The sequence below is a fragment of the Balaenoptera ricei genome, chromosome 5 (genome assembly GCF_028023285.1).
Source record: "Balaenoptera ricei isolate mBalRic1 chromosome 5, mBalRic1.hap2, whole genome shotgun sequence".
In the NCBI taxonomy this organism is placed as follows: domain Eukaryota; kingdom Metazoa; phylum Chordata; class Mammalia; order Artiodactyla; family Balaenopteridae; genus Balaenoptera; species Balaenoptera ricei.
Window position 1 is genome coordinate 138227922 of NC_082643.1, and position 243793 is coordinate 138471714.

General features: G+C 41.1%; 2 protein-coding genes, 1 long non-coding RNA gene and 1 pseudogene across 29 annotated transcripts; 2 read left to right on the forward strand and 2 right to left on the reverse strand.

The window, feature by feature from the left end:
• The first annotated feature begins 96500 nt into the window (after window positions 1-96500).
• Window positions 96501-121804, forward strand: NOCT (nocturnin). Of its 7 annotated transcripts, none has more exons than XM_059924281.1 (5): window positions 96609-96690; window positions 115050-115087; window positions 115956-116176; window positions 118493-118765; window positions 119854-121804. In XM_059924281.1, the coding sequence occupies exons 4-5, from the start codon at window positions 118501-118503 to the stop codon at window positions 120675-120677; spliced, it is 1089 nt and encodes a 362-aa protein (XP_059780264.1). In that variant the 5' UTR covers window positions 96609-96690; window positions 115050-115087; window positions 115956-116176; window positions 118493-118500; the 3' UTR covers window positions 120678-121804. The 7 variants fall into 7 exon arrangements, with proteins under 7 accessions (XP_059780259.1, XP_059780264.1, XP_059780262.1 ...); XM_059924278.1 differs by lacking the exon at window positions 96609-96690 and adding an exon at window positions 106564-106756; XM_059924279.1 differs by lacking the exon at window positions 115956-116176 and having other exon boundaries at window positions 96615-96690.
• Window positions 121805-130622: 8818 nt separating this feature from the next.
• On the reverse strand, window positions 130623-224446 carry ELF2 (E74 like ETS transcription factor 2). Of its 19 annotated transcripts, XR_009503372.1 has the most exons (12): window positions 223096-223325; window positions 198528-198616; window positions 196845-197083; window positions 182706-182871; window positions 142894-143007; window positions 141007-141180; window positions 138792-138830; window positions 138345-138431; window positions 135200-135392; window positions 133675-134025; window positions 132292-133231; window positions 130623-130693 (listed from the first exon to the last, which is right to left on the reverse strand). XR_009503372.1 is itself a non-coding variant. In XM_059923612.1 (11 exons), the coding sequence occupies exons 3-11, from the start codon at window positions 196914-196916 to the stop codon at window positions 132604-132606; spliced, it is 1824 nt and encodes a 607-aa protein (XP_059779595.1). In that variant the 5' UTR covers window positions 196917-197083; window positions 198528-198616; window positions 224415-224446; the 3' UTR covers window positions 131004-132603. The 19 variants fall into 19 exon arrangements, 18 of the variants coding, with proteins under 18 accessions (XP_059779595.1, XP_059779594.1, XP_059779596.1 ...); XM_059923612.1 differs by lacking the exons at window positions 130623-130693; window positions 223096-223325 and adding an exon at window positions 224415-224446 and having other exon boundaries at window positions 131004-133231; XM_059923611.1 differs by lacking the exons at window positions 130623-130693; window positions 223096-223325 and adding an exon at window positions 223818-223929 and having other exon boundaries at window positions 131004-133231.
• LOC132366675 (large ribosomal subunit protein uL4-like) lies at window positions 190247-191444 on the reverse strand (annotated as a pseudogene).
• On the forward strand, window positions 222291-236729 carry LOC132366140 (uncharacterized). 3 transcript variants are annotated; one of them, XR_009503373.1, is made up of 3 exons: window positions 222291-222489; window positions 236061-236189; window positions 236274-236729. It is a non-coding gene; the product is annotated as an uncharacterized LOC132366140 (long non-coding RNA). The 3 variants fall into 3 exon arrangements; XR_009503375.1 differs by lacking the exon at window positions 222291-222489 and adding an exon at window positions 223579-223688; XR_009503374.1 differs by lacking the exon at window positions 222291-222489 and adding an exon at window positions 232192-232272.
• The last annotated feature ends 7064 nt before the right edge of the window (window positions 236730-243793 follow it).

Sequence of the window (243793 nt, forward strand, 5' to 3'; positions counted from 1 at the left end):
ACTTCATGTTTATTCCTGCACCATCTTCATAAAGCACTTGTTTAATTCCTTCAGTTTTGAGTGTGCCCTTGCTGTACTCACAATTCTAAGATACAGACTTTAGATGGAAAATGCCTAAGAGATCTCCCTCCTACCCCTCCTTGTTACTCAAATGTGACCACAATAGTTTTCCAATCTGTGTACTTTCCCTCCGACATGAGTCACAACACCCAGAAAAAGTCCTTCTGGCATCGAAGGACGAAAGGCCACCAAATGCTTGTTTTAAAAAAAAATCAAAAAAACAAAAATAAAACAAAATTTGACTCTTGATCAGCAATGCTTTTTGAGAAAGATCTTGATCTAAAGGGGGGAAGTGTGAAAATTAATAAAGGGAAACCTCACTGAAATGGAGTCAGGAGTCCAGAAAGGGGAGCTCTCACAGATACACCACTCACACATGTACAGATCCCAACAGAAGGAAACATACTTTGTATCTCTGGCAGAAAGTGATGCTACTTTCCTACTGCCAGCAGGAGAAAGAAAAATTTTCTCCTTTCCTGGCAATAGCTCAGCCAATGAGAGACTGTCACAACTCAGCCAATTAAAAAAATCACTATACTTTGAACTCCCAGTTTCCTCCAATGGACTTTTTGTTTATAACATGCCCTCCCAACTTCCCCTTCTCCTCTATAAAAGAGTTTCCTCTCCTTTGCTTTACTAGACTGGCATGTGGTTCACCATAGTTGCATGTCCCAAATCGCAATTCTTTGCTGTTCTCAAATAAATGTATTCTGCTGGTAAAATAACTTACCGTTTTATTGTTTTAGGTTAACAGTTTGCAAGGCTGACTCTCTCACAGTGCAGTTAATATCCTATGTAATTATGAAGACCAATATCTTTCCTTCATCACCAATCCTCCCCCATGCACAAATTCAAATCAAATTGTACCTCAGTGGTCAGCTGGAAAAAAGAATCCAACCCATTGATAAGTCATACATATATGTATATGTCAGTCAAGATAGGTATGTATATTGACTGCAGCTTCCTTACATACACCAAGGCCTGCCTCAACCTTTAAAATTACTAAAATTACTATATGCAAAGACTCCATTAAATTCTTAGCCAGGGACTGCCCTTGCTCTATCCTCTCTGGAGAAAGAGGGAAGAGGGCCATTAGTGATTATAGCTTCACAATGAGCCACCTCTCTCATCCAAATATTCCTGTGAGCAACAGCCTACAAATGTGAAATAACATCAGGAATTAGAACTATTTTCTGTGTGCGCCTGTACTACAATTTTTCTGCTAGAACAAGGCTAGCTAGCTTTGAGAAGGATCAAATAGAATTCGAAAATCACCCTACTTCATGTGGCAAGAGCTTTAAGAATAGCAAATATTTCTTACCAAAGAAAAGCATTTGCAAGCAAATGGGTCAGAAGATTTTTCAAGATTATCTCCTCCAGAATAGAGCAGTTTGAAACCAGAGAAAATGGGTGTTGCCAAGGGGGGGAAAAAAATACCGTTTTAAGAATACAAGAAAGCCAGTCCCTGAGAATCACAGAAATAGAGATGGAATAATTTCTGCTACCACACATGTGAGCTCCAAGCACAAGAGAGGCTGCATTTCAAGCAGAAAACTCTTTTCAAAGCACAAATATTGGAAAAATAGACATCAGCACGTTCTAAACACAGCTGTGTTTGTCCACACCTACTCCCTGCCAGGCTGTGTTTGATTTAACCTGGCTACCCACGGGTGAAAGGCTCCCACATCCCATTGTTCGGTCTCCGGGACTCCTTTTCTCCCAGCATTATAACAATGTCAGATACAGTGAACGGACCTCTTATGAAATGTTGCAGCCAACAGAGAACTTTTAATAATCTTTGGAGTTTCATATTAAATGTGTGTTTAGAGGGCTGGGCTTTGTATTTATTCTGGGAAGAAGAATGTCCAGTCACCTGTTTTGAGTGTCATGACCTGTTCCTGCTGGGATGACACAATGCATCTGAGTCACAGCCATCTCCAGGAGAATGTATTTATTAGTACTGGGGAAAAAAAAAGAAAGAAAGAAAACTGGGATGGAAGCTTTGCCAGTTGGTTGGGCTGGGCAAGTTACAGAGTTTGGCAGACTATTTTGAGAGTTCTGGGTCACCTGAGAAGGGGGAGACCACACAAGTTGTGAAGCATAAAGCCCCCGGTTGTCCTCAGGATAACGGCTGTACTGGTTATCGCAGGCCTGCATCGCTGCATCACGAGGCGGGGGAAGTTTACAAGAGAGCCTGATGGCGCAGTGTCAGCGTGTCCCTAGTTAGGGCCTGAGGGTACAACTGACTGATAATCATCGGTCAGCATCCAATAGATAAGAACAAAAGCCATTATCTCTGGCTGGGCTGCCAAGTGCAGGGGCCAGGATTGCCTGGTGTTTGCAGTTTCCATAGCAGCGCTGTTTCGTTCTAGCTGGCAAAGTACACAGAAAGGACCGGATGAACATTGCAGGAAATGACACGAACAACCCAGGTACTGAGCCTGGGATCTCAACGGCAGGCTTCTTGCCCTTTGTGAGTCAGCGGTGGAGGTGAAGAAGGATGCTTTTCAAGAGGTGCCTGGAAACCAACAGCTCCTTCCAGCACAGTGCCCGGCTGAGCGTGGCCATTCCTCCGAGGCTAGAGCTCTGGGCCTCCCTACTCCGTTTCCCAGAGCGTTGGAAGAGTGTGCGGTACACTCAAGGTGCTGTTAAAAGGTTTGAGAGAGCCCCCGTGCCGGCAGAGTGAGGGATGGGGGCAAGGCGCTGCTATTCTCTGATGCTCCAAATTCTTTTTCCTAATTTTTTGTTTTGTTTTTGGCCATGCCATGGGGCATGTGGGATCTTAGTTCCCCCACCAGGGATGGAACCCGCGCCCCCCCTGTATTGGAAGTGTGGAGTCCTAACCACTGGACCACCAGGGAAGTCCCAGCCCCTAATTGTTTAAAGCCTTCTCTCCTCTCCCACCTGAGTGCCACTCGGCCACCCACACGGCCACAGAGGGAGGGTTGGGGACGGGTCTCTGAAGTCCCAGTCACGGATTCGGAGCACCATCCCCCATGTCCCTATGCTAGCGGCTGCCAGGGGAGCTAACATCTCCGCCCCTGGCCATGGAGAGCGCTGCGGAGGGGAGGGGGGCAGGGCGGGGGTGTGGTTAATACAGGATCGGGATCCATTATAATAATATAATGGATTATTGATACAATAGTATAATATATTAGCAGCATTATAATAATATAATAGTAGCTACTATTTACTACTAAGCGAGGAAGGAAGGAGGAAAGAAGAGCTGGTCCCAGCCTGATGTATGAGCCAGGAAGTATGTAATAGGTCTAAGTCGGTTTCATTTGTCTTCATCTACTGGATAGACGCGAACGAGCTGTCTCAGAAAAGGAAGCAGGGTTATTTCCTGCGCTAAGGAAGTTCAGCAATTTCTTGATATTACACCATCAACGTACCTCAGCAGTATTCTTGTAAAGCGTTAAATCAAGTCCTCTGATTTAAAGATCCTTAATTGTTTGTATGCCATCCCCTCGCCGTCATCAGCATCTCAACCTGACAAGTGGTAAAAATCACAGGTCCCGTTAAGTTTGATGTTTGCAAACGTCGTACATGTCAGATGAAGGGTAAAGAGGTCACGAGCTCTGGCTCCTAGTCACAAAGTCATCTTGCCAGTCTTGTGACACCCCCGTTCCCTGCCCTGCGTGCACACGGCGGGGAGGATGCAAATAGATCACCCACCTCCATCCTCCCCGTTCGAGGATGTAGCTGCTGTAACGCTACTTCTCTCCTGTACAGAGCCGGGTACCTGCATCCTTATGTGACCTAGAGTCCTTCCCTGTCCGCATGCCTGTGCGCTTCGACCTTCAGGTTAAATGTCTTAAATGTCTTTCATTTAGGTGAGCCAGAAAGAGTACAGCCTCGGGTAAATCTAAAACGTCAAAGTTAAAAGGGATGGGAGGATAGACCCAAGATGGAAGGTGCTGGGGGAAATCCACATATTTAAACCTGCACAGGAAACAAAGGCCAACTGCCCTGAGAACTGGTTTTAGCAAGGACCAAAAATCAGATCTCATTTCTCCTTGTTTCTCCAGATTCATAACCAGTTGTCAGACACATGATAGGTGCTCATAACTATTTGTTGAACTAGTGATATTCCCCAGGCGCCGGCATCAACGTGAAAAGAAGTGTCTGTAGAATCCTTAAACACACCTGAGGCTCACCTGCTCACCGCTGACCCACTCCACCTGAGCCCGTGGAGAGCCCAGCCCACGGAGAGGAGCCCCAGGGTTTTCAGGTCACTGTCCTCTTGTCCCAACAGACACAGGTCATGCCTTGAGGGGGAAAAGGAGCAGCAATTTCTGCCCTTGTGTTCCAGCCCCTTTTAATTATGAGTTAAGGGTTTCCCTGGTGGCTCTGTGGCTAAGAATCCACCTGCCAATGCAGGGGACACGGGTTTGAGCCCTGGTCCGGGAAGACCCCACATGCCGCAGAGCAACTCAGCCCGTGCGCCACAACTACTGAGCCTGCGCTCTAGAGCCCGTGAGCCACAACTACTGAGCCCACGTGCCACGACTACTGAAGCCCATACGCCTAGAGCTCGTGCTCCGCAACAAGAGAAACCACTGCAGTGAGAAGCCCACGCACCACAACGAAGAGTAGCCCCCGCTCGCCACAACTAGAGAAAGCCCGCGTGCAGCTACGAAAACTCAATGCAGCCAAAAATAAATAAATAAATAAATTTATTAAAATAAATAAATAAATAATTATGAGTTAAGAACAAGAATACCTGTCTCCCTGCCATCCCTCAGGAGCCAAGAGTGTCACCATCCACATCATGTCATGTTCATAAACAGCCCTCTGTGTGAGTCTGCACAAAGCACTCTCAAGACTGATTTGGTGGGAGAAAATAACAAACAAAACACAAAACAACAACCCCTGACATCTAGGAGCTTAGAGCCTAATGCTAGCCATCAGTTAAGGAGTACTTAGCCACAACCGCCATGCACGGTGCCAAGCACGTTCCTAACATCTGATTTATTCTTCACACTTGTAAAATGAGATGCCTCCTCATTTTCCAAGTGAAAGAACAGAGCTCAGAGAGGTGACGTAGCTTGCCCTGGACCACACAGCCAGTAAGCAACGGAGCCCAAACTGGAATCCAGGTTCAGCTCACCCCAAATTCCAAGCGTGCTCTTTACCAGTTACATTAAGCTGTCCTCTCCAGACTGAGGCAAGAGGCAGTAGGCATGCTATGTAAATGATAAATAAGGCTAGAGAGTGTTCCAACCACCGCTCCCCAGATAGGCAAAAGGGAAAAACATCAGAAATGCTTGGACGTTTTTCCAATTTTTCTGAACAGCTAAAAGATTTACAGGTTTCAGAAATCAATCTTCAGAGGTCCAGAGTGATTATTCCCCACCCCCCAACCCCCCACCAGCCCTGATCGGCTCTCTAAAAAGATAAACACTTCATAGGATTTTTAGGAAATCCTTCAGAGTTCCTTTATGCAAATACTAGCACAAACCAATAGACGTTTTTTCCTTTTTGTTTTTCACAAAAAGTAACGCATTCTACATCCTGTTCTGCACCTAGTTTTTTTTTTCCATTTGGCCATAGATTTGTCAGTATCTCCATACCAATATGTAGAGACTTTTTTTCTTCTTTTCTTCTTTTTTTTTTTTTACTGCAGTATAGAATTGCCTAACAGTCTGTTGTATTAACGCGTCATAACTGATTTAACCAGTTCCACATTGATGGACAATTGCATTGTTTTCCAATCTTTTGCCATTAAGAAAAATGCTACAATGAATAAGTTTGAACATACACCATTTCATAAGTGTGCCAGGATATCTGTATGACAAATACCCAAAAGTGGATGGCTGGATCCAAGGACGCACACATTTGCAATTTAGACAGGTATTGTCAACTTGCCCTTCATAGGGCCTCCAACAATGAGTTCTAGCAATATATGAGGGGATCTATTTCCCCGTCAGGCTTGACAAGAGAAGGATTGTCAAAGCTTGAGTCCATCCAATCTGATAGGTGAAAAATATGCTATCTCCATGTAGCTTTAATTTTCTCCTATTATGAGTAAGGCCCAAATCCTTTCTTATACTTAATGGACTTTTATATCTCCTTTTGGGGAACTCTCCCTTCATGTGCTTTGTCCATTCTTTCCTATTGCTGTTATCTCCCCATTTTACAAATGAGAGCCCTGAGGCACAGAGGACATGAAAGCCTGTTGCAGGAAACAAAGTCATGAAGCGGTGAGGCCAAAATTTGAACCCAGGTCTGTCCAGAACCTGAGAGTTTAACCACCAACCCAGACTGTCTCTTATTATTTTAAAAGGAACTATTAATGGAGTTGTTTGTTCAGAGAGGGTGCAAAAATGAGATCTCAGTTGTCTCTTAACATGGTTTAATGAGTTCAACATAAAAGATCAAAGACGATTTTGAGTTCCATCAGATTCGTTTTCATAATACAAATGTTAAAGCAATGGTAGGACTCACCGACGGAAATTTGTGAGGCTAGTCTGCAAGGCCTCAGTTCAATTAACCTGCCCTGTACCCATCAGCTATGGTGCTTTAGGGCCAATATCCCAAGAGTTCTGTGTAGCTCTTGCTTTCAATAAGCATATACTCTAATCGGGAAGGGCCTGCAATCCACACATGAAACGTGAAAGGATCAAAATTGGAAACAAACATCCTAACTTTACTAAGGAATTGGCTGAAAATAGGGACGATACTAACTTCCCAAACCTCGCACCCATTGATGCAAAACTCTTAGTAAATGTTTATTTCAGAAGTAGATAAACAAGGGTGGGCTAGAGTTTAAAAAGGTTGGGTGAACACTGGTTTCTGTTGAGGAATTCACGTGGTTCCAGGGGAGCTGATTCTACCCCAGGGACAGAGCCTCAGGCACAGCCCACACCAATCAGCGCCCTCCATCCCCCTGGTCAGAATGACAGACTGGAGGCAAGGCACGTCCACCGGAGTGACTCTCAGGGCTCTGCTTGGATGTCTAGGAGAAATTCCTTTTCTCTTCCTCTGAAAAGTGTGGACTTAAGTCATTTTTGTTATCATGAGGAAAGCCAGAGGGAAACAGAACTTGCAAATTTTTTTAAAAACAAAACGAAAAACATAGCTAGTGTCCCGTTGATTACGTGATGACGATGACATTTTTGGGGCAACCTCACGCAAAGCCCAGTTTACCCATAGACTAGTCAGTGGCATGGGCCAATAACATTTCTTTATCATTTAAAAGAATTTGAGGAAATTTCTTTGGCCTGAAATCAAGACCTTCTCCGGAAATTTCATGAGAGTGTTAGTACTTGATTGGACCTGAAGGGCAAATGGGAGTTTGATGATCTGTTGGGGATGAGAACACTCCAGAAAAGAAGAGTGATCTGAGCAAAGGCAGGAATGCCCCTGCAGTCCTTACCTCCTGGTCACCTAGTTGCCAATTAGTCATCTTTTTTTTTTTTTTTTTCCTGGCCACGCTGCTCGGCTTGCAGGATCTTAGTTCCCCAACCAGGGATCGAACCAGAGGCCCCGGCAGTGAAAGTGCCAAGTCCTAACCACTGGACCGCCAGGGAATTCCCTAGTCATCTCTTTTTCACATTGTCTCAAGTGATCGGAATCACCTAACATTTCTCTCTTTGCTCTCCTCCATTTTTGTGGATTCTCTTCATTGCTATTCTCTCTCCAACAAATAATGGCCTCCTGCATTTCCCTCAGGCATGAATCCAGACTCTCAGCTTCAAAATATGTCAATCACTTAACATGTAAACTCTCCAAAAGGGGCCAAGTGCACCCCGCTTGCATATTCCCCACCTTTGCCTGCTCTATGGGAACCTCTTCCTTTATGTAACCAAACAATCGTAATCTAATTTATAACTAGACCGAGTCTTTTTTTTTTTTTTTTTTTTTTTTGGCTGCTTTTGGGTCTTCGTTGCTGCACGAGGGCTTTCTCTAGTTGCGGTGAGGAGGGGCTACTCTTTGTTGCAGTGCACGGGCTTCTCATTGTGGTGACTTCTCTTGTTGTGGAGCACAGGCTCTAGGCATGTGGGCTTCAGTAGTTGTGGCACATGGGCTCAGTAGTTGTGGCTTGCGGGCTTAGTTGCTCCACGGCAGGTGGGATCCTCCAGGACCAGGGATCAAACCCGTGTCCCCTGCACTGACAGGCGGATTCTTAACCACTGAGCCACCAGGGAAGTCCTAGACCCAGTCTTAAAACTGGTTACAATTAACTACATAAGTTCAATTTCATTGCAGTTTATTTTCACTGTGTACCTAACTTTCAGATTTATTCTAAATAGAAAGCAAGTCCTGGGACTTCCCTGATGGCACAGTGGTTAAGAATCTGCCTGCCAATTCAGGGGACAGGGGTTCGATCCCTGGTCTGGGAATATCCCCACATGCTGCGGAGCAACTAAGCCCATGCACCACAACTACTGAGCCTGCGCTCTAGAGCTTGAGAGCCACAACTACTGAAGTCCACACGCCTAGAGCCTGTGCTCCGCAACAAGAGAAGCCATGACAATGAGAAGCCCGCACACCACAACAAAGAGTAGCCCCCGCTCACCGCAACTAGAGAAAGCCCGCACGCAGCAACAAAGACCCAAAGCAGCCAAAAGTAAAGAAAGAAAGAAAGAATGAAAGAAAGAAAGTCCTATTCCAGACAGTCTGGCAAATTTGCCTTTAAGACCTTTAAGCTGGTACTGATTAAGCAGGAAATTCATTCAGCTCACTAAAGAAGAAGTTCAGTTTTTGAGAGGTTGATGGGACAGAGAAGGAAGAAAAGGGGGATATAGTTTTGAGTGTTATCTATTACTGTGTAACAAAACTACCACAAACTTAGTAGCTTAAAAAAAGAAAACATACATTTGTTATCTCACATTTTCTGTGGCTCAGGAGTATGAGAACGGCTGAGCTGGGTCTTCTGCTTAGGGTCTCAGAAGGTTACAATCATGGTGTTGACTGGGGCTACAGTCTCATCTGAGACTCAGCTGGGAAAGGATCTGCTTTCAATCTCACTTACGTTATTGGCAAAATGCAACTCCTTGTGGTTGTAGGACTGTGGACTTCTGCTTTTTGCTGGATGTCGGTTGAAGGTAGCCCTCAGATTCTACACGCTTTCTGCATCTCCTTACCACATGGGGTTTCCCTACATGGCTTCTTGCTTTTTCAAAGACAGCAAAGGAAAAAGGGAGACTCCAGCAAGATGGGAGTTACAATCCTAGGTAACACAATCATGTAATCACATATACGTAATATCATACATCCTGTCACCTCTGCCATATTGTATTGGTTAGAAAAAAGTCACAGGTCCTGCCCACACTCAAGAGAAGAGAGTCATAGGGTCTGAACACTAGGAGGTGGAGGTTATGGAGTGACCACCTTGAGAGTCTGTCAGCCACAAGGTGAGACAAGACTTCACCTAAAATTAAAACCAAAAATAAGTCTCCTTCTGGAGGGAAACCTGCAGTGACGGAGGTGGGGCAGAGCAAAGGAGAGGGGTAACTTGGCGGGTCACGCCCTTTGCCCTGAATTTTCTACGTCTGTGAAGTGTGAGCTCCAGGAGTGTGGGTATCCCCAGGACCTAGAGCAGGGCTGGTGTTCGATAAATGTTGAGGGACTGAATGAAAAATAAATGTCTCCTTCTAAATATTCTAGCTTACTTAGTCTTGTGGATTGAGACATCTACTTTCCCATCAAGCTCCTATCTGAAATCAAATAATACCAGTATCAGTTCAATAACCCACCTTCACCAGATGCATCAATGTTTAACTCACCACAATCACCACTTTCAACATCTCAGCACTCTTTGCAGTGGTAAGAAATGGGATTTGGGGCTTCCCTGGTGGCGCAGTGGTTGGGAGTCTGCCTGCCGGTGCAGGGGACACGGGTTCGAGCCCTGGTCCGGGAGGATCCCACATGCCGCGGAGCAACTGGGCTCGTGCGCCACGGCTGCTGAGCCTGCGCTCTGGAGTCCGTGAGCCACGACTGCTGAGCCCAAGTGCCACAACTACTGAAGCCCATGCGCCTGGAGCCCGTGCTCCGCAACAAGGGAGGCCACCACAGTGGGAGGCCTGCGCGCCGCGATGAGGGGTGGCCCCCGCTCGCCGCAACTGGAGAGGGCCCGCACACAGCGGCGAAGACCCAACACAGCCAAAAATAAATAAATAAAATAAATAAATTTATTAAAAAAAAAAAGAAATGGGATTTGTTTGCAGGCATAGGGGAGAGAGTGGCTTTTTCTCCTGAGCACACTCACAGGGGATGCATTTGTGTGTGTCCCTGTGTGGTACACACTCCAAGGCCTGGTAGTAGAGATGATGGATCCCCACTGAAGAAAAATGACAGTCAGAATAAGCAGACGGGGCTTCCCTGGTGGCACAGTGGTTAAGAATCCGCCTGCCAACGCAGGGGACACGGGTTCAGGCCCTGGTCAGGGAAGATCCCACATGCCGCGGAGCAACTAAGCCCGTGAGCCACAACTACTGAGCCCACGTGCCACAACTACTGAAGCCCGCGAGCCTAGAGCCCGTGCTCCGCAACAAGAGAAGCCATGACAATGAGAAGCCCGCGCACCGCAGTGAAGAGTAGCCCCCGCTCACTGCAACTAGAGAAAGCCCGCGCGCAGCAACGAAGACCCAACACAGCCAAAAATAAATAATACATAAAATAGATAAATTTTTTTTTTAAACACCAAAAAAAAGAATAAGAAGACGAAGCCAATTTGTCACTTCATACAAAGTCTGTGCTGCAACAACAGTCTGGCAGGGGGATTGATTACAAACAAGGTGACACTTCCCTGTGGGCTGCCTCACGCGTTATTGTAAATAAATACCATGCGTTTTAGCATCTGCAAATAAATACCATGCGTTTTAGCATCTGCATGACTGCGGAGGACAGATTAAAGCCCCGCGCCTCAGGTAGACAGTAAATATCCCGGGGAGTACAACGGCCCTTCTCGCCCTGCGACAGGCGTTCTGCCTCCTGTGACACCGTTTCATAAATAAAATAGGGCTATAGCAGAGCGCCGTGAGAACAGAGAAGGAGCGCAGAGCTTGGCTGATATTCGCCATTAAAGTATGCCCTGCATGGAAACGACCTAGGGCCGCTCAGCAGCTGGGCGGCGTTTTTGATTGTTTTGCTGGTGGCGAGGCCCCAGAGAAGCACTTGATTCCCGGGAGCGTTTCCTGCAAATCAGAGCTGGGTTTTCAAGATGGAAATAGATTTGTTGGATTTTTCAAATCTCTCCTGACCCCTTACCCTGTCGGTTCCAAATCTGCCGTCCTAGGGTTTTCAAATAAAGAAGTGACTTTAACCAAGGAATATAGAACAACTGTTTTCTCTTTATTTCCTTAGGTCTAGCTTCATACAGGGTTGAATTTGATCTCCCTGTGAAAAATTCTTTTTTTTTCATTTCCATGCCTCTCCTCTCGTTTTCTACCTTCCTCTGCGCCTCTTCTTAACATTTTCCTATCTCTTGCATCTTTCTCGCCTTCGTAAACACAAGACAGGCACCGGGAGGAGGGGGCGGGGGCGGGGGTGGGGGAGGGGTGGTACCGCCTCCCTTTTTGATGTAACACGAGCGCCCTCTGCTGTCCAGAGTGTGAACAACTCAGCATCCGGACAGGTTCAGACCTGACGAGCAGTTGGGAAGAAAATATACAGACGTTCTCCCTTCTCTGGGCAAACACTGGAAGTATTGTTGAAATGAATAATTTAGTAAACCACAATTGTTTACTGACTGCCCTTTCATTATTTGCTTTTCAGTTATTAAACACACTCGGCGGAATGCCTGGTGTCAGCCCTTAGCCGACTGGCGACTTCCTTCTGAGCCAGCCCCCTCGCTTCTCTCCACACGAGACATTTTCGATCTCTTTTGTCAGGTCAGGGTCAAACTACAGTTGTTCTGTGATGACTTTATCAATTCTCGGTTGACGGACTCTAAATGGAAAAATGCCCACTGCTGCCTCGTCGCTGCTTAAGAAGGAGAGTTATTTGTGTAACGTCCTGTCAGTCCATCAGGGTCTGTGACAGACGCAGGGAGTCGAGTGAAATAAGGAAAAAGATGTATTTAGTGCCTTTTATTAGTCTCCCTTCCTTCTATCAGGGAGCAGATGACATCCATCCTAGGCTGTCCTTCTAAACCCAAACAGGCAAGGGAGCAAACGTCCCCCATCCCATTCTGAATTGAGATAATAAGCCAGACCTGCTTTAAGAAGGCATGCTAATTACTGCCCCTCACCTTGAGGCGATTCAAAGTCCAAAGCACCGGCTGCAGGTGGGAGGGTACCCTCTCCCCAAGAAGAAAATTCTCTGACTCTATTTGAAGGGAAGCCTCAGTGTGTATGTACCTAGAGGAGCCCCTGCTTTGGAAGGGCAAACAGTTCCACCATCCAGAATTTCAGGAATATATGCTGTAACCCCTAAATAAATGAATCACTAAATAAGGCCCAAGGCAAAGAAGGAAGCAGAAACTCCCAAAAATGAATGGGAGATTTTATTCTAAAACACAAATTTTTAAAATTTGATTGATATTTCTCCTGCATACAGCACAAGAAACCCTCATACCTCTTCCCCACCTCACCTCCTTCTCTATCCTCCTGAAATAAAGCAATAGTTTCCTTTCCAAATAACTCTGTGGAGATGTATGTTTGAATGCAGAGAGGCCTATTACCAGATGTTGGGGGGGGGGGAACCCTAACTGTAAATAATTAGAAATTTCATCAAATTATTCCTTTCCTCCAACTAAATATGACTTGCAAGGAAGACTCACATCTTGACACTTTGCCTCCCAACACTAGTATTTGCAGGCTAAGCATCCTGAAGGTTGTGGGGGGCGCCCAGCAGTAGAGTGGGAGGGGTTCAGGGAGGGACCCTACCAGCAGGTTTGCATAAACCAAAGCGCTGGGACAGTTAGTCTGTAAGGCACAGTACATTTAATAGTTAGGAGCATGAAATGTGAAGCGGCTCTGCCCTTCTGACCTGGGTCCGGGTGGCGGCTCTGCCAGCTAACCAGCTGTGTGACATGAACATGTCTCATAAGCTGCCTCAGCTTCAGTTTCCCTGTTTGTAAAATAAAGTGATGCTTCTTCCTTCATGAAATTAAATATGAGCAGTCATATGTGCCATGTACATAAGTACTTAGCCCAATTAGGGTGCAAGGAACATGCGATGTGTATAGGGGACCCTTAGCTTCCTATTTGCATTCCCTTATTTCCATTCCAAACACCAGTCAGGAGAAGGGTTGTCCCATTTTTAAGCTTCCTAAATCCTGCCTGCCTTCATTTATCCAGCAAACATTTATTGAGCCCTTACTGTGTTCCAAGTACTATGCTAGGCTCAAGCTACTCAAATGTGAAAAGCAGAGTCTTTACCCTCTAGGAAGAGAACACATAAGTTAATTACCTATATAATAAAATTTGGTGTCTATTTGTAATGTCGAATAATCATCAGTATCAAGACTGCAAAGAACAAAGAGCTTTATGTGCGGTCTTAAGAATTGCAATTTGGCAAACACAGATTTGGGTAAAACCGTAGAGGGTCCAGGGAAGAGAAAGAGTCAGGAGCTTACAAAGGCAAAAGTCGTGAGGTTGTACGCTGACACAAGAAAGGAAATATTTGTCCTTAAGGGGTGGTTGTCATGAGTTATTTTAGCGGAAGGGGCGGATAAGTATCTTGAGTTTCTGGCATTAAAAGGTCAGATTCCATCCAGGCTGAGACGTGCATAAGTCACGCATTCTCAGTGGCCTCTCGGCTTCATTTTCAAGAGCTCTCTTAGCAACACCAACTCCATTTTCATTTTCCTTTCACAGTTACTGGTACCAAGATAGTTGGTGTCGTATATGGCGATGTGACATAGATAAAATCCACTTTGGGGGATTTAGGAGTAGGAAGGAACAACATTTTTTTTTAATATATGCAAAGTAATATATCACATCATTCATTCAGAGTAACACAGAATGCTAAAAGTTTAAATTTATAAATCTATGTATTTTGAACGTTGCCACAATTTTACAAATGGTATAGAAGCCCCAAAATGTTCATACATTTTTTTGCAATCGCCCATTTTAATTTTCGTGTTTTCCCCCCCTGTGCATTCACGTAAGAAATCATGCTAGGGAGAAAACAAAAAAATGTCATCTTGAATATAAATAAACTTAGACCCTCACCAGCAAGAGCTTTTATGAAAATTTGAGAACTTTGAGAGTCCAAAAGTCCGAGTCTATCTTTTTCTCTGTTGTGTCCCCAGTTCCTAGTTCAAAATCTGGCATAGAGTAGGTGCTCAATAGATCTTTTCTGACAGAAAGAGGTAACAACATGAGGACTGATCAAGGCTCTTTTGGGAAGTATCCACAAGGATGCGCGTTTAGCCGAGGCAAGAGAACCAGGGGCTCTTCTGAGCACCCAAAGATGGGCAGCACCCCCGCCCAGTAGCTGAAACCCAGTGCAAGGAAACACCCAGGGGGGAACCCAAGGGATATACCTGGAGGTACCTGAAGAGACATGCCATGCATGCCACAGGGAGAAAACACAAATAGAATTTCAAATGAGCCCCAAATTGATTATTGTAAATTTAAGATTTGTCCAAGATCTGAAATTCATCTCAATGGTCAAGCCCTAAAATACAAAGGATAGGGTGTTCCAGTGATAAAGTCAGAACCAATTCTGACCTTATTGTCCAGAACCCAGACATTTAAAAAAATAGCAACAGAGCCTAACAGTACATTTTTAAAAAGTGCGGACAAGAGAAAGCAGTAATTAGCCCTGGAACCCAGAGAGTCCCTCAAATTACCTCCATTTGCTTCCAAATGTCTGCAACGACCAAGTGTATTCTCTCTATACCAGCAAAGCAGGAACTCAGATTTGCACTCACTGATTTTTTGATCAAATCGCTTCCTACAGGGGTCTCCCCTTCCAATACAGATTTCTATGTGTTCCAGCTAACTGAATGAAAAATGTAGCATGCAAGGAAGCTTTATTACTAAGTTGGAAATTATTATAGCTCTGAAATAATTACTATAATTTTAGAAAATTACTGCAACTGAAATATTTATTTCTAATCATTCCATTAAACTTTAACAAAGATTAATAATTGCACTGGTAATGCCAGGTAATACAGTTAGCTACAAAAAAAAAATGACAAATGCAGTGGTTGAGCTACATAAAGGTTATTATGGAAGAAGCAGAGAATCCCTAGGGCAGTTTGAGGGGTGGAGTGGGGAGAAGGAAGAGGCAGATTTCTCAGAAGACTTAGCTGAGCCCCTAAAGTTTTCCTTCCCCCCACTCCAGCTCCACCCTCCTTTCCATTTGTATCTGGATACACACATATATGACCATTTTGAAAGGAATGAATAAATCTGGACCCTGAGTATGTCCAAAGCCAAGGAAAGGACTTGGTAATTGAGACCTTCCAAACACTTCAAAGACTGCTCTGTTGTCACATGGAAGCAAACTGAATGATCAAATAATCAATTTTCAAAAGATTTTTCTATTGTGAAATATTTCAAAATATTTTCAAAGCAAAACAAGAAAAAAGGTACTCAGTCATAAAAAAAGAATGAAATAATGCCACTTGCCGCAATATGGATGGACCTAGAGATTGTCATACTGAGTAAAGTTAAGCCAGACAGAGAAAGACAAATATCATATGATATCACTTATATGTGGAATCTAAAAAAAATGGTACAAATTAACTTATTTACAAAACAGAAATACGGTCACAGATGTAGAAAACAAATTTGTGGTTACCAGGGGGCAAAGTTGGGGGCAGGGGAAGGGATAAATTGGAAGACTGGGATTGACACAGACACACTACTATATATAAAACAGATAACTAATGAGGACCTACTGTATAGCACAGGGAACTCTTCTCAATACTCTGAAATGACCTGTATAGGAAAAGAATCTTAAAAAGAGTGGATAGGGGACTTCCCTGGTGGCGCAGTGGTTAAGAATCCGCCTGCCAATGCAGGGGACACGGGTTCGAGCCCTGGTCCGGGAAGATCCCACATGCCGCACAGCAACTAAGCCCGTGTGCCACAACTACTGAGCCTGCGCTCTAGAGCCCACGGGCCACAACTACTGAGCCCACGCACCACAACTACTGAAGCTCGCGCACCCAGAGCCCGTACTCTGCAACAAGAGAAGCCACCGCAATGAGAAGCCCGTGCACTGCAACAAAGAGTAGCCCCTGCTCACCGCAACCAGAGAAAGCCCGCGCGCAGCAAAGAAGACCAAAAGCAGCCCAAAATTAATTAATTAATTAATTTTTTTTAAAAAGAGTGGATATATGTATATATATAACTGATTCAACTTGCTGTACAGCAGAAACTAACACAACATTGTAAATCAACTATACTTCAATTTAAAAAAATTTTTTAAAGCATAGGAACAGAAGAAAAAAAAAGAAAAAAGGGAGAAGAGAGGGAGAGGGGGAAGAAGGAGACAATTAAGCCCCGCAGCAGAAAGGAGCTGGAAATATTTCTTTATATTGATACAAAGAAACTTTCTTCCCATAAATGTATCTGTCCACCCTGATCAGAATTTACAGAGAGCCTATCATCTTAAACCCAAGCACTTTTCATTATTTTTATCCGAGACATGGAAGAATGTTTACACTGGCAAGTGCTTCAAAATTTCCTGAGCAGTGAAGCTAAGTGCAAGAAGCTGTTATTACGTCTCCGGCCTCCCTGCCTGATCCAAAAGGACTCTCAGGAGAATCGTGCACGTTGAGAATGGATTAGAATGATGTGAGGTCAAGGAAAACGATGGCTGCATGTTGGTACGATATCTACAGACGAGACCCATGTCACACTTTCAAAAATACGGTTCACTCTAGCAAGCAGCAGCAAAAGAATGTTTGATGAGCTGGGAGAGAGTGAAGGAAAACGACTGTCTGACAATAGGCTGAGCTTCCTTCTGCACCTTCTATAGGGATCTATTAAAGAAACGGGAAATGGAATGAGAAGCTCGATGTGCGATGAATGCCAGTTACTATTACTTTTTGTGAAGTCCTGACGAAAGGCCTTGGGTATAGACTGGTATGTAACAAGGTAAATCCATAAATAAACAATCACCTGCATTCCGGGGTTATTTGCTTCAGCTCTTGTTGTGAACCTGAGACTTGGTGAGGTTACAAGAGAGGTTCTCGACAGACGGTAATATCACCTCGTCGCTGTGCCAATATGCTGAACAAAACAAAAAAGGTTTGTGGTTTCTGCCTGGGAGATCTGATGGATTAGGGTATTAGAGTCTTGACTTGATGGTAGGGGAAAAAAAGAATACTCAAATCCCCCTTGCCTCAGTGTTTGCTTCTCAACACTTTTATGGATGGTTTCGTTCTGATGTGGAAAGTCAGTGAGACCAGGAGCTTCTGTAGGCAAGTGATGGGCTATGAGAGGCCACACATGGCCTTGCTTATAATAAGCCACGCGGATCTGTATGTCACCAGGGGAGAATGTTTGCTAACAAACACAGACTTTGAAACAAGTGATAATAGTACCTTATGCTTGCATGGTGTCTCTTTTTTCTGGACGCTTCTTCAAGCATTTTACAAACTTGTATAAAGGGTCCCTCACCAGTCACTGGAATGCAGTTGTATCTAGGGTAGAATAAAGACAGCCTCTCTGCCAGAAAGTGAATATGTTTTCAGGAAGAAAGTTTATTTTGTCGGTGTGCTGATGAAATTCTCTACTTTGTCTTTTTTTTCAGGGCATTTCTGTGGGCTTGTGGGTATGGGACTCAGCCCTATTCCTGTGGGAACAAGTCTGGGCACGTGACCTGCTGTCCACACCCTTCACCGCCCCCTACAGACACTGCGCAAATGAGTGACAATTCATTAAGTTAAATATCCTAGCCAGTTGGAAATGTGTGTGCATGTCGCGGGGGGGAGGAGCTGGGTTGCAGAGGGGGCTAGGTTCTTTGGAGATATGAGATCATGTCATGGGTTAATTAGAAGGGTCTCGGGTCTTTCTTACCAGCAGCTGGTAGAGTCAGAGTTCCTTTCTTCTCCCCAGCAGGCTTGACCCCTAAACCATGGCCCAGGCCCAGCCTCCAGCAGGAATTAGTATGGGGTCCCCAAAGTCACACAGAACCCCCCAACTCAAAAGTGCCTCACACTTGATTTTATGCCGCATCGTTGCCGTCTTAAAATCCCTAACAATTTTGTCTTTGAACTTGTGTTTTGTAGGCGAAATACAGTGGACCATGGAGCCTGAGGAGAGGAGAGATGTGTGCATGTGGGTTTACACCACTCCTTACCGCCCACTGGCATATATTGTTGGCAACACTCCCTGCATAGAGTTCCTGTGTTCAACAGGACTCAGTGTTACATCACAACTGAGTTAGTGGTACCTCGACGGCACCCCTCACCCCACAAAAAGGAGGCCACGTTTTCCATTCAAACCAGCTTGGCCTGAAAGAAGTCAATAGTGTCGTAAGCAACAAGAACACTCAAGAAATCCTATCCTTTCCTACTTGTGTTACATCCGTGTATTAGTCAACCACACTGAAAATGATGACAGAGAGAAAGGACGGTCCTTCTTCCCTTCCCTTCCTCACTAAGCAGAAGGAAGAAAGTGTCAGTAGAACGTGTCACATCAAGTCAGACTTTTCTATGGACTGGAAAAAGCTGATCTGAGTTCCTAATTGTGTCATACTTTTAGAACTTCTGCATGGTTTTTTCAAAGCACCCAACATGTAAACACAGTTGACAAACTGATTGAAAAATATTTACGGCACTTATGACAGAAAAATAACAATTTCCTTGACATTTTAAAAGCTCTTATGAAACAATAAGAGAAAGATAAACGACCCAATAAAACATGAGATTAGGATACAAATAAGCACATCATGAAAGAACTTCACATGACCCACAATAAGCATTGTAAAATGTTTTAAAACTCATTAATAAAAGAAATGCAAATAAAAATAACAATGATATGGAAGTTTCCACACAGAAGTTTGGAAAAGATAAAAATGAAAATATCAGCAGCTAGTACAGGCTTGAAGTGGAACATAACTGGAGGACAGTTAACTACACAAATCAATATTAAATAAGAATGGGGACTTCCCTGGTGGCACAGTGGTTAAGAATCCGCCTGCCAATGCAGGGGACACGGGTTCGAGCCCTGGTCCGGGAAGACCCCACATGCCGCAGAGCAACTAAGCCCGTGCGCCACAACTACTGAGACCGCGCTCTAGAGCCTGCGAGCCACAACTACTGAAGCCTGCACGCCTAGAGCCTGTGCTCTGCAACAAGAGAAGCCACCGCAACGAGAAGCCCACGCACGGAAACGAAGAGTAGCCCCTGCTCACCACAACTAGAGAAAGCCCACACGCAGCAATGAAGACCCAACACAGACACAAATTAATTAATTAATTAATTAATTTTTTTAAAAAACAATGCCTTTGATTCAGCAATAGCATTGTTAGGAATCTACAAAAGAGATAATAGGACATTTATAAATATGAATATGTAAGATTGTTCACTACAATATTGTTTAGACTACCTAAAAATTAAAATAATCTAAATATCCATCTACAGGGTATAAGTTTAATCAATTATGGTAGATCCATACTGCATATACAGATGTTAAAAAAGAGTTAGATAACTTTATCTGTATAGATGTAACATATATATATATGGAAAATGTACACAGTGTATTGTGAAATTTTTTAAAAAGCAAATTATAGAACATAAAATGATCCCATTTGGGGGGAAAATGTGTGTATTAAAGTTATATATATTCTTATAAATATGTCTGGAGGAGATCATATTTTAGGATCACCCTTGGGAGGTGGAATTAATTGGAGAAGAGAGAAAATAAATGAGACTTTTACTTTATGCACTTCTGCAATTTCAGGAAAAAAACATTTCAGAAGCATATATCTTTCTTGTAATTTTTAAAAATTCAAATGTTAAGATAATAAACTAAAATCATTTCCTGCACATCTCTACAACAGAATATTAAGTAGTCATTAAAAATGATGCGGTGGGGCTTCCCTGGTGGTGCAGTGGTTGAGAGTCTGCCTGCCGATGCAGGGGACACGGGTTCGAGCCCTGGTCTGGGAAGATCCCACATGCCGTGGAGCAGCTGGGCCCGTGAGCCACAATTACTGAGCCTGCGCGTCTGGAGCCTGTGCTCCGCAACAAGAGAGGCCGCGACAGTGAGAGGCCCGCGCACCGTGATGAAGAGTGACCCCCGCTTGCTGCAACTGGAGAAAGCCCTCGCACAGAAGCGAAGACCCAACACAGCCAAAAATAAATAAATAAATAATTTTTTTAAAAATAAAAAATAAAATTAAAAGATTTAAAAATGATGCTGTGGATCTATACATAGTGACCTCAAAATATGGTCACGACGTATATTTCTATAAAAAGAAAAGAAGGTTACTGAACACTGTGTGTAGCACAATCACATTTGTATAAAATTTTGTGTCTTTAGAGAGAAGAGAGTCAGCCGTCTGGAAAGATGGTCACCAAATATTAGCAGCAGTTATCTTTGGGTAGTGGTACTTTTAATGATTTTTTTCCTTTCTTCTTTATGCTTTTCTGTGTTGTATAATTATCTTCACAATGAGTGTGTATTCTTTTTGTAAATCGGGGCGGGGGGAGGGAAGCTATTTCCATTTTGATTTCTTTTCATATGAGCTAGGAAAAAGAGAAGAATAGGGCTTCCCTGGCGGCGCAGTGGTTGAGAATCTGCCTGCCAATGCAGGGGACACGGGTTCGAGCCCTGGTCTGGGAGGATCCCACATGCCGCGGAGCAACTGGGCCCGTGAGCCACAACTACTGAGCCTGCGCGTCTGGAGCCTGTGCTCCGCAAGAAGAGAGGCCGCGATAGTGAGAGGCCCGCGCACCGCGATGAGGAGTGGCCCCCTCTTGCCGCAACTAGAGAAAGCCCTCGCACAGAAACGAAGACCCAACACAGCCAAAAATAAATAAATAAATAAATAAATATTTTAAAAAAAGAAAAGATGAATACTATCTTAAAAAAAAATTAAAAAAAGAACTAATCATGAGTATACATGATGTGATAGCTCTAAGACTGTCCAACCATTGAGAACTGGGTTTTAAAACTGTCCAAATAACAAAACACTTTCAGGCCATTAAAAATCATGTTGTAGAACAACAGCCAAGACATGGAAGCAACCTAAATGTCCATCGACAGATGAATGGATAAGGAAAATGTGGTACATGTATACAATGGAATACTATTCAGTCATAAAAAAGAATAGAATAATGCCATTTGCAGCAACATGGATGGACCTAGAGATTATCACACTAAGTGAAGTAAGTCAGAAGGAGAAAGACAAATATTATGTGATATCGCTTATATGTGGAATCTAAATAAACAGTACAAATGAACTTATTTACAAAAGAGAAACAGACTCACGGACATAGAAATCAAACTTGCGGTTACCAAAGGGGAGGGGGTGGAGGTAGGGATAAACTGGGAGTATAGGATTAACAGATACACAGTACCATATATAAAATAGATAAACAACAAGGATTTACTCTATAGCAAGGGAACAACATTCAATATCTTACAGTAACCTATAATGGGAAAGAATCGAAAAAAAGCATATATATATAACCAAACTAGTAGGCTGTACACCTGAAACTAACACAGTATTGTAAATCAACTATACTTCAATAAAAAAAATTGTTGTAGAAGAATATTTAATTACAAGGAAAATGAGAAAGAAGTAGTTTACAAAATGGTATGCACGACATGATCACAGTTTAGATAGATACACAGATAGATAGCTAGATGATAGATAGATGACAAAACTAGAAATATATCAACCAAATATCAATAAATCACCAAAATATGAACGTTGAAATCTCTGGATGGTAGAACTATGGGTAGGGTGTATATACTTCTGTGTGCCTATCTCTACTTTCCAAATTCCCACAGTGTATATGTACTACTTTTATAATGAGAAAAAGCTCTTTATTAAGAGATAGCAATCAGTTTCTAAATTCTTATGGAATGAATGAATCCAATTTATTTTTGTATATATTTCTCCCACTTTGAGGAATCTCCAAATATGGAAAGTTGGAATTTGGGAAGAAAAAGTTACAGGTATAATTCAAACCCAGTCTCACCGAGACCCGAACAAGAACACCAAGGGTTGCCTCAAAATGTCATCACACACAGACACATACACGTGAAAATTAAGCATGTCACATTCTAACATATCAGCTAAACAAGGTCAAATTATGGTTTAGGAATAATGGCTTGGGGACAGACACAAGTTGCCCAGTAACACCCAAGACTGAGACCTATTTGAGTATTCTATTGAATTCAAAGCACACAAACATAAAAATTTTTGGTAAAACCTCACAATTTTTTTTGTTTGTGTATGCAAATCACACCTCAAGGTTCTGTCAAAATGATGGCACATCACTCAAACATGCCACAAATCTTCTCTGGATGCGTTCTAGTTTCAAGCATATTTGACCCACAGATTTCTGGGAAGTAGAGAGCAAGTCAGTTCACAATTGAAATTTCAGGCCTATACTTTAAACTGTCACCTTTATTTTTGTCATTTGGGGAATATTGTTGTTTCGGGAATGCCGGGGATGTGAGCTACTTTACGTTAATATCTAAAACGTGTAAATTTCTTAAAATGAAAATCAGTTCTGGAATCCCTGGCCAGTTCATATGCCCAGGGTTTACCAAAGCCAATATCACCAGCAAACCACCAAGATGCTTCCTATTTCCCTTGGCAGTTTTGAAATTGTAAAGAAGTTTTGTAATTTATGGACATCTGTGGTGTAAAAATCATGAGAGAATTTAAACAAAGCAATACCACACTAACGTGCCTTGTTCAAGTTCGAGAGAATTCCTCTTCAGTCAACCTTCTGGAATAAAACCCATGAAGCACTGCCTACTGTTTCCGCCTAAACAACCTGAAAGTAAAGAACTTCCTATCGTAAGTCAATTATATTTCTTCTTTTTTTTTTTTTTCCCCCTGCACTACACTGGCTTGTGGGATCTTAGCTCCCGGACCAGGGATTGAACCCGGGCCCAGGGCAGTGAAAGTGTGAAGTCCTAACCCCTGGACCACCAGGGAATTCCCTCACTTTTTTTTTTAAATAGGAAGGGGAAAAAAAGGAGAACTTCCTTTATGCATTGTTAATTCTTTAGGTTTCCTTCACCTCGGCCATCCAGTTAAAAGGTCCACACATGCATTTCATGATTGAAAATGCCAGTTAAATCCAGAAAATGAAATTAAGTCAATCATGCTTCCTTCTTTCTGAGGGGATGTGGAGAGGGCTGGGTGCGGGAATTCCCTGCATCTCTAGGAACAGATTCAAATGCCAACACCCGTCTATAGCGCTGTCCTTTTCTGGGGAAATCATTTCAGAGGCAAGTCCCATTTCAACCCAGCTATGGTTGGAAAAAGAAAAGACTCCCACAGATTTCACTCTTTCCTCCAATGAGTTTTGAAGGGTTTCTTTTTACCAAAGAAATAATGAACGCCTCTTGCAGACAGTGGGGGGGAAATGTCCTATTTGAAAGTAATTGAAAATATGTTTTGCAGCCACTTACAAAGTCTACCAAAGAGCTTTCTTTTCTAATTAACTCACCACGAGGCTTAGCTCTGAAATTCACCAGGTAGAGAGTGACATCTAGTGGGTAATAAAAGAATTTGAAATACATACGTTGCCTAAGACCTAGGTTTGTAACCATAACTTTTTTTTTTTTTGGCCTCACCCTGCAGCATGTGGGATCTTAGTTCCCCCACCAGGGATGGAACCCGTGCCCCCTGCAGTGGAAGCATAGAGTCCTAACCACTGGACCACCAGGGAAGTCCCAGACCATAACTTTTAAACGCTTCCATTCTAATACAATAATAACTGCAAGAGGGAAATAAAAGGCTGGTATCATGGAAGTTTCAAGAAGATTTGAAATTAAGAGAGAGATTCTTTTCTCTTCGGATATTTAGAAAAGCTGGGATGTTTTAAGGCACATTTTGTCTGAAGAAACATGCTGGTCCTAAAAACAATTTGTATGGGACAAGGTAGGGTCATAACACCTTAGAGATGAAATATGGCTTTTCCCTGAGGTCAGAAAAGTAATTTTCACTTTAAAGTTAAAGCGAAAGAGATCGGTGATAATCAGCTGCCCCTGAGTACTAGTAGCGTGTCATCATGGGAATTTTTCCAGGCTGGGCATGTAGACAGTTCAAACCTAATGCAGGAGGAAGCAGTCACTGCCAATGTCACTGACATATGCAGGTGCCTCACGTGGGCCATGTCTGTGTTGCAGTGACACGGGTGGACCAGGCAAGGCCTTACTTGAAATGTAATCAGGTGCTAATGTAGCGACTCAACAAAGCAGGTGATCCTATAGAAGGAACAGAAACGATTTGGCTGAGATGATCAAGTTATGAATAAAATGTTTGACACATGCAAACGGGAAGAAAGGGCATGCCAGGCCAAGGTAATTCCATGAACAAAATCACAGATCATGAGCCGTCCTGAGCACAGCTGTTTTTGGTTTTGCTTTTTAATATTTATTATTTATTTATTTATTTGGCCATGCCGGGTCTTAGTTGTTGCATGCAGGATCTTCATTGCGGCATGTGGGATCTTTCAGTTGCGGCATGCAGGATCTAGTTCCCTGACCAGGGATCGAATACGGGCCTCTTGCATTGGGAGCACGGAGTCTCAGCCACTGGACCACCAGGGAAGTCCCGCACACCTCTGCTTGTACTGAACAGCAAGTAGTACATTCTGACCCCAATGCAAGGTAAATACAGAGGAGAAACAGAAGATGATGTTAATTGGTGTCATCTTGGACAGACCCTCGCGTGCCAACGGACGGATTTCTACAGTACCCCTGGTGTTCTGTATCACTGCTATTTACCAGGGATGCATGCCTGTATTCTCTGATCCACAAAGCCCACAGAGGGAGCGTGAAGCAAAGCAGAAAAGCGGATAGCCAGTCACCTGTGACAATTAAAAGAGGTAAGGCCATTACTGCATTACTGTCAAGGTCATCGCAGAGCCCAGGCATCCCCTATTAATATCCATCTGAGAGTCAGCAATATGCTGGGAAGTTTCTCCCCATGCCCACTCCCCATCTCTAGATTTAAAGAAAAAGATATTCGTTTCGATATTCCACAGCAGGAACTTGAATATTTCGTCACAGAGGAGATTATCATCTTTGACCTTATCTGTTCCACCAATGAGGCAAAAATCTTTCTAAATAGATACACATCAATAGCCAGACCATAGCTGCTTGCTCAAGTGGGGATTACACCATTAAAAATAGTTCCCTGTTCACAGATGTAGAGAACAAACGTATGGATACCAAGGGGGGAAAGTGGCGGGGCGTGGTGGTGGTGGTGGGATGAATTGGGAAATTGGGATTGACGTGTATACACTAATATGTATAAAATAGATAACTAATAAGAACCTGCTGTATAAAAAATAAATAAAATGAAATTCAAAAAGAAAAAAATAGTTCCCTGTTCTCAATAAGTTATCTCTGGATACAGTAAGGGAGCTGAGAATGCTTGACCAACTGAAAAAGAGCTGGACCCTGTCACATCTATTTGACATGTATTTTCCAGTTTCAAAGGATGAAAGGCCCTTCCTTCTTTGAGGCACTGGAATAGGACATTTGAAAGCTGGCATCCAAATCACGAAATGAGGGTCCTTGGGAGATCCCGAAGACCAGGTAACTCTCCCCAAGGGCAAAGCCTTTCTGCTAAGTTCTTGTAATTTGCTAATTCAACATTTGAGGTACCAGTTACACTCAAGCAGCTCCAAAGATTCATGATATGTAATAATTTGTCAGTTTACTGAGATGCAAACTTGAACTAAGCCCGCCATGAGGTTATCTTGTGGCTCTGTGCATGATATCTTACTCTCTGAAACCCTGGAAATCTAACCTCTAGTTCTTGGAGGGAAAAAGACAAAAGATAAGAGAAGAAGAATTCTTGAAAGTTAACTTTCAAAGATAACTAAAGATAACTAAAGAAGATACCCCTCATGTAGATCCAAATCAAATCTATAACTTCTCAAAAGTATTAAAATGTTGCAAAATCTTTTTCCAAATTCACGACTTCCAATAGCTTGCTCTTACAAACTTTATGAAAAACAGGTGCCCACGTGAACACGTGGATATGGCTAGGGATCTCCCAGAGCCTGGAAGGGTCCATACAAGAGAGTGGCCCTGAAGCTTTAAGCCTCATTTGCCTCATAGTTAAATACATTTCTCTTGAAATGACAGTTAGTCTGGGGTTTTGAAGATGATGCAAAAGAACCCTCTAATTCTTGTAGAATATGTGATCCAGGAGAAAACTTGGAGTGTGTTCAAATGTGATTATATTAAAAACTTCAGGAAACCTGAAAAGTCCCTAAATGTATCCTGGAGGAGGTCAAGAGTAGACTTAGAACTGAAGAAACAACAAGGTTATTAATACCTTATAAACCAGCCTACGTCATTAAGTGCAACAAACTGTATCAGCCAGGGTTCTACAAGAGAAAGACAGACGGAGATTCATTGCGAAGATTTGGCTGACGAAATTATGGGGACTGGCTAGGTAAGTCAGAAATCCATAGAGCAGGCCAGCAGGCTGGAAAGTCACTACAGCCCTCATGGAAACATCAGTTTTGCTATTAAAGTCTTTCATCTTATTGAATTAGGCCCATCCAGATATCAAGGACAATATCCTTAAAGTCTACTGATTGTGAACGTGAAAAGATGCTCAACATCACTAATCATCAGGGAAATGCAAATTATATCCACAATGAAATATCACCTCACACCTGTCAGAATGGTTATTATCAAAAAGACAACAAATAACAAGTGTTGGCCAGGATTTGGAGAAAAGGGAACCCTTGTGCACTGTTGGTGGGAATGTAAATTGGTGCAGCCACTATGGAGAACAGTATGGAGGTTCCTCAAAAAGTTAAAAATAGCCATATGATCTAGTAATTCCTCTCCTGGGTATTTATCCAAAGAAAACAGAGATACTAATTAGAAAAGATAGCTGCATTCCTACGTTCAGAGCAGCATTATTTACAATCTATAGCCAAAATATGGAAGCAACCCAAGTGTCCCATCAGTAGATGAATGGGTAAAGAAGATGTGGTATATACACACAATGGAATATTACTCAGCCATAAAAAAAGAATGAAATCTTGCCATTTGCAGCAACACGTATGGATCTAGAGGGTATTATGCTAAGTGGAATAAGTCAGACAGAGAAAGACAAATACTGTATGATTTCACTTATATGTGGAATCTAAAAAACAAAACAAATGAACTAACATAATAAAATAGAAACAGAGTTATAGATACAGAGAACTAACAGGTGGTTACCGAGGAGAGGAAGTTAGGGGGAAGAAAGAAATAGGAAAGGGAAATTAAAAGTACAAACTGCCAGTTGCAAAATAAATGAGTCACGGGTGTGAAATGTACAGTTTGGGGAATATAATCCGAAACTAAGTGATATCTTTGTATGGTGATATATTGTAACTAGACTTATCTTGGTGACCATTTTGAAATGTATAGAAAAAAATTACTATGCCATGTAACAGAAACTAACATAGTATTGCCGGTCAATTATACTTCAAAAACAAACAGACTCATAGAAAAAGAGATCAGACTTGTGGTTACCAGAGAACTGGAGGGGGGAATTGGATGAAGGCAATCAAAAGGTACAAACTGCCAGTTATAAAATAAATATTAATAAATTTTGTATTTATATGAGATGATCGATGTTGACTAAACTTATTGTGATAATCATTCCACGATGTATATAAATCAAATCATTATCCTGTACATCTTAAACTTTTTTCCCCTTCTTCCAGTTTTATTGAGATATAATTGACATACAGCATTGTATAAGTTTAAGGTGTACAGCATAGTGATTTGATTTACATACATCATGAAGTGATTATCACAAGTTTAGTGACCATCTGTCATCTCATATAGATGTAAAATTAAAGAGATAGAAAAAATGTTTTTCTCATGATGCAAATTCTTAGGATTTACTCTCTTAAAAACTTTCGGATGTAACATACAGCAGTGTTAATTATATTTATCATGCTGTACACACCTTAAACTTATGCAGTGTGTTACGTCAATTATATCTCAATAAGACTGGAAGAAAAATAAATAAAGTCAACAGACTGTACACGTTAATTATATCTACAAAACGCCTTCATGGCAACACCTAGATTAGTGTTTGATTGAATAACTGGTACTATAGCCTAGCCAAGTTAACACCTAAAACTCACCATCACACATTTGTTGACTTCTACTAAATGTTAGAGAGTATACCAACAAGCAGACTGGAAAAATAGAAAACAACTATCTTTAACCCAGTTTGGGTTCATGGAAGCACAGAAAAGGTTAATTGGGGTGGGCTCAGGGGTGGGGAAACTTCATGCAACATATTGGTCAAGAGCTCAACTCTGGCGTTAACCTCCTGGGTTCAAATTCTGGCTGTGAAACTCACTTCCTAAGTGACTTCCTTTTTTCCCCTGGCTTGGGGAATCTTAGTTCCCCAACCAGGGACTGAACCCAAGCCACGGCAGTGAAAGTGCTGAGTCCTAACCACTGGACCGCAAGGGAAGTCCCCTAAGTGATTTCCTTATGCCCTTGTTTCTTCAATGGTAAAATGAGTATAATAAGAGTAACTATCTCATATCTGTTGTGAAAATTTGAAGAGATAAACCTTGTAAAGTTCTTAGAACAGTGCCAGGCATACTACAAGTGCTTAGTTATTAGCTGTCATCATTATTATTAGTTTCTATGAGACTTGAAGGATGAGTAAGATTAGTCCAGGACAGGAAGGGCATTCCACGCATCTGAAACAATAAGAGCAAAGGCACAGAGGCATGAAAACACCTGTCACACCTGGAGGAGAGTAATTAATACAATGCAGCCAGGGCATGGAGGGTGGTGAGCAAAGATTAGATGTGAAGGGTTGGTTACAGTCAGCCTTGAGAAGGTGAGAAGCCTTGAATATTATGTTAAAGAGTTTGCACTTTATCCTGGTGGCAAGAGGAGACAGAAAGGTTTTTCTTATGCAAAATAACAATAATAACATAAGTCTGCAAATGGAATGCCCAGGCTTCATTTGCCTAAGAGTATACATGAGGCCATATTTGAATAATTATCCCAGGTCTTAATACTCTTGAGTATTCACTGCTTGAGTAACAGGAAGTCCAGTCTTTTCCTAGGGTTCCTCTTCCTGTATATTTCCAAAAACCCTCCAGGGTTGCTTACATGAGTTTTTCAATCAATCCTGGAGGCAACTTAATACCACCATGACTGGTGGTGAAGGAGCCCACACATATCCTTCAAGGGAGGACTCCATGACCACTGAAGCTACCACCACCTCAGTCCTGGATGCTAGAACTAGGAAGTCCCCTTGGAAGAGAGAGAGAGAGAGCAAAATGCAAGGTTGTCCAATGGCAAAATCATCCAGATCCCAAGTCATTATAACTCTACATGTTCACGTATACTCAGTATATCAGAGTTGTCTCCCAAAGTCCATTCTCTCCATCTGCCATAATTATGGAGTTATAGCTGGGCGTGTAGCCACCTAGCTAGGGATTACATTTCCCAGCCTCCCTTGTAGGTAGATGAGGCCGTATGACTTCTCACCAATGGAACACGGGCATAAATGATACATGCCACTTCCAGGTCCAGGCCTTAGAATATTATACATGTGCTCCCTCCACTCAAACTAGAATATTGACTAATGGTGACTCAGTTCCAACCATGTAATCGGAACCCAGGATTTAGGAGATAGAAGAGAAAACTGGGTACCTGAGTCCCTGAATGAGTTCATGGAGCAGAGCTCACCTTGGGCTGTGGCTAACAAAGAAAGAAACTTCTGTCTTCTTTAAGCTGTGTGATTATTGTGAGTCTCTTTATTACAATGGTCTAGTTTTACCCTAAATAATACACTAGGGTCTTTCTCCCAGGACTCATACATGTAGTCAGGTAAAGCTTGCAGGTGGAACCAATATCCCCAACAAATGCTTAGTCCTTGATCTCAGGTTGGCTCACTGTACCAGATTTCCTATCATGAATTCCAAATCAGTGTGTGTGTGTGTGCGTGTGTGTGCGTGTGTGTTCACATGCACTAGTACATTTCCTACAATCTGGTTTATGTCAGAACCTCCTGACAAGGATGGACAAGGTTCAGTTTTTTGTTTGGGGGTTTCTTTTTTCTTGTGAGAATTTTTCCAGCCCTTGAGCAAAAAAATGAATATAAATGAATGCCTGGTTAGGGAAAACGTCTAATACGCACCTCTTCCCAGAAGCACCTCAGTCCTGCTCTGCTCAGCCGCAACTCCCAAGACCCAAGGCTCCTAAGATGCCTGAGAAACCGGCCAATCACTGTAAGGAGAACAGGCTGGGATGACCAGGACAAGGCTAGATGCAGGGAGAATGCTGCAATTATCCAGACGAGAGACTGCGAGACCCCAGCCAGGAGAGCGCCAGTGTGGATGGAAAGGATCCAATTCAAGAGACATGGCAGAAAAAAGAACAGTAGGACTTGATGACACCCCAGTAACCACATGCACACTTATGTACTTCTGGTGATAATGTTGATGATGATAATGGTGGTGATGATAGTGATACTGCAGAATGACTGGATTGACATACATCTGCTTGGTCCTGGACCATGTTGTGGGAAAACAATTTTTTTTTAAAAAACCCACAATACGGGACTTCCCTGGTGGCGCAGTGGTTAAGAATCCTCCTGCAAGTGCAGGGGACTTGGGTTTGATCCCTGGTGCAGGAAGATCCTACATGCCGCAGACAAATTAAGCCCGTGTGCCACAACTATTGAAGCCCGTGCACCTAAAGCCCGTGCTCTGCAACAAGAGAAGCCACCTCAATGAGCAGCCCACGCACCACAACGAAGAGTAGCCCCCGCTCGCCGCAACTAGAGAAAGCCCGTGCGCAGCAACAAAGACCCAACGCAGCCAAAAATTAATTAATTAATTTTTTTTTTTTTTTTTTAAACCCACAGTGCTACATAACAATTAGGTCTTGTAAGAGTTTCTTTTATGATTTAAAAAGGAAGGAGTGGTGAGAAATTCAAATGTAATAAAGTGATAGAAGGTAAGTGACAGAGAAAAGCTTAGGGCATTCCAGAAGGAGATAAGAAATACAGGTTTTTAAGAAACTGTCAGGGGACTTCCCAGGTGGTCCAGTGGTTAAGACTCCACCCTTCCACTGCAGGGGGCAAGGGTTCCATCTCTTGTCAGGGAACTAAGATCCCACTTGCCACCCCCCGGCCAAAAAAAAGAAAAAAAGAAACTGTCAGGCATTGCAAAATACCCCTTATTCTCTGCTAGAAAGCCCTGATCCACACAACTTTTTTTTTTTTTTTAAGAAAACCAGGTAGAATTTTAAAAAGGAAAAAAGTGACCTAGGACTCAATTACATTAATTCCAGCTCTCTTATCTTAGGTTCCTTTTTTGTTTGCATTCTATATGGTTCAGGGTGCTTGGTTACAAACAACATAATCTACTTTACCTGATTTAAGCAGTGTTATGGACTGAATGTTTGTGTCCCCTCAAAATTCATATGTTGAAGCCCTAACCCACCAGCATGGCTGTATTAGGAGAAGGGGCTTCTAAGGAAGTAATTAAGGGTAAATGAGGTCCTAAGGGTGGGGTCCTGATCCCATAGGATTAGTGTCCTTTGTAAAAAGAGACTGGATTTCCAGACCCCAGCACTGTGAGAAATAAACTACTGTTATTTAGGCCACCCAGCCTATGGTATCTCGTTATGGCAGCCCAAGCAGACCAAAACCCATGATATGGTGTTTGTTTTCATTAAAGCTACGATGCCACCATTTGTAAGGCACACTATTATTATATAAACCACTAAGAAAGGTATAACACTAGGAATTAAACTATAATATGTCATTGATTGTAAGAAGCATCCCAATTTCGAAGACAAAAAAAGTGGGAATATGTGCATCGTGGAGTTGATGAAATAGATAAAATATAGTAGGAACCTGACCAACTTCCCAGAAAGACCAGGGAAATGGGTTTAGATGCTACGCAAGCAGAAACAAAGCATCCTGGGAAAACGTCCAACCACTCAATAGGGCTGACACAGCAGAAATAGCACTGCCACCACTTCCTGTCACTCAACACCTATAACACATCAGAAACTGCCACAGCTGCCCTGGAAAATTAATGCTTCTGCCCAGGGACTTGCCAAAACAGCCAATCAAAGCCACCCACCTCAAGCCAATCAGAGCCACCCACCTCAAGTCCTCAAGTCCCAGTGAGGACCATGAGAGTGAAGGGGGCACTCTATTTATTTATTTTTAATTTTTTGGTCTTGCTGCGTGGCATGTGGGATCTTAGTTCCCTGACTAGAGATTGAACCTGCGCCCCTTGCAGTGGAAGCACAGAGTCTTAACCACTGGACCACCAGGGAAGTCCCAGGGGGCACTTTTAATAATTATGCCATGACAAGAGACATAACCCAGCTGCCCCAGGAAAACCAGCCATGTGGTTGTGCTTGGTGGAACCTAAAACCCCAGTTACAAGCGAGTCTGGGAAATATTTTTAGCTTTCCTGCCTCTGTAGTAAAGGAAGACAGGATAGAAGGGGGTTGCAGCAGGTGTTGAGTAAATATTAGAGAGTTCATGGATAAATATGTTCCAAAAAGATTATCAAGTAAGTATTGTAATAATTATGTTACAAGCCAAAAAGAGCCTCTGTGTAAACTGGAAATTGTTCTGAGCCGGCTTTGTTGCCGAGGCTCTTCTGTTTCTATACTACAGAGCGCACCCCCAGCAGGGAAAAATAAAAGCCTCAGGAAGACAGCATTCCATCAGGGGTGATTCTCATCCATTTTTGCCACTCTGAGCCCAAGAATCCTTTTTAAAATTATTTTAAATTATTTTTTTTAATTGAGGTACAGCTGATGTACAATATCATGTAAGTTTCAGGTGTACAATATAGTGATTCACAATTTTTAAAGTTTATACTCCATATACAGTTATTATAAAATATCAGCTATATTCCCTGTGCTGTACCATATAGCCTTGTAGCTTATTTATTTTATACGTAATACTCTGTACTCTTAATCCCCTGCCCCTATCTTGCCCCTCCCCTCTTCCCTCTCCCCACTGGTAACCTTCAAAATCTTGACGCTAACTTGTCCTGTCCAAGACGCTTTATGTTACAAATACCTGAATGTTTTCTTTAAGTTGGAATTTTATGAGGATGACAAATGGATTTGCACTATAATGAAAACTGGGTACATAGTTACACAACGATCTGTAAGGGTTACAGGGAAGTTTCTAGACTCAATCTCTAGTCCCTCCTCATGGAGGAGTTGGTTATGACCCTTGACCTCACTGGCTGAGAGAGAGATTCATTCTGCTTCATCTTATATTTTACTTTTTAGTATTTTCCATTGTTCCTGCCCCATACTTGTATCTTATGGGAGATATCTTGTTCATGCTCCAGAGCCACTAATCACGGAGACTTTGAGTCCTTTGTTTTGTAAGGAGGTAATATTTTGCAAATAGTATACCTCTACATGTAATTTCCTTCTTTAAATTATATGCTCTAGAAGCTTCCCAACCCCAGGAAACTTCACTGAGACTTAAGGCCCCAGAGAAAAGAGGGATTTGGCCTCTTCAGCAAGACTCTGAGCTTGAAAAACAAGTCTAGGCAATCCTGCTCCAGCTATCAATGGGTCACCACTTGCATTTTAAGTGGGACAATGATTCGTCATCGTGGGGACTGTCACAGGCATTTCCCCACCTCGCTAAATGCCAATGGCACGCTGCAGGTAAGGTTGCAATTTAAAAATGCTCCTGGGACTTCCCTGGTGGCGCAGTGGTTAAGAATCTGCCTGCCAATGCAGGGGACACGGATTTGAGCCCTGGTCCAGGAAGATCCCACATGCTACAGAGCAACTAAGCCCGTGTGCCACAAATACTGAGCCCACATGCCACAACTACTGAAGCCCGTGCGCCTAGAGCCCGTGCTCCACAACAAGAGAAGCCACCGCAATGAGAAGCCCGTGCACTAAAACGAAGAGTAGCCCTGGCTCGCCGCAACCAGGGAAAGCCCACACGCAGCAACGAAGACCCAACGCAGCCATAAATAAATAAATAAATAAATAAAATGCTCCCAATCTTTTCCAAATGCCCCTTAGGGAGATGGGAATTCCCCTCCCTGAGACCTACCAAGCCAAAGAGATTTCTTCAATGTCTTTAGAAAACACAAACCCAAGTTCAATACAACACATCACAGGGTTCCTCTCAATGTGTGTGGAATGAAAGCCCGGGGGCTTGAGAGAGCTAAGGCTAGGCTGACCACCTCATCCCAGTTTGCCCAGGACTGTTAAGGTTTTAGCAGCGAACCCCTGAATCCCAGGCAAGGGAGGAGTGTTCATCACCCTGATTCAGCCCTGGGGCCCACTGTCTTTCTGGAAAGGATGAGACATAAGAGAAATGTTTGCTTCTTCCACTCTGAAGGAATTGTGGGGGGAGAGGGGATGGAGAGAAAAAAGTACATCCAGGATTCTTGCTCCGCTCCTACCCCAGACACACTCCAAACCCCTCCTTGGGGCCCTGAAGGACTTAGAAACATCCAGATTGATGTGAGGCACTCCAGAACAGGGCTTCTATTCTGCTTCCTCATTAGGATGCAATGCTCTGGTCAGTTACCCCAGCCCAGCCCGGGGCGCATCCACATCTGGTACCATTACCTCATCTGTAAAATAAGGGAGGTGGAGAGTTCCTCTTAGGGCCTTATTTACTCTCACATAAAATAACTCCTTTAAGTTCTGTGCATTTAACTTTTCAGAACTTTTTTCAAACTCTGGGGAACTGACAACTTAAATTTTTCAAACCAGGAGTCACAGCCATCAAGATGGACCAAGTAAAGGAGCCATCGACAGTGGACAGAGCTTCTGTGACGAGCAGACCTGCTTCATTCCTCTTCTCTGCAGCCCTCTGCAGGGTGTTAGAAAAACCCACTGAACTGGTTTGCTAGGGCTGCCATAAAAGTACCACAGACGGGAGGCCAGAAGTCCAAGATCAAGGTGTCAGCAGGGATGGTTTCTTCTCAGGGCCTCTCTCCTTGGCTTGTCAATGGCCACCTTCTTCCTGTGTCTGCACATTGGCTTTCCTCCATACATGTCTGGGTCTAAATGTCTTCTTTTTACAAGGACAGCAGTCACATTGGGTTCGGGCCCACTCTAATGACCTCCTCTTAATCATCTCTGTCATCTCCTAAGTCACCTATTTCCCAGGTGAGTGACATGGGTGAAGGGGGTCAAAAGGTACAAAACATATACCTTCCAGTTAGAAAATGTCATGGGGGTGTCAGATACAGCATGGTGACTACAGTTAACAGTACCTACTGAAACGTGCTAAGAGAGTCAATCTTAAGAGTTCTGATCACAACAACCTAAATGGGAAAAGATTTTGAAAAAGAATAAATACATGTGTATGTATAATGGGATCACTCTGCTGTACACGTGAAACTAACACAACATTGTTAATCAACTCTACTCCAATATAAAATAAAAATGTTTTTAAAAAAGAGTTCTGAGGGACTTCCCTGGTGGCACAGTGGTTAAGACTCCACGCTCCCAATGCAGGGGGCCCAGGCTCGATCCCTGGTCAGGAAACTAGATCCCACATGCATGCCGCAACTAAGAGTTCGCATGCCACAACTAAGACCCAGCACAACCAAATAAATAAATAAAATAATTTTTTTTCAAAAAAGAGTTCTGATTACAAGAAAAAAAATTTTTCTAACTATGTGTGGTGACATGTTATTAGACTTACTGTGGTGATCACATCACAATACATACAAATATCAAATCATTAGGTTGTATACCTGAAACTAATATAATGTTATATGTCAATTATACCTCAATGTATTAAAAAAATATATTGCCAAACCAAAACCTAAACAATTTCACTGATCTCCCAAAGGTCACACTTTGAGGTACTGAGGGTCAGAACACAACATATGAAGTTGGCAGGGACATAACCCTCCTCTCTGGACTTGACATCCTTTCCTGTGCCCTCAGGTCCTTGGGTCCATCTTCCCTGAAGACTACAGAGCCCAGAAGAGTCTTTAGGTAGCACCATCATAACTCATTGATTCAGTGACTATCTCCAGGGGCTACACTGAGGTGCTGATGGGAGGTCAAGACAAGCTCTCTTCAAGGGAAATCTAGAACAGCAGTTCTCAAAGTTTTTAGAAAAGGTATGAACATATTAGTAGTATTGTGAAAATAATTTTGCCCTCATGACTCCCTGAAAGGGTCTGGGGGAATCCTGGGTGTCCCTGGACATTCTTAAACAACAATTGCCTGAAACCCCCTCTGTGGAGGATGGCTTCACCTTCTGGTTGTTCTTACCTGCTACTCCTCCCTGGCCAGTCCTGGCCTTCCCCATGAGGCCAGAGGGACTCCTTAGCCCACCCCAACCCCAACCCAGCACAGAAACATAGAGCAAGGCCCACTTTTTATGAGCTCTGCTCACAGGCCCTGGGTCTCAGGAGACAGTACAAGGCAGGAATAGACATGAATAGACATTAAACCAAGACCAGAATGCCTCCCGGCTCCATCCTCCACAGTGAGATCACTTCATCCTAGTATTTCCACAGGTGAGTCAACAACTCTGCACATTAGGTAAATGATAGTATACAAGCCTGTATCCATTAGGATTAAGCTTAGCTGAATACAAAACAAAAAAAAACTTTTTTTTACATTGGCTTAAGACAGAAACGTATTGCTCTTTCATAGAAAAGAAATTTGGGGGTAGGCAGCCCAAGACCAGTATGGTGGCTCCACAAAATTGGCAGGGACCAGCATACTTTCTAGCTCACAGTCAGCTTTCTCTAAATTGAGGTGCTCGTCCTCGAGGTACAAGGTGGCTGCTGAGTGCCAGCCCTAGCAATCATATTCCACCCAGGAGAAATGGAAAAGCAGTGCTTCTCAGGAGTTGTGTATACTTCTGTTTACATCTCACTGGCCAAAACTGAGCCACATATTTACATGGGAAATTAGGACTGTCTTCTTTTAGTTGGATGGCAATACATCTAACCGATGAAGAAGGGGAGAATGTGTATTGGGAGGCACTAAGCAGTGTTGACCACAAATCAACAGGCAGACAGTTGCTCTTCTTCAAGAGAGCCAAATTGAGATGCAGTCACCCAATAGCCACTATGTGACTCACAAGCCAGTTGACTCATTCCTACCCACCAACCTGTCAGCAAAATTGTGTTTCTACATGTCATGGATTGCTAAAATATTCACAACTCTGAATGTTAAATTCTAAAATGCAGAGTCGACTATTTGGCATATTCTCTAGATCTCCAAATTGCACATTTTTAGATACAAATTATTTTCTATATTAAACACTGAAGGAAAATATACTTAAACATTAACCTAAAAGTCTATAGAGATTATTTCTGAGAAATAGAATTACAGGACATTTTTCTTTGGATTTTTTTTCCATTCTTTTCTGTAGATAAAAATGTTCTTCTAATGTATATACATTGCTTCTATAATTAGATAAAACAGTAATTTCTTTTCAAGAGCCCAGACTTCTAGCCCTGTCATCCGTTAGTTGAGGGATTTACTCATCTACAACCCAGAGAGAGTAGCTGAGACCAAGGATAATTTAGGAAATCGATTTTTGAGGTAGTGCTTTACCCCTGATGACTTAATAATCATTGGCTGGATATTTTCGGCCAAGATCAGAACCTCGATATTCCACATTCCAGGGTCTACTAAGTCTTCTATTTTAGCTTCATTTCTTGCCATGTTCCTTGAGTTAAATATAAAAATTACATCATGACCTTTCTTATTATTTCAAACTAATTATTTCTCATTACTTATGTCTTGTGGTTTAAATAGAACCTAAAAATAAGTGTAACCCACGAACAACTTTTTTTTTTTTTTTTAATTTATTTATTTTTGGCTGTGTTGGATCTTCGTTGCTGCGCGCGGGCTTTTCTCTAGTTGCGGTGAGCAGGGGCTACTCTTCATTGCGGTGCGCTGGCTTCTCGTTGCGGTGGCTTCTCCCGTTGTGGAGCACGGGCTCTAGGCTTGCGGGCTTCAGCAGTTGTGGCTCGCGGGCTCTAGAGCGCAGGCTGAGTAGTTGTGGCGCACAGGCCCAGTTGCTCCGCAGCATGTGAGATCCTCCCGGGCCAGGGCTCGAACCCGTGTTCCCTGCATTGGAAGGCGGACGCCCAACCACTGAGCCACCAGGGAAGCCCCCAACATTTTTGAAGAACAGCCATTGAGTTCTGCTCTGCTATTACAATTAAACATGAGTCAGACGATGGGGAGGGTTCCACAGTTCAGACTTTGTAAGGAAAAAGGGATGCGTTTTCTTCCCCAGAAACTCCCCCGGAGGAATTCCCCTTCTGCATTTTTGACTTTGTCATTTTCCAGGGAACTCTTTGCAACTGAAAGTGAATCCGGCAGATTTGGAAGCAGCTGACTCCCAGGTTGCTGATCTCTGCTGACCGTCACCGGGCCCCCCCCCCGACCCCGCCACCGGGGGAATCCGGAGAGGAGGGTGGGCAGCGCTGGGCGGGGTAGCTGCCGCCCCCAAAGATGCGCAGGACAAGTCCCCGGCTTCCAGATGGAGCCTGTTAATTACTGCACACCCACCCGGCACTGCTTTTTCTCCAAAAAAGGCATTAACTGAAAAACTAAAAGACCAAAGTAAAATTCTCGGTTTTTACATCTGTGTTTACTGTCCCTACCCTAGAGCCAAAAGGATGACAATGAACCAATTTAAACACACCAACCATGGGAATTCCCTGGTGGTCCAGTGGACTCAGCGCTTTCACTGCCAGGGCCCCGGTTCAATCCCTGGTTGGGGAACTAAGATCCCCACAAGCTGCGTGGCAAGGCCACAGACAAACAAACAAAAAAAACACCAACCTTGCTAGGAAAAAAAAACACCCAAAGGCACATGTATAAAAGCATTAACTTTACACACTCAGAGTAGCCCAGCTATATTTACTAAAGTCTTAGGCAGTGCATTGGGATACAGAGATAAAATGGGTCTACACTGGACAGAAAGCTCAATGTCTGTTTTCACAGCATTATACTTTTATTTGTCAGAGACACTAATCCTGTTGTATACTATTAGAATTAAAATTAATAAACCTATATTGTAGACAAGATAAAAAAAAAAGAGGAAGCTGATTATTATATTGACTTGAATCTAATCCATATCTAGCCATTAATAAGCACAGGAAAGATGGTGGATCCTACAATCCACATTGTACTACGACATACAGTAAAACCTTCCCCAGAACAGCCCCAGCTGTCATTATGTGCAAAGCTCACAGGAACTTCAGAAAAAATATAGAATAAGCAGAAGCAGATTCTCATAGAAGCTAAGGAAGTTTAAGCTTCAGGAACCCTCACTTTCACAATCCCTTCCCGTTCTCATTCTAAATAAATAGTTGCTTTTCCACCTTATTTTCTATTTGTAATTTTTTTTCTATAAAAGGGGTCCCTAAATTCTGTCAGTTTCAGGCTCCACAAAATCTAGATTCTCCCCTATAGCAGATAAAACAATGGATCATATGCTCTTACATTTTTTAATCTTTTTTTGTTTTGTTTTGTTAGTGCCACACGGCTTGCGGGATCTCAGTTCTCTGACCAGGGATTGAACCCAGGCCCCAGCAGTAAAAGCGCCAACTCCTAACCACTGGACTGCCAGGGAATTCCCTTTTTAATCTTTTGAAATTTTTAATTATGGTAAAAAATACATAACATAAAATTTACCATTTAAACCAATTTTTAGTGTACAGTTCAGGGGTATTAAGTACATTCACACTGTTATGCAACCATCTCCAACATCCATCTCCAGAACTTTTTCACCTTGCAAAGCTGAAACTCTGTAAACTGTTAAACGAAGGTTCCCATTTTCCTCTGCCCCGCCTCCGGCCCCTGGCAACCACCATTCTGCTTTCTGTCTCTATGAGTTTGACTTCTCTAGGTAACTCATCTAAGTGGAATCATACAGTGTTTGCCTTTTTTGTGAAAGCCTCGTTTCACTTAGCACAGTGTCCTCAAGGTTCATCCATATTGTAGCACGTGACAGCAATTTCCGAATTAAGGCTGAGTAATATTTCACTGAATGTATATACCACGTTCTGTTTATTCATCTGTCAATGGACACTGGTAAATTTTTTATTTTTAGATAGATGCATGTAACCATTTGGAATGCCATGCTCTCTGGCTTTAGAATTAGTTCGTTCTCTAGAGTGTGCAGTAGTGGTCCCTTGTCAAGATTTGGTGACTTTCGCTGTCCGAGATCAATGAGAAATCTTAAAAGGACAGTTATCTTTTCATTGCCAGCTTGTGAATAACCCCCTAACAAGCAACATAGCCTGCATTTCTGCCCCGGCATCCCATACTATTTCCTGTATCTCTTACCTATTCTGATACTCTTTAATCAACTAATAAAAATGTATTGAGAGATATTATTTCATTTTATTTTCAAATATTATTTAGCACCTTCGATGTTCTGGGGTAACACTCCACTTTGGAAGGCAAAAAGAAAAAAAAAAATGAATAAAAGTAAGACTGACGGGGCTTCCCTAGTGGCGCAGTGTTTAAGAATCCACCTGCCAATGCAGGGGACACGGGTTCGATCCCTGGCCCGGGAAGATCGCACACGCCGCAAAGCAACGAAGCCCCTGCGCCACAACTACTGAACCTGTGCGCTACAGCCTGTGAGCCACAACTACTGAAGCCCGCACGCCTAGAGCCCGTGCTCCGCAACAAGAGAAGCCACCACAATGAGAAGCGCGCGCACCGCAACAAAGAGTAGCCCCCGCTCGCCGCAACTAGAGAAAGCCCACACTCAGCAACGAAGACACGAGGCAGCCAAAAATAAAATAAATAAAATAAAAATAAATAAATTTATTTTTTAAAAAAAAGTAAGACTGAAGAAGTTCCCATTCCAGAGGAGGGAACAGACTGACAAATTCTGATACAGTGTAACAAATGCAGTAATGGAGGTATATGTACAAGGTGCCAAGAGAGTACATTAAGGGAGGATTAGTTCAGCATGAATGAGTCAAGCAAAATTAAGCAGAGAAGGCAACATTTAAACTGGTTATTGCAAAGGATATTTGCTTGGTGATGAAAGTTGCAAAGGGTGCTCCAGAGGAAGCAGACTGAACCAAAGGCTTGAAAGCATTCGTTATACTCAGGAAAAAGTAAATACTCTGGTGTCTAGAGGGCAGAATGCATTGGTAAAAGCAGTATAAGAGGTGAGATTCAAGGGAGATCGGGACTAGACTATGAAGGTCTTAAGGGGATTGCTAAGGAATTTAGGACTTTGTCTGGTGGGCAATGGGAGCCACTGAAGGTCTTAAACTGAGAGAGGTGGGGAGGGAGCATTGTGATAGAGTCTGTGTTTTTGTTTTGTTTGGCTGTTTAGCATGCATGCGGGATCTTAGTTCACCAACCAGGGATCAACCCCCGACCCCTGCGCTGGAAGCACAGAGTCAACCACCGGGAAGTCCCTGGAGTCTGTGTTTTGTAGAGACCATCCTTTCACCAATCCAGCCATGGGCAGAATCTGGAAGGATGGGCCAAGGGCAGGAGAAAAGGACGAGGAGATCCCTAAATTTGAGTGAATGTTTAACCAAAAGACAATATTTTTCCTCCATCAGCAGAAGTGAGAGCTGACGGAGCAGGTCGGATTCAATCATTAAAAAATTACATTTCCACTCGCCTGAGTTTTAAAATTGCTACACCTGTGTATGTATGTGTATACAATGTTATACAAGAAAATGCTAATTTTCCTGCTAACTTTGGACAGGCGAATTAAGGGCAATTTTTATTTTCTTTATTTTCAAATGCTCTATTCTTAAATGTATTTCTTTTAACAATAGGAAAACAATATTTTTTTAAATTGAAGTATAGTTAATTTACCATGTTGTGTTAGTTTCAAGTGAACAGCAAAGTGATAGGAAAACGATATTTTTTAAAGGCTGTTTCATTTCTTGTCATCCCTATTGGAAGTTATCGTTTGATTGTGTGGGGAGTTGGGAAGGGGATCAGGGATCCTTCAAAACCCAGTTCCATTCATCCCTCACCCCCAAAATAAATGCACGTGAGTAGCAGGAAAGGGGAGAGGAATATACATACAAGAAAATGTGACACTTTCATCTTTGCGCGTGCACTGTATATTCTGTGAAAAGTAAGTGAGGCAGACAATGAAGAGATGGGAGTCAAAGAAAGGAATCTTGAGGTGATTTGGGTGCTCAGTGAAGACGGTGGGATTTGTACTAGTTTATCTTCGAAGGAGAGAAAACGTGAAGGCTAGGAAAATCATACTCCAAGCTGGCAGAATGATGTGAGCAAACAGCAACGCAGGGGAGGGTTTGGCAGAAGATGAGGAGACCTGGCAACTGGGAACAAAGGATTCATGCAGGACTCGAGGTTGGAAAGGTGGGTTTGAGACCGAGAATCCTTCTGGCAGTGGGGAATCACTGAGAGTTCTGAGTAATTGTTCTGACGCAGGAAACACAGGACTAGAGTAAGATCAGCTTGGGGGCGGTAGGCAGGAGACACTGCCAGGAAGGAAATGCGGTTCACATGTGGCTTCCCGATTGCCACGCAGATCTAAATGCCAATGCTGTCTTTCACTGATTCCTTCCAAACAGGCTGTTTCTTCCTTCAAAACAGAAAACAACTTTGTTGACATACAATTCACAGACCATACAATGTACCCATTTGAAGCATGGAACTAAGTGTTTTTGAGTATAGTCACATGGTTGTAGAAACATCACCATGATTTGAGAACATTTTTGTAAAAGAAACCTCAAACCCATGAGCAGTCATTCCCCATTCGCCCCTAACCCTCTGGCCCTAAGCAATCACTGGTCTGCTTTTTCTCTCTATGGATTTGCCTGTTCTGGACATTTCATATAAATGGAATCAGACAATAGTGACATTTTGTCTGGCTTCTTCCACTTAACATAACGTGTACAAGGTTCATCCACACTGTAGCCTGCATCAGTACTTCACTCCTTTTTACTGCTGAATAATATTCATTGCGTGGATGACCACATTTTGCTTATCCAGTCCTCAGTTGACAAATATCTGGGTCATTTCCACTTTGGGGCTATTATCAATAACGCTGCTACGAACATCTACGTACAAGTTTTGGTGTGGTTATAGGTTTTCACCTCTCATGGATATCTTCCTAGGAGTGGAATTGCTGGATTGTACAGTAACTAGACTCTCTGTTTCTGACCTATGTGTGCTCTCTGATGAATCTTACTGTTTATTTGTTTGTTTTTGAAGCTGGCTTCTGTCTCACCCAGTATAACTGAATTCTGACCAAGTAGAGTCGTTCTAACTTAACTCAGCCCTACTTGTGATTTTTCGAAGCCAAGAAGGAAGTAGGTGATGTGTCAGAGGTTTCTGCTCTGATCAAGAAAGCAGATCTGATCAGAGCAAGTCACAGCAGCCCACATTCGGGCAGCCCTTGTGCCTCTTATACTTTCATGGGAAAGGAAACCAAATGTCAATCTCTCTCTCTCTCTCTCTCTCTCTCTCTCTCTAAAGTTTGGGTACATCAGAAGCATCTTCTATGGAAACAGGATATTTCAGCCCAATCAAGGCTCATATTCTAGAACTCTCTTCCTTGTTTACTGAGACAAGGATTCCTTAAGGAGGAATCTCAGGATCTCAAAACTGATAACAGTTGGAGCAAATGTGGGAGCCCAATGCTTTAGAAATGTGTGTACAATTAGAAATACCAAGAGGGGACTTTCCTTGTGGCACAGTGGTTAAGAATCCACCTGCCGGGTTTCCCTGGTGGCGCAGTGGTTGAGAGTCTGCCTGCTAATGCAGGGGACACGGGTTCGGGCCCTGGTCTGGGAAGATCCCACATGCCGCGGAGCAACTAGGCCCGTGAGCCACAGCTACTGAGCCTGCGCGTCTGGAGCCTGTGCCCCGCAACAGGAGGGGCCGCGATAGTGAAAGGCCCGCGCACCGCGATGAAGAGTGGTCCCCGCACCGCGATGAGGAGTGGCCCCCGCTTGCCACAACTAGAGAAAGCCCTCGCACGAACCGAGGACCCAACACAGTCCAAAAAATAAAATAAATATTAAATAAAGTAGCTATAAAAAAAAAAAAAATTGGAGTCATCAAAATATTAAAAAAAAAAAAAAAAAAGAATCCACCTGCCAATGCAGGGTACATGGGTTCGAGCTCTGGTCTGGGGAGATCCCACATGCCGCAGAGCAACTAAGGCCGTGCACCACAACTACTGAGCCTGTGCTCTAGAGCCCGCGAGCCACAACTACTGAGCCCGCATGCCACAACTACTGAAGCCTGCGTGCCTAGAGCCCGTGCTCCGCAACAAGAGAAGCCACCACAATGAGAAGCCCGCGCACCGCAACGAAGAGTAGCCCCCGCTCGCTGCAACTAGAGAAAGCCCACGCGCAGCAACGAAGACCCAACACAGCCAAAAATTAATTAATTAATTAATTAATTAATTTTTTAAAAAGAAATATCAGAAGGTTTGGGGGTTTCTTAGTTTAAACAAGAACACCTGAGAAATAAATGGCAGTCAAAAATGAAAGAAAAAAGAAACACGTTGGACCCCTAGGTCACAGTGACATCATTTGAAATAAAACAAACAATTTTTTTTTTTTATGCAGTCACAGGTGAGATAAGAGGGAGTTTTGAAACACCTTGTAGGAGCTGATGTAACAGTAACCAACATCACGTACAGTACTAAAAATGCTGGGGTGGCCAAAACCAGCTAATTGACCTACGATCGATACCAAAGGCCATCAATGTGCAGTTGAGCAGTAGCAAATGATTGACCTGTACTGAAGACTTGACAATGGAGGGAGGAAGATTTATACCTCAATAATGTTCTAACAATATTTCAACATCTCTGCCAGCTCTGTGGGATTATAAATAGATTCTGCTAAGAATAATAAACTGACTTCTGGAATCCTATATGGATGGGAAATAGGGTGCGTGCCCGGGGAGCAGACACACTGAGACAGCAGTGTTATAAAGCTTGAGTTAGGAAAGAGATTAATGTTCTAGTGCTATAGAACAAAACTGTCCAAGGAACACAAGATGATGGCCTGTCTCCCTGTTATTGGGAGCTTGTAACCTACAAAGAAACATAAAGAACAAGAAACTCGACATTGGAAACTGTGAACCACCCGCCTTAAGAAAGTAAGGATTTCACTCTTGTACAAAAGTATGGTATAAACTGGCTTGCTAATAATCAGGAAAGTGTTCTGTCCTTTGGGAAGAAACAGATGTCCTCCTTTCGTGTTTCAGAACTCTCTAATTCTGACGAGCCAAAAGGCCTTCTGGAGAAATAATTCAAAATGTCTCTTTTGAAATATTCTCAGGAAAGAATCTTTCTGGGGAATCTGTAAGCATGGGGTTTCTGCAGCTCCCCTGATTCGGGGTGTCATTTTGAACAGTCTCCTGTTGCCATATGCCAGCTCCACTTCACACCCCACTCTCTGAAGCTTAGCCTTTGATCATCTGGACACCCCCAGTGGGCTCTTCCTTAGCCAGGTGCTTTCTCTGTGACCTAGTCCCAGATTCTTCTGTTTACCTCCTGGCTGGCTGACTTGAGATTGACTGAGGTGGGTACAGTGCGCCTAAGGGTACTTAGAAATTCAAGGATAGGCAGTACATTGTGAGACCAGCCTCTGACGGGTCCATGTCCATGTCATTGCATTACTTCAGTCTCCCTGCCCTTCTTTCCTGGCCTGCCCAAGGCCAGAAATATTGAAAAGAGGAAGAAAGGGAGGGAGGCAGGGAGGGAGGGAGGGAGGAGAAAAGACAGAAGGCAGGAGAGATTCAACCTCCGGTGCTGGAAATTTCACAATAGCCCATCATACTCAACAACAGACTTCAACCAACTAGCAAGGCCTTAAAAAGTTTTATTTTTAATACTTACTTTCCAATAAGAAAAACGTTGCATTTAATTGAGTTCTGCTTATACTCAAATTTCCTTTTCAGCAGCCAGGGTTGAAGGCAGCTTTTTCAAGTAAGTAGCAAATTTTGTTAATTGACATTTAAGGAAAATAAATATGTTATCAGTGAGAAAACAACTCCCCTGCCTATGACGGAAACAATATTTTTTTCAGCCTGAGGGATTAAGAAGTCCTAAATAATTTCAGGTACCTTGGTTGCATCCTAATGTCTGCTTAAGAAAAACAGCAGCAACAATCTCTACACTATAGAAACAACATTTCCCTCTTCTAGCAACTAATTTTTTACACTACAAATATGCATTTGCTGTTAAAAAAAATTCTGACATTACAAAGGTATAGAGAGTAAAAAGTCAAAATCTCTATTCATCTCTCCTTAAACCCCACAGGGGTGGGACTCACTACATCATACTTCCTCAGGTAGGGACGGGAAACTGTTGGCAGTATGTTCTTCCAGACTTTTTTCTATGCATATGTGTCTATTTACACACATAGGTGTTGTGAGTTTTACTTGTTTACACGTATTGGATTGTAGTAAACATATTGTTCTGGAACTTGCTTAATGTTGAGTCAGAAACTTCTTCCATGTCAGAACAGCTAGAGCTACCTCACTCTCTTTCACAGATGTAGAGTTATCTGTGTACCATAAAGTATTCGACTATTTCCCAATTTGGCTGTTTAGGGTTTTCATTAATGCAAACAAGACTGCAATAAATATTTACGTGCACTGTGCATATATTGCTGAATCACAGTGTATGAGCATTACTGTTTTTTTTTTTAATTTTTTAAAATATTTATTTATTTAGGATGTGCCGGGTCTTAGTTGTGGCATGTGGGATCTTTAGTTGCGGCATGCGAACTCTTAGTTGCGGCATGTGGGATCTAGTTCCCTGACCAGGGATCGAACCCAGGCCCCTTGCATTGGGAGCATGGAGTCTTAACCACCAGGGAAGTCCCAGAGCATTACTGTTATTTTTTTTTAATTTTTAAAATATTTATTTATTTTGGCTATGCTGGGTCTTAGTTGCAGCACGCGGGATCTTTAGTTGAGGCATGCAAACTCTTAGTTGCCGCATGTGGGATCTAGTTCCCTGACCAGGGATCAAACCCGGGCCCCCTGTATTGGGAGGGCAGAGTGTTAACCACTGGACTGCCAGGGAAGTCCCAGAGCATTACTGTTTTGATAGATGTTGCCAAATTGCTCTCCATAGAAGGTTATAAGATGAACATTCCCACCAATTGAACGTGAGAGTATATTTTCATTTATTTGGGGGGGAAGTGGGGAAATGAAAATAACATATTATTGTTGTTTTTATTTGTATTTCCCAGACTCTTTTTTGGGAGGTTAAATAACTTTTCACATGTTTCTTGGCCATTTATATTTCTTTATCTATAAATTACCTTGCGTTTGCCCATTTTTCTTTTCATTTACTTTTTCTTGTGATTTGAAGGAGCTCTTTATATATTATGGTTCTCCTGTAGTTCTGTGAAAACATTTCCTCTCTCTCTGCTGCTTCACATTTAGCTTCATTGATGCATCATTTACTAAATAGAAGTTTAAAAAGATATTTCTGAGGACAGATCTGTCAATATTTTATTTATGTCTTTTGAGGTTTGAGACTTATTTGGAAAGCCATGTTCAGCCCCAAGATTATTAAAAATAAAACAAAGCAAAACAAAACCTCCTATACTCTGCTTGTATTTTTATGGAAATTTATTTTTTTATAGTTGGATTTTCAATTCATTTGGAATATGCTTCTGAGTGTAGTTGGAGAGCAAAATCCAAAATAATATGATGGTGGAATTCCTATCCTGTTCCTATCTTTAATAAGCATCTCCTAATATCTATTATGATATTTGCAGTGATTTCTGCCTTTATCAAAGCTTATTAATAGTTTCTTTTAAAATAAGGAATGCATATTGAATTCTATCAAGTGTCTTTTCAGCATCTAATGAGGTCATCATTTGATTATTCTCCTTCAATGGATTAATATGTGAACTGCATGACTGGATTTCCTAATGTTGAAATTTCATTATCTTCCTGGGAATTCTATTTCTCAATTTTTCAATATGTCTCAGCTTCCTGATACAAAAAGAAATGATACTTTTATCCCACAGTATTTTAAAAGATTTTCAAATGAAAATCTAATTATTCTGCTTTTTCAAAATCCAAAGCCATCTTAGTTACACGGAAGAATATGTTTTTATTTTGTTTCTTTCTAAAAAACAAATACTCAACTGGCTGTCGTAGCAGGTGGCCCCAACATTAAATTTATCCCTTTGACACTTTTGTCTCCCTGCTGCTTTCATCTGCATTTACCGGAAGGTCACCTTGTAACGCAGCATTTCTTGAGCGGCTCCCCTGGGCCAGGTTCTGGGCTTGTTCTCACAAGGGATTCAGAAGGCCTAAGAACTAGTCAGTCAGCCCTCAATCCACTGAAGTAACACAGAATCAATAGGATCTCATCTTTTATCTGTAAACTCAAAGAGCAGCCATGTTTATGCTACCTAATGCACGGAAGGCACAATGTCAAAAGTGTTACCAATAGCCACGATTTGCGTTGCTGTATATGGACTTCTCTGGGTACCAAAGGTGCATATTATCATGCATACTTAGGTGACTAATAAATTCTTTTTAAATAAAGTTGATGATGATGATAGGGTTAAAGAATAATGAGAACTGGCAGAAGGTTACACAAGAAGCATTACACAAATCAAGGTACTACCATATATGTACATAAGGTCATTTAAACCATCTTTGTACTCTTACTAGTGACGTGGGAATGGTTTCGAAATATCCTCAATGACCTCTCAACATGATCTTAGTTCCTGTTTTACTCATCGGAATAGCATCAGGTTTTCTTTTCTGTCAAGTATTCAAATAACATTAACTGATCTGTCTTGACCTGTCAGTAATTGATGATGAAACTTCCTATATTTGCGGAAAACATATCTTAATAATTCATATTAATACATATGTTATGAATCAAATATAATTTTCTCAGACCCAATCATTTGTGGAAACTTTTTTAGCCTTTCAGTAAATATAAATCAAAAAGGAATGATCTCTTGCAAAGACTTTTCCATAAGCCTATTGGAAATTAATTGAATAATAACATTGGAATGATATTGAAGAAAATGAAATAAAGAAATTACATTTTTAAAAATAATTTCATTTCCTAGCTACATCACCTAGTTTTTTAATAAGTATTTGTTAGAATGGCAAGAAAAGTGGAAGAATCCTCATCTTTTAAAACCAGGATACACTGCTTTTTCAAAAGCAAATATTCACAGTAACAAAGATGTGATGCTGAGCTATGCAATATCTGAGAAAACAGAATTTGCTGAAGAGAATTGTAGAAAAAAATAACTGAGGGATCATTACTACTATTATATCAAGGAGACTTGCAATCATTTTGAAATTTTTAACAAATATATTTCTTCCAGAACTTTTTAGATTGGGGTAATTTTGTCTAGAACAGTAAGGATATTTGCTTACAATGCAAAATCAGGTTTCAGCAGAAAAATAAAGCCTATTTTAAAGCAACATCAGCAACAACAAAAGCAAAAATTCCAAATACTTCTTCGGCAATTCTTTTTTTTTTTTTTTTTTTAATAAAATCATTTATTTTTATTTTTGGCTGCATTGGGTCTTCGTTGCTGCACGCGGGCTTTCTCTAGTTGCGGTGCGAGGGCTTCTCATTGCAGTGGCTTCTCTTGTTGTGGAGCACAGGCTCTAAGCACATGGGCTTCAGTAGTTGTGGCACGTGGGCTCAGTAGTTGTGGCTCGTGGGCTCTAGAGCGCAGGCTCAGTAGTTGTGGTACATGGGCATAGTTGCTCCATGGCATGTGGGATCTTCCCGGACCAGGGCTTAAACCCGTGTCCCCTGCGTTGGCAGGCAGGTTCTTAACCACTGCACCACCAGGGAAGCCTGGCAATTCTAATAAAAGGATGTATTTATTTCTTAAATTTTTTTCTGTTATTTTCTTTCTCTAAAAAGGAAGACAATTAAAGAGACTCAGATACCTGAAGGAACTATTAGTGGGTTACAAAGAAATTACAATTAGAAGCAACAGTAAGAAGAAGAAAAAAGATTTCTGTTTTCTATTTCTTTTCTCAAATTGTCTTTTCCAAATGATTACCTGCTTTTTTTTTTTTTTTTTTGGGCTGTGCCGCATGGCTTGTGGGATCTTATTTCCCCAACCAGGGATCAAACCCGTGCCCCCTGCAATGGAAGTGCAGAGTCCTAACCACTGGACCACCAGGGAATTCCCATTACCTGCTTTTAAGATAGGTGCTTTTGGGTTTTGAATTGGTTCTTATTCCTATTTATTTATTTATTCATTCATTCATTCATTCATTCATTTATTTGGCTGTGCCAGGTCTTAGTTGCGGCACACGAGATCTTCGTTGTGGCATGTGGGATCTTTGTTGCGACATGTGGGATCTAGTTCTCTGACCAGGGATTGGACCTGGGCCCCCTGCATTGGGAGCACGGAGTCTTAGCCACTGGACCACCAGAGAAGTCCCTGAATTTGGTTCTTTAAAAACTAGGAAAAGTACATGCTTGTTGAAAAAATAATTTTTAATACAAATGTACACGTAGTAAAATGTGAACATCTCACCCCCTCATTCATTTTCATTCCCACTTCTCAGGACTTACCCTGCTTAACGATATTTGTGTGAGTCCTTCTAGATCTTTTTCTGAGCAGGTACACAGTTTTTCATATGAGTATAAATATATGTTTATTTTACACATTGTTGTACCGCTTTTTTTTTTTTTTTAATATGCCAAGTTCAGACAGCCGGAAAGACCTAGAACTGAGACGTGACTTCCGGTCTGTCTGACTCTAGAACATACTTTGTTTCCAACACACAATCGCCAAGAACACAGCACTAATTTAGGAAGACTGGTCCGGTAGTATTGTATAGCTATACGTATAGCTAAAAGATATCAGTTGAATTCTAGATTGGGTCAAGATATTCTTGGTTAGTCTTAAAGATATCCAACAACCAGGAAATAAATGGTGGTACATCAACTAAATCAACCGTGAAAAATTACAAAAACTGTGTTGCAACATGGAAACGTGATTGTGGTGAAATCTTAAACAGAAAAAAAAAAAAAAAATGGTATCTTCTGGTGATTTTTAGCAAAACCAGAGAATTTTGCATCAAACCTAAACTGACATCTTTACTTCCTGTAACAAAACCACCACCTAGTTTTAATGGGAGTTTCTCCCTTTACAAAAAATCTTAAGGCCTATCTCCCTGGGCAGAGATAATACAAGCCTTCTAGAAACTCTAAAGTCACTAGACAACTATTGATTATTATTTTCCTACAGACAATGGGAAATCGTTATGGGTTGAATTGTGTTCTTCAAAAAGATACGGACACCTAACCTGGGAATATGACCTTATTTGGAAATAGGGCCTTTGCTGATGCTGATGTTAAATTTATATTTAACTTGCTGATGCAGTCAAGTTACAATGAGGTCATTAGGATGGGCCCTAATCCAGTATGACTGGTGTCCTCATAGAAGAGGGAAATTTGGACACAGAGAGAACATTGTGTCAAGACAGACACAGAGGGAAAACTGTGATGACATGGCATTATTCTGCCACAAGCCAAGGAACATCTGAGGTGCCCAGAAGCTACAAGAGGCAGGAAGGATTCTCCTCTAGAGGCTTCAGAGGGAGCGTGGCCTTGCCAACACCTTGATCTTAGACTTCTGCCCTCTAGAACAGTGAGGATAAATTTCTGTTGTCTACTCTATTTGTGGTTCTTTGTTACGGCAGTCCTAGGAAACTAATACAGAAATCATTAAAGATTGTTTAAAGGGGGGAGGGGAAGACTAGCATTTATTGACAACCTATGACATTGCTCCAGGTTCCGTGCTGGATGCTTTACATATTTTATTTAATTCCAACAACTGTAGGAAGAAGGCATTTGACAAATAAGTTGAGGCTCAGAAGCTAAGTCAGTCATATGCTGAAGTTCCCTCAGCTGGAAAGGGCTGAGGCTAAGTCTCTGCTTCTAAAGCCCACAATGCTTCCAATGCACCGTTGCCAAGGACACAGCATTGGCCTGAGAAGACTGATTCAGCAGAACTGCATACACGGGTGTTAAACCAGCAGTTACCATGCAACCTTTATCCAGGTGAACCAAACCTTCATGGGCTCCCTGGAAGATATGTCAACATCTCTTTTTTTTTTTTTTTTTTAATTTATTTATTTTGGTTGCGCCGGGTCTTAGTTGCAGCTCGCGGGCTCCTTAGTTGCAGCATGCATGTGGGATCTAGTCCCCTGACCCAGGGATCAAACCCCATGTCCCCTTCATTGGAAGGAGGATTCTTTTTTTTTTTAAACGTGAATTTTTTTTTTAAGATTTAATTTTATTTATTTTTGGCTGTGTTGGTTCTTCGTTGCTGCGCATGGGCTTTCTCTAGTTGTGTCAAGCGGGGTCTACTCTTTCTTCATTGCGGTGTGCGGGCTTCTCCTTGTGGTGGCTTCTCTTGTTGCGGAGCATGGGATCTAGGCGCACAGGCTTCAGTAGTTGTGGCACGCAGGCTCAGTAGTTGTGGCTCACGGGCTTAGTTGCTCCGTGGCATGTTAGATCTTCCCGGACCAGGGATCGAACCCGTGTCCCCTGCATTGGCAGGCGGATTCTTATCCACTGCACCACCAGGGAAGTCTGGAAGGTGGATTCTTAACCACTGCGCCGCCAGGGAAGTCCCCAATATCTCTTGACTGCCAAATATTGTTGCTAATTGAACTGAAGCTTCATACTTTGCCAACTAGTAGTCAAGTCCTTTTTTTAACAAAAAGTTAACTGTAATGCTGAGATTGTGAATAAACAATCCTATCCGTTTACAATTAGACCTTCATATTGAATGGGAGAAGTAAAACATGGTATGGTGTACCAGGGCAAATGACTCTTTCTCCAGCAAATACTGATCACAGACAATATCCTAGTATCAAACTTAATTTTTGGTTTGAAACGTTTTGCTTCAACCATCATATTCTCCCAGGGCTTCAATGACTGCTAGCTGCTAAACGATAAAGCTGGTTGCCAGGACATGAAAGCCCAGTACACTGTTAGTTTATAAAGTCAATATGGTGTGTGGTTAAGAATTCAGACTCTGAGGACTTCCCTGGTGGTCCATCGGTTAAGACTCCGTGCTCCCAATGCAGGGGGCCCGGGTTTGATCCCTGGTCGGGGAACTAGATCCCACATGCCACAACTAAAGATCCCACACGCCACAAGTCAGAGCCGCACAGGCAAATAAATAAATAAAATTTTTTTTTTAAAAAAAGAAGAAGAATTCAGACTCTGGAACCACTGGATTTCAGGCCCCCACTCACCCCTTCAGCTGGCATCCTCGTGCAGGGCACAACATGTACAACCGCAAACAGCAGCCCTGCAGGTAGGTTTTCACCTACCCTGACGACGGGTGGTAATGTTCTCACATCATACTAACCACCCCAGACGTACGAGTAAAAAGGAAGCAAAACAATCTGTGAGTTCCAAACCATTCCGTATATTTGATACTCATGATATTGCTAATGAAATCATGAATCTCCCCCCAAAAAGGAAAGTAGAAACTGTAAATATTGCTTCATCACCATCGCTTTCCTCAAGTGGGACCACTTTGGGAGAAAAGAAAGGACCACAGGAGGGGAATATTGGGATTTAGTCAACTTAGCCCCTCATACACTCATCAGATTACGCCCACGGAGCAGTAGTCAGAACACGACATCCTGGATGTAGTTCCTGATGTGCTTCTCCGGGAGGAATAATTAGCAGCTCAGAGAGAAGTAGGCAATCTCCGGTGCCCCATTAATTACAGAGCTCCTGGCAATGCAGGCGAATGCCTCCTGCACAGAAAGGTCACCTCCTGGTGTCACTAGTCAGATCTGTGCAAGATCCTTTTGCTGTTCATGGTTATTTCCCTGATAATCACTCCCTGGGGGTCGCTCTGGCTACAACGTAGAATATTTGAGCTCAGTCATTTGCAAGATTTATGGAAAACAATTTTTCAGAAATGAGCTCTCCATTTTCATTGGGCAAATTCCTCTTTCTCTGATAAGTACTGAAGCATATGGAGCAGGTAAATGTTTTCATGGGCAGCATAAAAGTAACATTTTTTTCTTCTGAAGTTGGTGCTTTGCAGTTAGGGCTTCCATTCCCATTTTTTTACCAGAGCAAGTGTTCAGCGCAAATTAAAGGGAGAGGGGAAAACTCTACTCTTTCAACCCTGCTCTCTCCGCAGCTTAGCAATAAGTGCACCATTTCCCAGGCTCATAACACCCGCCCTGCTCCCATCCTCGGGGAGAAAACTGTCATTGAATTTCTCTACCCCAGCTGTTAGTCTCCTACCTGTCTCTTGTGCTACATATATTGAACTCATTTTTTTCCTAAGATTTAACACAATACGATGAAAATGGCCAAAGGCGGTCTTTCTCGTCTCTGGGAAGAAAGATTAATGGTAGAAACAATCACTTAATGAAAAGTTGAGGAAAAAAATAAAGTGCAGGTAAATACCCATGTGAATGTGCAAAGCACCTGGTGGCGCTTTATAATCATAACAACCGCAACCGTTATTAAATTGTTTTTCTTTTATGACATGAAAGAGCAATAAAGGGGTCTTGGAATCAGCCATCGAACCATTTGAAGTTAGAATCACAGCAACACAATTCATTTGTTCAGCCACATCCATTTATAAGCACCCACTAAGCTGCACACACCTAGTATTGATCTCCAGGTATAACCAACTACATTACTCTTCCACGTGCATTAGGTGGCCTTCCTCTAATCTCCTTTAATACCTTCTCTGTATCTCTAGCAATGCACTTATCACTTTATGCTGCAATTACCTGATAACGTCTGTCCTCTGAGCTGACAGTGGACTGGGGTTAGCTGGTGGGGGTGATGACACATCCTATTCTTCCTTTGAAACTCAGCACCTAGACCAGGTGGTAAGTAATGAATGACAACGTGTGTTCAGTAAAATAATGAAATCTTACATGATGGCAAAATAGACTCTATTCTCCTAAGGCCTATTCTGAGAGTCAAAGGGAAAGGTTGGACATTTATGAGGAATTATGAAGTGAATGGAACAAGCCCTTTCTCTAAAAGTGCAATATCAGAGGGCTCTTGGAAAGTTACTATTAGATTTTTTTTTAAGCACCAGAAGGAATTGTAGAGATCATCAGGCAGATTCCACTCCTCTCTCTGCCCTCCTCCACATGTAGAAAAATGGAGGTTATGAAACCTGCTTAAAGTCATGCAATCTGTCGGTGACTGAGGCATAAATAGAGTCCAGGGTATTGGATGCCCCCGGTCCATATGCCCTGAAAGGCAAAGCCGACCAACTGTGCAAGACAGACCCTTCCAGCACTAACTCCTGCTTTCACAAATGCAACTCTGCATTTTAAAATGCAAATCAGAGAAGAAACGTCCTGTGAGTCTTTTCCTCCTCCCTTTCCCACAGTTTGTAATTTATCTGACTTGTTCTCAGGATCTTTGCACCTTCCCATCCCACCACCGCCAAGGCAAACATCACATCCCCAGGGAAGCCTTTCCTTATTATTCTCTCACCCCCAGACCAGATCAGATTCCCCTTTATATACCAGCGGGGTGCCCTGTATTTCTCCTTTATGGGACTCCTCACAGTCTGAAGTTACAGATCTGTGTGACTGCTTAATTAACATCTGTGAGACTAGTTCCTCCATTAAATGAAGAGGTCATAAATTACGTCTCTAGAGAGAAGAGGCATTCTAAAACGCACCCTAACCCATCTTTTCTCCATCATACCAACGCAGAAGGAGCATCAGTGTGATAGTCTCAAAACTATTTCTTTGGATCTACCTCACTTCCTGGTGTGGGTTCTTCAAACTCAATTCAAGACCACTCCCCAGTCCCTCACCCTCCGGGGTGTGACCCCCGTGTGGTCACACTTGAGACCTCTCAGCTCTCCTTGGACACCTCAGCTGTCCTTAGACTTTCAGCAATGTGCTGCCGGGGCCTCTATAGATGGGCCTCAAATTCGCCTTTGTGTTACTGTGCATGATACATGGGTCCCCATCACAGAGAGTTTAATCAAACCATTCTTTCCATTTTTCCTCCCAGCCCCTGCTCCCTACCCCAGGCCTCAAGACTGGAGTCCTTCAGGGTTGGCCAAAAAAAAAAGATAATCATCCCTCCCCTCTGAAACGGAAGAAAAAGTTCCGTGTGCCTTGACTCCTGTCTTGCAAAGCATTTGTCAGAGCCTCCTTGGTGGCTCGTATAAATAAACCCCAATATGGCCCACCACATGGGCCCTCCAGTGGCCACAGGCCTGTGTGCATTTAAGTTGAACAGAACTCAGTCGAAAGCTTGGATCCCTGCTAAATTCAGAGAAAGCAGCAGGACATCAGTGCTGTGGGCGGAGAGAAACAGCAAGAGGAGGCTTTATCCTGGCTCAGAGCCGCCGAGGAGAAGCTCCATTCAACACACATTCGCATTCGTTCAACCGCTGTCCTGAGGCGCAAGGGTTTCCGCGAATAGCACCCCGCACAGGCACCGATAATTCCAGCCAAAGACACTTCATGACTTGTGAATCCTGGAAGTCACAGAGTCACGAGGGATATGGCCACGTGACTTCGGGAGCAGACACAGGGGTGGGGGAAGCCATCAGCTGAGGACTCTGGTGGGAGTTATTTCAATCTTGGCTCTGACACATGCCAGATCTGTGATCTTGGGCAAGCTTCCGTGAACCACGGCTCCCTCATCAGACACTGGGACAATCTCTATCTCTCAGAAATGTTATGAAAATGAAACAAAACCAGGTTGGTAAATCATCCAATGCCGTGCTTGGGACATAGCAGATGCTCAATACATATTCATTCCCTTTCCTGTGCCTTTTTTTTTTTTTTTAATGTATTTATTTTTGGCCATGCCGGGTCTTAGTTGTGGCACACGGGATCTTTTAGTTGCGGCGTGTGGGATCTTTAGTTGCGGCATGCGGGATCTAGCTCCCCAACCAGGGATCGAACCCGGGCCCCCTGCATTGGGAACGTGGAGTCTTAACCACTGGACCACCAGGGAAGTCCCTCCTGTGACTTTTAATCTGTTCTGATTTTTACAATCATTCCTTCTCCGGTGGCTTTGGTTTTAAATTTTTCCATAAAAATACATATTTCATTAAGTACTAGTTAAAAAATCCAACTGTGCTCCTAGAGTTAATATTGCATCATTAAATCCAAGAAATTACACTCATTATTAATCAGTTATTTCCTGGATTTATTCCTTCTGAAGTCGGGGTGTTAGGGGAACCACTGACTGAAACCACCCGCCCTGGCCAGGTACCATAGTAACCGCTTGCATGAGTTATCGTACAACAGGAGGTCCTGGTAAGGAATGCGGAACTAACAAGCTATCACCAACCAGAAGAATTCGGGAAAGGTCAAAAGGAGAGGGGAGATGCCAGTCCATATGTCCTACCAACCTCCCAGAATCCTCCTCGCTGGAATCCATCCTGGCTGAGTGATGTGTGCACCACCAGGAAGAACCCTGAGTCAGAGCGATTGGCCAGAGACAAGCGGGGAAACTCACCCCATCACCATAAAACCCGAGACTGCGAGCCACATGACAGAGTGGTCCTCCTGGGTTCCCTCACCTTCCTGCTCTCCACCCGGGCGCCCCTTCCCAAAAATGTCTCTTGCTTTGTTCAGTATGTGTGTCTCCGTGGACAATTCATTTCCGAGTGTTAGACAAGAGCCCACTCTCAGGCCCTGGAAGGGGTCCCCCTTCCTGCAACAGCGGGACACTATTTTCCTCTACTTTTTTTTTTTCCTTTTTTGGCCACACCACATGGCACGTGGGATCTTAGTTCCCCGATCAGGGATGGAACCTGCGTCCCCTGCAGTGGAAGTGCGGAGTCTCAACCACTGGACCGCCAGGGAAGTCCTATTTTCCCCTACTTTGAAAGTGGCTTCCAATTCAACAAGCCTATCTTAGGTGAAAAGATGGGAAACTAGTATTTATTTACTGTCTATTATGTGCCAAGGTGGCAATAAAGCTTCACAGCTAATTGCCTGGGCTTCGGAACCACATGCCTAGGTTTAAATCCAGACTCCATACCACAACTAGCTGTGCAATCTTTGGGCGGGTAACATAAATTCTTGGTGCCTGAGTTTTTAATCCACAAAAGGGCGGTGACTGCACCCACCTCACAGGGTGGTTGTAACAATTAAATGAGTTACTTGCAACAATGTGTAGCACATAATAAATGCTCAATAAATATTAGTCATTATTACTTCCCCACGTCATATACAGCTTCATTCTCACAGCAGCCCTTCAAGGTCTGTGTTTGAGTAGCACACAGCACCCTAGCCCTCCTGCCTAAGGTTTTCTTAACCCGAAGCTCTGACCTTTTCTCTACAGCCTGACACTTTCCAGGAGGCTGCAACTGGTTCTCTGGAAGGCTTAAAACAATAAACAAGACATTAATTATGAGATGGACATCACCTATGTCCTAAAAGCACAGTTGACGTAAAACCTGTTCCCCTACATTTGTCTAACTCTAGGTTAAACAAGTGAGTTTCAGGGCTACTTTTGTTCCAGATTAAATTATGGCCACATTCCTGGTGACTGAACCGTACAACCACTTGGCAGCCAGAAGACAGAATTTCAGACCAAAAGCTACATAGCCATTTCAATAAACAAAAGGGGAGGGCTACCCTGATGGTGCAGTGGTTAAGAATCCGCCTGCCAATGCAGAGCACACGGGTTCGAGCCCTGGTCCGGGAAGATCCCACAGGTCGCAGAGAAACTAAGCCCGTGCGCCACAACTACTGAGCCTGCACTCTAGATCCCGCGAGCCACAACTACTGAAGCCCACGCACCACAACTGCTGAAGCCCGTGTGCCTAGAGCCTGTGCTCCACAACAAGAGAAGCCACCGCAATGAGAAGCTCACGCACCACAACGAAGAGTAGCCCCCGCTCGCCGCAACTAGAGAAAGCCCGCGCGCAACAACGAAGACTCAACACAGCCAAAAAATTAATTACTTAATTAATTAATTTTTTTAAAGGGGGGAAAAGGAACTTCTATTTATTGAGTGCCAGTACATCGTGCCAAGCATTTTACATTTGCTATTTAATTCTCTCGGCAAAGGAGGTACTATTTCCCCCATTTTCTAGATGAGGAAATTAAAGCTCGGTCAGGTTAGGTAACTTCTCCAAAGGTCAGACAGCCAGCACGTGACAGAGGCAGCATGGCACAGAGAGACACCTGGCTCCAACACCTTCGAAAGTAATCATCTCCATAAACACCTGGCATCTCTTTATGGCATCCTCTCAAACTCCTTGTTTAAATACTAGTTAAAGCTTATCAGGTGTTTACTGTGTACCAGGCTCTGTTCTAAGCACACGGGCAATAATTGCTTCTCAAAGTCCAAAGAGGTTGGTACTATTAGGGTTTTTTTTTGTTTTTTTTTTGTTTTTGTTTGTTTTTTGTTTTTTTTGTTTTTGTTTTTGTTTTTTTAGCTGCGCCACCTCGCAGCAGGTGGGATTTTAGTTCCCCAGTCAGGGATCGAACCCGTGCTCCCTGCAGTGGAAGCGTGGAGTCTTAACCACTGGACTGCCGGGGAAGTCCCGATACTATTTTTATTCCAGTTTACAGAGGAGGAAACGGGTCTTGAGGAGTTAGTAGTCTGTTTCATGTCACACATCCTGGAGGTGAAGCCAGATAATTTCAGAGGATGTGATCTTAAACACTAGGTTAGGCTTTTTCCCATTAAAAGAGGTAGGAGCATGGAAGGTAAACCCAGTATTCTTTCTATGGCAACGTGCTAACCTAGGAAGAGCACGGGACTGGAGACACTTGATCTGGGTTCTAATCCTGACTCTTTCACTGTGCAATGTTAAGCAAATTAACCACTCTAGGACTCAGTTTCCTTATCTGTGAACAAGGAAGGTTGAACTTGAGCTTATTCCAGTGCTAGAATTCTATGATTGACAGCATATCAGTATAAGTGACATAAGCAGATCAGCAGAGGACTTTCATTCGGCCGTAGATACTCTTCCTCATCAAAGAGACCACTTAAGACTTTAAGGCACTTTATTAACATTTACCTGAGCTAGAAACCTGCTTTAAGACTCATATTTTGCCACCCTAGAGAATGTAGTTAATATATCAACTTAGGATTAACATGCCATTCATGTGAAAGTGACAGTTCAGCATATATAACATGTAGATTTTTACTGTCTGGGATAGATGGATGGTTGGATGGATAGATAGATAAAGATAAGATAGATAGATATAGATTGATAGATAGATAGATACATAGGGCACTGGAACCAGGTAGACCTGTGTTGTTATGCTGCCTCTGACATTTACCGGTTGTCTGACCTTTGAAGGAGTCATGTAACCTGTCCGAGCTTTAATTTCCTCATCCAGAAAATGGGGGAAATGTAACCTACCTTGCCGAGAGAATTAGATAACAAATGTAAAATGCTTAGCACAACATATTGGCACTCAATAAATGTGAGTTCCTTTTCCCCTTTTGCTTATGAAAACTGATGAGATAATTTAAAAAAAACAAACAACCCAATCAAAAAATGGGCAGAAGACCTAAATAGACATTCCTCCAAAGAAGACATACAGATGGCCAAGAAGCACATGAAAAGCTGCTCAACATGACTAACTATTAGAGAAATGCAAATCAAAACTACGATGCGGTATCACCTCACACCAGTTAGAATGGACATCATCAGAAAATCTACAAACAACAAATGCTGGAGAGGGTGTGGAGAAAAGGCAACCCTCTTGCACTGTTGGTGGGAATGTAAATTGATACAGCCACTATGGAGAACAGTATGGAGGTTCCTTAAAAAACAGAATTACCATATGACCCAGCAATCCCACTACTGGGCATATACCCTGAGAAAACCATAATTCGAAAAGAGTCATGTACCACAGTGTTCACTGCAGCTCTATTTACAATAACCAGGACATGGAAGCAACCTAAGTGTCCATCGACAGATGAATGGATAAAGAAGATGTGGCACATATATACAATGGAATATTACTCGGCCATAAAAAGGAAGAAAATTGGGTCATTTGTAGAGACGTGGATGGATCTAGAGACTGTCATACAGAGTGAAGTAAGTCAGAAAGAGAAAAACAAATATCGTATACTAATGCATATATATGGAACCTAGAAAAATGGTACAGATGAACCGGTTTGCAGGGCAGAAATAGAGACACAGATGTAGAGAACAAACATATGGACACCAAGGGGGGACAGTGGTGGTGGGGGGGGGGTGGTGGGGGGGGTGAATTGGGAGATTGGGATTGACATGTATACACTAATATGTATAAAATGGATAACTAATAAGAAAAAAAATTATGTGTTTAATTAAACTGAAAAGAAAACCTGATGAGATAGAGATAGATATACATACACACATAATCCTTAACTTTAAAAATTCAAAGACTGATAGAAAAAGAAAAACAAAAGACAGGGTCTACAAAGAAACAATCCAAGAGCAAACTGAAAAGATGAATTTTGGGAGGCAACCATCTAAACTCAGATGCATCCTCCAGTGGGGGCAGGGAAAGGGAGAAGATGAGAAAGTCACAGCAAGGCTGTAAAATGCTATCAGTCCCCTTAGAGCTGTTTGATCAACTTCTTCCCCACTCACTTCCTCCCAAGCTTTAGGGATCACAACAGAGAGCTCCAAACACTGATATTTCTCCTCTAGGATTCTCCCAAGAGAATTCATGTTGTAATTCACCAATGTCCCTGTTGCCAATTTTAACCACTGAAAATCACAGAAATCTGCTAAGGAAATGTTTGTGCTGCTTCCCATACGGACTGACAAACAGCAGGCCCCTTTGACATATTTGGAGGTGTCATTGGGAACGCTTTCTAGTGAACTGACACAGTTCCTGGGGCACAGGAAAAGAACAAAAACAAGGCTTCCCAACAGGTCAAGGCAAAGGCCAGGAAAGGGAGGCAGAGAACTGAGCAAGCAGATTGTGTCTTTTTTTTTAATTGAACTTTTTTTGTGAGAGCATTGTAAATTTACAGAGGGACCTCCCTGGTGGTCCAGCGGTTAAGACTCTGTGCTCCCAATGCAGGGGGCCTGGGTTTGATCCCTAGTCAAGGAACTAGATCCCACAGGCCGCAACTAAGAGCCTGCATGCCACAACTAAAAGATCTCACATGCCTCAAGTAAAGATTTCACGTGTGGCAACTAAGACCTGGCACAGCCAAATAAATAAATTAATACATAAATACTAAAAAATAAAGAAGGGAGGGAGGAAGGAAGGAAGAGGGAAAGAAATAATACAGAGAGATCCTGTGTAGCCTTTACCCAGTTTCCCCCAGTGATAACAACTTGGAAAACTATACTACAGCATCACAACCAGGATATCGACAATGATACAGTCAGTCATCAATACCAGAACAGCTCCATCGCCACAAGGATCCCTCCTCGTGGCTTTTTATAGCCACATCTACTTCCCTCCCTCCTGGTAACCATTAATCTATTCTCCTTTTCTATAAGATTGTCATTACAGAATGTTATATAAATGGAATTATACAGTATGTAACTTTTTTGGATCTAATTATCTAGCGATTCATCCAGCATTTTACACTATCAATAGCTCTCTCTTTTTATTGCTAAGTAGTGCTCCATGGTATGGCTGTATCACTGTTTAATCATTTACCTGTCAGAGGACATCTGGGTTGTTTCCAGATTTTGGCTATTACTAATGCAGCTGCTATAAACATTCATGTACAGGATTTTGTACACAAGTCTTCATTTCTCTGGGATAAATGCCCAGAAGTGCAAATGCTGGGTTGTATGGTAGTTGCATGTTTAGTTTGGTAAGAAACTGCCAAGCTATTTTCCAGAGTGGCTGTAACATTTTAAATTCCCACCAACAATGTATGAGAGATCCAGTTTCTCCCCATCCTAGCCAACATTTAGTGTTGCCACTATTTTTTTTTTTTTTTTTAGCGACTCTGACAGGCATGTAATGATATCTCCTTGTGATTTTTTTTTTAAAACTACTATTTCTTTTTTTTTTTTAAGGAACATTTATTTATTTATTTATTTATTTATTTTTGGCTGCGTTGGGTCTTCGTTGCTGCACGCGAGCTTTCTCTAGTTGTGGTGAGCAGGGGCTACTCTTCATTGTGGTGCGCGGGCTTCTCATTGCGGTGGCTTCTCTTGTTTCAGAGCACGAGCTCTAGGTGCACGGGCTTCAGTAGGTGTGGCACGCAGGCTCGGTAGTTGTGGCGCACGGGCTTAGTCGCTCTGCAGCATGTGGGATCTTCCCGGACCAGGGATCGAACCTGTGTCCCTTGCGTTGACAGGTGGATTCTTAATCACTGCGCCACCAAGGAAGTCCCTCTCCTTGTGATTTTAATTTGCATTTCCCTGACAGCTAATGCTCTGGAGCATCTTTTCATGTGCTTAGTTATGTATGTCTTCTTTGGTGAAATGTCTCTTCATATTTTTGCCCATGTTCTAATTGGATTGTTTGCTTTTTTACTATTGAATTTTGAGAGTTAAGTATTCTAGATATTAGTTCTTTGTAAGATACATGATTTGCAAATATTTTCTCCCACTCTGAGCTTGCCTTTTCATCCTCTTAACAGTCTTCTGTAGAGCAAAAGTTTTAATTTTGATGGAGTCCAGTGTATCAGTTTTTCCCCTCCAGGATTGTGCTTTTAGTGTCAAGTCTAAGAACCCTTTGCCTAGCCCTTGATTCTGAAGATTTTCTCCTATTTTTTTCTAAAATATTACAATTTTAAATTTTACACTTAAGTCTGATCTATTTTGAGTTGCTTTTTATGTACGGTATAAGATTTAGGTCAAGGTTCATTCTTTTGCCTATGAATGGCTAATTTCTCCAACACCATGTGCTAAAAAGGCTACCTTTCCTCCTTTGAATTGCTTTTGCATCTTCGTCAAGAAACAGTTAGGCATATTTATGTGTGTCTTATTTCTGGGTTCTCTACTCTGTTCCATTAATCAATTGTCTATCTTTCCACCAGTACTGTACAGTCTTGATTTGTATAAGTCTTGAAACTGGGTAGACTGATTCCTCCTACTTTATTCTTTTTCAAAACTGTTTTAGCTATTCTAGCTCCTTTGCCTTTTCTCATAAATTTTGGAATAATCTTGCCTATATCTACCCAAAAAATCTCACTGATATTTTGACAGGAATTACATTAAACCTATATATGAATTTGAGGAAAATTGTCATCTTTGCTATGCTGTCTTCCAATCCATGAACAAAACATGCGTTTCCATTTATTTAGGTCTGCTCTGATTTCTTTCATCAGTTTTGTGTAGTTTTCAGCATACAAGTCCTATACATGTTTTGTTAGATATACAATTAGGTATTTCTTTTTTTTTTTTTGAGCAACTATAAAGGGTATTGTATTTTTAATTTCAGTGTCTACATGTTCCTTGCTGGTATACAGAAATACAATTGAGTTTTGTATTTTTATCTTGCATCCTGTGACCTTGCTAAACTCACTTATTAGTTCTAGGAGTTTTTTTGTAGACTTCTTGGGATTTCCTAACTAGTAAATCACATTATCTGCAAATAGGGACAATCTTATTTCTTCCTTTGAATCTGTATGCCATTTATTTCCCTTTCTTGCCCTACTGCCCTGGCTGTAACTTCTAGAATTATGATTGAATTAGAGTGATGAAAGTGGCTATCTTTGCCTTGTTCCTGATCTTAGGGGGTGTTATGGGCTGAAAATTCATATCTTGACATCCTACCCCCAATACCTCAGAATATGACTAGATAAAGTCTTTAAAGAGGTTAATAAGTTAAAGTGAGGTCATTAAGGTGGGCCCTAATCCAATATGGCTGGTGTCTTTATAAAAAGAGATTAGGACACAGATTTATAGAAAAAAGACCACGTGCAGACACCAGAACAAGACAGCCATCTGCAAGCCAAGGAGAGAGGCTCAGAAGAAATCACCCTGCTGACACCATGATCTTGCACTTCTAGCCTCCAGAATTGGAAGAAAATAAATTTCTGTTTAAGTTACCCAGTCTGTGATGCTTTATTATGGCAGTCCTAGCAAACTAAAAGCTCATAGTTTTTCACCATTAAATATAACATTGGCTATAGGTTTCTTGTAGATGCTCTTTATTAAGTTGAGAAAGTTCTCCTCTATTCCTATTTTTCTGAGAATTTTTATCATGAACAGGTGTTAAATTTTGCAATGCTCTTTTCTGCATCAATTAATATGATCATGTGATTCTTCTTCTTTCGCCTCTTAACATGGTAAATAATTTGACTGATTTTCAAATATTGAACCAGCCTTGCATCTCTGGGATAAATTCCACCTAGTCATGGTGTATAAGTCTTGGTATATATTGCTGAATTCTATTTGCCAATATTTTGTGAAGGAACTTTTCATCAATATTCATGAGGGATATAGTCTGTAGTTTTCTTTTTTGTACTGCCTTTGTCTGGTTCTGGTGTAAGGTAATACTAGCTTCCTGAAAAGAATTGTGAAATGTTTCCTTCTCTTCTATTTTGTGAAAGAAATTGCATGGAATTGGTATTAACTATTCTTCAAATGTTTGATAGAATTCACCAGTGAAACTATCTGGATGTGAGGTTTTCTTTCTTGGGAATTCTTAAATTATAAATTGAACTTCCTTAATAGTTATAGGGGCAGTCATATTATCTATTTCATATTGGGTAAGTTATGATTGTGTTTTTTGAGGAATGGTTCATTTCATCTAAGTTATCAATTTTATTTGTGTAGAACTATACCTATTTTTCTCTTTTTATCCTATTTATTTATTTATTTTTTTTTTTTTTAATTTTATTTATTTATTTATTTATTTATGGCTGTGTTGGGTCTTCGTTTCTGTGCGAGGGCTTTCTCTAGTTGCGGCAAGTGGGGGCCACTCTTCATCGCGGTGCGCGGGCCTCTCACTATTGCGGCCTCTCTTGTTGCGGAGCACAGGCTCCAGACGCGCAGGCTCAGTAGTTGTGGCTCACGGGCCTAGTTGCTCCGCGGCATGTGGGATCTTCCCAGACCAGGGCTCGAACCCGTGTCCCCTGCATTGGCAGGCAGATTCTCAACCACTGAGCCACCAGGGAAGCCCCTATTTATTTATTTTTAAAATTTATTTATTTATTTATTTTTGGCTGAGTTGGGTCTTCGTTGTTGCGCACGGGCTTTCTCTAGTTGCAGTGAGCGGGGGCTACTCTTTGTTGCGGTGCACGGGCTTCTCACTGCGGTGGCTTCTCTTGTTGCGGAGCAGGGGCTCTAGTTGCACGGGCTTCAGTAGTTATGGCATGTGGGCTTCAGTAGTTGTGGCTCACGGGCTCTAGAGCAGTCTCAGTAGTTGTGGCGCACGGACTTAGTTGCTCCGCGGCATGTGGGATCTTCCTGGACCAGGTCTTGAACCCGTGCCCACTGCATTGGCAGGTGGATTCTTAACCACTGTGGCACCAGGGAAGTCCCAATCCTATTTATTTTTAAATATGCTGATCTATTTCATTTTTGTTCTAAAGTAGAAAATACCTTTATTGTTTTTCTTAGAGTAAAAAGAAAAAAATATTCTCATAGAAAAAAAAATCACATAAGAGAGAATAGTACCCAAAGGTAATATTTACTAATCTAAGATTTACTAATCTAACCAAATACTGCTAACACTCTTCTGAAGATCCTTTCAGACATCTATCTAGCATTGTCTATCCACACGCGCACGCCCACACACACACACACACAAATATGCATTTTTATATAAATGAAATCATACTATGCATGCCATCAGTATCACCACCTCTTTCTCTTTTTTTTCTTTTTTTTAGTAACCACCTCTTTCATTCAACAATATGTGATATAAATCTTTCTGTGTCGGACTTCCCTGGTGGTCCAGTAGTTCAGACTCTGCGCTTCCACTACAGGGGGCGAGGGTTCAATCCCTGGTCAGGGAACTGAGATCCCACATGCTGGGCAATACCGCCAAAAAAAAAAAAAAATCTTTCTGTATCAGTGTAGATCTGTGCTGTCATTTATAATTGACCATATAATTGACCACAAGGCATTCCATTGTGTGAATGTATCATAATATTCTTAACCCAATCTGATATTGACAAAAGATTAGGTTGTCTCTAGTGTTTCATTCAAATAAATAATACTGTGCTGAACATAATTATGCATAATACTTAGCACATATGTGTGACTGACTCCTTAGAATTATTTCTGAAGAGAATTGCTGGTACGTTCATTTAAAATTCTGATACAGGGACTTCCCTGGTGGTCCAGTGGTTAAGACTCTGAGCTTCCACTGCAGTAAGACCCACTTTTAAGGAGACACTTTAGCTCAGTGATTGTGAGATCAAATATGGGAGGCAGGGGACTTCCCGGGTGGTCCAAAGGTTAAGACTCTGTGCTCCCAATGCAGGGGGCACGGGTTCAATCCCTGTTCAGGAAACTAAGATGCCATACCCCATGTGGCACGCAGAGCCAAAAAAAAAAAAAAAAAAAATACAGGAGCCAGACTATCTGAATTTGAATCCTAACCCTGCCATTTACCACCTAGGTATCCTGAACAAGTTAATTTACATAGCTTCTACACATGAATTTCCTTATACATGAAAAAATAAATAAAATTCTGATACATATGGTCAAACCACATTCTAAAAAAATACATTACCCCACCATCACTTTGCAAACACTGGGTATTATCTTTTTTTCCCCCTTTATCAATAAGATATGTGAGAAATAATCAGGGGTTTTTTTTGGTAGTAGTTGCTATTGTTTGCTTTTCTTTAACTACTGGTGGAGTTGATATGCTTTATTTTGTTTTGTCATTTGTATTTCTTCTTTAGGAGCTGCCCAGAAGATGTAGGTTTTAAATAAATGGTTTTATTAGACACTCTGGAGGTTTAAGTGAAGTACCTGGAAAATAAGATCCAACTTCAATGCCTGTCCCAAATGCAAAAGCAGTGGAAATAGTTTCATGTTTTCTAATTTGGGATAATGGATATAGATGTATGTATCTACATATATAGACACATACGTACAGATATAAGAATTTTTACTTCATTAGTTTATTTTTATTGATTGATTGATTGATTTGGCTGCATCGGGTCTTAGTTGCAGCCCGCGGGATCTTCATTGTGGCATGTGGTATCTTTTGTTGTGGCACACGGGCTTCTCTCTAGTTGCGGTGTGCGGGCTCAGTAGTTGCGGCACGCAGGCTTAGTTGCCCTGAGGCATGTGGGGTCTTAATTCCCCAACCAGGGATCAAACCCTCATCCCCTGCATTGGAAGGCGGATTCTTAACCACTGTGCCATCAGGGAAGTCCCCACTTCATCAGTTTATAACAAAAGGATTGACTCTCAATCTACTTTCCTTAAAAGGAAAAAAAAAGAGAGAGAATAAAGATAACATGGCTAAAAAAAAAAAAGAAAATATGGCTAACGTTCCACTTCTGTTTTCAATACTCTAAAAAACATGGGTTCCTTAAAAGATTAAATCCATCCTTGTTTATTTTGAGATTTATAAAATAGAAAGTCATGTCATGAATAAATTGGATAGAGAGTCATAGTCACATTAGAGAAACATGAATAAATCATATCCTCATCCTAAAGACTTTGCTTACACCGCTGCAAATTTACTTCAGAAAAGAAAGTTACTTTAAGTTCATTTATGTGTCAAACTATGTTTGAGAAAATAAAATAATCTATCAAGTTTTCTGGGATGACTGGGTTTTTTAATTCCCTTTATACTTTGCTAGTTCAAAAGCCTTAGAGAGCATCTTCCTGCTACTTGCTGATTTTTTTTTTTTTTCTTTTTTTGGTAATTTCATCTGGTATTTTGCTCCTATTTCATTATTCACTGTCATTTTCATTATCATGAAGTAACATTTCTTCAGTTCCTGTTGGAGACTATATGACTTGGTGACACAAGTCCTGTGGCCAGATGATTGAGTCATCACCCAAGCAGCTAGGACTTTCCTTTAGCCCAGGGAACCTCAAATTCTGGGAAAGGAGCTCAGAGAAAAATTCACCCCACCTTTGGGGACCCAAAACCTAAGTTCTCCTGGGGTGCCTCAACTCTCTTCACACATACACAGGGCTTTTCCACAGTGCTGGGACGCAGAAAGAAAAGACGCCCATGGTTATGAGGAGTGGGATTGAAAGGGCACAGTTTCCCACTCCAGCTGTTTTGATGGGACCCATCTGTCTACAGCAAGGAGGTCATGGGGAGATAGTAGAACCTTCTTCTCCACCCAGCAGCTATTTTATGTTTTATATTCTATGTTTTTAAATGTATTTTATATTTAAGAACATAAGTCAGATGTTGTTTTTGGTTGCTTACCCTCCAATAGCTTTTCATTGTTCTTAGAATAAAATTGTAAACAAAGAACACAGAGCTACAGTAGAAACACAACACTGTAAAGCAACTATACTCCAATAAAAATTAATTAAAAAAAAAAAAAAAACACAGAGCATTGCTCACCACCCAGTTCTACAAGGATTAAGTCCTAACCCACTGCAGTCACCAACCGACAGCGCACAAAGAGGAAATTCATGATAACATGATGATAACATGATAAGTTACCCTGTACTTTGGACAAGCAGGTCCTTTAGATAGTTAGAGATATACCTTAGGAACAATTTTTCTTAATTAATTAATTAATTAATTTTTTTTTTGGCTGCGGTGGGTTTTCGTTGCTGCACTCAGGCTTTCTCTACTTGGGGCAAGTGGGACTACTCTTCGTTGTGGTGTGCAGGCTTCTCACCGCGGTGGCTTCTCTGCTGCAGAGCACGGGCTCTAGGCACGCAGGCTTCAGTAGTTGTGGCACATGGGCTCAGTAGTTGTGGCACACGGGCTTAGTTGCTCCGTGGCATGTCGGATCTTCCCGGACCAGGGCTTGAACCTGTGTACCCTGCATTGGCAGGTGGATTCTTAACCTCTGCGCCACCAGGGAAGTCCCAGGAACAATTTTAATGAACCCAGACCCCTGCATCTTCTCATACACAGAAAAGTGCTAAAATCATTAACTGGAGAGAGCCGGTTTTTCTAAACAGTAATAATCTTTTACCAAGAGATATGCTTGACTGCACGTATTTCCCAGCCAAAAATCATGTATAAACTGACTCCTGCTCTACCTTTTCTGAGCAGCTTCCTCAGAGCTACTGAGTGACTGTCTCCCGGGCTATAGTCGTCAGTAAGACCTGGAATAAAACTTAAAACTCACAATTTTTTTTTTTTTTTTTAAGGATTGAATATTTTTTTGAATTTTTGAATTTTACTTTATTTATTTTTTTATACAGCAGGTTCTTATTAGTTAACTATTTTATACATATTACTGTATACATGTTAATCCCAATATCCCAATTCATCCCACCACCACCACCCCGCCACTTTCCCCCCTTGGTGTCCATACCTTTGTTCTCTACATCTGTGTCTTTATTTCTGCCCTGCAAACCAGTTCATCTGTACCATTTTTCTAGGTTCCATATATATGCATTAACATATGATATTTCTTTTTCTCTTTCTGACTTACTTCACTCTGTATGACAGTCTCTAGATCCATCCACGTCTCGACAAATGACCCAATTTTGTTCCTTTTTAAGGCTGAGTAATAGTCCATTGTATATATGTACCACATCTTCTTTATCCATTCATCTGTCGATGGACATTTAGGTTGATTCCATGACCTGGTTATTGTAAATAGTGCTGCAATGAACATTGTGGTACGTGACTCTTTTTGAATTATGGTTTTCTCTGGGTATATGCCCAGTAGTGGGATTGCTGGGTCATATGGTAGTTCTAGTTTTAGTTTTTTAAGGAACCTCCATACTGTCCTCCATAGTGGTTGTATCAATTTACATTCCCACCAACAGTGTAGGAGGGTTCCCTTTTCACCACACCCTCTCCAGCATTTGTTGTTTGTAGATTTTCTGATGAGGCCCATTCTAATTGGTGTGAGGTGATACCTAATTTTAGTTTTGATTTGCATTTCTCTAATAATTAGTGATGTTGAGCAGCTTTTCATGTGCTTCTTGGCCATCTGTATGTCTTCGTTGGAGAAATGTCTATTTAGGTCTTCTGCCCATTTTTGGATTGGGTTGTTTGTTTTTTTAATATTGAGCTGCATGAGCTGTTTATATATTTCGGAGATTAATCCTTTGTCCATTGATTCGTTTGCAAATATTTTCTCCCATTCTGAGGGTTGTCTTTTCGTCTTGACTGTAGTTTCCTCTGCTTTGAAGTTTCATTAGGTCCCATTTGTTTATTTTTGTTTTTATTTCCATTACTCTAGGAAGTGGATCAAAAAAGATCTTACTGTGATTTATGTCAAAGAGTGTTCTTCCTATGCTTTCCTCTAAGAGTTTTATAGTGTCCAGTCTTACATTTCAGCCTCTAATCCATTTTGAGTTTATTTTTGTGTATGATGTTAGGGAGTGTTCTAATTTCATTCTTTTACATGTAGCTGTCCAGTTTTCCCAGCACCACTTATTGAAGAGGCTGTCTTTTTTCCATTGTATATCCTTGCCTCCTTTGTCATAGATTAGTTGACCATAGGTGCATGGGTTTATCTCTGGGCTTTCTATCCTGTTCCACTGATCTATATTTCTGTTTTTGTGCCAGTGCCATATTGTCTTGATTACTGTAGCTTTGTAGTATAGTCTGAAGTCAGGGAGTCTGATTCCTCCAGTTCCGTTTTTTTCCCTCAAGACTGCTTTGGCTATTCGGGGTCTTTTGTGTCTCCATACAAATTTTAAGATTTTTTTGTTCTAGTTCTGTAAAAAATGCCACTGGTAATTTGATAGGGATTGCATTGAATCTGTAGATTGCTTTCGGTAGTACAGTCATTTTCACAATATTGATTCTTCCAATCCAAGAACATGGTATATCTCTCCATCTGTTTGTGTCATCTTTGATTTCTTTCATCAGTGTCTTATAGTTTTCTGAGTACAGGTCTTTTACTGCCTTAGGTAGGTTTATTCCTAGGTATTTTATTCTTTTTGTTGCAGTGGTAAATGGGACTGTTTCCTTAATTTCTCTTTCTGATCTTTTGTCATTAGTGTATAGGAATGCAAGAGATTTCTGTGCATTAATTTTGAATCCTGCAACTTTACCAAATTCATTGATTAGCTCTAATAGTTTTGGTGGCATCTTTAGGATTCTCTATGTATAGTATCGTGTCATCTGCAAACAGTGACAGTTTTACTTCTTCTTTTCCAATTTGTATTCCTTTTATTTCTTTTTCTTTTCTGATTGCCATGGCTAGGACTTCCAAAACTATGTGGAATAATAGTGGTGAGAGTGGACATCCTTGTCTTGTTCCTGATCTTAGAGGAAATGCTTTCAGTTTTTCACCATTGAGAATGATGTTTGCTATGGGTTTGTTGTATGTGGCCTTTATTATGTTGAGGTCGGTTCCCTCTATGCCCACTTTCTGGAGAGTTTTTATCATAAATGGGTGTTGAATTTTGTCAAAAGCTTTTTCTGCATCTATTGAGATGATCATATGGTTTTTATTCTTCAGTTTATTAATATGGTGTATCACATTGACTGATTTGCATATATTGAAGAATCCTTGCATCCCTGGGATAAATCTCACTTGATCGTGGTGTATGATCCTTTTAATGTGCTGTTGGATTCTGTTTGCTAGTATTTTGTTGAGGATTTTTGCATCTATATTCATCAGTGATATTGGTCTGTAATTTTCTTCTTTTGTAGTATCTTTGTCTGGTTTTGGTATCAGGGTGATGGTGGCCTCATAGAATGAGTTTGGAAGTGTTCCTTCCTCTGCAATTTTTTGTAAGAGTTTGAGGAGGATGGGTGTTAGCTCTTCTCTAAATGTTTGATGGAATTCACCCGTGAAGCCATCTGGTCCTGGACTTTTGTTTGTTGAAAGATTTTTAATCACAGTTTCAATTTCATTACTTGTGATTGGTCTGTTCATATTTTCTATTTCTTCCTGGTTCAGTCTTGGAAGGTTATACCTTTCTAAGAATTTGTCCATTTCTTCCAGGTTGTCCATTTTATTGGCACAGAGTTGCTTGTAGGAGTCTCTTAGGATGCTTTGTATTTCTGCAGTGTCCGTTGTAACTTCTCCTTTTTCATTTCTAATTTTATTGATTTGAGTCCTCTTCCTCTTTTTCTTGATGAGTCTGGCTAAAGGTTTATCAATTTTGTTTATCTTCTCAAAAAACCGGCTTTTAGTTTTATTGATCTTTGCTATTGTTTTCTTTGTTTCTATTTAATTTATTTCTGCTCTGACCTTTATGATTTCTTTCCTTCTACTAACCTTGGGTTTTGTTTGTTCTTTCTCTAGTTCCTTGAGGTGTAAGGTTAGATTGTTTATTTGAAACTCACAACTTTTTAAAATATTTTTTGGCTGTGCCACATGGTTTGTGGGGTCTCAGTTCCCCAACCAGAGAGTGGACCCGGGCCCTCAGCAGTCAAAGTGTGGAGTCCTTACCACTGGGCCACCAGGGAATTCCCAAAACTCACAACTCTTACGTTGTGCATTTTTCTTTAAGTAAAAAACAACAACGACAAAAAACAAAAAAACAAATCTCTTTATATGACAGCTGTGATCTGACTCCTGTCACATTGGCTCCTTTTGTACCTGAACATCATCAAATGATTTTCCCACCTTAAGGCAATTACCCTGGCAGTTCCCTGCCCCAGCCCTTCCCACGGTGAGGGGCTCAGCCTCATCCTTCAGTCTCAATTCAGATATGACTACTCTCTATCACATCGTTTTATTTACTTGTTCATAGCATTGATCACACTGTGCAATTATCCTATTTATTTTGCTGGCCTATTATCTGTCTTCTCTCTCAGCTAGAATGTAAGTTCCATAACGGTACCCTTGTCTGTCTCGTTCACTGTTGTATGCCTGTAAGTAGATAGGGTAGGGGGTCCTGAGAGAAAGAGCATAAGGTATGGTTTTCTTGACATAAGAGAAGCCATTTGTGGCCTAAGTCATTTTGTGATCTAAGCCTGGCCACAATGCTTGCCCTGGAACAGGTCTCAGTAATCAATGATCTTTTAATAATGATCTTAAGGGAACAAAAGAACAAACTGTTATCAGGCAAGAGAAGTAAGGATAGCAAAGATACCAAATCAGTTGTAAAGACTCCCAGTTCTGTTCCAGTTGTAAAGATTAGCCTGAAGCACTTTCTTGAGCTGTTTTGCAGAATTCAAACCCCCCTCAAGTGCTCAACCGCCAGATCAACTAGAACTTAAGGGATGGTGATGGTGACCTTTTCTGACCCTTCTGACTTCAATCAACTAAAGCTTGTACTCTGTTGACCTTTGCCCCAATTCTATGCTGAATTCTCCTCTGCTCAAGCCCCTTCATGAATATGCATGTATCCTTAGCTTAAAAATTCTCCAGTTTTGCTGTTCGGGGAAACACTGCTTTGAGAAAGATCCACGGTGTTCTCCTTATTTGCTACAAATAATAAATCCTTCCTTCTCCTCATCTTTGGCTTGGTTGTATCTTTCGGCTCAACACCCACCAAGAGGCAAACCCAGTTTTTTGGGTAACATGCCCACCACCTACATCTATGCCTGGATTATGGAGGTGCTCAATATAAACTTTCATGGAATGGACAAGATTCCTCTAAAGAGTTAGTGGCCATGAAACTGAGCTCCCCAATATACACCATCTTGTGGGAAAAACAGCATCCTGCAATCCAAGAATTTATAGTTTAATGTTCACTCCTAAAGAGAAAGGCAAATACTCAATACTCAATGTGCTAAGAATTACAGTTAAGGTATCTCTGTCCCACCCCCACAATCAAAAATAAAAAACCAGGATGAATTTACCATTTGAAAACAGAACACATAATGGCTTGTACCCACATCTTTCAGGTGCTATGGAAAAGACCAGGCATTTGCTAAATCTCCACCTGGAGTGTATCCTCAGGAATCCAGGATATAACTGTAATGCAGAGATGCTAAGAAATTTAAACTTCTTTTGAGCTGTACCCAGAGAGCTGTGGTTAAACCCAGTCTAGAAATAATGAGTATCAGGAGGAATTCACCTATGTTTCTCAAACACTGTATACTCTAGGGGAAAGAATGTTTATAAATAACAGCGATAATAAACATGACTGTCCCCCAAAAGCAGGAAAGCAATCCTTTTATAGCTAGAAGCCTAGGGCTCGTCCCCTCTCAGGCACCTCCTCTCCCTTCTGTTCGGCCAGCCCAGGCGATGCAGCTCAAGGCTCCTTCCAAGGAAACTATTAGTAAGAGTTAGCTGGAAGGAATGTTACCCGAAAACTGGTTGTGCCTCTTGGTGGCTGTCGGGCCAATATATGAAACCAAGCCACAGATCGGGAGAAGGAAGCATTTATTATTACTCACAGCAAGTAAGGAGAACACCGGGGATCTTTCCCAAAATAGCATCACCCTGAACAGCAAAACTGAGGAAGTTTTAAGCTAAGGGTACATGCATATTCATGAGCTTGAGCAGAGGAGAATTCAGCATAGAATTGGGGCAAAGGTCAACAAGAGTCCAAGCTTGAGTTGATTGAAGTCAGGAGGGTCACCCTCATCTTGCCACCCTCCACCTGGGTGGGGACCTTAGTTCCTGCTGAACTCAGAGATGTATTATTATGTATAATCCCTTGAGGAGGAACTAGGATTCTGCTTTATCACCGCACTATTGTTTGGCTGCCTTTTCTCAGTTCCTTCATTCCTTTGTTCCCTTGAGATCATTGATTACTGAGACCTGTTCAAGGGCAAGCATTGTGGCCAGGCTTAGATCACAAAATGGTTTAGGCTGAAAATGGATTCTCTTCTGTCAAGAAAGTCATGCTTGGTTCTCTTTCTCTGGGGACCCACCCCCCCAAACCTATCTGCTTACAGGAGGGGCTGAAAGTGAGGCTGGTCTTCCATTGTTTGAATGATTTAATGTCTTAAAGTGAGACTGTATTCATGTATTACTTATGATAAAAAGAGAAAACAGTATTACTTTTAAAACAACAGTTAGCTTATCTTCTGTCAGGGAGGAAGAAATTTTCCTTTTCGCTTTTAGGTTCTTCTGGCTGGTCTAAAAATTAAATTGGAATGACACACATTAACAGTAGAAAATCAGACAAAAATTTAATAACATGGGAGAGACCCAGGAAAACTGAGTCACTCGCCAAGATGGCTGAAGCCCTCACCTTAAATACCATTCTCACTAAAGACCACAGAGGATATTGACGATGGGGAGAGTCAGTTACGGGGGGGTTACAGGCAAAGGCACAGTAAACAAGGGTGAGGTTGTTATGCAGATTTAAGTCATTGCCTTCTCCATTCATGATAGTTTCTAGAGATTTGGTCAACCTCCTCTCCCAGGTATAGTGAGGGAACCGCCCTTACAATTGGAAATTTCCCTTACAAATGTAAATATTTCTTACAAAAGGGTAACTCCTACTTGATTTTCAGAGTTTTTCCCAGATCTGCTGTTTCTTAGAAATCAACCAGCTTAAAATATTCCAAAGAGACACATTTTGGGGCAGCAAATTCTGTTCCGCTACAGTCCCCCCTTTGAAACTTCCCAGGGAAGTTTCACCATCCAGAAGCTAAGTTGATACAAGACTCCATATCTTGTTTGAAGCAGTTACTCAATCCTGAGAATAGGTCAGTTCAGTGAAATGACTGTGTCTCATTTCAGGAGGTGGTGATAGGGCTGGGCTCTCAAAGATAGTACTGTACTCTACGTGAAATCAGGTATTTAATAAGAGGCATTTCTACTGCGACAGAAGAAAAACAAAGCTTAGTAGTTGGAACAAACTATAAACCCAGTGTCTGAGTCCTGAGAGCTGCCAGTTGAAGAGACATTTATTTATTTATTTATCTATTTATTTTTGGCTGCGTTGGGTCTTCGTTCCTGTGCGCGGGTGTTCTCTAGTTGCGGCGAGCGGGGGCTACTCTTCGTTGCAGTGTGCAGGCTTCTCATTGCGGTGGCTTCTCTTGTTGCGGAGCACATGGTCTAGGCGTGCAGGCTTCAGTAGTTGTGGCACATGGCCTCACTAGTTGTGGCACGTGGGCTCTAGAGTACAGGCTCAGTAGTTGTGGTGCACAGGCTTAGTTGCTCCTCGGCATGTGGGATCTTCCCGGACCAGGGCTCGAAACCCTGTCCCCTGCATTGGAAGGCAGATTCTTAACCACTGTGCCACCAGGGAAGCCCCTTGAAGGATATTTAGATGTCGCAGTCGAAGCATCTTTCTGCGGTTTGAAATGTCTCTGATGATGTAATCAGTGTGCAGGTAAACTTTCTAAGTGGCTCACACAGCAATAGGCAGGGAGATTATCTAAACATGGGCTATTGTGATGATCTCTCTTAAATGTATATCAAGTATTCAGCTTCAGTTTGCAGGGCTTCAAGAAAAGGGCAGCTTTAGTTCTCAATGATTCCAAGCCAAAAGTGGGAGAAAAATTGGAAATGTTAGTTTGCAGAGTTATAGCCAAATAGTTGAGTAGAAAAATTCAGGATCCAGTCCAGTTTATAGGTGGATAAACAAAACCTCAAAGACAATTAATTACAATCTAATATTCATAGCTGAGTGTTATACTTCCTGCTGAAACTGAAACCAAGCAGCACCCTGTGGGGCTCCTGGGCATGGAAGGCTTTCACAGAGTTGCTAATCAGGGAAGGGAGGGGGTGCAGAAACAAGGAAGGAGCAGCCCAGAAAGTGCAGCCTTGGGGCAGGGTCCTGGTTCTACTTCAAGGGATATACATTACAATATCTTTGAGCTCCTTACAGAACTAAAACCCCCAACAAGTGGAAGATGTTAGCATTCTTCATTCCAGATTAAAGGAACCAGAGAAGCTCTTCAAGAAACCACCTCAGGCCAGATTAAAGGAGTGTAGGCCCTTCACACACCCTAATCCTTATCAGCAACCCTGCCTTTGAACCATTGCTAGAAAACTGCTCAACAAATCCTCCCAGGTTGGAACAGTTATTGAGGGGCATGAGTTTCCTGTGTTCCCCCTTTGCCTGGCAAAGCAACAAAGCTATTCTTTTCTACTTCACCCCAAACTGTGTCTCTGAGATTCAATTCGGCACCTGTGCACAGAGGCCGAGCTTTCAGCACCAATTCCAAGTTGGCAAGGGCTCTGATTCACAGTCATTCAGGGATCCAGGCTAACTGAGTCTCCACCATCGTTAGTACATTGCTTTTCAAGTCACTCTGGCCATCACTGCAAAGGCCCATTCAGCTCCTGACACGAGGGAAGACGGAACATGAAGGAAAGCACATGGCATATTTTTTGGACAAGGCTTGGAAGTAGCACACATCCTTCCTGCTCATACTCCATTGGAAAACTTAGTCACTTGGCTCTATCTACCTCCTGGGGAGACTGAGAAATGCTATGAAGCTGGGAACCCAAATGGTAGTGAAACAGGAGGGAAGGGGGCAGGGCACAACCTTTAAAAGAATGACATAGCCTTAGGACACGACATAAATGGTTAGAACCAATTAGGCCCAAGATGGCAGATAAGACTTCCACTGGACCTTGAGCCTCAGTATACTCTCATGGTAGCACATCAGCATGCTAAATGACACACCCACAGGCGCCATGACAGTTCCAAGGCCAACCATAAAAGGTCAACAAGTGGGCAGTAGCCCAATTCCTGGAAATCCCCACCCCATCCCCAAAATAGCTGGAATATTCCTCCCACTCATTAGCTTATGAAATTTCCCACCCCTATAAAAACTGACAACCCCATACCCTGGTGCCTCTCTTGCCTTCTGAGATGGCCCACACTCTGTCTGTGGAGTGTGTGTTTCTCTCTAAATAAATCCACTTCTTACCTATCACTTTGTCTCTCACTGAATTCTTTCTGCGATGAGACATCAAGAAAGTGAGTTTCATTAAGTCCTGAGACCAGGTGTGTCATCTCAGTTAAAAGAACGTGGGTTCCACATCTTCTTTATTCATTCATCTGTCGATGGACATTTAGGTTGGTTCCATGTCCTGGCTATTGTAAATAGTGCTGCAATGAACACTGGGGTGCATGTGTCTTTTTGAATTATGGTTTTTCAGGGTATATGCCCAGTAGTGGGATTGCTGGGTCGTACGGTAGTTCTATTTTTAGTTTTTTAAGGAACCTCCATACTGTTCTCCATAGTGGCTGTATCAATTTACATTCCCACCAACAGTGCAGGAGGGTTCCCTTTTCACCACACCCTTTCCAGCATTTATTGTTTCTAGAGTTTTTGATAATGGCCATTCTGACTGGCTTGAGGTGACACCTCATTGTAGTTTTTACTTGCATTTCTCTAATAATTAGTGATGTTGAGCATCTTTTCATGTGCTTCTTGGCCATCTGCATGTCTTCCTTGGTGAAATGTCTATTTAAGTCTTCCACCCATTTTTTAATTGGATTGTTTGTTTCTTTGATGTAGACATAGGGAATGGACTTGAGGACATGGGGTGGGAGGGGGAAGCTGGGACGAAGTGAGAATAGCAGGGACATATATTCACTACCGAATGTAAAATAGTTAGCTAGTGGGAAGCAGCAGCATAGCACAGGGAGATCAGCTCGGTGCTTTGCGATGACCTAGAGGGGTGGGATAGGGAGGATGGGAGGAAGGCTCAAGAGGGAGGAGATATGGGGACATATGTATGCATATGGCTGATTCACTTTGGTGTACAACAGAAACTAACACAGTATTGTGAAGCAATTATACTCCAATAAAGATCTATTAAAAAAAAAAAAAAAAAGAATCTGGGTTCAAGTCCCAATGTGAGTTGCAGGGTTTCAGTGCCATGCCTTGCCAAAACTCAGGGTGCTGTTGCTTAAGAAGAAGGGGAGAATGCATAGACATTCTGAGACAGGCATTGTTAAAACCATTCTATAGTTGAGGAAACTGAAGCTCAGACTGGTTAAATAACCTGCCTGCCCAAACTCATGCAGTTTCTACATGTTAGAGCTGGAACTCCACCTCTGCTCTATCTCATTCCAAAGCCAGTGTACTTTCCAGCACCCATACTAACCTGGCTCACTCAGCACGCGAGTTTGATCCTCAGCAACGTGCCAGGAGATTCTTTGAAGCCACACAATAAATACAGCACATCTTTTATGTGTACACATTTCACTCCATGATTTAGGAATAAAACAAGTTTACTTAAGACAAACATTATGGTGTAGAGGGCCAAACTGCACTGATTTCTATGATAAAACAGGAGACTTGAAAGAAATTTTACATGTTAGTCCCTGTAGATGAAGCAAAGCTTGGGAAGCCCCTCATCACCCTGCACTATCCCCATCACACTCTCCTGCTCCTTGTTATACGGTGACTGTACTCACTGCTGTTTTCTAGTCTTATCACCAATCGCAGGGTTTAACTCTACTTGGAATCTATAGCCTTCTAGACCCCAGCAGTACTCACTTTTTTTTTTTTCCATGAATTTTTATTGGAGTATAGTTACTTTACAATGTTCTGTTAGCTTCTACTGCACAGCAAGATGAATCAGCCATACATAAGTACTCACTTCTTTAAATTTATTTGTTTATTTATTTTTGGCTGCACTGGGTCTTTGTTGTTGGGTCTTCGTTGCTGCGCGCAGGCTTTCTCTAGTTGCGGCGAGCAGGGGTTACTCTTCATTGCAGTGCGCGGGCTTCTCATTGCGGTGGCTTCTCTTCTTGTGGAGCACAGGCTCCAGATGTGCAGGGTTCAGTAGTTGTGGCACGTGGGCTCAGTAGTTGCGGCTCGCAGGCTCTAGAGCACAGGCTCAGTAGTTGTGGTGCACGGGCTTAGTTGGAATGTGGGATCTTCCCGGACCAGGGCTCAAACCCGTGTCCCCTGCATTGGCAGGCAGATTCTCAACCACTGCGCCACCAGGGAAGCCCCAGTACTCACTTCTTATAGTATAGTATCAATATCACAGGCTGCCAATTGATTTAAAAACAACAACAGCAACAAAAAAATACTTTGATTTTTAATAGAAATGTTCTGATACTTTTAAAAGTTTGAAAATGGCTGGTGATCCCATTTTGGATAGAGTCCCTATGTAATAATATTGTAGTTGCTGCTACAAAATATAATTTCCCAGTCAGTTCACACAGGTTTAAGGATATCTGCTGATTTGCAAGAAAGGGTCTCAGTTCTGATATAAATAATTCTATGTGGCCCTGAGGGCACACAGTCTTAACTCATGATGATGTTTATAGCCCAGCAGTTCCTTTGATGCTAAGCTTCCAGACAGTTTCCTGCAGATAGATGTTTCTTTTCATTGTGGAGCTTCACGTGGCTGGTAAGATCCTATTATGGTGTCTGCTGGAAGGCTGTGGTTCAATTTTAAATCAAGCTTTGGTAGAATTACCAGTTTTGGTGTGTGCCCCCTATAGTTATTATACCAGTTAATGAAAAGTTTAAGAATACAATTTGCTTATATGGACACCAAGGGGGGAAAGCAGGGGGCAGGGAGGATGAATTGGGAAATTGGGATTGACATGTATACACTAATACGTATAAAATAGATAACTAACAAGAACCTGCTGTATAAAAAATCAAATCAAATCAAATTCCAAAAAAAAAAAAAAATTAAAAAAAAAAAAAGGAATACAATTTGGAGGACTATCAAATTGGTTCCAGACATCTGAGGGGTGGGTATGCAAATGAGTAGAAGATTTAGATACACACAAAAAAGATGTTTCCTTTTTTTTAAGGTATAGATGCAGAAGGCCTTATCAAACTATACCACAGTTTGATCATGAGATAAATTGGTTATTATTTACACGGACAAGTAGCTCAGAGATTGACTCTCTAACGTGAACAAAAAATCAGGTTGTTTAGTTTGCCCAAGTGCTAACACACAGCTTTGTTAGGTGACTGGATGGGGAAAAAGGAGAGGGAGTATCTGAAATATTAGACGGGGAATTTCATTTTCTAATAGTTTGGTCTCTAATAAACAGATGATATTTAAGCCAAACAAAAAAGTAAGATTGGGGCCATCACATTTTCTACACTGAAGGACAGAATATTTAGACATTGGGGAAAAAACGTCTACGAACATCCTAAAAGTCAAAGAACTTGTATCCTTTGGGACCTGGGACTCAGATTCCATGATGACCCTATGACTAACACAGTTCAGGCTAACTCAGCCAACCAGGATTTAGCAGAGGACAGGAAAATCATGAATTGCTTAGTACAGGTGAAGAAAAGCAGATCTCAAAAAAGGGGTTAAGAAAGGATCAGTTATAATTTACACATCTGATGATTGTAAATAGTGAATTTCATTGAATTTAAGAGACCATCTCCATTTCCAAGCTGTTAACATGTTAAGGGAAAAAAAAAATCAAACTTGTATCTTGTATCTTAGAATTGATGACACAAAGCTCTGTAGGTGAGGGCTGGACTGGGGAAACACATTTCCTTAACTGGGAAAGAAGCCAGAAAGAATTGTATGCAAAAACATAATGACAATTGTTTCAGGTTGGCAAAAATGTTGCTGGGACAAGTTTCAGAATTGGGTACGTGCTCAAGCACAAACTGGAGGCCAGGTTCCTTAGGAGCTCTGAGTGGGAGAATTGCTATTAGACAAGAGTCCATTAAGAAGAGGATCTGTATCATATCTCTGTTCTAATTAAACTCCAAATTTCATTTAAAAAAAGAAAAAGAAAAAGGAGAGGAGGATCTGTATCACTACCTGGGCCCTGTGAAGTCTTTAGGTTGTACTGAAATATTCACACCTACCTCTAAGCCCAGGGCATTAGTGCTACAGAGATATCCAAGGGAAAACTTTTTAACTGGTTTCTTACTCCAAAAAAATATCTTCAGGGAAGTGTGGAATCCACGTGGTCATTAAACCAATTGGTATGTTGTAGGTTTTTTTGTTTGTTTGTTTTGTTTTGTTTTGTTTTGTTTTTGGCTGCGTTGGGTCTTCGTTGCTGCACACGGGCTTTCTCTAGTTGTGGTGAGCGGGGGCTACTTTTCTTTGCGGTGCACGGGCTTCTCATTGTTGTGGCTTCTCTTGTTGTGGAGCACGGGCTCTAGGCACATGGGCTTCAGTAGTTGTGGCTCGCAGGCTTCAGTAGTTGTGGCGCACGGGCTTAGTTGCTCCGGGCATGTGGGCATCTTCCCGGACCAGGGATTGAACCCGTGTCGCCTGCAATGGCAGGAGGATTCTTAACCACTGCACCACCAGGGAAGTCCCTGTTGTAGGTTTTTAAATTTTTATCTTATTTTATTTTTTATTGTTAAGGGTTTCACAGATGGACACTGGAGATTTAAATCAATTTTGGTTGCCATGGTAGGCTTTGGATTCTGTCAGCTGGAGACTGATAACTCTAGTCAAAAGGATTCTATTCTATCATGTTTATATTCATAATTACAGTATAATATTTTCTCTGCTTATTTATTTACATTCTGAATGACTGGCTTTGGACTATTGGTTTTTTTTTTAATTGAATGAAATATTCTTTAAATTCTATAGTGCTTTAAAATTTTCAAAAGTTTCACACACATGATTTCATATAATCCCATAATAATGGACTATTTGTTTTAACATTTTACATTTTCAATCCTGTCAGTTACCTGTATGACCAAGACAGTCTATATTTTGCTACTTCACTATCAATAAAGAGGAGCTCTGCTTAACAACAGAGCCATGCAACCTGAAGCCTGGAGGATAGAATGTTCTTGATTATACAGCTGCCTGCATTGTTGTGAGGGTAAAGGAATAGATACCTGTGATAGCAAGCCCAAGGTGGCATCCCAACTCTCTCTGCCCTGCTATACAACACAGAATCTCTGGTCCAGGGCTTCCCTGGTGGTGCAGTGGTTAAGAATTCGCCTGCCAATTCAGGGGACACGGGTTCGAGCCTTGGTCCGGGAAGATCCTACATGCCACGGAGCAACTAAGCCCGTGCGCCACAACTACTGAGCCTGCGCTCTAGAGCCCGTGACCCACAAATACTGAGCCCACATGCTGCAACTACTGAAGCCTGCGCGCCTAGCCCGAGCTTTGCAACAACAGAAGCCACCGCAGTGAGAAGCCCGCGCACCGCAATGAAGAGTAGCCCCCGCTCACCGCAGCTAGAGAAAGAAAGCCCGCGAGCAGCAACGAAGACCCAACGCAGCCAAAAATAACTAAATAAAATAAATTTATTAAAAAAAAGAAAAAGAATCTCTCGTCCAATTTCTATAGAGAGAAGACGACCCTGAAGAGAATGTTGACTGGGTAGGGTAAGACCTGGAAATTTAAGGAAGTTTGGACTCTATAGACAAAGTAACAGGGTGAAACTGCGGGTTATTCAACAGAGTATAATATAATTAAAAAATAAATAAATAAAATAAAATAAAAGGGGACCTCCCTGGTGGTCCAGTGGTTAAGACTCTGTGCTTCCACTGCAGGGGGTATGGGTTCGATCCCTGGTCGGGGAACTAAGATCCCACATGCTGCACATGGCACGGCCAAAAAAAGAAAAAGTATAATATAATTGGAAATAGGATTTCAGGAAATTGGTCTGGCTGTCATGGTATAGAAAATGGACAAGAGTAAATAGGGAGCTTACTGTTTAAAAACAGGTGCACACAAAAACAAAACAGCAACATAGATGAATCAGAAAGTATACTATGAGATGATGTAATGCTAAAAGGAATTTTCCAAAAGCAATAATATTGCCTAACACCTACCATGTGGTAGACTCTATGGCTGAGTGTATTTCCAGTATCTCCTCTAACCCTAACAATTGTCAACAATTGTAATTAGGTATGGCAGCTCCCATTATACAGATGAAAAAAGTAGTTTGGTGAAATTATGTAACTTTCCCATTGTCACTCAGTTTCTGAGTAGTAAAATTGGGATTCAAATCCAGACCTAATTCCAAGGCCATTGTTCTTTCCAAAATACCAAACTGTCATACTCTAAAAACTACAAAATATTGTTGAAAGAAATTAAAGAATACCTAAATAAATGGAAAGATATCCCATGTTCATTGATCAGAAGACTTAATATTGTTAAAAAGGCAAGCCTACCCAAACTGATCTATAGATTCAACATGTTCTTATCAAAATCCCAGCTGGCTTTTTGGCAGAAATTGATAAGTTGATCTTAAAATTCATATAGAAATTCAAGGGACCTAGAACACACTCTTTTTTTTCTTTTTTAAGCTCAACACTCACACCCCTCCCCTCCCCACTGGGGTCAAGGGAGTGACCCCCACCCACTATATAGGCACATATCCAGGTCAAGACTGGCTAACTGATTTTACAGTAATGTCCTTGGGCACAAAGAAATTTCAGATATTTGCTGGTTTGGACTGACACCTTCTCTGGTTCGATGGAGACATTCCCACCCAAACCAAGACTACCTTGGAGTTCTCTAAGGCCCTGCTCAAAGAAATAATTCCTTGGTTTGGGGTCCCTAAGTCTATCCAGAGTCACAGTGGGTCCACCTTTGTTTCCCAAATTACTAAAGGAGACTCTAGAGCCCCAGGAATTAAATGGGGTTTACACTCGGAGACCACAATCCTCAGAAAAAGTAAAACAAATCAAACTCTCAAAAGAAACTTAGCCAAACTATGTCAAGACACTCATCAACCCTGGATCACCTTTCTCCCCATAGCACTTTTGAGAATGTGAATAGTCCTTAAAGGAAAACTCAGGTTGAGTCCATATGAGCTCATGTATGGGAGGCCCATTCCTGAAGGACCCAGCTCGAAGACCAACCTTAGGAATATGGACCAACAGAAATATACCTTACAGAGAGGGGAAATAATCAAAGCTTTACACACCTACAGGGATCCGGAACTGCCTTCCCCTTCTGACATCACTTTACATCCTTTCTCCCCTGGGGATTGGGTTTATTTGAAAACCTGGAAGGCTGGAAATCCACACGTCCAGTTAGACCCCAAGTGGACAGGCCACTACCTAGTAATCTTGACCACTCATTCTGCCTGATAATTACAGGACTTAACTCCGTGGGCCACCATACCAGAGTGAAGGCGTGCCTGAGGAAGAAGTTACTGAGCCAGCCACGCCTTACACCTGTGAACCTGTCATAGACCTTAAATTACTTTTCAAAAGGACAAGCTTACCAATAGATACGTGACGTGGTGGACAGGCTTAGTAGTTGGCTTTGTCACCGCTCTTGCCTTACTTGGCTTCTGCTGTTCTGTGAAAGCCCCTCCTTCTGGCAAACATCTCTGTCCATGCTGGGTATGGGGGATATTAATACTGGAAGCAGGATGAGTGGCCATTATTGTCTATTCTTTCTTATCTTTTCTGCTGTCTTACAACCGTCCACGTGGAATGGGAATTCAATGCAATAGTAAATTTCTCAAGCATTAGAGCCCGTGGACAAAATCTATCCCGGTGCTACATCTGTCACCCCCGCTCACAAAGTGGCACCTATGGATTAAACATATTACACTTTACCCCTAAAAGTGACCACCTCACTCTCACTTTGGCTAACAGGTCTGCTAAAGCTAACCCTCTTGAAGTTCACATCCCGTCCCTAACACAGCTCCCCTGCTTGGACCTCACCCCTCACATTAACATCTCTAACGAATACAAAGCACTCACTCTGAAGTGCGCCCCTGTCAATAGTCCCTGCAAAGGGTAGGAACTTGTGATGCCGAAAGCTCAACCTCTTTGCCCTGGTGCCGAATCGAATCTCGGAGACAAAGAGTTTTGGGTGAAGTAGAAAAGGAGAGCTTTATTGCTTTGCCAGGCAAAGGGGGACACGGCAGCCTCCTGCCTTGAAAAACTATGTGCCCCTGGAATACAATATTGAAAAGGAAGGACATATTTAAAGGATTCACACTTTCCAGTATCAAAACTTACCACAAAGCTACTGCAATCAAGACAGTCTGGCACTAGCAAAATGACAGACATATAAATCAAGGGAATACAACTGAGAGTCCAGAAATAAACCTGTACATTCATGGTCAAATGATTTTCAACAAGAGTGCCAAGACAATTTAAAGTTGGACCCTTACCTAACACCATATACAAAAATTAACTCAAAATGTGTTATAGATCTAAATATAAGAGCTAAAACTACAAAGCTCTTAGAAGAAAATATGGGAGTAAATCTTTATGACCTTGAGTTTAGGCAATGGTTTCTTAGGTATGACACCAACCGCACAAGTGACAAAAAAATAAATACATTTGACTTTATGAAAATTTAAAACATTTGTGTTTTAAATAACACCATCTAGAAACTCAAAAGACAACCCACATAATAGGAGAAAACATGTGCAAATCATATATCTCAAAACCACTTTCTATTCAGAATATATGCAATACAACTCAATAATAAAAAGATAAATAATCCAATTTTTTTTTTTTTTTTTGGCTGCGCTACACACACTTGTGGGATCTCAGTTCCCAGGGATTAAACCCCGGGGCCACAGGCAGTGAAAGCCCAGAATCCTAATCAATAGGCCAGGAAACTTCCCAATCCAATCTTTTTAAATGGGCAAAAAATCTGAATAGACATTTTTCCAAACATTATTAATCATTAGGTAAATGTAAATCAAAAGCACAATGAGATACCGCTTTGCACCTACTAGCTAGGATGGTTATAAACAAATAGATACTAACAACTGCTGGTGAGTATGGGTAGAACTGGGAACACTCCTACATTGCAGGTGGGAATATAAAATAGTGCAGTTGCTTTGGAAAACAGTCGGACAGTCCCTCAAAAGGTTAAACATAAAAGTTACCGTAGGACCTAGCAATTCCAGCCTTAAGTTTATACCCAAGAGAAATGAAATCATATGTCCACACAAAAACTTATACACAAATGTTCACAGCAGCATTATTCATAATAGCCAAAATGTGAAAACAACTCAAATATACCAACCGATTAATGGATAAGTAACTTGTGGTCATCCCTAAAATAGAATATTATTTGGTCATGAAGAGGAGTGAAATACTGATTCATGCTATAACGTCAATGAATCTTGGAAACATTATACTATGCGAAAGAAAGCAGCCACAGAAGACCACATATTGGGCTTCCCTGGTGGGACAGTGGTTAAGAATCCGCCTGCCAATGCAGAGGACACAGGTTCGAACCCTGGTCTGGGAAGATCTCACATGCCACGGAGCAACTAAGCCCGTGCGCCACAACTACTAAGCCTGTGCTCTAGAGTCTGTGTGCAAACTCTTATCAACTGTGCTTTTCCTGGTAACCTCCCATAACTGACTCTCCCTACCCTTAACATCATCTTTCGTCTTTAGCTGAGGATGGTATTTAGAATAAGGTCTTTGGCCCTTTTGGCAAGTTAATGTTTTTTTCTGGGTCTCTCGCATGTATTATTAAGTTTGGTTTGATTTTCTCCTGTTAATCTGTCCCATGTCAATATAATTCTTAGACCAGCCAGAAGAACCTAAGACTACAGAGGAAATTTTCTTCCCCCCAACAACAGAAAGTAGATTCATAGTTGCCCAGGGATGGAGGATTTGCAGAGAAATGAGGAGTGACTGCTAATATCTATGGCACTTCCTCTTAGGTTTATCAAAATGTTTTAAAATTTACTGTCCTGATGGTTGCACAATTTTGCAAATGTATTCAAAACCATTGAGGGCTTCCCTGGTGGTGCAGTGGTTAAGAATCTGCCTGCCAATGCAGGGGACACAGGTTCGAGCCCTGGTCAGAGAAGATCCCACATGCCGCGGAGCAACAAAGCCCGTGCACCACAACTACTGAGCCTGCACTCTAGAGCCCGCGAGCCACAACTACTGAGCCCGCATGCCACAACTACTGAGCCCGTGTGCCACAACTACTGAGGCCCGTGCGCCTAGAGCCCGTGCTCCGCAACAAGAGAAGCCCGCGCACCACAACGAAGAGTAGCCCCCACTTGCCGCAACTAGAGAAAGCCTGTGCACAGCAACGAAGACCCAACACAGCCAAAAATAAATAAATAAATAAATATATTAAAAAAAAAATACTCACGTTAGAATCAAGTAAATCAAGTGATTGTGCTAACTTCTAATTTTTAACCAGTTTATAGATGACCAGTCAAGAAAATTAGAAAAATGTATCCAAATAGTTGGGGGGACAGTGAAGGAGCCAACCTTCAAAGATAATCACTATTTTTTTTTTTAATTAATTAATTTATTTTTGGCTGTGTTGGGTCTTCGTTTCTGTGCGAGGGTTTTCTCTAGTTGCGGTGAGCGGGGGTCACTCTTCATCGCGGTGCGCGGGCCTCTCACCGTCGCGGTCTCTCTTGTTGCGGAGCACGGGCTCCAGACGCGCAGGCTCAGTAGTTGTGGCTCACGGGCCTAGTTGCTCCGCAGCATGTGGGATCTTCCCAGACCAGGGCTCGAACCCGTGTCCCCTGCATTGGCAGGCAGATTCTCAACCACTGCACCACCAGGGAAGCCCCAAAGATAATCATTATTAATATTTTGGAGTGTTTTCTTCCAATAATCATGCATCATAGTTTTTTCTTCACATAACACTATATTATAAGCCTATCTCCACGTCATCAGGTAGTTTGTTTGTTTGTTTTTGGATGCACCACGCAGCGGGTGGGATCTTAGTTCCCCGACCAGGGATTGAACTTGGCCCTCGGCAGTGAGAGCATGGAGTCCTTACCACTGGACCGCCAGGGAGTTCCCCAGATAGTTTTTTGTAAACGTTATTTAATGCCCATGGAGGTGTCATGATGTATTTAACCATTACCCTATCACTGACTGGTTCCTGTTTTCCGCTATCTTAATGGGGGGAAAGGATTAATATCTTTATACAGAAAGCATTTTGGTATTTAGGATTATTTCCTTGGATAGATTCTGATTCCTAAGAAGTAGAGTTAATGAAACAAAGGACATGACCATTTCATAGCATTTTTCCCAAAAGTTGTACCAGTTTATTTATACTGAGAAGTGATAAAGTTAAGTTATATATTGGGACCCACAGAATGGAGGCACCCCCAGTGACCCTACACATGTCACAAATCTAGACCTAAGTCAGCCTGCACTTACCCCAAATGCCTCACTGTCAAGGGAACTGAACAAACACCAAACACTGTCCTCCAAGTCAGCTTTAGCCAGCTCACCTTACCCGAGAAAACAGGACTTGCCAGCCTTACAAGGAAATTCCCAACCTCCAGGCCAATCATGCCCTGTTTCTGCTTGCTCCTTCTAAAGCTCTGTACAAATCTTGCCCAAAATCCCTCCAGAAGAAGGCCCCACTGCTTGAGAAGCACTGTCCTCCCCCAAGCAATGGGTTATTTTCCCTTGAATAAAGGATCTCAAACGTATAAGTAAATGGTTTTAGTTTGGTCATTTGACAGTGTGCTACAAAGTGTGATTTAAGACCTGGAATTTATGTTACGTCTTCATCTCTGAAGTATTTATTTATTGCTCATTGTCTCTATACTCCTGTTAGAATATAAGCTCCACAAGGGCAGGAATCTTGGTTTACTGGTATATCTCAAGCATCTAAACAGTGCCTGGCATATAGGAGACATTCAAATATTTGTTTCAAGAACAAATGAAATAGGAAGAAGTTTGTTTTTTAATCATGATTATGTAGTCCCAATGGCAAGATTTAATCGCAGGTTACAACAGAACTGACAAGTGAATATGTCCCTATGCCCATCTCATTCTCTGGTATTATTTATCATGACACAATTTAAGCTTGAATCACTTATTGCATGTCTACTTCAGATATAAAAGTTGCATTCCTTAGTTCTTATGTGTAAGAGAAACTGCTAGTTACCAATCTGATTTCAGGTTCTCTTGCTATCTTGAAGAGCATATACTCGACTAGAAGACCACATTTCTAATCTCCCTTGCAGACAGGTTGTGGTCAGATAATTATTAAGATATATATGGAAATTGTTGGAATTCCTTCTAGAAAAGATCTTTGAAATGGGAACAAATCGCTGATGCGGTCCCTTGTTTTCCTTCTTCTGCTTCCTGCCTAGAATGCAGACATGATAGTTCCAACAGCCCTGCCGTATACAATGAGGTAAATTTAAGGATGGAATCTCTGGGCTTCCCTGGTGGCGCAGTGGTTAAGAATCCGCCTGCCAAGGCAGGGGACACAGGTTTGAGCCCTGGTCGGGGAAGATCCCACATGCCGCGGACCAACTAAGCCCGTGCGCCACAACTACTGAAGCCCGCACGCCTGGAGCCCGTGCTCCGCAACAAGAGAAGCCACTGCGATGAGAAACCCGCGCACTGCAAGGAAGAGCAGCCCCCGCCCGCCGCAACTAGAGAAAGCCCGTGTGCAACAAGGAAGACCCAACGCAGCCAAAAATAAATGATAAATAAATAAATAAGTTTATTAAAAAACAAAACAAAACACTTCCTCAGTTTTGCTGTTCAGGGTGATGCTGCTTTGGGAAAGATCCCCGGTGTTCTCCTTACTTGCTGAAAGTGATAATAAATGCTTCCTGCTCCCAATGTGCAGCTTGGTAGTGTCTACTGTCTCGACACCCACGGAGAGGAGAAACCAGTTTTGGGGTAACAGGACCATAGGTGGCAGTGTAATTATAAGAGTTTGGTAAGGCCGTGGGGAGTTCCCCAGCCAAGTTCACCCCTCACTCCCTGTCTCGCAGGAACGCACCTGCCTCACTGTTCCCCTCGTGCTCAGCCGTGGGCTGGGCCCACTTTATGAGAAGCAAGGCCCCGACTCCACAGTGGTGATGGGTGTCAGAGCAAAGCCACGCAGGGCATGGATCAATCATACCTTTGCAGTCCCAGTGAGACGTCTGAGAGCCACATTCTCCTGGTTCAGGATACCTGATGATCCTCTGAAAAGACACCTGGAACAGTGTTACCGTCTGAGGAAAAGGGATATAACAAGTGAAAAAACTCCAACAGAGTGTAACATACATTTTTGAATGAATTTCTTTAATAAATATAAAAATACGCTCAAAGCAATTGGGATTTTTCTGCATTTTTAAATATGTTAAAGATGATATCACTTCAGTTAGAAGTGAAGAATCATTTATAGTGATAGAATTAGAGACCTCATTACTTTGTTTTGTTTTGACTATTCATTGACTGATGTACTTCTGGGCTTTGACAGTGCTATGGACTGAAATGTGTCGCCCCACCCAATTCCTATTTTGAATCCTAACCCCCAATATGACTATATTTGGAGATAAGGTTTTCAAGAAGGTAACTAAGGTTAAATGAGGTCATAAGGGTAGGGCCCTAATCCAGTAGGATAGGTGGCCTTAGAAGAAGAGGAAGAGAGAGAGATTTCCCTTCCCCTCATGCTCATATATGTGTATATCTATGTATGTGTGTATACATATATGTGTACACATGTGTATATAGCTTCACTTCAGACAGCTGAAGTTAGACGTTAACAAAGGAACTAGTGAAACTGCTGGACAAACAGCAGTGCTAAGCAGAAAGTCTCAACAGGAGCAAAACTACAACCTCCATGTTTCTTAGCTCCTTCTCCTCAATTTCTATTTTGAGGTTGCTCCAATCTTCAGGGAAAAAAGACTCACCTGGTTCTTTATGCCATTGTTCTTTCATCGGTCTCCTGCCTTCCAGCCTCGCTGACCACTGCCACTTGCTTTCCACCACCACGGCCGACCTACAACTGTTCACGTAGAGTGGCCTTCCCGTTGTCAAATCCAAAGGATCCACTCGCTGCCTTGACCTCTTGGGAGCATTCGCCACTGTTCTACCCTTGTAGAGACTTTTGGTTCCCTTACTTCGAAGATACCAGTCTCCCCCTGTTCTCCTTCTTTGATTAGGTTTCAAGTCTCTTCCCCTTCCAGCCATCCTTAAAGCTATGTGTTTCACAGGAATTTCATCCTTTAACACTTTTCTTCTCTCACTCAGAGACTTTTTGTGAGTGAGCTCATTATCCATGGCTTCAACTACTGGACCCTCAAATATGTCTGGCGCTGACTCTGCTATGAGCTCCCAGTCCTTAGTTTTATTTATCTACAAAGTGACTCCACCTGGGTGTTCCACGGGCGCATCTCAACGATATGCTCCCATCTTAACTCTCAGGGAGTGTCCTCCCTGAGAGGCATCTCCACCTGTTTTCCTTATTTGGTACCATCATCTACCAGTCACCCAGGTCATCTCTAGACTCTGTCCTCTCCTCCCTCACCCCCTGGATTTAATTTGTCACTCAACCCTGTAGTTTCTTTCTCCTTCATAGTTCTTAAACCCATCTCTTTTCCATCACTGCCCCCAATTTACTTGTTTGGGAGGTAGTATTGAGGGAGCCACAGGAATGTGCATCAGAATCACCTGTGTGGTTTTCTTTTTAAAGAAGTGTGCCTGTCCTGCCCCTCCTCCAGAGGTCCTGAACCGGCACATCCTCTTCCTCACCACGCTATTCTCATTCTCCCCTGGTCTCCCATCCATCCTCCACACCGCTGACAGATTCTCTCTCCAAAAGGCAACCGTCAAAGTGCAACCTATCTGTCTTTTCAGAGGTTCCGCAGAACCTTCAGGATAAAGTCCAAACTCCTCGGAAAACCCTTGACACTTTGGTTCTTGCCCACAGCTTCCACCTCACCTCCTGCCACTCCCTTACAGGCACCCTGCACTCAAGCCTTATCGAAGTGCGCTACTTGCTGTTCCTGGAACATTCCTCCTTTCCTTCCCTTGCTGTTCTCAGTGGATCTCCTCCGTCAGCCCTTTCCGCCTAGAAGTCATCTTGTTCAAAAAGTCTCTCCTGACTTCTCCAGGCAGTTAGGTACTTCCTCTTCTGTGTTTCCACAGGACCTTGTTCATATCATGATTCTATATTTATTATTGGATGATTATAAGTATTTGTGTTTATACAGTGTCTCACCCACTAAGCTATGAGCACACTTTGTTCAGTTCTTTATCGTATGCCCTCATGTAGACACCCACACATAATGTGTACTCAACGAATGCTTACTGAATGAATTTTTGAAGTGAATAAAGTTTTAATTTACACTTTTCTGATTGATTAAAGTATACAGTATTTTTTTTCTTTTTCTTCTTTTTCTTTTTTTTTGGCCTCGCCGAGCGGCATGCTGGATCTTAGTTCCCTGACCAGGGATTGAACCCATGCCCCCTGCAATGGAAGCACGGAGTCTTAACCACTGGACCGCCAGGGAATTCCCATACAGTATTTAACATATAACAAAAATGAAACTACTGACCCACTTTCAGGACAGCATGCTCTTTGAATCCCTTTAACATTTATTTATTTGCCGCACCGTACTGTATGTGGGATCTTAGTTCCCCCGCAAGGGGTCGAACCTGTGCCCCTTGCAATGGAAGCACAAAGTCTTAACCACTGGACTGCCAGGGAAGTCCCTGAGTCCCTTTTAATAATGACAGTTTATATTCGAACAGTACTTCTGATTTTTCAAAGCACTTTTTTTTTTAATAAATAATCTCACCACACTTTTTTTTTTTTTTTTTTTTGGCTGAGTTGGGTCTTTGTTCTGGTGCGCGGGCTTCTCACTGCGGTGGCTTCTCTTGTTGCCGAGCACGGGCTCTAGGCGTGTGGGCTTCAGTAGTTGTGGCACGTGGGCTCAGTAGTTGCGGCACGCAGACTCTAGAGCGCAGGCTCACTAGTTGTGGCACACGGGCTTAGTTGCTCTGTGGCATGTGGGATCTTCCCCGACCAGGGATCGAACCTGTGATCCCTTACATTGGCAGGCCGATTCTTAACCACTGCGCCACCAGGCAAGTCCCTCAAAGCACTTTTCTTCCAACACTTTATTATGAATATTTCCAAACACATGGGAAAGAAAAAGAATTGTAAGTGAACTCCCATAGACCCTAGATTCTAATTCAACATTTTGCTGTATTTGCAAAACACTTTTTATAGGCTAGTTTTATCAGCACTTTTTATTTCACCTAGTGACTAAGGTATGATTCTGTCTGTTTTTATAGACTAAGACTAAGAGACTAAGAGATTTAATGATTTGCCAAGAAGCATATCTCCCAGGAGTTATGATCAACCTGTGCCAGCTGATGGCAACCACACCTTCCGGGCGTCAGATATATAGCCCAGGCCTGAACATACATTGAATATCCTCGGTAATGAAAAGCTTCCAATACCTCAAGACAGGAGAATCACCAGAACCATGGGAAATCCGGCAAGAAAACATTTCTAGGTCATAGATCATTCAGAGAGGAATCCAGTCTTGGGCCTCCCTCCCCCTCACCCCACTTCCCTTCCTGGTTAGTCATCGTTTCCTGCCCAAATCTAGCTGAGATATTTCTTCCATTCATTCTTTTCCAGTACTAGATGCAAGTCTAGAATAACTTTTTTATCAACTGACCTACTTCTCCCTCTTGCCTTTTCACATGCCCGAGATACATGACCTCAAGGAAACCACGGCCCTAAATCATATCCTTGCGCAGCTCACAAAACCGCTCACTGTTTCCTACCAAATTACGTCTAATATAACGTCTGCCTCCCGCAGTATAACCTATCCAAGCATCTGTCTTCTTACTCCTTAGCGTCCATCCTACATAACTAAGAGTTGTTCCTGTAAATACACCCAGGGCTTTCTTTATTCCCCTTTTTCATGTGTAAATCACCACCACTCTCCCCGCCCCCCGCAAATTCCACAAGTGTAAAACCGAGACCTCCAAGTCTTTGCCCAACACAAATGCCAAGTCTTCTAATAAACCTTCTAGAAACCGCAGGCCTGTTATGACCTCTATCGCCAAACTTGCGAAAACTTGTGGCACTGATCTTAATCTACCTTGTAGAGCTTTATGGTCTGACTTCTCTTGCCACCTTCGGCCCCCTTTGCCTGAGGATAACATTCTTGACGAATGGGATGTTGACTTCCTCAGCATCGCCCTCGCACACAGTGGGGGCTTTATCGTGCTTAATTTCGTTTAACGCAACATGGTCCACCGACGGCGTCGGGGGCGGACACCCTTTGCCGGATTCACACGTACACTCGCACGTACACACGGACGCTGTCTTCCACTCGGACACCCACGTGTCTCCAGGGCCACAGCCCTGGAGCTGTCTCGGGTCTCCCAGCCTGTGGGCGTTTCCACTGCAGCCAGCGGAAGAGGAGGCTCATTCCTTTAAAACCGCCTCAAGGGATCCTTGTTACTTTGGACCGCCCACAGCCCCCACCCTATAAATAGCTTAAGATCCGCTTCCTCCCAAAGTAGTATCACTCCGGTTCGAGGAGTCCCTGCCGGGTCGTGCCGGGCTTCGGTCCCATGGATCCCCCCTCCCTGTCGCGCTTGGTAGCGCCCGCTTTGTCAGCGCTCTGCGCTCGCCGGTTACCCCCCAGCTCTCGCCGGCTGGCGGCAGACAGCGTCTTCGCGTCGCAGCAGCCGCAGCATCAGCCGCTCAGTCTCGGGCTCGCCTGCCCAGCACCTTCCCCCGGGCCGCGGCGGGAAGAGAAGGAGCCCGAGAGCCTCCGCTCGGACGCTCCAGACAGTCTGCTCGACTCGCCCGCGTCGGCGAGGCTCGCGGGTGGGTTGGGCGCGCCAGGGGCCGCGGCGGCGGCGGCGGCGGCGGCGGCGGCGGCGCCCGGCATGTATCAGAGCCCGCGGCGGCTCTGCTCCGCCCTGCTGCAGAGGGACGCGCCCGGCCTGCGCCGCCCGCCCGGCCCGCCGCCGCGCCGCCGCTCGCCCGCGCCCGCCGCCGCCCCGCGCCTCGCTTCCCCCCGGCTCCTGGCGGCGGCCTCGGCGGCCCGCGGCGTCGCGAGGTCGTGCTCCCGAACAGGTGAGTGCGCGGCGGTTCCGGGCGGAGAACGCGGCGGCGGCCAACGCGCGGCCGCCACCTGGAGACGGCGCGGAATGAATGGGAAGCCGGGGGCCGCCGGGTGGTGGGGTCGGACCGGGAAGCGGGTCCCCCTCTCCCTGAGCCGCTGTCTCCGCTCCCCGTTGCGGATCTGCCCTCGCCTTCCCTTGCCTGGGGCTTGCACCGCGTCCGGTAAGAACCGGAACCCCGCGGGGGCTTCTAGTTTGATCCTTACCGTTCGATGTCGTGCTTTTTGTATTTCTCGCTCTTGACCTGTAAGTTTTCCCCTTCCGAGGCCGCAGGTTATTTGTGTTTTGTTTCTAATCGCACTAATGATGGAACATTTTATGCAAACAAACCAACAAAAAATCTAAAGTTACATTTATCTGATCACGTGGCCTGCATGGCCTTTAGGTTCTGAATTTTGAAAAATGTCATGTGAACAGTGTGTTATAACACGCACTGACTCTTTGGACATACATTTGAAATGTTTCGGGAGCCTTCCCGTCTTAATATTTGCGTCGTTCTGCGTCCTGTATACCTGGCTTAAGATCTTGCAAAAGTGATGCCGTCTTTGCCAAGAGCCAATTTTATACGTCACGTGCCCTGGATTTCCCCTTTCTGGCCACCGAGGTTTCTGCCTGAGGACCCATTACCGCGGCCACAATTTACATACAAAGTAGTCATACTTTTCAAAATGAGGAATAAAGCTTCTCTTTCAAAACTGGCAATTTTATCACACTAAAAAAGTGTATTTTGGTTGTGCTCAAGTTTATTGCTGTTTAAGACGTCTGAGCATCTTAGACTGTAAATAACTACATTTTACTCCAAAAATCCTGGGTTACCGGGTTGTGTTTTGTTTTATTTTTGTTTTTTGGCCCCGCTGCGTGGCTTGCGGGATGCCCAGACCAGGGATTGAACCCAGGGCCAGGGCAGTAAAAGCCCTGAGCCCTAACCACTGGACCGCCAGGGAATTCCCAAGTTTGGGATTTACTTAAGGACAGATTGAACAGTAAAAAGAATATGTTCAGTGTGGCTTTCTTTACTGAAAGTGATCACCCAAAATGTGACGAGGGACTTCCCTGGCGGTCAAGTGGTTTAAGACTCGCTCGGCGCTTGCACCGCAGGGGACGCAGGTTCGATCCTGGCGGGGGAACTAAGATCCCACATGCCCTGCGGTGCCGCCAAAAATAAATGAATAAATAAAATAAAGTAAAATAAAATTAGGATGTTAAACTGGTTACCGGAGACTCTAAATTCTTTAGTGTTCTTAAAAAGGATGAACTTGGCAGTCATTGAAATCTTCTTTCCAGTTCTATAGGAATTTGGCGCAGTGAAATAACTGTTAGAATGGTTACCACCTAATATCTGTTAGTGTTTTTTCTTTTTTATAAAGTATTTTTTAGATAAATTTATTTATTTATTTACTTATTTATGGCTGCGTTGGGTCTTCGTTGCTGCGCACGGGCTTTCTCTGGTTGCGGCGAGCGGGGGCTACTCTCCGTTGCGGTGCGCGGGCTTCTCATTGCGGTGGCTTCTCTTGTTGCGGAGCACGGGCTCTAGACGCGCGGGCTTCAGTAGTTGTACCACGTGGGCTCCAGTAGTTGTACCACGTGGGCTCAGTAGTTGTGGCGCATGGGCTTAGTTGCTGCACAGCATGTGGGATCTTCCCAGACCAGGGCTCGAACCCGTGTCCCCTGCATTGGTAGGCGGATTCTTAACCACTGCACCACCAGGGAAGGTCAGTGTTTTTTCTTGCTGGAAATTTTCAAGAGGAACATTGTTAGGTTTGAGGTGGGAGAAGGGGTGAAAGAAAACCAGTTGGGGTCTTCCTAGCCGTCTCTCCTATCTTAACCTTTCACCTTAAATTTCCTCCAGGCCCCTCGGGGCAGTTAGTCTGTAGGCTCATCTTGGGAGCACAGATAGCTTGCGTAACACACATACAGAGAGCTGTGCTGTTGGCTGAGGAAGAAGGGCCAGAACATTTGGAATCTTAGGCTTTGGACCCAGAAGGGTGTTTAATGAACTTTCTGGAAGTCCCCTGAAGTTTCAGAAGGAAATTGAAAGATTTTATGGTAGTTAAACTATTATAGACAGTTACTACTACAAGATCTAGGCAATTTTCTGGCTTCTGCGCAGTTTTCGCTTCAGCTACTTGTTGGAAGACACTCATGACTGCATTCATCAGTTCATCGCTTGATCACTCATTCATTCAGAAACTTACAGCGTGTCTCATTCTGAGGGTGCTTTATTATGGGAGGTAAAAGAACGTGAGACTTAGCCTGCCACTAAGGAGTTTAGTGCCCAGTAAGAGAGGTGAGTTTTGCACAAAGACATGACTGTTTAATGACATCAAACACCTTTTATTCTTAGTCTGTTACAATTAAAGGTTTGCAAATGGCACAAGGGTGCCAGAGAGCGCAAAGTCCCTTTTAGCAGTGGTGATCTTTCTTGGCTTCAAAACGTGGTTGGCATTTGAGCTGGGCCTTGAAGTGCAGTTTAGGATGGAAAGAGATTAAAACACTTTGCTTGGGAAAAGCCAGGAGCAAAGTCAAAGGCATGAAGCATGGATGTGGCAGGGTGAGAGAAGAGATGCCTTGCAAAATGTTTCCCAAAGAGCCTCAGAACCAGCATTAGGTGCTTTTTAAATAAATGCAGATTCATAGATCCTACTGTAGACTTACTAAACAGAATCGTTACAGGTGGGCCCCAGATTCCACATTACTTAACAAAATAACAACAATAATAAAAACCAGATTATTCTTACAGGCCCCGGGGTTTAGACATCTGGCTAGAGAAACCTTCAGGGAACTGAAGCTACTCTTCCCTCCAGCACCTTTTTGCAGGAGGATGGGTAATAAGGCCTCACACTTGACCCCATTTGATAATCAGTTTCTTCCTAACTTAAGCCCCTTGGCAATCAGAGGTCACTGGAAAGATGAGTGCAGCCCCTTTGCAGTCATCAAATGCTGGGTTATTAGAATTTAAAGGGGGACCTAGCAGTGTCTTGCTACCTTTTCTCGTGGAAGGACAGCAGCCCCCATAAAGAAGCAGCAGTTGCCACAGTTACTGTACTGGTCCGGTGTCATCTGTGGGTTTATGAATGCCTTCCTCCTCAGCTAATGAAGAGTTGGCTGAATTACTGTTCTCCATCACTGGAACATGTTGCTTTTTTTCTTGGTACAATTTTAAAAACAAATACCGGCTCATTTGAGGAGGCGGCTTTATTTAGTATGTCCCTTAACGATGTGAGTAAGCTGCTTATGAGAGAGAAGAAATGCAAAAGCTTGTAATTATCAAGCTTCTACAGAAATAAATTGCTTTCTTTGTAGGAGAACCAAGGTATTGTTTTCCTGTAGCATTTAATGGTAAGAGCTTAAGTACAGTGAGTTACTGGGGGCTTTTGAATTAGTAACCATAGCTCCAGACTCACATTCAACACACTTGTATGAACATCTGCAAATCATTTAACTTCGCTTGCTGGACTTTGCCTAGGGGAAAAAAAATTAATAAGATAAATAGGTATCAGTTGATCCACAAGTATTACTGAAACACAGTACGCTTAAAAGGCCAAATATTTTATTGCTTCTCATGACTAATTGCAGCAGAGATTGAGAAGAAAGACATGAGTGCGGCTAGATTTGTTAGAAAAAAACTTTGCTTTGAATGCGAGAAAGGAGGGTGAGAGAAGACCATGTGCCGGAAGAAGGTGGCAGGTGTGGGAAGAGCGATGAACACCCTGGGAAGAGGGGTACTTGAGAATCATCTGGGTCTTTCACCTGTTCTACTTGAATCAGTTTTTCCTGAGAATCCTGGCTATGTTGTGTTTAACAAGTGCCCCAGGTGATTCTCTCTGGAAAGCCTGGGGAGTATTTTTTTTTTTTTTTATAAAGTTGGGCTTATCCTTTTTTATTTATTTATTTATTTATTTATTTATTTATGGCTGTGTTGGGTCTTCGTTTCTGTGCGCGGGCTTTCTCTAGTTGTGGCAAGCGGGGGCCACTCTTCATCGCGGTGCGCGGGCCTCTCACTATCGCGGCCTCTCTTGTTGCGGAGCACAGGCTCCAGACGCTCAGGCTCAGTAATTGTGGCTCACAGGCTTAGTTGCTCCGCGGCATGTGGGACCTTCCCAGACCAGGGCTCGAACCCGTGTCCCCTGCATTGGCAGGCAGATTCTCAACCACTGCACCACCAGGGAAGCCCTGGGGAGTATTTTTATAAGCTCCACTCCTAGAGGTACTTATTCCTCCTGGAAAGTTTGGGAAACCCGGAGAGAATTCTGGAAGAATGTTATGAGCATTGAGCTTGGGGCCTAAGACAATTCAGGAGATGCCTGAGCAAGAATGTTTACCTGAGCAAAAGCGAGCTTCAAGAAAAGGAAAGAACTGGTGTATTTGTGAAAGTTCAGTGAGACAGAACTTGACACTGACATTGTTAACGGGAGTGTACAATTTATAGAGTAGGTAGGTGGATAAAATATGTACTCTGTAGGTTCCTGTGATGGGATGTTTGCTAAAAGAGGTGAGGCAGGTATATTCTGGTTCTTGGAAGGAGGAGAGGGAGACTCAGCATATATATTTATTGTTAGGAGTCACTCTAATCAGGATTCATAGGACCTTGATAACCACTTGAATGGTTATCACACTTGATGAATACTTAGCAATTCAAGGTTAATGTGCATTTCTCTTTTAGGTGGTTCATGCTGAATTTTATTTGGAAAATTTTCATATGGTTTTCTTCTTTTTTGAATTTTTGAATTTTATTTATTTTTTTATACAGCAGGTTCTTATTAGTTATCCATTTTATACATATTAGTGTATACATGTCAATCCCAATCTCCCAGTTCATCCCACCACCACCCCGCCACTTTCCCCCTTGGTGTCCATTCGTTTGTTCTCTACATCTGTGTCTCTATTTCTGCCCCGCAAACCGGTTCATCTGTACCATTTTTCTAGGTTCCACATATATGCGTTAATATATGATATTTGTTTTTCTCTTTCTGACTTACTTCACTCTGTATGACAGTCCCTAGATCCATCCATGTCTCTACAAATGACCCAATTTCGTTCCTTTTTATGGCTGAGTAATATTCCATTGTATATATGTACCACATCTTCTTTATCCATTCATCTGTCAATGGGCATTTAGGTTGCTTCCATGTCCTGGCTATTGTAAATAGAGCTGCAATGAACGTTGTGGTACATGACTCTTTTTGAATTATGGTTTTCTCAGGGTATATGCCCAGTAGTGGGATTGCTGGGTCCTATGGTAGTTCTATTTTTAGTTTTTTAAGGAACCTCCATACTGTTCTCCACAGTGGCTGTATCAATTTACGTTCGGACCAACAGTGCAAGAGGGTTCCCTTTTCTCCACACCCTCTCCAGCATTTGTTATTTGTAGACTTTTTAATGGTGGCCATTCTGACTGGTGTGAGGTGGTACCTCATTGTAGTTTTGATTTGCATTTCTCTAATAATTAGTGATGCTGAGCAGCTTTTCATCATGATAGTTTTTAATTACACGAGTAACACATGCCCATTAATAAAAATATTTTCCCTGAGAACTTAAATGTCTTTGTCAGTACTGGTTATCTCCAGAAGTTTAGGATTGTTTGTCCTTGGTGTTCAAAAGTTCTGTCAGGATAAATGTCTCAGCGTCAGGTGAGCCCATTCAGTCTAAGGACATCCCATGCTTTAGCACAGGAAGATTTTCTATTATTTCTTGGGTTATTGTATCATATTCATCACTATGTCATCCCCCTTCCCATGTTGTTAAAAAGTCCCGTTGGACAGATTGTTGTCCATATGGACCCACCCTCTATGGCTCCTCTCATCTTTTCAAGTGTTTATCTCTTTATCTTATCTCTATTTCATACAGATTTTCTGAACGTGTCTATTTTGCAGTCGTTTACAATTTCTGGACATTTTCTAGTTCTCCGCTCCTTTTTTCACAGAAGCCTAGTCTTACATTGTGTCCTATGTAGTTGTGAATATATGTAGCTATGTGTGCCCGTTTCTCCGGCAGGCCTTTCCTCCGGGGAGAGCAGTTTGCACGCCCTGTAGGTGGGGAGGGTAGGTGGGGGGGCAGTTTGCACGCCCTGTAGGTGGGGAGGGTAGGTGGGGGGGCAGTTTGCACGCCCTGTAGGTGGGGAGGGTAGGTGGGGGGGCAGTTTGCACGCCCTGTAGGTGGGGAGGTTGGGTGGGGGGCAGTTTGCACGCCCTGTAGGTGGGGAGGGTAGGTGGGGGTCAGCCAGGCCTCCTGTAGAGCCCCTGAGCGGGCCGGCAGTCTCCCTTCTGTGTCCTCTGCTGCTTAGCTCGCCCGCTCCAGCCCGCACTTCACAGTATCCCTGACGTCCAGGGTTAGCGCCTGGTCTGCTCTGCTGCCCTTCACGTCCATCGCCCTTGGAAGCCCTTCCACGGCCTGTCCCCCCTTCCCTGAAGCCTCCTCTCCAGCTGGCAGAAGCCACCCTCTTCTGTCTGTGAGAGAGAGGGGAAGTGTCAAGTGCCATTCCTGAAAGAGTGACCCTGACAATCGCCTCTCTGCCTCCCCTGTCCTTTGTCTTTGTGGACTCAGCTGGGGGTTTCTTCAAAGCTCTCTTGGGAAGAGCCATATTTAATTTACCTTTGGTAGCTTGTACTGCATTTTCCTCCACTCTGGGTCCTCTGTTCATTCAAACCTGTCTGTCTGTGCTTTCCTGGAATTTTTCCAAATTTTTGGCCCATTGGTGGCATCCTTTCTTGTTTTACCATGTTATTGTTTCAGTCTTTAAAACATTTTGCCTACTTGTACCTTACTCCTGAAAGCTCTTAGGAAGGAGAGTAATTTATGTTCAGCCTCACGCCCAATGACCTATTCATTGTACACGACTTACCGATTCCCATTTTAAAAATGACTCGTTGGACTAGAGATTTTTATTTTTTTAATTTTTTTTAAAACATCTTTATTGGAGTATAATTGCTTTACAATAGTGTGTTAGTTTCTGCTTTATAGCAAAGTGAATCAGCTATACATATACATATGTCCCCATATCTCTTCCCTCTTGCATCTCCCTCTCTCCCACCCTCCCCATCCCACCCCCCTAGGTGGTCACAAATCACAGAGCTGATCTCCCTGTGCTATTCGGCTGCTTCCCACTAGCTATCTGTTTTACATTTGGTAGTGTATGTATGTCCATGCCACTCTCTCACTTTGTCCCAGCTTACCTTCCCCCTCCCCGTGTCCTCAATGGACTAGAGATTTTAAAACTGACAGTTTCACTTCAGATTTTAAAAGATGATTCTTTTCCTACATGTGTTGTAATTATTCAAGCAAGGCTATGGAAATTTATATATGAATTGTTTTCCCTTTTTTTAAATGACTGCATCTTTCATTGGTTTTCTGAAGTATGTACAAACTGTATAATTCATTTCAATATAACCTAGAGCAGGGGTGTGCAAATTTTTTTATAGAGAGCCAGCTAGTAAATATTTTAGGATTTATAGACCAAATATCTGTTACAGCTGTTCAACTCTGCTGCTGTAGTGTGGAAGCAGCCACAAACAATATATAAACCTTATTTACGGACATTGAAGTTTGAATTTCATATGATTTTCACATCATGAAATACTATTAGTTTTTTTTTCAACCATTTAAAAATGTAGAAGATCACAGGCAGCACAAATACAGGGCACTGGCCAGATGTGGCTCACGGGCTGTAGTGTGTGGACCTCTGATCTAGAGGGAAAAATATCAGCCAAATAGTCCTCTTGGCTCCATACTCCATACTTCCATTCATAGCTGTAAACCTGGCCCGCTTCTTGAGTATCCGGGAATGTTAGTGACGGGCATCAGGTAGTAACACAGACCTGATGTCTTAGTGGAGAGCTGCTGTCCCAACAGATTCTTTTCGTTTCTGCCTTTTCAGTTTCACTTCAGAGCATTATGCTAGAAAAGCCCGGCTTGTGGCAATGCTTGGCCAGCCCACTAACAATCGAGCACCAATTTTAACAGGTTAACCTCAGCGTTCACTGTGGAGGGGTTTCTTTCTCCCTTAGCCATATTTCCTAGATGAATCGGGCGTGACTGTGAAGGTACAGCTTAGCCTTGTCCGGAAGACACTTGGGCGTTCCTGTCTGTGACCGCTGCCTAGCAGAGGTCGTTGGGATTGTCACACTGTGTCTAGGATCTTGTATTTTTAGACACGCTGGGTTGAGAGCCGTGACCTTCGCTTGATATCTCTAGGAATGCCATGTGGGTCATTACACCGCTTTGTACACTTTGTGCTGTGCCAGCGTGCGCACCGTGACGGCGGTGACGTCCTCGTGACGTCCTGGGCAGAGGGAGGAGGTGGAATTCGACCTCTTGATTCCGGGCGTGCCCCTGGCGTGGCTCCGTCCCGTTGGCCTGACTGGACCAGCACTGTCAGGGATGCTGGTGAGCTGTGGTCCAAGGTGCAGGCAGCCTCCTCCGGGGCCGACCCTTTGCCAGTTGCGCAATCCTGAGAAAACCAGGTGATGGCTTAACCTCAGTCTCCGTGTTTACAAAAGTAGGCAAGCACAATACCTACCTTGCTGGATTGTTGGAAAGAGTAATGAAAATACATGCAAGGAGTATGGCACATGCTGGGCTCTCAAATGTTAAAAGTAGCTTCTCTTTAAACCCAGAAAGTGAGCTTCACTAACAGTAACAGAATAGCTAACATTTAGCTCCCCTTTCGAATGTGCTGGGTACAGCTAGTTTAATTCAGCGGCCGGTAAGCCAGTGAAGTAGGTCACAGTGATCCCCAGATGAAGAAAGTGAGCCACAGAGGCAAATACCTTGGTCACGATCTGATTAGTAAAGGAGGAACCGGGATTTGAAACGAGGCAGCCTAACCCGAGTCCATGTGTTTAAGACCGTTTTGCCTCGCTGAGAAAAGTGAAAGCTTTCGCCGTAAGGCTTTCCCACGCTTAGCATCTGGTCTCCAGGACCCAGGAAGTGTAATGTACTAAAGTCCACACTGCGTCACAGAATTTGAATGTGGTTGTGTGCATTTACCAGGTGGACCTGCCGGGGACGTGTTGCACTGTTTTGAGTTTCTGTGTTCTAGCTGATGGGTACATAAACACAAAGAGAGGGCCCTGACTACAGTCTCACAAAATTCCAAAAAGATAGAGTACGTTTAATAGCGACTCAGGACAAGTCACGTCTGAGCCTCATCTATAAAAGAGCCAAGGGGTTCTTGAGAGGGTAACAGGTGTCTCAGCAAGTACAAGTGCCTAGTGCACCATTAAGTGCTCTACCAACGTAAGGCGGTTCTTCTGCCAGTGTTCGACAGGGGTCCTTAATTAACACTTTGCTGCCACTTGCCATCCTTTCTTTTATCAACGTTTTTAAAGCGCTAGGCCGGGTACCGGGTACCAGGGCAAGTGGTAATCAAGGCAGATGTAGTCCCTATTCCTCATAGAACTAATGAGTGAAGGACAGGGATTGTAGTTCAAATGTCAAGGGTGATTTAAGTAGGAGAAGAAGGCCACGTGTGAGAAAAAGGGAGCCACGTGTAAGAAAAAGGGAGCCACTGGGGCTTGCTCCATGAAGCTGGGAGGTGGGGGGCTGTGCATCTTTGACTTCTTCAGTAAATACGAACTATACCACATATCCAGCACCCAGGCTGTTTTAGGTCGATGGTTATCCTGTGACTGTTTTGAAGGTGGCCGCGGGTGTTCAGGGAGCTGCTCTAAGGAGCCCAGGAAAAGCTAGCTGCTGAGTTAGCCGTCTAAACTTTCCGAGGTGGTTCAGCACGCGGCCAGTAGGTGGCAGCACAGGCTCGCTGTTCAGCGATGCCTTCCCGTGACGTCTGTGCTTTACACTTCTGGGTACTTTACGCTCGGAGGTTTCCGAGGGCCCAAGGCTGGTCAGCTCCAGCAGCTTCTCAGGCGTGGACCCAAAGAATCCTGGCTTTTCTTCAGTTTTTGCTTTTTAACCAGCATTTTTGCCAAGCCATCGTTTCAGGAGACTAAGCTCAGACTAGTTGTGAGAAATTATTAACAGACTGAACCGTTTGGGCAGACTCTAGAACAAGCAATTGCTGGGTAAGTAGAGAAACGTTACGTGGAGAGAGGTCTTTCTGCTGTGATTTCTGAGTGCTGTTAGGACTGCTTGGGGTGGTCGGCCCAGTCAGTTTAGGTCTCAACTGTTTGGGTTCTCATCCAGCCTTCTAGTTACTGATTGAAGGTGTTGTCATTAAACCCTGATCATTTCCCTCTGATGGCTGGCACTCTTAGGAACTTATATGGTGGTCTGCCTGTTGCTTTAGAGTTGCTTTAGGCATCAGTAGTGTGAAGAGTAAATGTATTCTGTATTTTGGTAATTAGCCCACTTTTGCTTTATTAGGAAAATAAAGGGATGACAAAATGGGGGAAGTTTACATACCACTGCTGTATTTCTGGAACCTAAATAATCTGAATTCTCTGGCAGACCTTTAAAGGCTATTATAAGGGTAAGAAGAGTTATTCCTATAAAGTAAAATAGCAGTGACGTATTTATTCATCGTCATCATATCGTCACAGAATGCAGGCATCCAGTTCTCGGTGTACATGGAAATATGCTTATAGGATTGGGAAATGGCAAGAGATGGGAGTGGTGCAGCTAAATGAGAAATAAAGGCATGAGAAGTAAAGCTGTTGTCACCTGCCTTTAAAAGCCTGTATAAATTACATCATGTGCATTACATTGAAATGATGGCTGATACTTTCTCTAGTAAAGTGGCTGGGAAAAAAATGAATTTGGGGCAAAAACCGAATATAATATGGGGTCAAATAAATAACACTCCACACACATGTAAAATTGGACCCAGAAGCCAGTATGAGTGCCACATAAAAGTTCAGTGGAGGTTTTGTCAAGATTTCATGCTTTCCAGTATCTTAGCAACCACCTGGATGAATTGTTTGTGCTGCCTTGCCTCAGGAAAGTGGCTTTCCATGTTGCTGTTCTGAACCTTTGACGAATCGTTTTACAGCCCTGAATGGCAACCCCTATTAAGGTATAAAACTTCAGCAGAAGGGCAAGCAATTTTGGAATTGGACTTGTATTTATGTGTGAAAAAATTTTTTAAACGGTCGCTACTTTGAAAGAAACAATGACTTTTTTAAAACAGGTGAGAGAATTGTTACTAAGTTATCCCTCCTTGTAAAAGGGGCATAATGAGAGTGGCTACCTCCTAGGAATGTAGTGAGAATTACTTAATTTGCCAGTGGTGCATAGTAAGCATTCAGCAGTCATTAGCTGTCATGGGCATCTTCCTCAGGATGGGGGAGGGGCAGAAGGGTGTCGCATGCTCTTCAGCTTTCCTTTGTTCTCAAATTTAAGTAACTTGCTTTACCACCTTGCAGTTCTTGGGTGGCTCTGAGCCTTGCTACGAGGGTGTTACAAGTGCAAAAATAGCATGTGAAGTCTCCATGGTGTCCACTTTGAGTTATTAATTCCCTAGCACTTCCTTTGAACTGATGTCTGTATGTTACCAGAAAGTTTTAGGAAATAAAGCCTTGAAAAATAACTGAGTAAGCCCGTATGTTCTTAGGATAAAAGCCGAAAAGAATAACTGAAGACAGGAAGAAATGAATTGGGACTTCCCCAGATCCCTTCTGATTTGGTTCAGTAACCTGACTTGATGAGAAGAATATTTTTGAGTTATGGAAAATCCAGGTTGGAGCTTAGAAATATGAGGACAGAGGTCAGGGAAGCTTGTCCGTGATTTGGAGACAGTACTAGTCTCTGGAGTGCCGTGGAGAGAGCCTAACAGCAGTGACCTCTCCCACCTTTTGTGATCAGATGCTCTGCCAGTTTGAGAAAAATTCAGATACGTGCTCTGTGTGAATGACAGACATGTCTACTTTCTGTTATTTCCTTTCACCTTTTTTAGTTCTCATTTTCTCCCCGGGGATTGCTTTGCTTGTATCCCCTGGAACGGGATGTCTGCACTCAGGTGACTGGTGGGTCTACAAGAGACAGTCTCACCTGTTGTTCTCTGGACCCTTTCGCATTCTTAAAAAATACGGAGGGTCCCACAGAATTTTGTTTATGTGGGTTAATATATAACATAATATGACCTATGTTTATATATCATGTTAGAAAGTAAGACGAGAATTTTTAAATGTTTATCACGTCGTTTAATAGTAAAATCAGTGTTAACGTAAGTAACAGCTTTGAACTGTTTTCCAAGACAAAAAGAAAGTTAGTGAAAGAGTGGCATTGTTTGACATTTTTGGGAATCTCTTTAAAGTCTGGCTTAATAGGAGACAGCCGTATTCTCGTATCTGCTTCTCCATTCAATCTGTTGTGATATAGTTTAGTTAAAATATATGAAGAAAATTCAGTCTCTCACAGATAATATAATTGGAAAAACGTATTTTAATAGATAATTGTGGATAAGTCTTATAATTGTGGATAGTCTTTTTTTGTGGTAGTCTTTATGTTAATATGTAGTTATTTGCGACGTGGAATCTGATACCATATATATCAGTGAACTTTTGGTATTGGTTATTTGGGAAATGTTGTTTAACTGGGTTATGCAGATCTTCCAAGTGTTACACAATATAGAAATAACTGTAGCTACTGTCACCACCAATCTTGTCAGAAACGTTTTTTAAGTATTGGGGACTTGTCAGGCTCCTGATGGCAGATACATTTTCCAGAATTGTCTCTGGGAAGTTTTCCTCGTGGGCAAAAACGCTGTCAGTTGTTTCCCTTAAAGGGACAGGCTGACTTCTTACATTTTAGTGGATAAGTGTCTGCCTAGTGCCCATATGTGATGAACTGTAGTTCGTCGGTTCTTCGAGGTGAAATGGTGTTCCACGAAGACAGGGACGAGTTCATTTTGCAGCTCAGACGCTCACCCGCGCGCTTTTCCTTAAGGCAGCGTATTTTGTGTGCAGCATAAGTGTTTCTGTGGACTCTCCATTTTGTCACGTATTAAAGATCTGTCATTGAGGCTCCACATTTAACAGGGATACTTACTACTGCCTCACTAAGGGACATTTTAAAGTAAAACAGGCACTTTTCAATGAAAACCCTGAGTGATGGGGAAGAGCACAGTGGCCACTAGTGGAGCCCGGGGCCACTCGGTGCCTGAGATGTGCTGACCGGGCAGCGGTTTCACCACGGCTGTGCGGAGAACAGGCACCCAGACAGAGAAAACGTGAGGCACGTGCGGTCTCAGCGTCATGAAAACCTTGGCCACGCGCGGCTCCGAGAGTCTCAGACACCCCGGTGGCCCGTGAACCACGCCCCGAGCTGCTGCTGGAGCAGTGCCTCATCAGTGGGTCGGAAACCAGATGTAGTCGGGTCACGGCCAGCATTTTTTTAAAAAGACATGGAATACACCAGAAAATGGCCCAGATGGCATGCAGAAAAAAGCTGTTCTGTGAACCTCCTTTTAGATACCTATTTATGCCGTGTGTGCGCGCTGAGCTGTGAGTGCAGAATGTGTCCGTTTCAATTTTTATACTTATTGGCTAAATATAACTTGTGTTATACATGTAAATATATAAATACTCATGTGTATTTATTATATATGTTTACATAGCATCATGTAAAAATGACAGTTTTAACTGAAAGCGTTCATTGCCACAGAAGTACCTTATCTGCTGGGGCATGACAAGGCATCAGGACCTCCTAAGGTCCCACAAAACAATCAAACAAAATTCCTTAAGAAGTAATGTTATATTTTACCAAAACGTTTTAGATTTATGTTTCTATCCTCACAATAACCCCGGACATACAAAGATGTAAAATAGACATTTGTAGCATGGGAAAAAAGCAGGTGGATGGTAGCATTAACTAAATAAGTGATTAGCTCATGGCAGACAGCAAGTGGAAAAACAGCCGTCCACATCGCTAATTATCTCTGTATCTGCACATCTATATGTATAGTAAGTGAAACATGAATTCAGGCTGATGTCTCTGACTCCAGCTCAGTATCATGGGATTCCTTCTTTTTTTTTTTTTTAATTTATTTATTTTATTTTTGGCTGCGTTGGGTCTTCATAGCTGCACACAGGTTTTCTCTAGTTGTGGCGAGCAGGGGCTACTCTTCGTTTTAGTGCGCGGGCTTCTCATTGTGGTGGCTTCTCTTGTTGCGGAGCACAGGCTCTAGGCACGCGGGCTTCAGTAGTTGTGGCACACAGGCTCAGAAGTTGTGGCTCGCGGGCTCTAGAGTGCAGGCTCAGTAGTTGTGGCACATGGGCTTCGTTGCTCCGCATCATGTGGGATCTTCCACATGCTAAGGACCAGGGCTTGAACCTGTGTCCCCTGCATTGGCAGGCGGATTCTTAATCACTGTGCCACGAGGCAAGTCCCTGCATACATATTCCTGAATGAACTTAAGTTCACTTAGGTAAATACCTAGGGGCATGAATTCTATGTGTATTTTTAAAACTGCCAAATTGTCTTCCAGAGTGGCTATACGTGGGAAGCAGTAAGTGGGAATTTGTGAAGGATTGCTACTTCTTATTTAAATATTTGATAGACTCACCAGCAAAGCCATCAGGGCCTGGGCCTTTCTTTTGGGCAGATTTTAACTTAATTTAGTACCTTTGTTGCCCTAGTTGAATACTTGCATGGAGCTGAGGGGGAGGGGTGGGACCAGTCCCAGCAGGACCGGGCACAGGCTAGCACTGTCCTTAACTGAAGTTCAATAGCTTTCGTGAATAAAAGCTTCTCAGTTCGTTGTATGCCTTTGGTCTGCATCCAGAGCACTGAAATGGCTGGGTTTGACACTCTTGTCCGGGTTGATAATCGCACGGGCTTAGTTGCTCCACGGCATGTGGGATCTTCCGGACCAGGGCTCGAACCCGTGTCCCCTGCATTGGCGGGTAGATTCTTAACCACTGCGCCACCAGGGAAGTCCGATTGGAAACTTTTTTGACTACTGTTTCACAAGCCACATCTAAGTCATCAGCAAAACTTGTCGGCTTCGACTTTGGATGTATTCAGAATCCAAGCACTTTAACTGCTACCACTTCTCCTAGCACCACTGTCTTGCCTGGATTATTGTAACTGTCCCCTAATGGGTTTCCTATGTCTGCCCTTCTTTCCCTACAGTGTGGTATATTTTTAATAATCAGCCAGTGAGATTTTTTTTTAATATGAATCAGATTCTCTCTCCTGCTTTGAATTCTCCAGTGGCTTCCTATCTCGGATAAAGGCTCAAGTCCATAGAATGGCCTCCCAGGGCCTACACAGTCTGCTCCCCTGTCCTTACTGCCTCATGGACCTTATCTTCTGTTCATTCTCTAAGTCACTCTATAGCCCTCTTGCTGTTCAGCAGCCTTGCCAAGCATGTTCCTTCCTCGGGGCTTTTGCATTCACCATTCCCTCTGCCCAGAACGTTCTTGGATTTCTCTAAGACTGGTTTCCTTATGACAGATTTCTGTACCCTTTAGTGAGACTTCTTGAGCATCCTGTATAAATTAGCAACTTCCCTTCCCTAGCATTCCCTGTCTCACCTTTCTCCTTTTTATTTTGCTCCAAAGCACTTTTCACCATCTGACAAAATGTCTATCGCCTTGTTTGTCTCTCCCCCGTACAAAATAAGCCCCATAGCCTTATAATAAGGAGAGAGATTTTAGTCTGTTCAATGATGTATCTTCTGTGGACCAGAGTGGTGTCTGTGTGAGAGAGCGAGGCAGGGGATTATGGTGGCCACCTACTGAGGAAGTGGTGTAGTCAGGAATGAGAGCTGAGTATCTTGAGTCCTTTTTTGAAGTCCTTGATTACTCTTACCCATCCTGATGGTTTTAGCCCTTACTGTACCCTAGCCCATTCCACATAGCATGCATTCACTTTTTCTCTTGTTAATTTGTGTATATATTAATCTTTAACCAAACACTTCTTGAGAGAAAAGATGAGCTCATATTTTATAGGTATGGAGTGCTCTTCCCAAAGTTCAGAGAAATAAGAATGTAAAATCAGCATACTGCAGACACGTGGTTCCTGGGGATTGCAGGGTTAGATTAGATTGTGGAGATTTTAGTTTTGCCCGTGCCCACTGGCCGCGAGAGTGGTCTGCAGGGGTGGGCAGAATGCAGGGTGCCCAGCGGGAGCAGAGCCTTGCTGTCTAGGAGGAGGGGGGGACCATCTTCCAGGACCATGTGTCTCTGTCCTGACGCCTTGCTCTCTATGCAAGCAGCTGATTGGTTAATCAGCTTCCCAGGTACTTTGGTATCAGAAGGCATGTCCTAGGCTGGCTTCGTTATTAAACAGGGTATTCAGGCTTGCATCTGTCCATCAAGGGGACCGTCTTAGGGTTTCCTGTAAGATCTAAGGAGGAGAGACAGGACTATAGTAAATATGCCCTGAAATTCCCCTCTGCCCAGTCTCTTAGTTGAAATTTTGCCCAATTCTCTTTCTTGGGTAAATGAATCTAGTGAAACAAGAGCAAAAAGGTCTATGTCAGTAAAACTTTTGAAAAGACAACCTTTAATGCATTCCAGAGTAGTGTTATTACACCCGACAGAAATTGTCCATTTGGGGACTCAAATTTGAGGGGAATAAAAGTCATTCTGAATAACATACACAAGTTTTCTTAATAGAGGTGTGTGTGCCCTCTAGTAGAAATACTATTTTGAAATTGCTACCTGTTCTAACCTAGATGCATTTTCCAAGTAATCTTAAAGAAATCATGGTCACTTAACAAGCCTTGCCAGCAGCTCTGGAGAGGGGCACAGCTGAACGGTGGTAGAGCTCGGACCGGAACTGACGCTTTGATACCCACGATGCAGTGCATCCTTCCTCTTGCTGCAAAGCTTTGTCCTTTGATGGTAAATTTAATTTTTGAAAACCACCAGAAGTCACAAATAAGGTGAATGACAAGATTGAATAATCCACTATTGGTCCAAAATGAGCCGGCTTTAACAAGAATGTTTTCCTTGAATGTTGTAGCTAATAGCCTATAAATACATTTCTAAGACCAAACCAAAAAAGGACCACAGGGAATGATGAAATTAGAATATCCAATTTGCTTCATCTCACATCTACACAACAGTCTCAGAATAAGAATTCTAATACTACCATTACTAATTATGATCACTGAAGACAATTTTTTTTAAGTTTTTTATTTTGATAAAGCCCAAATTATCAATGTTTTGTGTTGTGGATTGTGTTTTTTGGAGTGTTTTTTTTTTTTTTTTTTTTTTTTTTTTTTGCCGCACCATGCACGGCTTACGGGAATCTTAGTTCCCTGACCAGGGATCGAACCCATGCTCCCTGCAGTGGAAGAGCAGAGTCCTAACCACTGGACCGCCAGGGAATTCCCTAAAAACAATTAAACAATTTTTAATTGAATATGCTTGCTTCTTTCTGGTCCCTGCTTCCCTCCACCCCCATGCCTTTTTCGGGTGTACTAAATCTTCATTGGGTCATTATCAGATCACATAGCCATTGTATATTGTACTCTGTCTTTTAACCTCATTTAGACTTGATTTTCTTTTTTTTTTTTTTTTTTTTTTTTTTTTTTAAACTTTTTTTTTTTTTTTAAGATTTATTTATTGATTGATTGATTGCTATGTTGGGTCTTCGTTTCTGTGCTAGGGCTTTCTCTAGTTGCGGCAAGCGGGGGCCACTCTTCATTGCGGTGCGGGGACCGCTCTTCATCGCGGTGCGCGGGCCTCTCACTATCGTGGCCTCTCTTGTTGCGGAGCACAGGCTCCAGATGCGCAGGCTCAGTAGTTGTGGCTCACGGGCCCAGTTGCTCCACGGCATGTGGGATCTTCCCAGACCAGGGCGCGAACCCGTGTCCCCTGCATTAGCAGGCAGATTCTCAACCACTGCGCCACCAGGGAAGCCCTAGACTTGATTTTCTAAGTAGCTATATGTTTAATATAGTACCACCAGTTCTTAAATCAGTGTCTCTGGTCATTTTGGTCTAAATCTTGTTCTCTAGTTCCAGGGGTGGCAAAGACCTTTCTGAAAAGGGCAGGATAGTAAACATTTAGGCTTTGAGGGCCAAAAACAATCCTGTCACGTACTGTGTGTGTGTGTGTGTGTGTGTGTGTGTGTGTGTGTGTGTGTAACATCTCTTTAAAACCATTCTTTGCTTGAGGACTGTACTAAAATACATCTGGCTGCAGTTTGCCATCCCCTACTCTAGTAGTTTCTGGAAGAAGTGCTGCTGGCATCAGTGTTCCAGTTTTGCTGGATATAAAATCCTTGTATCCTCGTATACTGATGAGTCATATATATAAAGTTTGACGTATATTTCAAATGCGTAACTTCATTTTCTTCTGGTATAAAACATTGCAGTTGAAGTCCGGTGATACTCTAATTGTCCTTGGAAGTTACTTGCTGTTTTTGCCTAGAGCCCAAGGGATTTTTTCTTTTTCTTTACAGCCCAGTTGGTGTTGGTCATTCTGGGTTGATATTCTCAGGTATGTGTGTCCATGATACATGTTTTTTTAACCTCATAATTTTTTCCTTTTAAACCATTCACTTTATTTTTTTCCAGCTTTATTGAGGTATAATTAACAAATAAAAATTGTGTGTATTTAAGGTAAACCACACGATATTTTGATATTTGTAAACGTTGTGAAATAATTACCTCAGTCAAGCTAATTAACATCTCACTCACGTAGTTATTACCCTGTGTGTTTGAGGGAGTGGGGACGTGAGTTCACTTTAGATCTCCTCTCTTAGAGGATTTCAAGTATGGAATACACTGTTGTTAACTGTAGTCACCATGCTGTACATTAAACCTCCAGAACTTAATTCATCCTGCATGATTGAAACTTTGTACTCCTAAAAGTTTTCTCGATTTATAGTTTTTAGTATTTGTTTCATTTCCTGGCATTGGTTTTCCTGCTACAAGAACCCGTTTATCCATATGTTGCATCTTCGCTTAAAATTAGTACATAATGTTTGCCACTGTCTCTTAAATGCTTTATCTCCTCATTTCTTTTTGTTATGTTTTTTGTTACTAATTCTTTGTGTTGCCTCACTTCTGAGTTTTCTAATTTAGGCTGTTCTGTCATTGTCTTATCTTTTAGCTCATTTTGCAATAGGATATAATTTTGATTGGCTTTCTCGCCATATCTTTCTGGCACACTTTTATTGTCTGAACAGACGTTAACCTGTTCCTTAGTCACTTCATGTGAAGGTTTTTCTTAAGTTTTTAGAAGGAAGTGTGGCTCAGCATAGTTTTTCTGGCTTCACGTGACTCCTCAAACCTTCGACTCCTGTTGGACACTGTTACCCTCTTTTTCACATTCATTTTCACATGGAACTTGCTTTTTATCACAGCAGCTACCCCAGAACTCAGCTTGGCAAGGATATGATGTCATTAAAAGGATGTAGAGCAGTCCTGTTGAAAGTGAACTGCATCAAGCTGGTCATTTGCCTAGAGCCTGACGAATGTCACATACTGGAGCCCCTGTGAATTTGCTGTGAGGCCCTGTGACAGTGTGGTCTACCGTTAGGGTGGTGCTGACGCTGCTGATCTGGAAACCACACTTGAGAAACCAGTAGGACTTTTTTTTTTAATTTATTTTATTTTTTGGCTGTGTTGGGTCTTCCGTGATGCTCGCGGGCTCTCTCTAGTTGCGGCGAGCGTGGGCTACTCTTCATTGCGGCGCGCGGGCTTCTCATTGCAGTGGCTTCTCTTGCCGCAGAGCACGGGCTCTAGGCGTGTGGGCTTCAGTAGTTGCAGCACGTGGGCTCAGTAGTTGTGTCTCACAGGCTCAGCAGTTGTGGCGCACGGGCTTAGTTGCTCCGCGGCATGTGGGATCTTCCCAGACCAGGGCTCGAACCCATGTCCCCTGCATTGGCAGGTGGATTCTTAACCACTGTGCCACCAGGGAAGTCCCCCAGTAGGACTTTTTACTGCCTTTTATTTATTTATTTATTTATTTAATTTTGTGTGTGTGTTAGTTTCTGCTTTATAACAAAGTGGATCAGCTATACACATACATATATCCCCATATCCCCTCCCTCTTGCGTCTCCCTCCCACCCTCCCTACCCCACCCCTCTAGGTGGTCACAAATCACCAAGCTGATCTCCCAATCTCCCATAGCTGAGCTATGCAGCTGCTTCCCACTAGCTATCTGTTTTACATTTGGTAGTGTATACATATCCATGCCACTCTCTCACTTCGTCCCAGCTTACCCTTCCCCCTCCCCGTGTCCTCAAGTCCATTCTCTACGTCTGCGTCTTTATTCCTGTCCTGCCCCTAGGTTCATCAGAATCTTTTTTTTTTCTTCTTTTTTTTTAGATTCCATATGTATGTGTTAGCATACGGTATTTGTTTTTCTCTTTCTGACTTACTTCACTCTGTATGACAGACTCTAGGTCCATCCACCTCACTACAGATAACTCAATTTCGTTTCCTTTTATGGCTGAGTAATATTTTTACTGCCTTAAAAAAAACCCAAAAATCTAGAAGTACAGAAGAAAGATTTTCAGAGTTGTACTGCCAGCCAAGAAGAAAATTCCTCTGGACCCATGCACTCAGATAGGCAAACAAATTTATTAAAAGGAATTTAAAATATTCAAATCAAACAGTTTCGGAACAGGTGTGTGCGTGTGTTCATGCATGTGCGTTTGTGAGAAGAACAGGCTTGCTGGCAGTTGCACGTGCACAGAAATGTATGTTGGGAAAACTGGTGTGTTTCTTTGCCTTAATCTAGCTTTCTTGTTGGGGAACTACTTTTGAGTTGATGAAAAGGAATGATTAGAAAGCATGCTTGCATGCTTGTTAACCCTTGGTGGTGAACACTTGAATCTGCTTTTGTGACCTGCTACAGCAAGTTCGATCAACTGCTAGTTTCAGATGCAATCAGCTTGCCAAATAATACGTTTTATGAAGGAAACTTTGTGTCCTTCAAGAGGAGGCAAGGACTTGGACGGGGCAGGGAAATCCAGGTTCCTCCATTACCAGGAACCACGCACGGAATCAGGTGGTTCCAGGTAAAACCTGCCCCTAATTCACACTATAATGAAGAGGAAACAAGGCTGACCTTTAAAAGAGCAATCAGCTACTTACAAGTGAGGTGACGGCCACAACTCTCCTCAGGCTGACTTGTTGAAGGTTGTGCTCTAGTCTCCTTAGTGAGTTATTGTCGAGTTAGATACAAATAGGAAGCCCTACGAAGTGCACTGACGGTGCTTCCTGCACCTCTCCTCGCCCTTTCTCCTCCCGGGATCCCAGAAAATGGGGGCAACTGCCTCTGCCCCCAGCCCCTTTTCTGATTTGTTAAAAATCTGGCAATCGATATTAGATTACAGACCGTCCTGCTCAGTGATGTTCAGTGTCCCACAGAAAGCCAGGTCCCTGGTGTACAGTTAACATGTACGAGAAGCGGGATATGGCTTGAATCCAGCCGTTTCTCGCCACAGCAGAGGGATCTGTGTAGGTGACACGGCTAGGGCAACAGCCTGCGCTAACCGAACCTGTTCTCCAGGATTAACTGGGCTTTCTGATACCTGGCTCTGTACACACTGGCCTTCACGTCCTCACTTCAAATGCACAGAAAAAGGAATACGGAATTTGTTCAGCCATGCTTTCATAAGACCGTGTCTATAAATTACAAAGACAGATCCTCGGTTAGAAGAAGCCATAAAGATCGAGGTATCTCAACAGCGGTATTTCAAGTACCCGCCCCTAAGAGAAAGCTAGAACCCGGAAACTCCTTTAGTCCGCCCTGTAGAACGCGAACGTGGCGACGTCGCCCTAAACTGAGCTCCCGGCTTCTGTGGACAGTTAAGTGCCTTACCTTCCGGCTGAGCCGAGCGGGAGGAGGAGGAGGAGCCGGGCGAGTGACTGTGCTTTCCTTCCCCGCAGCGTGTCCCATGGGCAACGGCACGAGCAGGCTCTACAGCGCTCTCACCAAGACCCTCGACGGCAGCCCCGCCGCCCGGCACCCGGAGTATCTGGTGGCGCCCGACCCGGAACAGCTGGAGCCCATTGACCCTAAAGAGCTCCTTGAGGAGTGCAGGGCCGTCCTACACACCCGGCCTCCCCGCTTCCAGAGGGGTTTCGTGGATCTGAGGGCCGACGGCCCCAGTAGTAGCCACGCGCCTATCCGGGTCATGCAGTGGAACATCCTCGCCCAAGGTACGCCTGCCCGCGCCGTGACCGCCTTCCAGCGCCCCCTGCCCCGCCGCCTGCGCGCAGGGAGAGAGGGGCGGGCGGCCGGGGGAGCCTCCCGCGCGGGGAGGTCAGGAAGGGGAGTCGCCTGCTTTCACGGCCCAGTCCAGCAGCTCGGGACGTACTCCTTACCCTCCACGTGTGCAGACTTTCCGTGTTCGGGGAAAGCGTCTGCTTCCCGGCACGTGCTTCCTGTCTCTTGTCAGCCCATTAGCTTTCATCAGTTGTCTCCCGCTTTGAGTCCACAGCACTAAGATAGCACCTGGCAGGGGGAAACTGAGTCTACCGAACGGGTGACCCTGGGCCTTCTGCGGGGAGTGGGGGCTGTGTACGGGTGGTGCTGAGTCGGGGCACTCCTGAGGCCGGGTTCTCATCCACACGCCTCTTCGTAACTTGAGGCCAGAGATATTGCTTCAGTTCTCTGCTTTAAGATGTCACTTGGTACGATAGAAAGGACTCCTTTCCTGGGTCTGCTCAGTTAAAAAGCAGGTGTGTCAGTCAACTTTATTGCCGATCATGTCGCAGTTGAAATTTTAAGAAGAAACCAGGGTCACCATTTTTTCTGGAAAAGAAGGGCATACTCCCTGACTTTCCAATCTTTGATTCATTTGTTTTTTCCAGGTGTAGGAAAAAGCTGCCCATTTTAAATGGGTGTCACTTATTCTAAGTGGTGTCTATAAAACCCTAGTATGGCTTATTATAAGTCAGTGTTGAAATCACTCTATAGAGCTAAATGTATTTACTTCATCTGGCATAGTTTAGATCTCTTGGATGCCAGAGAACACTGTCTAAAGCTAAAACTTAAGATCTTATGTCCTAGAATATAGTGACAAGAAATAGTTTTAATACGAAAGGATCAGTTAGTTGCTTGCTTCATCTGGATGGTAAGAGGTTATTCAGTTTGGTAGGTCGGTGCAGTAAGAGAAGAACCACCCAGAGCATCTGAAGCAGGGGAAGCACTCTGAAGGTCTTGGGTAGCGTCAAACCTAAGGCGACTCGCAGGTACTTAGTAGCGGTTCTTAGTAGCTGACCACTGACCGCCTTTTTTCTTTCAGCTCTTGGAGAAGGCAAAGACAACTTTGTACAGTGCCCTCTTGAAGCACTCAAGTGGGAAGAGAGGAAATGTCTCATCCTGGAAGAAATCCTAGCCTACCAGCCCGACATACTATGCCTGCAAGAGGTGGACCACTACTTTGACACCTTCCGCCCCCTCCTCGGTAGACTGGGCTATCAGGGCACGTTTTTCCCCAAGCCCTGGTCACCTTGTCTGGACGTGGAACACAACAACGGACCAGATGGCTGTGCCTTGTTTTTTCTCCAAAACCGATTCAAGCTCGTCAACAGTGCCAACATCAGGCTGACGGCCATGACGTTGAAAACCAACCAGGTGGCCATTGCCCAGACCCTAGAGTGCAAGGAGTCCAGCCGGCAGTTCTGCATCGCCGTCACCCACCTGAAGGCTCGCACGGGCTGGGAGCGATTTCGATCAGCTCAAGGCTGTGACCTTCTCCAGAACCTGCAGAACATCACCCAGGGAGCCAAGATTCCCCTTATCGTTTGTGGGGACTTCAACGCAGAGCCGACAGAGGAGGTCTACAGACACTTCGCGTCCTCCAGCCTCAACCTGAACAGCGCCTACAAGCTGCTGAGCGCGGACGGGCAGTCGGAACCTCCGTACACGACCTGGAAGATCCGGACCTCGGGCGAGAGCCGGCACACTCTGGATTATATCTGGTATTCCAAGCATGCGCTCAGCGTGAGGTCAGCCCTGGCTCTGCTCACCGAGGAACAGATTGGACCCAACCGACTACCGTCCTTCAATTACCCTTCAGACCACCTGTCCCTAGTGTGTGACTTTAGCTTTAACGAGGAACCTTGATGGACATTTATAAATGCTTGTCTGTGTCTCTTTAGTCACAAGTCTTAACCAGGGACGTTTCAGGAAGCTGAAATAAGATAAGAGGTTGACTGAGGAAAGCTCCCCAGTTCCTCTCACTTCACTTTCCATGTTTCCAGCATGCCCTTGGGGAAGGAACCCCATTTGCTCACAAACCTTTTCCATTAAAACCTACAGCGAAAAAGGTGTTTGCACTCCAGTTTCGGTTTGTATTGTTTTCTTTCCCTTAGCATTAATAATTACATTTTGATCATTTAAGGGCATTATACTTGGCTTTGTTTGGAAGCTTTTTCAGTTTGAGGATCCTGTATTAAAATAGACTTGCTCGAGTCCCCTGTAATTAACAAGTATGCAGGAACAATTTCTCTAGACAACATTTCAAGTTATTTATTTGTGGTTTTTTAAAAATATCAACAAGTTATGCATGGCAATATTTATTTTTTTTATATCTTTGTGTAAAATTAAGTAAATAAATTATAGCATTATGAACATTTAAAAACCATGCAAAACATGAGTTATAGAGTAACTTATAGTAATCTTCTTAAAGCGTTAAAGATGTTCTTACTTGGGGTCTAATAAAATAGTAGTGTACAAAGGAACTGTTTAGGCTGGAGGGGTTTTTGTTTGCTATTTAAGTGGAAATATCAGTTCTCCTTGATACATTCTTCACAAATCCTTGCTGTGCCTCCGTGTCCCCCATTATTATGTTTCTTGAAGAAATTCCATTTCTGGTTTTCCATCGGAATGCTATCGGTGTACATTTACGGTCACTCAAAAGTGTCATTATATGTATTGAATATGCTTTGCACAATAGGTTGTTTAGGAGCTGATATGTGGCAGTGGCTAAGTCAGTGGGACCTTCTTTTCAGAGATGGGAAACTATTTCTAGCCTGTTAATGATGAGGCTGTCGTTGAGATTTACTAAAATAGCCAGGTGACTGGTTTAAAACAACTAGAAAGCAGAATATAGAGTTAGAAGATAACCTGGAATTCTCTTCCCTCAGAAATAAAAGTGGTAAGATAACAGGTGAAACCCCTTCCTAACAAAAAATCCCCCCAAATAGCCCATTGGTAATAAATGGATAGATATTTTAACCCCTGAGTTGTAAATATTTAAGATCAATAAATAAATGGTCTTTTAAAGCTAATGTTTTCATATCTTGTCTTTTCAATGCAAAGAGAATCTGAGAATAGACTGGATCTTTTAATCCTGTTAATGCGGTGCCCACACCGTCCTTTCCACTCACACCTTCATTTCTAAACTGGACAAAGGTGGATCTGTAGTTGCACGTTGAAGGCATCTGTGCTATGCTTATGAGGTATCGCTCGGTGACAGGGTTGGAGTCCCCAAAGTCGTTCCTCCAGACATTTCTGCATTGGAACCACTTTTGAGACAAATGAGGTTTGCAGTATATTGTATACACGAAATCGTGGGGCTACCTGGAGGGAATGGCGGTCGGGAAGAACATCTGTACCAATTGTCATCTGGTTCAGGTCTTAGCATGACTAATCCATATGTTGTTGAGAAGCAGAATACTGATTCGTACAGCAGGCATTGAATGTTGTTTACCTACCGCAAAACACGCCAACCTGAAGAGAAATTATCATACCCACATCATAAGCAAATCTGGATGAGAATGAAAGCCAAAAGGGTGTTTGAATTTCAAATGTTGTCCACCAGTATACAAGTTAACAGGCTGTGGTTTGGGGGTGGGACTGGGGGTGGGTGGGAATGCCACTGAGCAGTAGGGCTTCTGGAATGCCAACAAGTCATCCTTCAGCCTGACCACGGCCTCAGGCCTAAGCACTTACCAGTATGCTTTTGTTGTTTGTATTTGTCTTCATTTAAAATGTAATCACGTGAGCATTTTATGTAAACAGGTTTTTAGTAGTATATAAATCTTGATAGGTGGCACTTTTATATTTTATTTTTACTTCCCCTCTAGTCTTTCTTTGCAGGCAGCTCTGCCTTGTGGACCATCAGGGTAACCTGAAGGCATAAGAGTAAATAACAAATCTCTATTCTAAATTGTTTTAAGTGTGTTCCATTACTGAGTTTCTCTTGTTCCATCCCTATGTACCTTTTGATCCAGCTTTTCCTTTTATATCCCATAATATTTTGATTGTGGTTGTAATTAGAGTCTTAGAAATTGTGCAGATTCTTTTTTTTTAATTTATTTATTTTATTTATTTATTTTGGCTGTGTTGGGTCTTCGTTGCTGAGCGCGGGCTTACTCTAATTGCGGCAAGTGGGGGCTACTCTTCATTGCAGTGCGCGGACTTCTCATTGCGGTGGCTTCTCTTGCTGCAGAGCACGGGCTCTAGGCGCGTGGGCTTCAGTAGTTGCAGCATGTGGGCTCAGTAGTTGTGGCTCACGGGCTCTAGAGCACAGGCTCAGTATTTGTGGCGCACGGGCTTAGTTGCTCCGCAGCATGTGGGATCTTCCCAGACCAGGGCTCGAACCCGTGTTCCCTGCGTTGGCAGGCGGATTCTCAACCACTGCGCCACCAGGGAAGCCCCCAGATTCTTGATGACAGAGTAATAGTGGATTTTTTTTTTCTTCCTCCGTGCCATATTTCAGTAGATTCCATTCTACAAGGTGGTAGGAATGGCCGCCTCATTTACTTAAGTAAAACATAATGGTGTATATCTGTATAACATTTGAGTTCCTTATCTTTGGTTCTGAGAGCTTTACATATGATCTTAAAACTACTCTTAATTTAAAATGGGGCTTAAAAGGTCCAAATAATTTGACCAAAGTCTCAGCTAATAGACAGGATTCTATTCACCCTCAAGTCTATCATGACCCCAAAGGGCTCACTTCCTTCCCCACCACCATGTGCCCTTGGCCTTGAGTGAGTACAAATGGGGAGAAAAGTAATATTCTGGGGGGAGGAAGAGATTTGTTGAATGCAAAATGGTCAAACACACAAGTCATACTTTTGTAGTACACATACAGTATAGAGTTTAGAAGCAAGATACAGAGGCTGAATAGTGGCTATAGAGCGGATTTCAGTTGTTCTGGTATAATAGTAAAGCAGTACTGCCAAAATTAGAACATCTGATACCGTTTGCATAGTTTGATGGTGGCTTTTTTTAAAGGAAGCAGTAAGAGCTGTAGTAGTGTTTCAAACTAAAGGAGAAAATTGATGCAAATATTCTGTATTTGAATCATTCTTTTAAAACATGCAAAATTTTATAATGAAGGGAATGTTGCATCTAATTACACGCTGTGTCTTAGACTTGAGAGATTTCCAAGATTTAAATTCTAAAAAGAGAGAAAAACGCATGCTCATAATCATAATTGATTTCAATTTTTAAAAAGGAAAGGCATCCAAAAAAATGAACGTGTTTACATAAGGAGCTCTGATGAACTTCTTAAAATGACAGGTAGAAAAATATGGCACAGGTAGGCCTTTATCTAGAGTGGATGGATACCGGAATGGCAGAGGTCTGGAGCTGGGCTTATAAAAGCAAATCATGTACAAGGGCATGCATGGGCTGTTAAGTAAAAAGACTTAGCTGTGACCACTGTGGTTCTATCTCTAGGGCCTCAGTTTTCTCATCCAGAGAGTATAGATAGCATCATACCTGCCCTGTCAGCCTCATAGATTTGTGAGGTGTTTGTAAAACGATATTGTAAATTGTAATATAATATATATGTAAGTTGTTGAGTAAACAATGCTTAAGATTCAGAGCAAGAAAAGGAAGGGCACTGTTCTGGATGTCCTAACGTATTCATGGATGTCCTAACAAGCCACTCTTCAGATCATTCCAAGGGGAATAATCCTTCAATTTTAAAGGGCAGAACTAATAGTGTTAATAGAAAATTAAGGGACTTCCCTGGTGGCACAGTGGTTAAGAGTCCGCCTGCCAATGCAGGGGACACGGGTTCGATCCCTGGTCCGGGAAGATCCCACATGCCGCAGAGCAACGAAGCCCGTGCGCCACAACTACTGATCCTGCGCTCTAGAGCCCGCAAGCCACAACTACTGAGCCCGCGTGCTGCAACTACTGAAGCCAGCACGCCTAGAGCCCCTGCTCTGCAACAAGAGAAGCCACCGCAATGAGAAGCCCACGCACCACAACGAAGAGTAGTCTCCGCTCGCTGCAACTAGAGAGAGCCCACGCACAGCAACAAAGACCCAACGCAGCCAAAAATAAATAAATAAATAAATAACTTTTTTTAAAAAAGAAAATTAAGCCCCAAATAGGTGAGGGGCTGATAGAATGGCAAGATTTTTTTTCCCTAACTCTTCCTCCAGGAAGTTGTGAGGCTGTGGGTTGGTGATTCGGTTCTTTAATTTCAGGAGAGGATTTCAACCCTACTTTGATTTGTAAAATAGAAATATCTGCCTTTGGGGCCCTAGCTCCCCAGATTTCTGTGGAAAGCTCACTTCTAAGAAAATATTTATTAGGCATGTAGATAGACACATTCCTCTTGACAGAACGTTAGGGAAAGCTTTGCTTCTTCTAAGCAGCTGGTAAACTGAGATATGAATCTCGGTATGTTGAATTCTTTTTTGCTTTGGCTGCCGAGACATTCAAAACCAAACCTTATAGCTGAATTTTAATTGCTGTGTAACATTCTATAGCATGTATTCTATTTTCTTTTGCCATTCTGCCTTTTTTTCCCTTGCATCATTGTCTCGTACCTGCTTGTTTTTGTTAACTTTCATTTATTCTTACAATATGTAAACTATCTGAAATTCTTTTGATAATAAAGCAGAGTATAAGTTAAATTGCCACACTGAACAGATTCAGGCTTCTAGATGTAGACCACTTGCATATGTATTGAAATATGGTTACAGAGTCCTGAATCATAGGGAGGAAACACCAGTCAGGAGAGATGATGGGAAGCTGGACACGGGACACCCCTGACATCTGCCTTACATTGGTAAACCTGAAGGGAACACCCAGCAAAATTCTGCAACATTTCACAATTTACTTTGTGAGAAAGTAAGATCATTGCATGGTGGGATAGACTTATTCAGACACTAACCTTGTTCTACCCCAAGCCCTGCCTTTTTTTGTTGTTTGTTTATTTTTGGCTGTGTTGGATCTTCGTTGCTGCACTCTGGCTTTCTCTAGTTGCGGCGAGCGGGGGCTACTCTTTGTTGCAGTGCACAGGCTTCTCATTGCAGTGACTTCTCTTGTTGCGGAGCATGGGCTCTAGGCGCGTGGGCTTCAGTAGTTGTGGCACGTGGGCTCAGTAGTTGTGGCTCGCGGGCTCTAGAGCGCAGGCTCAGTAGTTGTGGCACACGGGCTTAGTAGCTCCGTGGCATGTGGGATCTTCCCGGACCAGGGCTCGAACCCGTGTCCCCTGCGTTGGCAGGCGGACTCTTAACCACTGTGCCACCAGGGAAGCCCCCCTGCCTTTTTTTGGATGGGAGGGAAAGGAGGTTGAGGCCAGAGAGAAGTTCTGTCTCTAGGTCTGCCACGGACAAGCTGAACTGAAACTGACGAGTCAAGTTTTTCTGAACCTTAGTTTATTTATAATACAGGGAATAGACCAGGAAATCTCTTAAAACTGGTTTACACTTCAAAACAATTTGAGTTACTGCTGCCACTACTCAAAAATGTTTTTGAAACTTTGGGGAACAGCTTCCCTATCCAGTTTTATGAAGGTTTCAAGAAAAAAAAAAAAAAAAAGTGTGAACTTCAGAGCCACATTTCATTTTGAAACAGATATGGCAGTACCTAGCTTAATTCGTGTCAGTTTTCCTAACCTCAAGTGACTTGGCTATTTCTAAAACTAAAATCTTCCTCGGCAGGAAACCTGTCTCTATTAAGCATGTTTTAAAATTTTAGGTTCTGCTCCAAGAAGCAATTCAAAAGTATTTTTTGAACGATGGTAGCATTGGTGGCATTAATATATAGCTTCCCGAAAGTAATTTTTTTTTAAGGGACAAGGCACATTAACACAGTGTACTGTTTCATAAGACTTTAAAAGATTCATCCTAATTAAAGAGATAATAAATATGAGAAAAAGGCTTTAGAATCAATGAAATATACAGTATGTAGGTTTTTTAAAAGCTATGTGTAATAGTTAATAGGTATATCTCAAACTACCTTTTTCTGTTGAACATTTTAGAAAAGCTTAGATTAAGACAGATCTCTAAATGTAAAACTTTCCTTACTGTATCTGGATGGCAGTGGTTCCCAAACCTGGCTGCGTGGTGAAATCACACTGAGATATTTTTTTAAATACTGATGCCCGGCTCCCATTCCCACACATTGTAATTTTTTTTTAATTTTATTTTATTTTATTTTATTTATTTATTTATTTATTTATTTTTATTTATGGCTGCGTTGGGTCTTCGTTGCTGCGCGCGGGCTTTCTCTAGTCGTGGCGAGCGGGGGCTACTCTTCGTTGCGGTGCACGGGCTTCTCATTGTGGTGGCTTCTCTTGTTGCAGAGCATGGGCTCTAGGCGCACGGGCTTCAGTAGTTGTGGCTCCTGGTCTCTAGAGCACAGGATCAGTAGTTGTGGCGCACGGGCTTAGTTGCTCCACGGCATGTGGGATCTTCCCTGACCAGGGCTCGAACCCGTGTCCCCTGCACTGGCAGGCGGATTCTTAACCATGGTGCCACCAGGGAAGTCCCACACATTGTAATTTAACTGGTATGGGATGTGACCTGTGCAACAGGATTTTAAAATCTTCCCAGGTGATCTAATGTGCAGCAAAGTTACCACAGTATTTCAGTGATTTCATGTCCTACAATCCAAATAATTTGCAGATTCTGTAAAACAGTTTAGTATCCACCTTTTATGACAGTATCACGTATTAAAATCTTTCAGACAAAATTTTCTAAAAGTTAAACATACAATGGGATGGGAGGAAATGATATTCTGGGAGAAGGCAACTCTGCTCTTAGTTTACAGTCTATTTATAGTTTGGTTTTGACATGGAGTATTTTGCATTAAATACTCATGTTTTGTTTGTACGTTCTCACTTGGGAAGTTGTAATATATCATTTATAAGTCCTGAACCCACAGCATAACTGCTGAGGTGCAGTGTTAAAAAAGATAGTTATGGATGCGTAAAAAGTGAAGTAGATTCGTGTCCAATCAAATACAGCACACCTCAGAGACACTGGGGGTTCAGCTCCAGACCACCAGAATGAGTATCGCAATAAAGCAAGACATGAATTTTTGGTGTCCCAGTGCATATAAAAGTGACGATACTATAGTCTACTAAGTGTGCGATAACATTATGTCCAAAAAAAAGCAGTGTATATACCGTAATTGAAAAATACTTTTTATTGCTAAAAAAGTCTAGCCATCATCTGACCCTTCAGTAAGCCATAATCTTTTTTGGAGGGTTTGAAATACCGTGAGCGTTACCAAAGACACGAGACACGAAGTGAGCAAACGCTGCTGGAATAAGGGCGCCGATAGATTTGCTTGACAGCAGTGTTGCCGCAGACCTTCAGTTTGTATAAAACAAAGCATCTGCAGAGTGCAGCACAGTAAAAGGAAGTATGCCCATGAGTCTCCCTGCTGCACTTTTCAGAGCTTTCTTGGTGTGATGCAGGAGGCGAGTCAGTGCCCTTGCAAAGGGGGAAGAGTATCTTATTCTCATGAGGAACGGCGGCACAGTGCACCAAGTCCGCACAGAATAGGTTACAACTGCGGAGGACAACGATATAACCAAGGGGCTGAAGGACAGATGAACCACAGCCACAAAGGACCTGCACTGTGAACTTGCTGTGTTGGCCGTGGAACTAAAAGTAGGGTTCCTCTTGCCTCCCAAAAATGTGCTCTGTAATGCCCTCCCATAAGATAGACCAGGGGGGCTTAAAGGATCACAGGATGCTTTGTACGTTAAAAGCCCAAATTTTGTTTTTGTTATCGTTAATCATGACTTGTTCGTATACAGTGATCAGAGACACACTCTCTGAAGCATGCCAGGTGTCAGAGACGAGTGGCTGGTAACGAACCAGGTGCCGTTGTCCCTTACATTCTGGTTTTACGGCCAACCCCCTACTGGAACTGCCCCTCTCTTGTCACTGTATCAATGTTGGTGGCTTCTTATTTGCTTGGCCCTTCCTGGTACACTTGATACTGTTGCCCACCATTATCTTGACCTCAACTGTCCTGTTAACCATGAACAGTCCTTGATCTCCATTGCTGGGTTACTCTTCCTCTCCCCTAGCCCTTGTTGTCTCTATATACTTGATGCTTTTCAATCTTTTACTAAGAATTCACTCAGAGTTAAGACCACTCCCCACCCTGAATGGTTTACAAGCCTATTTTATTTCAGAAATATTTTGATGTCTGTCACCTCCAACTCAAATCTAGGTGAAGGAAGAACGAGTGGTCCAGAGAGAAGCCATCAGTGGCATGGCCCAACGAGGTATGGGTGCCTAAAATATTTGGGAAAAATACATGTCAATATGTCTGTGGCCCGGAGATGCGCAAAACGGGGGTGGCCAGAGAGTAAGGCTTGGGAACGTAGGCAGGTGCTAGGTCAAAGGACTTTAATAAGAGTTTTATGCTTTGGATATTTCTCTTTTTAGCAAGAGATGCCGTTGAAGAATTTAAGGCAGTTGCAAGGAAGTGATGGAAGTACACATTTTAGAAAGCTCTCGTCTGGTAGCACGGGAGACGAACTAGAGGCAGGCTTGAGAAGACAAAGCAGTAAGGTAGGGAGGATGGGAAAGGAAGCTGTTTAGAAGGTACCATCAACAGGACTTGGTAAAAGACTGGATATAGGAAGTAAAGGGTCTAGAATGGCCTTCACGCAGTGTCATTTGTTGAGCTAAGAGGAATAGATTTTCGAGAGAGGAGAGTTCCACTGGACACTGAGGAGGAAACAGCCGGCAGGGAATTAAACCCATCTAAGACTTTCAGTCTAGCCTAGAACAATAGATTTGGTAGTAAAAACCACATGCGTGGATGAGGTTATGTAACAGTTATGTTGAAGCAAAATCGTAACAGTAAATGTAACTACTCTACGAGGAAAAGAGCCCCATGGTAAGTACTACCTTTAAATGGGAAAGCTGAAGGAAAACAAAGTAGACTAAGAAAGTCGAGTTGGTCAGGCAGGAAGTAAACCAGAAACGGAGGGTCACGGGAAATCGAAGGGGAATTTTAAGAAGTAGGCTGATCACATGAAAAACTGAAGCATCGTTTGATGTGACTGTTGGGTTGCTGGAGACCCCAGGGGGAACTGTTTCTAAGCAGAACTGACTGCAAGCTTCTGAAGAATATGGGCTGTTGGAACAAGGCAACCAAGGAGGTGTGAAAGGGGAGAAGACGGTGAGTGCAGGAGGGAGGCACACCTGCCTCCTTCCCGAGACGGCTGTTTGTTTGTTTGTTAAGGATGGAGGCTGGAATATGTAGATGCTCTTGCAGCAAGGGGCCCAGAAACGGAGTTCACAGCTCATGACCTCAGTCTGCTCTCTAAAGAGGTACACTGGCCATTTGGTAAGCAGGGTGGTGGCGGAAAGGCCGGGACTGCTGCTGGAAGACGACCCAAGGAATAAATGGGCCGACTGCTGATCACCGTTCAAAAGCCTGGCCAGACTGGAAAATGTAGCCGCATCAAGTCATCGTTAATGTGGTTCTTCCCTGATACACTGGACACAAAAAGCAAATGTAAGTTATAGTGACTAACAGTTGGAAGGGTTGCGATTAAATGCCATACCGCTGCTAAGTCCAATCAGAAGAAACACTCTGATCGGTATATACTGTCAACATGTGTTTCTAAATCTAGACCTTAGGTGAACTTATGCTGAAAGAGACACACAGAAATGTTCAGGTTAGAGTGGGGGAGGTAAGCAAGTAGCCTTGGCTTAACCTAATTAAAGCCAATCAGTAGTACAGCACAGGCAGAAAGAGCTGCTCATTTAAAATGTTTCATTACTTACCCTCCATGTGATTTAGATTCGTAGCAAATACATGATTACCAAAATCCGTAACAGTCCAAGTGCCTAAAATATGCTCAGCATTTGGGGAGGCGTGTAGGCATGACACAAGTTACAACCTTTGCCCTAGAAGAGGATTATGGGAGACATAACTCAATGAAACTTCAGTGCAATAAAGACAATACAGTTAAGCGTCAAGGCATACGATACAGATTTTGAAAGCTGAAATATTTAGGAAATGTTTTTAAAGGAGGTAGAATTTGAGATTAACCCCCAGATGGGATAAGAATCAAGTGAGTTCTTCTCTCAGCTTTTATTAAAAGGTACCATCAAGTATGTTTATGGGAAAAGATAAAAGGTTACAAAGGGAGCTGTTATAAAAATCTCTGTCGACCTAAGTAGTGTCTGACCAAAAGCGCAATTAAAGGCCACAAAATATTAAGTATCAGTTTATTTAAATTTCTAAAAGATGTAAAAATAGACAACTTTTCTTTGTAGTAGAAAGAGCATTAAAGTGTGGAGTCCACAGGACCTAGTCTGATGTGAAATTACGTTCCTCTGGTCCCTCCACTTCCTAATTTGTACAAGGGCTCGAGTAGTATTTGTTCTTCCTCACCCTCAGAAGGTCTGAATGAGAAACAAATGGTCTGATCTGAAATATAAATTATTTAAGTGTGGCCAACATTAAAATAGTAAATTCATTATGGTAAGTAGAACATTATAATAATTACATGATAGTAATTAGAAAGGAAGTGGAAACATGCAGATTACTTGCTAAATATTAATGTAATGGAACAAAACAAGTAGAATTTCTTCACGCAGTAGTTGGGAAGGAGAAATAGGACTTCTGTTACTTCTTAGCTAAAACAGTATGTTTATAGTAGCTTTTGAATATTGTTATAAATATCACCAGAGACAAGATAAATTTCACTTCTATATTTCAGAAAACCTACTTGAATACACTTTGAAACAAGAGTACAACAAAATAGAATATACTTCAAATGTTGAATATACAAACTATTATAGTTCAAATCTGAACACTGGTACTTTCCCCTTAAACTTCAACTAAAAAAAAAAAAAAAAAAAAAAAGGAAGAAAGAAAACGCCAGGCATTAGAGCTACCTGACAAAAATTCATGCTGAGCCTTAACTTCCAAGTGACAGTAGAACTGAAACGGATTATGACTGCGCAGATGCCAGGGCGAAGTGAGTGACACAGGCACGTTTACAGCAAAAGGAAGGCCAGAGCCAACTGTTAATTTGTCCACAATTAAGAAACTGACAGACTTAAACTACCATATAAAATGTTACATGTATATTCTATAACAATACTGTGCTAGGTACAAGATTTTTAAAATTTTTCTTTTAATAAAAAAGCTTTACACAAACAAGCCATTAGCTTATTTCAATAAAGAAAACCGAAAATTAGTCTAAGGCCTTTGTTTTCAGCTTAAGCTATATGATAAAAAAAAAAAAAAAAAAAAAAAAAAAATTCGCACTAGATCTTTTTTTGCTATCCTCTTTCTGAAGCTTTTGGATCCATTCTTCAATTCACATTCTAAAATACCTATATTAGCAGTCTTCACATAGCACCAGTTAAGTGAGTTCTGTGTGAACACAGTAATAATTGCTGGTATGCATATAAAATGCATCAAAAATTGCTATATGTAACAATGAGATCACCCATCCCAATCCCTCCCCACTGAAAACTATATAACCTCTTACAGAATGTTAGTGTTCCAAGTCTTAGTGTAACTTGATATTGTAGTGAGTTGCTTGGTCCCTTTCAATCCTTTTTCTTATTGACGGGTTCAGTTGTTTCCTACTGTAAGAGGCAGTTTTCTGTCAGCGTCTCAACATGTAGTTCATTTCCCACTGAAACATGGGATAGGTAATTTATTTCCAGTAAGTTTGATTGTTTTCTTATATGCATTAAAAATGTTTTAAAGTCTTTTGACTTCGCTTGATGCCACCCTTGCAAATGCTTCATGTCAGGACTATCACTAACATCCTTACGTCCGTGGGAGAGCTGCTCTTTTATTTCTCACACGTCACCAGTCCTTCCGTTTTCATAGCTACAGGAAGGGCAAGGGCTGAAGGCGCACTGACAACCACTACGTGGGTCACCGTCTTATTTCCATCTGCCGGTTTTTCTTCCTGCACCAGCTGCAAAGTTTTCACATCATGTTCCTGCTTTTTGGCCGCTGCTTCCGATTTAATCTCTGGCCCTTTTATGACGGCGCTGATCACTCGGGGAGGAGTCTGGCCAGAGGCCTGTTGCGGAGGCACTGCCAGCCTCATGACAGGCGCGCCGTGGGCTATTGAAACCGGGGTGAGCGCTCTCACCGCCAGGGGCGTTCCAACAATGTTAATGCTTCCTGATCCGGGCAGGTTTGATTTTGTCTGCAGCTGACACTGGGCGAGCTGTGTGGCTGGGATGGTAATGATTTTGGCAGGCTGCACGGTGATTTTGTCTCCGTTTTCAGTGGAGGCTGGCATCACAGTAGGAATTGTCTGAATCACTACCTTCGGGGAGGCCGCCGTTGTTGGGCTGGTGCTGGTTATCAGTGGGGCGCCTGCGTTAACTGACTGAACGGCCACGGTGGAAATTTTCTGCCCCAACGATGTCATTACAACAGGCACTTGCATTGCCACACGAACTGTCCTAGTAGAGGTAAAAAATACAGTTGATTATGTTTCATGGTAAACTATAAAATAGGTCTCTTGAGCAAAAAGATGAACGCAAATCCAAAATATATAAAACTTGTGCTCCCAAATTTTACAAATGTACCGAAAACCCCTTAAGTTTACAGTATGAAATACCATGAGATGAATATATTTTAAAAACTAAAGCCTACGTTAAATTCCATCCGTAAGACCCTAAAAATCCATTCAGGTTAGAGGAGACATCTACTTTAACAACAACAACAAAACACAACAACAACAAAACAAACAACAACAAAATACATTTAAAAATGCCAAGCACTTTTCAAAGTCCTGACAACAGTGAGTTCTTAGAATGCAAATATTAAAAAGGGAACATATCATTTCTGCCAAAGAGTCTTCTAAAAATTAAACCCGTTACAACTAATGGTTTCCCTCACTTACCTTGGAGCTGCTGTTGCTGATACAGATGCGGTAGTAGGAGGAGACCTGGACGAAGCATCGTGACCAGGGGGAGTGATGTTCACAACTCTAGCTACACCCTTCTCTGCTTTGGAGCAGTTTAGCGGAGATGAGTTTTTCCCACCACGCACAGAAGTTGCTGCTTTCAAGAGACTTTCTGCAGACAGTGACACTCGTTCTAATGATTTTTCATCAGCAGCTGCTGCTAAATCTTCATTACAGGTTTCACTTTTGTCATCATCTATGACCACTATGTTCTTGGGCATATCCTTGAACTGATATACAAGCCTCTGTCCTTCAACCTTTGCAAGAATACCCCTTTGGTAATAATATCTGTCAGGAAAAAGTACTAAATAAATCAAGTATATTACATTTGTTCTCCCCACCTCCCTACCCCCCAACAAAAACACCATGTAGAAGAGATGCTAACAGAAACATTCACTGATTCTAGTAAGAGATAAGGAGGCACTCACACTGCCCGGATTGTTCAAAAGGCTAAGAATTTGCAGTAGGAATGAAATTAGAACCTGGTGCCACCGGTCTTATGTAACCTTGAGATCTGTAAGGTAGCTAAAAGCTCATTCTCAAAGGAAGTAATTTAACCTAAATACAGAATATATTACTGTACAGCTGGCCCTCCACGTCCCTGGGTTCCTCATCCATGGATTTAACTAACCACAGATCGAAAATACTCGGGGAAAAAAGAATTCCACAAAACAGCAAAACTTGAATTTGCCATGTGATAGCAACTATTTACACAGCATTTACCCTGTGTTAGGTATTACATGTAATCTAGAGATGATTTCAAGTATACAGGGGCTGGAGGTGGGTTATAGGCAAACACTACCCCACTTTATAGAAGGGATTTGAGCATCCATGGATTTTGGTATCTGCGGGGGGTCCTGGAACCAATCCCCCCTCAGATACTGAGGGACGACTGTATTTTACAGACACTGGTAAAAATTTAGTTCTGATTTACATAGGTTATAAAAACAATCTGATGTTAGGTGGAAAAATTACCTAAGCCAGGCTTAGCAGAAGTGCATCTGTGGTATACATGAATACTGTCACTAAACTATGTTCATTTACAAAATACCCTTAATTAGAATAAGCCACGTGCATTACAAAGTTATGTGGGTTCCTCCAACTGACAAAACTTACGAGAAAGTTTCATATCAAGATAAATCCATTATTATAAATTTGCAGGAACTAAAGAGCAAATTCAAAATTTGGAAACTGTATTTTGTTTGGGTTTAATTTTCTGAAAGGTGCACATTTCCCACGAAAATGGATTTTCCAATGGTGTTGAAATTTTAGCCGTCTAGACCAAACTCCTCTCTCCCCACCTGCCTCCAAATACAAGAAAGAAGCTCCTCAAGAAAATCCCCCCCCCAAATTACAAGCTGTAACAAATAAGAGATTTTAACAGCTTCTCTTTAAATAGTTAATAGACAATATTAAGAGACATGTAAGTTTTGTTTGAAAACTCTTTCTTTTGGGTTCTTACCTCAGAGCTCGTCCCATAGTTTCGTAGTTCATGTCTGGCTTGTTCTTATGCTTTCCCCAAAGCTTAGAGACAGCCTTTGAATCCACAAGCTTGAATATGCCTTTTTCTCTCTGAGTCCACTTAATATACCGGGGACAAGTATTTTTATCTTGAAGTAGATCTAAAAGAAACTCCCACAAATAGGTTGTGTTTCCTTTGAAAACAATCATAGACATTGATTAAAGATTCATTAACATAATTAAAAGCAAATATTTACTTATGCTGGATAAAAAATCAATTAATTTACCACTGGTGAAGCACAAATGTACTGAGAGTCTGTCATGAAATACTTGACTAGATCGGCAATCATTTGTACAGTGTCAAATTGTGTTGTCTAGTAAATAACAACAATTCAAGAAATAAACAATAGTTTGAAACAATATAAGCTATAACATAAGGCCAGGCACAATTATATTTCAAATGAATGATAGAAAATAATGTCTGAGATTTCAGGAGTGAAAATAAAGTGGATTGGTAAGACATTATCAAGTCCTGGAAGATGGCTAAGATTTGCACAGAAGGAAAGGAAGGACTCTGGGTAGGTAAAATAAGAAACTTAGTCCCAAAGGGAAGAGAGCATCACTCTTTTCTTTTCTTTTCTTTTCTTTTCTTGGAAGGTTGGGGAAGAGTAGTGGGCAGTGGTTATGAGAAGACGAGAAGACTAAAAACAGGCTGCTGTTTTTCTTTTATTCCCTTTGTAAGCCTCTAGTTGCAGAGGTTCTTAAATTGATGGAAAGAACAGAAGAGAGTCCCGAGAAGAAGATTAGAATACATATGCCACCAGTGAGCCACCAGGTCATCTCCAGGCTCCTACTCAATAACCCTTTACTATCCTCAAATCCAGATCCAAGTTACGGGCTACATGAGAAGAACCTTGAGGGTGGGAGGCTTCCACATCAAGCCACTGCTACTACTCAGTCGAAACGCTGATGTTTTTCTCCTCTAGCATTTCATTTTCATCCTGTATTTCCCTGAAAATTCAGTCAATCCATTAACCCATAGTTGAGCCCCGTGTGCATCTCTTGACTTCAAAAAATTAACCTTCAACTTTACAATGTTATTTGTATCTCTTCAACTTTATACTATGTTACATTTGTACATCAGCATCAACACCTAAGAACTCTTTAGTATTAAACCGTGCATAACTTTGAACTACGTCACTCTCAACTGAATCAAGATATGTAGCTGGGGCGTTTTTATTTTATGACCTAGAGATTAAAAGAACTTATTCTGGAAGAAATTTTTGTACAACAGACAAGGCCTTGCACACAGTAGGGGTTTGAATGCTTCTGTGTCTACTGAATTAATCAGACTCATCAACGTTCTTTAGGTTGTCTTTAAATGCTTCGCCCCAGTTCCCATCCCCAAGTTAAAATTAACAATTCTATTTCTGGTTTTAAGGAAAACAGAATTCAAAAGGGAAGCCTTCTTTATCAGACAAGGTAGTTCACTAAGTCTATGGAGACATTATCATCATAATTTTGCAGAAGAGGAAACACTGACTGGATTTTTAATCCAGGGGTGACTGTAATCACTTTAATCTTCACATTTCAACAGGTTGCCTCAAGTTTAATAATACAAAACTGAAATTTTAATGAAAGGTGATTTTGACTAGTAAAAACAGGTTATCACAAAATTTTTTTCCAGTTTTAAACATAAGGTCTTTGAATACAAGAGACACCACTGATGATGGGAATAATTTTTTAAAAAGTAATAACTGGGACTTCCCTGGTGGCGCAGTGGTTAAGAATCCACCTGCCAATGCAAGGGACACGGGTTCGAGCCCTGGTCCGGGAAGATCCCACACGCCGCGGAGCAACTAGGCCCGTGAGCCACAACTACTGAGCCTGCACCCTAGAGCCCCCGAGCCACAACTACTGAGGTCCGCACACCTAGAGCCGGTGCTCCGCAACAAGAGAAGCCACGGCAATGAGAAGCCCGCGCGCCGCAATTAGAGAAGGCCCGCGCACAGCAACGAAGACCCAACGCAGCCAAAAATAAATAAAATAAATAATTTTTTTTAAAGTAATAATTGTATATTTACAGTTCAACTTTGTAATACTACTATTATGTAAGTTTTAAAGTTTTCAATATAAATTAAAAGATAAAACCTAAGATACTAGAAATGTAAAACAACCAAAGACACAGAAGAAAATAAAAGTATCCTAAATCTGTCCCAAATTGAATAAACAGTTCCTAAATAAATAAGGGTTTACTGTAACTGGATTTTTTTTTTTTTTGGTCTATATTTCTTGGCAGGCTTACTAGACTTCATGTTGTTTTTTTTTTTACTAGAGATTTAATTTTTGCTTTAATTATTTAAAATGAGATATATCAGACTACCCGTTGAGGATGGAATAAATTTGAATATACGAATCCAAAATGTATCCAACTATTGAAAACATTCATGGAAGTGATAAAATTTTGGTTATCAGATTATCAGAACACACCTAAAACCCTTACTAAGATCACCTGAAATCAACTTACGCAACAAATTAGGAAAGCAGAGAATGTAGAAGGCTTATTGCTATTTTTGTGCTTAATGAGAATATACAAACTCTAAAGCAAACATGTTAGTTAAATTTTTGTTCCAAGATCCTTACTGACTTGACTGAAATCTGTTGGTTGGAAAACTAAATTCACGTTGCATTGAATCAGTTAAGAAAAGCTAAATTCACCTTGCTTCTATCAGTTAAGAGAGTATGGAGAAATGAAGTCTTAGTTTTGTAAACCTTTTTCCATTCTAAGTGACTCTCCATGAGGATGCCTGCCGTTATACCTACACACATCCTCCAGAACAACAGCTCTGAATACAGCCGTGTGTCAGATCGCACTTAGGGCCTTTTCCAAATTCAAACGCTTGCCCACCTCCACTCCCTGCAGTTTATCCAGGCCTCCACTCCCCTCCACCCCCCATCTCCGTGGGGTAAGGACCAGGCATAGACAGTCTGAAAAAGCTCCCCTGTGATGCTCATACAGCCCCGATTAAGAACTGCTACCAGAGACAGTACTCTCACATGTGCATTTACTAGAAGTAATTTTCCTACAAATGTACTTGACTGAAAAAAAAACCATCTCGTCTACAAAACAGCCCTCCCCAAATTACCTTTTCCTTCTCTGGGCTTCTTCTTTATACCTAACTCAGGAGACCCATTGGAAATCGGCGACTGCTGGGTCTTTGGTTTACGGCCAACTGGAAATAAAAGATATTGAAACCACACGTTGAAAACAGGAAAAATAACAGAAGCATGATAGCAGGCTTTTTGATAACACATTATTCATGAAACTGGATACTAATCTATGGATTAATATATTCAGTGTATATAAAAGTTGCCTTTAAAAGAACATGAAAAGCACTTCTGCAATTTTAGATGACAGCAGTTAGTGGATAGTAATGTCAATGTACATGGCAAGTCAGGCACTACTAACCCGTTATTTACATGGTCAGAGCCTCAATTTGCTAACCTTTTCCAATAATGTAGCAATGGAAACAAATTCTAGTACAAACTTTTGTTTTCTGTTCTACAGAATTGTTAGAAAAAGCTTTACCTACCGATTGCAGAGGATCTGATAATCTGCGAAGCCCTTTGAGCTCAAATGAGGAAAAGTAAAAAATATTATTTTAAACACTCTCTACTGCTCTGAGCCAATCAATTCACCAGAATTTCAGCATAAATTTCCCCACCTCAACGTGCAGGTACATTTTAAGGGTAAAAAAATCTTCCAAGCGATTACTTCGTAGGTCTAGTAGATGTTTGCGCCCTTCCTTTTGTCTCCCCTCACTTCTGCCATAAGGCTCTCTGAGAGAGACTAGCATCCACAATGAACAGAAAAGCAAGAGCTATATACTTCTCTACAGGAAAGAAAGCTTAAGCCTGAAATGTGTTGTATTCAACCCTCAGCCCTGATGGATGAATGCTGGCAGGTGAGGGGAAGCCTGAAGAAAGACACTGGGAATATTACATATACTATTACTGATTTGGTGATTTGTCCTAACATCTGGGATTTCTGATGTCTCTACTCTTCATTAGCAAGGATTATCTAGAGCTAAATTAAAGTGCCTTAATTTATATGTCAAAAAGCATAGTTATCATATTCTAGGATTTCATTAAGATGTATGCTTTGGCAAAAATTAAAACAAAGTTTACTGGTCTCCCTTGTTAAAACAGAGCTTAATTTCTCAATTTAAATAATATTTATACGTACAAATCAGTCAGTAATAAGACTGACGTCTTCACTGTCTCCTAAATTCAATCACAAAAGCCCAACTTCCTTAATGGAAAGGTTAGCCCCAAAAGGCTTATTTTCTTATAAAGCAGCATTTCCCAAATCGTATTACGTGAGAAATAGGTTATTCATCAGTAGGAAAAACGGTTCTACAGTCAAGTTAACTTTTAGAACTGCATGCTATCTTCTCTTGGAGATTTACAATGCACATTAGTATATTAAAGGCTCTGGAAATAAAAAGAAGCCTCTACTATTAAAAAATACCTACCTAACTTTGTATGTCCCAAAGGTACTTAACCACAAATGAATAATTAACGATGTTGCATGTAATTTTTAAATGGTCATTCATTAAGACCACCTATTTTCAAATACGTAATAAGATTAGTATTAAATTGGCAAATTATTTCCTGGTTTATACCACACCACCACATCGGCAGATCAACCTGCTCATCTAGAGGTCTTGGTTCCCTAAATGATCTCAGCTTTTCATAGTCTTTTCCCTCTTCATTTAAATCTAAAATTTCCTTAAGTATTTTGTAATAGCTTCCATAAGATACACCCAGCCGAAGGCTATAGAGGGCAGTGGGTAAACAGGGCTATTTATATGTATCCCTTTTGTTTTTAAACATTTACAGCAGGAAGTAATTCTTCCTTCTAAACTCTCTCATTCATGCCTTTCTCAAATACATATTATCTATATTGTAAGAGGGAAGGTGCTCTGTCTTATTCTCCACTGTGTACCTCACAGCAAATGAGGCACAGACCCGTGACCATCACAGCAATTTGAAACACTGCTACCTAATAAATCAGAGATAATACCATTATTTCTAAAACAAGTTTTCCCTTATTTTTGACTTTGATTTTTCTTTTCCCCCATTCTAAAATGTGAAGAAAGAGACAGGGAAGAAAGTGGAATTAGATGAGTAACCATTTATACAGAATTTCATTTCTTTCAAGTTTTACCTTTGATTCAAACAGAAAAAGAACCCACTCAGGATGCGGGAGATGGACTGGAGCCTCTGTGCCTCACCCACTGGGATCAGATGAGCACAGGTTTCAGCGGAGTCAAATAACAAGTGGAAATGCTCTTTACCCAAAGGTGAGCTGACTCCCCGCAGAAGTCCCTACGGGCAATCTTGGGGTTTTAAGGCCGAAGACAAGGGGAAGAAAATTGGGCTTTTTACTTTAATGCCCACAAAAAGAGGAGGAAGATAAGATTATGAAAAAAAGAATAAAGTAACCAAGTACCTAAAAGGATCAGAAAGTAGAAAAATGGGCAGTGAATCTCTGATCTTCCTTCTGTGTATCAGGCACCTATTATAATCTCATTCTGCAGGCAACTACTTTTAGGGCTCAAATACTAACTCCTTTAAACAGTATGAACATGTTAAAAGACAAAATCTTAATTTTTTGAGAATATCTAATTAAGATAACATCAATCATAAATCTACAGCATATATTTCCTATGTCCTGTGATGGGGGGAAAAAGATACCAGAAAAAATTTCACCCAATTTCCCAGAAATTTATAAATACACTCTACCTTTCTTCTTTTTCATTGGTTCATGGCTATCCGGTGATGTAGGAAGAGGAGAGGTATCCATTGGTTCAGATTCTTCAGTTGACACCTCCACTACAGTTTCTGTAATGACATCTGGCCTCATAGCAGCATGGATAAATTCTGGAGTTGATACACAAGGAGGGACAAACACTTCCACTATAAAAAAAAGTTGAAAAATTAAAATTTCCCACCCCCATTAATGCCTCTCAATACGGACAATTCAATATTTAGTAGAGGTGAGGTTATTAAGAATTCATCAAAGCAGGATAAAAACTTGAAGTTAATTTGTTGAATATACAATATGGTCTAACGTATGTAAGTAAATAAATGCAAAGAAAATCGACTTGAAGGAAATGTTAATCTTCTGGGTAAAGGGGGAGATCATAAGTAGTCAACCCCCGTGCTTCACACTTTTAGATACTTTCAAGTTCACTGTAGAAGACTTTGGATTATTTTGACAATTGGGAAAACATTTGAAAATAAAAGAGTATAATAGTGAGTTAATAATTACTTTCCTTCCACTCACTCATCATTATTCTCTAACTAGGAAGAACATGCACCTGGTATAACATTAAAGTAATAAACGTACGTTTAGGGAAAAGTAAGCACAGTTCATTTCAAAATATGAAAAGAAAACCTGCTCGTTACAGCCAAATGAATATCGTCTTTCAATATTGAAAATTTTATTTACTGGAACAGTCCCTGATATTTTGGATCACTAAAATGGTCCATACAGATTTTCTATTACATACAATAATACTGCTCTGGCTTCCTTTCAATGTGCATGAATAACCGGGATATGACATTTCCATTTCAATTATTACATACTATCATGGATTAATATACTGACCAATATGCCGTAATCTTCTCATATCCCTGAATAATACACAGGATTCCTACTCTAACTAAACAGTACGGTTGATCTTAACATATGTTGTAAATCCCTAAAAGAAGGGCCAATCTTAACTATATTAAGTCAAATTAACATTTGGGCATTAAAATTAGGACAAAAAGACTCTCAAAGGCAGTCTTTAAAAAGGGGGCCAAAGGGCTTCCCTGGTGGCGCAGTGGTTGAGAATCTGCCTGCCAATGCAGGGGACAGGGGTTCGAGCCCTGGTCTGGGAAGATCCCACATGCCGCGGAGCAACTGGGCCTGTGAGCCACAACTACTGAGCCTGCGCGTCTGGATCCTGTGCTCCGCAACAAGAGAGGCCGCGATAGTGAGAGGCCCACGCACCGCGATGAAGAGTGGCCCCCGCTCGCCGCAACTAGAGAAAGCCCTCGCACAGAAACGAAGACCCAACACAGCCATAAATAAATAAATAAATAAAAATTAAAAAAAAAAATGTTGTGGAGAACTCTCTCTCTCTAATCTGCTCTGCTCCTTTAAAAAAAAAAGGGGGGGGGCAAAAAAAAAAAAAAAAGGAGAACTTGCAGGGTGAAGGGAGTGTGAGGAAACGCTGGAAGCTACCCCCGCTCTCCCTCAGGGAGTGCTCCCTGGAGCTACTGCCCACTTATCACTGAATGAAGGATTGAACGTGGTCACAGGTGGCAAATGCTCCCATCTGCCATTCTCTTAAGGTTTATAATTTACCCAGAGTTAAGGATGGTATAAACAGCAATGTAACAGCCATCTATCTGTCTATAGTGGGCATTTCTGTTTCATTTATTTTGAAAGTTAAGTATTTAAAGTATTTAAGATTTGGGAACATTGACAAATAAAAATCAATTACTGCTGTCACAGGTATTTATGTATTATAGACTTTGAGAACACCAGCAATCCCCTTGGATTACCAAAAACAAAAACTTTCTTTCTAGATACGTAAAGTGATGTGATATGTTTAATATAAAAAAGAACAGTTCACATACCAGGACTTCTTGAATCTCTCAAGCAGGTAGGAGATTCCATATGAAGCAGGGCTTCAGCAGCTTCAATTGTCTTATCTGTACAGTGTGCATTACTGCTATGAACTGATGCTTCCACTGGGGGGAAAATAAGTTCTACTCAATTAAAATGCACTGAACACGTTATTAAGTTAAACTCTCACGTTAACAATTCTAAATGAGTCATTAATACGTATTAGCCCATATAAATTACTTACAGAAATAATTTTAAAACCAAAACAACCTAGTATCTATACTTTGTAAAATGAATGTTGATTATAAAGCAACTATTGAGATTGATTAGGAATTTCTGAATCTTATCCAAAGGAAAACAAAGACAGACCCTTGAAATTTGAACCCTGTATCAATTTTAGGCCAAAACTAACTTGCGGGGTAGGGGAGGGAGAATGGTTGTAGATTAACAGTCCTATGAGGTCAATTGTAATTTTAATATACTGCTACTAAGTAAACACCTAGCAGAATCAGTCAGAAACTCGTATTTCTAAATTAGTTTAATCAATTAGTTCAATTCCTACAGACCCTCCTGGTGAGTGCACCAGAGAACTTGGGAATTTTCTTCACAGTAACTGCTTTCTTCTTCAAGATCTCTCTGGACTTTGCTGGGTTTTACCCAAGAAATTTAGAAAGAAAGAAAGAAAGAGAAAAAAAAAGAGAGAAAGAGAGAGCGCCTATGTTTTTTTTTTCCTCTCCATGAAGCCTTTTCTAGATCTACCACCTCTTGTAACTCTCTTCTAACACTTACTTTATGCTTTGCTGATTAAATTATTTGTGAAACAGTAAAGTGTACAGCAGTGGTTTGGTTTTCCAGGCCCGAAAGCTTGGGCTCTAGTCTCTGCCACTTACAATTTCTGTTACCTTAGGCCAGCAATTTAATTTCTTGTAAGGCTCAGTTTCCTCTTTCACCAAACAGGAATATTACTTACCTCATACAGTTGTGAGAATTAAATGCAGTGACTCCCTTAAAAAACACGTACAATATCTCACATATAGATAAGAATTCAATAAATGGTGGTAATTTCTTATCACCATTTAAGCTTCGTGAGATCAGGGAGGGCTATCTTAATTCATCTTTACATCTGTTATGGTTCCTAACACAGACCTTTCATATAGGAGGCATGCAAGTATTTCTTTTATGTTTTGAAGTTAAGGACAACCCACAGACCTTACAGGAAAAATAGCATTTCAAAGCACAAACTCATTATCCTAATGATATATAATTAATTTCACATCCTGACTTGAAATATTCTACTTGGTAAGAAGTTCTGAAACATGAATATGTTAACAGTCTCTCTAATTTGATAAATTTTTCTCAAGACGTCCTCTAAAGGACTAAAAAAAATATTTATACAAATTTCATAAAACCATATTATAAATTCACAAGTTCTACAACACTAAAGATATGAATCTTTCAAAACTGTTCCCAGTACACTTTTAATTGAAAACAACTTTTTCGCTTAGTCTCAAAATTCCCCGAGTGCTCCGGCCCCGGCCGTACACACCAGTCATTTGGGGAGCATTCATAAAACTCCAGTGACTTCTTCACCACCTGCTGCACGCCATCCACACTCTCAACCAAGGTACCCGGTCTCTCCAGTTGCTCTTTCCATTTATGGAAATCTGCTCAAAGCTAAACAGTTCCAGAGAGGCAGCCAAACCTCTAAGTAAATCTATCTTTAGGTGACCCTGCTTACTCTTATCTGCAGCTTCACTGAAGCACAGGATTCAATCAGTCCTTCTAGCTCAACTTTAAGAAATTTACTATTAGTAAGTATAAAATATATTACCATTCTCAAGTATGTTTTTTCAAAGTACCTCCCCCTGCAGTACTCACGTGCACTAAAGAACCTTGGGAAGCAGATTCTCAGGTTTTTAAAAGTTTATTCTAGGAACTTCATTCTCTTTAAAGTCTGCTTGTGTTGCAATTTAGCTGTTGTCTTAGGTGCTATTAATAAACCATCCTGGGTAAACTAATTCCTTATGTAATTGTATTAAGACACACCCTAAAAACTCTACCATATTAAAGTAAGAGCTTTGAGTATTTGACAATAATACAGCAATAGAATTTTACCAGATATTTTAATGTTTTAAGTTATAAACAAAATGAAATTTGCCAACAGCTATATATTATGCTGCCCCGAGCTCTTATGCAGTTTGAGGTATGTTTTCAAAACCATGATTTCATGTTAGTTATGTCAGTGAAAATTTTCTTGCTATTATTTCCGACCTCAACCTCCCCTTTCTCCCTAAGCTCAAAATACTGTTTCCCTGAAATATTTTATATTCACAGAGTAAAACAAATAGAATCCACACAAATTTAAGCAGCAATTAACTCATTTATACTTTAAATTTAGGATGAGAATATAAAAAAAAATGCATAAATTCTCTATGAACTATCAATCAGATCTAATACTTATGTACAGTCAACAAAGGATTGTTAAGGGTTTTACCCTGTGCTATAAACCTGAGATACAAGTGTGAACAGATCTCTGGCCTCGTGAAGCTTATACGAATAGTTCAGAGTATCAAAAACATAAATGGAAGTAAAATATTTCAAAACAAAATAAAGATGCAAAATAATTTGACAGTTTCCGAGAATACTTAAACCAATTTGTTAAAAGTGAGCTCTATCTCTTTTTACTTTTCTTTTGTTGACATGAGTCAACAAGCAGTTTTTGGTAACAGAAATTTAAGAAATATTTTTCCTATTCAAGTTTCCATAATTTTTAAAAACTTTTCAATACTATTTTATTCAGATCAATAATTCAAATACAATTTAAACTAAAATTCTGCACAATTCCTAAGGATAAATATGAATATAACATTGTTGTGCCATTAAAGTAAGCAAACTTACAAGTGAGGGCTGAAAATTCCTTATTTATCTCTTACTTAAAACTTGATTTTTCTGGTGTCTTTCTAGGCCTGCGTATGAAATTTATGGGAGTTTAAAAAAATAACCAACTCATTTGAAAAATAGAAACAATGCAGCTAAAAGTAATCTGGCAGGTATCATCCTCTAGTTGCCCCTAGTCGGTGGCACTGCTGGTCAATATTCCTTGAAGAAATAAATATACCAAATAAATTTCCAAACTATTTTAATTTTAATCAGGGTCAAAAATTAAACTTGCTTATGCCCTCCTATACCATTGGTTAAGAGTCTTATTGTTCCATTTCTAGCTTTCTAATCAACTGGTGTTTGTATGGAGACTATTCCAGACTCACTCGACAGCTGTTACTAAATACCAAACTTGGTAATTAAGTCTGACAAGAGACATACCTCTCAGCTTTGCAGAAGAGAATGCTGCAATGCATCTAGCTCATAACAACGTTCTTAAAAGTCAAAAATAAAAATTAACAGCAATTTAATTTGAGAGCAATAGGAAAAAATTAGAAAACACTTCATTAGGTGATAGTGGTATTCCCCTACAAGCAAGACCATAAACTAATATTTACAAGGGCATCACTCAGCTACCACACCTGACTCACCACAGCTTATTCTCTAACATCCCAGGACTGCACCAGTAATAGGCGAGCGAAGAACACAAACGAACGGAAAGGTAAAGGTCTGGGGCACTCCATCTTTATCCGTTCCCCTTCGACTTTTCTAATCTATACAGCTGCGTTATAAGGTTAAAAAGGGAAAGAGAATAAAATCATTTTCTACAGTAGCGCTGTCTGATAAAAATATAACGAGAGCCACGTGTAATTTTTAAAGGTCCAGTAGCCACGTTAAGAAAATAAGCAGAAGGGCAAATTAATACCTTTCATTTAACCCAGTATATCCAAAACACTAACATTTCAACATGTAGAAGAGGTTTACATGTAAACAACATGTAAAGAAGTTTTCCACTGCTTCAGTTTTTATGTTTAAATTAAATTAAAAATTTGGTTAATCAGCCACATTTCAAATACTCAATCGCCACATGAGGCTAGTGGCTACGGTACTGAAAAGTATAGACTAAATAAAACTGTAATTCAGCTATTCTCAAATTTTTCTGGTCCAAGGACCCTTTTACACTCAGATTACTGAGGACCACAAAGAGATTTTGCTTATGTAAGTCCTATGTTTAGATACTTATCCTATTTGAAATTAAAGCTAAGAAAACTTTAATATGTTTATGAAAAATAACTTTTCTAAAACAAAGAAAAATTTAGACAGTAGCTTTATTTTACATTTTTGCAAATCTTTTTAATACATGGTAGAAAACAGTTGGATTCTCGTAACTTGCTTCTTCATCCGATCTGTTCTATCAAGCCATGTAGCCTCTAGAAAACTTCTGTGAACACTTGTGGAAGTGAAAAGGCAAATAACGTCTTAGCGTTACCGTGAAAACAATCTGACTTCACGGACCCCCTGAAAGAGTCTGGGGAACTCCCAGAATCCCCCATACCAGAGATTTTAGTATTAAAGAACTGCAGCTATAATTTATTATCAAATGTAATCAACAACACCCAAATTCCATCCTCATGTTTCTGTAAGTTTTAGCTTCTAAACATAAAATCAGTGTGTAGATGAACAATTATGATTCCTTTTCCATAAGTACAACAGTACTTTGTCGACTTACACATGAAGGATTTTTTTTTTTAAACTCTTCATAAATCAAAAACACTCTCCTGCCTGCCTCTCTACCAATTAAATTTGTCCCTAAAGGAAACTGATGTTGGATTACCCTGAATGACTAATTTACACACTGTTACTCTGTAACTCAATTTCTGTATGAATTTTAGTACTAATGCTGCAATGAATTCTAAAGAGTAATTTCTTAAACACATTTTCAAATAAATTTTTAAGAAATTTATGCCATTCTTCCAATTTTATTTCAACATATGCTTCATCTTTTCATAGCCCGATACATTTTTTTTTCAAATTGATGTTCTTTTCAAGATTGATACTAGATATTCCAGTTTACAGTAAATTAGAAGATTTTCAAGTTCAAATTTCATGATGAATTTTGACAAACTAGACAGATTTGTTCTGTCCATAAAAATACTTAAGGCTGCATTTCCAGAAGAATTTCCCCCTTCCATTCAATAACCGTGTTAAAGTAGAACAATACTTCTTTCCTAAGAGCTACCCTATTTCTCAATTCTCAAATTCTCCACTTTCTCAATTTTCAGTTTCTCAAAAAAAGGAAGAAAAAAGTCAAGGAATGTACACCTGAGAATAAGAAGGCAGAATATTTTAAATTGAAAATCTTCCAGAAAATCAGACCACGTGTACACAATGCTTTCGCATAAGTATTAATAAAGTAACATTCATATTTTCCTAGAGACTAGAAATGAGCTTAATTTACTAAATAGACTATATCACAGTCTTATTCAACATACAGACATGGCCTCAAGCTCCAATTTGGTCCAAAGATTGGCAAAAGAAATCAACCCCTCCCCATTACACAACGACCTTACAGACAAATTCACTCATAGAGTGTAATGTAAAGAAATCCAAGCAAAAAGAGAACCTTCGCTTTCCATTAAATATTTCTGAGCCACCTATAGTTTCAGAGCTTTAAAAGTTATTAGGGATCACCTAGTCAACGCTGTTCTCTTACAGAAAACAAAGCCTTAAAGAGCTAGTTTAGTGACAGGTAGATGAAGATTCGTTGTCTCCTGACTTCAGGGTCAAGGCTCTTTCTCGGACACCATGTTGCCAGTGAAAGTTTTATAAAGTATGTCAAGTCTTTACCACAAAAAATATTTTGTATGTGAAAATGAAAGTGATTTTTAGTAAATAAGCTTAGGTGTTTCATTCTTTATTCAAATGCCTCTGACAGCATACATGTTGATAACTAAAGCGAAAGCTGATAGCTAAGGTTGATAGTTAAAAGTCTCTGAAGGGAGGAAAATAAAAGCAAAACTATATCCTCTAGCATCTTAACGTCTAACAGTAATGGTAATTCTAAGTGCTTTATAGTTACTTAGAAACAACAGTTATGCTAACCATATTCAATTTAAAGCTTATCTCCTCTAGAAGTTTTCCTTAATAGCATTCTACACTTACCAGGAACCCATACAGCAATCCCTGTAGTTATATTAACGTTTATATATTGTACAGATTTTCATCTGTCTCCTTAATTAGACTTAATCTTTGTGAGCAAGAATTACCTCTAACACTTGATGACCTCCCTCAAGGGAATGAAAAGATACTATTAAGTCCATATACAAATACAAACCTTACAAACATTACCCTCCCAACATCACTGGAAATTGGCAGCAATAAAAATTTCGATCCATGATTCTTCATTTTCTGGGCCACCTTTCCTCCTCCACTTTTAACTCACTGAGTAAACCTTGGATAAATCAGCAAACCTGTCTCAAATTTCCTTCTAAAACAAGGTTTATAAAGGAACTTAAGATTACACGAATATGACTGAGAAAATAATTTGAAAACAATTATACGTAATATGTATTCTTTACAGAACATTATAATCACAAAGGAAATTTCAACTGTAAGGTTTCTATGTACTAAGGAAATGCAGTAGAACTGGAAAACAACATTTAACTTAAAAAAAAAAAAAACCCTGATCGAAAGAAGATAAACTTTTCTATTTGTAAACTGTAAACTGTCTATATGTTAAACTGTGTATATGTATCCACTCCAAGCAAAATATCTACAGGTAACGTTCAGTTGTGACGATAATTCCAAAAGCTCAGGACAAAAACACCTTCTCTTGGCAAAATTAAGCCCTCTTACCCTTACCTTTACAAAATTCTAACTGCGTGGAGTATTCTAAGGTTCTCACAACCACTGGGAACATTTCCGGAAAGGTCCATATTCAGCACTACTGACCCAACAATCCATGAAGTATCGTTAGTACCAATAATATAAAGCCAAAAACTCCATCCCTTAATCCATACAGCATTAACGGACTGAACGTACACAAACAGACCAAGTTCTCATTGTGCTCTGCCTCCTTTTCCTTAATGTTTAAGTTCTTGTTCTAATCAGAAAATAACTGTCAAATGCATTTTAATCACTACTCAGTAAACTGTGGTTTTTTTCTTTGGGACCGTGTAGCGTTCTATTTTACAGATTAAGTTCTGTTAAAGGTACATGTAAGTTTATGATTTCTCCCAAACGAACTGAATCACAAGAGTTTCACCAACAAAACGACTAACTCCCCAACCTAAAAACACTGGATGTAAAACAGCTGGTAAGACCCTTTACAGCAATCCTCGTCGGTGACTCTTCCCCATCTTCCAATTCCCACCGATGGCGATATGAAAGAGAAGCCAGGGAAAGGAACACTGACGCTCACTGCAGTAGGTAAACCGTACTCAAGCTCCGCTACGCCGACTCAGGGCCCTCGCTGCGCTGTCTGCTATTAAGTAAAGCCGCTTTCCCTATGTAACTTAAGTCCGTGCCCTTCCGCTGCAGCAGTGGCGCCGCACATCCCCCACCGCCGCGGCCACTTCCGTGTTTACACTCCTCTTCCCTCCAATTCCATGCGTACATTGTCAGCTTCACTCCCGCCCAATCTTCATTGGCCCAGCGCGGGCCAGGAGTCCCGCCCCCAGAAACCAACGCTCTTATTCGGAACATCGCAGCGAGCGGATTGGAACCCGAGGCCTGTCAATCCCGGCCGTTCTGTCCTCTCCGAGGCGCTTCCGCTGTGGTGGGAGGCTTGGGGGGGAGGGGGAAAGGGGGCAATTCCGTGAGGAGACTTCCCTGGGGCCAAGACTCCCTCCCGCCCGCCCCGCTCCTCCACCTTCACCCGCTGTTTACAAAAATAAACGTTCTCCTCTGACGCCCCAGCGCTCCAGCGCAGGGGTACAAAACATACTCCGTGTCTTTGCCATCCTCCCCCCTGAAAAACCCACCCACGAGGCAAGGGGCATAAGCCTACTTCTCCACAGCCGCCCACTGAACCAGGAAAGGGAGGCGCGCCCCCGAGAGAAACACCCCCCCAGGCCGCTCCACATTATTAAGGGACCCTCTCGAGAACCGTTACTCCCGAGTCCGCACAAGGTGGGGATGTGAGGAGGAGGGTCAGAGCAATTTTTTGGCGGGTATCGGTCTACCGGACGTGGCCCGGCGCTGCCTCGTCCGCGCGGAAGTCCAGGACTTGCGGACCAAGTCTGAAAGGAGAACGGGGCGGGGGTGGCGAGCGTCCACCGGAGAAGCCCGCCGCCCCCGACCGCGGGCAGCAGCGGCCTCTGCGGCCAGACAGCGTGGCAGGCGCAGCCGGGAGACAACAGCCTCACTCACTTCCTGGTTCCTCGGCAACTGGGGTGAAGCGCACAACTCGTCCGCCCCCGAGTCCCCAACTTAACTGCGGCTCGGCCGCCCGGCAGCCGCCGCCGCTGCTCCACAAACCCACCCTGAAGCGACAGCGCCGGATCCCAGGCAGGTTACTCTCCAAGGTGATCACTTCCTGATTCGTCGCCTCCATTACTTCATTCACAACCCCCCTTTCCCCCGGCCGCCCCGGTGACCGAAGGGGACACCGGACCCCCTGCACTGACCGCCACAGGGGAGCCACCCCGCCCCCTGTGCACCCCCTCTCCTGCTGCACCGATGCACGGGAGGAAAGTTCCCCTGTCCTTACCAGCCCGGATGAGCAGATCCAGCTGGTTCGTGGGTCCCTCATGCAGAGACGTCGCCATGTTTATCCCGGGGCTGGAGCTGCTGCTTCACATTGACTTACACCGTGAGCAGCGGCGGCAGGGGAGGAGGCGGAACCCGCGGCCGGAGACACACGCCGTGCGGCCGACACACACTCACGCACTCGCACACACTCCGACGCCCGGATCCTTGCGCGTCCTCCGACAGGAAGCCGAGGCCGGCCCGCCTCCCGCCGCCGGGCTGAGAAACCCCACCACCTAACGGCAGGGGCGGCGGCGGCGGCCGCCTCGGCTGGCAACGCGATCCTTCCGCCCCGCGCCCAGACAGGAAGTCCCGGACGCCCGCCCCGGAGAGCGGCCCGCGGCGCGGGGGACACCTGAGGCAGGGAGTCGTCCCGGGGGCCGCGGCTGGGACGAGGCCCCTCGGCAGGAAGACGCACGTTTCACGCTCTGCGGAAGAGAAGTCTGCAGTCGTCCCCACGCTAGAGGAGAGCCATTAATCAAATTTTCTTTCTGGAAGAGCTCTTAATGCCCAGTCCCGCAGCTGGACGGAAAGGTGGCTAATTAATTAACTTGTTGGGCCGTGTCAAAGCGTAGGCTGCGTGTAAGCCGTTCACTTGAAAGCGCTGCGCTGAAAAACGGGCATACCAACCCCAAAAGTCAAACCTACAAAATATTGCCACGGCTTTCCTGGGACAAAGTTAGGGGCTTCCAGCCACTCTCAGGGACCGACGTCGCCCTCTTCCCTCTACAGAGGTACGGAAGAGCACACGAGACAGGTGTTTATTAGCAAACAGAACATGCCAACCTCTGAGACATTAGATTATCCTCCCCCAGTCGGCTAGCCATGAAATTTATGTACCCTCTTACATTTCTGTTTGGTTCGCTCGGAAGCAAACGAACGTCTTCACTTATATCATCATCTGCGTTTAAAGATCTTTTTGATAAAACTAACCTTATTACAAATAACGTACATACTGAATACAGTAGACGCGGGAGCTAGATTGCCGTTTAGTGACTATAGACTTACTGACAACACAGGAAACCAAGCCTCTAAAATGACCCAGATGAAGCTTCATTAAAACAAACACAAAAAATGCTTCCCTGGGTTCAAAATTTCATAATATGAAAAAAACTGAAAAGGTTGCCTATAGTTGTTTCTCCACAAAACATAAAACAGTGCCTCCTACAGAATAAGTGTTCAAAAAGTTATTTGCTGAATAAACACAAAAAAGATTTGGTCGTTACAAATTCTAAATAACAAGGTGTAATTTTTATGACTTAAATTGAATGAACTGTGACGATGACTAGAGAAAACAGTTTTTTCCGGTGGTAATATTAATACTATATCGTTTTACAAATGTTTGCCCAACAGGTGCAACTTCAGAGTTGAATCCACAGCCCATGACTTTGCTTTTTCCATTTCTTCTGAATACTCATTTATTCTTTTGGGCCTTTCCCCTAGCCCTACCACCGTGATCCCCACCTTCCCAAAGAAGAACCCATACGCCATTTCCAAAGTACAGCCCCCCTGAAACCAAACAGGGATCTCTTCCTTGTGTTAGGTAAACTTGCCACCTATTAGACAAAAGAAACTGTATGACTGGTAGCTTTTATTTTTTATCTCTAGTCAATTTAAAAGAAGGATCATCCATTGACCGGCAGCATCATAAACTGAGACAGTTTCCAGGTGCGAGGATGGTAAGGCACGCGAAGGGGCTAATTGCTAGCTTTAGGCAGAACACTGAAATTGACAGCAAATCTGAATTTCCACTCTTAGCAATCATAGATATTCGTGTATTTAGGAAGGAAGAGAGTAAGTAAGCCAAAGGTGTGTTTTTTTCTGGAGGCGACAGCTTGACTTGGCTCAAAAAGAAATACTCTTCTCACTGTGGGAGTCAGTTTGCAGCCTGACACACAACTTTTACCTCACTCTTTGCTTCTTGAGGGTTAGCTTTTAAAGAAAGGTAACGGTGTGTGTGTATTTCACTCGCGGTACATCTTAATTATATGGACTCATATCAGCCTTATATTTTAAGTTCCAAGCGAACAGAAGCTGTATCTATTCCTGAATCATACTTCACAGTTAGTATATACACATATATAGGATTTATGCATATGTGTGTGTATATATATATTAATAGAAATTAATGCAGAAACGCTGGAAAATATTCCTATATATTTAAAGCTCTTATAAAAACACAATTCCCTGGGGTTTAATGCAATTCTGTCTTGCTACTATAACTAGGCTTTCAAAAGCCACCAACACTTTTCAGAGACCAGTAATACTATACTAGGACTAGCAAGCAAGGTGAGGCCGCTGCTGGAAATACAGACTGGCACAAACTTTCAAGAAAGCAATGAGCATTATATATCAAGAGTCTTAAAGAGGTAAATATCAATATATACGGATCTAGGAATTTCATTTCCGGGGCCTAGCCTGGGGAAATAATCAAAAAATGCAATGGATTGTTTTAATAAAAACATGTTTGAAGAATTTTTAACAACATGGTAAAATATTAAAAATATAAATGTGGCAGGATTAAAATATACAGTATGTCCCCTACATACAGATGAGTTCCGTTCCAAAAAAGCACGTTCGTAAGTCCAATTTGTAAGTCCAACAAAGTTAGCCTAGGTACCCAACTAACACAATCAGAGGGCAAGCTGCAATTTCACTCACGTCTGACGCTGATGCAACACATGTTCGCATTTTTGAAAGTTCGCAACTTAAAGGTTCATATGTAGGGGACTTACTGTGTATGCATTTCGTCCACACAATATGACTCAAGCCATGTAGTATATGTGAATATATGTGTACATAACATGTATATGTGTGTATATATACACACACATTCACACACACACATCGGCATTTCTCAAGTCTTCAAGGTTAAGCAGAATTTTCTCAAGTATTAATAAGCAGAATTTTAAAAATTGAATAAGACTAGGTAGGTTGGCCTGGTGGATACCTTAGAGCATATTCTGCTAATAACATTACAGAAAGGCAGACTCTACATCAAAGTTATTGCTGTGATCTAGTAGGTAAATAATAGCTAACTCTTAATGAAATAAAAGCCACCAAGATAAGTGCTTTACCTTCATTTTTTTCACTTATTCCTCTCTACATTCCTGTTAATAGATATTACTATTGTGCTCATTTTATAGATGAGGAATCTTGATGAAGGTCATAGTGTTCAGGAGAAGCAGAGCCAGGATTTGAACCCACGAACTCTAACTCTAGAGCCCTTCCTCTCAAACACTCCCCAAGCACCAAAGTAACAAGGCCTGTGTATCTGCTATGATGCATTTAGTACCTACTGATTTTCTTTTCTGAAAATTCTTTTATATTCCTCCCTTCAAGAGGTGGAATCTAATTCCCCTCTCTCCTTTTGAGTGTAGGCTGAACTTAATGACTCACTTCTAACAAAGAGAATAGAGCTGAAGTGATGGTGTGTGACTTCAGAAACTGTCTGCTTGATCTCTTGCTTTGGGTCACTCAGAGGAAGCCAACTGCCCATTAGGCAAGGAACAATGGCATCCTGCCAACAGTCATGCGACTGAACTCTCTAGGACACAAACCCTCCAGCCCTAATCAAGCCTTCAGATGATTCCAGCTTCATGAAAGATCCTGAGTTACGAACCATAGTAAGCCAATCCCCAATCCTTAATCTCAAAAACTGTAATATTGATATAATGTTTATTGTCTTAAACTGCTAAATTTGGGACGATTTGTTAATCAGCAAAAGATAATTAATACAGAAGAAAGGAGCAGTTTAAACTCCCAACTTGTCACATTTCACAGCTTAGATAAAGAAAGAAGGGTAGAGTTTTAAAATGACCTCTTTCAACTACAAAGTCCTGAGTTCTTTCCATGTCTTTCATCATAGTCTGAGCATCAATTCTTTCATCCTCCAGCCTCTCCGTTTTAAAAATAAGTAAGTCTTCAAAATATAATCATTATCATTAAAGTCTAATATAACCAAAAATAATTAGATACCCTTGGCTATTTGAATGATTTTATGGTCCTGTAGTAACCAAGATGGAAAAAAATTTTGAGAGATATGTAAATATCCAATTGTTTCCAACACCATATAGGTTTTAAATATTTTGACTTATAGCTTGTTCTGGTTATTTCCTTCGTATATTTCCTTTATCTAGTAAACAGAATCATAGAAGGTTATGGTTGAAGAGATGCCTCGAGACAAGGTCACCTAGAGGTTTTCAAAAAATTAAGGAAGGACCTGAACATCATCATCTCTTTTCCTGACTACCATAAATGACATATATTAAACTTAAAAACCAAATATATAACTGTGTGCTCTATCAGATACAAGTACCAAGGTCAACAGGCTTCAAAGTTTTAAAAAAAATCACACGTAGGAATCAAAGGGAGGAGACATTCTACCCATTTAATGTTATTTTCCTATAATTTGGGAGAAGGATGCCAATTTCCTATTTGAGTAATGACAACTCTTTAACCACCAATGGTAGAGTTATTTGAGAATCACCGATTTAATCCAATGCCCTAATTTTACACATCAGGAAACTGAGGCTCCAAGAAGTTAAATAATTTAACCAAAGTCACATGGTATATATCTCACTCTTTCAAGGTTAAAAATTCTACAAAACAATCTTCTATAAAACTTAGAAGTTACAAAATGGATGAAAAGTTAAATCCATTTTACTATTATTATATTTATATAAATTATAAAGTGGTTGATGTTTTGCTTTTTAATGTCAAAGCTAGAGCAATGGTCAAGAGTCTTTCTGAGAAATTAAGAAAAAAATGGAAAAAAAACTTTGAGCAGTGAATGGTAGGAGAACAATAAGAGGGGGTCTTAAACAGTCTGATGCAGCTGAACTAACAATGAAACTCAAAGCTGGGGTATGGTGTGTTGGGCATGTTTAGAAGAAAAAAAAGGTAGGAAAACTAAGGTCTAAGAAAAAATATGTCTATCAAGGACAACAAGCTGGAATCAAGAGATTTAGGACCATTAAGTAAAGCCTGGTTCATCAATACTGGAAGACAGATGAGACACAGGAGTGCAAGTCTACAGCTTTACAAAGAGAAAAGATGGACTATTTCATATGTTTTATACTACTATATGTTTAATTCACTATTTTCAGTTTTTTATACTACTGATTCATTTTATTTAATAGTTAGGTTTTATAAAATATTATTAAAGTGAAGATGTTTGAATCCATGGTCACATATTCATTCATTTATTCCATAAATAATTACCCAGCACCTACTTTGAGCAAGTTCCTGTTGTAGGCACCTATTACTACACCTGGTGGCACTGAACTACGTAGCAAAGGGAAAAAATTAAGCCTTCTCAATTCAGACAGAACCCACACCAAGTGTGAAATTTGCTTATACATGAAATTAGAGTAGTAGTGGGTATGTGCTACATTTTGGACCACCACCCAGCAGAGTTAAATATTTACATGTATAAAAGCCTTCATAAGGCATGGATTTTAAATAGGGGGTTCACAAAGGCAAAATTTTATTAGCAAAATGTGCATTTTTTCTGAGGAAGAGGATCATGACGATTTTCAGATTCTCAAAGAGCTCTATGACTCCCAAAAGTTATTTTATCATAAATTATCTAGCCATATGCATTTATCGACCATAAAAACCCTATGATGAGCAAGGATCCAGCATGTACCATTTCCGAAACTGATAGTTTGGATTAGCTTCCCATGTTTTCTGCATTTTACTTAACTTATCCCTGGGCCAAATTCTCCTTGAGCTTGTTGATTCTTCACTATATGGTTTACACTAAGCAAAAGCAGCCACTCCTAGAAGACTATCTGTCAACTGAGTCTTGCAGCTAGTCTTTTCTAATGGATGTTAGACAAATAATTGCTTTCAAAAAGCATTTATTAAGTACCATATGTTTATGACACCATACAAAGTGAATTAAAATGGTTAATGATCTCTCTATTTTAAATAACATTTATAACAACTGATTTCAAGGGCTTGGGTTCTTTATTATCATTAGGGAATGTACAGTATCTTGAATATTCTGGAAATTTTTTTCAATTCCTGTGAAACTTTACAAGGGCTAATGCATGATTCTTATTTAGCATGTTTATGAAAAGATTTACAATGGAGTTCTTAACTAAAACATATTGCAACAGTAAGTCAAATTCTATTTTGATTGATTCTAAAAGGAATATTCAAATAACTAATTTCTTCCCCTCTTACAATATAGCTTCTGCACCTATCCACTGAAAAGTTCTTCAAAGGTCAACATCAGCTTTTAATTGCCAAGCCCAGCAATCTCTTCCTAGTTTCCACCTGACTCTACCTCTCCAAACAAATGAAATTACTGACCACCCCTTATTAAACTTCCCTTCATATGATTTTCATGACAATAAACTGTCTGGCTTTGTTTTTTTCCTATTTGTTTTTTTTCCCGTTGACTTCGCCTACTGCGGCACAACCCTCAAATGTGACTGTTCTTCCAAAGCATGAGCCTTAGCCACTTTCTCTCTTCATTCTCCACTCTCTCAAGAATGGTAGTTAGTATCCATTCACCACCAGGGCTTTCAATATGATTTCTGAACTGACTCAAAAATCAGCATCTCTAGGCTTATTATTATTTTTTTTAGTGCTACGTTCTAATTTCCAATAGTACGGTAAACGTCTTTATTTGGATAACCCACTGGTACCTAAAGGTCTTTTATCTACAAATCTCCTTTGTTTCCTCTATCAATAACATCACCTTCATCCCAAGCTAGAAATCTTGAGTCATCTGTGTTCCTTGTTTAGGAAGTCATATCTTGTACAATTTTTGAGGAGGATTTTAAATGTATGTGAAATTACCAAAAAAAAAATAATAATAACAAACAGTCACGACCCCTGCGTCCAGAACAAACAACTGTTATCATTTTGTCATCTATACTTGAAGATGCTGTTTTTCCCTAAGAAATAACACATTACATGTGGAGATAATAACATCTTTGAGAACTACCCCCAGTCCTCATTCACCATTCCATCTCTCCGAAGAAACCACTATCATGAGTTTTGTGTATATTCTTCCAGTCTATGTTTTACACTTTTATGTTTTCACATGTGTGTACATTTATGCATGTGTGTGTGTGCATGTATCCCAGAATGACATACAGTATTACTTTGCGTGCTTTGGGTACATAAATGACATTATACTATATATGCCATTCTAAAATTTATTTTTTTCATTCAAGATTCATATTCTATCCATGTTGGTATAAGTAAATATAGCTATGCTTTTTACTTCAAATTATCCCAGTGCATACATACACCCCATTTTGTTCAAAAACTTATCTACTGATAGGCAAATAAAGTTATCTATTTTTTCTTAAGCATGTATGCTAGAGTCTCTCCACAGTATACACCTACAGAGAGAATTTTTAGGTCATAGAATAAGTGCATTTTAAATTTATATGTTACTCTTTCCAAAGTGGCTATGTAGGTCTAAAATCCCACTAGTGACGTGTTAGTGCTCCCATTTTTCTTACATTCTTGTCAATACAAGATATAATCAAACTTTAAAAATGTTTGCCATCTGTTGGACGGCAGGAAATTTTTCACTGTTGTACTAATTTGCATGTACTTAGAGTAAGTACTGAGGATAAACATTTTTTTCATATACTTACTGGCCATTAACATTTCCCCTATGAATTTCCTATTCATATCCTTTGTCATTTTTCTATGACACTTTTTTTGTCTTACTTAGCTGTAGAATGTTAACATACACTAGACAATAATTCAGATATGTGTTCCAACTATCTTCTGTCAGCCTGCTGTTTGACTTTTACTTTGGTTTGTCTACGGTATCCTCTATCCTACAAAAATTTTAAGTTTTGATCCAGCCAAATTAATATGTGCTTTCCCTTACAGTGTATGTTAAATAGCCCATGGAATAAAAAGGAAATTATAAAGGAATTGAGAAATATTTAGAAATGAATTACAATAAAAATACAACATGTCAAACTATATGTGACACAGCTAAAACAGTACTCAGATGCCAGGAAATGAAAAGGTTTAAAAATATATAAGCTAAACATTCAGTTGATAAAGATGGAAAAATCAACAGAACAAACCCAAAGAAAAAAGAAGGAAGGAAGTAATAAAGAGCAGGAAAAATGAAATAGCAATAATTTTAAAAAATAGAAAAGATTCACAAAACCAAAAGTTGATTTTGGAAAAGATTAATAAAATAGATAGACCTCTGCAAGGATAACCAAGAAAAGAAGGTACAAATGAGATACAGAACAAAAGGGGAGAAATAACCACAGATACCATACATATAAAAATAATAAATCAGTATTATGAACAATTATACACTAATAAAGTTGAAATTTGGATGAAATGTATAAAGAAGCTGTATAAACTATATAAAGAAAAACCTGAATAGAATAGTAAGTAGCAAAGAAATGAAAATGTAGCCCAAAACCTCCTCTCTACAAAAAAAAAAAATTACAGGCTTAAATGTCCTTTTAGGCAAATTCTAGCAAATTTTTAAATTAATTCTTATCTTACAGAAATTGTTACAGAAAATAGGAGAAAAAAAAAGTGAAAGCAACCTAGGTTATTTTATGAGCCTAGTGTAATCTTGATTCCAAGATTAGATAAGGACAATACAAGAAAAGAAACTATAGTTCCATATTACTTATAAAAGGTCCTTAACTTAAAGCAAAACAGAGCAAAATGATGAGTAACATGTATCCTCAAACGCAAGGAGAATTCAATGCCTGAGAATTCATTAATTAATTGATCACGTTAATATATTCCGGAAGAAAAATCATGACTCATCAAAGAATGCTGAAAAAGCATCTGACAGGATTCCATGTATAACTAACACAAAAACAAAACCAAAGGACAACACGGAAATTCCTTAACCTGGTACATGTTATATACTAAAACCTACAACAAACATTAAACTTCAAGTTGAAACTTCAGATACACTCCCTTCAAGATTAGGAAAAAAACAGGACTGCCAATGGGAATGTAAATTGGTGCAGCCACTGTGGAAAATAGTATGGAGGTTCCTCAAAAAACTAAAAATAGAACTACCATATGATCCAGCAATCCCACTCTTGGGTATATATTCAAAGAAAACAAAAACATTAATTAAAAAAGATATATACTCCCCAATGTTCATAGCAGCATGATTTACAACACCCAAGATACAGAAGCAGCCCAAGTGTCCACTAACAGATGAATGGATAAAGAAGATGTGGTGTGTTTATGCACACACACACACACACACACACACACATATATACACAATGGAATACTACTCAGCCATAAAAAAAGAATGAAATTTTGCCATTTGCAACAACATGGATGGACTTGGAGGGTATTATACTTGGTGGAATAAGTCAGACAGAGAAAGAAAAATACTATATGATATCACTTATATAAGGAATCTAAAAAAATTAAACTAGTGAATATAACAAAAAAGAAACAGACTCACAGATACAGAAAACATACCAGTGGGGAGTGGGAAGGGGGAGGGGCAAGACAGGAGTAGGGGATTAACAGGTACAAACTACTATGTATAAGATAAATAAGCTACAAGGATATATTATAAAGCATAGGAAATAAAGCCAATCATTTATAATGACTATAAATAAGAGTATAACCTTTAATAACTGTGAATCACGGGACTTCCCTGGTGGCACAGTAGTTAAGAATCCACCTGCCAATGCAGGGGACGCAGGTTCAATCCCTGGTCTGGGAAGATCCCACATGCCACGGAGCAACTAAGCCCGTGTGCCACAACTACTGAGCTGGCAAGCCACAACTACTGAGCCCACGTGCCGCAACTACTGAGCCCGCATGCTGCAACTACTGAGCCCGTGTGCTGCAACTACTGAGCCCGTGTGCTGCAACTACTGAAGCCCACGTGCCTAGAGCCCATGCTCCACAACAAGAGAAGCCACCGCAATAAGAAGCTTGCGCACCACAACGAAGAGTAGCCCCCCTCACTGCAACTAAAGCCCAAGCACAGCAACGACGACCCAATGCAGCCAAAAAAAAATTGTGAATCACTATGTTGTACACCTGAAACATATAATATTATAAATCAACTATACCTCATTAAAAAATTTTTCTAATTAAAAAAAAATTTTAAGAGAAAATCCACTACCAAAAAAAAAAAAAATAACCAGGAATGCCAATTAATATAACTATTCCTAAACATACTGGAGTTCTTGATGAACATCATAAGGAATAAAAAAGAAAGAAGATGACTGGAGACTGGAGAGAAGGAGGGCTGAGGTGCCTCAGATGAGGCCATCCTAGACCAGTAAGCTCCCAGCTGATCCACAGACAACCACAAACAGGAGAGTAAAATGTGGTGGATGTCAATCAGGGAGAATTATGCAGCAGTCAGAAGCAACAGATTATATACATACAAAGCAACATGCACGGATATTAAGAATAGTATTTACTAAAAAAAAGTAGGAAACAGAGTAAGATACATAGTACCATTACTATACACTTTAAATTTATACAACATAATATATACACTTAATACACTAAAAAAATACCTATTAATCAAATTAAATTTGATGCTTATGAGGGAGGGAGACTGGATTTTTATATAAATAAAAAGAATAAAGAGGAATAAATAAATCAATTGAAAAAATAATAAAAGACGGTATGAAACAGGGCTCTAGCTTTACTTTTCTCTTTATAAAAAACTAGCTATCCTAATATAATCTACCAAATAGTCCTGCCTTTCTATAAATCCGTGTCTATTATATACTAGGCATAAATACATGCTTGCTCTTTCTGGGCTCTCTAGTCTATCCTACTCAACTATTCATCTGTGGGCCAATCACACATTTAAAAATACTGTATAGTTTTAGAATCATTCTTTATGAATAGGAGGGCAAGTACCATACACTTTGTTCTTTTGCAGAATTATCTAGACTATTTTTGGACCTCTACCTAAGAGTTTGTCAAATTCCACCAAAAAACAGTCCTCTTGGAATTTTGACTAGAACTGTATTGAATTTATAGATTAAAAGGGGAAGAATTAACAGCTTTACCATGTCCAGTTTTCCATGTGTTTGTGGGTTAAAGAATAAAGTCAGTGAAATGGTTTTGGTCTCTTTAGGTTTTCTATTTCTTCTTAAGGAAGTTGCGTATCTCTTCATTTATTTATGTCCCTCCACAAAGCAAAATTCTTATTTTTATAGGTATTGCATATTATTGTTAGATTTATTCCCAGATACCTAATTAAGTTTTAAAAACTATTATGAATGGGATCTTTTTCGTTTCATTTTCTGATTACTAGTCTTGTATACAGCAACACTGACGAATCTTCTAAGTAGTTTTAAAGTCTATACACTTTTAAATTTTGTGTGTAAACCTCGCAAATAACAGTGTTTCTGTTGTTTCTTCCTTTCTGATCTTTGTCTTTTATTTATTTTTCTTGCCTTATTTGCATTTGCTAGGCCTGCCAGTATAACGCTAGTTAATAAACATGGTAAATGGAATCGTTTCCCCATTAATTATGAAATTTGCTATAGATTTTTAATATATATACCTTATCAAGTCCCAATCCAGATTGAGTCTTTTTTTTTCGGGGGGGCTGCCTTGGGTCTTCGTTGCTGCGCGCGGGCTTTCTCTAGTTGCGGCGAGCGGGGGCTACTCTTCGTTGCGCTGCGCGGGCTTCTCATTGCGGTGGCTTCTCTTGCTGTGGAGCACAGACTCTAGGCGCGTGGGCTTCAGCAGTCGTGGCACGTGGGCTCAGTAGTTGTGGCTCGTGGGCTCTAGAGCGCAGGCTCAGTAGTCGTGGCGCACGGGCTTAGTTGCTCCGCGGCATGTGGGGTCTTCCTGGACCAGGGCTCGAACCCGTGTCCCCTGCACTGGCAGGCGGATTCTTAACCACTGAGCCACCAGGGAAGCCCAGATTAAGAGTCTTTATCTTCAGAAGATGATGAATTTTAGCAAATGCCTTTGCATCTACTGAGACGATAATATGGGCTTTCTCCTTTAATCTATTCATATGGTAAATTACATTAATAAGTTTTCTAATATTTAGCCTTCCTTGCCTTTCTAGTATGCATTTAGTCATTACGTATTTTTTGATGAGTGCTGGATTTGATTTGCTCTTTTTTTTTTTTAATGCTTTTCCATCCATGAAATAACTTACTTTATTTTTCTAATTTTTTAAAAATGTATTTATTTTTTGGCTGCATTGGGTCTTCATTGCTGTGCGCAGGTTCTCTCTAGTTGCGGTGAGTGGGGGCTGCTCTTCGTTGCGGTGCACGGACTGCTCATTGTGGTGGCTTCTCTCGTTGCGGAGCACAGGCCCTAGGCGCGCGGGCCTCACTAGCTGCGGCACGGGGGCTCAGTAGTTCTGGCTCACAGGCTCTAGGGCGCACGCTCAGTAGTTGTGGCACACAGGCTTAGCTGCTCTGTGTCATGTGGGATCTTCCCAGAACAGGGCTCGAACCCGTGTCCCCTGCATTGCCAGGCAGATTCTTAACCACTGCGCCACCAGGGAAGTCCTAATTTGCTATTCTTAATTTAGAACATTTGTAGCTATGATCATACATAAATTCAGCAAGAAACTTTCTTTTTTTATACTAGATCAGTGTTAAGGTTAAGGTTATACTAGCTTCATAAAATGAGTTGAAAAGCTTTCCCTCTTTTACTGTTTTCTATGACAGTTTGTACATGATAGGGATTATGCATCCCTTGAAATTTTAGAAATAGAACTGGGTCTGATAAATTTTATTTGAATGAGGGGATGCATATGTAAAATTAAAGACCTTAAATGGTTATTGATTTGCCTAGGTTTTCTATTTCCTCTTGAGTCAGCTGTAATTTATATATATATACATATATATATATATATATATTTTAGTTGCTCACTTTGTAGGTTTTCAAATTTTATGGCAATAGGTTGTTTATAGTATTTTCTTATGGTTTTTAAACTCTCTATTCTGTTGGTCATATTTTTGTTTTTAATAGTACTCATTTTTCCTTGATCTGTCTTTATAGAGATTCATCCATTTTTATTAATTTTACGGTATTAATAATCTATTCTGTTCTATTTTCTATTTAATTAATATAGACTTAGTATTTCTTCTACTAAATTTGGATTTATTCTGTTGGTCCTTTATTAACATCTAGAGTTGAGCAGATGCTCATTTTATCAACCTTTCTTATTTTCCAATTAACCCACTTAGAGCTATTAAATTTCTGTGAGTTCTGCTTAAGTTCACATCTAAATTTTTGCATGCAATGCTTTGTTATTTAGCTACAAATATTTCATAAATTTCATTTCCTCTTTCATTCATTAATTAGTGAGTTTTTATTATTTTATTTTATTTTTATTTTGGCCACACCGCACAGCTTGCGGGATATTAGTTCCCTGACCAGGGATTGAACCCAGGCCCACAGCCCACGGCAGTGAAATCACCAAGTCCTAACCATTGGACCACCAGGGAATTTCCAATTTGTGAGTTTTTAGTTGCCAATATTATAAGTATTTTGGTTGTCTTTTCATTGTTGATTTCTAACTTTATTGCATTATGATGAAATAGTATATTTTGAATGACACTGATTTTCCAGACATTGTTGAGATTCTTCTCTGACATAGTACACAGTTAAAAGCTGACCTGTATATAACTGGAAAAAGAAAATGTACGAAGTTGTATTTTATTCAGTTAACTACAATGTTCTATAGATCTCCAGCTTATAAAATTTGTTAATCCTGTGGTTTAATTCTTTGATGTCATTTTAAATTTTGTGTCTGCCTGATTTTTCAATTTTGACAGAGTTTTTTTGTTTTTTTTGTTTTTTTTTTTGAGGCAAGGAATACGACTTTATTCAGAAAGCCAGCAGACCATGGAGATGGCAGACTAGCGTTTCCCGACAAAGGTGTTTTAAAGTCCCAGTTTTGTAGACATGTCCACTTCGCCTTGCAATTCTGAAAGTTTCTATTTATTTATTTATTTACTTACTTACTTACTTACTTACTTATTTTGCCGCACCACGTGGCTTACGGTATCTTAGTGGATCTTCCTGCAGTGGAAGCGCAGAGTCCTAACCACTGGACAACCAGGGAATTCCTGAAAATTTTTACTTTAAATGATATTTCAAGGCTATGTTGTTAGATGCATATAAGTTTATGATGATTATATTTTCTGGACTGTTCCTTTTAGCAGTTTGAAAAGCCTCTCTTTGTCCCAATTGAAGATCTGCACCCTGAATTCTATTTTATTACAGCAGATTTATTTGGTATTTCTCTGATAAATATATTTTTCCTTTCTTTAAATTTTGTTTTGTGTATCTGTTAAAAATAGCACAGACTCGTGTTAAGATCACAATTGGTAATTTTAATATAATTGATGTTTTGGACTATTTCTACAGTCTTGATTTTTTAAATAAATGTTTTATTTATTTATTTATTTGTTTATTTATGGCTGCATTGGGTCTTCACTGCTGCACGCGGGCTTTCTCTAGTTGCGGCAAGCGGGGGCTACTCTTCGTTGCGGTGCGCGGGCTTCTCATTGAGGTGGCTTCTCCTGTTGCAGAGCACGGGCTCTAGGTGCATGGGCTTCAGTAGTTGTGGCTCGCAGGCTCAGTAGTTGTGGCTCACGGGCTCTAGAGCACAGGCTCAGTAGTTGTGGCGCACGGGCTTAGTTGCTCCTCGGCACGTGGGATCTTCCTGGACCAGGGCTCGAACCCGCGTGCCCTGCATTGGCAGGCGGATTCTTAACCACCGAGCCACCAGGGAAGTCCCTACTGTCTTGATTTATGATTTGTATTTCCATAGTTTTTTTCTGCTCTTTGTTGCCTTTCTGTTAGATGGGTTAAAAGTTTAGTTTACTCCCTAACCTACCCCCCAACTTAGTATTTTGGAAGCCAGACCTCCTATTTCTATTATTTTAGTATGCTCTAGTTGCTTAAAATAAATGTCCTTCTTTTCACTTCTCATCTTCTCCAGATCATGTTTCACACAGTTCCTAACTATTTAATTCAAAGGCCACCAAAATCTGCTTCCACTCTTATCTTTCTAGGCTCACTTTTCTCAACCATATGCCTCTACAAAGCCTAATCTCTAGTTAAACTACATTACTTGTCAGTTTCTAAATAAAATACAAAATTTCTGAAATTCTGCTCTGGTTCATGATGTTTTCTGATTCACTCAGTCACTCAACAAATACGTTATTCAAAACCTACCTGGTGCCTGGCTTTGACCAATACCAGTTAACACAGGGCATATGGTCTCTGGACTTATGAAGCATTGAGTGGAAAGACTAAACAATAAACACAAATAGAATAAAGTAAAACTTCATGAATACATGAATTCAGATAAATTTTAACTGGGAATTGGCTCCCATCTCCCACAGCAGTCACTGGACTACACAGCTACCAGCAGGTGGCACCAAACCACCGAAGTCTGACCTCAGACTGACTTGGATACCTTATTCTGAATCCTGGAACCCATTCCACACACGCACTTCCTCCTCCACAAAGACTGACTCGGGTCGTTTTATTAAACTCACAAGAATGCCATTTTTATGTGATTTGAATTTTTTAGAATTACTTACTACTTCATCATGGGAGTTTACTGTATCACAAGTTGTAGGTGGTAACCAAAAAAGAAAAGGGAATGCGAGTCTCTGACGAAAGTAACAGAACAGCCCTAGTTGAGACTGAAGAGTATCAGCTAAAGCCCCTACCTCCCTCCGAGAGAGTGACTTTCAAACTGATATCCAAAAGATGACCAGGAACGAAAAGCTGAAAAATGAAAAGCAGTATGTTCCGGAAAGAAAACAGCATACAAGAGCACCCTGGGAAGGTAAAGTCTGGATTAATGGAAAGGCGAAAAGACAACAGTGTGTGTGTATGTCTGGGGTGAGGGTATTGTGTAATTCATCAGAGTATAATGCTTAAGAGCTTGGGCTCTGGAGCCCTAGCTGACGTACTAGCTGACTTGAAGTCCTTGCTCCACCACTTAAATAGATGTCTAGCCTTAGAAAGGCTATTCAGCCTAGGGTTGCTGAAAGTATTAAATCTATTATTGTATAAAGCTCTAAGAACTATTCCTGGCAATACAGTAAAGAAATATTAATGTTAGGGTTCTGTTTTTTGTTGCTATTATTGTTGTTACTGTTTCTAGATGGATGAGAGGAGAGCCCAATTATTCAGTGTCTTGAAAGCCATGTTAAAAATCCTGACTAGTATCCTGTGTGCAATTAGAACCACTAGAAGGTTTTATGGAAGGGAATATCATGATTCAATTTATAAATATTGGGTTGGCCAAAAAGTTCGTTCGGTTTTTTCCGTACGATGGCTCCAGTAGCGCTTAGCTGTCTTTAACTTCATTCAAAACAATTCTGTTGGACTGTATTGTGACAGCTCTCATATCAGCATGCATTTAAAAAAAAATTATCAAAATTGGTGAATTTTTCTGTAGCGATTTTAATACTGAAGATGGAAGGAAAAAAAGCAACATTTTCGGCATATTATGCTTTATTATTTCAAGAAAGGTAAAAACGCAACTGAAACGCAAAAAAAAAAGATTTGTGCAGTGTATGGAGAAGGTGCCGTGATTGATGGAACGTGTCAAAAGTGGTCTGCAAAGTTTCGTGCTGGAGATTTCTCGCTGGACGATGCTCCATGGTCGGGTAGACCAGTTGAAGTTGATAGCGATCAAATCGAGACACTGAGAACAATCAACATTATACCACGCGGGAGATGGCTGACATACTCAAAATATCCAAATCAAGCGCTGAAAATCATTTGCACCAGCTTGCTTACGTTAATCGTTTTGATGTTTGGGTTCCACGTAAGTTAAGCGGAAAACACCTTCTTGACCATCTTGCCGCCTGCGATAACGTAACGAAAACGTTCCATTTTTAAAACAAATTGTGATGGACGATGAAAAGTGGATACTGCACAATAATGTGGAACGGAAGAGACCGTGGGGCAAGCGAAATGAACCACCACCAACCACACCAAAGGCCGGTCTTCATCCAAAGAAGGTGATGTTGTGTATATGGTGGGACTGGAAGGGAGTCCTCTACTATGAGCTCCCTCTGCAAAACCAAACAGTTCATTCCAACAAGTACTGCTCCCAATTACACCAACTGAAAGCAGCACTCTACGAAAAGCGTCCAGAATTAGTCAACAGAAAACCCATAATCTTCCATCAGGATAATGCAAGACCGCATGTTTCTTTGATGACCAGGCAAAAACTGTTACAGCTTGGCTGGGAAGTCCTGATGCATCCGCCATAGTCACTAGACATTGCACTTACGGATTTCCATTTATTTTGGTCTTCAGAAAATTCTCTTAATGGAAAAAATTTTGATTCCCTGGAAGCCTGTAAAAGGCACCTGGAACAGTTCTTTGCTCAAAAAGATAAAAAGTTTTGGGAAGATGGAATTATGAAGTTACCTGAAAAATGGCAGAAGGTAGTGGAGGTGAACACGTTGTTCAATAAAGTTCTTGGTGAAAACGAAAAATGTCTTTTTACTTAAAAACCAAAGGAAATTTTTGGCCAACCCAATATATTTTTTCAATCACCTGGCCTACAATGTGAAGAATGGATTGCTTGGGGTTCCAGGGGTGGTGGGCAGGAATCAACACAAGACCTATTAGAAGGCCAAAGGCCAAAGCAGCAGCTCATATAAAAAATAACTACAGGTTGGACTAGGCTAGTAGCAATAAAGTTGGAAAGAAATTGGTAGACTTACGATACATTTGAAGGTAAAACTGACATGATTTGGTAATGAACTAGGAGGTAAGGGACGAAAGGGTGGCAATGACGACTTCTCACAATACCCGCGCCCCCCAACCTTGAATAAAGTCTTCCTTACTGTACTTTAATGACTGTCATTGAATTTTTTTTCTTCAACACTTCCCAAATGAAAGTTTATCTTTCCAGGCTCAGCTAAAATATGAACTTTCCATTACAGGAGCTAACAGCTCTCTCCTCCTCACTCTCACAACAGTCTTTAGGTTATAAAGAGTTGTTTTCTTATATAGTTTCCCCAATAGAGACAAGCTCCTTTACAGTCAAGGCTATATCTAATTTCTTGTTCGAGCCCACACAAAAAAAGTGCTACACGCACCAAGGGCAGCCTCAGATAACCTCGCAAATGGCCTCAAAGACAGGGCAACTCCTCAAGCTCTTTTCTTTCCTCGGAAGGAAATTCAGTCTGCTTTCTTCTCCTTTCAACTATTCTATCTCTGAGGATTCTGTTTCCCCTAAGATTAATTGTAGAATTAACTAGTCTTTCATTAGCCTCCCCATTTCTTGCAGCCGCCAAAAACAAGTATATAGGGGTTCTTTTTGTTAAAGTGCTTGCTACTAATTCTAATGAAAAACTCCTGACTCCCTTTGTGAGTTGGTAAACTGAATGCACTGGTTTCTGCCCCTTACTTTTATTCCCATGGATGAGGTTCACCGAAAGTTCTTCCTTTTTTGTGTGTGGAGGCCTCTCTTCCCAGAACATAGCCTGCAGATGAAGCCTAGACATAATAATCGGTGTCTTCTTACCTCAAATAGATAACTGGCACTTCTGAGGGCCTCCTAAGCAGGCCTGTAATGTAGCAATGGGATTAAAAACAAATGTGATTCTGCCAGCCTTGTTTTTCCAAATCAAACGGCTAAAGCTTACTGTTGTAAATCCAAGTAGTAATAGATGCTACCTGTTTGAGTTCTTTTCTCCTCTTGAACCAAATCCTTGATTCCCTCTTCAAAAGAATTTTTTCATTATAAGTTATTATTCTAAATCTTTATTTTATGAGGATTAAGTTGCAGGGGGGAAAAAAGGTGATATATATATTAAAAAAAAAACAAAAAAAAAACAGGATTCAGATTCTCCTAAAAGTCTTGTCAAACACCATGCACACCAAGAAGTCCCATTTTGCTAACCAGTTTAGAGACATAACTCCTTTCTTTTTGACGTAAAACTTTCTAGGGTCATCTTTTGCAAGCTCATCTAGTGATAAGAAAATCTCTAAGTTCTAGCTAACAAATAATTCATATTGTTCAAATATATTCTTAAGTAAGTCCTGGAGGATAAGTACTTATTATCATGACTCAGTCTTATAGAAAACATATGAAAAGCATTTTTCATTAAATTTAAAGATTTAATTGTTCATTCCTTTTAAGTAATATATGTATTTTGGCTGATCTACAAAGTAAAAAGAAATCAAACATCCAGTTATGACCAAATGCTGAACGTAAACTTGGAGAATATGTGATATCTATTATATAAAAACTGGTACTCTACACCTTAATAATGTCTAATGGTAAGAGAGGAAACCGGCTACATTCCTTCTTCCCTTGATATGCTCAATGGAAAAAAAATTACAGAAATGTAGAAAAATTTTTAAATAAAAATTAGTCCTACCTCATCTCCTAATCTCACTCCCAAATTGTAACTAACCACTGCACACACGGTTAGTTCTTAGCACTGTCCCCTTATTTTTTGTGAATGGGAAAGTCACTCATGTTTTTGATGGTACTGTACACACATTAAAAAAAAAAAAAAAGGTGAGATTTGGGAATGCTTAATTCCATCTGACTTGCTTCTCTGTCCCTAAACCCCTCTGCCTTACCAGTCAACTGTGCCCTTATGATAACATTTAAATATGACCCATTACAATAGCAATAATGCAACCTGGAACTTATACACTAACTACTATACCTGGCAATTCTTTGTCTTTCCTCACCTTTCCCCAACCCTATCTACTTCATACTATTATTTCCTCAAATACTTGTTTTTCTCAACTTAGTTGGTAACCTTCTTTGAGTCCAGCCACCATGTTTTATTCAACTATGAATCACTTACTCCCTAGGAGCAGTACTGTGCATAGAATAGGTACTTTGTACATGATAAATATTACGTTTACCATTATCTCAGCTGTACTTAAAGACTGACATATGGAGGAGGAGAAGGGAGAATTTATCTGCTGCTTCAACTGCTTGAAAAGAAATGATTCACGAATTTATTATTTTAACTTAATTGCTAATATTAACTCTAAACAACAATCTCAGGAGTTGTTAATTTATGTATTCTGATTTGTGACAAAGCAATTTTACACTATGGTGAATTTACATGTTTTCTTCACTAGAGTCTAAGTATTGCATGAATGCAGACATTGCCCCTCTTGTCTATTGCTCGAGTCCCATGCTCTAAATAGTGCCTGGTATATAGTAGATGCTCAATGAATGTTTACTGGTGAATTAATTAACAGCAGCAATGCATTACATCACCTCATATAAGCCTGAAAGAACTTTAGTATCTCTTCACCCGCAACAGCAATCTTTGTGATGGGTATACTATACACAGTAAGAAACTACAGGATTAACTGAGTTCTCATGATGGCAGAAGCTCTCTTTTGGTGCTATCATTCCCAACAGCCGAGGTAATGGTTCTCAAAGTATGATCCCTGGGCCAGCAGTATCAACATCAGCATCACCTGGGGACTTGTTAAAAATGCAAATTCTCAGGACTTCCCTGGTGGCGCCGTGGTTAAGAATCCACCTGCCAATGCAGGGGACACAGGTTCGAGCCCTGGTCCGGGAAGATCCCACATGCCGCAGAGCAACTAAGCCCGCGTGCCACAACTACTAAGACCACGTGCCACAACTACTGAAGCCCACGCGCCTAGAGCCCGTGCTCCACAACAAGAGAAGCCACTGCAATGAGAAGCCCGCGCACCACAGCGAAGAGTAGCCCCCGCTCGCTGCAACTAGAGAAAGCCCGTGTGCAGCAACAAAGACCCAACGCAGCCAAAAATAAATAAATAAATACATTTATATTTTTTAAAATGCAAATTCTTGAATTCCAGCTCACTAAGTCACAAATCCTGGAGGGGGGGCTAGCGATCTGTGTTTTAACAAGCACTCCAGATGATTCTGACGTATGCTCAAGTCTGAGAGCCACTGGCCACAGAAATTTTTCTCATGGAAATAGAAGGGATCTCAAGCCAACAAAAAGGTCATAAAATACTAGATGAGGCTTTAAAGAAATGTACTTAATGTTCAAACATTAGAATGTTTTTAGAAGAAGTTAAATTAAGTCAATCCATTAAGTGACATGAAAAACTACCAGTATATAGTTGACAGGGTTTTTTTCCTTATCAGAGATCATAAATCTGTATTCAGATCCCTACTATGCGTTATTAAGGAAAGAAAGCAGAAATAAGGCAGAATATGGAGGACAGGTAAAATAAGACATGGATGAGATCTGGGAAAACTGTTTTTTAGATTCCAACTGAAATTTAGCACTTTAATTTTAAATAAAAGTACAAACCACAGTAGTTTTCCCAGTATCTGTGACTCACGACCAACAGAAATCATAAAATATTTTCATATCATATTATAGTTGTTACATATATCTCAAAATATACTTTACGGTCACTACTTTGAAATTACAGCAGTAAATTAGATCTGCCACTAGATCTCATTATTTAATGCATTATTAAAGAAACGTATGTATTAATATGTCACAATTAAAAATAGTCTGAAAGCTACATTTCAATATATTTGGTTCCTTGGCAATCCTAGGTATTTCATATATTTAAAAACATTGTTCTGAGAGAAGGTCCACAGGCTTCACCATATGGCCAAAGAGGCCCACAATATAAAAACATTTAAAAAACACACTAAAGTTAACAGTTAATAGCCGTGTTAAAAGTGTTCCTGACCTCCTCTAAGTTACGGTCCCCTTCACAAATCTGAGAAAACGCATAGACCCTTTTCCAAGTTTACAAAGGGGCATGGGGGATGCATAAGGGACAATGATTCCTTCTCCTGAAACAGCATTATACCAAAGCACCCACCTTTTGATTCCAAAAAGAAACGCTAGTTGTGCAAATACCTTAATCTCTGTAACTTGTAGCTTAGTACGGGCAATGAGCATATCTATAGCCCACCTCTGCAGAGGCAGGCAATTTAGTGGAAAGTGAATAAGAATAGTCAACTAGCTTAAAACCAGGGAACTGTGAATGAGGAGCTACGGAGTTCAGTCTTTATTTTACGTAATGCTTTGACTGTCTTCCTTTACCTTTCATTTCACAGTACTCAGTATTTTGGAAACAACTAAATTTGTATAAAAAACATACTTTGTTTAAATCTCTTAAAAGGCTTCCCATTGCCCTTTAGATAAGGCCCAAAAAACAGGTACAAAGCTTTCAGAGTCCTCCCCCGTTAAGATTTTACCTCTTTAGCCTCACTTTCATCCCCTTTCCTTCTCGTAATCCATATTCCAGCCATGCTGAACTCCTTTCTGCAAAGCAAATAGGCCATGCTCTCGTTCCTCCAGACTTTCAGACGTGCTGTTCTCTGCTTGGCCAATTGCTTCAGACCCTTCAAACCTGTTTAAATGTCACTTCCTCAGGGAGGCATTCTCTGACCTCCTAGCCATTCCCCTACTGTATACTCTCTAAACCTTTCATTAATCCTATCACAACGTTAACTCATCACATTTTATTGTAACAACGTGTTTAACTGTTCACCTTCTCCACAAAGCTGAAAGCCTGGTGGGGGCAAAGACAGGGTTCATTCGCCACAAGGTATTCAGCTGGGCCTGACATGCTGCTGGCCCTCAGTAAGAGCTGGCTGAGGAATGAATGCATGGATCTGCCTAGAGACATGTTTTAAAGCATTCCTGTGTGTATATCTAAGAAGTCTGAGCTATCCCAACTTGGCAACACCTATAACCTTGTGTACTACTCATTTAAAATTCCATATAATCTGTATTTAGCCCTCTCCTCAGTCTGAATTAACAAAACTGTATTACTTAGACACATTGTTATATGCAAAATTGGAAGTTAATTAGTGTTTAAAAAAACAAGTCTGAGTGCAAAGGAATGAATGCTACTAGTTTCCCAAATTAAACAAATATCCTCTAATGATCGACTGTCTGGATATACTTATCTTTCCTTTTATATAAAATAGATGTTTCCTGAAAAGCATACAAATACCATTTAAAATCATTCCTTTTCATTTGTTTTATTAATTGACAGGGTTGTTCTTTGCTTTTGGCCACTCTCCTTCACATAATTAATAATCTGTAAAACTTCCATTCAAGGTGCACTAAAAATCAGTGGCTACTTTAAAGAGCCCTTGAAGGATCCTGTTTTAAAGTGATAGTTTAGAAAGCAGAGAAGCTTCATTTCATTTTCTTTCTAGATCACAAAATCCAATTAAAAACTGACAATTATGATAAAACTCTACTTTTTTTTTTTTTTTTTTTGGCCGTGCTGCTTGTGGGATCGTAGTTCCCTGACCAGGGCCCGAGAAAGCACCAAGTCCTAACCACTGGACCACCAGGGAATTCCCAAGCTCTACCTACTGATTAAGTAAAAGCATCTTATTAAAATACTTTTTCATCTTCTATACCCTCCGTTAATTTATTACCTTATATGGTTACTTTGTATACTGTTAAACAGTATAGTTAAATGGTTTTTTAAATACCCTCTCTTAAATGACAGTAAAGAATTTAGAGATCATACTCAGCACATGCAGGGACTTCCACAACTGCAACTCACCTCCATTTTTCATGAACCTGATATTTTAATATCCAATTCCCAGATAATGGGAATTTCAGGACGATTCAGAATTGCATGATAACATATTTCATTAATTCTAAGACATACATTTTTTCACATTTTGACATCTCTGAAATCAGGATGTATTTTACAACTGACGATATCCTAAAATTTGTAATTGCCGGCAGGTTTTTCTTTTAGTGGTCTAAAAATAACGTTTCTTACAATTGATGGCATCTTAAATGAAATACTGTTAATAAAATATTAAAAACTTCTCTCTAATAAGGCTTTCTAACTAATCTAAATAATAGTATAATTATAATTCACACAATTCTAGAATCAAAACTAAATAAACTTAAGATTCACATTTTACCTTTTTAGAAAACTAGTGACCAGGCTAAATTCAAGAAAATAGATAATTGAAAGAAAACACTTCTTAAAAAATTATTTTAGGAAAAAGTATAGATTAGAAGCAGAAATAACACACACACAAAAAAAAAAAAAGACTTGAAGATGTTCAGTCAGCGGTAACTTCGAAGGAAGTGAAGGCGGGAGACAGACCTAGAGTTTTGTCTATAGAAGAAACAGATATTAGGGACACGGCAGGGAATTAACTTAGACAGCAGATTCCTTAGGCGGAAAAATACTATTATAATCTTTCTCCCTCCACAAGGAGGGATCGCTGTCACCCTTTAAACAAAAATACGGAAACACAGCTGAAATCATTGTAGTTAAATGTAAAGTTGCAAACATTCTTAATAAATTAAAGACCAACCTACCAGCATTGTCTTCCTTCTGGCTCAATCTGTTTCACCTTCAGGTAATCCTAGGGTAGGGGCTCCTTTTCAGATCCCCAGTTTTTCATGTCGATCTTCTACCTCCCTGTGGCAACAATATTTTCTAATTAAAAGAGTCCTTTTGTGCCACAGGGAGGATTTCTGATGGTATAACACATACAAAAGTTATCAAGGCTCATCGTGAGGTCAACCTAGTCTTGAGAGTCTTCAAGAAAGAAATGTGGTTCCTTATCTTATTTTTCAATAGAAATCTGGTTTTATTTTTCAAAACTGCATTTCAAAAACCTGAACTTTCATTTATTAAAAAAAAGCACTACTTTCTTGTTGAAGTATATAAAAATTCTTATCATTCATCTATCTTTTCAACTAACCTCTAAACACAATTTTGTTGATCACAAAAAAAAAAAAAAAAAAGTTTTCTAAGTTCTCTTGATAATTAATTTAACTAATAAGACCAACCTTTTATGTTTTGATACTTGGTTAAAAACCAAAGTCCTGTTCCCAATGAGCAGAAGAGAGAAGTAGGAAGCTACCAGATCCCTTTGAGCCAATGTTTGTTAGTAAAGATTAATAAATAAGTCTACGTGTATTACATAACAAGATGCTAAATATGCTTAAAACATACATAAAAAAGGCCAGCGGGAAATTTAGAAACGTGGTAGTTACTGCCCCCTCACTGGTAAGATTATGGGTGATTTTCACTGTTTATTCTTTGTAATACTTTCCAGTTTTTCCAATGAACGCGTATTGCTTTTATTATTAAAAAAAAAAAATCAAATTTAGGTGTAAGCAAGAATGACTAAAACTAACTGTGATTTTAAGATGAAGTTAATCTAAGTATGACAACATTATGGCTTTGATATATTCTGGATGACCATATTTATGTTTTTTGGATGACTACCTTTTTATATTTTAAATAACCCTACGGTATTCAATATTTAGCATATAAACAAAAAAGAAAACATATTTAAGATTTTACATAGATGGTTCTTCATTATACTGCAATTCTAAGTCAAAACTCAATTTGCTTCAGTCTGTATTTCTTAACAGCTATGTGTTAAACTCTGTATTATATGCTATATTCAACAAAATAAAAATATGGGCTCTGTACTCAGGGGCTTGTATGCTCACTTTGAAAACAAAAGGAGTATACACACAAGAACAGTGTAAGAAAGTCAATGATCATGTGTCTAAGTCCAGATGGTCTCACAGAAGATCAGGAAAGGGAGTGTTTAACGTAGGCCACAATTGCTGCGGACAGCTTCATGTGGTTGGGCCTGAAGGAATGGATAATACTTAAAGACATTCTTGATAGAAAACTATATTTGAGCAAAAGCTCAGAAGCATAAATAGCACAGCCATGAGAAGGGCAGAAAGGAAAACTGCTAGAATACAGTGTTTCTGTAGATAAGAAGGCCAGATTTAAAAGGCTCTACTTCTGGATGATTCCGTGAGTCAATGAATTTGGTAGAGGAGTGGACTTCGAAATCTGATAAACAAAGAGCTTCAGGAGAATGATAAATGTAGATGCCAGAGCACAGTAAGTTAAGGAAGGAATGAGAAGGAAAAAGTACAGACTTAAGGTATAAAACATTTATTTGTCATTTTAAAAAGTCAAAGTGAACGGAAAGAGAAAACTACAACAGAGAAGTATTAAACAAATGTTGTTTTAATGTATAAAAGACCTTCTCCATATCTGAAGGCCCAAGGAAAGGTTTTAATGAAGTTAAGGAACGCTTACAGAGCACTTACATCACAAGTGCTGTGCTTTATAGGTTTATTTTATATAATCCTCACAACACTGAATTCCTATTTTACGACAGTGAGATATACTCTGAAACAGTTAAATACTGCCAAGTAAGTGATCAAGTGGAAACCTGAAACCAGGACTAACTAACCCAATCAATATTCTTCCCTTTCTTACTAAAGAGAGCCACTTAAAAGGCTTAAAAGAAAAAAAAAAAAAAAAAAAAAAATTTAAGCTCCGGATTAGTCACCCAGGATTTTTTATTATATTTGACTACTCTTTGGCTCTTCTTCTTGTCTTCAAAATGTAAACATTCCCTAAAGTTAATTTCTTAATTCTGTGTCCTTTGTTATCTATCACAGAGTGACAAATATAGAATTTAAAAATCTTCCCCTTGGGGAAATCTCTCAAATTCCTTTCCCCTTGGAGTTTTCATGTATTCCCATGGCTTCAGTGAGGATGATCCCAAGCTGGTCTCCGCTTGACCTTTCTGTACTAAGCGTCAGCTGTACTAGATGGCCTTCCATTTGCCCCTACGGATCTGTACTCCACCCTTCGCTCTGTCCCAGGAGGCTGACTTCCCTGGCCCCCTCTCTGGGGCACTGCCCTCAGGTCAGCTATGTCCTTTGATCAAAGGTCCCAGATTCTCTCAAGGTAAGCCTCTCTCCAGGGCTCTCCTTCTGGGTTCCAGGAACCCTTCCCTCTGTTTGGCCCTTGGGCCAAAGGACAGAAACAGCCCTGCTCCTGCTAGCTCTGGAGTACCACCCCATCACTGACGGTTACCCTACACTTGCCGACACACTTGTAACTAGCCATTTATTGAAACATTCCGTAAATTATCCTAATTTGAATATGCCCTCTCTTTTGTAATGGGACACTGACCATACATTTGCACATCTTTAAATACCTAATTATTTCCCCTTAGATGCTCTGCTTCAAATCAAAATCAACATGCTTATTATCAAACTTAACTGCTTCCCCAAACAGTCTTGCCTTCCTCAAAACTCTTTATGATACTTTCGCCATTATTAGGGTCAAAAAACTGAGTAATACCTTACCTATCTATGTTTCTCCCCCTAATCTATCATGCCTAGTCTTATTAGATCTCACATAGTAGAAGTGCTTATATAAGCCCCTTCTGTTCCTATTGCTTCTACCTTGTTTTAATACTTCTCAAGCCATCCCTGAGTCATACATACTACAAGAGCTAGTCTTTCTGCCTCATCTTTTCCCTACAATCCATTCTCTATCTACTGAGATACTAATCACTTAGTACTTTCCACTCAAAACCTTCCAAATCTTTGTCTTTTATATGGCTGATTACTAACTCTTAGGTTCAAATCACAATCTAGCCACAGTTCTTAACGGAACCTCCTATTAATATGTTATTTACTCAGTATCTTCTAAACATACCTCAAATGTCTACACCCCACCCACCTGTTAACTGTATTTCCCTCAGTCTACGCGCCTTTCGCCTACCTGATATCTGCCCAGCCAAATCCTACCACTTGTCCTCCTCCTCTCTCTAAAACACTCCCTAATGCTGTAAATTGAACTTTCCTCTTCTGAAAATTTCTCTGAATTTGTAAATAGTGCTCAACGGATTCTACACTGCTTTATATTTTGATTATAATATATATATTTTATCTCCACAAAATATAAATTACTACCACCTTGAGGGAAAAAAACATGTTGAACACAGTGCCCCAGCACATAACAAATACAAAGTATTTACTGATATATTCTCATAAGTTAAAGCGGAAGCTTATGAGGATAAATATAGGTTAAGTTAAGGTGCAAGAGGAAGAAACATATTCGCAACAGCTCAGTCTTTGCAGCCAAGTCTTAAAAGATTTCCAGCAAAACTTATCTATTATTGATGGCATTGGTATAAACTTGTTACTTTTTACATGGTAATCTGTAATAACCTATTAAAATTTATATATATATAAAATATAAATATTATATATTTAAGGGGTGAACATAAAAACTGAATTTCCACATCTCAGTAGGGAAGCCAAGAGACTCCTCTTCACCCCCGACTCACCACATCACTCTCCAGAGGCCTCCAGAAACTGCTGGACTCTGCAGCCACTGGCAGAGGTATTTCGGCCTGCCAGAGTCGAGACCACCCTTCATGCATACTTCGTTACTACTCCTCAAAGGCTCTTTATGATGACTAAACTTGTTATTATCAAAAAGCAATTTACAGGTTTAGATGAATATGTCTATTTTTAAAGTTTTAAAATATACTTGGTTTTTCCTATATAATTTAAGAGAGGATTACTATTACACACAAGCTCTGTGAGGGAAATATAGATGTTCAGTCTGTAAAAAAGTGAAGCAAGATAGCCTATAATTACTACTAACAAAATAAGAAATCATTTTATACACAAAATAATGAAGACAGCTAAATGTACATCATTATATGACTTTAGTACTCCTGCCTGGATGACTGACACCATGAATAATACTGTTTCTGGTATGGACACATATGCATGGGCATACAGGAATAAAAGAAAAAAACTTCAATGAGAACATGCCGGGAACTGATATAACAGATCAATAAATATAATTATGAACACTTTTTAGACTAATATAATCTAAATTATAATGTAGGAGCACTCCAGGAAGTATTTCCTAGACGTACAAAAGGAAATCTTATCCTCTACAGATCTCATTTCCACCAATTCACCAAACAGAAACTGCTGTAGCCATCTTATAAATATTCCTTTCCTTTACTTCCCAGTCATCTTCCTCTCCAAAACCTACATATATCTGGGATTTAAGTTAAAATTTATTATCACCACAAGAAATGAACCCAATCCTAATCCACTACCTAAAAGGAAGTATGCATTACATTAAGTCATAACAACCCTTCTTCATCTACATAGGTTCTAGATATCAGGAGAATGAAAATTTATTTAGATTTCAACTCATTTAAAAACGCATTTTAGTCTTTAAGTAGAAACAAAATGAAGCTCAGATTAACTGATTCTAAACTAAACTATGTATATTAACAATCTTACTAAGTTACTATGAGCCATGCTATTTTTAAATAAATTAGTATATTGTAGTCTCCAAGTTCTGCAGGCCTTCTGATGAATAAATGTGAGTGTATTAAACTGTTCTGATTACGGATGTACGAGCAAGTAGTTTTCAGTCTGAATTTGGCATTGCCTTTAAAAGAGCTGTATCTGAATTCTGCATTTTACAGTGTTCTTCTATAAGGAGAGCCAAGAATAACTACACTATACTAGTCTTATTTTTAGAAGTAATATGGATTTTAGAGGTAAAGTGGGTTTTAAAAAATCCATGAGCCAGAATGGAATTAAAAAGAAAATGTAAGATGAACTTCTCAGGTTACTTTTAGACTATTTTAGAATAAGCTAAGTTATTTACCAAAATTTCCTTTTAGTGTTGAAGAAAAAAAAAACCTAAAAAACATTATCAAGTATTCAAAAACTACTTTTAAAATACCACAAAAGTAATTGTTCTTTTATCCAGACTTTGTACATCCTCTTTTTCAATATTATAATCACTCACATCTTTGCCCTGCAAATGATATCATCACCTTCAGAGTTCAAGAAGATGAAGAAAATAAAATCCCTTAAATGGATTATATTCGCTTCCTATTTGGAATTGTTTTTACCAGATTAATTTAAATTAATGAACTGTTGACCATCAAGTGTACAACGAATAAGAGTCGGTCAACATGCTCTGGTATTTTAACGTGAATTTAAATTTCTACTGACGCAAATTTGGCACTGTAGTTTTCATTTTTCAAAGTTTCCGATTTGCTACCAAAATCAGTCTTCCCTTTTTTTTTTTTTTTTTGATCAAAACATTTTCCGGAAATTTCAATCAGTTCTACTTTTTTTCATTCAACTTAAGCTATCATACTTTTTTCTTGTCCCATTAGTTTTCTCTTTAGTTATGCTCCTATAATAAAATCAGTTACAATATCTACTTCAAGATATCGTCCTGCATAATACTTTTCTAAGTTCTTCTTATTCTTTTTCTCAAGAAGAAAATTCATCTCTACCATTAACCTTCTAGCTTCGGACTGGAAAGCTCTCCAAACTCTCAAAAGAAAACCTATGTATCTTCCTGCCACTTGCACTGTAAATCGAGTACCACTCCAGACTACAGTCACGAAGACTTTATGAAGTGTTTAGCTACCTGTTTCGATAAGATGACTTGATCACCACTGCACGTGGGGTCTGCTGGCACTGTTCCCATCACTGCTCCGAAGAGCAAGGTAACTTCCAACCCCTCAGCTCAACCAAAAAAAAAAAAAAACAACTAGGGAGTGCTGCTGGGCCTCAACAAGCAGAAAGACGTCAAATACACAAAATTTTTAATCATGAGACTTTGCTACATTTAAAGAAATTTATCTAAAGTATTAAGAATTTTTGTTAGGATTGTAAACCAAATATAAGGATTCTTTTTCTCTATTAACTGATACAGATAAATTTAATGTTTATTATTATAAAATTGTCACTATAATCCTTCTGGTAAAAAACTCTTTTTTCTTTATGGTCAATGGCAAAAATGAAAAGGTTTCTCCAAGAATTATACATACTAATGCCCAATTAAACATACAGTTATCTCACCACAGACATACTGAAATACCAAAATTTCTAAGAAGACAAAAAGGGAAGAGGAAGCTGACAGACTACTACAAAGATGCTTCTGACCTAGGAAAAAAGAAATCATACTGCTCCGATATTGGTTAAAAGAAACTCTAATCTACTATGGAATGAGAATGCTGTATTTATGTTTTGAATTTAAAAAAATCTAGTATACTAGCCTATTGACTTCTACAAATAAATAACAACTAGTCAATATTTCCACTCCCAGAAAAAAAAAATGACAAAAATAGTTTTATTATTATGGGTCTGTTATTTTGTCCTTAGGGTCCATGATATGAGACTCTGTTGGACTTCAAAGAATTATAATGTAGAACTTTATATATATCAATTCCCTTAAACAAGAGATATTTCACTTGTTTCCAAGCTATACTAAATAGCATTAAAAAGAGGTTTTTCGGTAATATTATTCAACTGGCAATAGTAATGTTGACGCTTACAAAATGAGAAAGTTATAAATAATGAACATTGAATGAGATGTCTACCTGTTTCCACATTCTCGGTCTCAACTTCTTGTTCTTCTGCCACATCTTGCATCATATAAGTCTCATCATCGTAAACCAGAACCTGGGCTGCATAGCCCTGCTCTAATCTGGCACTTGGAACTGGTTCCACAACCACTGCTGGAGATTCAGAAACCTTTCCACTTTCCTACAAGAGCAAATTTTAAAAACAATCAACCTCTTCATTCACAAATTCTGGATTCACTTATAAATCCTTGAGTTCCTACAGTCTCAAGGAGTTCAAACGAGTGTCATGTATTATAAATATGAATGTAAAAACCAAAGCGAGAGATGAAAAGGGCTAATTTTAATAATCTTTTCACGTCTCAAGAGGTGAGACCTATATCAAACATTTTAAATAATCAGGGCTTTAGGATTAAGATGGCAAATTAAAAACAGGCATATAATTTCACTCTCTCATGAAAGCCCACTAAAATGCTATAAAAGACTTTTTTAGACATAAACTCATAAGAAGAGATAAGAGCAACAAAATCTTGAAAGACTGATAGTGGATGGATGAATATTATTAAGTGGTTTAGCAGACCCAGGAAAGCCAAATCATAGCCTGGCAGCAAAAAATAAATGACACACAACACACTTTACACTGGAGAATCCACAGAAGGCAATACCAATTACTTCTGGAAATAGAGGAGCAGGAGGTGACAGACAAAGAAGAAGGGGGTTAAAACAAGGAAGATTCCATGAAAGTTGTTTGAAAAGCACTTTTATTCCTAGACCTGCTCCCTCCTCCATGATGCTAGGCAACAGGCCCTTCCCCACCTCAGCAGAAGATTGGAGAGTTACTTTCTGGAGAGAGAAAAACAAGAGCATCTTTGAGGTATAAAGGCACATTTGCTAGCATCAGTGCTGTACCAAAAATAGAATTCCCAATCAGCTTTTTCGTCCTCCACCTTTAATCATGAGCAGACAGCCAAGTATTACAGTCACCCAAGGAAACGCCTCTAACACAAAACATATCACTTACACACATATACATTTATATATTCATATTTTTCACAGAGATAAGAGAAGCTATATCCATAAAACAGGAACAGAATACAATTTAATAAAGAACATTAAAAAAATAAAGATTTCTTAGAAATTAAAAACACAATAGCTGAAATGAAAAAAGAGGCATGGAGAATAAAACTGAGGCAAGTCTTCCAGGAACCAGAGAAAAAAAGATATAGGAGAGAAGCAGGGGGCTTCCCTGGCAGTCCGGTGGTTAAGAATCTGCCTTCCAGTGCCAGGGACGCAGGCTCGATCCCTGGTTGGGGAACTAAGATCCCACATGCCGCGGGGCAACTAAGCCCGCGCCGCAACTACTAAGCCCACGCACCACGAGGAGAGAGCCCGCACTCAGCAACTACTGAGCCCGTGTGCCACAACTAGAGAGAAGCCCACACGGCACAGTGAAGAGCTTGCACCCCATAGTGAAAGATCCCGCGTGCCTCAACTAAGACCTGACGCAGCCAAGAATAAATAAATAAATAAATAAATACATTAAAAAAACAAAACAAAAACAACTGCTCTTCCAATGCAGGGGGTGTCGGTTCGATCCCTGGTCAGGGAACTAGGATGCCACATGCCTCGGGGCAAAAAAACCAAAAAGTCACAGGGAGAGAAACAGGAACACTATTAGAGGACCAGTCCAGGAGGACCAATATCTGAATAACAGGAGTTCCAGAGACGGGGGCAGGGGAGGTTGGAAGGAAATGAAAGAATTTCAGAAATTTTCCTAGAGCTGAAGGATATGAGCTGCCCATTTGAAAGGGCCTACCAAGTGTTTAGCATAAACAAATAAAGAATGAGACCTACACTGAGGCACACCATTGTGAAATATCACAACCAGGGAACAAAAAGAAGATTCTATAAGATTCTTGAAAGAAAATACAGCTCACATACAAAGAATCAGGACTCAGACTTCAGTCTTCTCAACAGTCATATTGGAAGGAAGATGACAATGGAGACATTTCTTCAAAATTATAAAGGAAAATTATTTCCAACCTAGAATTCTTCACCCAAACCACCTTATGAAAGTAGCATAAAGATATTTTCTCAGACATAAAAGACCTCAAAATGTTTACCTTCCATGCATCTTTTCTCAAGAAGCAACTGGAGAGAGTATTCCACCAAAAAAGTAAATTTTTAGCAAAGACGATAACTTAGGATACAGAATAAAGAAGATCCAATGTGGGAGAGAGACAATAGTAATCTTTAGGAGGACTGGATTGTGAAGAGAAGTTCCAGGATGCCAGCTGTGCACTGGATTTAAAGGGCAACTAGTTCAGCTGTAGTGATGTGACTCCTGAAACTGTCATCACCAAGATAACCACTGACATTGTCCCTAAGGACAGGATGTCCAGATTTTTATTTATATCTGGCTTGTCTTGATGTACCTACTCACTCCACCTTGCCTTGCTACCTGGATCAGCTGAGACCTCTCATTTTCACCTCCCAGATGAGGTAAAGATTCTGCTTTAATCCATTCCTAAGTGTTGGAAGACCACAAAGAGCTCAGAAACCAAAAATAAAGAACAGCACTCTTTCCATGTGACCATATACTTGCTGAACAAACCTGCAATACCCAGCCCATACTACAGCAATGACAGATACCTGACCAAGATGGTGCCCTATGTTTCCAAAATTAACTCATTACACTGCTTAATGATTACCTGAGTAGAAACTCTTCAAGCTCAGGGAACCTGATGCCTGACTAGTCAGCTTGTTTCCTGGAAGCTTTCACCTAACTATGGTAATGCTGCCCGCCCCTTCCTAACTCAGTTAGCTTAGTACACTATTCATCTTTTCAAAGTAAATGATATGTTGCTTAGGAAATATCCACAGACAATAAAACTGTAAGGAAAAGTAAAGGCATGTAAACACATTAAGTCAGGATAATGGCACCTCTGGGAACAGGGATGGGGATAGGAGGTGGGGCACACTTAGTATTCTAAAATACTAATAATTTCTACTTTTTAACCTGAGCAATAGGTAATATGTCCTCTTTTTGTTATTCTTAAGTTGAAACATATATATTTTATACACTCTTGCTTTGTATAAAACATTGCACAAAATTTTTAAATAAACTACAAAACAAAGATACAGTGACTTTTTAAAAAGACAGTACACACTGAATATTAACCTTGAATTTCCTACTCTGTATAAGGCAAAAGATGAGTCCAACTTGCTAACATTAGAAAAAAATTCTTTTTCACAAATGGGGTACACTGACAATTGAATCTTCATTCATGCTCCTGGATCAGCTTTATAATCACAGCCCACACTCAGTACCACCCAGCTAAACAACAGCTATTAAAGACAAGCATGGGATAGCTCAAAACTGATGAGGTCTCTACTCATTAGAAACTCAGAAAGCAATATCATTAGCAGCATTTAAACTAATATCGACCAAAGCAATGAATGTTTATATATAGTCCAAGGGACTTATAACTTCTTTCATTCTTCTAAAATCTAATAGTATTTTTAATAGTAACATTAATCTCAGATTATCTTCTACTGTGAACTCCCCCACCCATACCCAACCGGTAGGAAATTTTCTAAACTGAAATACTTGAGGACTAGAATTCTGTACAGGCCAATCCCTCTATCTATACTCTCTTCCCCATCAACTAGGATTGTGGACCCACTCCTTAGTTGGGTTTTGTCTTGTTTCAATATTTCTATGGTTCCTTGCCTTTAACCATAAAAAAAGCAAAAATCTTTATTTAAAAAGTTCAACTCTTCTCTCTTTTAAATGAACTCCAGATCTTTGCTTCTTATACCTGTACACACCTCTAAAAAAAAATAGTCTAACTCCTTGACTCCTTATCTACATATACCTTGTATTCTAGATTCTACCACCTCATTGAAACTACTCTCTCAAAATGTCAGTAAGGACCAAATTCTATTTCAGTTTTCATCCTCCGTTACCTTTTGCTGCAGACTCTTATACACTGACCAGCTCATTTTTTAAAAAATTAATTAATTTACTTATTTATTTTATTTGGGGCTGTGTTGGGTCTTCGTTGCTGCACGCGGGCTTTCTCTAGTTGCGGCGAGCGGCGGGGGGGGGCTGCTCGTCCTTGCGGTACGCGGGCTTCTCATTGCGGTGGCTTCTCTTGTTGCGGAGCACGGGCTCTAGGCGCGTGGGCTTCAGTAGTTGTAGCACGTGGGCTCCGTAGTTGTGGATCGCGGGCTCTAGAGCGCAGGCTCAGTAGTTGTGGCGCACGGGCTTAGCTGCTCCGCGGCATGTGGGATCTTCCCGGACCAGGGCTCGAACCCGTGGTCCCCTGCATTGGCAGGCGGATTCTTAACCACTGCACCACCAGGGAAGGTCCAACCAGCACCTCATTTTAAAAATTCTTTCTTGCATCGTTTTTGTTCTCTTTCTACCACGCTGCTTTTAAGCATCTCCCCTTGACTCTTCTTCCATTCCCAGTGACTCAAATGTAGCCACATTACCAAGGTTCTGTCCTCAGCACCTCCTTTCTCTTTACTGTATAGTACCTTCCCAGGCAAGTCCACCCGTTCTTACAGTTTCAAATAGCACATCTGTACTAACAATTACAAAATATCTGTCTTCTACTCTGGCCCATCTCCTGAACTCCAGAACCAAATTTTAAACTACCAACTTAACATCATTATAGGAATGCTCAGCCAATACTTCAAACTTAACATGTCTAAATGGAACAAATTATCAACATCTCTCCCTGTTCCCCCACTCTGTGTTCTTCTCTAAACCTCAGTTTCTTCATATTTAAAAAAAGAGGTTACAGTAATGACTCATACCTCACGAAGTCCCCTGAAAATTAAACATCACAAAGTACTCAGCTCAGTGTCTAGCACAAAGTAAGTACTCAATTAGTGATATCCATCATTACACTGTAACCATAGTAATAGTATTTAAACCTACTACTTGCTCTCAACTTTGGAGGGCATCTTTTCACATTACAATCAGAATTTTTTGTATTACTTCTTTATACAAAAAGTTTTCATGAATACCCTTTTGTCTAAAAGGAAAGTTGAACATACTCAACAACGGTTTTTAACATTCTGTGAAATATAACCCTCCACCTACCTGTTAACGGTTGATCTGTGTCTCCTAAAAGATGCTGAAATCCTAACCCCCCAAATACTGATTCACTGATTCACTGATTGAAAATGGGGTCTTTGCAGATGATCCAGTTAAGATGGGATCATTAGGATGAGCCCTAATCCAATATGACTGTGTCTTTATAACAAGGGGAAATTTGGACACAGAGAGATACATACAGAGGGGAGACAATGTCACAGGGAGAACATCATCTACAAACCAAGGAACACCTGGAGCTACCAAAAGCTAGGAGAGAGGCATGGAAGCGAGTCTCTCTCACAGCCCTCAGAAAGAACCAACTCTGCCAAACCTTGTTTTCAAACTTCTAGCCTCCAGAACTGCGAGACGGTAAATATCTACTGTTCCCAAAAGTGAAAGTGTCCATGATTTTTGCTGAAATTACCTCCCGTCATCTGTCCAACTCCTTTTCATCCACTCAGCACACAGTTCCAGGGAGTCTTCTACAATCCCCTAATCTGAATCAATTTTTCCATACCAAGTACTTCCATGACAAGTCGTTTACCTATTATTACCACTCTGCATTACCCTGTATTATAACTGCCTGTTTACATATCCAACTCCTTGACAAGATAATAAGATGATTGAGAGCAAGAGTCCATTTTTATATCAAATCCATTTTTATAGCAAGTCAATTTCTATATCCTCCTCAACAATACACACCTCATACAAACTAAACTGGCATTTAAGTATTTGTAGCTTGGTTCAAAGAAAGATAAAGCTCACTAAATTTTAATATTAACAGTTACTCATAAATTCCAACATTTGCTAATCTACGATGGCGAGTAACTTCATGAGCTTTTTTCTGCCAAATGATAGGGGCCAATGGCCACTGCACAGAGATACGCAGGTAATTACTGCTTTGCACTGTAGGGCGGAGTTAGCTATTTTTACTGGAGAAGAAGGGTGGAAAAGAAACGAATCGGGGGGGTCTTTGTTTTACAATAATATACTAAAAACTTACATATCCACCAGGTTATTTTATTTAGGGTCACCACACTCTTGCTCAAGTCACCAAAATATGCAATGATTAAAATGCGTGAACGCCGCTTCAGCAGGTGTTGGCACAACTTACATAGCTCTCCATAAGCTAAGACTGTCAGAATTAGCAAATACAGACACAAGACACCCAAATGTGAATTTCGGATAAACAAATAATACGTCAAGAATGCCCCATGCAATATTTGGAACATACTTAAAGTAAAAAGTTATTTGTTGTTTATCTGAAATTCAAATTTAACTGGACAGGCTATATTTTATCTGGCAATCCTACCAACTTACAGTGCTCAGAAACTTCCATTCAAGGAGGGAGATTCTTAGTGTAAAGAGGCAGGACAAGGGCAATACTGCAGTGTTCACTTAGGAAGTGCTTTTATAACGCACTCAAGTCATCGCTCTCCAGGCATCAAAAGTTTCCAAAGACAAATATTCGTAAAATGGCTGAAGGCAGTGGTGGTGCAATCCTTTTATCACTCTCCTATGTTAGAGATACATCGAAAGACATGAAATTCAGGAGTATATTAAAAAATACACACATTTGTTTCACATTTTTCCTTCTGTGGTAAAGTAAGGTCACCTTCAAAGCCTTATCGAAAATGAAATATGCAGTGTGGCAGCTCTGGGGGACCGATCTCCTCCCCAGTGTTTAACCCCAGAAGCCATTTCAAATAAATATGTCACTAAAATAAAAAGTGTGCTTGCTAAGCAAACACAGTTTTAAGACAAGTCCCCCAACCAAGATGTTCATGATGCAAAAAAAGACAAGAAAGAGAAAGAAAGCACACTCATCAGAAATGGACTGAGTAACTATTGCATGTCCACATACTGAGAGACTCTTGCACGTCAATTAAAAGGTTCGATAGATATCCACGTATCATCATGGAAAAGTATCCATGATACAAATAAGTGGGGGGAAAATGGTTAACAGAACAGTACTGTTGTATGATTCTATTTATATACATGTTTGTTTTACAAATGCATTAAAAAATCTGAACATATCTCAAACTACTAATAACCTAGTAAGAGAGGTGAGCAGATAAAAGAGGAATTTTCATTTTCTCAGTATGTCTGAGTTTACTATTTTGTACTATATTCTGTATAACTAAGAAGAAAAATCAAAATACTTTTTTTATTTAAAAATAACAATGACAAAAAAGAGAATAAATGAAAAAAAATAAAAATAAAAATAATAATGACCAAAAAACAAAAAAAACCTTAAAGTCTATACGGGTAATTTAAAAAGAAGTACCATTTACATAATATAAAACTTGCAGGATAGTCTATCTCAACTACTAAGTCATTTATTTTCAATCAACTTCACCTATTTTTTTTTTTAATTAATTAATTTATTTATTTATGGCTGTGTTGGGTCTTCGTTTCTGTGCGAGGGCTTTCTCTAGTTGTGGCGAGCAGGGGCCACTCTTCATCGCGGTGCGCGGGCCTCTCACTGTCGCGGCCTCTCTTGTTGCGGAGCACACGCTCCAGACGCGCAGGCTCAGTAGTTGTGGCTCACGGGCTCCAGACACGCAGGCTCAGTAATTGTGGCTCACGGGCCTAGTTGCTCCGCAGCACGTGGGATCTTCCCAGACCAGGGCTCGAACCCGTGTCCCCTGCATTGGCAGGCAGATTCTCAACCACTGCGCCACCAGGGAAGCCCCCCCACCGCAGGCGTCTTGCCTGGAACCCCCTTCTCATCTGATTTGGCTTCTAGTGCTGCTGCTGCCCTATCCATCCGATTCTGTGGTTCTCGGCCTGGCGAAGAATGGTGTTCCAGCACATGGTCTTTGCATACAGGTTTAGCTTCAACGTGATTCTCAGGTTTTTCAGCGGACTCTTCGGGACTCTGTGATGAATCTTCTCCCATGGTGCTCGGAGGGCTCTTTGGATCTCTGGGCTTTTCAAGATTCTGCTAAGGTCTGTACTGAGCATCTTGTGCATGGGGAGGCTGTAGCTACTCTTGAGGGGAGCAGCTTTACGCCAAGTGCCATACAGCTCCTCTAACTTGCAGAAAGCACTTTCAGTCCAAATGCAGGAACGCAGCACATGCCCACCAGGAGCAAGTTTCAAAAGGTTCGGTTTGCTCACATTAGGCAGAGTAATTCCAGGGACGTTTCTGAAGGCCTTGATGATGCACTCATTACAGATGATGCAGGGTCCCCTGCACTGGATACGGCGACGGTTTCTCATTTTGCTTTGGCCAGCTCTCATTCTCTGAGAGGCGTAGACCTTTCTGATATCATTCCAAGCCTTAAGTTTCTTCAGAAGCAAAACAGCCTGCGTGGTCTTCTTGTAGCCTTCAACTTTGTCTTCAACCACCAAAGGAAACTGAGGCACTTCCTCAGTACGACGACCTTTAGACACAACCAGCGCTGGTAACGCCGAGGCAGCCGGTGCAGAGCAGACGGCGTATCGCTTCTGCGTTACGTTCACTCTGCGGTGCCAGCGTCGCCAGGTCTTGGCGGGCGCAAACATGTGGCCCCCACGACACATTTTCAAAAGCACCCTGGCCAGAGTGGTGAGTCCCGCCACTTCGAACTCTGGGAATTCGAGCCACAGCTCTGCCAGTATCCCAAGATTCAGCACTGGTTTGATGACCTGCTAATTCACTGACAGCACGGGGCTGTGCTGTTTTTGCACAAGTTGGTGTGAACAAAGTTCACAATATCTGGTCAAGTCAGAGCTTGAACACAGCAGGCAAAGTGACATTTCTGCCAGATGACTCCCCGTTTTCGGAGTACACTGATATCAGTGGGTGAGCACACGCCACGGCGGGGAGAGGAGAAGGCCACGCTCCTCTCAACCCAGCGGCTCCCAAAGGAAAAGCTCTCTGGAAGCTTTTAAGATTTTCTTTCTGAAACTGGCCTTCAACAGTTTCATTATGATGTACCTAATAATGTACCAGTCTATTTGCTCTCTGCTTTATCCTGTTTAGGGTTTAAGTTTCTCAGATCTATGCGTTTATATTTTTCATCAAACTTGGAAATTTTTATAGCCATTATTTCTTCATGTTTTTTCTGTTCTCTCATTCTGGTACTCCAATTACATTATGTTAGACAACTTGATATTGTCCCACAGGTAACCAAGTCACTGTTCATTTTTTTTTTCTTTTTTTAATTAATTAATTAATTTATTTTTTGGCTGTGTTGGGTCTTCGTTTCTGTGCTAGGGCTTTCTCTAGTCGCGGCAAGCAGGGGCCACTCTTCATCGTGGTGCGCGGGCCTCTCACTATCGCGGCCTCTCTTGTTGCGGAGCACAGGCTCCAGACGCGCAGGCTCAGTAGTTGTGGCTCACGGGCTTAGTTGCTCCACGGCATGTGGGATCTTCCCAGACCAGGGCTCGAATCCGTGTCCCCTGCATTGGCAGGCAGATTCTCAACCACTGCACCACCAGGGAAGCCAAACTGTTCATTTTTTTTTTTTCTTTTTTCAGTTTTTCTCTCTGTGCTTCATAAAGTAGTTTCTATTGCCCTCTTCAAATTCACTGGTCTTTTCTTATACAGTACCAAATTTATTTTTAATCTTATACAGTGAATTTTTCTTTTCATATAGTATATATTTCATTTCTAGAAGTTTCATTTTGTTCTTTTATGTCATTTACACCTCTCCTCTGAGATTCATGTTTTCTTTACATTTCTTGAGTGTATTTATAATAGCTGTTTTGAAATCTTACCTGCTAATTTCATCATATCTACCATTTGTATTTCTGTTTTCATTGACAATTTTTTCTCCAAGTTATATTATTCCTGCTTCCTTGCATTTAACATGAGTATTTCATATGTAAAATTTACATTGTTGGGTATAATTTACACATTGTTTTATTTTAATAACGTTTACTATGACAGATAGTTACATTACTTATGGATCAACTTTCAAGGCCTGTTTTTAACCCTTTTTAGGGCAAGTCTGGACTCCCCTTTATTCTAGGGCTAGTTCAGCTCTACTGTAAGGCGTGACTCTTCCAGAGTCTCCAATGAATGCCCTGGGCGGTTAACGAGGACCCTCCACTCCAGCTGACTGGAACTCTAGGATCTCCCAGCCCTGAGTGAATTCTGTAGGTGTTTTCAGTAAACTACTGAGTTTACACCATTCTGATCATTCTTTGCCTGGCTTCACACAGTTTCACACTCTACACCTGGGGGCTCATTCAGCTAAAGACTAGGGGAACCCAAGGCTGAGTTCCAACATTCTTCCTCTGGGCAGCTTCTTCCTCTCAGATACTCTGCCCCTCAAATTAGTTGCATTAGCCTCTCCAAATTCCACATTTTGTTTCCTCAGCTCAGCGACCCCGTCACGCTCTGCCTGGACTCCTCCTTCCCACACTGCGGTCCAGAAAGCGGCTCCGAGCAGTAAGGAGCGCAGCCACTTCTCTCTGCTCAGGAGGCACAGCCTGGCACAGCCTGGCGTCCAAGTGTCTCAGTCCATTCGTGCTACGACAACAAAAGGCCGGACTAGGTGGCTGAAAAACAGCAGAGACTTATTGCTCTCGGTTCTGGAAGCGGCGAGTCCGAGATCAGGGTAGCAGCGTGACCGGGTGGGGGCCTTCTTCTAGGTCGTAGACTTCTTGGTGTGCCCTTCACATGACAGAAGGGGCAAAAGATCTCTCTGGAGCCTTTTATAAAAGCTCTAACCCCATTCATAAGGGTTCCCCCCTCATGACCTAATCACCTCCCTAAAGCCCTACTTCCGAATACCTTCCTAATAATCATCATCTTTGGAAGTTTGGATTCAACATATGGCTTTTATGGGGGTCACAAACATTCAGACCGTAGCACGAATGTCTCAGAACTGTGGTTTCATATGTTTTGTTCATTTTCCTAGTTGTTTATGGTGGGAGTATAAATCTGGTCTCAGTTATTCCATCACAGTGTGAAGTGGAAGAACTCCCAATCTTGTTTGTCTGGAAGCAGATACCCTCTAAAACTTGCACTCACTGTGTTTTTTAAAATATACTTAAACCCTTTTGTATTTTTTTCTGCATTAATTCCCCATTTCTATGAGCCCTACCTGCTATGTATTTCCTTTGCAAAAACTGCTCTGGCTACTCCTTTATGTTTGCTCTTTCATACGATCTTTAGGTCCATATGTCCAACTTCCCCCAAACTTGCCCTAGCATCTGATAGAGATGGAATTAAATATATAGATTAATTGAAGGAAATTGACATCCTGCCTAATATTGACCCTTCTCGTTTCTCTTACCCAAATACGAAGTATATCTCTTTGTTTACTAAAGTCTACTTAAGTATCATTAATTAGTTTTCTTCAAACAAGTCCCATATATCTTTTACATTTATTCCTCAACATTTTACATTTTTTTGTTTATTTTCTGAAAGGGATCTTACTTTCCATGATCTCTTCTAACTAATTACAGTTCTTACAAAAGAAAGCTAGATATTTTTATGTTAATTTTGTACCCACCAAACTGCTAGGCACTCTTATTAGTTCTAATGTGTTTTCGTGGATTCCCTTTGGTTTTCCCAGGTGGCAAATCATATTACCTGCAAATAATAATTTGGTCTCCTTTATAATATTTACATATTTTTTTCATTATCTTGTCTGATTACAGGAAAATATTAAATAATAGTAATGGTAGTGCACATACTGACTTTCTCTCCAACTTTAGAGAAAATACTCCAGTACTTCACCATTAAATAGGATTCTAGCTCTTGATTTTAAGTTTTTTTTATAATGTTAAGGAAATATACATCTATATTATTAAGAGTCTTTATCAGGACGAATACTGAATTTCGTAAAATCCTATTTCATCAAGCATTTTATCCTAACATATCATATGTCATATTAGTAGGCGTATATATTACATTAATGGTTTTCTTAAAATTGAATTATCCCCATGTATCTAAATCCTATTTGGTAATTGGATTTTTTAATATATGACTGCATTTTATAAATTCATTATGATTTTATTTATGATTTTTGTACCTATACTCATTAGTAAGATTATAGTTTACTTTCTTTTGCTATCCTTGTCAGAAACAGAATTATCCTAATTTAATAAAATGTATTACTTTTATAAACAGTAATAAAGTTATAAAAAATAAAGCCTAGAAATCACTAACAACTCTCCAAATGCCTACCACTTCTTTTTTAATTAAAAAAAAAATTTTTTTTTAATGGAGTATAGTTGATTTAAAATGTGTTGCCCACCACTTTTTAAACATTTATTTTTTCTTCAGATTCTGGAGCTATCGTAATAAAATCTTGACAGGTCATTTTTCCACCCCACCCTACACTTTAGAGTATAGATAGTATAGATATATATTATACATACATTCCTGAATAGCTGCTTATAAGACAAAATTCTATCTTTCAAATACCACTACCCCCAAAACTCACTTTGTAAAATCAGGAGACATTTTAGATACTAGTGGCTTTTCTTTCTTGCAGGAATTCTCTCCCCCAGGTGTTTCTACAGCCCAATCCCTTATGCTATTTAGGTCTAAACTAAAATGCCACCTCGTCAGAGAAGGCTTCCTTGTCCACCTAATTAAAATACCACTATGACAACTTTCTAAGGCTACCGCATAAATCATTAATCAATAATGCCCTGGTAAAATTGTTTCATTTATCATTTTCTTTCTTTCATAATAATCAGTTCTTCAAGCCTTGAACAGCTGGGGTTCCATGTAAATGAAGAAAAGCATAGAGTCTTCCAGAAACAAGCTTGTACTCTTTTTCTCATAATAGCAGTACCCAGTCAGCATATGGTAAATATATTCTGCCTACTGTTCTTAGCAGCTCCCCCCATAGAATTAAATACCAACGGAGTAAAACTATGGGGCAAAGAGAAAGTACTTGAAGAAGCAATAATTAGTCTGAGTGATATAGGAGGGGACAGAAATCCCGAGTCCCTCATTTCTTTGGAGAATCATACCTGGAAGTGATCATACAGAAAGTGAATCTTTAAGAAAGAAGTAGAAATTGATTACGAGAATAAAACATGTTCTTTAGCTGTGGCTAAAGACTTTGAACCAGTTTTAGATTCAAATACAACAGGAACATTTCAGTTACCAAGTCCTCTGAAAACAAACCCACTGAATTTGCCCACAGCTATCTTGGAAGACTGCACAGACACCAAGCAAGCTAGAAGAAAAATCCAGATTCCAGAACACACAGCCTGACATCCTAACTTGTTTCTCAGTCATGGTATTAAGTACCAGTAAGAGCAGTATCTTTCACAGAATACAGAAAAAACAGATTTTTTAAATACAGTAAACTCTCCATTTTCCCATCTTATCTCTGACCAAATATTTGTCCATTATTGTGACAGTATTGTGACAGCATTATTCCATTTTAATTTAGATACTTCCCAATAGTCAGTTTAGATACTTTACTGAATGGTGGGAACAGAAGCCAGGCCCTGGAAGTCCATATATTTCTGGTACTGTTATTTTTCTACTCCCATCTCTTATTCTTTAATGTTATCAATAACAAAAAAAAATAACCAAGTATGCCAAAGCTGCAAAATTCTTCAAGTATAAAATTTCAAAAACTGAATTTCCTTTCTGATTTACAAATTATCTAAATTCTTAAGTATAAATAACATATGATTAAAATATGATGGCTTCCCACACTGAATTAGATGTAATAACCAAAAGACAAAGGTAACAGCTAAAGGAGATACAAAATTCTAAATTAAGATGAATCTAACTTAGGTATTTAGGTACAGTATATGCCTATACACTCTCAAATCCAAAGCAATGGATTTTGTTAGCAATTTAAACCTCTCGACTAGTACTACAGTGTTCTTTCTTTCAATTTTTTCCTCCCAGTTCATTCCAATGTATGCAATGTTCCAACAACTCAGGCAACTCAGGCCCAGCAGTCCCTTCCTCAACCTTCTACTGCCTAATTACATGAGGACACATGACATACATATAGTCTCATGCATTGTACATTTCTACTGTCAAATACCTGTTCCCCATTAAATTCAAAATTAATTCATGCATTGATTTCTATGAACAAAACAGAAATGTAATACATTGGATGCCTAACCTCTTGATTTTCTACTCCACTGCTGGAAAGCTCCAAAACAGAACCTCCACTGTCAACTACTGCTGATGTCATTGTTTATTCCCTGAGGAAGCTTCAAACGCAATCAGTCGACGTAATTAAAGGTTCATGGATGATTGCCAGCGTTACAGGTTTGCACTATCATGTTTTAAAAGTCAACAGAGAAGGAGTGGAGTACATATCCAGAAATCCAGTCTTCTAAAGATGAATAACCAGAGAGCCTAAAAAGAGGAAGAATTGAAAAATTATTAAAAATATACAAGATGGATATAAAGCACAACCTATTTTGCATCCAATTTTTAACATTTTTGTAAACTAAAAGGAGACAGGCTTATACAGCCCTGTGTCAAAAGAGGGCAGTAATGAGCGGTCGGCTTACAGCTGTCAAGTTCGTGAACAATCTGAAATACGTTCTTACCAAGCTATTGCACACTGGTGACCTTAAGACATTTACATTCTAAGAGATAAAATGTTATAACTTTCTCCCCTTATGAAGATGTACTATTATTCCTGAAATATTTTGGTAAAAATTCCTGAAATTAAAAAAAAAATTTTACACACTGAAAACATAAAATGTGCTGTACAGAGACAACTTCCAAAATTATTCACCTATTTAACAAATTAAAAGATTTATTGGTTTGTAAATATTTCTTTTTTTTGACCGCACCACGCAGAATGTAGGATCTTAGTTCCCCGACCAGGGATCGAATCCGTGCCCCTCCCCACCCCCAACCCCCCACCCCCAGCAGTGGAAGCACGGAGTCTGAACCACTGGACCACCAGGGAAGTCCCTGGTTTGTAAACGTTTCATTCTTCTTTGGCTCATTTGGTTTGTTTATATGAATAATTAATTAGAATTATCTTTTGCTTATGGTAGCAATCTCATTTTGTGTCCACATTTTGAATACTCTACAAGGTCTATAAAATAGATTAATCTGAGTAACTTATACTTTCAAAGTAGTTTGAAAATAAGGTAGTGAAATGACTTGGAATGACTTTAATATACTTTATCATTCTTTCCTCAATAATTTTTTTGCTATTGGTTCAAAATGCAGTATAGCAAAGGGTTTCAAGAAGACATAATTAAAGCTTTTTCCCCCTACTAGAGATGAATATCAGTATGTACATCATCTAGATTTATGCATTAGATTATTCTAATAATTCTAAAAAGTTACATTTTATTTGATTTTGTATATGTTAAATATTTCATAGAGAAATTACAGAGATTTCTTTCTGACAGGATTTTTTTTCCCATAAAAATTTAAGAATGCAGAAAAATTAAGCATATTTAAAGAGAAAAGAATAACCGTTTCTAATTAATCATTCCATTAATATTGTGTCCTATATTAAATTTGAACACTGGTACCATACAGATATGGAAATAAAATATTAAAGAATTTCCATAAACTTCTACAATAAAAATACCTGAAAAAAAAGCAGAAATTTCACCTCACTACTTAAGACCCATTCAGTACTATTAGTCTCCTTTTTGATCGTATCAACAGAAAATGGGATAGAAAGTATTTGTATCTTAAGAATAAAAATTAAGAAAAATCCACAATCCCATCACACTAAAGCTTACTATTATCATACAAGGTAACAACTATTTTCAATTTCTCTTTTCTAATCATATAGATAGTAATAGCAGAAATAACTTTTACTTACAATTTGAATGTTAAGTAGTCTAAGCATCCTTCACTATTTTCACAACTTGGCAAGAGTTAAAAATATAAACCAGCAGTTCTCTGGAACTACTAGTGGGGGGGGAAAAGACAGCATTAATATAATTCTATTAAAAAATATTTTGCCCAAAATAGGTGTGATTCTGACAGTAGGTACTTATTACAACAAACCATCTCCAAAGCCTGATGGCACACATTTTATAATGAACATAATAAAGAAATTACTCCTCGGCTATTGAGGAATCAAAAGTTTTTATCAAACTTAAAATTTTAAGTCACCACTAAATACCAAGTATCGAGTAACGACAGATTCCAACATACATAGCCTATACCCCACATTATGGGCTATATTTCAATCAACCAACAGGATTTTAACACATGGCTGCAGGTATAACCCCAGATCCCCAGGAGTATAAAATCAAGTTTAAGAAGACTAACCCAATCAACTATACTTCAATAAAAAATAAATAAGTTAGTTAATTTTAAAAACCTAAAAAATTTTAAAAATTAGAAAAAAAAACTAACCCAGAAAACTACTATTGAACGACGCTAATGATATATTATTGCCTGTTAACTTTCCTGCTATTCACTTTCTTGCTGTCTCACCCTCCAAACTTAGCACCCATACAAATCTAAACACCCTCAAGCCTCCTCAAATAGCCTTCCTCCTCCTTTCTAAAGCTCATCTATGCACTGGATCTTAGGCCTTGTCCCATCAATTATTCTCTCTTTTTCCTTAACCTTCTCTTTCTGAACATTGGGTTCTTTCCCTCAACATCTAAACATTTACAAGACTCTCTCAACTTTTTTTTTTTTTTTTTTTTTTTATGATTTCTTGCCCGTGCTGCGTGCAGCACGAGGGATCCTAATTCCCGGACCAGGGATGGAACCCGTGCCCGCTGCAGTGGAAACGTGGAGTCTTAACCACTGGACCACCAGGGAAGCCCCAAGACTCTCTCATCTTAAACATGACTCCTCCATGACCCTGCATACCCCTCCAGCTACCACTCTAGTTCCTTCCATTCTCAGATAAGGTTCTACCCAAAAATTCTTTTATACCCTGTCTCCACTTCCGGATTTCTCAGGTACTCTTCCTATGGAAGTTTGGCAGCCATCACCACCAACTGAAATTTTTACTAAACTCTGGTTATCAAATCCAATGGATACATTTCTGTCTTCACAGGACTTAATGTCTCTGAAGCATTTGACACTGTTGATCATTCCCTCCTTGGAACTCTATCTTGAATTTATCTTCTCCCTCTCGAGCTATTCCTTTTCAATTCCCTCTTGCAGGCCCACCCCTAGTTTTCAAGGAGCTTGAAGAGTACAAATGTAAGCCCACATACCACATGCCTAAGTATTTTAAAGTTATAAACCAAACTAACAAGCTAGTAAATTTTATTCTACTCTGCTACCTTGACATATACACTTTTATAACAACCTACAAGGCTAAGTTCCGATTTGGCATTCTCAGACTCAACATCTATGGCGGCGGGGTGGGGGGAGGGGACGGGAGGCCCGTACTCCCCCATCACCCTGCAGCTTGCCCCTTTCTCTCATCCCACCTTTGGCTCCACTCCAGACTACGAGGAGCCTCATATACACACACGTGGACATCCCCGACAACATGTCTAAGCTCTGGCCACATGCCTGCAGACAGCTGCCACTTGGCCATCCCTTAGGCCTAGGGAAGCCCATACATGTGGTATAGTTAACAGAGGAGAGAATCAGGGAAAAGACCTGTGAAGGGTTACATGGGCAGGGAATTCTGGGATTCAAATACTCTTAGCTTGATCTAGAAATAGGTTCCAGATGGATTGGTCCCTCAAAATCCTCATCCTATCAGCAGGGGTTAGCTGCAGGAAGGCCGGAGGAGGACCTCTAAAGCACAAGACCCAGAGCAGGGTTCCCGCCTGGGTAACTCTAAGGACAGTGCAACTCTCTGGTCAATCCTGGTAGGTGTTTCCAGGATCCCATCTCCAGTCCTCTTCTGCTTCTTCACTCTCTCTAAACCATCTCATGCACTGCCACGGCTTCACTCAAATCTCTCTTCCAGTCTAAACCACTTTATGGGCTCCAGTTTGTCTGCTAGATACTTTCTTGCCTGTACTTCCTTGTGAAATTAAATAGGGTATAAATAAATAGCAAGCATCTATTCCAGGATATCCCAAGGACTCCATTAATTAATTCAGTCATTCAACAAACACTAATTGAGCACCTTTTATATATGAATAGTTTTCGGTCGCTAGAGGTACAGTGGTGAAAAAAGCAGAAGTCCTTGCTCTTATGTATCTTAAATTCCAGTGGGGAAAGATGAAAAAAGCAAAATATGTTTAGCACCCATGTAGACAGTGATAAAGGCTAAGGAGGCAAATGAACCAAAAGGAGAAAATATTTGGCAAGGAAGAGGGCTGCAATTTCAAACTGGGTAATCAGAGAAGAATTCACTGAAAAAGTGACATATGAGTGAAAACTCGGAAGTAGGAAGGAGTTGTGCCAGTGACGGGGGGCATGGGGAGAGCTCCCTCGTGAAAGGAAAGACAACATTCAAGATCTTCAAGAGGGAATAAGCCTGAAAGTTCAAAGATCAGCAAGGAGGCCAATACGGCTGGAGGGAAGCGAGCAAGAGGAAGGAAGAGTAGATGATGACGACCAAGAGGTAAGGGAAGGGGTTATGTACGCCCTCTATGAGGACTCTGCCTTTGACCCAGGGAGAAGGAGGGTTTTACGCACAGAGATGACCTGATTATTCTAACGGTCATTCAGCTGCTGGGTTGAGAACAGACAAGGGGACAGGGCCAGAAGCAGGGAGATCAATTTGGAAGCTACTCTAATAACTAGGTGAGAAATGACAGTGGCTAGGACTGAGTGGTAGGTTCTGGAGAGAGCGAACAGTGGTCAACTTTTAGAAATTTTTGTAGGTAAAATGGGCAAAATTTGATAGCAAACTGGATGCGGGGTGTGAATGAAAGAGAAGAGTCAAGACTGAATCCAGAGAAATCAGTCAGAACACCTGGACTAGCCATGAAACGGGATGAACGACGCTGGGAAACAAGTCCAGTACGTCCCAAACTCAACTTTTTCTCTGCTACCTCCCCCAAGGTATGAGCTCGCCTACTGTGCTTTATTAGCCCCATAAGCTACCCTGTCACCTACACCAGTTGCCTAAAACAACAGAGGCTGAAGTCATCTGTGACTCCTTTCCCCAGCAACACCATCATCCTCTCTCACTTCTGACTCTTGCTCTATAATCTCACATCCTCTGCCCTAGTTGAGGTCCTTGTTATCATTTTTCTATAGCTGTAAGAGCCTCAGATTTGGCCTCTTGGCCTCTAACCTTCCCTCCCTTCAAGCCCATCTAACTGCACTGTCAGGGTGATCCAAGATGGAATAACGTCGGGCCCCTCTCAAAATTCTTCAGCAGTCCATCATCACCTGCAAGATGAAATTTCAACCTCTTTGCAAGCATACTGATTTAGTAGAAACGAGCAAGGGGTCTAGGTCTCTTTTTCAGAAGTTATGAAATGTTCATTCTGATATGCTCCAGTATGGAAGTCACAAATCTAATCCATGCTCACTGGTCCAGCCTCACTTTCCTTTACTCCCTCCATCTTGGTTGTTTACACTACAGCTGTTTACAGTTCTCTACATTCTTCTCTCTCCTGTCTTGACACCCTTCCCCTGTTGGCCCATTTGGCCAATTCCTAGCTGTCTTACAGGCCTCAGCTCTCAAGCAACCTCATCACTGAAGGGCTCAAGATCATTTTCTGTAATTCTCTTCCCCCAATTCACATTATATACCTCCCTCACAAGAACATCAGGGAAGTAACAGCTTCCAGTTGCCACCTCCCATCAACCACAGCAAGCCCAACACCTATGCCTTTCCTGAGTGCTCCCTAAAATCCTGCTTCTCTTTACCTTCTTAATATTCTTACCTTCTTACCACTTTCTCAAAGCACCACGTTTTAAACATCTGTGTATCCAGGTTTTAAACATCTGTGGTTGATACCACCTAAACCACTGCCTTTCATATAGCAGATAAACAGTAAAGATGTGATGAATACGAGGGTAAACAAACATGTTCCCATCAGACAAATGTCTTCACTGTTCACTACACAGACCATGCTCATTCCCATCCCTATCCCTTTGCTGGTTCCCTTCTCTCATCAGGAATGCCCTCTTCTTTGATTATTCAGATTCTACCTGCCCCTCGTGGACAACTTTTCCCCTATAATAACATCACCTCTTTCCTCTCTCTTACTATACCAGTTTTTTCAGTAACATTTATTAAGCACTTAACTGTATACCAAATATAGCACTACGCCAAGAACACAAAAACAAAGTTAGGACTCAGCCTGCAAACACCTTAGAGTCTAGTAAGTAGAAGCACTCGAAGCAATTACCATAATGTAAACGCCATAAAGGAAACTACAATGTACAGTGGAAACATTAAAAAAGAGAACACCCAGTCGGCCCTGGGGGTGGGGGGGGAGGGGGAGAGGGGATGGGAAGATTCCAGAAAAGACTTCAGAAAGGAGCCACCACTTGGTCTGGGGTTAGAAGAAGGGGTGGAAACTGGCCTAACAATAAGAGAAACAATTCTGAATCTTAAATACTAAGTGAACTGTCAGGACTGAAAAAAACTGTGAGAAATGATAGCAAACCTAAGTATCACTCAGAAGTAAATGCAGCTCAGACTATAATTTAGTTGCTTAGAATACAGATCACACTCTCATCAAAAACAGTTTATGTGTATGATTTTATTTACATAAGTACAAAAACAAGGAAAACTCAATCTATGATATTAGAAATATGATACTATATTACAAAAGGCTACTATCACTAATATATAAGGAATGCTTAAAATAGAGAATAAAGGACCAAAAAAAAAAAAAAACAAGAGAAAAATATGAAAAACTGTGGTATAAAAAACAACTGTGGTATAAAAAATATGAAAATATGAAAAACACAAACACACAATTCACAAAACCAGATACAAAAATAACCCTTAAACATAAGAAAAGATGTTCAAATTCACTCATAGAGAAAGGCAAGTTTTTAAAAATTGAAATACCATTTCTCTGATCTATCAGATTGCTGAAAATTAAAATGTATGTAACATTATATTCTGTTGATAAAACTGTGTACATTTATACACTGCTGGTGGGAAGCAAGGTGACACAACACTTTGGGAGGAGAATTTGGCAATATCTAACAAAACTACATATGTACTTACCTTTTAAAACAGCTTTATTGAGATATAATTCACATATCACAGAGTTCATCAACTTAAAGCATATAATTTAAAGGTTTTTAGTAAATGAATGAAGTGCCATCATCACCACAATCTAATTTTAGAACATTCTCAGCACACCCCCTCCCCAAAAAAAACCCTCACGTCCATTAGCAGTCACTCCCCATCATCCCCCAACCTCACGTCCTTGGCAATACTAATCTACTTCCTATCTCTAGAGATTTGCTTGTTCTGGCCATTTCATATAAATAGAATTTTAAATATGTGGACTTTTGTGACTGGTGTCTTTCACTTAGTACGTTTTCAGTATTCATCTATGTGTAACATGTATTAGTATTTCAATTCTTTTATTGCTGAATAATATTCCATTGCATAGATATATCACATTTTATTTATCCATTCATCAGTTGGTGCAAAGTTGTTTCCACTTTTTGGCTATTATAAAATGATGCTGCTATAAAAATTCATGTACAAGTTTTTGTGTAGACATATGTTTTCTTTTCTCTTAGTATATACCTAGGAATGGAACTGCTAGAACACACAGTAACTCTGTGCTTAATATTTTGAGAAAATGCCAAACTACATCATTTTACATTGTCATCAGCAGTGTATGAAGGTTCTAATTTCTCGACATCCCCATCAACCCATGTTGTAGGTAATCTGTAATGCAGCAATAGATAATTATTAACACATCATCTTGGTAGATGCAATAAAAATCACCTGATAAATTTTATAATTAAAAGAAAAAAGCAGCCAAGACTCAATGGCAAAATATTTAAAACTTTTCCCCAATACTGGGAACAGAACAAATATACCTACAATTGCCACTTCAATTCAAAACCACAGTGGCAATCCTGACCAGCAGAGTTTGATAAGGAAAAATTAAAAGGCACAAGAAATGGAAAGGAAGAGGGACTTCCCTGGCAGCGCAGTGCTTAAGAATCCGCCTGCCAATGCAGGGGACAGGGGTTCGATCTCTGGTCCGGGAAGATTCCCACATGCCACGGAGCAACTAAGCCCGTGCACCACAACTACTGAGCCTGTGCTCTAGAGCCCGCGAGCCACAACTACTGAACCCACGCTCTGCAACTACTGAAGCCCACGCTCTCTAGGGCTCACATGCCACAACTACTGAGCCCACGTGCTGCAACTACTGAAGCCCACGCACCTAGAGCCTGTGCTCCGCAACAAGAGAAGCCACCACAGTGAGAAGCCCGAGCACCACAACGAAGAGCAGCCCCTGCTCGCCACAACTAGAGAAAGCCCACGCACAGCAACGAAGACCCAACGCAGCCAAAAAATAAATAAAATTTAAAAAGAAAAAAGAAATGGAAAGGAAGAAATGAAGCTACCATTGTTTGCAGATAAGACTCTCTACATAGAAAACCCAAAAGAACCTTCAGATATTAGAAGAAGAGGGTTTGCAAGATGCGTGGATACAGATCAATGCAGTAAGTCCCCTACATACGAAACTTCAAGCTGTGAACTTTCAAAGATGAGAACGTGCGTTCACATGTCCAATCACGTAAGTTAGTTCACATGTCTGGCGTACATTGTCACGTGCGTGCATCCTGTACAAGTGGTTGTGCTTTTGTGTACTTTACTGTACAGTACTGTACAGAGTACAGTAGTACGGTATCTTTATTTCAAGCCCAGGACCCAAATGTAGAATGGTACACAAAGGTTGCAGCAGCCGTTCAGAATGCAATCCAGTGCTACCGTGTCATCTATGACGAGAAAAAAAGAGCTACCACCCAGACATCACTGGATCATTTTTTCAAGAGGGTAGATAGAATTGAATCTAGCAATGAACCAGAACCTGGGCCATCAACATCAGGTGTGAGTGAAACTGCACCTTGCCCTCCGTCTCCTACTGCGGACAATCCTGATTCAGCTCTACCATCTCCCACCTCCTCTCCCTCCTCCAGTTAGGAACTCTCCTGGCCTGTTCAGTCGATGCCAGCCCCTGGATGCCAGCTACTGTACTGTACTACTGTACTTTTCAAGGTACTGTACTGTAAGATTAAAAATGTTTTCTTTATCTTTTGTGCTTGTTTTTTAATGTATTATTTGTGTGAAAAGTATTATAAACCTATTACAGTACAGTACTATATAGCCAATTGTGTTAGTTGAGTTCCTAGGCTAACTGCTGGACTAACGAACAAACTGGACTTATGAACGTGCGCTCGGAACGGAACTCGTTCGTATGTAGGGGACTTACCATATATAAAAATCAACTGTTTCTCTATGTACCCGCAACAAACAGAAAATGTAATTTTTAAAAAGGATATCATTTACAATAACCACAAAAATATAAGACTCCTAAGACTTGGGAACTCCCCGGCAGTTAGGGAACTGCAGTGGTGAGGACTCAGCGCTTTCACTGCCGTGGCCTGGGTTCAATCCCTGGTCAGGGAACAAAAATCCCACAAGCCACGTGAAGATACCTAAGACTCAACCTAACAAAGACCTCTACGGAGAAAATGAATAAATGTATTGAAAGAAATTAAAGAAATCTTGGGAATTCCCTCGGAGTCTTGGATAGGAAAGCTCAATATCTTAAAGATGTCAATGATCAACAAATTCATCTAACAAATTCAATATATTTCCAGTCAAAAATCGCAAGATGGTTTTACAAAAACCTTGATAAAGATAGTTAAGAAAAATAAAAAAAAGGGGGGGGGGGGATGTACAAGAACAAAGGGCAAAAGTGAGCCAAAACCCTCTGGAGAAGAACTGCCCTACCTAGTCTAGTCTATGGTAATTAGACAATAAGTAGTGGTGTAGACATAACCAAATATACCAATGGAACAGAATATAGAGGGCAGAAAAAGACCCACGCATATTGGAAACTTAATGTAGGAAGAGGAAGTGTTAAAATCAATGGGAAAAAAAGACTATTAAATGATGCTGAGACAAGTGATTATCCATACAAGACAAAAATTAAATCACCACCTCTCACCATTCACAAAATAAATTACAGGTGTACTAAAGACCTAAATATACAAACTTTTTTCAAAATTAGAAGGAAATATAGAATATCTTCATGAACTCATAGTTAAGGAAAAATTACTAAATACATGGAAAGCAAAAAACAAAGAATTACTAAACTTGACTACACCAATTTTTTTAAAAAATTCATAACAATGGAAACCAAAAACAAAACCAAAAGACAAGACACTAGGAAAAGTAATTCCCCTCCCTCCAAAAAAAGGGGAAAAAAAGAACTCCTACTAATTAATAAAAAATATACACAACCAAAATCTATTAAAGATTTTAAAATAAATTATATTAAGGCATGCATGGCTAAAAGTGATATAAATTCTTGTCAAGGTTCTAGTTCTCAGGAGTTCCCTGGTGGTCCAGTAGTTAGGACTCAGCGCTTTCACTGCCTGGGCCAGAGTTCAATCCCTGGTTAGGGAACTAAGATCCCTCCTGCAAGCCGAGAGGCGCACACACACACACACACACACACACACAAAAATGCTCTAGTTCTCATGCTGAATGATGCACTCATGTGTGTTTATCATATTATTAAAAATAAACAAACAACAGCCATTACTGGGCAAATTATTTGTGTCATGAATCAAGGATTATGATTCATCTAATTTTGTACAACTGGGGTCCAAGGAGAGGTTGAAAACTGATTTTATTAGCTTCCCATCTAAAGTGTGAAATCCATTCACATGAATTGCTTCTCTTTAAATGTGTTGTGTAAATTCAATAATATTTACTAATCCTTTGACAAACTCTCTTATTTACAATTTTCCAACAGGCTGTGTTCATTTTTTCTGACTTAATTGCTTCTTAATGCAATTCTTAATTTGTAAGAAAGCTGTGTCAGCATAGGGGGTCACAGTTACCTTACCTGCTATTGCAGCAAATATATCTAAACAACCTAATGGATCAGAAAGAGAAACAGCAATTCCATTTACAGGACATTTCAAGAAAAAGTAAAACTATAGGAACAGAAAACAGATCAGTGGGAAGGCGTTATCTCAAAGGGCACAAGGAACTTTTGGGGGGTGACAGCAATGTTCTATATCTTGACTATGGTGGTGATTGCATAACGATATGAATTTGTCAAAATCATGGAAATGTAAGGATGAATTTCACTACACATAAACTAAACTTCAATAAACTTGACTTTAAAAGAAGGAGAGGACAATGCTACAAATTAGAATTTAACCTATTAAAGAGATTCTTATTCAATATTAACATTATCATCATACTAAGAAGAACTGTAGCTTGTAATCTAAACTTATGTACAGTTTGACTCACAACTAGTACCTGCCTATGGAATCAGAAAATTCTCCCCCTAAAAAACCTTATTATTCTTAGCCACTTTATTGGTAAAATTAAACCTTTTAAATTTGGAACTCAATTCCTGAAATACTTCCGATTCATATTTTCATTGTTCTTTTTTTTTTAATTATCTACCAAGTCTGACAGGAATTATATATGTAGTTTATAATGCTAATATAATAATAGCCTCAATAGTCTCAACTATGTATTCTTCTATTTCTATGTTACTGAATCAAGCATTTTTATGCATTGTCCTTTCATCCTTACAATAACCCTGTGAAATAGGTATAATTATTCCCCCTATTACATGAGGACTATTTTAACAGTATGCTTTATATTTAAGAGCTAGTATGACTAACAGTTAAGAGCCTACTGACCACTGTATCCCCAGAATACAGTAGGTACTCAATAAATATTTGTTGAATGTTGGCTTTACCTGTGACTACATAATCCTGGGCAGTTATTTATCTCTGTAAACTTCAATATCCTCATCCATAATAAGATAGTAAAACAACTCTGGGAAGTCGGTGTGTTTAGTTCTTTTAATCCTTTACATAAAGTGCCTGGCACACTATGAGTACTGAATGAATGTAACTTTATTACTATTATGTCTTCGATAGCATCAATCAGAGCTGTACCATATTGCCAAAGCTTCATATTAAGAATAAAGCAGTAGGGGCTCCCCTGGTGGCGCAGTGGTTGAGAATCTGCCTGCCAATGCAGGGGACACGGGTTCGAGCCCTGGTCTGGGAAGATCCCACATGCCGCGGAGCAACTAGGCCCGTGAGCCACAACTACTGAGCCTGCGCGTCTGGAGCCTGTGCTCCGCAACAAGAGAGGCCACGACAGTGAGAGGCCCGCGCACAGAAGAGTGCCCCCCGCTTGCCATAACTAGAGGAAGCCCTCGCACAGAAACAAAGACCCAACACAGCCATAAATAAATAAATTTAAAAAGAATCCCACTCTTTAAAAAAAAAAAAAGAAGATAAGTTTGCAGGCAGAGTAAAGAGAATAAGTCACTTTATAGCCAACTCCTTTCCATTTAAAAAAAAAAAAAGAATAAAGCAGTAACAGATGATTATACCTAAAACCTAACTGCTCCTCATGCAAAACTGAGATGTTCATCCTTCTAACTTGTTAAAACAAAAATTAGTACATTTTAAAGGGATAACAAGTAAACTAATGAATCTTTTAAAGAAAGAAGAATCCCCCTCTGAAAATGGAACTAAGTCTAAGCAGTATACAGTTGACAAATATTTGGGCCCACAAGTCAGGGCTGGAAATTATTTGGGCAGAAAGTGGTCATGTCATGGGACTTACTTTAGGGCAAGGTGATTGATCTAGATATTTTAAACTGCATGCTAGAAATTTACAGTATAAGAGAAATTACATGAGATTACTGGAGGAGATCTTAGAGCTCATTTTATAGAAGAAATAGATTGAAGAGGCTAATTGGAAAATTAAGTAAAATATCGATAACTTGCCAACCATAAAACAATTCTGCATTTCAAGAGTCCCATACAATGGATAATAATATCTTAAAATCCTTATTTACTCACGGCCCTGAGTTTTGACACACTAAGTCATAGAATAACACACAGATAAGAAATGAACTTAGATAATCTGTGATTTCATCTCAGTTCTGTTTAAGGTATTTTGATGCTTTTCTTGCCAGGCATGTTTTGGTTGTTTTCTTCATCATCCAAAGAACTACAATGGCCAGGTTCCTGGGCATAACCTAACAAATGCTGGTTTGTTCAATTTATTTTGTGATGGTGAAAATCTAAGAGGGAATTATCATCCTAAAATACTCTGAATAATCAAACATTAGAGTTATTTAAAGAACTGATGAGCAAATAGATGGCAAGACAAAATCAACCTGACTGCGCTACCCACAATTACCACTGGAGCTAAAAATGATACTGCTGCCTAGCTATACTCCTTTAATATTTTTATCCTCCTAATCTCTGTTACCATTTCACATATGCTCAAATTGTAGGGCAGTAATAATAAAGGCCATAATAAGTATATGGAGGAAGAGATCACATTAAGCACATCTTAGAATCCAACCTATCTTGAGGATGAAGATAAGCAACAAAGGTCTGATTTTTTGTTTTTTTTTTTTTTTTGGCCACACTGCACAGCATGCATCAAACCCGTGCCCCCTGTAGCGGAAGCAGAGCCGTAACTACTGGACCACCGGCGAAGTCCCCAAAGGTCTCATTAGTAATCAGTAACCCTAAACTTATATGAATATTCATTTCTAGACTTATTCTATGAACTATCTGTAAGAAATACTAAATGGTGGAAATAAATGTTTAGCCATGTATATTCTGTGAATAAGCACACTTCCAAATCAAGTAAGAACCAGACAGGAGAATATGTACTAGGAGGTTTGGTTAGGGAAAAAGTAGCAATCAAAGTCACCAGCTTATCCCCTGACCATTGCACAGACTTTTAAGAAGTCTCAAATATGGTCACAAAAGCCTCTTGTACATCCAAAGAGAGACACATAAAAGACTTAAAAGACTTGTTTCAACTGGCTTAAGGTAGTCAAGCAACTGCTTTACAGGAAGCTGAAGCTAGAGGTGATCAGGGTATATGGCAGATTCCCAGTCATCAAGAAGCCTAAAATCTACTTAGGTTCTATTCAGCAAAGCAAACTGGGAAAAGTTTTCTTTTTGAAGGAGAGATAAATTGCCAATCCAGCAACTGCCGTCCTCAAGACCCTAGTGCAGGACTTCCCTGGTGGCGCAGTGGTTAAGAATCCGCTGGCCAATGCAGGGGACATGGGTTCGAGCCCTGGTCCGGGAAGGTTCCACATGCTGTGGAGCAACTAAGCCCATGTGCCACAACTACTGAGCCTGCGCTCTAGAGCCCGCGAGCTACAACTACTGAGCCCACGTGCCACAACTACTGAGCCCGTGCACCCAGAGCCCATGCTCCGCAACAAGAGAAGCCACTGCAATGAGAAGCCTGTGCACCACAACGAAGAGCAGCCCCCGCTCGCTGCAACCAGAGAAAGCCTGCGCGCAGCAACGAAGACCCAACGCAGCCAAAAATAAATAAATAAATTTATTTATTTTAAAAAAAAAAGACCCTAGTGCAGATAATTCTAAAACCTTCGCCAACTTCTTCACTACCGTGACTTAAAAGGAAGCAAAGATCTGCTCTTCACAACAACCTTTTTTAATATTCTGGTTTGACAGGATATGAATTCATTAATGTGAATTTATCCTAGAGGTAACTCGATAACTAGCTTAGCTTAGAGTATATTTTCTTCTTCTTCCAAGCAATGAAGGGATAACAGTAGTTAACATTTATAGAGCATTTACTCTATGCCAGCCTTATTCTAAACTCACTACATGTATTAATCTATTTAATCTACACAATCCTACAAAACAGGTATAATTCCCCATTTTACATTTGGGGAAACTGAGGCACCGGGCGATTTTAAGTAAGAATTTCAACCTAAGCCGTCTGGCCCCAGACTCTGTGCTCTTAAAGTTTTTCTGCCTCATGATTATACAAGTGTTTTTAACATTGAAACTGTGAACGAATCATATAGAACCTCTCCCACCCCACCCCTGGGAGATTTTTCTACCGACTTCCTTTATTGACTCATAACATGAGCTGATTAGAAGGCTTAAAATATGCTAAATGGGAATTACACCTACCTTATCTACATAAGCATACATATTTTTTTTCCCTTTCCAAAAAAAGGGGGTGGTGGGAGGAGGGAATTAATTATTTAACTCACAAATTCTCTCATATAAGTTCTGTAGGCCTTAGGGAGAAAGTGACAGTATCAGAAATTCTTTCTCCTTTGGCTTTAGGGTTGAGCTTTTTTTTTTTTTTAACATCTTTATTGGAGTATAATTGCTTTACAATGGTGTGTTAGTTTCTGCTTTATAACAAAGTGAATCACCTATACATATACATATATCCCTGTATCTCCTCCCTCTTGTGTCTCCCTCCCTCCCCCCCTCCCTATCCCACCCCTCTAGGTGGTCACAAAGCACTGAGCTGATCTCCCTGTGCTATGCGGCTGCTTCCCACTAGCTAGCTATTTTACATTTGGCAGTGGATATATGTCCATGCCACTCTCTCACTTCATCCCAGCTTACCCTTCCCCCTCCCTGTGTCCTCAAGTTCATTCTCTACGTCTGCGTCTTTATTCCTGTCCTGCCCCTAGGTTCTTCAGAACCTTTTTTTTTTTTTTAGATTCCATATATATGTGTTAGCATATGGCATTTGTTTTTCTCTTTCTGACTTACTTCAGAGCTTATTTTTTATTTGTTTTTGACTTACTTCAGAGTTTATTTTTTATTTGTTTTTTAGAAAGAAATGTTGGCCTGCAATTCTGTATTAGCAAGAAACAAAGATTCTCAGGTATAGACTTTATATGCTAATTAAGATTTACCCATATTTACCTGGAACCAAAATATAAACTTTCTCATAACGTTAAATTAAAAGGTCCCTGCAGAAGCAACTAGGGGAAAATGTGCACCCAGTCTCTCACTCTGAGGCCTAAACCCTAACTATTTACAAGATTATCTCCCTTTACCTAATTAAGCCAAGGTTTATACCTTCCCCACAGGCCCTGGATCATGCGTGCTTACAGGGCCTGTAGAATGTATAATGAATAGATCAATGAACAAACGCATGCTTATTCTTATTTGAAGGACTAAATATCATCTTCGCCATTGTACCTGCGACTCTAATCACTGGGCAAGAATCTCTGCCGTTGCTGTAACTGTACTACAAATTCAAAGTTTTACAGATATTGGGTTTTTGTTTTATTTTTAGATAGTTAAAGTTCAAGGAAGAAACATCAGGAAAAAGTTACTTTCCCTTCTATTCTTTATAAAGCTAAAATCATTCATAGAAAATCCTAGAAATATTTATTCACACTCAGAAGCTGTTAAACAATAAAATTATAGGACTTCCCTGGTGGCGCAGTGCTTAAGAATCCATCTGCCAATGCAGGGGACACGGGTTCGATCCCTGGTCCGAGAAGATCCCACGTGTCACAGAGCAACTAAGCCCGTGCACCACAACTACTGAGCCTGCACACTAGAGCCCGCATGCTGCAACTACTGAGCCCGCGTGCTGCAACCACTAAAGTCTGCGCGCCTAGAGCCCGTGCTCCGCAACAAGAGAAGCCACCACAATGAGAAGCCTGCGCACCGCAACAAAGAGTAGCCCCCGCTCGCCGCAACTAGAGAAAGCCCAAGCACAGCAATGAAGACCCAACGCAGCCAAAAGTAAAAATAAAAAAAAGAATAAAATTATATACTGGGCTATAAATTAACTCTTTCGTCAAGAATGAAGGTCACTGCAATATTTTTCCACTGTTTTCCCACCACACTTAGAAAAAAATCTAAACTCTTTAACATGGTCTTTATAAAGATCAACCCAGGGGCAGCCCACCCCTCCTCTCTGATCTCATTCATCCCTCATTTCTCTTTCACTGGCTTGCTGAGCTCCAGCCACACTGGCCCCATTCCTACAACACACCAAGCTTATTCTGCACCTCCTGTTCTCTAGGCTACAAGGGTCTTCCAGATCATCTACAGACTGAATCCTCCTGACACATCATGCAGCTCTCACTTCAAATACCACCTCTTCAGAGAGACATTTCCTTCATGGCTCCCCTCCCCCAAATAATATCACATTTCCAGGTAGCTGCCCCATCATTCTCTATTTGAGATCCCATTACCCTATTTGTTCACTATATTTATCATTCTCTAAAATTATCTTGTTTATACGTTTAATGCATGTCTCCTCTAACAGAATATAAGGTTCCATGAGAACAAGTACTGCATTTACCTTATTTACTACAATCTCTCAAGGACCTAAAATGAATAATACTATACTACTAAATGTACAGGCTCATATGAAGATTTTGATATCTTATAACCATTCTAACTCATTATATTGCTCTCTTAGGATTCTTCCGTTTCTCCTACCCATTAGCACCTACCATGATAGAATTAAACAGAAAGAAATATGGACAAACAAGTAGACTTTATACTGTATGATCAGTTCAGGGAATGAACTAAGGTTTCAGAATTAATGGCATGTCTTTCAAATTGTACACTGATCCTACTTATCAATAAACACTAGTAATTATAAGTAAACTGTTAATTATGTTTGAAAAGAAACTATCAGATGAAATTTAGCATTTATGAGCAATATACTTTCATGCATATCATGAAATACAGATGAAAATATTGAATATAATTTAGAAATAAAACAAACTCCATTTTAGGATTTAACACATAGTTTAGATATCATCTTCTATCTAAAATTTAATTTTATCTCCAAATAAACCACGTTTAAAGAATTAAAGGAAAGTATGACAACTGTAACTCAGATAACTCATATCAATAAAGATACAGATATTATTTTAAAAAAGAATAAAATGGAAATCCTGGAGTCAAAAAGTATAACAATTCTAGAGTTGAAAAGTATTAAGAACCAAAATTTTAAATTCATTAGCAGAGTTCAAAAAGCAGATTGGAGATGACAGAAGAAAGAGCCAATGCACTTGAAGATATATCAATAGAAATTACCAATTCTGAAGAACAGAAAATAATTTTTAAAAAAAATCTTTTAATGAACAGAGCCTCAGAGACTTAGGAATACCATCAAGCATGCCAACATACATGTAATGAGAGTCCCAGAAGAAAAGGAAAGAGAGAAAAGGATAGAAAAAATACTTGAAGAAACTATAGTTAAAACTTACCAAATGTTTAAAATATGGTAATCTCTACATTTAAGTTTACTGATTCCAAAGTAGGATTAACACATAGAGATCCACACCTAGACATACCACAGTAAAATTGTTGACTAAAGACAGGAAATCTTGAATGCACAAAAAGAAAAATGACTCATTAGAAACAATGAAGGCCAAAAAGCACGAGATCACATATTCAAAATGCTAAAAGGAAACAAATGTAACAAAGAATTCTATATCCAGCAAAACTATTCTTCAAAAATAAAGGCAAAATAAAAACAATCCCAAGAAACAAAAACTGAGATAATTCATTAATAACAGACTTTCCTTACAAGAAATCCAAAAGGAAGTCCACCAGACTGAAAGGAATAACCAGCCCATAACTCAAATACATAAAAAGAAATAAAGATCACATAAACGGTAAATACATGGTAAATATTAAAAAAAAAAACTTTAAAAATACTTGTTCTTCCCTTAACTATCTTTAAAGACATACAGTTGCATTAAAATATTATAAAACTGTATTGTTGGGCTTCTAGAACATAAAAATTTAATATGTGTGACAATACTAACACACAGGAGGGGGGAGAAAATGGAGCAAATTTTCTATATTTTACTACAATTAAATTAGTCAATTCTGAAGTAAACTGTAATAAATTAAGACACACACTGTAATCCCTAAAGCAACCTAAGAAAATAACTAAAAAATCCAGTTAAGAAACTAACAAAGGAATTAAAATGATACCCTGGAAAATATCTACTAACTCCAGAACAGGGAGTAGAAGGCAATCAAAGAAATAAAAGGGAAATGAGACGTATGGAAAGTAACTAGCAAAACTGCATAAATCTGAATATCAGCTATTACATTAAATGTGAACAGATTAAACCTTCCAATCAAAAGGCAGAAGTGGTCAAACTATTTTTTTTTAAATAGGCATTTGAACTATATACTGTAAGATACACTTTAGATTCAAAAACAAATAAGTTGAAAGTAAAAAAAAAGAAAAAGATATAGAATGCAAACAGTAAGCACAATAGAGCTGGAGTAGCTACACTAACACCAGACAAACTACTACTATAAGATGTATGTACGTGTATTATTGTATATGTATATCATACCTGACACCAGTGCCCCAAACATATGAAGCAAAAATTGACAGAACTGGTCTTCCCTGGTGGTGCAGTGGTTGAGAATCCGCCTGCCAATGCAGGGGACACGGGTTCGAGCCCTGGTCTGGGAAGATCCCACATGCCACAGAGCAACTAAGCCCCATGCACTACAACTACTGAGCCTGCGCTCTAGAGCCCGTGAGCCACAACTACCGAGCCTGCGTGCTGCAACTACCGAAGCCCGCACGCCTAGAGCCCATGCTCCACAATAAGAGAAGCCACCGCAATGAGAAGCCCGCGCACTACAAGGAAGAGTAGCCCCCGCTCACCACAACTAGAGAAACCCCGCGCGCAGCAACGAAGACCCAATGCAGCCAAAAATAAATAAATAAAATAAATAACTTTATAAAAAAAAAATCTGACAGAACTGAAAGGAAAAACAGACACTTCAATAATAATAGAAATTTTAGAATCTCACTCTCAATAATTAATAGAATAGCTAGACAGAAAATAAGCACAAAGAACCAACTTGACCTGACACCTATAAAACATTCCACCCAACAAAACCTTTCTAGCACACATAGAACATTCTTTTTTTTTCTTTTCATTTTATTTATTTATTTATTTTTTTGGCTGCGTCGGGTCTTAGTTGCAGCATGAGGGATCTTTTGTTGCCGTGCACAGGCTTCTTTAGCTGTGGTGTGTGGGCTTCTCTGTAGTTGTGGCATGTGGGTTTTTTTCTCTCTCTAGTTGTGGTGCGTGGGCTCCAGGGCACGTGGGCTCCGTAGTTTGCGGCACACAGGCTCTCTTGTTGAGGCGCGGGGGCTTAGTTGCCCCGCGGGCTTAGTTGCCCCACGGCACGTGGAATCTTAGTTCCACGACCAGGGGTTGAACCCATATCCCCTGCATTGGAAGGTGGATTCTTTACCACTGGACTAACCAGGGAAGTCCCAAACATTCTTCAGAATAGATTACATACTAGGCCGTAAGAATGTCTCAATAAATTTAAAATGAGAAAAATGCAAAGTATATTCTCTTCCTACAGGGGAATTAAATTAGAAATTAACAACAATGAAATTTAGGGAATCCCCAAATAATTGGAAATTAAACAATACGTTTCTAAATAACCCATAGGTCAAAGAAGAAATCACAGAGGAAATTAGGAAATATGAATGAAAATTTTAAAAAGCAGAACATATAAAAACATATGGCAGGGCTTCCCTGGTGGCGCAGCGGTTGAGAATCTGCCTGCCGATGCAGGGGACACGGGTTCGAGCCCTGGTCTGGGAAGATCCCACATGCCGCGGAACAGCTGGGCCCGTGAGCCACAATTACTGAGCCTGCGCGTCTGGAGCCTGTGCTCCGCAACAAGAGAGGCCGCGATAGTGAGAGGCCCGCGCACCGCGATGAAGAGTGGCCCCCGCCTGCCACAACTGGAGAGAGCCCTCGCACAGAAACGAAGACCCAACACAGCCATAAATTAATTAATTAATTAATTAAAAAAAAAAAAAAAGAATCAATGTATAAAAAAAAAAAAAACATATGGCAACTAACAATGTTTAGAAGGAAATGTAGGCCTATATCAGAAAAGAAGAAAGATCTCAAATCAAAACCTAATCTTCTACCTTAAGAAACCAGAAGGAGAAAAGCAAACAAAATCTAAAGCAAGCAGAAGGGAGGAAATTATAAAGAGTAAAATGGAAATCAGTGACGTAGAAAACAGAAAAACAACTGGGAAAAAAACAATTACACCAAAACTTTTTACTTTGAAAAGAGCAACAAAACTGACAAACCTTTAGCTAAAATGACCAAGTAAAAAAGAGAGAAGACACATGCTGCCAAAATTAGGAATGAAAGAGCAACAACACTACCTATGCTTGCAAAATTAAAAGCACATATAGGAATATTATAAAGTGTGTGCCAAACATATTAAATAGCTTAGATGAAATAGACAAATCCCTTGAAACACAATTACCAAAACTAATAATTCAAAACTTAGCAAAAAATCTGAATAGATCTATAACAAGTAAAGAAACTGAATTAGTAGTTTAAAAATTTCCCAAAAAGAAAAATCTAGGCCCAGATGCCTTACTGGCGACTTCTATCAAATATAGTCAAGGAGGTAGCAATACCAATCCTTCACAAACTCTTACAGAAAATAGAAGAGGGAACACTTCCGAATTTATTCTGGGATTAATATGTATTACTATGTTACAAAATCCAAAGACATCACAAGAAAACTACAGACCAGTATCTTCCATAAATATAGACACAAAAATGTTCAATTAAACATTAGCAAACTAAATCCAGCAACATATAATAAGAATTATATACCATGACCAAGTGAGATTTATCCCAGGAATATAAGGCTGGTTTAGTTGCTAAAAATCAATTAATATTATACACTATATTAGTGGAATAAAGGACAGAAACCACATGATCATCTCAAGACATCAAGGTGACCAACCATTCTGGTTTGTCTGGGACTGAAGGGTTTCCCAAGATGCAGGTCTTCCAGCACTAAAACCAGGACAGTCGTGAGCAAACTGTGACAGCTGGTCTTGCTAAGAGATGCAGAAAAAGCATCTGATAAAATCCAATACCCATTCATGATGAAAACTCTGAACAAAATAGAATTAAAAAGGAAAACTTCTACCACGTATAGAAATCTGCTATACAACACTCTGTTTATAGTTAGCAACACTGTACTGTATTCTTAAAAAGTTAAGAGAGTAGATCTCATGTTAAGTTTTCTTACCACAATAACATGTTTCTTAATTTTTAAGTAAAAGATTTGTACACTGAAAATTTTAAAACATCACTTAGAAAAATTAAAGATCAATAAATTTTAAAAAAAATTTCATGTTCATGTATTAGAAAACTCAATATTGTAAGATGGTAATTCATCCCAAACTGATCTACAGATTCAATGCATTCCCCATCAAAATTCCAAAACTTTTTTCGCAGACACTGACAAGTCGATTTTAAAATTTTTATATATGACCCACAAAAGCCACAATTTTCAAAAGTAAGAACAAAATTTAAGAGCTTACACTACCTGGTTTCATAAATTACCATAATGCACAGTAATCAAGACAGGGTGGTACTAGCCAAAGGACAGACATACAGATAATGAAACAGAATTGAAAGTCCAGGGTTAAATATTTACAATTACAATCAATGGAGAAATGACAGTCTTTTCAACAAACGGTGCTAAGACAACCCATATATAACAGGTGAATTTAGACCCTTATTTCACACCATACACAAAAATTAACTCAAAATAGATCACAAATCTACATATACCAGCAAAATCTATAAAATATCTAGAGGAAAACAAAGGAGAAAATCCTCAAGATCTTGGATGAGGGAGAGTTCTTAAAACAACAAAAGCAGGATCCATAAAAGAAAAATTGGGAAATTAAGCTCCATCAAAATTAAAACTTTTGTGCTTCAAAAGACTCCAGTAAAAATGAAGAGGGGCTTCCCTGGTGGCGCAGTGGTTAAGAGTCTACCTGCCGATGCAGGGGACACGGGTTCGAGCCCTGGTCTGGGAAGATCCCACATGCCGCGGAGCAACTAGGCCCGTGAGCCACAATTACTGAGCCTGCGCGTCTGGAGCATGTGCTCCGCAACAAGAGAGGCCGCGATAGTGAGAGGTCCGCGCATCGCGATGAAGAGTGGCCCCCGCTCGCTGCAACTAGAGAAAGCCCTCGCACAGAAACGAAGGCCCAACACAGCCATAAATAAATTAATAAATAAATTTAAAAAAAAAAAAAAAATGAAGAAAAGAAAAAAGCCACAGACTGGGAGAAAATATTTGTAAATCATGTATGTAAGAAAGGACTTACATCCAGAATGTATAAAAAACTCTTATAACTCAATTATAATAAGACAACCGGCAAAAGATTTGAATAGCTATTTCACCCAAAAGGATATATGAATGAATATCATATGAAAAAATGCTTACTTAACACCTTACATCTTTAGGAAAAATGCAAATTAAAATCACAATGACTTAAACGCTTCACACCCAGTACAATGGCTAAAATAAAACAGACAGACAATAACAAGTGTTGACAAAGGTGTGAAAAAACTGTAACTCTCACACATCACTGTTAGGAATATAAAATGTAAGGCCACTTTCAAAAACAGTTTGGCAGCTTCTTAAAAAGTGAAACAGATGACCCAGCAATTCTATTCCTAGGCATCTACCCAAGAGAATGAAACCATATGTCCACATAAAGACTCGCACTCAAACTTTCAAGCTTCATTATTTGCAACAGTCAAAAACTGGAAACAATCCAAATGCCCGTCAACTGGTCAACAGATAAACAAAATATGGTATAACCACACATTAAAATACTATTCAGTAATACAAAGGAACAAAATACTGACACATGCTACAATATGGATGACTCTCCAAAACACTATGCTAAGTGAAAAGCCAGATGCAAAAGACTACATATGGTACGTTTCCATTTATACGAAAGATAAAGGCAAATCTACAGAAACGAAACACAAATCAGTGGTTGCCTGGGGCCAGGAGTGAGAATAAGGGTTAAGGGCAAACAGGCTAGAGAGAATTTTCAGAAGTGATAACACGTTCTAAAATTGGCTTGTGGTGATAATTTAAGAACTCAATATATTTATTAAAAAATCATTGAATTTTCACTCAGGATTAATTTTTGGTATTAAATGATAACTCAAAAAGCTAATTTTTAAAAAAAGTGTGTATATCCAAGAGAAATGAAAACATATCCACACAAAAACTTGTACACAAGTGTGCGTAGCAGCATTACTTGTAATAGCTAAAAAGTACAAACTCAAATGTCCATCAACTAATTAACGGATACATAATATGTGGTATATCCATACAATGGAACATTACTCAGCAGTAAAAAGAAATGAAATAATGACACGTTACAATGAGGATGAACTCTGAAAACATTATGCTAAATCAAAGAATGCAATTATGAAAGATCACACATTGTATGATTCCATTTATAGAAAATGTCCAGAGTAGGCAAATCTATAGAGACAGCAAGTAGTTAGCGGCTGCCTAGGGCTGGGGGTTCTGTGGGGAAATTGAGAGTGACAGCTAATGGGTATGAGGTTCCTTTTTGGGGGGTGATGAAAATGTTTTAAAACTGATGATGGTGATAGTTTCACAACTCTGTGAATATATTAAAAACCACTGAACTGTACACTTTAAATTGGTGAATCAAATGGTAGGTGAATTATATCTCAATAAAGCTGTTACCAACAACAACAGCATAAACCTCGGTGTACGATCTGTGAGCAGGTGAAGCCATCAGCGCTGGTAAGGCCCTACCACAGCTGCAGTTACCCACCTATCTACTTAGGACAGAAAAATCTCAAAGTTACAAATTCTTTCCAACCTACTGTGATTATTTCGTAAATGAGTTTGTGTGTCTGAAATGAAAAGCAATGATTTATCAAAGCAATTAGTTCAGTCACTAAGCTTAAAAAACAGATTGATATTAAATTTTCAAATTTCAAATGCTCAAGATATATCAGTTTTCTACTTCGTGTGTTTACTAGGAGAGACCTCAATAATATTCATATGAGCTCACTGTGTAAACTGTATTACATCATATTTAAACTTTATTCCTAAACCCCTTAAATGTAATTCAATAGTTTCCAGTCTTATATAAAGTCATTCTACCTTTGGAAGAAAGGAAGAAACTCTGAAGCTCAAATATCCAAACCTATCTTAGTAAAGCATACATTCTTCTGTGCATTCTGTCACTATCCTGTGATTATGGCACTAGACAAAGTACATCATTTATCTCTCGATACAGACCCACAGATAAAAAGAAAAGGCAAATCTGATTACCAAACACCAGATTACTGTTCCATCGTCACCGGATTAAAATTTAAACCACACGGCTGAAATAAACGTTCATGAAGACAAAAAAGGGGGTGAAATTCAGTTTTACAATAAAGTGTTCCCCTCTTACTCCTTTAAAAAGTACTAAGAACGTAAAGAAAGGCTATTCTGCACCGTAGCCAGCTCCTAGAAAAAAGAGAGCCCGGGATGCTGGCACATGGGAAACACTAGAAACTATGCAATCCGGATTACTCCTGGGGTAGTGGAATATTTTTCTTTATTGACATGGAATAAAAATGCCCAAGTAGAGCAAGAGGGGACTCGGCTGCCCTGCTCGCAAAGCTCGCAAAGCTGCTCGGGCGGTCAGTACCAGCCCTGGTCGAGCCCTCACCGTCCTCCTCCCGCGTCCCCCCCCCCCACCCCGCCGCCCCGCCAACATCCAGGAGCAAGGTCCCTGAGGGCCAGCTTCGCGAAGAGAGGATCCAGAAGGCGGTCACTGGACGCGCGTGTTACAGAGCCCGTTTTTGTTTTGTTTAAAAAGCAGATTCCTATCAGAGCCCAGCCTCCCCACTCCCGGGGGGATAGGGGGAAGTGGCAGCAGGGGGCCGGCGTGCAGAGCGAGAATAAAAGAATGACCGCGTACAACCTGCCGTGCCAGCTAACAGCGGAGGGCAGGAAAGGTAAGAGGCGGCGATGAGGCCCGACGGGGAAGGAAACTGGTCTCCAGCCCTCCACGCCACCCCACGCGGCCGGAGCCTCCCAGGTCCCGCCCCGGGCTCGCCGCCCTGCCCCGGCGCCGGCCGCAGCCTCCCGCCCTCCCCGACCCTCCCAGGACGCGCTTCCTCCGGAGCCGGACCCCCGCCCTGGCCTCCTCGCGGGATAAGGCGGGTCAGTTCAGTCCGCTTCTCGGCAGAGGTGACTCGCGCGGCGGTGTAAACACTGCGAGACCAGCTGCGCGCGGCCCATCCCCCCCGCCGGGGTCCGTAACCTCTTCGCGCAGCCCTGCCCGGCGCCCCGCGCTCTCCGCGGGCGGGCGCGCCGCCCGCCTTCCCCTTTCTCCAAGTCCCGCTCCCCGACCGCTGCCCGGGGGCACTCAGCCTCCTTCCCCAGCTCCCGGCCGGTGTCACCGCCACAGCCTCCGGAAAACCCTCCGCAAACCCCGGAGCCAACAACACAGGCGCGGGGCGGGGGCGCGGAGGGAGGCGGTGGCAGTCGGGACGGCGAGGCTTTCTCGCCGCACCCTCCGCGCTCCCTCGCACCAGCCTCGGCGGCCCGCGCGCTCTTACCTGTTCTCCGCGTCGCCCGGGAAGACCGCCGCGTCGCCTTCCCTCCCGGCAGGGCCGCGGACTAGCCGCCGCCGCCGCCGCCGTTGGCCGGGCGTCCGGAGGGAGCCGGGGCCTCCCCGGCTGCCCGAGCCGCTCCACTGGGAGAGGAGGAGACAAAACAGCGGCGCGCCGCCCCGCGCAGAGCCCCCCGCCCGCGCCGCCCCGCCGACCACCCTTCCCAACCGCCGAGGCGACGGCGGCGACACTGAGCCCGGCGCGGGGAGCAATGGTGGCCCCCGCCCTCGCCCCGCTCCCGGCCCCCTCCCTCCACCCCCCGCCTCGGCTCCTCCCCCTCGGCCTCCAGCCGCCGCCAACAGGACAGTCGAGTCCGCCTCCCCAACCCCGCCCGCTCCGAGCGCTCCTCCCCTCCCCACGCGGCGAGGGGGGGCGGCACCGCCAGTCACCGCCGCGCCTGTCAAACCCGGGCCGGCTATTTATACCCCGTGGGGCCCCGCCGCCCTCGGCCCCCACCAACCCGCCCACGAGGCCTCGATGGCTCTCTCGAATTTCGCCCGCCCTGTAGCCCCCAACTTCTCCCAAGCCCGCCTTCTCAGGTAAAGACTCTCGCCACTTGTCCCGCTCCCTGCTCGGGGCTCCCCCATCCTGCTCCCGACTCCGGCCCCGGCCCGGGACTGGCGCGGGGGCTCCCGAGCGCGGGCAGGCGTGTAGGGGCGCGCGTGCACCTGCAGCGGCCGCCGGCCCGGAGCGCACGCACACACCCTCGCCACTCTCTGAGGTCCCTCGCGGGCGCCGGCTGTCACCCCAACCCCAGCTCCGGACTCCCGCCCTTCTGCTCAAGGGACGGCTCTGCACTAGGGCAGCCTGACAGTCACTGGGGGTCGGAGGTCGTTGAAACTCCTAGCCCGGGTCTCTCCGGTCTCGACTCCAAAGCCTGGGCTAAGTAGAAGGTGGGGCCGCGGGCGGGCCGGAGCGCGCCCCCGGCCCCGCCCCCGGCCCGTGACGCTCGTGGAGCCCCGCCCCGGCCGCCTCGCGCCCCTCCGCGCCGCCCGTTCCTCCTCCTCCTCCTCCTCCTCCTGTTCGCTTGCAAACGCCCGGCCTTGTACCCCCGCGGACCCCGCCCCATTCCCAGAAATTACCACCCGCCCAACGGCCGGGCCGCGCGGCGGTTGGTGCCCGCGTTTGCTGACGGGCGGGCGGCGGGGCTCAGCGCGCAGCTGCGGAGCGCGGCGGGCGGTCCCTTGGCTCTGCCCCGAGAGCTGCGGGCGCCCGCCCCGGGCCATTGTCGCTGCTCGCTCGGTCGGCGACGGACGGAGAAGTACCTCAAGTCCGAGGACCGTCGGTGCGAGAATGAGGGAGTGGGTGAGCGCGGGAGTATTTTGGTGCCTGCGAATTCGAAAATGAAAACCCAACTGTAGCCGCACGCTTCTCGTTTCCCCACTTTCACACAAAGGGGAACCTCTGAGCAGGGCACTCACGCGCCTTCAAGTGCACAAAAGCCAATGACACGGTGCCCGGGGTTGTCGTGCATTTGGAACGCCTCATTAATGATCTTTCTTACGCCCAGTTCTGCACACAAACGCCTCAATCTCTTCCCCCACCACTACACTTGGCCGCCGCCGCACTGGCTTGTATTTGTTTAACAAAGAGCAGTGACTGTCCCGGTGCGCGTGGGGACCGACTCTGGTCCCCTCTCGGGCTCCTGCAGCCGCCCTCCGGTGGACCCGGCGCAGTATTCGCCAGGTTCGTTTCCCGGCTCCAGACTCACTCTTTTTGCGGCTCTACAGCCTGTCCTGAGCGAAGAAGAAACCCTGAGGAATACAAGTGGTATCTGTTCTTGAAAGTGACGTGGGAACCATGGAGATAACCCTAGAGTAGGGCTCAGACGTCAAAGGCCCTACTGATTGAAGTCTCTGAAGAGCCGAAGAATTTAATGATCTCTTTCTTTTTTAAAGCTAATAATGCCTGTTTATTTACCGGGGAGCGGAGACAGGGTGGGGGGGGGAGGGGGATTCTTTCTTTCCTATCCTAAAAAGCAACTCTGGGTACTTCCTTTCGTAAGAGATTTTTCCTTTTAAACGTAGGGGAAATCTGGGTAGCAAATAGGGTTAGTCAGAGAGATCCCCTTAACTCTGATGAAATTTTATGGATTCCTGAGTTGTAAAACATAGCGACTCTTGCCACTCTTCTGAACTAAAGAATTTATAAAGCCTTACAACATTGAAACCTTTTATGCACATTAAACAGGATACTACAAACAGCACCCTTTCTAGGGCAGTATTCCTAATCCCCTATTTCCTGTTAAAAAACAAAAAACAAACCAAAAAAACCCTATCACTTAAGGGAACCATTGTCCACTTTGATATTTGTAAGGACTTAATAATCAGTACTACTGCATCTCCATGACCCTAGCAGGGTATATTAAGGAGCATGCAACAACATCGCCTGATTTCTATAGTTAGGAACAGATCTCACCTGCTGGGTCAAATCATTCCTGTTTGCAGCTAACATGAGAAGAAATGTATCTCCTCTACCGTCAATTGGAAGTAAGCTGGAAAGTCCCAGGAAGAAACAGTGGTAAATAACATTAGTGTTCCGATTTTTCACTGCTCCATGCGCGGCGCCCTTTGAAATGTGGTTTTGTAGTTCCTCTCATTAGAGACAGACTGTTTCTCCACTCCACAGAGGTTGGGCTGAGATCGTTCCACTTGCTTTTGGCCAAAGGAATATGGGTTGTAGTGTGACAGTTCTGAGCGTGGCCTTAGGAGGTATTGCATGTTGCTGCTTGCCTCTCTCACACCTGCCTTTCACAATATGAAGAACATGCCTGGGAAGTCTGCTAGTACAAGAAGAATGAGAGACATGGGGATGAGAGACATCCCCAGCTTGAAGCCAGTGACCTGCAAAAAAAAAAAAATTGTTGTTTTAAGCACTGTGTTTTGGGGTGGTTTGCTACCCGGAATTAGTGTTGCTGTCATTGACTGGTGCAATAGGAAATGGAGCAATCGGATTTTTTTTGTTTTTTTTTTAATTTATTTTTGGCTGCGTTGGGTCTTAGTTGCTGCGCGCAGGCTTTCTTTGTTGCGGTGCGCGGGCTTCTCATTGCAGTGGCTTCTCTTGTTGCAGAGCATGGGCTCCAGGTGCGGGCTCAGTACTTGTGGCTCGCGGGCTCTAGAGCACAGGCTCAGTAGTTGTGGCGCACGGGCTTAGTCGGTCTGCGGCATGTGGGATATTCCCGGACCAGGGCTCGAACCCATGTCCCCTGCATTAGCAGGCGGATTCTTAACGACTGCGCCACCAGGGAAGTCCCATAATCTGCTCTCTTGACCTTGAAGGTGCCAAACATGATGTCTCTGAGGTAGCTCTTTGACAGTGGGTCTTGGAAGACACATCCCTTGTGGAAGCCAGTGAAGAAAGAAACCCAGAAAGTTTGTAGCAAAGCATTCTAAAGAATTCAGGAGGAAAGGGCTGATGTGGCCAGTAGTCCTAGAATAATCACAGAATAGGAGAGCTCTATGTGGTAACTAGATTGCTTTTGCTTCTGTTTTTTTATATTACACAGTTCATTTTTCAATTATACAAGTGATTCATTGATACATTCCCATCATCAATTTTCAGATAATACAAAATAGACTTTTAAAAAAGCCAAGTCTCCTTTCCTTCTCTGCTTTTCTTTCCATGCCTTACCCTCCACACATACCCAGCCATCCCATACCTCCACTGTTCCACGGGTAACCATAAATGATAGTTTAGCATTTAAGCTTCCAGACTTTTTTCTATGCATTTATGTACATATACGTGCATATATATATATAGACCAAATATTAGTGAGATTATATAATATATGTACTAAGTAGAGTAATTTTGTATTTTTCTGTTTATTTCCCTTTTGTTTTTTCTAATTATCTAAGAAAGTCTCTTTTTAAGATCTTTCTTTCTAGGACTACTCAGCCTGTCTTCAGTATGATAGGCTAACCAAGGGAAGAGGTTGTCCCCACTTTTATATCAGAACGTTAAGTGGGAGAAGGACCCTTTAGCACCTGCCTTAAGGGTGGGAGTGATACGCAACACGAGGAATGAAGGAGAAGACTAAATTCTCTGAGTGGTAGCCAATAAATCATTTGTCCCTCCCAAATTGGAAATTCTCTTTCTGGGCAAATCCTTGAGCACTTTATAGCTGATAAAGTTATAGCTGATTAAATAAGGCTCTATTCCCTTATAACATTTCAAAGTGAGTAACCCAAGAGAACAAAGGAATGCCATGCTGTCTTTTCTGACCAGCCTCGGGAGTCATACACCACGACTTATGCCCTGTTCTATTGGTCATACAAACCAGTCCTAACTCAGCGTGGGAGGGCACTACACGAAAGACATGAACACCAGAAGATGAGTATCAGTAGGGCCATGTTGGAAGCCGTGTGTCACAAGGCCCTGCCACAGCTGTGAATTTTGAGTGACTGACACAGTCTTTAAACTTGTTGGATTCCCTCATTGCAGGTGGGCAAATCCCAGATTACCAACAACCGTGTAGACTTTATAAGGACAGCCAGAAAAATCTCTTCTTTTGTCTCTCTTTAAAGAATAAGCGGTTCTGGGCAACTATCCAGTTATATTATGGTGTTAACCTACCTTATTTATGAGCCACTGTATCCACACCTCTCACCGCCCCTTTCTGGGTGTCTCCAAAGATAATCACTCATAACTCTCCCATATTCTGGGTCTGCAAAAGAACCCAGTCTCCAAACTCACATTTTGTTTTAGGTACCATCTTGCCTTTTATGAGTCAGAATCTCTTAAACACTGTATATTAAACAAGTTATAAGAGGCCTGCCTGAGAGAATGATGAAAACCAAAATAATTTTGGAGGAACATGTTAAGCTTCCAGAATCCAATGAAACAATTCTTGAGAATGACATTTGTACCGTCAAATGCAATCAGGTAAAACAAGCAGAAAGTATAAAGTTTTTTTTTTTTTTAAAGAATTTCACTTATTTATTTATTTTTGGCTGTGTTGGGTCTTCGTTTCTGTGCGAGGGCTTTTCTCTAGTTGCGGCAAGTGGGGGCCACTCTTCATCGCGGTGCGCGGGCCTCTCACTATCGCAGCCTCTCTTGTTGCGGGACACAGGCTCCAGACGCGCAAGCTCAGTAGTTGTGGCTCATGGGCCCAGTTGCTCCGTGGCATGTGGGATCTTCCCAGACCAGGGCTCGAACCCGTGTCCCCTGCATTGGCAGGCAGACTCTCAACCACTGCGCCACCAGGGAAGCCCCTAAAGTTTTTAATATAGAAAGGAAGCCAAATCATCATGAGTTGCAGGTGTAATTTTGCCATGTAATGTTTTCTAGTGAAATAAGTACTTAATGTCATTTCATAATTTAAGTTCTTGATATATTTAAAAAACAGTCGTCTCTTTAGAATAGTGCTTTAGTTGGAAGCATTGTATTAACTCCATCCACAAATAAATTACTTTTAAAGAACATTTTGGGACTGCCCTGGCGGTCCAGTGGTTAGGACACTGTACTTCGAATGCTGGGGGCGCAGTTTCCATCCCTGGTTGGGGAACTAGAATCCCACATGCCACACAGCGCAGCCAAAAATATTTTTTTTAAAAAAGAACATTTTATTGCTTTTTAAAAATATTTGAAGTGTTTAAGATGGATTACACTTTATTCTAGTTAGGATTTCTAATATTTTCCATGTTAAAACCAATTTTTGTAAGCAGATTTTGCCTCCATTGTTATAAAATTAAAAGTCCAAATGAAATGTACATGAAGACATTTTATTAGTGATTTAAGATTACGTTAATCTTTAAAATTTCTGAATGAAATTGGTTTCTTAATAAAATTCAGGATAAATGCTATAGTAGTTAATTAAAACACAAAGATAAATATCTTCCATGGAGAAAGATCTGAAATAAATTTCCGTATCTGCAGGCTGACTAGTTTTCAAGGACATTGAGCTGTTTCTTCCATGCTGCTAAGTCAAAATGAGTTAATAGAAATTTTTCTTTCCATTCATTTCCTGGGTCACCCTAAAGATCAGAAAAGCACACCAAAAGCCTTGCTTTTCCCATTATTTATTTGCTTTCCTCTCTGGGGATTTTTCCTACTGGTCAGCTAATCAGAGTGGGAAGCATTATTTTAGTAGTAGTAAACAATAACAGCAACAATAACTATAATATTGGCCCCTATTAGTATACCACTGGATACTTTGTGTTTATTTATCTTATGAATTCTGGGACTTCCCTGGTGGCGCAGTGGTTAAGACCCTGAGCTCCCAATGCAGGGGCCCGGGTTCGATCCCTGGTCAGGGAACTAGATCCCACATGCATGCCGCACCTAAGAGTTCACGTGCCACAACTAAGGAGCCCACCTGCCACGACTAAGGAGCCTGCAAGCCGCAACTAAGAGCCGGCACAACCAAATAAATAAATGTTAAAAAAAAAAAAATCTTATGAATTCTGTGTAAGTATCCCATCCTACAGTTCATGCTGAAGTTATGAGAGATTAAGCCGCTTGTTCAAAGTTACACAGTAGACAGTGGAGTTGGAGATTGAATTCTCCAGAGCCTGTGCTCTTGACCACGTACATCTAAAATGCAGCTTTGTTTCAACTGTTCATGTCCAAACATCACGGATGAAAAGTATTGCCCTCTGATTCAGCCTTGACACCAGCTTCATGTCCCATTCCCCACCCCAGATTCGTCGGGTACTGCTGCCACCTGGCAGCTCTATTCACCTCTGTTTGGCATCCCTGTTCTGCCTAACAGCAGGCACTGCTGCGGATGGTTGAGTGTTTCTGGCCGCATTCCCTATCTCCCTCTCCAGACACTCCCTTTTCCGCTGGTTGCCAACATATTCCCTCTACTCCGCCCTGCGGCTCCTGTATCCTGTTCTTCCTGTCTGCCACATTGTGTCTGAGTAGGCTTTCCATATCTGCTGATGACATTGACTGCTAAGCAAAAAGAAAGAGGGAAATTTAAGGCCACGATAAGAAGCCAATCAATACGGAGGATAAAAGGTCACAGGAGAACCATAATTAAAATGTGAATCCCAGACAGAAAAGAATGGAATAAATGGGCAGAGGAATTGAGAGTTTTAAGATACTGCGAACCTATAGGGAAGACTGGAAACTCCCATAACGTAAAGGAGAGAGGGAAATAAAAATAGTTCTGTGGTTCAAATTAATATTCACGAGTCTACGAATAAGTACAGTCATTGATAATATCAGTACTTACACGTGATCAGAGTCCTAAATACCAACAAAATGCTTTGGAAATCTGGCACCATCTTAATAGGTAGGGTTGATCAAACGTGTATTTTCTCTTAATCTTTTTTTTTTTTAATCCTCATAACAACCCAATCAGGAAGGGACTATCATCATTTTGCAGATTATGAAACTGAGGCAACTGAAGGGGTAGAAGAGCTTTTCCAAGACCACCAGCAAGTGAGTAGCGGAGCCAGGCAGGAAACCTAAGCGGCTGGGTCCAGGCTCCCTGCTCCCAACACTCTGCTTGGCTTCCCCAGCCTGCCCGGATGAACTCACGTGAAACCCCCAGTCTGGGCCTTGCAGTAGGGACTGCTGTCCGCCTTTCAAGGAGGAAAGCTGGCTTTCACAAATAGTACCTTCTCCTCCACGTCATCTCCAAGGCCGAAGGCGAGGTCGGGCTGGCTTCTCCCCATTCTGTGCTCTCCTGTGATTCGAGGTCGGCAAAGGAGCACAGTTTACAATTCAACAAGCGCCAAAGTGGCTTATATTCTGCTAGAGAATTCCAGAGCCCACTTACAAAGTCTGCATTTTTATAGGGTTGCCTGAGTGGAGAAGGAAAATTAAAACATACTGTACTATTTTTAATTAATCAACTGCCTGACACGCCTCTAAAATAATTTTCTTGCGTTCGTTGGCCACATACTCTCTCGTTTCTTCCTGTGATGATTTTGCAGTATTATTTTTACGGAGAGAATGGAAAGAATTAATTTTCTCCTCTAGCTTAGAATATTAAAATTTGGTTTTTATTACTGCTACTTTAGAAGAGTTTCTATTAGCCTCATATCTTGTTATTGATAATGTCATATAAGTTTTAGGATAGTTTTCAATTTGCAGGAACTTCTATCACGTTTCTTTCATATAGAAGTAAGATTGCAGCTTATTCCAGTTTTCTTACGCAGTGACTAATCTTAGATAGTCTTTGACTTGAAAACACTCATTAATTAGTTGCTATTTGAAAACTAATATATATAGGATGGATAAACAACAAGGTCCTACTGTATAGCACAGGGAACTATATTTCATATCCTTTGATAAACCATAATGGAAAAGAATATATATGTATAACTTAGTCACTTTGCTGTACAGCAGACATTAACACAACATTGTAAATCAAATATACTTCAATAAAACTTTTTTAAAAGCCTCTTGGACCTCAAAAAAAAAATTAGTTGCTGTTTGATGTTCAGTGAGTAGTGATGATGAGTCTTATGTTTTCTCTATGGATGTCACTATTTAAGGTAATGCCAGCCATGTATTTACATATTTTGCCAATGTATTCCTATAATTAATTCCTCTCTGTCAACTCTGGTATAATCCAAAGCTTCCTCATTACTTATTTTCAAATTTATCTTTTCCTTTGAATGTTTGCTTTGGTATGATCTGAAATTATGATCTTGAATTTCTATTTTTGATGTAACCATCATCTTTATCACTTTTGTCTCATAGTCCTTTAATTTTTATCTAAATAAAAAATATATTTTCAAAAACAAATAGACAAATTCAATACATAAATTTTAAAATGATAAAAAGGTACCCTTCATATCTATTCAACTCAGGAATCTAGTTCTTATTTGTTCTCTTGAAATGTTCCAAAATGTCTTTTCAAATTACAGTTAAAATGCACACTCAAACTTTATGAACCTTTTGAATAAATATTTTACAGCTTGTTTGTATATGAGTTTCTCTTCCGAATCTTCAAACGTTTTATATCTTGTCATTGTACCCAGGCTGCAAGGCTTGAACAGTTTTACAGTGGACAGACTGTCTTGTTATACGGAGAGCCTAAAGAGAAATCCAAGTTGGCAGGTGTGTTTAAATGCTCCATCTAAGGATTAGAGATGGTTCATCTGACACAGGAGCCTAAAAAGGAAACATGTAACTGTTGCAGAACACTGAAGTAGTCCACAGCTTCAGGTAAGGTGAGGCAGCTTTCCCTGCCTCTAACCCTCTCCCAAGAGAAAAAACAGCCAGCAGGGGCTGGTGCAGAATCCAGGAGTGAGTGGGTAGAGAAGACAGTGATCTTAACCAACTGTGGTTGAAATGTCTTACTTCAACAGATTTTACAAAACACCTGACCATGTGAGTATGTTACTGGGGCCCATAGCAGTCAGTTTAAGTGAGAGGCCCTGAGCTTATGTCGTTAACCTGAGGCCCAGCTGCCCACCTGCCCCAAGGTTCTCTGAATCACTCAGTTCCTTTATAACATAGTCTCCTTTTCACCTTAGGCTACATCAAGTTGGTTCCCATTTTTTGCAAACCAAAATTATCTCCTACAAGTCTCTATTCCGTTTTTCCCAGATTACCACACTAGACCTGTAACTAGTCTGCTAAATGCTATTCCCAATTCCAGTTAGTTTCACACATCCCTGCCAGATTAATCTCCCTGTAGCAGAGCCCTGGTGTCATTGCTCAGAACCTCTGAGGATAGACTCATCAACTTGGCATTGAAGGTGGTGGGGTTCAGGACACACTGCCCCAAAATACGGCACCAAAATATTCAATATGGTATTGAATATTGTAAGCCGAGGGAGTCTGATTAAATAGCAGAAGCAAGATGGTCACTCTGACTCTCTCCCACCCCTTCTTTCCTGAAGCAGGCCGTAAAACCCTCCTGTGAGAGGTACCCTCTCTGTGTCCCTCGGAAAGGAGCATCTTATCTCCAACGACAAAGGGACACCAAGAGGAATAATAACCAGAGGCCTTGCTAAGTTTCCCCTAGTTTCTTACAATTACCTTCCATTCCTTACCCAGTCATCCAGCTCCACAACTGTCCACTCCTCATCCCACACAGCCTAAAAGCACTCGGGTCTGTTTCTTTGGGTCTTCATTTCTGTATGAAAGCTCTCGTGTACTGTAAAACTTATATTAAATAAATGTGTATACTTTTCCCCTGTTAGTCTGTCTTTGTCAGTTTCCTTTTCAGACCCAGCCAGGGAGCCTAAGAGGGCAGAGGAAAACTTTTCCCTCCCCTACAGAAGCCTCTGTGCCAGGACCCACGGCGGCTCTCAGGCTTACTTCCCACCGCCTTCCTTGAGGGAGGCCTCACTCCAGCCACAGCGGGCTGCTCAGGATCACGCCCTGAACTTTCCCACCCCTCTGCCTTCGCTCAGGACGCTCCTCCTACACGAAACTGCTCTCTCGCTCTGGCTGTCAAAGCTACAGATCCTTCAGGGTCTGGCTCAAATATCCTCTCCTCCAGGAAGTTTTTCCTGAGTTCCCAACAAACCTCCATCCCCCAAACAAAGTGCGATTTTTGCCCCGCTTTGACTCACCATAGCTTTTGGTTCTTACATCCTCAGTGATGCTATATTTGTCCTCAGTTTATCATCATTGTATACAGCAGCCTTACATCTTACACAGGAGTTCGGCTCCAAAGTCAGCGAGCAAGGACAAAAAATGTTATAGTGCAAAAAATCTCTCGAAATTTCCTAAGAAGGTGCCAATTTAGAGAGCAGTTACTGCTCTCCCTAGGTCAACGGCACTCTCCTTCATCACTGCAAAGCTGAAGTCACCCGTGGCTTGGCGAAATGTCCAAGCTGTGAAAGGAACTGAGCAGGACAGTTCTTTTTTTTTTTTTTTTTTTGGCTGTGCCACGAGGCTTGTGGGATCTTAGTTCCCCAAGCCAGGCCCACAGCAGTGAAAACGCTGAGTCTTAACTGCTGGAGCGCCAGGGAATTCCCAGGGCAGCTCTTCGTCTCCCATAACACAATCCCTCCAAAGCGTGTGACAGCTGAGAAGTGTGTGACGCCCCATTTAAATTCTTCTCTGAGTCTCAGTGCATATGGTTGACTTCCTGTAAATTAAATGCACCAGTGATAGGATTTTGATTTCTGGTTCCACCACTTACTAGATAGGTAACCATGGCCAAGTTATTTAATCACTTATTTTCTCTACCCCTCAGTTTACATCTGCAAGAAGGAACAGTAATAAGGCCCAATTAATAAGCTTGTTGTAAGGGTTAAATTATTGATAGTTAACCTGTAAAATAATACTATTTACCTTCTTGGTTTTCAATGAAAATTAGATGATCTTATATATATAAAGCACTTAGAAAAGTGTCTTGGCATATGTTAGGGCTCAATAAATATTACCTATTTTTAAAATTTTTAAAAAAATCTTATTGAAGTACAGTTGACTTACAATGTTGTGTTTAATTTCTGCTGTACAACAAAGTGACTCAGTTATATGTATATATGTATTCTTTTTCATATTCTTTTCCATTATGGTTTATCACAGGATATTGACTATAGTTCCCTGTGCTATGCAGTAGGACCCTGTTGTTCATCCATCCTCTATATACTAGTTTGTATCTGCTAATCCCAATCTCCCGGTCCTTCCTTCCCCCACTCTCCTCCCCTTTGGCAACCACAAGTCTGTTCTCTATAAATATTACCTGTTATTATTACTTATCTCTCTGTCTTACTTTCTTCTGCTGCTTGTAAAAGATAGATGAGAAGCACTTACTATCACAGAGCAAGTACTCTGTAAGGGTTAGGTATTATTATTATAATTATTATCATTTCACTACTGTGTCCTCCCTATTGCAAGTTTCTTGGGGGCAGGGACATTATCTTTCACAACTTTGTGTCCTTGCAGTGACTCAAAACAGTGCCTGGGGGCTTCCCTGGTGGTGCAGTGGTTGAGAATCTGCCTGCCAATGCAGGGAACACGGGTTCGAGCCCTGGTCTGGGAAGGTCCCACATGCCACGGAGCAACTAGGCCCGTGAGCCACAACTACTGAGCCTGCGCGTCTGGAGCTTGTGCTCCGCAACAAGAGAGGCCACGATAGTGAAAGGCCCGCGCACCGCGATGAAGAGTGGCCCCCGCTTGCCGCAACTGGAGAAAGCCCTCGCACAGAAACGAAGACCCAACACAGCCAAAAATAAATAAATAAATAAATAATAAAAATAAAGGAATTCCTTTTAAAAAAAAAAAAAAACAGTGCCTGGTGTATATGTCACTCAAAAGATAGTCGAAAATCAGATAATGTTTCCCCCCTCCAAATTACTGTTACATTGATTTAATTTTTACAAGTTCATAAAGAAATAAACGAAGTGTGTATTCATGAATACCTGAATGGCTCTCCTACCCTCTGAAACCGTCTTTACCATCTTGGGCACAACTCTTCATCGCAAGAACTCCCCCAGGGGGCGCTGAAGAACTTCCTGAATAAGGACTTATTCACGTACCAGAGTTGGAATGTGAATTACTTGGGGGTAAATGTTGACTTTGGCTTCTCTGAGTTTTACTGAGGACATTTGTACCATAAAAACTGATCTTTAAAACTAGTAATTCATGTTCTGTGGTTTGAAACCACCTTGGAAATGATTCCAGGACACCAAGAAATATATAATCCTAGATTCGTAACTGATCACAATTTTTTTTTCTATCTTAGGTCTCCTGTCTTTTAAATAAAGATAATAATACCAACTGACCTCAAAACCTTGGTGACGAATAATAAACATGATGCTCAGGAAGTTAACGTGACGAGAGGACTAGAGTCTATTAGTTAAAAGACTCCATTGTCAATATGTGTTTATGTGTAGCCGATTCACTTTGCTGTACAGCAGAAACTAACACAACATTGTAAATCAACTATATTCCAGTAAAAATTAATTTAAAAATAAAGATAAAAGACTCCATTATCAGAGATAATTCTTTCCATATGTGTACTTATTAGGAAGGTTTTTCCCTTTTTGCAGCTCACATCTTTCAAAGGGACCACATGGAACGAGAGAAAGGGCGACTCTCAGACAGCAGCTTCTCTGAAATAACCTTTCCAGTGAATGAGATGACAGAGGTGTCAGCCAGATAGAGCTCTGTTGACCCAGGTAGGTGTCAAATACTCCTCTGTCTTAGTTTAACAAATGGGAAAACATTATTCTCCTAGCAACTGGTGTGATCTTTTCTCTTAGGAATGAGACCCACCTCTGTTGGGAAAATTCCATGGTGAGCCTGCTTGGAAGCTGAGACCTAAGTGTGAGGAAGCACTGTCCAGCCTAGAACAAGGAGAGGGATTTGTTGATTGCGCTGGAGAGGGCTTTGGGGAGGTGGAGCTGTTGAGATGACAGAAAGCTGGCTGTGCCCTGTGAGATGCATCCGACCAGCGACCTCACAAACCCTTGGCAAAGTGATTAACCTCACACAGTACTTGGCAGATAAGGAACTCAGTGGAAACAGTGGAAAGAGCGCTCCTGACGTCCATCTTTGCCTAAGGCAGCAGCACAGGGGGCCCTGAGGAAGCAAGATTCCAGGGAGTCACAGAGATCTCAAAGCAGGCTCTGGACTCGCACAGTCCATAAATTACGTGGGTGCCAGCACCCAGTTTTCCTAAGTCTCCGAAGGGTGGGAAGGCCCCAATCCCATCTGGTTTACATTAGTAGTAATAGTAAGATAAAGGTAGCTTATTTACAAAATTATGCACCTTTAAACAAAATGGAGGGAAAATAAGAAAAAAACATTTTTAAGTCAAACAGTAGAGCATTTTGCCTACAAAGCCAGGCAGACCACTTTTACTATGAGAGCAGACATAAATGATAAGAAGGGAACTTCCTTGCTGTGTCAACAATTTTGAGCAAAGTGTGGGAAAATACTTTAAAACAGAGACTGTCTTACTTTATTGTAACACCTATCCAGAAATAAAGGGTCCTCAAACAGATATTTGAATTTTATCCTTTCTTATCTGAAGATTTAGATTTTTAGAATAAAGTTAGCTTTTTTCTTATTACAAAAATAACACATGGCTATTTTTAAAGTTTTAAAACACAGGAGGATAAATCCACACCTTTCAAAATTATTGTTATTATTTTTTTAAAAACCCGAACTCCTGGGACTTCCCTGGTGGCGCAGTGGTTAAGAATCCACCTGCCAACGCAGGGGACACGGGTTTGATCCCTGGTCGGGGAAGATCCCGCATGCCGTGGAGCAACTAAGCCCATGCGCCACAACTACTGAGCCTGCGCTCTAGAGCCCTCGAGCCACAGCTACTGAGCCCACGTGCCACAACTGCTGAAGCCCGTGCGCCTAGAGCCCGTGCTCCACAACAAAGACAAGCCACCTCAATGAGAAGCCCGTGCACCACAAAAAAGAGTAGCCCCTGCGGGCCACAACTAGAGAAAGCCCGCGCACATCAACAAAGACCCAACGATGAAGACCCAACGCAGCCATAAATAAATAAATTTTATTTAAAAAAACACAAAAAAAAACCGAACTCCCTCATGGTTTTCAGGGAAGAGTTTTTATTTATTTGTTAATTATTTAGTTATTTGTTTGTTTGTTTTTGGCTGTGTTGGGTCTTCGTTGCTGTGCGCGGGCTTTCTCCATTCGCGGCGGGCGGGGACTGCTCTTCGTTGCGGTGCGCTTCTCTTGTTGCGGAGCACGGGCTGTAGGTGCACGGGCTTCAGTAGTTGTGGCACACGGGCTCAGTAGTTGTGGCTCGCGGGCTCTAGGTGCACGGGCTTCAGTAGCTGTGGCACACGGGCTTAGTTGCTCCGTGGCATGTGGGATCTTCCTAGACCAGGGCTCGAACCCATGTCCCCTGCATTGGCAGACGGATTCTTCACCACTGCACCACCAGGGAAGTCCACACCTTTTTAAAATTATAAAGTAAATTGATCTCCAGCCTCCATGAAATGCAAAGATCATTCTCAGTATGGTAGGAATAGCGTATGCTGAGGGTGAGTTAGAGGTGAAGGTTATAGAACTGTCATTGTAGCTTCGGGAAAAAAGATAAAAGAAGAAAGAACTTTTCACTTTACACATTGAATTAGCTGGACTCCTGGTGGCACACGGCAGAAGCTGACTTGAGCCAGCTTAGCCAAACATGGCAATAAGTTTATTGGCTCACATGTCGAACTGTAGGACAGGGAAGGACAACTGTATCAAAACCTCTTACTTTCAGGATGCTCTCTCTCCATCTTTCTTCTCTGCTTCTCTTGCCAGTTTCAGTTTATTCTCTCAAACCAGCTGCTGCATGAGAGGTACTGTGGCCTTCAGGCTCACATCTTCACCGTATGCATGGGCCTCATAGATAGAGAGTGGACCAATTCTTACCAATAACACGAGTGCTATTTCCAGAAGAATAGAAAAATTTTGGAAGACAAAATTTTTTCAGTATATCCTTTGCTGCCTTCCCTACCACATACACTAATACACATACTCATCTTCCCATACGTACAATCCCAAAAATGTCCTTGTCTAGCCACTATGTAGACACGCATATCCTTGTCCCAGCTCCAGGATCTTTATGTTACGTCAATTCACCATCAGGATGGATGAGGGGGCCTCGTTTCCTTATAACTTACAAATAAACAGTAAACTTAAATATCCTCAATGCGCCTACATATACAATGGTGGGGGAAAAAATAAGATAAACCTGCTTTCAAAAGGAATGTTCAAAAGAGGGAAAACTGAGAAAGCAACGCTCAGAGCACAGACCACTTCTTCCTGGACAGGGATAGCCAGTCTGTAGACTTAAAGCATTGAACCTTGGAGGGTGCTTTGTAGAGGGTACTACTAAGGCTCTATGTGTCTACAAATATCCTAGTTGAATGGGCAGAATTGTAAGTTTATAGATAGGGTACAACTGCTGCTGTTTCCACGTGGTAACTTTCTGAGCCCAAAATTTTGCCAGAGCTGCTTGGACATTATTGAACTCAGTGGCATTTAAATTGAATGGAGAGTAGAAAAAGAAAGATGCAATATATACATATATCAAATCATTATGTTGTACACCTTAAGATTATACAACGTTATATGTCAATTATATTTCAATAAAGCTGGAAAAAATTAAATTAAAAATAAATTTTAAAAAAGAAAGGAAAGGAAGGGAGGGAGGGAGGAAGGGAAGAAGGACCTGCAAGAGGAAAGAAGCACTTGCTATCTTTTACAATAGGCATTTACACTTTATTGTTTTACTGAATGCAGGATTGTAGGCAGATCTGAGTAGAGGGTAAAGAAACTCCTAAAGGGAGAGTAGGATACCCTTCTCTTTACTGAGGGAAATCTTTAGCCAAAATTTTAAAAATCTTTATTTTTATGAAGTAACAAATATAAAAACTCACTGGTAAGTATAAATATTGACAAAGAGCAAATCCATGAAATGGCCAGTATCTAAAGATCATCTTAGAAAAAAAGGAGACATGGTAACTTGGCAGCAAAGACAAGCAGATGCACAAACGTACAGGAAATTATTTGGTTCTAGACTGACTTTTCTGGTATTTAGGTGTAAGTTCAGTAGGTTATTTCAAGCCAGCTGAGATAACGGGAGAACATATTTAACCCAGCGATCCCGGCTGCGGAGTAACTAGGGCAGAAGAATCTGATGCGACCTGACTTCTAGGTGTGCCCAGAGTAAAGGACTGGGGTGAGAGTGGGGGAGCAACCACCAAAGTGTCCTCAGCAGACAAGCATGTTCAATAATTTCTTGTTTTGCTTCGCCATTCTGAGTTCAAAGAATCCATAAAAACCGTAGTCATCTGTACAGAGCAACATGAGGTAGCAAAAATTACAGAGAGAGGGTTCAAAAATACAAAAGTTTTAGGAAAGTTAAGTTCATACAACTCAGAAAATATAAAAGTTAAGTTTTTCCAATAAGGGTTAATACCGCATTATTCATATACAATTCACTCCATTCTGAACGTAAAATTGTAGACGAAATGAAAAATAGAATTTAAAAAAATGTGTTTACTGGATCGTTTGAGTTATACTATTCTGAATATTCTAGTTCCATTTGTATTTAATTACTTAAGAAGAATAGAGGAAACCATATCAGTGAAAGAAATGTTGACCTTTATGGAGAAATGTAGGCTCCATAATAGCATCATCAATGTAACTAAAATACAATTTCAATATTTACAAAACTAATATAAATTTTTTCCTTAACGTCTGTTTTTAGTCTAGAAAGCAGCTTTTGTTCCTCAGATACCTGTCTCTTAGACTTTTCCCTTAGTGATTTTGAGTGTTGTGTCTATGAGATTCTTAGATAGTGGGGAAATGACTCCCCAAATTTGTATCTCAAAAGTAGTTTAATAATTTTGTTGAAAATGAAAAAAATATTACTTTCACATTGAAACTTTCCTTTCTTGTTCTTACATGCACAGGAGGGGGAAAATTATGTAAACATTCTTTTTTTTTTAAATATCTATTTATTTGCCTGCACGGGGTCTTAGCTGCAGAATGCGGGATCTTTTTTTTTTTTGGTTGCAGCACCCCAGGGATCGAACCCCACGCCCCGCATGGGAAGCGTGGAGTCTTAACCCCTGGACCACCAGGGAAGCTCCCTATGTAAATGTTCTGAGTGAAAAGGATATTTGGTATTCTAGTAACTGTGCAACAAATTATTTTAAAAGTTGAGGTAGACTGTACATTTAAAAATAGTTAAATTTTACACTATATTTTACCACAATAAAAACAATTGAAAAAAAATTAAGGTAGAATTAGACTGATAGATAGGCAGTGCGTTTTTTTTTTAATATAAAATTATTTATTTATTTATTTAGGCTGCGTTGGGTCTTCGTTGCTGCGCGCGGGCTTTCTCTAGTTGTGGCGAGCTGGGGCTACTCTTCGTTGTGGTGCGCGGGCTTCTCATTGCGGTGGCTTCTCTTGCTGTGGAGCACAGGCCCTAGGTGCGTGGGCTTCAGTAGTTGCAGCACGCAGGCTCAGTAGTTGTGGCTCACGGGCTCTAGAGCGCAGGCTCAATGGTTGTGCCGCACAGGCTTAGTTGCTCCGCTGCATGTGGTATCTTCCCGGACCAGGGATCAAACCTGTGTCCCGGATTCTTAACCACTGCACCCCCAGGGAATTCCTGGCAGTGCATCTTTTAGACACATTATTAAATTTGCCACTTCACTGATTGGTTGCTTATTTTTTCATGACCAAAAAATAATATGTTCCAGATCTGCACTATTCAATACGGTAGCCACTAGCCACATGCAGCTTTTGAGCACTTTCACTGTGGCTCGTCCAAACTGACATACGCCGTAAGTGTAAAATACTCTGGATTTCAAAGACTTATACCAAAAAAGTAAAATAGCTCAGTAATAGGTTTTTTTACTGATGACATATTGACTTGATAATATTTTGGATATAATGAATTAAATAAAATATACTAGGACAATTAATTTCACCTGTTTCTTTTTACTTTTTTTTAATGTGGCTACTAAAACATTGAAAATTACACTCATAACTGGCACTATATTTTCGATGGTCAGTGCTGCTCTGGACAGACTTTCTTACAGCAGGAAGAGCTTAGTTAACCCTTTTCTGCACATCCTGGGGAGAGGGGTGTAAAGGACAATGTGGGCAATTTTCCCAGGAAAGGAAAACCTCCAACCTAAAAATCAAGAAATTATTCTTACGATGGGATACTGGGATATTTGTCTTGAACTGTATGACTCCAAAATCTGTTCCAAAGCCATCATTTTATGAAGTTTTACTTCTTAGGTTTAACCAGAAAAGCTAAATCCTCTGACACTTCTCCCAATAATTTACCCAAAATATTTGAAAAGGAATGTTCCAATGTGGACAAAAACAGTATAGTATTTTTCCTTCTAGGATAGAATTTTACAAAATTTACAGAAACACTTCCATGTTAAAATTTTTTTTAAAATAGAGCTAAGCAGCAGTAAGACCAAAACTATGTGTTTCATCAGAGTCTGGCCTTTGTCCGTGTATACACAGTGAATACACAGACAGGATCTTTTCAATAACTTGTTTCCTTTGTTCACAGGTAGCATTTAGATTCAGCACGCTATCTACCTCTTTCAGTCCTCTCAAGCCACCCTCTTCTCTTCAGAGTACCACGCACAAAATCTCAAGCCCCAAGCCTTGCACCAAATCCCTGTTGCTTTTTAGCATGAAAGAGAAATCACATGAATATTCACTTCCTTCCTGACTTGCAGTTGCAATTGGCTTTGATTAGGAATCCCCATCAATCAGATGTCCCTCCATCCTTCCGCTTCGATTTTCTCCCTCTCCCTCCTCCACGTGCGCCCCTCCTTCCCTCTCCTCCTCCCTCTGGCTCTCTCACATTTCTGGTGAGCGTGGTGTTGGATGCTCTCTGACTTAGTGCCCTCTTCTGTTGAAAACTTTCAGTGCGCATCCAAACAATTTACCTCGTTCTCAAAGAAAACCAGCTCTGGAAGAGCTTGAAATTATTGGGAGCAAATCTAGTAGGTTTGTGTGCAGGTCGAAAATTTTGTAAACTGAAGCTTCTGAGAAATGCGGAGTCAACAAACAAATTCGAAAGGACTTTGTGAAAATTAGATTGGTCTCACTTTCCTTTTCCCAAACTATGTCTAATACCTTTTAAATTCCCAATATTTCTGATTTAGAGAACATCAACACTCTTTTGAAAGTCAACAAAACCAAGTTCGCTTGCTTTCTCATTAGACAGGGTATATCTATCTCGCTACGCTAATGTTGACATTTTTTAAGTTGTTTTAACAGAAGGGAATGTTTGTTTAAATTTGTACCCTGTCCTTGATGACAGTTCCATTGCTTTCTTCTTTAGCTGCTGAAGGGGCAGAGAGGGACAGAAGATAACATTCTCCATTCTAATCTGATTATAACTGGGTAGGAAGGGGGAAAATGCCAGTTCAGAAGCATTTGGGTGGACCTGGAGATTATACTAAGTGAAGTAAGTTAGACAAAGAAAGGCAAATATCATATGATATCACTCATCTGTGGAATCTAATTGGGAAAAAAATGACACAAACGAACTTATTTATAAAACAGAAACAGACTTACAGATATCGCAAACAAACTTACGGTTACCAAAGAGGAAACGTCGGGGCGGGCAGTGGGGGAGGGATAAATCAGGAGCTTGGGAGGAACATACACACGCTACTATATATAAGATAGACAGCCAACAAGGACCTACTGTAGAGCACGGGGAACTCTGCTCGATATTCTCTGATAACCTATATGAGAAAAGAATCTGAAAAAGAATGAATATATATACGTATATGTATAACTGAGTCACTTTACAGTACACCTGAAACTAACACAACATTGTAAATCAACTATACTCCAATAAAACTTTTTTAAAAAAAGAAAAAAAAGCAGCATTTGGGACAGAGACACTCATAGAGTGGAGAATGAGGGTAGCATCAAGGCCACACTGTGAACGGCCACTCAGGGTTCTTTCCCAGCATGACCCTCAACTTCAGCCCTGTTCCCTGTGGCCCAGACTCAAGTGGACAAAGCCCAGTCCCAGACTCCCAGATCTGACCTTCTGTACTGTGAGAAGTGAGGGTAAGTTAGCCATCACTTTACAAAAGTTTGTTTGTAAAGTGTCCTTGACTTTGACCCCAATTAAATTATATTGCGACCAGTGGAACACAGGTGTCTTAGTTATTTCTCATGTTCCCCAAACTGATAAGTTCCAGAGATATGATTCTCATGGTGAAGATATAAATTTGCTTCCTCTTGAAAT

Coding starts and splice junctions, on each gene's coding strand:
- NOCT (XM_059924276.1), top strand. CDS start 96,501: ATGTATCAGAGCCCGCGGCGGCTCTGCTCCGCCCTGCTGCAGAGGGAC. Junction 96,691..118,492: donor GAGGTCGTGCTCCCGAACAG/GTGAGTGCGCGG, acceptor CCTTCCCCGCAG/CGTGTCCCATGGGCAACGGC. Junction 118,766..119,853: donor GTGGAACATCCTCGCCCAAG/GTACGCCTGCCC, acceptor TTTTTCTTTCAG/CTCTTGGAGAAGGCAAAGAC.
- ELF2 (XM_059923612.1), bottom strand. CDS start 196,916: ATGACATCAGCAGTAGTTGACAGTGGAGGTTCTGTTTTGGAGCTTTCC. Junction 141,181..142,893: donor GAGAGATTCAAGAAGTCCTG/GTATGTGAACTG, acceptor TTTTTTTTATAG/TGGAAGTGTTTGTCCCTCCT. Junction 138,432..138,791: donor TATCAGATCCTCTGCAATCG/GTAGGTAAAGCT, acceptor TTTTATTTCCAG/TTGGCCGTAAACCAAAGACC.